Source organism: Macaca nemestrina, chromosome 2, assembly GCF_043159975.1.
Source record: "Macaca nemestrina isolate mMacNem1 chromosome 2, mMacNem.hap1, whole genome shotgun sequence".
Classification (NCBI taxonomy): domain Eukaryota; kingdom Metazoa; phylum Chordata; class Mammalia; order Primates; family Cercopithecidae; genus Macaca; species Macaca nemestrina.
In genome coordinates, this window is record NC_092126.1 from 14,956,198 (window position 1) to 15,171,718 (window position 215,521).

At 44.5% G+C, this 215,521-nt stretch overlaps 3 protein-coding genes, 2 long non-coding RNA genes and 2 pseudogenes across 10 annotated transcripts; 3 read left to right on the forward strand and 4 right to left on the reverse strand.

Moving 5' to 3' along the window:
* Positions 1-15,765: 15,765 nt before the first annotated feature.
* Positions 15,766-125,243, forward strand: LOC105470937 (galactosidase beta 1). Of its 3 annotated transcripts, none has more exons than XM_011723287.3 (16): positions 15,766-15,911; positions 40,652-40,821; positions 44,324-44,474; positions 45,003-45,063; positions 47,755-47,849; positions 54,996-55,176; positions 60,047-60,105; positions 62,173-62,294; positions 62,379-62,419; positions 67,908-68,020; positions 97,718-97,792; positions 100,383-100,472; positions 103,519-103,632; positions 105,221-105,352; positions 107,745-107,999; positions 124,632-125,243. In XM_011723287.3, exons 1-16 carry the CDS (start codon positions 15,837-15,839, stop codon positions 124,944-124,946), a joined length of 2,049 nt encoding a protein of 682 aa, XP_011721589.2. In that variant the 5' UTR covers positions 15,766-15,836; the 3' UTR covers positions 124,947-125,243. The 3 variants fall into 3 exon arrangements, with proteins under 3 accessions (XP_011721589.2, XP_070946858.1, XP_070946857.1); XM_071090757.1 differs by lacking the exon at positions 15,766-15,911 and adding an exon at positions 16,116-16,203; XM_071090756.1 differs by lacking the exons at positions 15,766-15,911; positions 40,652-40,821 and adding an exon at positions 42,661-42,751.
* On the forward strand, positions 16,122-30,132 carry LOC105470936 (transmembrane protein with metallophosphoesterase domain). Its single transcript, XM_011723285.2, has 2 exons — positions 16,122-16,203; positions 18,637-30,132. Exon 2 carries the CDS (start codon positions 18,745-18,747, stop codon positions 20,104-20,106), a length of 1,362 nt encoding a protein of 453 aa, XP_011721587.2. The 5' UTR covers positions 16,122-16,203; positions 18,637-18,744; the 3' UTR covers positions 20,107-30,132.
* LOC112424782 (small ubiquitin-related modifier 2 pseudogene) lies at positions 36,014-36,289 on the reverse strand (annotated as a pseudogene).
* On the reverse strand, positions 54,996-57,713 carry LOC139361839 (uncharacterized). The gene is made up of 2 exons (XR_011619569.1): positions 57,334-57,713; positions 54,996-55,735 (listed from the first exon to the last, which is right to left on the reverse strand). It is a non-coding gene; the product is annotated as an uncharacterized lncRNA (long non-coding RNA).
* On the reverse strand, positions 78,728-79,725 carry LOC105470935 (protein SEC13 homolog pseudogene; annotated as a pseudogene).
* Positions 125,244-131,703: 6,460 nt separating the features above from the next.
* Positions 131,704-184,198, forward strand: LOC105470939 (uncharacterized). Of its 4 annotated transcripts, none has more exons than XR_011619570.1 (6): positions 131,704-132,086; positions 133,068-133,264; positions 150,915-151,045; positions 162,582-162,919; positions 171,434-171,567; positions 183,948-184,198. It is a non-coding gene; the product is annotated as an uncharacterized lncRNA (long non-coding RNA). The 4 variants fall into 4 exon arrangements; XR_011619571.1 differs by lacking the exon at positions 183,948-184,198 and adding an exon at positions 172,141-173,869 and having other exon boundaries at positions 131,704-132,052; XR_980882.3 differs by lacking the exon at positions 183,948-184,198 and adding an exon at positions 172,141-173,869 and having other exon boundaries at positions 131,708-132,086.
* LOC105470938 (C-C motif chemokine receptor 4) lies at positions 170,330-173,986 on the reverse strand. Its single transcript, XM_011723289.3, has 2 exons — positions 173,862-173,986; positions 170,330-172,176 (listed from the first exon to the last, which is right to left on the reverse strand). Exon 2 carries the CDS (start codon positions 172,123-172,125, stop codon positions 171,043-171,045), a length of 1,083 nt encoding a protein of 360 aa, XP_011721591.1. The 5' UTR covers positions 172,126-172,176; positions 173,862-173,986; the 3' UTR covers positions 170,330-171,042.
* Positions 184,199-215,521: the final 31,323 nt, after the last annotated feature.

The window sequence follows — 215,521 nt, forward strand, 5'->3', positions numbered from 1 at the left end:
TGCGACACCATTCTGTGGAATATGCTGGAGAAGCTTGCGCGTGTGCATCAAAAAATATGGATGGAATGTTAGTGGCAGCACTTTAAAAAAAAAATCTTTAAACTTTTTAATCTTGAAATAATTTACAAGAAAGTTGCAAAAATAGTACAAAAAGTTCCTGTATACCCTTCATCAAGATTCACAAGTTGCTAATGTTATACCACATTTCTATGTTTACATTTTTTTCTGACTCATTTGAGATAGGTTGCATATATCATGCCCACTGTCCCTTAGTCGTTTTATTTTGGTTGTTTGTTTGTTTGTTTGTTTGTTTTTTGAGACGGAGTCTCGCCCTGTCATCCAGGCTGGAGTGCGGTTGCACCATCTCGGCTCTCTGCAACCTTTGCCTCCCGGGTTCAAGCAATTCTTCCTGCCTCAGCCTCCCAAGTAGCTAGGATCACAGGCACGTGCCACCACGCCTGGCTAATTTTTCTGTTTTTTACTAGAGATGAGGTTTTGCTGTGTTGGCCAGGCTGTTCCTGAACTCCTGACCTTCGGTGATCTACCTGCCTCGGCCTCCCAAAGTGCTGGGATTAAACAGGCGTGAGCCACCGTGCCCAACCCCTTAGTCTTTCAGTATGTATGTCCTTAGAATGAAACTACCAATCAAATTTAGGAAATTTAATACTGATAGAAGACTTTAATCATGTTCCATTTCCAGTTTTGTCAGCTGTTCCAATTGTGTCTTGCATAGCACTTTTTTCTCTTAGGATGCAGTCCATCCATGATCGCTGTCTATTTCATATCATCTAATCTAAACTGGTTCCTTGGCTTTTCTGGTCATGCCATTAGCATTTTTGAAAAATATAGGCCTAAACAGCAATGAAATACCACTACAACATTCAAAACACTGACATCACATGCTGACAAGGATGTGGAGCAACAGGAACTCTCATTCGTTGATGGTGGCAATGCAAAATGGTACATACACTTTAGAAGACAGTTCGGCAGTTTCTTACAAAACTAGGCATACTCTACTCATACAATCCAGAAATTGCACTTCTTGTTATTTACCCAAATGGGTTAAAACTTATGCACACACCTGCAAATGGATGTTTGTAGCAACTTTATTCACAATTACCATTACTTGGAAGCAACCAAGATGTCCTTCAGTGGGTAAGTGGATACATAAACTGTGGTATATATACACAATGGAATTTTATTCCAAGCCAAAAAGAAATCAGCTATCAAGCCGTGAAAAGACATGGAGAAGTCTTAAATGCATGTTACTAGGTTGAAAGAAGCCAATCTGAAAAGGCTACATAGCCAAATGACATTCTGGAAAAGGCAAAACTATGGAGACAGTAAAAGGATCAGTGGTTGCTGAGGATAAAGGGAGGGATGAACAGGTGGAGGGCAGAGGATTCTTGGAGCAGTGAAGCTATTCTATTTGGTACTATAATGGTGGATACATGCCATACATTTGTTAAAATCCATAATAAGTACAACACTAAGAGTGAGCCCTAATGTAAACTGTGGACTTTGGGTGATAACGATGTGTTGATGTAGGTTCATTGATTGTAACAAATGTACAATTCCAGTACAAGACATTGACAGTGGGGGAGCTTGCGCATGTTGTAGGGTCATGGAGTATATTTGAACTCTGTACTTTCCGCTCAGTTTCACTATGAATCTTAAACTACTCTAAAAAACAAATTCTGGTTGTGTTTTTTTTTTGAGATGGAGTCTCGCACTGCCGCAGAGGCTGGAGTGCAATGGCACGATCTCAGCTCCCTGCAACCTCCACTTCTGGGGTTCAAGTGATTCTCCTGCCTCAGCCTCCTGAGTAGCTGAGATTACAGGTCAGTGCCACCACGCCAGGCTAATTTTTGTATTTTTAGTAGAGATAGGTTTCATCATTTTGGTCAGGCTGGACTCGAACTCCTGACCTCATGATCCGCCCGCCTCAGCCTCCTAAAGTGCTGGGATTATAGGCATGAGCCACAGCGCCTGGCCTTTATTTATTTATTTTTTTTTAAAGAACACAGGCCAGTTAACTTTATAAAAGCTTCCTCATTTGAGGTTTTCCTGATGTTTCCTCATGACTAGATTCAGAGTAAGCTCTTTGGCTAGAATGCCATAGAAGCAATGTGCCATCTGGCTCAGGGTAAAATCTAAATAGCACAACGCCCACCCCTTGTCTGTGTTAATTTTGATCACTTTATTACGGTGATGTCTATTTTCCCTACTTCATTTGTTTTCTTTTGTAATTAACAAGTGTTTACAGTAAGGTGCTGCAACATTGTTCTTAATGGCAGAAAGCAGAAATAACCTGTCCATACACAGAAGAGTAGATTTAAAAAAAAGAGAGTAAATGCATATAGAAGAATATATTACAGCAGGGAAAATGAAAGAATTAGAGCTACAAATAGTTCAATGTGGGGGCGGGGGGAACCATACAGAATGGTTCCATTTGCCTAAAGTTTTTTGTTGTTTTTTTTTTTTTTTGAGACAGAGTCTCACTCTGTCGCCCAGGCTGGGCTGCAGTGGCACCATCTTGGCTCATTGCAACCTCTGCCACCCAGGTTCAAGCGATTCTCCTGCCTCAGCCTCCCGAGTAGCTGGGATTACAGGCACCTGCCACTGCACCCAGCTAATTTTTGTAGTTTTTAGTAGAGAAGGAGTTTCACCATCTTGGCTAGGCTGGTCTTGAACTCCTGACCTTGTGATCCACCCACCTCGGCCTCCCAAAGTTCTGGGATTATAGGTGTGAGCCACCGTGCCTGGCCCTAAAGTTTTAAAATATGGAAAAGTACACAGTGTATTATTTAGGAGTACAAATAATATAGTCCTACTTTATACAAACACACAGGGTAAAACTATATTGAAAAGAGGATGATAGGCCGGGTGAAACCCCCGTCTCTACTAAAAATACAAAAAATTAGCTGGGTGTGGAGGCACACACCTGTAATCCCAGCTACTGGGGAGGCTGAGGTAGGAGAATAGCTTGAACCCAGGAGACAGAGGTTGCAGTGAGCCAAGATTGTGACACTGCACTCCAGCCTGGGTGATAGAGTAAGACTGTCTCAAAAAAAAAAAAAAAAAAAAGAAAAGAAAAATCAAGAAAGAAAAGAAAAGCGGATGATAAATGGAAACTTAGGATAGTGGTTTCTTTCCAATAGGAGGAAGAACATGAAATGGCAGAGGGTCAGACGCAGGGGAGGGGTTGGGGAGTAAATGGGAGAATGTTCATTGCATCGTTACTTTTTATGCCATACATATATTTTGTAAATATTATTTTATATATTTATATTTCATGTTTTTGTTTTTTAAAAAACAATTTTTGGAAAAAGAAAAGATTGCAGTAGTGATATGAAGAAAATTAAAAAGCTGAATGAGATGGGGTGGGGGAAGATTGTTTAAGGAGGTGGCATTTGGAAAGAGACGTGAAAGGGGAGGGCACCTGTGGAAAGAGCTGTGCTGGGAGATGGTGCACAATGTGTACCTGATCCTAGAACATCTTACCCTGGAAATCACCAGTGACCATCATTCCCAATAGCAAAGAGATACAATTTGGAATTATCTCACACAATTACTCAATTGAACAAGATGCTAAGCTCTGTCACAGCTTCTTCCTCTGTCTTGCCTTTGCCTTACCAACTCCTTTGAAAGGGCCTTTGCCCAGGGCTGTTGTTTCAGATTTGGGAGGCCGACGTGGGTAGATCACCTGAGAGGTCAGGAGTTTGAGACCAGCCTGGCCAACATTGTGAAACCCCTTCTCTACAAAAAATTAGCTGGGCAGGCACCTGTAACCCCAGCTACTTAGAAGGCTGAGGCAGGAGAATTGCTTGAACCCAGGAGGCAGAGGTTGCAGTGAGCCGAGATTGTGCCACTGCACTCCAGCCTGGGAGACAGATGAGACTCTGTCTCAAAAAGAAAAAAAAAAAGGCCGGATGAGGTGGCCACACCTGTAATCCCAATCCCATCACTTTGGGAGGCCGAGGTGGGCGGATCACAAGGTCAGGAGATCGAGACCATCCTGGCTAACACAGTGAAACCCCGTCTCTATTGAAAATACAAAAAATTAGCCTGGCATGGTGACATGTGCCTGTAGTCCCAGCTACTCGGGAGGCTGAGGCAGGAGAATCGCTTGAACCTAAGAGGTGGAGGTTGCAGTGAGCCGAGCCCAGGCCACTGCACTCCAGCCTAGGCAACAGAGTGAGATACCGACTCAAAAAAAAAAAAAAGTTTTAAATTCCTGCCTTCTCCATCTCCATGCCCCTTGGCAATCTCCACCAAGAGGAGCTTCTCCACCAAGGAGAGTTGGTTTCTCCACCCTTTGGATGGGGTTTGGATATGTGATTTACTTTTGTCAATGAGACAGCAGAAAAGGTCCCAAATGTGCACTGGGACTTGCCTCTTTCATGGTACTGGGAGCCCTTCCTTGATATGCTTATACGTAGGCTAGCCTGCTGAAGGATGAGACATGTGACCCAATTGTCTTTCCATTGTTTCTGCCACTTCTCAATTGTATGCGTGAGGCCATCCTGGATCATTCCACACCAGGAGATTGACCAGCTGTCTGCAGAGACCTGGGAAGTCCAGTAGAGCGAAAACCAGAAGAACCACTCAGCTAACCTACAGAATCATGAACTAAATAAACAATTGCTGGCTGGGCGCGGTGTCTCACGCCTGTAATCCCAGCACTTTGGGAGGCCGAGGTGGGCAGATCACCTGAGGTCAGGAGTTCGAGACCAGCCTAACTGACATGGAGAAACTCCATCTCTACTAAAAATGCAAAATTAGCTGGGCATGGTGGCACATGCCCAGCTACTCAGGAGGCTGAGGCAGGAGAATTGCTTGAACTCAGGAGGCGGAGGTTGTGGTGAGCCGAGATCGTGCCATTGCACTCCAGCCTGGGCAACAAGAGTGAAACTCATGTCTAAAAAAAAAAAAAAAAAAAAAAAGATTGCTATTGGCCTCTAAGTCTGGGAGGTAGTTTGTTACATAACACTAGCTAATAGATGCGTTGGCCAAAAGTTCAAGAAGGATAACTGTTCTTTCTTCTTATATTGCTCCTTCTCTTGTCCTTGAAGTCAGTTTGAGTCAACCTGGTGGGATTGATGGGGAGAGACTGTCATATGTGCACTCTGGCCTCTGCTGAAACATCGTTGGGTCCTGGATGGTAACCATTGATAAGTCATTCCCCATCCCCTTTAGCCAAGGCCCCTCAGGTCCATCAGCTCTGTGCTACATCCAGACCACTCAACTTTGACAATGGAGTTTGGGGAATCTCAGGGAGCTGGTTGGGTCCCAGGCTACCTCCAAATATCACAAGCCAATGCATTGCTCCCACAGAAGATGGGGGGAAGGAGACATAAAGATTACAAGAGACTGAGAGAGGGCCACTGTGGAGAGAGCATAAAGCATAAAGAAAGGGAGTGTGGACCGGCAGAAGTCAGGTGGAATTGCCTTTGAGGAGCAAGGATGTCGGTGGACAGGTGGAGGTGGAGGGAACAGTTGCTTTCCATTATAATTCCATAGAATTTTATTTTTAATGGAGTCTCACTCTGTTGCCCAGGCTGGGGTGCAGTAGTGCGATCTCAGCTCACTGCAACTTCCACCTGCCAGGTTCAAGCGATTCTCGTGCCTCAGCCTCCTGAGTAGCTGGGATTACAGGCGCACACCACTACGCCTGACTAATTTTTGTATTTTTTGTAAAGATGGAGTTTCACCATATTGGCCAGGCTGGTCTCGAACTCCTGACTTAAGGTGATCCACCCACCTCAGTCTCCCAAAGTGTTGGGATTACAGGTGTAAGCCACCATGCCTAGTCAATTCAACAGAATTTGTAAAAGGAAATGAAACCAGATATCTAGCGTGCTGCCTTCTGCTTGAGTGGCTGCTTAGCCTCATTAGAGCTTTGTCTAAGGGTGTCTCCTCACCAAAGAAGGCAGTATTCCCCCAGGTGACTTAAGTGACAAACTCTCTTTTAAATCATGAATTTATTCATTCTTTCAATACACTGTTCAGCATCTACCTTATACCAGGTGCTGCACTTGGTGCTGAAATGCAAAGATGAAACAGACATTCTTCCTTGACTGTGTAGTAGAGGAAATACAATATTTATTTATTGTTTCATTTGTTACATAAACCTATAATAAATTATATTCCAGATGCTATATTAAAGAAATAGTATCAACTTTTGCCTCAGAGAACTCAAAATTATGAAATGACAGGTAAGTAAACCTTTAATTACCCTACTGATAGAGTTGGAATAGAGATGTGGACAAAGTACTTGTGGGGGCCCCAAAGAGGGATGGGTAACCTAGTCTGAAGGTGAGTCTGGAATGTCTTCTCCAAGAGGCCATGCTTGAATTCCTTTAAAGGGTATGAAAAGATAGAATAGAAGTTGACTGGAGATAAAAATGGAAAAGGAAGAAGATTGTTGGCAGAGGGCACAACATATGCAAAGGCTTATGGGAAAGAAAGTGTTGGGCCTGGAAGCCATAAAGCAGTATGGGAGACTCCTGAAGTGATTCCCACAAGAAATGTGAGGGCCTGAATTGAAGCACAGAACATAAAGACCCATAACACAGATAGAGAAAAAAAAATAAATATCAAAAGTTAGGCTGAGCACAGTGACTCACGCCTGTAATCCCAGCATATTGGGTGGCCGAGGTAGGTGGATCACCTGAGGTCAGGAGTTCAAGACCAGCCTGGCCAACATGGTGAAACCCCATCTCTACTAAAATAAAAATTAGCTGGGCGTGGTGGCGGGTGCCTGTAATCCCAGCTACATGAGAAGCTGAGGCAGGAGAATTGTTTGAACCCAGGAGGCAGAGGTTGCAGTGAGCTGAGATCACACCATTGCACTCCAGCAAGGGCGACAGGGCAAGACTCAATCTCAAAAAAATAAATAAATGTCAAAGTTACATGTATGTAGAACACTACGAGAATTTCTGGAAGGAAAGAACTCCTTTAGCTAGTGCAATCAGTGATTACTTCATTTTAAAAAAGGCATTAGATCTGGGGTTTGAATTGGGGATGACCTGTAAACCCATAATCCTAAAAACAAAATCTAACAGACTTCCCCAAAACCCTAGGCTGGAGAAAGCTCAAGAAGAGCATAGGCTGGAGAAAGCTCAAGAAGTGCATAGGCTGGAGAAAGCTCAAGAAGTGCATAGGTTGGAGAAAGCTCAAATAGTTCATCATGTTGAGCAAATGATTATCTCATCTTGAACTCTCTAGGAAACAGAGCCTGTGGCGAGAACTAAATGCTAATCTTGTATTTGGGAGGTACAGTGCACGACAGTGAGAATGAAAAGAAAGGGAAATGAGGCAGCAAAGGAGGAAAAGTAGTACCAGGTAGTGAGTTACTGTGCAGACTAGTGCTTTATGCCAGCCTTAAAGGCATGGAGACAGTTTCTTGGCAGGTGCACCCACTATACCATGTGGAATGTCTGTGGTCAGAGAAACCACACCTTGAAATACTTCAGCAGAGGGAGGAAGGGAGAGGAAATTTATTTACTGGCTCGCCTCTGGTCTTCCATTGCACTGGGCTTCTCCATGTGGGAGTTAACTTACCTGCCCTTGTGGGTAGCACCACCTAGCTAGCCTCTTTGGCAGCCACTTGGGAAGCATGGTGCCTCATTCCAGTGAGTCCAGAAGTGTCTGGAGGAGCCAGAGACTCCAGATGGTTGACTTTGGGTGGCAGATGTGCTGCAGCAGTAGCTATGGTAGAGGGGCAGCTAAGAGTTCAGCAGAAAGGTGACTAGAGAATCTGGGCATCATATAGTATGTCGTATACAGCAATCATGGAGGTTCGACCAAATTACCACTGAGACTCTCTGACCCAGAAGTTGCAAATTTCAATTTATTCTGCCTTGGGGCCTACTGCAGTTCATGTCAAAACAAAAGGCAAACCAAAGCTAGGTGTGAGACCTGTAATCTCAGTGTTTTGGGAGGCTAAGGTGAGAGGATTGCTTGAGGCCAAGAGCTCAAGACCAGCCTGGGCAACATAGCAAGACCCTATCTCTAAAAATAAAACAAAAATTAAAAAAATTTAAGAAGTGCATATCTGTAGTCCTAGCTACTCAGGAGTATATCTTGTGCCCAGGAGTTCAAGGCTGCAGTGAGCTATCATTGCCCTTCAGCCTGAGCAACAGAGTGAGACCCTGTCCCAAAAAAATAAAATAAAATAAAGTGAATCAGATGGAGAGGGCCGCCAACTGGAGACACATATTCTGCCTAAGGAACGTCCCAACGCGTATCTCTGGAGTACTGTTACCTCATGGGGTCCTGGGCCTGGTGTGGCCAGACCTTCTGATCTTCTAAGAGAAACTGGAAATCCAGATTATGTCAATTCCCCAATTAAATGTTGACAACTACAGTAATTAAATACAATCAAAAACACTGGTGGATCAACATGGACAGTGTCAAATCAAATAGCTTTTCTGGCCACATCTAGTTTTAACCTTCAATCTAGCTAGAAAACTACTATGATCATTCAGAGAAGGAGGGAGCCACAAATGCAGGCATGGCTACAAAAACAAAGAGGTGGGCTAGCTCCGGGGGTCTAGGTGAAGAAGAAATGACAGGCTTTGGTGGTAGAGTAGATATGAGACGGGGGAAAAGAGAAACAGAATAAAGAAATAGGCTGGGTGCAGTGGCTCATGCCTATAATCCCAGCACTTTGGGAGGCTGAAGTGGGTGGATCACCTGAGGTCAGGAGTTTGAGACCAGCCTGGTCAACTTGGTAAAACCCTGTCTCTACTAAAAATACAAAAATTAGCCAGGCGTGGTGGTGTGCACCTGTAATCCTAGCTACTCAGGAGGCTGAGGCACGGGAATCGCTTGAACCTGGGAGGTAGAGGTTGCAGTGAGCTGAGATCACACCGCTGCACTCAGTCTGGGCAACAGAACGAGACTCCATCTCGAAAAAGAAAGAAAGAAAAAACAAACCCTGCAAAGATGCATCTGAGAGACTCTGGGGAGCAGATGTCCATGGCAGATAGGAAGGTGACAGAAAGAAGACAGGAGAAAAGAATGTTTGAAGCAACATCATTTTTTTTTCTTAAGGCAGGCCTCACTTGAGGCATTTTATGTTTTCAGATATCTCAGACTCCTAGAGGGTAACCATGGGGACAAAGCCATCTCAAAACCCGTGACTACCATAAGGCATAGTCCTGTACCTGATCACAACTATCAACTTTTATTGGGAACTATGGGGAAACTGTTGGCTGATGATTTCACAATTTTATTTTTTTATTGTTTCATAACCACACCCATCAAATTGGTTGCACGACTTAACCCCAGGACAAGTTAGGTTTCAGGACTTTTTGCATCAGAAAACTCAAAGACATGTGAAGAGGCTAAGGATTTGCTGCACAGCAGAATTGCTCACATTTGTAGGCCAGAGACCTTGTTATTTTCAGTGTTTAAAATAACTTCTAATTTTGACATAAGAATTATTGTATGCCGTTTACCTACTTCATCAATTGTTAACATTTTGCTTTATTTGCTCTATCACTTGGTCTCCCACCATTTTCATGTAATGTACATGTGTATTATGTGTAATATATAATCATAAGTATGAAAGTATAAACATATTATTATGGTTATATGAGAATAAGAGGTAGACATTATGCTCCTTTTTTCAAGATGGGGTCTTGCTATGTTGCCCAGGCTAAAGCACAGCAGCTATTCACAGGCTCAGTCCCACTACTGATCAGCACGGGAGTTTTGACCTTCTTGGTTTCCAACCTGGGCCAATTCACCCCTCTTTAGGCAACCTAGTGGTCCCCTGTTCCCAGGAGGTCACCATATTTATGCCAAACTTAGTGTAGACACCCGATCAGCATAGCGTACTACAGCCCAGAACTCCTGGACTCAAGCAATCCTCCTGCCTCAGCCTCCTGAGTAGCTGGGAGTACAGGCGTGCAACACCACACCTGGCAACATAATGCTCCTTTACTCCTACATAATTCTGGGTGTATTTCCAAAGAACATGGCCACAATATCACTTATCAAAAATAGAAAACTTAATATTGACACAATATTATTTTCTCATCCATAGTCTATATTCAACGTTTGTTAATTTTCCCAATAATGCTCTTACCGATTTTTTTTTTCCTGGTGTAAGATCCAGTCTAGGACAACGTATCACATTTATTTGTCATGTCTTTCTAATGGAGATCTTGTTTATTTTTCTTGCCTTTAATGTGTGTAATTTAATACTCTTTTAAAACCTACTCCAAATTATAATCACTTTAATGGCATTTAAAAAATATTAGAAATATAAAATTAGGCCAGGTGCCATGGCTGTCACCTGTAATCTCAACACTTTGAGAGGCTGAAGTGGGCAGATTGCTTTAGCCCGGGAGTTTAAGACCAGCCTGGATGATATGGGGCAACCCCATCTCTACAAAAAAAAAAAAAGAAAAATTTGTCAGGCATGGTGGCCTGTGCCTGTAGTCTCAACTACTCAGGAGGCTGAGGTGGGAGAATCACCTGAGCCCAGGAGGTCAAGGCTGCAGTGAGCCATGATCATGCCACTGCACTCCAGCCTGGGCAACAGAGTGATACGAGAAAGAAAAAAAGAAAGAGGGGGTGGGGAGAGAGAGAAAGAGGAAACAGAGAGAGAGAAAGAAAGAAAAAAGAAAGAAAGACAGGGAGAAGAGAGAGAGAAAGAGAAAAAAGGAAGAAAGAAAGAGAAAGAGAGAAAAAGAAAGAGAAAGAAAGAGAGAAAGAAGGAAAAGAAAGGAAAAGAGAAAGAGAAAGGGAGGGAGGGAGGGAGGTTAGATAACATTTTTTACTGAAATGCAGGTCAGAGTTGACACTGGAAATGAAAATTTGCTGAGTAGGAAAACTCCATAAGGGAAAATAGATCAAAGAAATTGAGTTTGATTCTTAACTTGTGTGTAGAGCCCTGTTAGGACAGAAAAACAAAGTTTTCCTATGTTTTGGGGCCACACGTTTTTCTCCCTCTCATTGTTCTTATGCTACTGACGAGGCCTCTGTGCTTCTCAAACTATCTTTGGTAAAGGATCAGTTCTGGGTTTTTTTTGGTGTTTTTTTGTGTGTTTTTTTGTTTTTTTGAGATGGAGTCACACTCTGTCGCCCAGGCTGGAGTGCAGTGGCGCCATCTCAGCTCACTGCAACCTCCGCCTCCTGGGTTCACGCCATTCTCCTGCCTCAGCCTCCCAAGTAGCTGGGACTACAGGTGCCCGCCACCACACCCGGCTAATTTTTTGTATTTTTAGTAGAGACGGGTTTCACCATGTTAGTCAAGATGGTCTCAATCTCCTGACCTCACGATCCACCTGCCTCAGCCTCCCAAAGTGCTGAGATCACAGGCGTGAGCCACCGTGCCCGGCCTTGTTTTTTTTGTTGTTGTTGTTTTGTTTTCTAAATTATTAGTGCTCTTTCCTGTCTATCAAGGATTGATCCTTTCCAAAAAATTCAATAAAAATAAATTATTAGAAAAATAGGCCGGGTGAGGTGGTTCATGCCTGTAGTCCTAGCATTTTGGAAGGCTGAGGGGGGTGGACTGCCTGAGCTCAGGAGCTCAAGACCAGCCTGGGCAACATGGTGAAACCCCATCTCTATTAAAATACGAACAAATCAGCCTGGCATGGTGGTGTGCACCTGTAGTCCCAGCTACTCAGGAGGCTGAGGTTTAATTGCGTGAACCCAGGAGGTGGAGGTTGCAGTGAGCCAAGATCATGTCGCTGTGCTCCAGTCTGGGCAACAAAGTGAAACTCTGTCTCAAAAACAAACAAGCAAACAGAAACTACTAGAGGCCAGGCGCGGTGGCTCACGCCTCTAATCCCAGCACTTTGGGAGGCCGAGGCAGGCAGATCACCTGAGGTCGGGAGTTTGAGACCAGCCTGACCAACATGGAGAAACCCTATCTCTACTAAAAATATAAAATTAGCCAGGCGTGGTGGCGCACGCCTGTAATCCCAGTTACTCGGTAGGCTGAGGCAGGAGAATCGCTTGAACCTAAGAGGCGGAGGTTGTGGTGAGCCAAGACCGCGCCATTGCACTCCAGCTTGGGCAACAAAAGCGAAACTCTGTCTAAAAAAAAAAAAAAAAACTAGAACAATGAAATAAAAATAGATGTATAATAATTTTCTTCATTATTAGATTCAACAGATAGACTTACTTTCTTAAACTGCTCCAAGTTTCTAAGTGCCTAGGCTGAATTTCTGTACTTATTGCACAGCACTGGTCTGAGGATCAGACTTTGAGAAGTACTGGTCTATATTAGAGCATGTACCACATTTACAGATGAGTTCCTGCAGGGTGACAGCCTTCTCATGGTCCCTTCATATTCTCTAGTATGCAGGGACTTTGCATCCAGCACACTCTGTGCATTTAAACGGGAATTAAACAGTACACTACGGGCAGAAGCATAGCCTGGTGAAAATAACTCAGGCCCTAACATCAGGCAATGTAACTTTAGAGACTCGACTACTTCCCAACTCTGTGGCTACTGGCAAGTCATTTAACTCCTCTGGGTCTCAGCTTTCTCATCTGTGAAATGCGGATAATAGCATGTAGCTCGGATTGGGAGCAATAGTGACACATACTGGTAAAGCATTCAGCACGACGACGGCTATTACTACTATTGCTATTTCAACTACAATACATAGTGAAGTACTAAAAATCTCAGAAACAAACTACAATCTATATTCCTTTGGCAAGCTTATACTGTAAAGGGCTAGAACATAAATATATTCAGTTTTGTAGGTCCTAAGGTCTGTGTTGCAATGACTCCATTCTGCCGATGTAGCGTGAAAGCAGCCATATGCAATATGCAGAGGATTGCAGGTGGCTGTGTTCTAAGAAAACAATTTATGTGTAATCTTGGCACTTTGGGAGCCAAAGTGGGCAGACTGCTTGAGGCCAGGAGTTCAAGACCAACTCTGGCAACAAGGCAAGATCTCATCTTTAGGAAAAAAAAAACATTATTCAGGCATGGTGACACTCGCCTGTAGTCCCAGCTACTCAGCTACTCAAGAGGCCGACATGGGAGGACTGCTTGAACCCAGGAGTTCAAGGCTGCTGTGAGCTATGATCGCACCACTGCACTCCAGCCTGGGTGACAGAGCAAGACTGTGTCTCAAAAAAACGAAAAACATAAAAACAAAAACCAACCCCACAAAACTTTATTTATGGACACTGACACAGGAAACTTACATCATTTTCAAATGTCATAAAATATTATTCTTTTGTTTTTTTTTCATTCATTTAAAAATGTAAAAACTATTTTTAGCTGGCAGGCCATAGAAAAACTGGCAGCAAATTGTGCAGATTCTTAATAAAAATAATTTTAAAAAAGAAAAAAACAGGCAACAGGCCAGATTTGATCCTCTGCCCTTAGTTTGCCAACTCCTGCTCTAAACCCTTTCGACCTCAATTTAGTGAAAAATACCTATTGCATATGATAACCTTGAGTGTACAGAGTAGGAAAGAAGGTAGAAAAAGTCGAATCTGCCTTGTGGTAAGGATTTTTGTTTTGTTTTGTTTTTAAACTTCATTTGCAATAATTTCAGGCTTAGAAACAAAAAGTTGAAAAAAAGTAAAAAGAACTCCTTCATTGATTTTCCAAATGTTAATATTTTACCACATTTGCTTTTCTTTCTCAGGTTCTTTTCATGCCTGGAATACCATTTCTCTCTCTCTCTCTCTCTCTACATTTTTTTTTTTTTTTTGGTGAACTGTTTGAGAATCAGTTGCAAAGATGATGCCCTTTTGTTTCCTAAAAAACAAGGATGTTCTTTTATATAACCATTACCAAAATTACCATTACCATTACCCAAATCAATACACCAATACAAAACTATTATTTCATATTTAGAGCGTGTAACATTATCAAAATCAGAAAGTTAACACTGATGCGGCCGGGCACAGTGGCTCATGCCTGTAATCCTAGCACTTTGGGAGGCCGAGGTGGGCAAATCACTTGAGGTCAGGAGTTCGAGACCAGCCTGGCCAACATGGTGAAACCCCATCTTTACTAAAAATACAAAGATTAGCCGGGCCTAATGGTGGGTTCCTGTAATCCCAGCTACTTGGGAGGCTGAGGCGGGAGAATCACTTGAACCTGGGAGGCGGAGGTTGCAGTGAGCCGAGATTGTGCGACTGCACTCTAGCCTGGGTGACAGAGTGAGACTCTGTCCTCCCACCCCCAAAAAAGGAAATGAACATTGATGCATGGTACTAATCTAGCCTACAAGTCTAATTGTGATTTCAGCAACTGTCCCACTAACATCCTGTATATGTCAAGCTTCTTATCGTCATCATCGCTAGTAATTTCCCCAATTATCCAGTGAATTTGATATTATTATCCCTGTTTTACCCACAAAGAAACTAAGCTCAGAGAGGTTAATTTGCCCACAGTCACACAGATCGTAAGTGGCAGAGATGGAATTCCAACTCAAGTGTACTGCCACCAGAGCCCTTGTTCTTTAATACTGAACTAGAATTGCAGAGCTTGGAAAGGACTTCACAGTGCAAGCACACGGAATTGGTACTCCAGGCACGAAAAGAAGCCAGGCACGGAGGCTCATGTCTGTAATTCCAGCATTTTGGGAGGTGCAGGCAGGCAGATTGCTTGATTCCAGAAATTCAAGACCTGCCTGGGTAACGTGGTGAGACCCTGCCTCTACAAAAAATACAAAAATTAGCCGGGTGTGGTGGTGCGCGCCTGTAGTTCCAGCCACTTGGTAGGCTGAGACGGGAGAATTGCTTGAGCCCAGGAGGCCAAAGCTGCAGTAAGCCGTGTTCGCGCCACTGCACTGCAGCCTGGGAGGCAGAGTGAGAACCTGTTCCAAAAAAACAAAATCAAAACAAAAAAAAAACCCCCAAACCAAAAAACAAAAACCTGAGGAAGAAAAGCCAGTGACTGATACTTTCTTAATCTCTCAAGGAAATGTCCGGTAGGAAAGGAGAAAGGAGTGAACAAATAGAATTTTTGGCTACTTTGTTATACAATGTAAAAGGCTTTTTTGGAACACCAAGGCACAAACTAAGGTTATTATTATTATTTTTTTAACTTTTTTTTTGAGACGGAATTTCACTCTTGTTGCCCAGGCTGGAGCGCAATGGCTTGATCTGGGCTCACCACAACCTCCGCCTCCTGGGTTCAAGTGATTCTCCTGTCTCAGCCTCCCCAGTAGACGGGATTACAGGCGCATGCCACCACGCCCGGCTAATTTTTGTATTTTTAGTAGAGATGGGGTTTCATCATATTGGTCAGGCTGGTCTGGAACTCCTGACCTCAGGCGATCCGCCCGCCTCGACCTCCCAAGTGCTGGGATTACAGGCGTGAGCAGAATTTTCATTCTAACAAGTTCCAGGTGAGTTGATACAGTGGCTCCAGGGACAGACCACATTTTGCTAACCCCTTGTTTAGAATTATTCAAAGAGCCCGTATATGATACGCGGACTTGATCTAGGGCGTTTAGGTTTAGTAATTAACAATTTCCCTCTTCTGCTCTCTCAAGGAAGCCAGAAAACAGGGAGACCATGATTCATGTCCAATCTCCGAGGCGCGTTATCAAGCTGCTGAAAGCAGGGCCTCCCGATTGCCGTTACAAAGGGTCCCCTCCCGGGAAAGACGCCTGCAAAACCCAGATAGTACTATCCTGGAGTCACGCGGCCGCGCGCAGCCTCCTAGCCGCCCCGACCCGCCCGGCTCGGCCACAGCGGGGCGGAGCGCGGGGCTGAGCAGGCGCGAGGGCTGGCTGCTGGGCGGACGAGGGGCGGTGCCAGGCCGCGGGTCCTTAGTCAAGTGACGCGGAGCGGCCGGCCTGGGCGCCGACTGCAGAGCCGGGAGGCTGGTGGTCATGCCGGGGTTCCTGGTTCGCATCCTCCCTCTGCTGCTGCCTCTGCTGCTTCTGGGCCCTACGCGCGGCTTGCGGGTAAGTCTGCGGGACTCGGGTACGGGGAGGCATTGCTAGGGGACAGGCTGGCGGGGAACCGGGCTCGGGCCGCAGCCACCCGGGGTCCCGCAGGGCGGAAAGCCTGAGCCCCGAAGTGCCCCCCAGCAGGCAGGCGGCCGGCGGAACGCAGGCAGTGGACCGGCCTTCCCGTCGGGGGCGGGCCGGGCGGGGCGCGCGTCCTTCCAGGCAGCTCGGTCGCTTGTGCGTTCCGCTCCGGCTGCGCTCTGCGCTTGGACTCACTTCCCTATCTGTAACGAGGTGGTGAGACGAGGTGCGCCTAAAGATTTCCTTAGTTGGCTTTCCGGGAGGGGATTCCAAGTTGCGCGGGTTAGAGGGTGCCTCGGGTTCTGGTTTGGGGCGCCCTTGCTTTCCCAGTCCGTGCTCTGCGGAGCGCTCCGGAAGGAGAAAAATGGGGTCAGGAGAGGCCCCTGCTGTGGGAGCACTGGGTTATTTTCCCTCTGGGTGCTCGCCCTCTTCGTGCATCTTGTTGCCTTCTCACCACTCCCCGTCGCCTGCCCTTTGGCTCCGGTTTTTCTTCGTATTTGTGGGACCCTTTTCCTTCGGCGTTTGGGGGTCCAGGTTGCGTGGGGGAATAGGCAGGCTGCCGGGGGATCCCAGCATTGATGGGGGGAGGTCTGGCGAGGCGAATAGGTGAGGTGCGGGGCGTGCACGTTTGGTGGGAGAGTAAGGGCAGCTTCACTCGCTTCGTCCGAGCTGAGGCGACGGGCTTAGGGGGTTCCTAAGCGCTGCCTGGGGAGGTTTGCATCAGACCTGCGGAAAGGAGAGTGGATAGTTGCAAGCTGCTCCTCTGCACGTTCCGCGGACCAACTTTGGTTCCTTCAGGGTGTAGGTGGGCCGAGCCTGCAGCACGCTTTAAGTAAGAGCTGGTGGCATTTGACACCGTGGACTTGTAAGTTACACCCTTTAATAGGGCTTTCAGTAACGCGCCTAGTGCAGAGAAAAGTGGTACATTTATCTGCAACCAAGATTGAACATCTTAAGTATTTGGAAAACAGCTGCTGAAAATGTTTTCATTTTGGGAAAAAGTCAGCACAGATTATTTACTTTTCCCTCTTCACCCCGTCTGTGGTTCCCCTACCCCAGTTATGTAGACAGAGTTCTTGTCCACAAGGCCCGTAGGACCTTGGGAGTCAGAGCTAGCCAGCTGTGAGAACCACTGGGGAAGGTGGAAGTGGGGCACAGTTCAGGAGAACAGTGGCAGGGTAAGGGGCTGGGGGAAAGGCAGATTTTAACCAGTATCTGGGAGTGGGGGTAGAGAGAGAGAGAAGGATTTATGAACCAGGAGCAGGTGGACAGGGTCAGTCTGTCTGATGTAAGCTTATCAGTCTAGTGCAGCATCAGTGGGTCAGGGTGGATGCCCTGTGGCTACCATACCTGAGGCCCACACAGGGAGGCTGGCATCACCCCAGGAATTCTCATGTCAGGTGCCTAGGTGTCCCTCTTGGGCTCCTGTGCCCACAGCTGAAGAAAGATACTAGCAGTCTAGCTTTTCATTATCTCCTTGTTTACATTTCTTTACAGTCCAAGACATTCTCCTGCCTCAGCCTCCCAAGTAGCTGGGACTACAGGTGCCCGCCACCACACCCAACTAATTTTTTTTTTTTTTTTTTGTATTTTTAGTAGAGACAGGGTTTCACTGTGTTAGCCAGGATGGTCTTGATCTCCTGACCTCGTGACCCAGCGGTTCTCAAATTTTAACTAAATTTTAGCTGTCCTAGAAATTAAGAGAATATTTTCTTCCTTTTTTTTTTTTTTTTTTTTTTTTTTTTTTTTTTTTTTTGAGACAGAGCCTCACTCTTTCGCCGAGGCTGGAGTGCAGTGGCATGATCTTGGCTCAGTGCAACTTCCACCTCCCAGGTTCAAGTGGTTCTCCTGCCTCAGCCTCCCGAGTAGCTGGGATTACATGTGCCCGCCACCATGCCTGGGTAATTTTTGAATTCTTAGTAGAAACAGGGTTTTACCATGTTGGCCAGGCTGGTCTTGAACTCTTGACCTCAGGTAATCTGTCTGCCTCGGTCTCCCAAAGTGCTGGGATTATAGGCGTGAGCCACTGTGCCCAGCCCTAGAGAATATTTTAAACTATTTGTTAAGAAATAATATATCATTATACATTAATAAACTATATATATTTGAAAAACAATAGTATTTCTCCCCAAATTTTAGGGTGAAGAGTTGCACTGTTTTACATTTCTGCAAATCTCTTTCAATGTCTCTTAATAGAAGACAGTCAAATTTTCATGTTTATTTCTGCATGAAATCTGTTGCCATATCACATGTCACATAGCCTCTGGAAAATTCCACCCTCAGGACAGAGTGAGAATGGAAAAGGCAGTAATGGCTTGGAATTATAATAAAAATAGTTTTGACTAATTGGACCCCTGAAGGGCTCTCTCCAGACCGCACCTTGAATACCGCTGATTTGGAACATTCTTATAAAACAAGTGCATGCTCACTGTAGAGAAACTTTAAACGTATAGAAAATGTGGTAAGAAAATGAAAACTGCCCATCATGTCACAATGCTGTGAGTTTCTTTTTGAATCATAAAGTATAGCTAGCAACACACTGGTATTTGAGTGGCTTGGATTCAAGGTGGGTTGGGCAGACGTAAGTGGCCTTTGAGTTTTGAATGGGTACAAGGATGCTCTAATATCCCACAAAGCTGATGCTGGTTCCTGGTTGCAGGCGGAGTTGACCTGGAAACCTCTCCTTGGCCACTGTCCTTTCTAAAGAACTCATTTCCAGAGTCCACCAGCACAGAACTGGTGGGGGAGCCTCCTAGGAGCAGAGAAAATGGCCAACTTCAGGCAGCTGTCCCTAGGCGCGAAGGCCACCCTGGCTGCCGTCACTGTCTTCGTGTCCATGATCGCCTCCCGCTCGTATCTGGCAGACAGCCTTGAGCTCAGGGCCTGGCGTTGGCTGCTTCGCTTGCAGCTTGCCCTGTTTGTCAACTCGCTCTTGCTCATTGGCTCCCTCTACATTTGGCGCAGCACAGTTAGCAACCTCTGCCACTCCCCAGCTGCGGAGTCGACCTGTTTTCAGCTTTGGAAGGTGGTGGTTCTGGCATTTCTGGCCCTGGCCCATTCCAGTTTCTTCACCATGTTTTTTTTAGTGGCCGAGGAGCCCTATCTCTTTTCCTTGGCAGCCTACTCCTGCCTGGGTGCTTACATCATCATGCTCTTCTTCCTCTGCATCCTCAGCGGCATGGAGCAGGCCTACCAGCTCTTGGCCTGGCGCAGTGGTAGGGTCGTGGGCAGCCTTGACAAGACAAGGAAGCTGGTGCTCAGGCCTGCCCTGGCAGTGGGAGTGACTGCTGTGCTCAGCGTGGCCGGGATTCTGAATGCTGCGCAGCCCCCGGCTGTGAAAACTGTGGAGGTGCCCATCCATCAGCTGCCCGCCTCAATGAACAACCTCAAGATCGTGCTCCTCTCAGACATTCACTTGGGCCCCACAGTGGGCAGGACCAAGATGGAGATGTTTGTGGGGATGGTGAATGTGCTGGAACCAGACGTCACCGTGATCGTGGGTGACCTCTCCGACTCGGAAGCCTCGGTCCTGCGGACGGCTGTCGCTCCTCTGGGCCAGCTTCATTCACGTCTCGGTGCCTACTTCGTCACAGGCAATCATGAGTACTACACGTCAGATGTCAGCAACTGGTTTGCACTTCTGGAATCCCTGCACGTCCAGCCTCTTCATAATGAGAACGTGAAGATTTCCGCCACACGGGCCCAACGTGGTGGTGGTGGCAGTGGCGGTGGGAGTGAGGATGAAGACTGGATCTGCTTGGCTGGGGTGGACGATATTGAAGCAGACATCCTGCACTACTCTGGCCATGGCATGGATCTTGACAAGGCCCTGGAGGGCTGCAGCCCAGACCATACAATCATCTTGCTAGCTCACCAGCCCCTGGCTGCCAAGAGAGCTCTCCAGGCTCGGCCAGATATTAACCTGATCCTTTCTGGGCACACACATGCTGGGCAGATCTTCCCCTTGAACGTAGCAGCCTATCTCCTGAATCCCTTCTTTGCTGGTCTCTACCAAGTGGCCCAGGCTACATTCGTATATGTCAGCCCGGGCACAGCCTACTACGGGATACCCATGAGGTTGGGTAGCAGGGCGGAGATCACAGAGCTCATCCTGCGGCGGTCTCCCTGAACCGGCCCTGCCCTGTGCACCTCTGCCCTGCCCTTGCCCTCAACCCTCCATCCTGCTTCAGAGTGGTTTGCCTGCTTTTCCCCTCCAGCCTTGCCCACCCAGCCTTGCCTACACACCCTTGGTCACAAGCCTGATTCAAACAGTGACTCCTGGTGGGGCTGCCTGGCATGTTCAGGCTGGTTTAACCGTTTCCTTGGCCGGTTGCTTTTTTTGATGCACTTGTGAGATCACTAAGGTCACATATATGAGCACTCCCCTCTATTTTCCAGGTGGTGTGGAGTGGGGACCTTCTCCTGCAGCGCTCCCAGGGGTGAACCTCCCCTTGGGGTTGCTAGAAAGGAATACCTCTAGAAGGTGGGGCTGAGGAGGAGCAGGAGCATTTTTCTCTTGGTGTTTTAAAACTGTCTTTAGGACTTAATTGGTTTCCAGAATCATTGATCCAGAGCCGTTCTGGGGAAGGGGCAGTGTTGCCAGGTAATTTGGGAGAACAGGCAAGATGGAAGGGCCCCTTGGCTGCTAGAGAAGAATATTTTCTTTTCCTCTGCTTCTGTCAGGATCACCTCTATTGAGGGCATCAGCAAAATCTACTGGAATGCAAAGCTCCTCCTGTTCCAGGCCTTGAGGGATGCTATTTAACTGTCTGTGCTCCTGGGCCTTTGGGGGCAAGGTCGGGGGAGAAGAACGATGGGCGCCGTGGTCGGTGATGGTGGGAACGTGGCTGCTTAGGAATTCGGAAGGCTTTGCCTCCCTTGCCTCATTTTATACAACCCTTTGGGGAGCTAATTGGGGACAGGCTGCTTTTCCCTATTTGGAGATGAGGAAACCAAGGCAAAGAGAGATAGGGCACAGGCAATATGACAAGATGTGTAGGAGATTTGGGGCTAGAAACCAGGTCTTTTACCTCCCAGTAAAAGCGGTGCTTTTCCACCATGTGTTGATGAAGTAGCTGCATCTGTTGCAGGTGGTCTGTTGCAGGTGAGCGCGGGATTCAAATGCAGTTCACCAATTCACAGTGCAGAGAGAATGAACAAGGGCCTAGGACCCCATGCTCTTTCTAAGTGGTTTGCTTGAGGCTGATTTCAACTTACCCATACCGGCATGGACTGGAGCCTGGAAGGGAGTCAGCTAGTTTCAGTGTAGGATGTCTTACATTTGAAGAAGAGTCAGGAAACTGGAACCCTCCACCTCCGACCCCACGTTTGGGTTTGATTTTTCTGTGAGCAGCCGGGCTCACTCTGTCAGTGGGGGAGATGAGGCCTGCATGGGAGTGGCAGTGCTGTGTGCCTCTGGCAGGGCCTGCAGACTCCTCTCCCTGGGCCTGGCTGTGGAATGCAGAGACTGTTCTTCCTGCTAGGTGGCTTCCAACCCACTTGCCTGACCCTTTAAGAGCTGCCCTTGGGCTCTGGCCATGAAATGATAGGGCCATCCCCACTGGCTTCTAGACCCATAGAAAAACCAGGCAGGGATTATGATGTCTGGAGTGACCCTGTTGGCCTGGCCCTTTTGCTGGAAGCAACAGATCGTTTGATCCTGAGATGGAGATAAGCACCTGTGTTAGAAAAGGCCTCACTGAGAAGACAGGGCTGGGCCAGTTTCCTGCTGGGTGATTTAGGCTTGTGATGGATAGTCTTCCTCCGATGGGGACTGAAGAAACTCGCTTTGACTGGAGAGGCTAACCCTGCTACTCACTCGTTGGGCAGCGGTGGGTGGGTAACTTTCCCTTACTGAGCCTTGGTTTCCATCAACCCTAAAATGGGGATAATTATCGCATCTACCTCAAGATTGTTTTGTCAGGAGGGATCCATCAAGCCTTGTGCATGAGTTCCACATGGCACAGTGTGCACAGTGAACACTCAATGTTAATTTTTCAGCTTTCCAGTGGAGCTTGCTAAGGAACTGTGTTGGGCACAGGTGCCCGGAGGATTCATGAAGCAGCCAGTCCTGAGGAATGTGAGTGGGTAACGAGTTGCCTGCTGCTGGGGCCGGTGATGTGTCAAAGCAGAAACTGCTGGGGGTTTGCCTTCCTCCCCTCGTGCGCATTCTGGCAGGCAAAGGGGGTTTCTTCCTTTCCTCTTTGTTTTCCTGGTGTATAGTGCGGTTCTGGGGGATCTGGAGACCACCCTTTTTGTTCCCAGGCAGCCACAGTATTGACAGTGGGCCATCCCATGCAGTTTAAAATGTATCTTTGAGTTGAAATTTTGGTGGTTTCCTTATTCTTTTCTCTCTTCCCTGTCCTTCCAAACTCACTTTTCTTGTGACCCGACTGCATTTTGTGAATCATCCTTCCTCCCTTTCAGTTCTCGCTTTGGATTTCACTAGGTGGGCTCCATGGTGCCATTTCACTTCCACTGTTTGGTGCCACTGGTAATGTTTGACTCACCTGTCGTGTGTTATTTCACTGATTTCTTGATTTTGCATCTTTCTTATCAGTGACCTGGGCTTGATGAAATTAGCTTTCATGAAGTCCTTTTTTTTGTTGTTTAATTTTGCATCCTTACCTCTTTTCTTTCTCTTGAATGCCATCATTGTGTGGTCTTATATACCCTTCATCCACTCTGAAGTCCTTGCTTGACTGATTGCTTTCTATTAGCAGAAAGAAAACAGGTCCATTCCATGTATCTGAGAAACAACATCAACACCCTCTCATATCTGGTTTGTATTCCCTGGCTCGGCGGACATTTTTCCAGCAGAAATTTCTCCATCACTGTCCAGATTCTGGCCCTGGTGGGCAGGACTCCATGACACCTTTATTGCCTCTGTTCAACATTCTTAAACCATTGACCTTCTTTTTTTTGTTTGTTTGTGGCTGGGGGAGGTGGTGAGAGACATTACTTGAAGCTTGATCATTCTTTCAGTTTCATTTGTTTATTTTTAATCTGTTAGATGCAAATTGAAATGCAATGCTTTTTGAAGATTAGCAATAGCATCTGTAGTATATGATGCTGTTACAAAATAATAAATTAATCCTGCTTCCATTCCTACCAAATACCCATCCATGCTTTTTTCCCCTCGTATTTTGTTTGGTTTGTTTTAAACTTTTCGTACATGTACCTATCTCCCAGCTTTCACAAGGATGACAAGACCATTCTGCCATCATTTCTCGGCTACCCCTGCCCCACTTGTACTCTTTATTTTTTGGCTGGAGTATAATTAAGGTAAATCATAGAAAACATAACGTTACCCCAAAATTACTTCAGTATGAATCCTTTTTCAAAAAGCATACCTATAATGTCATTATCATATCCAATGAAATTAACAGTGATTCTTGAATATTATCTAATAGCTAGTTAGGAGATTTGGGGCTAGTAGCCAGATTTTCGACCTCTTTAAAGAAGTGTTCTTTCCACTGTCTGAGTATTAAGTAGCTGTATCTGTCACAAATGAGTATAGGATTCAAATGCAATTAATTGTGTGAAGAGTTAGTGTTTAGTTTTTGTGATTATCTCAATTATATTTTTTATTGTGGCAAAAAATTGACTATCTTAACCATTTTTTTTGTTCTTTTTGTTGCTGTTGATCTTAACCATTTTTAAGTGAACAGTTCAACAGTGTTAAGTATATTCACATTGTTGTGAAATTGATCTAATTGATCTGTAGAACTTTTTCATCTTGCAACTCTATACCCATTGAGCAACAAGGCTCCATTTCCCCCTTCCTCCAACCCCTGGTGACCACAATTCTATTTTCTGTTTCTATGGCTTTGACTACTTTAGATACCTCATAGAAGTGAAATCATGCAGTTTTTGTCTTTTTGTGGCGGGCTTGTTTCAGTTAGTATAATGACCTTAAGGTTGTGGCACGTGACTGGATTTCTATTCTTTTTAAGGCTGGACCACAGTAATATTCTGTTGTATTTTTATGCCACATTTTGTTTATCCATGTTGAGCATGTTTTCATGGGCTTGTTGGCCACTTGTATACCTTCTTTGGAGAAATGTCTATTCAAGTCCTTTGCCTATCTTTAAATCAGATTATTTAATTTATTGTTGTAGAGATGTAGGAGTTCTTTATGTATTCTGGATATTAACCCCTTATCAGATATGTAATTTGCAGATATTTTCTTCAGTTCTGTACATTGCCTTTTCACTTATTGTGACCTTTGATGCACAGAGTTTTAAAGTCTGATGTAGGCCCATTTCTCTATTTTCACTTTTGTGTTTGTGCTTTTGGCATCATATCCAAAAAATCATTGCCAAATTCAATATCATGTAGCTTTTTTTCCCATGTTTTCTTCTAGGAGTGTTATAGTTTTGGGTCTTATGTTTAGGTCTTTAACCCATATTGAATTAATTTTTGTGTATGGTGTAAGATAAGGGTCCAACTTCATTCTCTTGCATGTGAATATCCAGATTTCCCAGCACTGTTTTCTGAAGAAATTGTCCTTTTCTCATCAAGAGGTCTTGGCATCTTTGTTGAAAATCATTTGACCATATACACAAGGGTTTATTTCTGGGTGTTCTATTCTCTTTCATTGCTCTATTTGTCTGTCTTTATGCCGTTACCATGTTATTTTGATTACTATAGCTTTGTTTTGAAATCGGGAGGTATGAGTCTTTCAACTTTGCTCTTCTTTTTCAAGACTGTTTTGTCTATTTGGTGTCTGTTTAGATTCTGTATGAATTTTAGGATAAATTTTTCTATTTCTACAAGAAATGCTATTGGGATTTTTATAGGGATTGTGTTGAATCTGTAAATCGCTTTGGGTAGTATGAACATCTTAACAATATGAATCTTCCACTCCATGAACATAGGATGTTTTTTCCATTTGTTTGTATCTTCTTTAATTTCTTTTAACAGTGTTTTGTAGTTTTCAGTGTCGTCTTTCACCTTAGTTAGGCCTATTTCTAAGTATTTTATTCTTTTTGATGCTTTTTTAAATGGAATTTTTAAAAATTCCATTTAGGATTGTTCATTTTTAGTGTATAGAGATGCAACTGATTTTGGTGTGTTGCTTTTGTATCCTGCAACTTTGCTGAATTCATTTATTAGTTCTAACAGTGGTGTGTGTGTGTGTGTGTGTGTGTGTGTGTGTGTAATCTTTAGGGTTTCCTTCATCTAAGATTATGTCATCCGCAAACAGATCACTTTACATCTCCTTTCTAATTTGAATGCCTTTTATTTCTAGTTGCTCTGACCAGGACTTCCAAAACTATTTGAGTAGATGTGGCAAAAGCAGACATCTTGTCTTGTTCCTGATCTTAGAGGAAAAGCTTACAGTCTTTCACTATTGAGTATGATGTTAGCTATGGGCTTTTCACATGTGGACTTTATGATGTGGAGGTAGTTTTCTTCTATTTTGCATTTGTTGAGTTGTTGGGTTTTTTAAAATCATGAAAGGGTGTTGAATCTTGTCATGCTTTCTCTGCCTCAATTTAGATTATCATGTGGTTTTTGCCCTTTATTCTGTTAATTTGGTGTATTACATTGATTTTTATATGTTAAACCATTCTTGCATTTTAGGAGTAAATCCCACTTGATCATAGTATATAATCCTTTTAATGCATTGTTGAATTCAGTTTGCTAGTATTTTGTTGAGGATTTTTACATCAATATTCACCAGGAATATGATCGTACTATAGTTTTCTTGTAATGTGTTTTTCTGGCTTTGGTATTAGGATAATACTGGTTTCATAGAATAAATTTGGAAATGTTCCTTCTCTTCAACTTTTGTAAGAGTTTCAGGAGGATTGGTATTAATTCTTTAAATGTTTGGTAGAATTCTCCAGTGAAGCCATCTGGTTCTAGGTTTTTCTTTGAGGTGTGTGTGTGTGTGTGTGTGTGTGTGTGTGTGTGTGTGACACATAGTCTCGCTCTGTCGCCCAGGCTGGAGTGCAGAGGCGTGATCTTGGCTCACTGCAACCTCTGCCTCCCGGGTTCAATCGATTCTCCTTCCTCAGCCTCCCAAGTGGCCAGGACCACAGGCACGCGCCACCATGCCCGGCTAATTTTTGTATTTTTAGTAGAGATGAGTTTTCACCATGTTGGCCAGGCTGGTCTCAAACTCCTACCTCAAATGATCTGGCCGTCTCCGCCTCCCAAAGTGCTGGGATTACAGACGGGAGACACCGTGCCCAGCCTCTTTGAGGTTTTTGATTACTGATTCAATCTTTTTAATAGCTATTGGTCTGTACAGATTTTCTGTTTCTTCATGATTCAGTCTTGGTGGGCTGGGTGTGTCTAGAAATTTATCCATATCTCCTATGTTATCCAATTTGTTGGCATACAGTTATTCATGCTATTCTCTTACAATCCTTTATTTCTGTGGCATCAGTTATAATGCCCTCTCTTCATTTCTGATTTATTTATATATTCTTTTTTTAAAGTCTAGTTAAGTTTCTCAATTTTGTTGATTTTTTTTCAAAAACCAACTCGTTTTTTTTTTTCTACTATCTTTCTATTCTCTTTTGTTTATTTCTGCTCTAATCTTTTATTGTCTTTTGCTAGCTTTGGGTTTTTTTTTTTCTTCTTCTTATGGAATTGTCTTTTTATAGTTACTTTGTTTGAAACAGGAATGAAAAATAGGTCTATATTTTGCCTGTGGTATGTTTCTTCAGTTTCCTTAAGTCTATAACATCCCCCTTTCCTTATTTTATGCCATTTATTTGTTCAAGTTATCTGGGTCGTATGTCTTAAAATTTTATGCATTTTGGATTTTGGTGTCGTTTAACATGTTCATATTTTCTGTGAGTTCGTAGAGCTAAAGCTCTCTAAAGGTTAGAGCTAGAGGCTGGATAGATTCAGGTTCAACCTTTTCCCTTTTTGGGTAGGAAGACCTTTGCTTCAGTGATGCTAAGATTGACCTGTCGGCCCAGGTGTTGTCAGCTTGATCGCTCCACTAGAAAATTCCTCATTATCTTTCCATTTAATGTTTCAGCAGTCATTGGTGATTGTTGCCTGATGTCATTATTTCACTAAAGATTGCAAAATGATGATTCGTAAAATTCTACCCTTTTTTCCCCTGCATTTACTAGCTATGGATCCTTTACAAAGAACCTCCTCATCAATTGTGTGGTTACTCTGAAAAAGCCTATAACAAAGGCAAGACAGATACTAGATTCTTTCACTTGGTTCCTTAGTTTATAGCATAATGAGCTGATACCACAGCAACCTCCAAGAATGACTAATAAGCTTTTCTTCTGAGTGGGTGAAAATATTGTTAGGAATTTAGATATTTAGATATTTTATATGTCTGATGCTTTTTAGTTCATCAAAGTGTTACATCTTTTAATACTCAAAATAGCCCATCTTTAGCCAGTTGGGACCTTTTCATTTTTCATTTTTTACTTTTTAGAGTCATGGTCTTGCTCTGTTGTTCAGTCTGGAGTGCAGTGGTGTGACTATAACTCACTGCACTCTCAATTTCCTGGGCTCAAGCGATGCACTCACTTTGGCCTCCAAGTAGCTAGGACTACAGGCACGCACCACCACACCTGGCTCTTTTTTTTTTTTTTTTCTTCTTTCTTTTTTTGGTAGAGACAGAGTCTCTCTGTGTTGCCCAGGCTGGTCTCAAACTTCTGGCCTCAAGCAGTCCTCAGCCTCCCGAAATGCTGGGATTACTGGTGTGAACCTGTAATCAGCCTCACAAAATGCTGGGATTACAGGTGAGAACCACTGCACTTGAGCTGGTTGGAGCCCTGTCATCTTGTTGTTTTGATGAGACCCTAGTAGTTTTTTGTTTTTTTTTTTTTTTTTTTTTAATAGTTCTAGCGCTGTTTTGTACATCTTATGCCACAGACTTGGATTAACTAATTTGTTGAAGAAGCAGTTCTGGTTACTTTTAGTGGGAAATGTTTGCAGACCACAATTTAGGCACTATATGGGTTAGATTGCTTAGATTAGATTGCTGCCTGCTGATATCATTTCCAAACTGTGTCTGTGGGTATTGCTAGGAAATGCAATACTTTTTTAGGGAGAAAAAAACAAATCATAAATGTGTAGTAGTATTTCCAATTCAAATGAGAGATTGTGGATTTTATTGTTTTTTAATGAACTATATTTTTTAGAGTAGTTTTAGCCTTATAGCAAAATTGAGGGGAAGGTACAGAGATTTTCCTGTATCTCTTGATTATGGGGTTCTTAATTTTGTTTGGTTTTATGTTTGTTTCTCTCTCTCTCTTTTTTTTTTGAAACAGAGTCTTGCTCTGTCACTCTGATTGGACTGCAGTGACGCCATCACTACTCACTGCAGCCTCAACTATTCTGGGCTCAAGCAATCCTCCCACCTCAGCCTCCCAAGTAGGTGGGACCACAGGCGTGTGCCACCATACCCAGCTAACTTTTATTTATTTTTTATAGAGATGGGATCTCATTTTGTTGCCCAGGCTGGAACTTCTGGGGTCAAGCCATCCGCCCACCTCAGCCTCCCAAAGTGCTAGGATTACAGGCATGAGCCACTGCACCCAGCCTGTTTCTCTTTCATACTGAAAAATTTGGTTCTTAGTAACCTAATGTAGTTACTTAGTTTTTTTATCTTACTACATATATAACAGAACCAAAATAGTAATGTCAATGTGGTTATTAAGGTGAAGTCTACTGAATGCAGTTTGCTTTTGTTTTCTTCCTGAATGCAATTTAAGCTGTATTTTTATCCTTAGGCCAAATATGGTCAATGTAGTGTGGAAAGTTAGGTCTGTATGTTTTTAATTTTAAAGAAATTATATATTTTTAAATTTAATTTTTATTTTTTTAAACTGCGCATTTACCTTTTCTCTGAGATGAGGGGGCACATATTTTAAATCTGTGCATGTCCAGAGTCCGTGAGGATTGGGAATCAGTCCAAAGCTGTGCTCACTTCTCCTCCTCTTCCACGGTGATTTGTCTTCTTTACCCAGTCTTTTGGAATGCTGAACAAAAATGTTTTTGGCACAAGACAGGCATGAAAAAATAAAGTTAATAAAAATTGAAAGCATAAGCTACAGCAGATTATCCACAGATTCCTCCATCTCCATATAGATTATCACCATTGCTTGCACCTGTTTTCCTTCTCCAGCCTATCTGATGGAATGGTGCTTCCATGGCATGTGGTGTTTGGAAGGCTCTTAGCTCTGACATAGTCAGAGTTTGACCCATGGTCACCTGAAACATTTCTTCTCTTTCTCTATGTTCTATGAACTGAGGGGTCTGAGAAGTCCATGGTATGCAAATAGCCTTCCAGCCCGTTCCCTCTCCCCTTGCCTCTATCCATGTTCCCTCAGCCCCAGGGTGCTTGCAGGCTAAGAGGACTGAGTCTCTGCCATCCTGGAGCTGAACAGCTCGTGTCAGGAATCCCCCAGGCCCTTGAGTCTCGAAGGTGAGTTGTAGGGGTGTGTAGGGTGCTGGGGATTGAGATCTGCTGAGTAGGTGCTTACCAGAGTTACACTGAGGGACCTGAAGACAGATCATCTTCACATAATCAGCATGACCCAGAATCTGCTATGTCACTGGGCTTCTTTTATTTCTTTAGTCAAGGAATGTGCACAAGTAATACAAATATAATTATTTTTAATCCCAGGGATTAGGGAACTTGGGGGGTGTTCACATTACCTGATGATGTCAATATTGTGTTGTGTTTAATTTTTGTTTTAAAAGAGATGCTTATTTATTACTGAAATAATCTAACCTGAATAAATAACTTTTTTAAAATTACATTGGCCAGTATTAGGTTCCTGGTATGTATTTGGTGTTTTGTTTGTACTGCTGGGTTTTTTTCCCTCCAGTATTGGATGCGTTAATGGGGGGCCTTAAGAAGTTATGAATTTTGGTTTGTTCAGAATTGCTTTTTATAAGTTTTCTGTGACCTCATGCACTAAATACTGATGCTTCCACACTTCTGCAAGTATGAAATAAAAGTATGTGTCTTCAGTATTGCATTCCTGCGCCAATTCATTTAGAAGGATATAATTAGCACTCAGGTCAAATCTTGCATTATTTGCATTTGGGAGGAATACACTATGAAGGCAGTTTTCTCTCTCTCTCTGTCTCCTTTTTCCTCCTCCTTTCCTTCTTTCTTCCTCCTATTCCCACTTTTTTTTTTTTTGAGATGGAGTTTTGTTCTTGTTGCCCAGGCTGGAGTGCAGTGGTGTGATCTTGGCATCCTGCAACCTCTGCCTCCCAGGTTCAAGGGATTCTCCTGCCTCAGCCTCCAAGTAGCTGGGATTATAGGCATGGGCCACCACACCCAGCTAATTTTTGTATTTTTAGTATAGATGAGGTTTTGCCATGTTCATCAGGCTGGTCTCGAACTCCCGACCTCACGTGATCCACCTGCCTCTGCCTCTCAAATTTCTGGGATTACAGACGTGAGCCACTGCGCCTGGCCTATTCCCACTTTTTTTGATCGCCTTCTGTCAGTGGTGCCACAGCTCAGAGGAAGCTCAAAGGAAGCTGGCTCTTTAGGTGGGATCTTCTTAGGTCTGTAACTTTTGAGAGGGGTCACCTCGGGTCCATGAAGTGGACTGTCCCTGTCTACTTTAGTTGTGACAGTCAACAATGATGAGCTGTCTTTTAACTGATACTGCCTGCAGCTGTTCATCTCGATCCCCTCTCTGCGGCTTTTCCAGGTTTTTGTTTCAGAGACATGTCCCTTGCTCACCTGGTTCAAATAACATGGTGGTGTTCGTGTCTCAGACCATGACGGTCCATGAATGCACAGACAGTCCAGGTCTCGTGTGATACAGCAGGGCAGTGGACACAGCCCCGGGCAAGAGGGAGAATATACTGCTATCCTGCCCACTCACGAACTGTTCTCAATCCTTTTTATCAGTAGGATTTGAAAAGATTAGAACATTAATTGCAAACCAAATATCAGAGGCTGTGTTGTTCTGTCCCAGTGGTAATCCCACACCCACGTGGTAGCTGCTGTTGGAGCTACTACTCAGTTAATTAAGTGGCCACCATCATGTACCATGATCTGTTTTTTCTGGCAGAGGCTCACAGGCAATTTGAATGAACATGATGGAAATGATCTTTAAGTCTTTGTGGAGGGGGCACTCATAGCTACAATTCCCAGAGGATTGTGGTCTTGCTTCAGATTTATCTTGAGTGGGAGTGGGGAGTGGGCAGTTCCAGAGCTTCCCCTTGATTCGTGGTGGCTCCTACTCATGATGAGGGTTCTGCAGGCCATTATGTAAAACCATCCCACTTTGAGCTCAGAGCCAGGGAAATAACCATGTGACGGATCCTCTGATTTGTTGGACTCTCTGTGAAAAGGACTGGGGCCAAGGCTCCCTTTATCCCTGGCCTCCCTAAGAGTGATAAGGGAGAGTGATGGCATTTCAGGTTCCTTGGTGCTACCATGTCAGTTCACACTGTATCCAACAGTCCTCAGAAGGGGGTGGCCTTGGGGTGCCCCTTTTCTTAGGACACAGTTACCCTGAATCTTGTTGGGAAGGACTGGAGGAATATTCACTGTGTGGACTTGGGGTGGTGTTATAGGGGCCTTCCTCAAGGGGATCCATCCAGCCTTTCCTTCAGTCAAATTTTGTTGACTGTATGTTGGAGAACTGGCTCAAAGCTAGGAATTGGATGTAGGAATCTCAATTTTCCATGCAGTTGTTGACATTAGCCTTTTGCTCACAAGTTTTTAAATATGTCAAGCAGTACTCTTGTCGATTGCCTGGCCATCTCACCCCACAGGAATGTGTGTCTTACGAGCCACCGGGTAAGGTCACTCCTGGTCCGCAGGTCAGCACACCCTGGTTGCCACTGTGACCTTGGTGGTCGTTGTGGTAATTGTGCCTTCCTGCTTCTGATGGTTAAGCGGTCTCACGTTGGTTATGCCAGAACCTCATCATCCCCAGTGACACTAGAGCGTCCCTTGCCATGGCAGCATCCCCCGTCATTCTTGCCTGCAAAGGATGGGCTTCCCAAGCATGCCAGGGCCCTCCTCACCAGTGCCTTCCTTCCTGAAGGGAGAGTTCTCTGGGCTCTCCTGGGGAATAGAGCCAGGTAGTGGGGTCTCTGGTCATCCTTTCTACATTCCCACCTCTTGAGCCATTTCTCAGGATGCAGTCCTGGCATCCTCACCTCATTTCCTGTTAACCAGTGTCATGTCTAGTTTCCAAGGATCCTCCCAACAGCATAGAGACTGGGCTCTTACCAATAGAATATGGGTCATGGGAGAATACACCCTACCAGTAACTTCCCCATATCTGGCCTGGGATCTTCCCCCTCAAGGTCCATTCTCAGTGACCCCCATGGTTAGGTCTTACTTTTCTGGCTGGAGATGTGAGTCTCTTTAAACACTGCCACAGAAGCCTCTGACATTCATAGGATGCCCTGAGTGGATGGCTCACCTGAGCCTATCAAACAGTCACTGTCTTCAAAGCTTCCAAATCACTTAATAAAAGCCAGCTAACCTCACACTCTTTTCAATGACCAGTAACCCCCACCTCTGCCCTGCTCCAGGGGTGGAGCCAGTGCAGATACCAACTGCTCCCCTTCTCTCCATGCCTCCTCCCGGTCCTGCATAGTTGAGGGACTTGGTATTTGTCTTTGAGGCATTACTATGCCCCTTAGCACCAGCTATAGGGTTCTTGCTATTTGACATTCATGAGACAACAAGGTACAGACTCACATCCTGATGATCTGCTCTTGAGGCCACTCCTGGTACCAATTGTCATACTTTGGGTCCCTCTAGAAGCAGAGCATTGGGTGCAGGTGGTTTGAGAAGTGATCCCAGAGCATAGGAGCGAGGGATAGGTGGAAAGAAGGGACAGCCTGGGTCAGAATGCATATCGGGGTTATCACTCTGGGAACCGGGACATGATTCTTCTGAGACTTCCTGAAAAGTGCACAAAGTGTCTCCAGAATGATTTGCCTAAAAGACAAGAGAATGCAGTTCTCCACCCTCTTTATCCCTCATTGGCTGAAGGTTGCCCCCGGGGCATGGACTACCCAGCGCCCCTGGACTTCTGGGCTGAACCCATTCCCCCAGTGTTGGGGCAGGAAGGCAAAAAGACTTGAGATCTGAGTGTGAGTTGAGACAATCAGCACAAAGCATACTGAGCTGGCACAAGACCATTCACAGAGCTACAGCTGATGTAGGCATGTTTTTAAAACCCTTTTCAAGGCCAGGCGTGGTGGCTCATGTCTGTAGTCCCAGCACTTTGGGAGGCTGAGGCGGGCAGATCTCCTGAGGTCAGGAGCCCGAGACCAGCCTGGCCAACGTGGTGAAACCCTGTCTCTACTAAAAGTACAAAAATTAGCCAGGCGTGGGGGCGGGAGGCTGGGACAGGAGGATCGCTTGAACCGGGGAGGCGGAGGTTGCAGTGAGCCGAGACTGCGCCATTGCACTCCGGCCTGGGCCCCAAGAGTGAAACTCCATCTCAAAAAAAAAAAAACCCAAAAAAACCAAAAAAACACCTTTCAGGCTGGGCACGGTGGCTCATGCCTGCAATCCCACAACTTTGGGATCATGAGGTGGGAGGATTGCTTGAGGCTAGCAGTTGGAGACCAGCCTGGGCAACATAGTGAGATCCTGTCTCTACAGAAAATTTGAAAATTATTAGCTGAGCATGGTGGCACGCCCCTGTGGTCCCAGCTACTTGGGGACTGAGGTGGGAGGATCACTTGAGCCCAGGAGGTCAAGGCTGCAGTGAGCTATGATCATGCTGCTGCAATCCAGCCAGAGCAACTGAGCAAGAAATACCCTGTCTCAAAAACAAAAAACTCTCCTCCTCTGCCTTCACCGTATATCCATCAGAGACCATTTCACACTGGCAAGGGCTGCATACTCTCCAGAGCTGCATACGTTTGATCATGTATGTGTATTTGTATATATACAAACATACATGTACAATACACCTACAGTATAAACCATAATTCATTTTATCAGTCTGCATTTTTATTTGTGTCAACATTTTGCTAGGAAAAATATTCAGAGAGAGTTGAAACATTATACCGTTAACATATTACTGTCAGTCCATCCCTCCATCTATCAATTCATCTTATTTTTTGGATGCATTTCAAAATAAGTTGCAGATATCAGTGCCCTCCTCTTGCTAAAATAAATACTTCAGCAGGCGTATCATTAACTAGCAGTCAGTGTTTGTTAATAACCCCTTTTTTCCCCAAGATAAAATTTACATACAATGAAATGCACATATCTTAAATGTACCATTTGATGAGTTTTAACAAATGCCTACACCTGCATAATCCAAAACCCTTATCTAGCTGTAGAACATTACCATTACCCCAGAAAGTTCCCTCATGTCCCTTCCCAGGCAATACCTGCCTCCACTCTCCCAGAGTTAACTATTCTGATTTTTTTCTCCCACCATGGATTAGATTTGCCTTTCCCAGGACTTCATATAAATAGGTTCATGCAGTATGAACCCAATTGTGTAAGGCTTCTTTCTCTCAACATTTTTGAGATTTATGTACATTATTACAAATACCAGTAGTTGTTCTTTTTTATTGCTGAGTAGTAGTCCATCATATACATATGCCATAGTTTGCTGAGGCAGGAGAATAACTTGAACCCAGGAGTTCAAGACTGCAACGTGATGTGATTGAGCCATTGCATTCCAGCCTGGGTGACGGAGCAAGACCCTGTATCCAAAAAATCTTAAAAAATTATAATAAGAAATAAAAAGTACTAAAAATAAAAGAATTAGGATCCAAACCAGGTTCACGCTGACCTAATGAATATCGTATCATGTCATATTACAAATATCATATCATACCTTATTACACATACCATATCACATATAATGATCTAATGCAATCATTAGGCGATGATTCCTCTGAAGTTCTTTCATTTCTAAAATACTCCCTTTCTTTCTTTTGATACCATTGATTTGTTGGAACAACTGAATCATTGGACTTTTAAAATGTCCCACATTTTGGATTTGGCTTATTGCTTCCTTACGGTATTGTTAGATTTGGGTTCAATTGTGATTTTGATTCAATAATGAGGACCACTTTCTAGGTGAGACTGTACTTCGTGTTAAATCATAACATGACAGACATAATGTCTGGCTATTCCACTTTTATTGAGACTGAAATTGAGCAGATGGAGCACAAAAAAATATGCCCAGTCCTTCACACAATTTCCATCAGTGTTTCTAATGGTTTTAGCATCTATTGATGATTATAGCTTAAATCCATTTCATTAAGTGTTGGGAAAGAGGTGTTTTTCAGATGCTTTTATTCCTTCTGCATTTATTATTATTTTGAGACAGGGTCCCTCTCTGTCACCTGGCTGAAGTGCAGTGGCACCATTAAGTCTCACCATCACCTTGACTTCCTAGGCTCGAGCAATCTTCCCGCCTCAGCCTCCTGAGTAGCTAAGACTACCGGTGCCTGCCGCCACACTGGCTAATTGTTTGTTTGTTTATTTATTTTAAACAAGAAATTTAAACAACAGGCTTCTTGACTTGAAGAAAAAACTATCTAGGATTCCTTTTTTTTTAAACTAATTTATCCCTACTTAAAGACAAACTGTCCTACATGTAACAGCTATGTACAATGAAGTTATAAAATTGTTCTTGGTTTTACAATGATAAATGAAAAACATTAACATTCTACAATTGAACAAGGTATGCAAAATTTTTATATATATATATTTTTTGTTAAAACAGCCAAATAACTTATTGAAATATAAAGATAAGAGCGGAATGAGCATGCCACTAATGAAGAAAAGGGAGTATTTTAACAGAATCGGTATTTTTCCCCATCCCATCTCCACTTGATATCAGTCAAAATGTACCATTGGCTGTTTAGTAAAAAAATATGTATATATACACTTGTGCACATATACCAGTTACTTTATGTACAATAAAGGAATGGGGAAGGGGGAAATGAAAGAATAGAGAAAACTATACTGTAGTAGTCAGGATATGGTAGAACCAAATTGCAGTTTTCTAATTGAGAGTGTAATCTTGGTCTGTAAAGAACAGAGTTCTGGAGTGAAGTGGGAGGTTCCCTTTTTAGTAGACACCCCCTGTCTGCTGGTAGAACACATCAGTTGTATCTTCATCCTCCATTTCCAACTGAGGCGGTCTGTCTCTTTCATTGGTTGCCTGTCAAATTGGAATCTGATCTGTCTCATTGACCATCCCTATCATTCACAATAGGCTTTTCATTAGTTTACTAAGTGATGTATGCCTCTTAATCCTAAACTGCACCACAGAACCCGCCACCTTCAAATTAATATGATCATTGTTCTCAGTCTTGATTCTTTCCTTGGGCTTTTTGTCTGCCATGGCAGGCGCCGGAGTCTCAGCTGCCGCTTCACAAAAGAGGTACCAAGTCTGCACCGAATGAGTACATAAGCAGCACCAGCAGTGGAAGAAGAAGGAGGCGGCAGCGGTGGATGAAGGAGACACTAATTTTGTTAGCTTTTTTTTTTTTTTTTTTAATAGAGACAGGGTCTTGCCATGTTCCCCAGGCTGGTCTTGAACTCCTGGGCTCTAGCAATTCTCCTGCCTCGGCCTCCCAAATTGCTGGGATTACAGGCATGAGCCATTGTGTCCAGGCCCTTCTATATTTAATTAACTGGGATCCAGTGGAGAATTTTCCATTGTCAATGTTTTGGTAACCCTGAAATACTGCTTTTATGTGAACGGGAAGTAAACTGCTGGGCTCTTTCTCTGTATTTATCACAGAGTAATGAGTTGGTACTCTAGCAGTCTCCAAAGGTGACCAATGAATTTTTTCTCCTTGTGTATTACGATGAACTGATCGGTGTTAATATACACGTAGTCATATTTTTTTTTTATTGATATATCTCTTAAGTCTTTCACATGCTCTCTCTCTCTCTCATTTTGATACTCAAATTTCTCCCCAAGAACAGTAGGAGCCTCTTCAGGTTTGTGCCTGTGCCTGACATCTAACTGGCCACCGTCCTGTAATTTCCTCCTTCCGCTTCCTGCCCACCTCATTGTCACCACCATGGGCCACAGCCACATCTCTTCTGCCTTTTTTGCCCATTCAGGAAAAAGCCAAACATTTGGAAACACGTATCTGGTCCTGTCTTTCTTTCATTTCGGTGGTTCTCCATGGCTGTCAGCATAAAGTCCGGGCCCTTGAATCTGGACTTCAGGGCTCATTGGATCTGGCCCTGGCCTCCTCCTCCGCCTCAGCAGCTGCCATCTTTTATCTGTATCGAGGCTGTGTGGCTCCTGGCCTGTAGTCCTGCCCTCCCTCTCCCAGGCCTCGCACACAATGTTTTCTCCATCTGTGTCACCTTCCCCCGTGGCTAACTTCACTTCATCCTAGGCCTTGGCTCAGGCCAGTGGTTCTCAATTTTGCCTGCATGTTGCATCATCTAGGCAGCTTTAAGAAATTCCAGTGTCTGGGTTCCTCCCAAGACCGATTAAAACCTGAATGTCTGGGGTTGAGGTCAACTTTGCTTTTTTTTTTTTTTTTTTGAGACAGTCTCACACTATTGCCCAGGCCGGAGTGCAGTGGCGTGATCTTGGCTCACTGCAAGCTCTGCCTCCCGGGTTCACGCCATTCTCCTGCCTCAGTCTCCCGTGTAGCTGGGACTGCAGGCACCCTCCACCATGCCCGGCTAAATTTTTTTTTTGTATTTTTAGTAGAGACGGGGTTTCACCATGTTAGCCAGGATGGTCTCGATCTCCTGACCTCGTGATCTGCCCGCCTCGGCCTCCCAAAGAACTTTGCTATTTTTAAAACCTTGCACAGGTGATTTTGCCATGCAGCCAAGATTGAGAAACACAGTTTGGGATGTTTCTTCCTTTGAGAAACTTGCCCTTGCCCCTCCCCTCCACCCCGCCTCCACCTCACTGTGTTAACCGTTGGGTTTCTTCCAGGCTAGATGGAAGCTTCATATGGGTTGTGGCCACATCTGTGTGGTTCTTGTCTGTGATTACTCAGCATGTAATAGGTACTTGGTAATATTATATTTGTCAGTGAATGGTGAGGAGATATTTAGACTGCACTTTGAGGTCATTGGAGGGTAGAGATGGTGTCTCACCATGTATGGGACAAAGGCCAGATTCCATTTTCTCCCACCATCTTTTTTTCCAGCCTTATCTTCTGCTCCTCTGAACTCTTTCACTTAGGTGGATTTCAAACAGCTCTACCCTTTTCCCAATTCTACCAGAAGTTGCTTGACCTCCTTTCTACCTGTCTGATGAATGTTCCCACCTCATGGGCCACCTTTGAACTTAGGAAACTTGTGGGGAACCCTTATTTGACACTTAGCCGTGTATATACTATGAGAATGTTTCCAAGAGCATCCGTTGAGGCACCTGGTGTAAGAAATAATTTTTATATTTTTGTGAGTTTAGGAGACTTTTCCTTTGAACAGAAATTAAAGCCTTATTTACTAGAAGAATAAAGTGATGTTAAATTGACACTTGCCCTTTTAAAAATGATTCCTAAATTAGTTATTTGTGTTTATTTAGCTTTATTGAGATGTAATTCACATACAGTAAAGCTCTCCATTTGCCCCTATGAATTCTTCTCTGAGTTGTTTAACTTCAGCTCCCCGGTTAGATTTCAGGCATGTGTGATGTAGGACTCATGCTGCCACAGCTGCTTCCAAATACAGCTTCAAGGGTAACCCCCAAAGCCACCATGGACTAGGATGCTACTGTGACTAAAGCTAGTATTGTGACCTTCAAAAGCCTAAAGGTGCACAAGGAATCTGACCCATAATGGAGAGCACTAGTTGATGGCTTCTTAAAACCCTGGTTCTATTGGCACCTGTGGCCTGTTGCTGCCTTATCCACCAGAGGGCAGTGTTCCACTCGGCGTAAAGTCAAACCCCAACCCCTACCACCCGTTGAGGTCATGCCTTTCAAAATCCTAGCATTTTAGCTCCTGAAGTGACCCAAAAACAGTGTTTCTTAAAATTTTGCTTGATAGAAATAAATCTTACATTGCAACCAAATATACGTGCATACATGTGCAACTCCACATATGTATATATAACAAAAGTTTTATAAAGTAATACTTTCCTATGTGTAATACACTGTTCTTTCTTTTTCTTTTTTTTTTTTTTTTTGAGACGGAGTCTCACTCTGTTGCCAGGCTGGAGTGCAATGGCATGATCTTGGCTCACTGCAACCTCCACCTCCCCGGTTCAGGCGATTCTCCTGCCCCAACCTCCCGAATAGCTGGGACTATAGGCGTGTGCCACCATGCCCAGCTAATTTTTTTATTTTTGGTAGAGATGGGGTTTCACTATGTTGGCCAGGATGGTCTTGATCCCTTGACCTCATGATCCACCCGCCTCAGCCTCCCAAAGTGCTGGGATTACAGGCATGAGCCACCACACCTGGCCTCTATTTTCTTTCTTGCCCTTTTTTTTTTTTTTTTTTTTGAGACAAGTGTCTTGCTCTGTCACCCGGGCTGCAGTGCAGTGGCATGAACATGGTTCACTGCAGTCTCAACCTTCTGGGCTCAAGCAGTCCTTCCACCTCAGCCTCCCAAGTAGCTGGGACCATAGGTGTGTGCCACCATGCCTGATTTTTTTTTTTTTTTTTTTGTAGAGATGAGGCCTTGCTGAGTTGCCTAGGCTGGTCTCGAACTCCTTAGCTCAAGCGATCCTCCAGACTTGGCCTCCCAAAGTGCTAGGATTACAGGCATAAGCAACTGCGCCTGCTATTCTTTGATTTTTATTTTTATTTATCTTATTTTTTTTTTTTTGAGACAGAGTCTCGCTCTGCCGCCCAGGCTGGAGTGCACTGGCATGATCCCAGCTCACTGCATCCTCTGCTTCCTGGGTTCAAGTGATTCTCGTGTCTCAGCCTCCCAAGTAGCTGGGATTACAGACATGCACCACTATGCCTGGCTAATTTTTGCATTTTTGGTGGAGATGGGGTTTCACCATGTTGGCCAGGCTGGTCTTGAACTCCTGACCTCAGGTGATCCACCTGCCTCAGCCTCCCAAAGTTCTGGGATTACAGGCATGAGCCATCATGCCTGGACAATTCTTTCATTTTTAAAAGGTGCTTATTGCCACCAAAAATGAGTTTGTTATTCACAAATCAGGTCACCCCCCACAATTCGAAAAATATTGCCTTAAAGTTCTTTTAATCCAATACCCTGGATAGTTATAGATGAAGATAGGTAGGGTTAGAGACGGACTTACCCAGGTCACTCTGGGATTCACGCAATACCTAGGATGGGGCGTCGGGGCTCTGGAGTTTTAACCCATTGCTTTTTGTCCTGTATTTTACACTTAGAATTTTCTTAATGGATCTTGGTTATCCCAGTGACATTACAGTTGAGGTGCATCCAGTGCTCAGGCAGGTCACAGCAACAAGGGCGTGTGTGTGTGTGTGTTCTCCAGCCCCATGAACAGCGCAGTGGAATATCATCTCAGCCACTGATTGTCAGCTCAGTGCTGGCCTCTAGAAGCTGAGCCTTATGGAATCCTGCCTGTGGATCCTCTTTGATAATTTCTCTTACCTGAGTACCTCTGGTGGACCTGGCTTAGCAATGGTTTGTATGATAGCTCAGAAAACAAGCATTAAGTCCATCAGCACATTACATAAATTAAATAGGCAGAGAGTCACTTGCCACTGTCAAAGGATCGGCTTCTGAAATGCAGAAGGTGAAAGTTCTCATGTGACCCCATCCTTGCTCTGTAGAATGCCACCCGGAGGGTGTTTGAAATTGCCTATAGCCAGGACCGCTTCCTCAAGGATGGCCAGCCGTTTCGCTACATCTCAGGAAGCATTCACTACTCCCGCGTCCCCCGCTTCTACTGGAAGGACCGGCTGCTGAAGATGAAGATGGCTGGGCTGAACACCATCCAGACGTAAGTAGGAGGGCACATGGCTGTCACCTAGGCCAGAACACCCACTCTGGAGAGAGGATACAACTGTGTTTCTCAGGGTGGCTATTTGGTTGCTCAGAAATGGGAAATAGTCCAGTGTGGTGTGCTGGGAGGGGCTTGTCATGAACCGGACTGGCCCTTTTTCAAATCATCAACTACTTCTTCCAGTCTTCAATTTTAATCATCAGAAGTCATTAAATAAATAGCTTAAAAAGGCAAAGGATGGGGGAAGCAAACAGAAGTAACAATGATTGAGCCCTTACCAGATCCAGGGTACTTTATACGAATGATTCCATTCCCTTGAGATAGGTATTATTGTTCCTGTTTATAGCTGGTGAAGCTGAAATTTGCCTAAGGCCATATCTTTGGCTAGTATTGGAAGGGAAGGGAAGGCATGCAGGCAGCTGTAGCGCAGGTATGGCTGTAGTCATACACAAAGATAGGCTAACAGGAGAAAAGCATCACAGATCTGTAAGTTTTATCTGACATGAGAGTCTTCAGAAAAGAAGACCCAAGGAAAACTTTTTACACTTAGGTTCTATGACCTAGTGGTAGTAGACTGAAGCGGGAAACCCCACAAGGCCTGCCTCAACGGATACTTCTTGGCCTTTCTGGGTGGCATTCCTTCCTTCTGGGTATGGAGCAGGACCCCTCTGCAATGAGGATCTAGAAGGGAGAAGGGAGAGGCGACTTTTCTAGGTTTCATGGCTTGCTTTGGGAGAGAGGGCTTCTAATTTCTATGACCCACACTGGGAGGAATTCTGGTTTGACTTGCTTCAGGGGAGAAGAAGGGCTGGGAGACAGAAGAGCAGGAGAAGGTCAGAGAAAGAAGATGTGCTCCTAAGGCCTTCCAATCTCCTTTAGTTCAAAGGACTCAGCATGCCAAGGTGCCATACTTTGGGGTATTGTTTTCTGAGCCCCAATAACAGAATAAGCCTTGTGCTTAGGTAGATTTCTGAAACCCAGTTTGGCTTTGTGGTTCTGCTGGGGTAATTGTATAACTTCAGGGTATAGAATTATCCCAACAGTTACCTCTCCGCATCTCTTCTGCTATTGCAAAGTAACTAACAGGGAAGAAAGTTGGTGTGGCTGGCCGCTCTGGCTTTTGCAGTGCTGATGTGGATTGCTGATAACTTTTCAAAGATAAAGAGTGAGAAAACCCAGAGGCAGATTCCGAAGATAGATAGTGAGGGAGAACCCACTCATTATTCTGGTTCTAAGGCCACTGGCAGAGTGAACCCAAGTTCACCTGTTTATAATTCTGACACTGAGTTCTGGAAGACCAAGACTGTTCCAGGGAACCCTGAAATCATGGGATCACACACACACAAAATGACACAAACCAGGGTCTTCAAAGAGAGCTTTGTGATGGTAATGGATGGCTTCATATTTACCTTTGTATCTGTCTGTCTGTGGGTAGACAGAGGAGCTGATAGAAGGTTTTGTCATTTTACCTCCTGCCACATGATTCCTGACAAAATCTTTTGTCAGAGGATCTGGGGATTGGAGTTTTTCCTACACTTACTAAAAATTATTTCTTCAAAAAATAAATGTGTCTCTTACTACTTTTCAGCAAAATATTTTTATTTTTCCTAAGCCTTACGTGGGCATATATAATTTTTATTTTTATTTATCAAAACAGTTTTCTAGAGCTGGGGTCTTGCTCTGTCACCTGGCTGGAATGCAGTGGCTCAGTCATAGTTCACTGAAACCTTAAAGTGGGCTCAGGTGATCCTCCCACCTCAGCCTCCTGAGTAGTTGGGATTACAGGCACTGCTACCACACCAGCTAATTTTTTTGTTTTGTTCTGTTTTTAGAGATGAAGTTACACTATGTTTCCCATGGTGGTCTTCACCTCCGGGCCTCAAGCGATCCTACTGCTTTGGCCTCCCAGAGTGCGGGGATTACAGAAGTGAGCTACTGTGCCCAGCTATAATTGTTATGTAATAGGAATTAGTGCTGATATAATTCTGGAATTTTCTGTTGTTGTTGTTGCTTTTAAGAAGTGTCCCCACCAAGTTTGATTAGCTTGGGGAGCTGCTGTAAAAATTCATAACAAGGCCCCTCCCAAGAGGCTGCCAAATGGGAAAGTCTGTGTGTCCTGTGGTTTATGGTTCTACAAACAGTTTAGACATTTATGTAGGAGATCTGGATTTTTGAGCTCTTTCCCCTTCCACAGAGCACCTCAATTCAATTATTTATGCAAAATATAATTATAAAAAGCTAAAAACATGACTTACAAACAAATATATAACGGACATATATCAGAAATGTATTTAACTGGATAAAGAAAATGTGGTACATATATACCATGGAATACTACAAAATCACAAAAAAGAATGAGATGATGTCCTTTGCAGCAACCTGGATGCAGCTAGAGGCTATTATCCTGAGCAAACACAGGGATGGAAAACCAAATACTGCATGTTCTCACTTATAAGTGGTAGCTAAACTTCGAGTACATATGGACACAAAGAAGGGAACAACAGACAACGGGGCCTTGAGGGTGGAGGGTGGGAGGAGGGTGAATACCCCTATCATGTACTAGGCATATTACCTGGGTGACTAAATAATCTGTACACCAAACCCCCATGACATGCAATTTACCTGTATAACAAACCTGCACATGTACCCCTGAACCTAAAATAAAAGTTTTGAAAAATTTATTTAACTTGTTACCGAGGAAACTAGCTATATGGTAAAGCCAATTCAAAGGAGAATTTGAGGAAGGGAGGTTTACAGCCAGTCAAGAAAGGCATGTTCAAATAAAGTTATCTTTAGAGATAAAACTGGTTAATATCATAAAGGGCAATGAATGAAAGAGTTACCTTTGGAGTTGTCTTCTCTGTATGACAATCATCATTTGTTTCTCTCCCAGGCAATAATCTACAAATTAATCTGTAACTTCAAAGTTCTTCCCTTAATCAATAGTAAATAGTAAGTCAAACAAAATATTTCCCTTGGAGAATGAAAGAAGCCTCAGTGGGCCCATTGGACAGTCCTCCATTATAACATGGAAAGGAAATGCAGTCACTGTTTTGCCTTATATCCAAATTCTGGATAATTTTTCTTTTCTTTTCTTTATTTGTTTTGACACAGGGTCTCTGTCATCTAGTCTGGAGTGCAGTGGCACAATCACAGCTCACTGCAGCTTCAACCTCCCGAGCTTAAGCAAACCTCCACCTCAAGCCTCCAGGATAACTGGGACCATAGGCATGCACCCTGGCTAATTTTTTTTGTAGAGATAGGGTTTCACCACGTTGCCCAGGCTAGTGTCAAACTCCTGGGCTCTGCCCACCGTGGCTTCCCAAAGTGCTGGGATTAGAGGCCTGAGCCACGTGCCAGCCTTGGATCATTTTTCTTCCAAAGCACCTTCTCCCTCTTATCCTTGTTTTAGCAATAGTCATAATGAGGCCCCTTCCCCACTCTTCCTTCTTCTTGACTCTGCCAAGTATCCAGGAAGGGGCTGTGTGTATCTTGGCAGGTATGTGCCCTGGAACTTTCATGAGCCCTGGCCAGGACAGTACCAGTTTTCTGAGGACCATGATGTGGAATATTTTCTTCGGCTGGCTCACGAGCTGGGACTGCTGGTTATCCTGAGGCCCGGACCCTACATCTGTGCGGAGTGGGAAATGGTGAGTGTGGCTAGACTGGGTTCTGCCTGGTGTGTGAGTTGGCAGGCAGCAGCCCTGGGGCAAAGGGCATTAAGGCAGAGCTGCATTCCAGAGAGCATGGGGCCTGGGACTGTACCCAACACAGGTGTCTTTTACCTTGGCAAGGTACCCAGGCAGAGAGAAGCAGGCCGGGGTCAGGGCACGGGCTCTCCTCTTGGTGGTCACTCATATAACTCAGCTGGCTCGTCTGTAAGAAGCAGTTAATGGTGTCTTCTCTGTCTACTTCGCAGGTAGTTGTGAAACTAAATTGAACAATCTTTATGGAAAAGGCTTTGGTCCTCAAAACATTGCATTCATGCAGAGTGATCTTAATTGTACTACATTCCAATGTCTAATTTCCCTGCAAGTTATAAACCAAAAAGCCCAGCTCAAATACCTCTTGTCCCTTGAAGCTTTTATTCTTTTCCATAACTGCTAATAGTAATTTCTGTCTCCTCTGAGCTCCCTTCACAGAATGGACATTATAATGGCTTATTTTTCCTGACCTAGGGAGGATTACCTGCTTGGCTGCTAGAGAAAGAGGCTATTCTTCTCCGCTCTTCCGACCCAGGTAAGTTGTTACAGATGTCTTGAGAAGATTTATAAAAGCTTCAGGCCGTTGTGCACATGTACCCTAGAACTTAAATTATAATAATAATAAAATTAAATTAAAAAAAAAGAAAAACAGCTTCTGGCTAGGTGCGGTGGCTCACACCTGTAATCCTAGCACTTTGGGAGGCTGAGGCGGGTGGATTACCTGAGGTCAGGAGTTCGAGACCAGCCTAGCCAATATGGCAAAACCTCGCCTCTACTAAAAATACAAAAAATTAGCTGGGCGTGGTCGTGGGCTCCTGGAATCCCAGCTACTCAGGAGGCTGAGGCAGGAGGATTGCTAGAACCCCAGAGGCAGATGTTGCAGTGAGCCGAGATCGTGCTAATGCACTATAGCCTGGATGACAGAGCGAGACTACATCTCAAAACAAACAAACAAACAAAAAAAGCTTCAACAATTTTTATCGAAAGGGGGAGGTATTTTGAAGTTTAGGGTACCTCTGCACAAATACTTTTGAAAGTTTACTGAAAGTCTGAGTGTTTATCACCGTCCAGTGCATAGCACCAAACTAAACCTCTAGGAAATTAGGCTCTGAACTACTTAACCAGATCTTACTGATAAACTGGTAATTCTTTGAATTGGCATTGAGCCCTGTTTGCGGTTGACCAGCTGACTTCAATGCTTTCTCTTCCTATTTACTTAGCATATTCCACAACCAATGACAGCACCTAGCTAATCAAAATGACAAGCCAGGCATGGTGGCTCACACCTGTGATCCCAGGATTTTGGGAGGCCAAGGAGGAGGGATTGCTTGAGCCCAGGAGTTTGAGACGAGCCTAGGTTACATAGTGAGACCCCATCTCTAAGAAAATTTTAAAATTAGCCAGGTGTGCTGGCATGTGCCTGTAGTCCGGCAGGCTGAGGTGGGAGGATTGCCTGAGCCTGGGAGGTTGAGGCTGCAGTGAGCCATGATTGCACCACTGCACTCTAGCCTGGGCAACAGAGAGGGACTTTGTCTCAAAGAAAGAAATAAGGCCGGGCACAGTGGCTCAAACCTGTAATCCCAACATTTTGAGAGGCTGAGGCAGGCAGATCACCTGAGGTCGGGAGTTCGAGACCAGCCTGACCAACGTGAAGAAACCCTGTCTCTACTAAAAATACAAAAATTAGCCAGGTGTGGTGGTGCATGCCTATAATCCCAGCTACTTGGGAGGCTGAGGCAGGAGAATTGCTTGAACCTGGGAGGCGGAGGTTGCAGTGAGCCCAGATTACGCCATTGCACTCCAGCCTGGGCAACAAGAATGAAACTCTGTCTCAAAAAAAAAAAAAAGAAATAAAAACAAAATGACAGTTTCTGGGATGGTGTCATTGGATTGCTTGGTAGCTGCAATGCCTTCTATTTTTGTCTACTTCTACAGAGCAATGTGTAAATGATGGTTTTTTTCTTTGTCTTACTCCAGGACCTTCATGTTTTGCACACCTAGCATATTATTGGTGTTTTCATATGTAGTAACTCCTTTAATCCTTATGCCAACTTTATGTGGCATGTACTTTTATTATTCCTATTTGACAATATAACTATATAATTTGTTAGAACTTCATTTTATACAGAAAAAAATCTTCCTGTGACTGAGAAGAGGACACACTGTTCAGTGACTCTTTTCTTCATTCAGCAAACGTTGCTTGGATATGTTCTATGCTCCAGGCTTTGTGTCCGTCCTATGGCAAGGATGGTGTCTTAGTCCATTTTCTGTTGCTTGTAACAGAATACCTGAAGCTGAGTAATTTATAAAGAAAAGCATTTATTTCCTACAGTTATGGAGGCCGAGAAGTTCAAAGTGGAAGGGCTGTATCTGGTGAGGGCCTTCTTGCTGGTGGGGACTCTGCAGAGTCCTGAGGGGGCACAGGGCATCACATGGTGAGGGGACTGAGTGTCCTAGCTCAGATCTCTCTGCCTCTTCTTATAAAGCCACGAGTCCCGTTCCCATGATGACCCATGAATCCACTAACCTATGAATCTATTAATCCATGAGTGGATCGATCTGCTTATGAGGGCTGAGCCCTCAAGACCCAACGCCTCTTAAAGGCCCCACCTCTCAGTGCTGCCGCACTGGGGATTCTGTTTCAGCGTGAGTTTCGGAGGGGACAGACATTCCAGCCGTAGCAGACAGATACAGGCACACTGGTCCTTGTCCCCTGAGGAGCTCAGCTGAGGAGACAACTACATGCAGGACAATTTTTATGAGACTTTTATTTCAGAAGGTACTTGTCGAGTCCCGTATATCCTGATCTCTGCTGCCAGCCCTGGTGTAATAAAGCTGCATTGGCTGCATTGGTGTCTCTTTGTACTAAAAGGTGTGGGATGGTGTTAAACCAGGGGTGTTCAATCTTTTGGCTTCCCTGGTCTACACTGGAAGAAGAATTGTCTTGGGCCACACATAAAATACACTAACACTAATGATAGCTGATGAGCTAAAAGAAAAAAAAAAGCCTGCAAGCCACATGCAGTGAATTTCTGAGTGCAGAAATTCTGGCCTCCCAAAGTGCTGGGGTTACAGGCTTGAGCCACCGTGCCCAGCCAAAAAACTCAGAATGTTTTTAAAAAGTTTACAAATTTGTGTTGGGCCACATTCAAAGCCATCCTGGGCTGCATGTGGCTTGCAGGCTGTGGGTTGGACAAGCTTGTGTTAAACTTTTCTTGTTTTCCAGATTACCTGGCAGCTGTGGACAAGTGGTTGGGAGTCCTTCTGCCCAAGATGAAGCCTCTCCTCTATCAGAATGGAGGGCCAATTATAACAGTGCAGGTAACCCTGGAGTTGAGCATGGATGGATTGGGGGAGGGGTTCCCATCCATCTATATTATATAAATGATAGGAGTGATGCAGACATGAGCCTCATGGATCTGTTTCTTTAACAGATAATGCTGCAGATAGTGCTTTTAGTTAAATTGCATTTGGGAAGGCATTACCATTTTTGAATGCCTGCTATGTGGCAGGCTTTCTGCTGGGTGCTTTGTAAATGCTATTCAATTCTTCCAACCACTGTCTCTTTTCAATGAGGAAGTTTGAAAAGGTTGAGTGACTTGGCCAAGGTCAACCAGCCAGCAGGTGGCAGAATTAGGATAGCATCCTAATTCTGCGGATTCCAGGGTTTGTCTCTCTGTCTCTCCTGCAATATTATTTTCTGGCAGCAGTAATGCAGCATGGACTGAACCACTTTGGTATCGGCACTGCCTCAGCAGTCAGATAAACCTGGAATGGAAAAGGATGTGGTCAACTGGGGCTGTTATGTTTCCTCTCTTGCTTTCTGCCCCATTCTCCTTCTTCCATGTGTTCTTGGCTCTGCAAGAACTAGTATACTGTGGGGTACATTGAACTTCAACAGTTTTTGGTGTTGGTAAAATTACTTAGGTGAAACATAAAACCATGTTCATTGGGCATTGACCAAGGATACCAAGGATGCTTTTTGTTTTTTTTTGAGACAGAGTCTCACTCTGTCGCCCAGGCTGGTGTGCAGTGGCGCAATCTCGGCTTACTGCAACCTCTGCCTCCTGGGTTCAGGTGATTCTCCCACCTCAGCCTCCCATGTAGCTGGGATTACAGGCGCATGCCACCACGCCTGGCTGAGTTTTGTATTTTTAGTAGAGGCAGGGTTTCACCGTATTGGCCAGGCTGGTCTCAAACTCCTGACCTCAGGTGATCTGCCTGCCTTGGCCTCCCAAAGTGCTGGGATTACAGGCATGAGCCACTGTGCCTGGCCATGACCAAAGATGCTCTTATGGAAAAGAGTAAAGATTTTTTTTTTTTTTTTTTGGAGACAGGGTCTCGCTCTGTTGCCCAGGCTGGAATGCAGTGGCATGACCTCAGCTCACTGCAGCCTCTGCCTCCTGGGTTCAGGTGACCCTCCTGCGTCAGCCTCCCAAGTAGCTGGCATTACAGGTGTGCGCCACGATGCCCGGCTATGTTTTTATATTTTTAGTAGAGGTGGGGTTTCACCATGTTGACCAGGCTGGTCTCAAACTCCTGACCTCAGGTGATCCACCCACCTCGGCCTCCCAAAGTGCTGGGATTACAGGCATGAGCCACTGCTCATGGCCATGACCAAGGATGCTTTTATGGAAAAGAGTAAAGTTATGTAAAGGTGGCTGCATCCTGGACATCCCAGGGATGCACAGTGGCACTCCCTAGGGGAGTGTGGGCCAGGCTTCCTTCTTATGAACTATAGGCAGCTTGTGGGGATGGATCGTGGTAGGGCGGGAGCATGGGCACTCCCTCGCCTTTCAGGTGTGGGTGGACAGAGGTGCTGAGAGGGCTGCACTGGCCAGGGTGTCCGTTCTGAGGCTTTGCGGTGGGAGGAGATATTTTCTTGAGAGAGGCCAGGTTGCTGCTCACGGTGGGATGTGTGAGTCGCCCCACATGCCCCTATCTTTTACCGTCTTGAGTCTGTACTGGTTCAGCTAATAGGAACCACATTTTCCTACATGAAGATATCAAGTCTGAAACTTGGGTGCATCTTTGCTTTGCATGGCTATGTTGTCTTCCTTTCTTCTGGTCTCAGGTGCAAACCCTCTTTAGATGCCCTCTTTTTTTCAGTCTCTGCTTCTCCTTGAATCACTTTCAATTTCTGCTCACAACTTTTCTGCCCCTTTGGTTTTGGAAATGCCATGAAAAGTATACTCAAGTATTAATTCTGCAGAGGTGAAGTTGACTGTCATGGAGATATTTCTTCTTGTGTCCATCCCTAGCAACCTCAGATGACTCTAACTTGACCCTGAGTCCTGCCAGTTGACTCTGCCCTCCTCCTCCTCATCCTCTCCCCTTCCCATCTCCACATGCTTGAATCCCACCTAATCATTTTTACCCCTTGTTTACAAAATAAACAAGTGTAGAGAGACATAAGAAAGCAGAAAAAACATAATTGTTACTCAGACCTCAGGAGCCATAGCAAAGCTCTTCACATTTTTGGGAGTTTCCTTGAATATTTTCTATGCCTTTTTTCTTTCTTCTTTCTTACAGAGTAAGTTCATTCTCTGTGACCTATTTTCTGTGTGGCTTTTTTTGCTTCATTCTTTGTCATGAGCATTTTTTCATATCGTTAACAACTCTTTCATCATCTTTCATGGTTGTCCTACTTACCTTCCGACGCACAGTTCCTATATGTGTTCCCTCTGTCCGGAAGCCGTCCCAATTGACATATTGGTTTCCATAAGACTTTCAGAACCGTCACTGGTGCCTCCTTTTGTGAAGCACACGTGGGAGCAGTTTCATCCCTGACACACTGTGTCTCTAGTCTCCTGGCCCCCCACGCCTCTGCCTGGCAGCCATGAGGGCACATCATGTGTTTGTGCACATCACATACGCACCAAACAGCTCTGGAATGGAATAGAAGCTGATTGACTTGATAAGAAGGAACTGGGGGATTTGTAGACAGTATTTCTTTTCGTTGCTGTTATTATTTTTGTTTTTTGAGACAGAGTCTTGCTCTGTCACCAGGCTGGAGTGCAGTGACACGATCTTGGCTCACTGCAACCTCCACCTCCCAGGTTCAGGTGATCCTCCTGCTTCAGCCTCCCGAGTAGGTGGGACTACAGGTGTGCACAACCACACCGGCTAATTTTATGTATTTTTAGTGAAGATGGGGTTTTTACCATGTTGGTCAGGATGGTCTCAATCTCTTGACCTCGTGATACACCCACCTCGGCCTCCCAAAGTGCTGGGATTACAGGCATGAGCCACTGCCCCAGGCCTGTAGACAGTAATTCTATCTGTAAAGATTTCTGTAAAAGGGCCAAGCATGGTGGCTCAATGCCTGTAATCCCAGCACTTTGGAAGGCTGAGGCAGGAGGATCTCTTGAGCCCAGGAGTTCAAGACCAGCCTGGGCAACATAGTGAAACTCCATCTCTACAAAAAATTTAAAAATTAGCTGGGTATGGTGGCATGCGCCTATGTTCCCAGCCATTCAGGGCACAGAGGCAGGAGGATCACTTGAGCCTGGGAGGTTGGGGCTGCAGTGAGCCGTGGTCACACCACTCAGTGCACTCCAGCCTGGGCAACAAAATGACACTCTGTCTCAAAAAAATAAAGATTTCTGTAAAAGGCAATTTCTGTGTCTGTCTTAATTCATGTCGAAGGGTAGAAAATGGTGGCTTTACTCAATTCTTGATGTTAATTTTCTCTCTCAGTGCTCAGAGTTTGAAATGGCCAGGGAGGAGCTACGTGTTTGCAGCCAGGGTAAAAATGAGTCAGACCAGAAGGCTCAAATCCCTGTCTGAGAACATTTAGGGCCCTCAACACTGTTGTGTTACAGATACAGGAAGCCAGGTCTGTGCCTTTATTCATCCTCATGATTCAGTCAGATATGCAGATGTTTCTCTTTTGGGGGGATTAGCTGAGCCAGTGCCACCTATGATGGTTTGCATATGTGGATGTTTATCTCAGTTTCTGCCTGAAAAAACTAAAGCCATTGATAATATCCAAGGTGAAAATAATTAGGAGTGGACGACCTTCCACCCACAACTTTACTTCATCCAATTAACAGGGCATTCATCATGCGGTAATAAGCCTATTTATGACTGTTTGGAATAGCAACATCTTTAAAAGTCTCTGGTGCTTAAGGAGCTTACAGAATGGAGACAGTTGCTCTAGAACAAAGACCTGCAAATTATGGCCACCACCTACATTTTTTTGTAAGTAAAAGTATATTGGAATCACCACACTATTTGTTTATATATTGTCTGTGGCCACTTTTGTACTATAGGGGCAGAGCTGAGTAGTTGAGATGGAGACCTCTATGGCTGCAACGCCTAAAATATTTACTCTTTGGTGGTTATTTGTTTGTTTGTTTTAAGATGGAGTCTCACTCTGTTGCCCAGGCTGAAGTTCAGTGGCGTAATCTCTGCTCATGGCAACCTCTGCCTCCCAGGTTCAAGCAATTCTTGTGCCTCAGCCTCTCAAATAGCTGAGATTATAGGCGCCTGCCACCACACCTGGCTAGTTTTTTTTGTATTTTTAGTAGAGATAGGGTTTCATCATGTTGACCAGACTGGTTTTGAAATCCTGACCTCAAGTGATCCACCTGCCTCAGCCTCCCAAAGTACTAGGATTACAGGCATGAGCCACCACTCCCGGCCTGGTGTTGTATTAAAAAGGTTTGTTGACTCCTGCTCTAGAAACATCAGTGTTCCTCTGAACCTAGCCATGACTTTTTCTATGGGTTTTTCAAGCCTTTTCATTTGTATGTTTCACCTACCCCCAGCCTTCACACATCTTTTTTTTTCCTAATTGGTAGTAACATAGAACTTGCGTAGAGTCTTAGCTGCTAGCATTTTGAACACTTACTAGATGCCAGATCTGTGCAAAGTTCTAGTCATGTATTGACTCAGTTAATCCTCATGATAACCCATCAAGTTAGGTACACTTTACAGGTGGAGTCCCATGGGTAGGAAGTGGCAGAGCTCAGATTTGCATGTAGATGGTTGGGCCTTTGCCAGCCATGCCCGTGACTAGAACTCTAAGCTGCCTCACAATTGTGCTTTTCTTGCTCTCTCAAAACCTAACCAAATTATGTGTATACATTTTTTACAAGCCTGTTTATTTTAGGGTGTATGATACAATGATGATAATGGATAAATAAGATCTGGAAAAGCAAGATGATAAGAAAACCAAGGTCGGGTTGGGTTATGGGGGTGGGCGGAAGAGAACACGAGGTGCAGAGGCTGTGAGACCATTTAGTTGCTGGAGCTGACTTTTAAGATCTTTAGCTCTGAATTTCTTGACAGCCAGATGATAAAAAGGAGACATAGTCATGTAAGTAGCACTTATAAAGGAGGAGAAAAGAACCTTGCCAGTATTTACAAAGCTTTTCTTAGCATTTATCTAAATTATTGCAAAAGGAACTTTCATGGAACTCATCAATGGGAGTTTTCTACTCTGCGTAAGCAGCAAATACGTCCTCTTCCAGGATGGTTTCATGACCAGTGAAGTCTCTGTCCTGGGCATGCATGCTACGGTCTGTTTTACTTCTTGAACCCAAAATCTGAAAGTATTGCCAGAGGGATCCTCTCTGAGAGAAGGATCATTCATGAAACCATTTGGGAGGCAGGACTGTGCAGATAATGACGGCAGCATTTAGTTCATTTTCATCACTCACCATTCTTCTCCCACTCTCCAACTCTGCACATGGACGAAATTGAGCTGTTGGCGATATCAAATATGTAGGAATACCCTCTTCCCATTCCCTTCCCAAGTTCAGAGCCTTTTCTTCTAGAGCTACCTCAGGCTGTCCCTCCAAGGAACCTTCCCTACCAATCTCTCCCAGCCACTCAGGCTAAGCCCCTCTTTTCTGGAGACTCACAGTTTCTTGTGCTTATGTTTAAAGATCACGTATTCCCAGGATCTCAAATATTTTTGTATTATGTGTATGTTAAAATTTTATGGTTGGGCATTTTAAAAATTTTTATAAATGAAATATAGCATACATATATAAATGTGCAGTGTAATGAATCACTATGGTGTGAACACCCACATAAACACCAACCAAGGTCAGGAAACAGTACGTAGCCAGCGCCCCAGAAGCTTCCCAGGTGTCCTCGTTGATCACACACCATTTCATCCCACTGTGCTGACTCTTATAGCCATCAGTTTTTTGCTTTTCTTTATACTTTTACCACCTATGTGTGTACTCAGACTTTCTAGTTAGGTTTTGATTGTTTTGAATTTTATCTAAAGGGGATTGTACTGTATGTATTTTTCAGTGTCATGCTTCTTTCACTTGACATTATATTCCTAAGATTCTTTGGTGTATTGGGTAGAGCTGAAGTTCATTTGTTTTATTGCCCGAGAGCAATGTTTCTTAACCTGTTTTTTTTCATCATTGCCCCCAAGGATCCCTTTTAAACTTTTTTTCTAAGTGCCTTCTCCTCTTCACCATGAAATTTTAATACCTGAGATATTGTATATTGGTTTATTTGCTCTGTGTGTGTGTGTGTGTGTGTGTGTATGTTTAATATATTTTATCCCCAGAGCATCCATTTTTACCCCCTCGGGGATGCTACCCACCTCATTGAGAATGCATGCTTCAGAGCAGGGACCCCGCCCTCAGCACTATTGCCATGTTGCACCTGATAATTCTTCACTATGGGGCTTCCCTGTGCACTGTGGAATGTCTAGCAGCATCCCTGGGCCTCTAGCCACTGGATGCCCTGAGCACGTCCCCTGAGGTGTGACAATCACAAACATTTCCAGACATAGCCACATGTCCCCTGTGGGGCTAAAGAGCTCCTGGTTGAGAACCACTGATGTTATTGAGCACAAACTGAACACCAGTGTGTGTGTGACAGCAGGTCGAATAAACATGCCGTGTCTGTCCCTGGCATTCACCCTTCTTATTGCCATGGAGATTTTGCATAGTATATTAAGGGAAAACACAGTTACAACCGGTGCATGTAATATGATGCCAGTTTTGAGGAAAGAAAACACTGCTGTGTATTATTTGTGTATATTTGGGGAGTGTGTGGGTCTGTGTAAATCTAGACGGCTGTATACTAAAAGGCTTGCAGTGATTATCTCTGGGCAATGGAATTAATGGATACTTTTCCTGTTTTCATTTTTCTAGCATTTCTACCATGGGAAGGTATTATTTATGTGATGTTTAAAGTATCTACTTTCTATTTTAGGGAAGAATACCACTACTATCTGAACACCAGTTTGGTGTTTTTTTGTTTTTCTTATTTCTCAGTGGTGGGAGAGGGTTAATAGGAGGTAAAGTTTTATGGTGAATGGTTGGTGGTTTTTTTTAGTCAGTTTTGAGGTCTGAGTGAAGGAAGTTTTTCTGGCAATCATTAAGCCTTGTCATCTTAGCAGATGCTCAGATATTTTCCCACACAAAAGCCTGCATTAGGATGGCTACATTGGGATCTCCTCATTTTTCCCTGCTCTTTTTTCACTCACAGGTTGAAAATGAATATGGCAGCTACTTCGCCTGTGATTTTGACTACCTGCGCTTCCTGCAGAAGCGCTTTCACCACCATCTGGGGGATGATGTGGTTCTGTTCACCACGGACGGCGCACATGAGACGTTCCTGCAATGTGGGGCCCTGCAGGGCCTCTACACCACGGTGGACTTTGGACCAGGTTGGTGTTTGTAGTAACAGAAATTGCAGCTTCACATCAGCTTTTTCCTCAGTCAGTTGCTCTGGGCAGCTGTTGTTTTAAGTGTCATGGGCAGATTGAGATTTTTCACTTCCTTTTTCAAGGAACAGTTAGAATAGAACACTTGCACCCCTCAGTAACAGGGTCATCTGTAGGCCAAGAGCTTCCGGGGTAGCTGCATTTTCAGCGCTGGTGGAGCTAGCCTGGAACATGGAGTCTCAGGGGCTGGGCTGGCCCACCCGAGATGAAGAAGCAGGTGGGCGGCTCCAGCTGTGAGAAGCGCTACCTTGAGGCAGTCACCTTTGAGGCTGTGTCTGGGACCTGTGTCTCTGCTCTTTCTGCCCTCCTTGCCCTCCCACTCGGGGTTATGTCTTGGCCGTAGCCAACCTTGAGGTCAGCCACTGGCTGGGAACTTACCGAACGCTTTGTCACCTTTCTGCATAACTTAGAACACCGAACTGTCAGGGCTGGAGATGGTTTGGCAGATGCTACAAAAGCTGTGCCAGATTCCTTACACAGTGCTGGGTAAACTGTGGAGATGCTGCAAGTGAAAGTCACAGATGGGCGGGCAATGTGGTTACGATGCTTCTGGCCATAAGTAATATTAAGAGAGTCTTCATTTAGGAGAGCATCTTTCATAAAGGATATGACAGCTGTATTTGTCCATTCTTGCACTGCTCTAAATAAATACCAGAGACTGGGTAACTTATAAAGAAAAGAGGTTTAGTTGACTTACAGGCTGTACAGGAAGCCTGGTGGCAACAGCTTCTGGGGAGGCCTTAAGAAACTTAAAATCTTGGCAGAAGGCAAAGGGAAAGCAGGTACATGTTACATGGCCAGAGCAGGAGGAAGAGATAGGAGGGGAAGTGCTACACACTTTTAGACAACCAGCTCTCGTAACTCATTCACTCTCTCTTAGGAGAATAGCACTGAGGGGATGGTGCTAACCCATTCACAAGAACTCTGCCCCCATGATCCAGTCGCCTGCCACCAGGCCCTACCTCCAACACTGGGGATTACAATTCAACATGAGATTTGGTGGGGACACAGATCCAAACCATATCAACAGCTAAATGTCTGACTGGACTTTTGTGTGTGTGTGCGGCTGTGAAAGACATTATTGAGACAATTGCAATCTTTCAATAAAGTCTGTAGACTAGATAAGAGTATTGTATCAGTGTAATTTCCTGATTTTTGTAAGTATATTGTGTTTATTTAAAGAATGCCTTTGTTCTGAGGGAATGAACACTGAAGTATTTAGGGATAAAGGGCCATCACATCTGCAATTTATTCTCAGATGGCTCAGAAAAATGTATATTTTTATAGAGACACTGATAGAGTAAATCTAGTAAAATGCTAACAATTGGGAAATCTAGGTGAAGGGAATAGGAGAGTTTTTTTGTACTATTCTTACAACATTCTGTAAGTTTGAAATTACTGCAGAATAAAAAGTTACAGGCTAGGCGTGGTGGCAAGTGCCTGTAGTCGTAGCTACTTGGGAGGATGAGGCAGGAAGATCACTTGAGCCCAGGAGTTCAAGGCTGTAGTGAGCTGTGATCGTGCCACTGTACCCCAACCTGGGCAACAGAGCAAGACTCCGTCTCAAAAAAAAAATCACACACACACAAAAAAGACCAGTTCCTTGAGTAGTATGAAGACCCTGATGTTTTCCCCTCTGAGGTATAAGACACTTCATGCATATTGCACATCCAATGCTTGCCTCTCTTGAGAGGGATGTACAGAAGACTGAAATGAGGAAATTAGCCTGGTGTCCCTTTTTTTTTTTTTTTTGAGATGGAGTTTCTCTCTTGTTGCCCAGGCTGGAGTGCAATGACATGATCCCAGCTCACTGTAACCTCTGCCTCCTAGGTTGAAGCATTCTCCTACCTCAGTCTCCCAAGTAGCTGGGATTACAGGCACCTGCCACCACGCCTGGCTAATTTTTGTATTTTTAGTAGAGATAGGGTTTCACCATGTTGGCCAGGGTGGTCTCAAACTCCTGACCTCACGTGATCCGCCTGCCTTGGCCTCCCAAAGTGTTGGGATTACAGGCGTGAGCCACGGCGCCCAGTCTATAGTCACATTTTTAAAGAGGTTCTTCTACCATATCAAAAAAGAGAAGAACAGAAAAGAACTGACCTTAAGTGAATGGAGTGTTTCGAGAGCAATTGGTGATAAAAGGACTCATCCGTTAGGTTGGTTACGTTGGTGCAAAAGTGATTGCAGTTTTTGCCTTAAAAAAAAAAAATAATGGGCCCAGTGCAGTGCCTCCCACCTGTAATCCCAGCACTTTGGGAGGCTGAGGTAGGCGGATCATGAGGTCAGGAGTCTGAGAGCAGCCTGGCCAACATGGTGAAACCCCATCTCCACTAAAGATAAAAAAATTAGCTGGTATAAAAATCATGGTGGCACACTCCTGTAATTCCAGCTACTCAGGAGGCTGAGGCAGGAGAATTGCTTGAACCCAAGAGGCGGAGGTTGCAGTGACCTGAGATCGTGCCACTGTGCTCCAGCCTGGGCGACAAAGCGAAACTCCATCTCAAAAAAAAAAAAAAAAAAAAAGAAAACCATGACAAAAACCACAATTACTTTTGCACCGAGCTAATACGAAGTGCTGCAGAGGAAGCGACGTGCCGATTTCCTCCTGCTTTGGCCAGGCTTCTCATCACAGGGACGAAAAAGCATGACATTTTTCTGTCGGGAAGAACAAATTCAAGGTGATTATGAATGTGTTTTAAGCATAATTCGTATGAGGTGACAGTATGACTGTCACTGCTGGGGGTTGGAGAAGAGACAACCACAAGGCCAGGGTGCCTGGGGCAGACAGACCCTCCAGTCGGAGACTTTTGCCAGCTTCATTGCTTTGTGTGGGAGAGGCGCATTGCCCGGTGGGTCTCATGAGAACAGTGTTTAAAGATCTGAATGCCACCTAATGCTTAATAGTGAAAAAGACAGCCAATGAGATTCTGCTCTTTCTCGATCAGCATATTCTGTCCTGAAAGCTGGCCTTACAGAGAAGCCAAATGCCCATCTCAGAGCAAGTGATTATCAGAGGGTGTTGGCTGGGGCCACATCCACCCTGGGATACCTGTTGTGGGAACTGGGTGGTGAAGTGTGGGGCCAGGGCGTCCTCTGCTCGGGTTGTTGTGGACACTGCTCATGCTTCCTCTTTCCCCAGTGTTTGGCAGCCCATTCCTTCTCTGTGGAGAAATTCTTTTTCTTTTTTTTTTTTTTTTTTTTGAGACAGAGTCTCGCTCTGTCCCCCAGGCTGGAGTGCAGTGGCCGGATCTCAGCTCACTGTAAGCTCTGCCTCCCGGGTTCCTGCCATTCTCCTGCCTCAGCCTCCCGAATAGCTGGGACTACAGGTGCCCGCCATCTCGCCCGGCTAATTTTTTGTGTTTTTTAGTAGAGACAGGGTTTCACCGTGTTAGCCAGGATGGTCTCGATCTCCTGACCTCATGATCTGCCTGTCTCGGCCTCCCAAAGTGCTGGGAATACAGGCTTGAGCCACCAGACCCGGCCTCTTTTTCATTTTAGAGGAGGGAGGGAAAATGGAAGACACAAGAGGAAAGACAAGACACCCCTAATGGGATATTTCATGAGGAAAACTTGAGAGCAAGTGGTTTGGAATGGCTAATGTACAAATTAGAATCCAGAGTGTATTCCAATATCCAGGGGTAAACACGACTACAGCACCCACATCCTTTTGATTTGTTAATTAACTGGCAAATATTTGTGGCACTATCATGTGTATGGTGTTATGGAGGCTGTAAGTGTCTTCAAACCAGGCTCATCCTGTGGGGTGCATCCAGGTCAACCAGATGTTCTTGTGAAGAGATAAGCACACAAGATATGTATCCAGGCCCTGGGGAAACACAGGTAAAGAAGACAGGCCTGTGAAGGGAACTGTTGTGCAGACAGGAAAGGCCACGGGGACCTCCTCAGAGAGGAAGTAATGTTCTCGGGTTCACACACATCCTCAGATGGGTCCAATCTGAAGCTAGCCTGGAAGTATTCCAGTCCCATGGGGTGTGGGAAGGGAAAGGGGCCTGCCTTAGTCAGTTTGGGCTGCTATAACAAAACACCTTAGACTGGGTAATTTATAAACAAAAGAACTTTATTGCTCACAGTTCTAGAGGTGGTGAAGTCCAAAATTAAGATGCCAGCAGATTCAGCGTCTGGCAAGCACTTGCTCTCTGCTTCAAAGATGGTGCCATGCTTTCTTGCTGTGCCCTCAGGTGGCCAGGAAGCTCCGTTAAGCCTCTTTTTATTTATTTATTTTTTTATTTTTATTTTTATTTTTTTAATTAAAAAAAATATTTTTGAGATGGAGTCTTGCTCTGTTGCCCAGGCTGGAGTGCAATGGCATGATCTCAGCTCACTGCAACCTCCACCTCCCGGGTTTAAGCAATTCTCCTGCCTCAGCCTCCTGAGTAGCTGGGATTACAAGTGTGTGCCACCACGCTCAGTTAATTTTTGTATTTTTAGTAGAGATAGGGTTTCACTATGTTGGCCAGGCTGGTCTCGAACTCCTAACCTCAGGTGATGCACCTGTCTTGGCCTCCCAAAGTGCTGGGATTACAGGCATGAGCCACCATGCCAGGCTGGAGCCTCTTTGTATAGGGGCACTAATCCCATTCATGAAGGTGGAGCCCTTATGACAATCACTTCCAGTGGCCTCACCTCTTAATACTATCATATTGGGTGTTAAGTTCCAACATGAGAATTTTAGGGGGATACCAACATTCTGACCGTAGCAGGGCTTCAGGCCTGAGTCCCATGAAGGGCTCTTGTTATTTAACTTCTTGTCATTTCTATGACTGACCTCGCTTCTCCCTCTTCAAATTTTCAGGCAGCAACATCACAGATGCTTTCCAAATCCAGAGGAAGTGTGAGCCCAAAGGACCCTTGGTAAGAATCGAGGGTGAGGTGTGGAGAGACCGTTGCAGCTGTTAGGAGAGAAAGGTTACATGCTGCTGAAACTGGGCAGCAGGCACTTGATGTTTTTGGCTCTGGGGTCAGCAGCTAATGGGATTGTGGAGTCAAAGCCATTCTGGACATGTGAATGACAGCAGAAACAATGTTTCTATTTGAAATTGAGCTCCTGCACTGGGGTGGAGCAGACTGGGGACCAACATGAATGGCCTGTTACACATCAGGTTCTGTGCTTCTGCATCCTGGTCTCCTCTGGTCCTCAGGGCAACTCTCATAAGTGGTCTTATTGTCTCCATTTTTATTGAGGCTCAGGGAACCTATGTGGTCTTATTGTCTCCATTTGAGGCTCAGGGAACCTATGTCACTTGCCAGGGTCATATAGCCAGTGAGTGGCTAGGCCAGGATCTGAGTTCAAGTCTTTGTTAAGTGACTCTTTGTGAGCTTCTCCACCTTTAAAGTATTTACAAATCACTTGGGGATCTTATTAATCCTCACGTGATTCATAAACACAGCAAATTTTGATCTGCTTGGTCTGGGCTGGGGCCTGAGATTCTCATTTCCTTTTTTTTTTGAGACAGAGTCTTGCTCTGTTGCCCAGGCTGGAGCGCAGTGGTGCCATCTGGGCTCTCTGCACCCTCTGCCTCCTAGTTCAGTGATTCTTGCGCCTCAGCCCCCCAAGTATCTGGGATTACAGGTGTGTACCACCACGCCCAGCTAATTTTTTTGTATTTTTAGTAGAGACGAAGTTTTACCATGCTGGCCAGGCTTGTCTCAAACTCCTGAGCTCAAGTGATCCCACTTTGGCCTCCCAAAGGGCTGGGATTACAGGTGTGACTCACTGTGCCTGGCCCTGAGATTCTTATTTTTAATAAACAGCCAGGTGGCTTTGAGGATGTAGGTTTGCTGACCACGCCGAATTGCAGGGCTTCATGGCACACAGTGTAGGCTGCTAGGAGGAGGGGATGGTGGCAAGATGCAGGTGGTTGTAAACAATCTATCAATCCTTCTGTCTCCCTTCTTCCAGTCTTTGGCTGAAGTTGCTCTTCTTGTTGTCACTCAGCCCAGTTTAAGGGGTTAATATCCTGTGCCTTCTCTGTACCAGGTCATACTGCCCCACCTGTGTACAAGCCTGATTTATAAAACAACCTTTTCTGAGTCCAGTCTCTGCATAGACTTTGGGTGGAGCTTATTTCCTGGAACCTAAAACAAGAAGTGCCCACGAGAAGGGCCAGATTTCTTTTTTGTTCTCTAGACCAAGGCTTGGCAGGGCAATGCCCGAGAAAAACATGAAGTGTTTGAGGCCTGCTTTGCAGAATACTGGGACAAGTCTACCTCATTATACATCAACCTGAGATCTGAAAATCTGGATCCATACAAAGGGCGAACTTGGAGCTGTTATTCTTTTTTTTCTTTTCTTTTTTCGGAGACGGAGTCTCACTCTGTCGCCAGGCTGGAGTGCAGTGGTGCACTCTCGGCTCATTGCATCCTCCACCTCCCGAGTTCAAGCGATTCCGCTGCCTCAGCCTCCCGATAGCTGGGACTACAGGGGCGCACCACCACACCCAGATAATTTTCCTATTTTTAGTAGAGATGGGGTTTCACCATGTTGGCCAGGAGGGTCTCAATCTCTCGACCTCGTGATCCGCCCACCTCGGCCTCCCAAAGTGCTGGGATTACAGGTGTGAGCCACCACGCCCGGCCTGAAGCTGTTATTCTATGAAACTATTTTGCTATACAGTTTCTTTGCCCAACAAGACTTTTCTACTGTGTTTAAAACAGGGGATCAGCTATCTAAATTTTAATGTAGGCACCACTTTTCAGGAATATTTACATTGTGTAAGATGAGATCTCACTTTAGGCTGGAACCTGAGGACTGAACATAGGCATTGCTGGTATTGGAAGTGCTCATTGGTACCCCAACTCTGGGTTAAGCAGTGCATGTCAACCCCTTTTCCACCTGTCATAGATGGGGCATTGCAGGGAAGCCCTGGCATTGGAAGGTCATAAGTCTATCCTAAGGGCCACATTCTTTTTTTGTTTTAGATCAATTCTGAATTCTATACTGGCTGGCTAGACCACTGGGGCCAACCTCACTCCACAATCAAGACTGAAGTGGTGGTTTCCTCCCTGTATGATATACTTGCCCGTGGGGCGAGTGTGAACTTGTGAGTGTTCATTGCCTGAGGGGCGGGTGCCCTCAGTAGCCGTGGGCTCACGGTAAAGTACTGTGTTCTTTTATTTCCTTGTAGGTACATGTTTATAGGTGGGACCAATTTTGCCTATTGGAATGGTAAGAGCACTTTAACATCTGTAGAAACTTATGCTAGAATGTTTCAGTTGATTAATTTGGGGAAGGGTGTGCCCCCAGACAATTTTATTTTCTTTTTTTTGTTTATCCTCTCCTAAATTTTCTTTTTTTGTTTGTTTCGGAGACAGTCTCACTCTGTCGCCCAGGCTGGAGTGCAGTGACACAACCTCAACTCACTGCAGCCTCCACCTCCCAGGTTCAAGGGATCCTCCTGCCTCAGCCTCCGAGTAGCTGGGATTACAGGCACGCACCACCATGCCTGACTAATTTTTTGCATTTTAGTAGAGACGGGGTTTCACCATGTTGGCCAGACTGGTCTTGAACTCCTGACCTCAAGTGATCCTCCCACTTTGGCCTCCCAAAATGCTAGGATTACAGGTGTGAGCCACCGTGCCTGGCCCTAAATTTTCTAACATGTAAGGATTACCAATATAATTTTTAAAAATAATGTTTCTTACATTTTTTTTTCTTTTTTTTTTTTTTAGACAGAGTCTCACTCTGTCACCCAGGCTGGAGTGCAGTGGCACAATCTCGGCTCATTGCAAGCTCTGCCTCCTGGGTTCACGCCATTCTCCCGCCTCAGCCTCTCTATTAGCTGGGACTACAGGCACCCACCACCATGCCCGGCTAATTTTTGTTTTTGTATTTTTAGTAGAGATGGGGTTTCACCGTGTTAGACAGGGTGGTCTCGATCTCCTGACCTCATGATTCACCTGCCTCGGCCTCCCAAAGTGCTGGGATTACAGACGTAAGCCACCACGCCTGAACAAAATAATTTTTAAGGGAAATAAATGTGAGCATTTAGAAGCCTTACTGTTTTAAACCAGGCTAGTCGGGCAGGCTTCAGTCACAGTCTATAACTATAGCTTATTTGTTCAGATATTCTACTGTGGTCTTTTTCTTTTAACATTTTATTTTGTTGAGGTATAATTTACAAACCATAAAATTTGCAGTTTTTAAGTATATGATGCAGTGGTATTTACTGTATTCACAAAGTAGTGTAACCATTACCATTATCTGATTCAGGAACATTTTATCACCCCAAAAAGAAACTCCATACCCATTAGCATTCATTCCATACTCTCCCTCCTCCCAGTCCCTGGAAATAATATACTTTCTGTCCCTGTTGGTTTGCCGATTCTGAGCATTTCGTATAAATGAACCATGTATATATACCTGTCTGACTTATTTCATTTAGCCCAATGTGTTCAACGTTCGTCCATGTTGTTGCATGTATCAGTGCTTCATTCCTTTTTATTGCTGAATAGTATTCCCTTGTGTGGATGTACAGTATTTTATTTATCCATTCATTGGTTGATGGACATTTGGGTTATTTCCACATTTTGGTTATAGTGTTGCTTTGAACATTAATGTACAAGGATTTGTTTGAATTCCTGTTTCAGTTCCTTTGGGTGTATACCAAGAAGTGGAATGGCTGCGTCATATGGTAACTCTATGTTTCGAGTTTCGGGAACTGCCATAGTGTTTCCCAAAATGGCCACACCAGTTTACATTTCTATATTTTTTTTGTATAGGAAAAATTATGACAAAATTTTTCTGCAATGTCTTTGATTTTTTTTTGTCTTTTTGCAAAGACAAATGATGCTGTACTGGCTTTTCTCTAAGCTTCATTCCCTACCTGTCTCTGTATGTGCATTTTTCTCTCTGAATCATGGAGGATGCCCAGCTGTTGAGTTTTGAAGGCTTAGTTTGGGCCTAAATCTCTCAGGATCTGAAATTGGATACTGTCAGCTCTTAATGAAGTTTCTCCTTTGAACTGCTGTCTTTTTTGCAGGCTGAGATGGGCTAGGAGAAGACATTGCTTACAAGCATTATCAATTTTAATACTATTATTAGAGCCAAGAAATGAAGATATTGCAAAACTCAAATGTCACTGCATATAAGATAATAGCGTGCCCGAGGCCTGTCTGGGGTGCGTGATGAGGGGAAGGAGAGCATCAGGATAAATAGCTAATGCATGCAGGGCTTAATACCTAGGTGACCAGGCTGGGTGCGGTGGCTCACACCTGTAATCCCAGCAGTTTGGGAGGCTGAGGTGGGTGGATCACGAGGTCAGGAGTTTGAGATCAGCCTGGCCAACATGGTGAAACCCCATCTCTACTAAAGATACAAAAAATTACCCAGTTGTGGTGGCGCTCACCTGTAATCCCAGCTACTTGGGAGGCTGAGGCAGGAGAATCACTTGAACCCGGGTGGCGGAGGTTACAGTGAACCAAGATCGTGCCATTGCACTCCAGCCTGGGTGACAAGGTGAGACTTTGTCTCAAAAAAAAAAACCAAAAAACCCTAGGTGACCAGTTGATAGGTGTGGCAAACCACCATGGCACACGTTTACCTATGTAACAAACCTGCACGTCCTGCACATATATCCCAGAACTTAAAATTAAATTAAATTTTAAAAAAAGAAAAGATAATAGTGTGCCAAGGTTGGTCATTGATATTTTAGATCATCCCTGTGTGTTCATCTTATGAGAACAGTTGAGACCTGGTGGGTACCTTTTTAATTCAGTAGATGGTGATTCCCCCTAGCTGCCATTGATAGGATCGAGACCAATCATCCAATCCAGGAAAAAAGACATCGTTTTTGGAGCTTTATGGTTCATGACACAAATTTTTTTAAATCTTACTGTTATACTTAAAATAACACATTCATCTTAGAAAAAAATTGGACATTATAGAAACTGTCAGAACATAGAAGTTGTCCTTAATCCTCTTCCCTGCCGCTCCCTCTGCCATAATCCATAGAATTCCTCTTTCTTCCTCTGTTGTCTTAGTTAGCCTGCATATTAGCTTCATCTTAATTAGAGATTATCAACACCACTTTACAGATAAGAATAACTGAATGCAAAAAAAAAAGTCCACACGTTTTCTGTTCAGCTGGCAAGGGGTGGAGCTTGGACTGGAATTCAGGTAGTGGTGAGCCAGAGTCACTGCCCTTTGGATCACCCTTTGCACCCTGGAGCCCCTGAACCAGCCCCCACACCCGCCCCGCTGGGTTCTGCCGAGCCTCTCTGAAGCTGCCTTTTTGCCCTGTCTCTTTGAGGAAGTAAGAGAAGGCCAATCTGTACTTAGCAGCTGTTCTTCAGGCCGGCTTCCCAGAGGTCAGCAGGGAGAGAAAACTATGGGGAGTGGGGAGCTCACTGCCCATCCCACCCACAGGAACATGCACCTGCCTGTGCAGGTATGTGTCTCCTTGACTGTGTGTGTCCAGAGCTGTGTGATGGCTGCCTACAGGGTCCAGGCGCTCCTGTACTTCTCACACAATGTGGAATGTTGGTGAATGCAAAGTCTCACCATTTCTTTCGCCTTCACACCTCACCCCTCTTAGGTGGCCAGAGGAGGCTTGAATCTGCACCATTTCTCTGTGATGCTGCCCTATGGTGGTCTAAAAACACCCAAAGTAAGATTCTGCCAGTAGAACTAGAACAAAGACTTAGTCTTCCAGTCCATCCTGAAACCCACTGGACAGCTTCCCAGCCTGGGCTCCCTCGGCCTGTAAAGTGTGCTTCTGGAGGTCATACTTTCCCAACTCAACCTGGCAACCCCCTCCATGCCGGGCTCTGGCTGAGGACTCAAGGGCAAGTGAGGCAGTCTCTGCCCCTCAGGTGCAAGCAGTGTAGTGTGGAGAGAGACATACAAGTAAGAAACACAGCGCAGCATGGGTGACTACCACATTAGAAGCAGACGAGGGCCACGAAGAAGGTGAGTTCCTTGCAGCAACGGATGTGGGTTTTTTTTTTTTCTTTGTGTCTCACAGGAAGGGATGTGTTTTAACCTATGCATCCCTTAAGGCAGGCAGACCTGTTGACTGTGAGTTGTCTCTGATTAATAAGAAATGGGAGAAATGGTATGACTAGATCAATTCAGTTGGTTGAGTGGTCCAGATCTTTCAAAGTTTAGATTCTGTGCAGAGAACTAATGAAAAGGTCTTTGGAGCTGACCTGCTTGATCTGATCCTCAGCCTTGCTCATCTGTCACCTCCACCATCAGTAGGTCACCCAAGGTGGCTCCATCATTGGTGAGCTGCATCCAAGGAATTTATTACTAATCCTAGGTAAACTATCATGTTTTGTGCCTCATTGTACAAATTAGGTTGGACAAAAGACTATTCCTAAAAATAACTTCACTGTCACACACGTGCATTGCAATATGCTGTCTGAAGTAGAGAAGGAAGGCACAAAGCCTTGCTGGTCTATGGATGGTAGTATCAGCATCACCTGGACGCCTGTTAGAAATGCAGTTTCAGGCCCCACTCTGGACCTGCTGAATCAGAATCTCTGGGATGGGGCTTAGGAATCTGTTTTAACAGGCTCTCCGTGTGACACTTAAGCACGGTAAGTTTTGGAAGTACCACCCAATATTGCAGACAACCTCATACCTGTGAACATCATCCCTGACAAGGTTGGGATCCTCTGGTCTAGATACCGCCCCTTGCACAGTAATTGCAGGAGTATTCGTTTTTCTAGTCCTTTTGTGTACTCAGTATTGGCACAATCCTTTGGCCTTTGTTGTAGGTCAAGTTCCCAGGGAAACAGACTCCGAGATTACCTGGCAGAAAGCTTACTGAGTGTGCTCTCTGGAACAATGCCTGTAAGATAAAGAGGGAGAAGTGGGGCTGTGGTGCAGCTTCACAAGTGGCCTCAACCAATCTCAGAGGGAGCTCTGCAGCTGGGATGACTGTTTGAGGCACATTGGTCAGTTGTTGGGTGTGGGTTATCCCTAAGGGTTGTAACCTTGGGTGAGGCAGCTTAGCAGAGGCCAGCACCCAGAGACGGACACATCTGAGAAATGTCAGCAGACAACAGCCCTAGCTGCTGGGAGAATGAGCAAGTGCCCTGGTTCTAAAGGGGGATCCAGGAGGTGCACCACAGCCCCATCGACAGTCTTCGATGCAACAGAGGCCCTTGGATTACGTTTGAACCTCTGTGGGTCTGCCGTCGTCTCCCTCTGTGTTTGGTTTAATAAGCCCTCGGTTTTCTGCCGATCCATGGCCTAGTCATCTGTGTCATCACCACTGAGCTTTTCTCAGCCACAGCTTGAGGACATGAAGAAGTTCAGAGTTGACAGGATGAACAGTCGGAGATGGGGGTCACATCATAAGCCCTGCCATTACTGGTTGTGAGGTGTTAGCAGATTTTTGTGGGGAGCTTCAGATTCCCTGCTGGTCCAGTGGGGGTGACACCTGTGAGAATCACAGCTGTGGGCTTCCGTAGAGAGTGGATGGAAAGCGTGCTTGGTAAACGCAAAGGTGCCTGGTAAGTGCTGCCTTTAGAAAGAAACTCCTTCCTCTAAACCTTGCATCCTGAGGGCCACATCTTTGTCTCCCAACAACTGGTTTTAATGTGTCTTCTAGTTTTCTCTCTCCACAGTGCTGAGCTCATGGATCCCAAAGAACTTGTCCCAGAGCTGGGCCATCAGTAATAACTAGTGGCACATTTTTGTCTTCTAGGGGCCAACTCACCCTATGCAGCCCAGCCCACCAGCTACGACTATGATGCCCCACTGAGTGAGGCCGGGGACCTCACTGAGAAGTATTTTGCTCTGCGAAACGTTATCCAGAAGGTGGGTGCTTTGTATGAGCTGTGGTGGGCTGATCTTGGACAGAGCCTCTCTTGAACTCACTGTGGCTCTGTGGACAACTTCCTGCCCGGAGCCCTCCTGTTTAAAAGGATGGATGAAGGGAGGCATCAGCTAGCCTTGGGTTTGCGTCTTGTACCCACGTGATTAAGAATGAGTCTATGAGCAAATCAGTCTGCTGATTATTAATTTGTAAAACTGGGATTACAGCATCTGGTTGTGTTGTAAAGATTGAAAAGAATGTATGTAAGCCATCCAGGACAGTTCCTGACACATACATGTCTAATAAGTGGTAGCTGTTAACTATTATTTATCTTACATGTAAGAAAATGTGTGTCTACTTAAAAAGCTGATGTACATAGGAAAACAAATCTTCAGACACTGTGAAGCATGGTGCAGATGTCAGCTGTCAGTGAAGCTTCATTTTTCTATATGGAGCAAGTGATTGCTGTTTCCTTCTGGACTGCACCTGAACTGCTTAGTCCTGCTAGCATTGTAACATTTTGAGGCACCTAATGCACCTAGGTGGGGTTTCCTGTCTCTGCTGTGGGTTAAAAGAAAAAACCCACAGTTTTTCTGCTCAGTCACCTGAGTTTTGAAGTTAAAAAACAAAGGTTTTCTGCCTATAAATGGTATGGGGTTTTTTTTTGTTTAAGTATGATGGCGTCTTAATTTTAAGCATGTGTTAAAATGAATATTACACATTTTTTAAAGATAATATAATCTAGACTTACCACACTTATAATTTGTCCATTTCATCTAAATTTTCAGATGTATTGTTAAAATGTTGCTTATGCTATTCCTTTATTATGGGTTTAACCTCTACAGAATTTATAGTAATGTCTCCCAAGCTCTCTCATATGTTTGTTCTGTTTTGAAGCTTTTGGTTCCTGTCTTTATTATTTTCTTCCTTTATTTGAAGCTTAGCTTTTTAATGCAGCCTTACTTCTTTTCTAATATAAATATTTAAGGTTATAAATTTCCTTCAAGTACTACTGTGGCTTTATCTCATAAGTTTTGATGTGCAATCTGTTTCTCACTGTTTGCTTCTAAACATGTCTATTTTGATTTCTCTTTACCCTTGATATGTGCAGAAGCATATTTTTTAAATTACTAGAAATAAGTACTTTTCTGTTTTTTTTTATTTCTAGCCTCTTTGCATTCTGGTTAGAGAATATAATCTGTGTGATACCAATCCCTTGAAAGCTATTGAGCCTAGTCCTAGAGCCTGACATACACCAATATTAATGGTCAATGTGTGCATAAAAAGAAAGTATACTTTACAGTTGTTGACTATATTCTACATACACGTTCATCAGATTACGTTTATTAATGGTGCCATTGATATCTTTGATCTGCTTCCTAATTTTTTGTCAGATCAGTCTACTATTTATTAAGAGTTGTCCTCATGTATTTCCCCTTGTAGCTCTGCCAGTTCTGAGGTTATGTTATTAGGTGGGCAAACTGAGAATTAAATCCTTCAGTACTTAATAGTAAAGGGATTATATAACCCCCTATTTCTAATAAGGCTTTTTGCTTGAAACCTTTTTGTTTGTTTGTTTGTTTGTTTGTCTGTTATTCATTAACACCATTTACCTGCATACTTTTGCTTGGTATTTTTCTGAAATATCTTTCCCAATGCTTTAATTTCAACTTTTTTATATCCTTTGTTCTCTTTACATGTGTCTCTTATAAATAAGATATAATTGAATTTTTAAAATATCAGTTTGAAATTTCTTGTCTTTTAACTGGTATATTTATGCATTCTCATTCATTGTACTCGATATACATAGATTAATTTCAATTATTTTATAATTTCTGTTTGTTTACCTTTTCAGCTTTTTCTTTCCCTTTATTGCTTTCTTTTAGATTGAGGTTTTTTGTTTTGTTTGTTTGGTTTTTATTCCTCTTATTTCTTTCCCCCCTCTTCTACTTCGGAAGTTATTCACTGCATTCTAATTTTTTTTAGTGGTTGCCATTTAAGTGTGACATATATACCCCCAGAAAAAAACAACTCATAAGTACACAGCTTAGTGAATTCAGACAAAGGGAGCACAGCCCTGTAACCAACTCACATTTCCCCAGAAGCCCCTCTCATACCTCTCTCTAGTCATTAACACACATACCCATCCCTGAGCTCACGGCTGGCCTCACCTCTATCGCCAGAGGTTCGTTTTGCTTGTTTTTAGGCAGCAAGTTCCTACAATATACACTCCTGTGTCTGGCTGTCTTGTAATAGTTTAAAATTAATCAATGTCTTTACTTTTTCCCTATTGCATCCCTTTTTAACTTACTGTAACTCCAATTACACCCCTCTTGATTTGTATGTTATTATTGTCATGTATTTTAATTCTCTGGGTTTAGTGTTCATGTATTTTAGTTCCCTCCTTAAAAAATGAAACCCATGGGGCATTACTATAATGGCTTCAGATAGTATTTCACTTGACCCACATAGTCCATTTATTTGCAAATGATTTAACAAGTATTTATCAAGTACTCTCCATGCTCCAGGTGCAGTTTTAGCTGCTTGGTGTATGTAGGCTTTCCTGAGAAGCTCGAACAAAAACTTTAAGGTGGTGAGAGGGCCATGTGGAATATCTCCACCAGGACAAGAGCATTCCAGGCAGAATTCAACCAGTGAGAACTTGGGAAGGTATATGGCATTTTTAGAGTCTAGCAAGGAGGCCAGTGTGGCTGGAACTCAGTAAATGAAGAGGTAAGAAGTAGGAAATGAGGTCAAGGAGATAGATGGGGAACTGATCACATGGGGCATTACAAGCCATCATAAGACTTTGGCTTTTACTCTGAATGAAATGGGAGTCCATTGAGGAGTTGAGTGAACCATTGTTTAAGCATTCCATTAAAGCAGAATGCGGCTGCTGTTTTGAGACTAGACCCTGGGAGGTGCGGCAAGGGTAGAGTAGGAAGACCAGTTAGAAGGCTTTTGCAGCCATCTCAGTGAGAGGTGATTGTGGCTTGTGAAGGTAGTAGGAACTAGGCAGTTTCAGAATATATTATGAAACTAGTGCTAATGTAATTTTCAGATGGGGAGTGTGAAAGAAAGGAGAGACAGGTGACTCTAAAGTGTTTTAAATGGCAACTCGAAGGACGGAGTTACCGTTTATGTGGGGGAAGATCAGGAGTTCAGTTTTGGCTGTGCAAAGTTAGACTTGTCTAGTATATGTCCTAGTGGAGATGTAGAGTGAGCAGTGGATATATGAATGCACAGTTTGAGACAAAGGTCTGGTACCTTTGTCCCAGGACCACACTTTCTTTATCTTTTGTTCCTTCTTGCAGCTCAGTCTTTCCATCTGAGGTCACCCTTCTTCTGCCTGAAGCATATTCTTTAGAATTTCACTTAGTGAGCAAATTATAGTAATTCTTCTTTGTCTGAAAATTGTTTTTCACCCTCATTTTCAAATGCAGTTTTTCTTTTCTTCTTCTTCTTCTTCTTTTTTTTTTTGTAAGGCAGGGTCTCACTCTGTCGCCCAGACTGAGTGCAGTGGTGAGATCTTGGCGCACTGCCCTCCTCTGCCTCCCAGCTTCAAGTGATTCTCATGCCTCAGCCTCCCAAGTAACTGGAATTACAGGTGTACATCATCACACCTGGCTAATTTTTATATTTTTAGTAGAGATGGGGTTTCACCATGTTGGCCAGGCTGGTCTTGAACTTCTGACCTCAGATGATCCACATGCCTCAGCCTCCCGAAGTGCTGGGATTACAGGTGTGAGCCATCATGCCCAGCCTCAAACTGTAGTTTTTCTAGACTGACAGTTTTCTCTCAGCATACTGACTTCGGGCCTCTATTGTTGCTGGTGAGAAGTCAGTTTGCTGTACTCTGTCACTCTTCTGAAGATAATCTGTCTTTCCTCTTGGACAGCTTCTGAGATTTTCTCTTTATATTTGATGCTGTATAGTTTCTGTGTGATGAATCTAAGTGTGACTTTCTTTTCGTTTATCTCACTTGGTAGTTTTGGAACTTGTGGCTTGGTATCTTTTTTCACTAGTCCTAAAAAGTTTACGCTATTATGTCTTCAGATATTTGTTTTTATTAGATAATTTGTCAGAGCTTCTGATTCTAGCCTCCACGGCTTATAATCTCTTTTTCTCTGTGCGGCATTCTGATTATCTTCAAATATGTTCTTCAATTGTTGTTTTCTTTTTAGCAGCTATAAATTCTGAGATTAAAACCTTTCCATTGAGTTATGAAATTATATTTTTCATTCTATAAGTTCACATTGGCAGTTCGAATTTTACTCAGCCATTTTGAAATTCTCTTGCTTTTTCCTTATGTATACATGTTCTTCTTTTATTTCTTTAAACATACTAGAGATAGTTCTGTTATATATCTCTATTTGATCATTTCAGTATGCAGAGTCTTTCTGTGTCTCATTCTGCTTTTTGTTGTTTCTGTGAGCTTTTGCTTATGATGCCTTGTTTCTGTGTGTGTATTGTGATTTTGACTGAGCTTAATTTCTTGGAACTTTTTGTAGTTGTTGTTTTTGTTGTTCTTCTTCTTAGAGACAGGGTTTCACTCTGTCGCCCAGGCTGGAGTGCAGTGGTGCAATCAGGGCTCACTGCAACCTCAACCTCCCTGGCTCAAGTGATTCTCCTGCCACAGCCTCCTGAGGATCTGGAACTATAGGCATGTGCCACCATGCCTAGCTTATTTATTTATTTATTTATTTATTTATTTATTTATTTATTTATTGTAGAGCGAGGGTCTCACTATGTTGCCTAAGCTGGTATTGAACTCCTGGGCTCACTCGTGGAACTTTTATCTTTTTTTTTTTTTTTTTTTTTTTTTTTGAGACGGAGTCTCACTCTGTGGCCCAGGCTGGAGTGCAGTGGTGCAACCTCGGCTCACTCCAAGCTTCGCCTCCTGGGTTCATGCCATTCTCCTGCCTCAGCCTCCCGTGTACCTGGGACTACAGGCGCCGGCCACCACACCCGGCTAATTTCTTGTATTTTTAGTAGAGACGGGGTTTCACCGTGTTAGCCAGGATGGTCTCGATCTCCTGAGCTCATGATCCGCCCGTCTCGGCCTCCCAAAGTGCTGGGATTACAGGCGTGAGCCACCGCGTCCTGCCAGAACTTTTATCTTTAGGAATTATTTGAGATTTGGGGTGAACGTGGGTTCTTCCAGAGAGAATTAGCATTTGCTTCTGGCAGATACCAGGGAACATTACACCTTAAATTAAAATCTTAAATTGAGGGATTTTTTGTACTACAGAAGCAGTGTGAATTTTAGCTACAAATATATCTGAGGGCCGATTGTGAATATGAATTTTTGAAGCATATTTGTTTTCTCCTTACGTATTGCCATGTAACAAAGAACCCCTAAACCTAGTAATTCAACATAACAAATATTTATTATATTACAGTTTCGTAGGATGAAGGATCTAGGAATGGCTTAGATAGATGTTGTGTCTAAGCTACTCCTAGGGCTATTTTTTATTTCTATCAGTTTATACGGTTTTAAAAATCAGCATTTTCAAGATGCCATTCCATATTTGTATGTATGACCTCCATCATTTCTTTTGAAAAATCACCTGTCACTGGCTTTCCTTTGATGGTATAGGTCTTTTTTCTCCAGTGCTTTTAAGATTTCCTTTTCATCTTTGATTTTTAGGAATTTTCCTATGGTATGCCTATGCATAGTTTTCTTTATATACATCTTGTTTGAGGGTGTTTGAACTTCCTAAATGTATGGCATTACTTCTTTTGTAGATTTTAGAACATTCTTGGCTATTATCCAATGTTATGTTTACTTCATTCTCCCACCTTGCCTTTCAGAACACCAGTGGTATGTGTGTTAGACGTTTTTTCCTGTGTTCTGTGTACCTCTTAAGCGCTTCCATTGTTTCTATCCTTTCCCCCCAACATATTTTAGTTTAGATTTTATTCTGACCTATCTTCTAGTTTATTAATCCTCTTTTCAACTGAGTGAAACTCATATTACAGACTCAATTTCAGTGATTGCATTTTTCAGTTCTAAAGTTTCCATTAGATTTTAAAGATTGTTTCCGGTTCTCTGCTGAGATTCCTCATCTTGTTTTGTTGTATGTTTATCAGCATTATTTTAAGCTATTTTCAGATTACAGTACAATAACATGAAGTCTTATGGGTCTGTTTCAATGGTTTTTTTTTTTTTTTTTTGAGACAGAGTCTTGCTCTGTCGCCCAGGCTGGAGTGCAGTGGCACAATCTCAGCTCACTGCAACCTCTGCCTCCCGAGTTTAAGTGATTCTCCTGCCTCAGCCTCCTGAGTAGCTGGGATTACAGGCATGCACCACCATGCCTGGCTAATTTTTGTATATTTTTAGTAGAGATGGGGTTTCACCATGTTGGTCAGGCTGGTCTCAAACTCCTGACCTCATGATCTGCCCACTTCAGCCTCCCAAAGTGCTGGGCTTAGAGGCGTGAGCCACCACTCCCAGCCCTGGCTTTTTTTTCTACTCATTTTTGATCAGATAGTGTTGTCTCCTATATGTTGGGTTTTTTCTCATCCAGAAGTCAATAAAACAAAAAAGAAAGAGATAATTTGGGTTGTATATGTTTTTTCTTCCAAAAGAGATTTACTTTTACTTCTACCAGGCAGTTAGAGTAGAGAGAGACCATCTTCATGCAATCAGGAGTTAAGCTAATTTGAAAGTGGGCTTCTGTCTTCTTGAGGGTTGGTCTGCTTGTGGTTCACTTTCTTAGGGGTCTCAACTGAGAACTTGAAGTCTTTACCAGGGTTCCTTCTCCATTATGATCTCTGAAGTCCCATTTTTATCTTCTCAGCCCTAGAAGACTCCCAGAAGTTGTGTTTGGCTTCTAGCCTCTCAGTTGGCCTTTGTGAATTGGCAAATACCTTGATGGGAAAACTAGTACAAATATCAGACTTGCATCATGGCATTTTCCATTTTTTTGGAATTGTAACCACTTAATTCCTTTCTACTTTGGTAGCTTTCTGATACCTTCAAACAGATATTTTAAAACATCTTGTACAATTGTTCCAGATGTTTTCCACAGGAAGATTTGTCAACAAAAACCTAGTTTCAGAGATTTATTTACTCCCTAAGAGATTCTCCAGAATTTGCTATCCACAAAGGTGTTAACCTTCAGAGCACAGGGAAAACCTTTCACAAATGATTTTTCTGAGATCTGTGGATCATCCACTTAATCATTATACAAACATTCAGCACCAGTCTTGCAGATGCTGTGTTAAATGCTAGAGAGGTGAGCAGTAAGTCTACCATGGTCCCCTGTTGGAGGGGCTCCCAGAAGAGATCAATCAGAATTTTTTTCTTTAAGCATCCCTCTTACTCCAGAGTTTCTCCAGATAGACTGAAATCACCTTTAAGCAAGTTTTAAAGATATGGCAGATATGTAAAAACCAGTCTGGCTTTTTTTTTTTTTTTTTTTGAGGAGTCACCCAGTATTGTGTGAGAGGTAGAGTCACAGATTGGAGAAGCTTTGGAGAGGGACAGAACAAAACTTGAGTGTTGACTCCAGTACTTAGTGGGCAAGGTACCCTCTTTCCACATCTGTGCAATATGGTTAGCACGCCTTCTCAGAGAAGAATACATAGCAGTTATTTTTAATACTGTTTTTCTTCACTTATGTCGTTGTAAAATTTCAAACTAGAGTTAAATATTCCTCTGGAAAGTCATGCCCACTTATGCTCAAAGCCTCTGTGGACAGTTCCCTTTAGTAGCTGCAGTAATCACTATTGCTCAATTGCTCCCGAGAAAATCAAGGAGGAAGTAATACTCGGCCATTCTACTGGTTTTTATGTGGTGTCCAGACCCAAAGGGTATCTTGTTACAGAGAGTGTGACATGAGCACTGTAGTTTTTTCTAGATAAGAGTTACTGTTCCATGTTTACTTTGGGTGTCTTCTATCAGCCAGGACTACTGATTTACTTGATTTGATTATAACGCCTGTGGACTTATTTCTTTTATAGACTATTGCTTCATTTCACAATCCACTTCAGGTTTATTTATTTTCTCAACAGATTTGTTGAGGTATAATTCACATACATTTCTCCCATTCGAAGTATACCATTCATTGTTTTTTGGTATATTATTAATTTTTTAGGCCAGGCGTGGTGGCTCATGCCTGTAATCCCAGCACTTTGGGAGGCTGAGGCAGGCAGATCACCTAAGGTCGGGAGTTCAAGACCAGCCTGACCAACATGGTGAAATCCCGTCTCCACTAAAAATACAAAAATTAGCCTGGCATAGTGGTGCACGCCCGTAATCCCAGCTACTCGGGAGACTGAGGCAGGAGAAGCGCTTGAACCTGGGAGTCAGAGGTTGCAGTGACCTGAGATCACACCACTGCACGCCAGCCTGGGCAACAGAGCGAGACTCTGTCTCAAAAAAAAGTAAAAATAAAAATAAAAAAAATTAAATTTTGGTAAAATATATTTAAAACAAAATTTGCCGTTTTAACCATATTTAAATGTAAATTCAGTGCCATTAGTTATATTCACAATGTTATGCAGCCAACACCATTATCTATTTTCAAAACTTTTTCTTCCTTCCAGACAGAAACTCTGTAACTATGAAGCAATAGCTCCCCAGTCACCCTCTCCTCAGCTTCTAGTAGCTCCTAGCCTATTTTCTGTCTCTGTGAATTTGCCTATTCTAGATATTTCATATAAGTGGCGTCATAAAATATTGGTCCTTTTGTGTCTGGCTTAATTCACTTAGCACAGTGTTTTCAAGGTTCATGTTGTAATGTGTCAGAATTTCATTCCTTTTTATGGCTTCATATTCCACTGTATGCATAGATGTATTTTTAATTATTCATTTTGTTCATCTGGTGACGACCATTTTGGTTGTTTCCATCTTTTGGCTATTTGAATAATGCTGCCCTGAACATCAGAATACGAGAATCATTATGAATAAGTCTCTGCTTGTCATTCCTCTAGGGACATACCTAGAAGTGAAGTTGCTGGTAGGCTTATTTTTAGAATTATTTTCTTCCTGAAATAGTGAACTTTCCTAATGTGGAAAAAATCAAATCAAGTTTTACAACACTTATTTACATATGCTTTATTGTATAAAATATCACTTTACATTTGGCCTCATCATAACAGCACATTTTTATTCTCTCATACTTCTAGCTTCTTCCTGCCATCCCCTATCCCTGAAACTCCACACACTTTTCTTGACCTTCCCTTGCTCTTCTGATCGATGGTGGATAGTCTTACACTATCACCCTCAATCCGTCTGTATGCGGCTGTTTAAGAGGCCCTGCTCTATGAACCACTGCTGGGACCATTCTGACTGTCCCACTCTGGAACCAGAGCCAGGCAGAAGAATTTTAAACTTTAGTATTGACTGGCCGGGAAGGGATCTTACTTCCAGTCTGATTTGGATCTTTCATGATCTCTAGTTCTCTTTATGCCCTTTGTCATTTCTTCTTCTCACTGTCTAGTATAAACCATCACCCTTACACTTTATCCTAATGTGCAGGAGACACTGTCTCCTACTTCACCAAGAAAATAAATGCTATCGAATACACCAAATTAAGGAGCTTGAATTATAGGTAATGGTGCCTTTGAATTAGTTTAAAGAAGAAAATGATGTAATTGGCTATGCATTTCAAAATGACTATTGGATGAGGCAACAAAAAGGAATGTGTAGTTAGAATGAATCAAGAAATCATTACAAATTCCAAGTGTCTTCGTCAGTTTGAGCTGCAATAACAAAGTACCACAGACTGGGTGGTACTTATTTCTCATGGTTCTGGAGGGTGAAATGCCAGCATGGTTAGGTTCTGGTGAGGGCCCTCTTCCACACCGCAGAGCACTGACTTCTAAATGGATCCTTAATTATAAAAAGGGGGCCAAAGAGCTCTCTGGGATCTCATTTAAGGTACTAATCCCATCTCAAAGTCCCTACCACATAATACCATCACCTTAAGAGTTAGAATTTCAACATATGAGTTGTGGGAGGACACAAATGTTCAGTCCATAACAAAAAGATTAAATGATTAAAATAATCACAAATATCACTTTTTTTTTTTTTTTTTCTTGAGACAGTGTCTTGTTCTGTTGCCCAGGCTGGAGTGCAGTGGTGCAATCATAGCTCACTGCAGCTTCAAACCCCTGGACTCAAGCGGTCCTCCTGCCTCAGCCTCCTGAGCAGCTAGGGCTACAGGTGTGCACCACCACACCTGACTTTTTAAAAATTTTTTTGTAGCAACGGAGTCTCCCTATGTTGCCTGGGCTGCTCTCGAACTCCTGACCTCAAACAATCCTCCTGCCTTGGCCTCCCAGAGTGCTGGCATTACAGGCATGGGCAATTGTGTCCAGCCTACAACTTTTTTTTAAAAACATCATTTGGTTTTATTAACTGCTTGAAACCTCTACCATTCTTCATTCCTTACCTTTTGTTTTTTTTTAATAAGCAATATGTCTTTATTTAGTGACTTTGGAAACAAAACCTCCCAAATAATGCCTGAACCCAAAGTTACATAAAAATGGCTTAAAATATTTTAAAATAATAGATTTGAACATCATTTGTAGTTTCTGCCGCATAACATGAATGCTTTGAGCTGGACAGTAGATTACAAACCATCTCTGATCATGTTTAGACAGATTAGATGATCAATCTGTGGTTGCATTTGTAACTACCCCTAGGAAAAGAATCTCGTTGGAGTTGGGAGCTCTTCACAGTTGCTCAGTCAGTTGGCTCAGGATGGGGCAGTCCTGGAGCTGGCAGGTGGGAGGCTCCACCTGTCTTGCCACTGCTCGTTCTGCTGGCCCTCTATGACTGAAGCTGACACAGAGCCCTGGCCCTTGTTGACATCATTGATACACACCCACTGCCCGTCAACCGACTGCTTCCACAGGGTCACCTTATTGTCTCCACCAGAGATGGCCAAATGTTGGCTGTGATGGACCTGCCCACATGCCACATGACATCATTGAACTTGTGCAGCAATATGGGAGGCCATATATTCCCAAGGCATCATCACAGGTCCAAATGAACACACAACCATCCCGGGAGCAGCTGGCCACGGTGCTGGTGGGCAGGCTGATGGAGGGGGCCCAGGCCACATCTCAAACCCAGTCACTGTGTGCTTCCAGCTTCTGCTCCTCCTTCCACTGGCCATCCTTGAAGAGATTGTCACCGCTACCCGATGCAAACTTCTTGACATAATTGGGTTTCTGCCTGGACAGCTGGTCTGTGAGGCTTCCAGGTACAACAGCAGGGGCCCAGCTGACAGCATTGCAGCCAATGGTGTGAGCGTTGTTGATATTCTTCACTTCCCATTGGCCTTCCCCTGTATAAGTCAGCAGGAAGATGGCCCCATCTGAACTCCCACAGGCCAGGATTAGGCAGTAGTCATGGGGGGCCCAGCACAGAGTTCACTGAGGAGTCATATCCTGAGGGGTCGTGGGTCTTCTCCCAGGTGCCATTTTCCTCTTTCCAGATAATGACTTTCCAATTGTAGGAGCACAATGCCAGGATATTGCCATATGTGGGGTGAGCCCAGGCCACATGCCACAAGGACTCTCATGACTTCTGAGGTTGGCAATGAGGATCTGCCCTCCATTGTGCACTTTGAAGATTTTGACAGATTTTTCTGACGAGCAGGTTGCTCAGGTGGGTGCCATAGTAGTCCATCTGGGCATCATGAATCATGTCCTTATGGGAGGTATCCACAGTGTTAATTACTGACACCATGATTGCAGCGTGGCTGCTCTAGGGACGTGGCAGCTCCTGGTGGTGCCTCCCCATTCCTTACCACCTTTTTTTTTTGAGACAGTCTCACTCTCTCGCCCAGGCTGGAGTGCAGTGGCACAGTCTTGGCTCACTGCAACCTCTGCCGCCCAGGTTCAAGCGATTCTCCTGCCTAGCCTCCCAAGTAACTGGGATTACAGGTGCGTGCCACCATACCTAGCTAATTTTGTATTTTTAGTAGAGACAGGGTTTCACCATGTTGACCAGGCTGGTCTCGAACTCTTGACCTCAAGTGATCCGCCTGCCTGGCCTCCCAAAGTGTTGGAATTACAGGCGTGAGCCACCCCACCTGGCCTCTTATCACCTTTTTTTAGCAACAGTGTTTGCCTCTTCACATGGCAACAGTGTTTGTAATCTTTTCCTCTGGAGAGAATAGAAATCTTTCTTTTTAGCCTGGCTGATTGAAATTTGTTTAGTATTGATAGTTTAGAAAAACAAAAAAGCTTCACATTTTGTTACTGATAATATTGTATAAATGTTTAAGATTGTAATCAAAATTGGGGAACTATCTCTCCAGTTCATTCATATATGAGCTGTAATTTTTGGAAGAAATTTTCACAGACAGGTTCTGACCCCATACAGTTCAAACCTTGCTTCTCCACAACCCATGTACTTCCGGGGCTGGGTGCCTTCAGGCATGATTATATTGCACTACGATGCTAAGTGAGTCAGCACATTGAGTGGAGGGATGATCTATTAATCATAACTTACCTACTCATGGAAGTAACCAGGAATCATATCAATATATCCTACTGTACCCATGTAAAGTAAATCCCTACTTTAACTGTTTTTTAGTTGGGTCGCCAAAATGCCTATAGCAACTGTAAAACCTCCCAAAGGAAGAGGACATTTGACACAGGGAAGCTGGAGCAGAAAGAGACAAGGATGTTCGCTTGTTATGGTCAAATTATATTACTTTCGCAAGTTTTACAAAAACATATGACAGTGTGAACATGCTGGTGGGATTCCTCCCTTGGGGCACTTCTGGATGCAGCTGCCACGGTAGCCTAGGAATGAGACGATGGCAGGGTCATCAGGGAGTGGAGAGGAAGCAATCAATTTGAAAAACATTTAGGGCTGGGCACAGTGGCTCTTGCCTGTAATCCCAGCACTTTGGGAGGCCAAAGTGGGAGGTTCGCCTGAGGCCAGGAAATCAAGACCAGCTTGGGCAACATAGTGAGACTCTGTCTCCACAAGAAAATTAAAACATTTAAATTAGGAAAGAAAAGTGTTCAGGGGGTAAAATTGATAGGATTTTGGTGATTGACTGAACACAGATGTGAGAAAGAATGAGGAATTGTTGATTTGTCCAGGTTACAACCTTAGTTAGATAACTAGGTGGGTACTGGGATCGGCACCTAAGATAGAGGATTGCAGAGGAGGCCCTGGCAGGGACAGGGGAAGCAAGTTCAGTTCTGGGCTTGTTCAGCTCAGTGTTTCCGGGAACATCCAGGTAGAGAGATTTCTCCATAAGCACCAACACTTAATAGTAAGACACTCCAGGGAGAAGTCTGAAAGGCTGGCGCAGATTCTGGGGCCATCAGTGCAAATGGAAACCGAAGTCCAGGGAGAAGTTGAGGCTGCACATGGGGAACTGACTGAGGAGGACGATGGGCCAAGCAAAAGACAAACCCGGGGAATCCAAAGCTTTAACCACTGGGCAGAGTAAGAGAACCCACAAAGGAGACAGAGTCTTTAGAAATTGCCAGGCTCAGTGGCTCATGTGTGTAATCCCAGCACTTTGGGAGGCTGAGGTGGGTGGATCACCTGAGGTCAGGAGTCCGAGACCAGCCTGGCCAACATGGTGAAACTCCGTCTCTACTAAAAATAAAAAAATTAGCTGGAATGGTGCACTCCTGTAGTCCCAGCTACTCTGGAGGCTGAGGCAGGAGAATTGCTTGAACCCAGGAGGCAGAGGTTGCAGTGAGCCGAGATCACACTGTTGCACTCCAGCCTGGGTGACGAGCAAAACTCTGTCTCAAAAACAAAACAAAAAAAGAAATGAACGTAATTCAATAGCTTATGATAGATTGCAGCTTAACATGTCATATTTTCCCTCTTTGATATTTCTGGTTTGAAAGAGAAATTAACTACAAGGTTTAGTGGAGATATATCTGTTTTGTTTTTGTTTTTGTTTTTTTTGTTTGTTTTTGAGACAGAGTCTTGCTCTGTCACCCAGACAACTTCCACCTCCCTGGTTCAAGTGATTCTCTTGCCTCAGCCTCCCAAGTAGATGGGATTAGAAACATACACCAATGCATATGGCTAATTTTTGTATTTTTAGTAGAGACGGAGTTTCACCATGTTGGCCAGGCTGGTCTCAAACTCCTGACCTCAAATGATCCACCCGCTCGGCCTCCCAAAGTGCTGGGATTACAGGTGTGAGCCACCGCACCCAGCCAGTGGGCTCTTTCTTATGAAACTTTATAGATATTCCATTAGCTGATTTGTTAAAGGATCGTCAAAATATTTGCTTGCATCAAGTAAGGGAATTGGATGGTAAATATCCCCTATATATAGCTGTACCTGCCTCCTTCCTTCATCAAAGACTCAAAAAGTGGAATACATCTCCTCTTTAATCCATTTCAAGAGCACATTAGGTGGTGATGGGCAATATATTTCACTGACATGGACTCCTGGGGATAATCTCCCAGCAGGTTGCATAAGCCTATGCTCAGTGGTGAAGGCCCCCAGGCGGCTCTCTTCATAAGAATCTTCAAGGCATGGCAAAGCTCATGACATTTGCATTTTAAAAGGCATTTGCTTTGGTGTGGGTAAAACTCAACCAAACATGGTTAACACTTTGACCTCGAGGATGAACCATAAAAATATAGGGCAGCGACCTCCTCTTCCCTACTGATTCCTGAGAGGGGCAGTGGTGAGTTTATTTTTGTATGCTGTCAAATCAACTGAGACCCATTTTAAGAGTTTTGTTTCTGTTCTTTATAGGGATTCCATCAAAGTCAGAGTTCCGCTGATTTTTTGGAAACGGGTCACTGTAAAAATTAATCAACTGGTAGTTGAGGATCTTGATAATTGGAGTGGATTCTGGGATTCCCAAAGGTAGTAACTGGGCTTAGTGGTGAAGAGGGGATGGGAGAAGAGCCACAGTGATTTTTCTGTACTTCAAAAGCTTAATGAAGTTTGAAATTTGATCCAGGATTTGTCTACACTGGCTGATTGATCATCCTGCTCTGTTCATGACTGGAATGCCATTGGCTTGATACGCAGACACAGCTGTCTCTTGCTGATGTATAGTGACATGTGCATCCCTGTGAAGAGACCACCAAACAGGCTTTGTGTGAGCAATAAAGCTTTTTAATCACCTGAGTGCAGGCGGGCTGAGTCCGAAAAGAGAGTCAACAAAAAGAGATAAGGGTGGGGCTGTTTTATAGGATTTGGGTAGGTAAAGGAAAATTACAGTCAAAGGGGGGTTGTTCTCTGGTGGGCAGGAGTGGGGGTCACAAGGTGCTCAGTGGGGGAGCTTTTTGAGCCAGGATGTGCCAGGAAAAGAACTTTCACAAGGTAATGTCATCACCGAAGGCAAAGACCAGCCATTTTCACTTCTTTTGTGGTGGAATGTCATCAGTTAAGGCGGGGCAGGGCATTTTTACTTCTTTTGTGATTCTTCAGTTATGTGCAAGTCACAGGGGATGCGATGACTTGGCTTGGGCTCAGAGGTCTGACATTCTTACCTTATATTAATAAGAAAAATAAAACAAAATAGTGTTGAAGTGTTGGGGCGGCGAAAATTTTTGGGGGGTGGTATGGAGAGAGAATGGGCAATGTTTCTCAGGGCTGCTTCAAGCGGGATTAGGGGCAGCGTGGGAGCCTAGAGTGGGAGAGATTAAACTGAAGGGAGATCTTGTGGTAAGAGGCGATATTGTGAGGATGTTAGAAGGAGCATTTGTCTCATAGAATGATTGGTGATGGCCTGGATATGGTTTTGGATGAATTGAGAAACTAAACGGAAGATACAAGGTATAAATAAAAGAAGGAGAAAAAATAGGTATTAAAGGACTAAGAATTGGGAGGTCCTAGGACATCTAATTAGAGAGAGCCTAAGGGGGTTCAGCATAATTACTTGCTTGGTTGGTGAGTTTTTAGGCTCTACGTTTTTGGGGTGCAGTTCAAGTTGTTCCGGTGTCTGGAATGAGACTGGGGCTTAATTAAAAAGGAGTGTCCACACAAGAGCTCAAATGGGCTGTAACCTGTAGCATTCCGAGGACAGGCCTGAATTTTGAGAAGGGAAAGTGGTAAAAGTATTGTCTAGTCCTTTCTAAGTTGGTGACTGAGCTTGGTGAGGTGTGTTTTTAAAAGACCATTAGTCCGTTCTACTTTTCCTGAAGATTGAGGACGGTAAAGGATATAAAGGTGTCACTGAATACCAAGAGCCTGAGAAACTGCTTGGGTAATTTGACTAATAAAGGCTGGTCCGTTATCAGACTGTATAGAGGTGGGAAGGCCAAACTGAGGAATTATGTCTGACAGAAGGGAAGGAATGACCGCGGTGGCCTTCTCAGACCCTGTGGGAAAGTCCTCTACTTATCCAGTGAAAGTGTCTACCTAGACCAAGAAGTATTTTAGTTTCCTGACTGGAAGCATGTGAGTAAAGTCAATTTGCCCATCCTGGGCGGGGGCAAAACCTCCAGCTTGATGTGTAGGAAAGGGAGGGGCCCTGGACAATCCCTGAGGGGCAGTAGAATAGCAGACGGAACCCTGAGAAGTGATCTCCTTGAGGATAGATTTCCATGTTGGAAAGAAAATGAGAGGTTCTAAGAGACGGGCTAGCGGCTTGTAACCTACATGGAAGAGGTTATGAAATGATGACAGAATAGAATGGGCCTGTGAGGCTGGAAGGAGATATTTCCCTTGGTCTAAGAACCATTTGCCTTGTGTGGGAAGAGATTGACAGGTAGAGGTTTCAGTGGGGGAGTAGGTGGGAGTGGCCAATGTGAAGAAGAAAAACATAGAAGTTGGAACACTAGCTGCTTTTTTAGTTAACTTATCAGCATAAGCATTGTCCTGAGCGATGGTTGGGGGAAGAAAACAGATTTTGGAAGTTATGAGAACTGTAGAGAGTTGAGCATACTTTGTGATTTTTAGGGCCTCTAACAGTATTAAAGCAATGGCAGCCACTGCGCGCAGACATGAGGGCTAGGCTAAAACAGTAAGGTCAAGTCGTTTGGACAGAAAGGCTACAGGACGTGGTCCCGGCTCTTGTGTAAGAAATCTGTCCGCACTAACCATGCCTAGGAAGGAAAGGAGTTGTTGTTTTGTAGAAGGGATTGGGTTTTGGGAGATTAGTCGGACACGATCAGCAGGGAGAGTAGGTGTGTATTTGTGAGAATTATGCCGAGATAGCTAACAGATGAGGAAGAAATTTGGGCTTGACTGAAGTAATGGGTCTGTCTGTGAAGCCTTGCGGCAGTAGAGCCCAGGTAATTTGCTGAGCCTGATGGGTGTCAGGGTCAGTCCAAGTGAAAGCGAAGAGAGGCTGGGCTGACGGGTGTAAAGGAATAGTAAAGAAAGTATGTTTGAGATCCAGAGCAGAATAATGGGTTGTGGAGGAAGGTATTGAGGACAAAAGAGTGTACGGGTTGGGCACCACAGGGTGGATAGGCAAAACAATTTGATTAATAAGGCTCAGATCTTGAACTAACCTGTAAGCCTTGTCTGGTTTTAGGACAGGTAAAATGGGGGAATTGAAAGGAGAGTTTACAGGCTTTAAAAGGCCATGCTGTAGCAGGCGAGTGATAACAGGCTTTAATCCTTTTAAAGCATGCTGTGGGATGGGATATTGGCATTGAGTGGGGTAAGGGTAATTAGGTTTTAATGAGATGGTAAGTGGTGCATGATCAGTCGCCAAGGAGGGAGTAGAGGTATCTTATACTTGTGGGTTAAGGTGGGGGGATACAAGGGGAGGATGCGAACGAGGCTTTGAACTGGTAAAAAACACAGAAATGAGGCATGGCTGTAGCCCAGGAATAGTCAGGGAAGCAGATAATTTAGTTAAAATGTCTTGACCTAATAAGGGAGGTGGGCAGGTGTGGATAACTAAAAAGGAGTGTATAAAAGAATGTTGTCCAAATTGGCACCAGAGTTGGGGAGTTTTAAGAGGTTTAGAAGCCTGGCCGTCAATACCCACAACAGTTATGGAGGCAAGGGAAACAGGCCTTTGAAACGAAGATAATGTGGAGTGGGTAGCCTCCATATTGATTAAGAAGGGGACAGACTTACCCTCCACTGTAAGAGTTATTCAGAGTCTGTGATGGTCCAGGAGGCTTCTGAGGTAATGGGACAGCGTCAATCTTCAGCCACTAAGCCAAGAAGGTGTGGGAAGGAGTCAGTCAGAGAGCCTTGGGCCAGAGCTCCAGGGGCTCTGGGAGTGGCTGCTGGGCGAGTTGGACAGTCCGATTTCCAGTGGGGTCCCGCACAGATGGGACACGGCTTAGGAGGGATCCCGGGCTGCGGGCATTCCTTGGCCCAGTGGCCAGATTTCCAGCACTTGTAGCAAGCTCCTGGGGGAGGAGGTTCTGGAGGAACCCCTGGCAGCTGCGGTTCAGGCGTTCAGAGTTGTGTGCTGGAGATGTGGCTGGGCTTTGTCTCACAGTGGAGGCAAGGAATTGCAACTCAGAAATAAGTTGCTACTTGGCTGCCTTTACTCTATTATTGTACACCTTGAAGGCAACGTTCATTAAGTCCTCTTGTGGGGTTTGAGGGCTGGAATTTAATTTTTGGAGCTTTATTTAATGTCGGGAACAGATTAGGTAATAAAATAAAATGCATATTAAGAATAAGATGGCCTTCTGACCTTTCAGGGTCTAGGGCTGAAAAGCGTCTCAGGGTTGCTGCCAAACGAGCCATGAACTGAGCTGGGTTTTTCATATTTGATGAAAAAGAGCCTAAACGCTAACTGATTTGGGAGAGGTCAGATAAAGGAAAAGGAATATTAACCTTGACTATGCCTTTAGCTCTAGCAACTTTTTTAAGAGGAAATGCTGGGCAGGTTGGGGAGGGCTAGTCGTGGAACGAAACTGTGAGCCAGACCGGGTGTGAGGAGGGGAGGTGATAAAAGGATTATAGGATGGGGGAGCAGAGGCTGAGGAAAAATTGGGACCTAGCTCGGCCTGGCAAAGGGGAGAGGTCAGATGTGTCTGTAGAAAAGGAAGACTGGAAAGACTCAGCAGTGCTTGGGGTTGGGACTGAGGGGACAGGCGGGAGGGAAAGAAGGAAGATTTGGGACGAGTTGCATTGGGAACAGAGACTAGGGAGGGACCGATGTGTAAAAGAATGCCTGGACGTCAGGCACCTCAGACCGTTTGTCCATTTTACAACAAGAATTATTTAGATCTTGTAGGATGGAAAAATCGAAAGTGCCGTTTTCTGGCTATTTGGAACTACTGTCGAGTTTGTATTGGGGTCAAGCGGCATTGTAGAAGAAAATAAGGCATTTAGGTTTTAGGTCTGGTGTGAGTTGAAGAGGTTTTGAGTTCTTGAGAACACAGGCTAAGGGAGAAGGAGGAGGAATGGAGGGTGGAAGGTTGCCCATAGTGAAGGCGGCAAGCCGAGAGAAAAGAGAGAGTAGAGACATGGAGAGAAGGAGTTTTGGGGTTCTTGCCCTCCAGAAAAGCGGGAAAGGGGTCGGGGTGCGGAAATAAAGGATTGGGGTACAAAAATAAGTTGGGGTGCAAAAATAAGAGTTCTGGGCACAAAAATGAGAGGTCAGGGTTCTTGCCCCTCCCCCAGAAAAGCAGAGAAGGGGTAGAAACAGGGAGAGAAGGGGTCGGGGTGCTTGCCCGTAACCCAGAAAAGCAGAGAAGGGGTAAAGACAGGGAGAGAAGGGGTCAGGGTACTTGTCCCTCCCCCAGAAAAGCAGAGAAGGTGTAGAGACAGGGAGAGAAGGGGTCAGGGTACTTGTCCCTCCCCCAGAAAAGCAGAGAAGGGGTAGAGACAGGGAGAGAAGGGGTCGGGGTGCTTGCCCCTCCCCCAGAAAAGCGGGACTTGCCGCTAAGGGTGAAGGACCAAGGCAGGCATCCCTGCAGCATGGTCAGACACCTCTGAAACATGGGTGAGTAATCAGAGAGGCGTCCCTGCAATGATTAAACACCAAGGGAAGGCTGCCTTCCCCAGTCCGTGACCAACACTAGCGTTTTGGGTCCATGGATAAAACGTGTCTCCTTTGTCTCTACCAGAAAATGAAAGGAATTGAAATTAAGAGAAGGGAGAGAATGAAGGGTGGCACCAAGATTGAAAGGAGAAAGAGGTGAGAGAGGTTGGAGAAGAGAGTAAAAAGAGGCCACTTACCTGATTTAAAATTGGTGAGATGTTTCTTGGGCTGGTTGGTCTGAGGACCAGAGGTCGTAGGTGGATCTTTCTCACGGAGCAAAGAGCAGGAGGACAAGGGATTGATCTCCCAAAGGAGGTCCCCTGACCCGAGTCACGGCACCAAAATGACATGCGTGCCCATGTGAAGAGACCACCAAACAGGCTTTGTGTGAGCAATAAAGCTTTTTAATCACCTGGGTGCAGGCGGGCCGAGTCCGAAAAGAGAGTCAGCAAAGGGAGATAAGGGTGGGGCCGTTTTATAGGATTTGGGTAGGTAAAGGAAAATTACAGTCAAAGGGGGGTTGTTCTCTGACGGGCAGAAGTGGGGGTCACAAGGTGCTCAGTGGGGGAGGTTTTTGAGCCAGGATGTGCCAGGAAAAGAACTTTCACAAAGTTTTCACTTCTTTTGTGGTGGAATATCATCAGTTAAGGCAGGGCAGGGCATTTTCACTTCTTTTGTGATTCTTCAGTTACGTGCAAGTCACAGGGGATGCAATGGCTTGGCTTGGGCTCAGAGGCCTGACGTGTAGTGCTGGTGAAAACTAATGTTTTATGTCTGATGTTACAGATGAGAAAGGGAATATTACTTCGCAACTGTTAAATCGTCTTTTAAAGTGCCTACTGATTTCTTCATTTCCTGTAGAGTTGGCTTTTCTAGTCCATCTTCCAGAGTGATTTCTCTGAAACACTGATGTGATCACTTCTCAGTCTTTTGGCTAAGATCAAGTGTAGTATCAAAAACACTGATACGGTCAGGATACCTTCCATGACTTGGCCCCTATATTTTTCCAGCCTCATCTTTCAATTCTCCCTTCTTAGATGTGACTCCCTGGCCCTAAGATGGAGCTATATACAATTCCATGAATGAGACAGTGCTGTTTATACTTCCTGGTCTCTGCACCCTCTGCCTTTGTTCACCTGGAAATGAAGACACACCTCACTTGCCTTATCTGCAGAGTCTTCTTTGATCCACTTGTCAGCTGAGTTAGTCACATTTTGTTTTCTATCCCTTATATTGTAGAAATCTTTTAAAAACTTTTTTTTTTCTTAACTTTTCTTTTAGGTTCATGGGTACACATGCAAGGTTGTTGTGTAGGTAAACTGTGTGTCACAGGGGTTTGGTATACAGATTATTTTGTCACCCAGGTAATAAGCATAGTACCTGATAGGTCATTCTTTGGTCCTCTCCCTCCTCCCACCTGCCACCCTCAAACAGGACCTGATTCTGTTCCCCTTTTTGTGTCCATGTGTTCTCATCATTTAGCTCCCACTTATAAGTGAGAACATGCAGTATTTGGATTTCTGTTCCTGCATTAGTTTGCTTAGGATAATGGCCTCCAGGTCCATCTGTGTTGCTGCAAAGGACATGATCTTGTTCTTTTTTTATGGCTGCGTAGTATTCCGTGGTGTATATAAACCACATTTTCTTTATCCAGTCTACCATTGATGGTCATTTAGGTTGATTCCGTGTCTTTGCTATTGAAAATACTACTTTTCATGGTATGTTAATATAACTGATTTATACACGTTTCTTACTCTCTGGAATAGGAGCTGTTTATAAGTCTAGTACCAAGCATAGGACCTGACACAAAGTATTTTCTTAATAAGAGTTTGTTGAATGAATGTATGAAAACATTAAAGGTCTTGGTGAAGGAAAAGCTGGTCACCACTGAATCTAGTGGATTCCACAGGGAAAAGAGCAGCTTCCTGTATTGAATTTGTTCAGTTAAGTATGAGAAGCAACATTTGCAATTGCTCTGAATAGTATGATTAAAGCACAAATTGTTATGGAAAAATAATGGTTTAGAAGTATAGCATTTTGGTATATTTGTTCATTTCTTTTCTGAAACGTTAATTAGCTAAGGTAAAGATGAGGATTTTGCTATATAATAATCAAACTAGTATCAATGAAAAATCAATATTAAAATGAAAAGTTAGAAAATTGTAATAAATGGGATAGACAGATGAAAGCTTAATATCTATATTATAATGAGCTAATACCACTGATCAGAATATCAAGATCTACATAGAAAATTGGATAAATGACAGCCAGGCGCAGTGGCTCACGCCTGTAATCCCAGCACTTAGGCTGAGGCGGGCGGATCACCTGAGGTCGGGAGTTTGAGACCAGCCTGACCAACATGGAGAAACCTCGTTCCTACTAAAAATACAAAAAATTAGCCAGGCGTGGTGGCACATCCCTATAATCCCAGCTACTCGGGAGGCTGAGGCAGGAGAATCACTTGAACCTGGGAGGCGGAGGTTGCGCTGAGCCAAGATTGTGCCATTGCACTCCAGCCTAGGCAGCAAGAGCAAAACAACGTATCAAAAAAAAAAAAAAAAAAAATGGGTAAATGACATAAACAAGTATGGATACTTGGTGAAAATGTGGGTATACACTATTTTAAGAGTCATATAAAATACTCATATCCTTTGACCTAGTCACCCCACACTTGGGGCGTTACTTTTAAAAAATAAAAATTTAAAAGAAGGATAATGCTATAGACATGAAGTTGTTTGTTGCAACTTATAAATTTTGATATTTATGATATCAAAATTGGAAACAATTCAACCCCTAACATAGGAAGGATTATGTAAATTCTGTCATATCCACACAAAACACTATAATATGCAATAAGTAAAATTGTTTTCAATATTTAACCATGTCAAAAGTGCTTTTAGTAAGTGGCAGTAGCAAATTACAAAATTATCTCTTAAGTTTATGTTATAGGTATGCATAAGGGGAGAGTCTAGGAGGGAAACTGGAAGAGAAGGTTTTGTGGTGGCTTTGGGGGTTGTTTTGTTTTGTTTTTGGAATTGTGGGTGAAAAAACTTTCTTTTTTTTTTTCTTTTTTTGAGACGAAGTCTTGCTCTGTCGCCCAGGCTGGAGTGCAGTAGCACGATCTCAGCTCATTGCCACCTCTGCCTCCTGGGTTCAAGCGATTCACCTGCATCAGCCTCCTGAGTAGCTGGGACTACAGGAGCGCGCTACTGTGCTTGGCTAATTTGTTTGTATTTTTAGTAGAGATGGAGTTCTGCCATGTTGGCCAGGCTAGTCTCAAACTCCTGACCTCAGGTGATCCACCCACCTCAGCCTCCCAAAGTGCTGGGATTACAGGCATGAGCCACCACACTGGGCCTAATACTTTCTGTTCTATTGTTACAACAATAAGGAGGCAGGGCGGAGCAGTGGGAACAGCGCTAGACTTGGAGCCACAGTACCAACTCCCTCCCTTGTTCTCTTTATAACCTCGAGCTAGTTTCTCAGTCTTCTCTCTAAAGAGGAAATATAATAACTAGGTATGAGAGCCTTTGGAAGTAGTACATGAGATGACAGTACAGGCGTCTAAGCACTGCATCAAAGTGAGCTGAGTGTAGGTTGAACAAGTATGTCCATACGATGACTTTTTCTTCCAGTGTGGTAGAAAAGATTGCAGTCCTAGTTAAATTGGAATCCGCCTTGAACTTTAAGAGATAAATGACATGGTCACTAATATGTGCGGGTAAGTAGGGAACCTCAGGAAACCGATCATACTGTTCTCAGGTCCCTCTTTGTGAATTTGTGTTTTCTGCTTTTATTGGCCAGAATGGGGAGTGAGAAGGGATGGGTAAACGGCTAGCGGAGGAGTGTGGTCTAGACTTCAGGGAAAGTGGGAAAAGAGATCTTACAACATTTTTCACTTTCCAAGATAAATAGTAACTCTTTGATCCCACATTTATTTCTTTTAATATTATGTTTTAAAAGTTTCATAGAGATAATAGATTCATCTTGTGGGTACAAAGCACTTTCCAGAGCAAGATGGCCAACTGACCACCTCCTTATCTCTTCTCCCTTCCATAATGTTACTTCTTTCAAAACATGGGCATCTTTTTAAAAATGGAGACAGTAAAGGGTGAGTTGTTCATGCATAACAGATTTCAAAAGATCTGTGGTGGCTGAGGATGTAGGATAAGGAAATCTCAGTCCCTAGTGAGTGTGGAATAGAGTTACAGGAACAGAGAGCAGGGAGTAGACTGGTCTCAAAGAACCACGGAGACCAGGTCCTGGAAATACATGAGTGGCAAAAGATAGGAATGAAATGGAGCTGACAGTGAGAAGGTTAATTAAACCTTACGTATTTTCTGTTAGGTCCTCCGCTCCTTCACCTCAGTCTCAAACACAGACCGTCCACCAGGGAGGCATCTTTCTACCAGTCAGAAAATCACAGGGGATTTTCCTTAAAACATTAAAAAAAGTAAACAGCCCCAGATTAAAGACCCTCCCCATTACGTCTGATTCTGTCAAAGCACCCTAAAACAAAACCCCTAGACCTGGGCGTGGTGGCTCACGCCTGTAATCCCAGCACTTTGGGAGGCTGAGGCAGGCAGGTCACCTTAAGTCAGGAGTTCGAGACCAGCCTGGCCAACATGGTGAAATCCCGTCTCTAGTAAAATTACAAAAAAATTAGCTGGACATGGTGGTGGGCACCAGTATTCCCAGCTACTCAGGAAGCTGAGGCAGGAGAATCACTTGAACCTGGGAGACGGAGGTTGCAGTGAGCTGAGATCGTGTCACTGCACTCCAGCCTGGGCAACAAGAGCAAAACTCGGTCTCAAAAAAAAAAAAAAACCCAGAGGACAAGCCCTGCTCCTGTACACAGAGCAGGAAGCACTGTTAGAGACAAGACAGTTATGCAGATGCAGGGGCATTCATTTGCATTACCATTAAATAGGAATGAACAACCAAGCATGGGCAGACACTGAGGACAACCATAAAACCTGCAACAGGAAAGAGAAAGACCAAGATGAAATAAACAGAAGAGTGACTGTAGAGGCAACAAAGAATTCAGGGGACAGGAGAGATCTTAAGTACAAAAAACAAAATCCATTAAGTTAATGTCTTTCAGAGGTATATTACATCCGTAAGGTAAGAATGGGATACTTTGAAAAAGAAGCTACTAGAGAACAAGAGTTCTTGGATATTAAGAAGAATCTCCTAGAAACTAGAACCAGAATACAGAGATGGAAATCAGAAAAGATACGAGATAATGAGGAACAATCTAGGATGTCCAACTTGTTACTGATAAGAAAGAAAAAATTGGAGAAAAAATGTCAAAGAAGTAATACAGAATTTTTTCAAAATTGAAAGGGATATCTGAGTTGTTGAACATAAGGAATGCAAAGAAGGTACATAGTCAGATGTATTTCTGGGAAATTTTAGGACATTGAGAATAAAGAGGTGACAGAGGACTGGGTGTTGTGGCTCATGCCTATCATCCCAGCACTTTGGGAAGCTGAGGTGGGCAGATCACTTGAGGCCAGGAGTTTGAGACCAGCCTGGCCAACATGGTGAAACCCTGTCTCTACTAAAAATACAAAAATTAGCCAGGCATGGTGATGTGAGTCTGTAATCCCAGCTATTCAAGAGGCTGAGGCATGAGAATCACTTGAACCCAGGAGGTGGAGGTTGTAGGCAGTGGAGATCACGCCACTGCACTTCAGCCTGGGTGACAGAGCGAGACTCCATCTCAAAAAAACAAAACAAAACAAAAAGAGGCAACATAGGGTAATATGCTAATTGATGGAACTAAGAAATAAAGATATAAGGATATTATTTTAAAGGTAACTAGGAGAGAAGCTGAAAATGTTGATACAAACATAATAGCAAGAAAGGAAGATAAACTTTCTTTATCTTCTGGGCTGTACTCTCATGTGTTAAAGAAATCAATGATAAGAAAAAGCAGTACACATATATTACTTAGAGACCAGAAGAAGCAAAAATAGGAACAATTAAATAATTTTAAAATGTGCTGGGCGTGGTGGCTCACACCTGTAATCCCAGCACTTTGGGAGGCCAAGATGGGAGGATCGCTTGAGTTCATGGGTTCGAGACCAGCCTAGGCAACATAATGAGACCCCATTTCTACAAAAATAAAAATAAAAATTAGCAGGTCATGGTGGTGCATGCCTATAATCCCAGCTACTCAGGAGGCTGAGACAGGAGGATCGCTGGAACTCAGAAGGTTGAGTCTGCAGTGAGCCATGATTGTGCCACTGTACTCCAGCCTGGGCAACAGCCTATCTCAAAATAAAATAATAAAAAATGATAATTTTTAAATGGCTTCCTCTGAAAGACAGAACTAAGAAAAAAGTGAGGCAGGGGACTCTTGCTTTTCACCATAACAGTCTTTTGTCCTCCTATTTTATTTTATTATTTATTTATTTATTTTGAGATAGAGTCTCACTCTGTCGTCCAGACTGGAGTGCAGTGGTGCAATCTCAGCTCGCTGCAACCTCTGCCTCCCAGGTTCAAGCAATTCTCATGTCTCAGCCTCCCAAGTAGCTGAGACTACAGGTGTGTGCCACCATGCCTGGCTAATTTTGTATTTTTAGTAGAGATGGGGTTTCACCATGTTGGCCAGGCTGGTCTCAAACTCCTGACCTCAAGCGATCTGCCTGCCTCCACCTCCCAAAGTGCTGGAATTACAGGCGTGAGCCACCGTGCCAGGCCTTGTCCTCCTCCTTTTAAAAATTATTAGTTTTTATTATTGTTGCAGGATCTTTGGGGTGTCGCTTTTCTGGCTGGAAACCTCTGTGGCCTGTGGCACCTTTGCCTGAGTTTTGCTTGGGCCCACTGGGCTCGTTCTGCTCGCTTGGCCTGGCAGGCTGCACTTGGCTCATGCTTCCTGCCTGGATCCCATACCTGCCAAAGACAAGTCAGGCATAGAACGGCAAGGGGTGTGTGAGCAAGCATGTGGTTGAGCCACTGTGCACCGTCAGACACACTGGCTGCTGCTGCAGGGTGAGCAGCTCCAGGTGTCCGCACAGGCGCCAGCCCTCTGCAAGGCTGCAGCTGGACCAGGCACACTGCAGACAGCTTCTCTGGCTGGCATCAGGGTATGCAGTAGTGCCCGGAAGCTTGGAGATGCCAGGAACCACAGGGCCCCAAAAAGGGAGTCACAGCCCCAGCTCTGGGAGCTCCCAGGTCTGCACAGCTCTTCTCTCCTTCTCTTCCCCCACAACGTGGTGAGCAAGGTGCATGTTTCAGCCCTATTTGTGTCACAGCTCTTTTAGCCTCACCATTCAGCGGATCTTGAGTTCTTGTCCTACATCCAGGAAGAATGAGGTACACAGACAAGTGGAGGGTGAGCAAGATGAAGAGTAGCTTTGTTGAGTGATAGAACAGCTCAGAGGAGACCCACAGTGGGTAGCTCCTCTCCATAGCCAGGGTGTCCCAGCGAGTGTTCAGGTCTCAGCAAAGAGGGTGGTGCCTCTCTGTGGGTAGATTGTCCCATCCTCTCTCCATCCTCTCAGCAGAGAGAATAGCTTTTCTCTGTAGCTGATTGTCTCCCCTTGTGTCTCCATTTTCTAGTCCTGCTGAGCTTGTGGATGTTAGGGGCCTCAGTGGGGAGGAAGTGTGGCTTGGACCATGGGCGGCCATTGGCGGGTCCAGGGAAAAGCACCACCAGTTACCCCTCTGGTCCGTGAGACCAGTGACTTGAACCCCAGGCTTCCAGCCCTCCCCCGCTTGAAGGTGGGGCTTCATCACCCACCCACTTCCATCCAGGAGCCTGCCTACCTCCTGCCACCATTCATGGCGCCCAGGCTGTTTGTGCCAAGAGGCACCTACAGGCCAGTACTGAGCTGCCCTCAGCGCCCCCTCGGCCTCCCTCCTGTGCTCATCGGTGCCCAAAGTCCAGAGGGGGCTGAGGTGGCAGGAGGCTGGCATATCAGTGCTACCCTGAGCATTTGCACACCCAGCTAGCGTGCGACAGCACGTGGGCCACTCAGCCCCATCCTTGCTTCGAGATCGGAGTGACACTGGGAGAAGAGAGAGGCTAGGCAGTGGCAGCAGACACCTCTTAGCCTTTCGGGGGACGGGGGCCTTCCCGGGCACCGAGAGAGCAGAGATGCCTCCGTCTGCCCCTGCAGCTTGGTAGCTGCAGCCACACCCAGCTCCTGCTTGGCTCCGTGGATCATGGCACTGCCCCGGGCACAGCTCTACCTCAGGGACCTTCTCTGTCCGTCCCTCCATGCCCAACCACGCTGCTACCCCACCAGCAGGTGACTCGGCCCAATCCCATCGTGGCGGGCTTCAGGGACTGTCCACTTCCTCCCTGCTGCACCCTTTTCACCGCAGCAGCAGGCAAGGGCAGCGATGCGGGGCCGGGGTCAGTAGCGGCAGAGGCTCCAGGCCTGGGAGTAGATCCTGCCTGGACCCGTGAGGCTGGGGACTGCACAGTCAGCTGCCTTGGGGATATGGGGCACAGGGGTCCTCCCCGCTGCCCCTGCTGGCCCTGCAGCTGCTCCCACCGCCACTGCCCACGACCTCCTTCCGCCACAGCCAGCGTGATGGCAGCAGCTGCTCCGGGCCATAAAGAGGCGATGCTGCCAGCATTGTGTCTTTTAGAAAGGGAAACCAAAAAAAAGAAGGAAAGAAAGAAATAGAAGGATCCTGAGAGTTCACAGTACACTCTACTTGAAAAGGCAGATGGCCACAGACATTTCTAAGACGTGAGACTTTCTCCCAGATCCTCTTACTCTATAATTATATACATACATGCACATATATGTGTGTGCATGTGTATATGTCCATATATAATATTTAACATTTAAGAAGGATTTATTTTTTAAAATAGTTTCAGACTTCCAGAAAAGTTACAAGAGTAAAAGTAGTTTAAAAAAAGAGCATTTGTGGTCAGGCGCGCTGGCTCATGCCTATAATCCCAGCACTTTGGGAGGCCAAAGTGGGCGGATCACCTGAGATCAGGAGTTTGAGACCAGCCTGACCAACATGAAGAAACGCGGCCTCTACTAAAAATACAAAATTAGCCAGGTGTGGTGGTGCATGCTTGTAGTCCCAGCTACTTGGGAGGCTGAGGCAGGAGAATCGCTTGAACCCGGGAGGCAGAGGTTGCAGCAAGCCAAGATTGCACCATTGCACTCCAGCCTGGGCAACAAGAGCGAAACTCCGGCTAAAAAAAAAAAAGCATTTGTATATTCTCCACCCAGACTCATCTGCATCAACATTTTACTTGCTTCATCACTTGTGCATCGGCTTGTTTCTTCTCTGTGTGTGTGTGTGTGTGTGTGTGTGTGTGTGTGTGTGTGTGTTTTCTAAATCATTGGAGGATTGCATACATCATGGCCTTTACCTTTAAATACTTTATTATATGTTTCATAATAATATGGAGATGTATTCTGTCTCATAACCACAGTAAATTTAACATTGATACAGCACTTTAGCAATAAGATTAATATTTTTCCTATGATAGGCTATCTCCCTTCAGAGTCTGTCTGTCATGTACCTGTTTCCTTTTTTCCTCCCACTCCCTAGCCTTCTGCTGTTTACCCTCATTCTCTCTACTTGTTTTTGCTCTTTTGTCTTGAGGTCTTTCGGTTTATAATTATTTGGATATTCCTGAAGCTTAAAACACAGACACACACTTTGAGGTAAAAAATTTACCAGATCCTGCTTTTGTAGAACTCTCTAGTTCCTTTGGTTTTCAAAAAAAGCACTGGCACTGTTGAGTCTTTGACCTTCCTTTCAAAAAATAAATTTTTGAATATGTTTCTGAAGGTTTAACAGCTTTTTTTCTTTTCTCTCTTTTTCTACTCTGGTTTATAGTTTGAAAAAGTACCAGAAGGTCCTATCCCTCCATCTACACCAAAGTTTGCATATGGAAAGGTCTCTCTGGAAAAGGTAAGAAAAAACAGAAACTTTGAAAGTGAGAGATGGGAGTGAGAAAGTGGAATTTAGCAGCAGTGAGTGAAAGTGCTGTGCTGGAGGAATTGGTTCGTTATTTTTCTGAGAATTTGTTTTCTGCGAGCCTAATGGGGTAAATGATGTTTCTGGGAAAAGGGGGAGAGAACGGTGAGAAGATACTTATGCTTGTTGACAGGATGAGCAGATGGGACACAGGTGGGAGTAGTAGGCATTCTTGGATCATTTGGGTCATCTTGGTTCCTTTATCAGTGGTATAAACAGTGTCAAGTTCCTTTGTGGAAATAACATGCCACCTCATTGTTCTGGCTGTCAAGGCTCTTTGTCGTCATTTACCTTTTTTTAGGAGTTCCGCAAAATCACAGGCATTTTGTTAGATCTCTGCCCTAAATTATATACTTCCCTCCATCTCAAAGTTGTGTCCTAACTTTTATGGTCTGTGGTTTATATGTTAAATGGGGACACTGGAGAAAAAGCTAGAAATCAATCATAAATAGGAGTTAAGGGCAATGTATTCTAGGAAAAGTGAAAAAGAAGAAAGGTTTTACTTAATAGTCAGAGGAGTGACATAGCCGAAGTCAATTTGTTTTGACCATCTGTGTCTTCAGGTTTTCCCCTTTTATAATCCCTAACTCCTACATGTATTAACTCACAAGAAAAAAAAAAAAAAAGAACCATTACCTATTTCTTAAGAATCTCGATATCCTAAAATAGTATCATAAGTTTTTATCTTCAAGCAAAATGCCAAACATGATTATGTAATTTTTCCATCCAAGAAGCCCTTTGACATGGTTGGTTGGTTGAGTTCTTGTAACATTTTCCACCTAGTGTCAGATACATGTGCTACATTCTACAAAGAATGTGGTCTTTCTCTCTGATAGGGATCTTTCTTTAGTTTAATCAGACTTTAGTCATTCTTGTAAAGGGAGCACCTTCTACCTGTTCATTGCTACAGCTACTTAAGGAAAACTTTGGTTTGTTTGTTTCAGAGCCGTGACAAATCTATTTTTATGCAACAGAAAATAGCTCCAAATGTTCAAAACAACAACATTGCTAAAACAAAGCTAGCTTAGTACCAAAAGCACATTCTGTTTACCGTGAAAGAAAATCGTGTGAGCAGAAATGACTTTTTATTTTTAAATAAATATATACAATTGAAGATAGCAAATCAGCATACAACTGAATTAACTTTATGTAGAACCCAGTTATATGGAAAACAGGTTTTTACCGTGAGTTGAATTGCTTAGTGTCCAGGCGGGAAAACACCCAGATGAGTAGCTGGCTTGATGAAATTGTAAATCAGATTTTTTTCCTTAATGCTGCACATCAGCAAGGTAACCGTGGGAAGTGTTTATGAAATTCCTAAATGGGCTGGGCATGGTGGCTCACACCTGTAATCCCAGCACTTTGGGAGGCCGAGGCGGGAGGATCACCTGAAGTCAGGAGTTCAAGACCAACCTGGCCAACATGGTGAAACCCCATCTCTACTAAAAATACAAAAATTAGCCAGGCATGGTGGCACGTGCCTGCTCAGGAGGCTGAGGCAGGAGAATCGCTTGAACCTGGGAGGAGGAGGTTGCAGTGAGCCAAGTTTACGCCACTGCACTCTGGCCTGCCAGCCTGAGTGACAGAGTGAGACTCTCTCAAAAAAAGAAAAAAAAATCCTAACCAGTATTATGTCATGGAAAATCCTGGGATTTGGAGCCAAATCTAACTACAAATCCTGGCTCTGTCATTACTCAAGTGGACTTCTGTGAGTCTCCACAACACAGGGAGGCCAGTAGCACCTGCCCCACAGGGTAGTTGTGAGTAGTCAGTGAGCTAGTGCTTGTAAACGCTGTATCTCTTCTGGAGTGTGTAGACAGGCAATGACTGGTAGCTGTTATTATCATTGTTGTTATCGCATCAGAATAAGTATCCTGGGTTCCAAAATAACCAGTCCTTTGGATTGAATATAATAAATAGTTGCCAAGCGTCTACTGTGTTCTAGGCATTGGGGCTGAGTATGGAACATATCTTATTCTTAAGGAGCTGACAGTCTGGTGAGGAAGACAAAGATGAACAACTGAAAAGTGATACAGGCATGGAAAATATGCCACACACAAGTTCAGAGGAGGGTGAAGTAACTAGGAAGTATTAAATATTAAGGTGATATAATAATAGTGTATCTAATCTTAGTTGAATGTAATTGGCCTCTGGTTACTACTTTTACTTCTTAGTTATTTCACTTGGGAGTGTTCAGAGAGGGTTTATAAGGAGGCCGCATCTGAGCCTTGGTTTTCATTCACTTTAAGAGCCTTTTATAGGTCTCCGAGCAGGTTGAATTTCTGAATAGGTATGTTTGAAACCTTTTTTAAGACTACCATCATCATAGTTTTCTTCAGTGAGTAGATGGAGAGGACTGAAGGAGACTGGGAAGCAATATTGAGTGGAATCTGAATGATTTAGGTTTATTTAGGGGTTTGGTCAAACCCACTGATATCTTTGCTAATTAGGAAATGGCACTACTCTCTACCCTGATGACCAGTGAGGGGTGCAGTGTCTCAATGCTGCTTTTGTTTCTTTTCAGTTAAAGACAGTGGGAGCAGCTCTGGACATTCTGTGCCCCTCTGGGCCCATCAAAAGCCTTTATCCCTTGACATTTATCCAGGTGAAACAGGTAGGCCTTCAAAGGTAATGGCTCGCCAGTTTTCTATTTGCAAAAATGTGCTTTCTGCACTGCCTTGCGGTGCCCATTCTGAGTTCAGGGGCCAAAATGGTAAGCAAATGCATCAGATCCCAGGTAAATGAACCATGAATTTCCAGGCTCTCTTTAGCTTGAAGGGCTGCATGGTGGGCTGATCATGCCTATGTTTTTTGCCCCACTTCTCACTCATGCAGGAGGTAGCCCAACCTGCTTCACCATAATTCTGTGCAAGTTATAAATTGAGTTCACTGACCAATCTAATTAATCTTTTTTACTAGGCATCAGTGGAAGATCACTGTTTTAATACTCAAAACAGACAGTTTAATTATTTGTCTGTTCTTAGCTCAATGGCATAAGGACTGTGTTTTTTGGTAGACTGGGTTCTTTGAGATTCTTTTTCCTGCTTTTAAAGAGAACAGAGCACATCTTTTTTTTTTTTTTTAGTGTTTGTATATGTGTGTGTTTGATCTCCAGACACTGCCTTGTCTTTTTTTTTTTTTTTTTTTAATTTTTCCCAGCGTTTTGTTTTGGAAAATTTTAAATCCAAAAAAAGTTGCAAGAATAGTACAATAAACACCCATATACTTTTTACCTAGATTCACCAATCGTTAACAGTGCTTTCCTTGCCTTTTTCTCTCCATGTGTATGTAGTCAACTGCTTTTCTTTTTCTAACCATTTGAATTGTCAGCACCATGTCACTCCACATTTAAATACTACAGCATACATGTTTTAAGAAAAAGAACATTATCCTGCAGGACCACAATACAATGATCACACACAAGAAATTTAATATTGATGCAATCCTATAATCTAATATAAATTCTATAGTCAAGTGTCCCTGGTCGTTGCAATAATGTCCTTTACAGCTTAATCTTTTCTCAATCCAGTTTCCAATCCGTAATCACACATTGCCATTAGTTATATTCTCCTTAGTCTTCTTCTGTCTGAAACTGTTCCTAAGTCTCTCTCTCATGACGTGGACATTTTTGAAAAGGTCAGGGTGTTTGCAGACTTTGCTTCACTGATTAGATTCAGTAAAACATTTTGGGCATGAACACAACGAAGGTGATGTGTCCTTCTTAGGGAATGATAGCAGGATGCCCATGAAACCAGCTTGTCCCTTCACTGCAATGTTAAGCTTCATCACTTAGGATCTCAGCCCCATGTTTTGAAATAGAAGGTTATCCACGTCCTCCTTTCTGATTTTCTGTGGTGATCACCTTCTGGAAGGAGTCTGAACAGTAAGACAAAACAATAACAGCATATCTAATCTTAGTTTAGTGAAGCTTGCCATCAGTTGCTATTTTTACACCTGTGATTTTATTCCAACAATTCTATTTTGTAATAAAATGAATAATTAAGTCCCCCCCACACACACACACATTCACTGTTTTATGAACATTGTATAGGGTACTCTGCAGTCCTAGCACCCACATCTATAAATGGAACTTACCTGCACTTTGCAGGGCTGTTGAGCACTTCAGACAATGATCCAAGAGCACGTGGAGCCTGGGGAGGGAGTTTCAGGTTATATATGAACACGTGCAGCCATTGTTCTTTCTCAGACCCCTTCTGCTTTCTGATCTTTGACCAAGGCAGTGGTCTTAGATTGGGTGGGGCTTCCTGGGCCCTGGCTATTTCAGATCTGGGACAAGTCCACAGAATATATATTTCCAGGAAAAAAACCCAAAGGGCACAGACTTCAGGGAGTGGGGCTCAGCCTACTGTCTCTGCAGGGACCCCCTGAGCCTCAGCCACACCTGCCTGGAGAGCATCACAGCTTCTACCCCTCCTTCTGGAAGCCCTTGACAAAGCTTTCCTCAGCCCTTGAGGAAACTTACCACTTTAGCTAGTTTTCAAAATAAGTAAATAAATAAACAAAAAGAAGATGGAGGTGTGGAGTCTGGGCGGGAGGTGTTCTTGTGCTATAAGGTTTGTGTGATCTTAGCATTTCTTGTGCTCAGCTCATTCCTGCAACACAGGAAGGTGGATTAATGCTTTCCTCAGCTCCTCCCAGTCACCTTTCCACTTGCCTGAAGTTTACTTTCTTTCTTTCTGGGCCCTAGAAATAGGGAACCTTTTCTCTGTTCCATGCTGGATCTCTATTTGCATTCTCTTCCATAACTCAGGATTTTGTCCCAGCTCAGCCTTGCTAATAATGTCCACAGCAGGAAGTAAGTAAGCAAAGTCAATAACTATAATTCTGTGGATTATTATGTCAATAACTATAATCTGTGAATAATTCCGTTCCTGCTGAGGCTGATTGTTTAAGGCTTTCCTTTTGGACCAGGGATATCAGCATCTAAAAATATTTTCTGATTTAGTGGTCGGTTACAATCTAGTCTCTTAACTATTTCTTTCCCCTGTGCCTCCACTTAAAACGGTTCTGATGGACTTTGTTGTTGTTGTTATTATTAGAGATGGGGTCTTACTATGTTACCCAGACTAGCCTCGAACTCCTGGGCTCAAGAGATCCTCCCAGTTCAGCCCCCCAAGTAGCTGAGACTACAGGTGAATGCCACTACACCCAGCTCATTGCCTTTGGTTTTGTATGTTCAAGCAGATTTAGCCCAAGAAACTGGAGACAGTTTTGCTGAGCAGAACTTCATCTCTTGGCTTTGCTGTTTGTTTACCTTGTTTTTTTTGTTGTTGCTGTTGGTTTTACTTAGTTTTGTTTTTGGAGCTAACATCCATAACTTTTGCTATGTATGATACAATCCCGTGTATGACCCTGGGCAAGTGACTTAATCCATTCAGGGTCCAGGTTCCTCTTATGGGAAAGGGATGCTTGATAAGACACTGTTCACGGTTCCTTGCAATTTACTATTATGATAGATCTTTGATGAGCTAAAAATGTAAGCCAGTTTCCTTTTTCAAATGTATGTTTTTCTGGAGGTGGGGGAAGATTTTCATTCCTTATGGTTTCCAAAACATCGCTTTCATACAGGACTAGGGTAACCAAGTTCTCTAAACGAATGGCAATAGTGATGTATTTTTCTTAAATCCTTTTCTAACCAGTATTATGGGTTTGTGCTATACCGGACAACACTTCCTCAAGATTGCAGCAACTCAACACCTCTCTCTTCACCCTTCAATGGAGTCCACGATCGAGCGTATGTTGCTGTGGATGGGGTAAGAATCATCTCTGAACTGTGTGTTTTGTCCCGGTGAGGGTGGGGATGAGCAGCCTGCACTTGTTAACACAGTATTTGGGGGCTTTGCTCACCTCTTCAACCTCAGGCTCCCCCCATCACTTTTTTTTTTTTTTTTTTCAGACAGGTTTTTGCTCTGTTGCCCAGCCTGGAGTATAGTGGTGTGATCACAGCTCACTGCAGCCTCAACCTCCCAGGCCCAAGTGATCCTCCTACCTCGGCCTCCAAGTAGCTGAGACTACAGGGGTGCACCACCATGCCTGGCTAATGTTTTGATATTTTTGTAGAGACAGGGTCCTACTATGTTGCCCAGGCTGGTCTTGAACTCCTGAGCTCAAGTGATCCTCCTGCCTCAGCCTCCCAAATTGCTAGGATTACAGGAATGAGCCACCACACCACCCTTCTTCTTGGTGACCCTTAGCTGTGCCTCTTGCTTGCTGTGAGGCCTCATGCATGTGCCATTTGCTGGAATCCACCCTACCCACCATCTTAACCCAGAGGGCTGTGCTTGACACCCCACCCTCTCAGAAGCCTCTGGGTCTCCCCAACCAAGGTCACCCTTCTCTGACTGATGTTGCCTGTGCCTTCTTTGCTCCTTAAGGGTGGGGTCCATTTCCAATTCAATTTTGTACCTGCCACTGTACAAAGTTTGTTGAACTTCGTGCCTTTATCCTACATGAGAAATTATATTCTAAAGGACTGCTGGTGACAGTTATTACTGAAATGCACAAAGAACCGTGTTTCATAACAAAAGCAGATGCAGTTCAGGACTTCCAGTCCGCTCACTGAAATGGTCACAGGAAGAAACACAGGAAAAGAGTTTCCTCACCAAGAAAATCTGTTCAGAAGATTTTAAAATATTTCCCATTCTCTTGTAATCAACAGCTTTCTTTTCAGTGGGAGCAGATTACTAAGACATTCTACTCTTTTGATGGTGACTGTTTGTTCGCTTCTAACTTGGGTGTTGTCTTAGTGAATTACGATCATTGTACGGTCAATTTAAAAAGTCTAACCTTTAAAAAAGTTAGGAATATGTTGCTGATCAAATACCTGTTGTTTTTCCTCATTCTATTATATAATGTTCGTGGTTAATGCATCATGTCAAGTATTTTGAGGTGAAAATACTCCACCTAACTCTCTGATTTTATCTCGTTTATCTGATTTTGTCTTATCTCTCCATGTTGTTCAGAAGCAATTTTTTGTAAGTGACTTTTGTGCTGTCAGAACACGAAGCAGCTCCTCTAATAAGAATCCTCCCCTGGAATTTGTCTCCCTCTTGTTTCCACTAAAAGTAGATGGCAGTAAAACATTCCAGGGCAAAGGAAACCAGCTTAGACCGTTCTGTGCTCTCAGCTGTGTCTGGCAATTTTCCTAAACAGGAAGCAGTGATTGGGGGAACTTTCCGACCTGGCCAGTAATTTAGGCTAAGATGCTATCAAACCATTTCTTTCCAAGTCTGGTGACACTTCAAGGCAAGAAAATGAGTGCTAAATTAACTGAGCATGCTGCCTCTCCTTGCTGACCTTCTTACCCTCAATTCAATTGTCATTTGGTCTTGAACCCCACAGATCCCCCAGGGAGTCCTTGAGCGAAACAGGGTGATCACTCTGAACATAACAGGGAAAGCTGGAGCCACTCTGGACCTTCTGGTAGAGAATATGGGACGTGTGAACTATGGCGCATATATCAACGATTTTAAGGTAAGACAAACCACACTGTCAAGACTAAGGTTCAAGGGGTGACAGCTTAGAAGTTGAAGCCCAGTACAGTGGCTCACACCTGTAATCTCAGCACTCCTCCTGCCAAGGCAGGAGGATCACTTGAGGCCAGGAGTTCAAGACCAGCCTAGGTGAAATAGTGAGACCTCTACGAAAAAAAACTTAGCCAGGTGTAGTGACGTGCACCTGTGGTCTCAGCTACTCAGGAGGCTGAGGCAGGAGGATTGCTTGAGCCCAGAAGCTGGAGATTAAAATGACCTATGATCATGCCACTGCACTCTAGTCTGGGTGACAAAGTGAGACTTTGTCTCAAAAAAAAAAAAAAAAAGAAGAAGTAGTTGAGCTATTTTGAAGAGCTGTTTTCCTCTGTAGGTGATGAGAAAGTGGAGCTTTGCAAACAGAACCTTTCCTCTGTATTTGAGTTTGGTCATCCTATAGAAAGAAACAGAAGGAGGAAGCCCGTCCACCATGCTCTTCCTCTGCTTAAAAAGACCACCGAGCTCACTGAAGGCACTCCTTTGCCAGCAAAGCCAGCTGAGCCTCTGTTCTGCCCTGTTTTATGGGTTTGGATGGTTAGTCCGTGGCAAACTCTTCACTTGTAGAAAGCCTCTTCCCTTGGGGCACTGGCTATCACCTCTGTTGATTACTCCTGTGTCCAGATGTGTAGCCCAAATAAGTTTTTCTAACACATATTTTTAGAGCATTATTCAGCAAGCATTTGTTAAGCTCCCGCTCCGCAAGATGCCCCGCCAGGTGCTTTGGGGAATGCAAAGGTGTCAAGAGACAGGCTCCTCTCAGGGAGCTCACCCTCCACAAGAGGAGAGAACACCTCATCAAGGAAACAATGGCACCACCCAGGCTAGGACAGGACAAGTGTCTAGGCTATTTCCTGACCCTCTTGGGATCAGGCAATTACATCTTAGGGAACTCCGGGAATAGCTGTATGCAGGCCACCTTTGCCTCCAGTATAAATGTCTCTCTCATAGTTCTTGTGCTCAGGGTGGACTTCGTGGCCTCCTGCCTGGCTCTCAGAGGCCACACTGACCCATGAGAGTGACTCGACTCTGTAGTGTAGTCTCTGGGTCCCCAGTACCTGTCAAAGAGCCTGACACACAGCCACCTGGTTAATATTTATCAAATTACTAAATGAGCAATCGAGACTTGGTATCTGGGATTCTACTGGGAATGGGGAAGTTCCCTACATACAAGCCAGGGAAGGGGAAGTTAGCTGAGCCTTGACAGCCCAGCCCTGGCCTGTGTGGAACAAATAGAGCAGCTTCTGAATTCAGGTCTGAGATTTGCCATCATCATCATTACCCTTCCTATCTTCCTAAGGTGTCACAGTATTCTCATGTATGTTATCTCACTTGGCCCTCATAACAGGTGAGTGACTCGGGTGTGGTCCTCCCCGTGACGACAGCTGAGGTGCTGAAGGCCAATATTTCTCCTGGCTGCATCCATCGTGCGTGCTGCATCCGCAGTGGGGTGACTGTTCCTTTGTATCCCCCACTCACTCATTCCTTTTGTCCCTAGATTCCATCTTGAGACAGGATCTCGCTGTTACCCAGCCTGGAGTGCAGTGGCACAATCTCAGCTTACTGCAACCTCTGTCTCCTGGACTCAAGCAATCCTCCCTCCTCAGCCTCCCAAGTAGTTGGGACTATAGGTGCATAGGCCAATTTCTGTATGTCTTGTGGAGACTGGATCCCTTTTTGTTTTGAGACGGAGTGTCGCTCTGACACCCAGACTGGAGTGCAGTGGCATGATCTCAGCTACTGCAACCTCTACCTCCCAGGTTCAAGTGATTCTCATGCCTCAGCCTCCTGAGTAGCTGGGATTACAGGCACCTGCCACCACACCCAGCTAATTTTTGTATTTTTAGTAAAGATGGGGTTTCACCATGTTGACCAGGTTGGTCTTGAACTCCAGACCTCAAGTGATCTGCCTGCCTTGGCCTCTCAAAGTGCTGGGATTACAGGCATGAGCCACTGCACCTGGCCCATCTTTTTTGGTGCCCATCTTTCTCTATTCTAGCAGTGACTCTCAGCCAAGCTCTGAAAATTTGGGAAGTTGGGATCAATCACTCTAGCAGCTCAATGCCCTTTCTGTAGAAGCAGAAACTCTGGGCCTTCTATGGAGACATCATGACCTGCAGAGGAGAAAGTTATAGTTTGGGGAATATATCTCTTCCCAAGGATTTGTAATTCAACCTCCAGTTAGATCTGTGTTACTTTGATGTACAAATATTTTGAGGTTCATTTCCTGTTGATGTTTTGTATCCCGGTTTGCTTTTCCCATTTCCATGGAATGCAGAGACATGTACAGCCTTTTTCCTTCCCTCCCCAGCTCACTGTGCTCTGTTTCTGCTCTGCAGGGTTTGGTTTCTAACCTGACCCTCGATTCCAATATCCTCACCGGCTGGACGATCTTCCCACTGGACACTGAGGATGCAGTGCGCAGCCACCTCGGGGGCTGGGAACACCGTGACAGTGGCCGCCACGATGAAGCCTGGGCCCACAGCTCATCCAACTACACGCTCCCGGCCTTTTATGTGGGGAACTTCTCCATTCCCAGTGGGATCCCAGACTTGCCCCAGGACACCTTTATCCAGTTTCCTGGATGGACCAAGGTACGTGTCTTCATGGCAAGGGTTTGAATTCAGGCCTCAAACTTTTGGTTGTTAGTGTCTGAGAAAGAATCACAAAGAGCCGTTAGCAAGATACCATGTGACGGTTTTGAGTGTGGCGTTTTGGACATTCTTCAGGAGGTGGATTGTGGCAGATCTTCGGGGATTCAGTGTTCAGAGGTGGCGCCATCTGCCCCCTTGTCATTGGTTTCCTGTAGTGAATGACACCATCCTGCCCCCTCCAAGAAGAATCATGACGCCCTTTGATACCGATTATAGGGGTGCTTTCTCTTTATCTTGAGGAAAATCCAGTCTGGACAAAGGGGTGGATCCCTCTGGGAGAGTCTGTCTGTTTTTCATTTATGCCAAGCCCAGTGCTCCCAGAATACCCCCGCCTGCATCCAGCCCCGCACCCCTGAGGCTCCTGCCACGGTCTGTCTGCTCCTCCTCCCCTCCTCATCCATTTCACTTCCCAGTCACTGCCCCTTGTTGTTTGAAGACACTGCCATATCTTCCTTCACCGCCTTCTCCTCTCCCTTACATCCTGTTTTCATCCTAGATCGTCTTACCATCCCTCATTCAACACACTTCTCATTCTGTGGCCACTATGTGCCCAAGGTGTGTGCCAGGCACTAAGGATCCAGTCGTGAATAAAACCAGACATGGTCCTTTCCCTCATGGAACTTTCAGTCTAGTGGGGGAGGCAGACCTATATTAAACAGTAAAACCATAGCTGTGATGGATACTAAGAAGGGCTATGGGGTTGATAATTATTGGGGCATTTGGCCTTGTCAGGGAGGTCAGGGAAGCCTTCCCTAAGATAGCGATGCTTGTCAGGATATGAAGGATGACTAAGAATTAACATGGCAAGAAGGGAATAAAGCATGTTTCTGGGAGAGGGAACAGTGTGTGCAAAGGCCATGGGGTTGGAGGGGGAAATGTCAAGTGTGGAAAGTAGGTAGAGACTAGATTGGGACCGGTCTTATAGGCCACGTTAAAGTTTTGTCTTTGTGTTGAGAGCCATTGAAGCAGGAGAGTGACATCATAAGGCTGTGATCTGACAAGCTCCTCTGACCCCATTGTGCAGAATGGTTTGGGTAAGGACACTTACAGATTCAAGGAAACCATCTAGGAGGCTGGACCATAGTCTCATTGAGAAACTGGGATGGTGGTATCTAAGATGGAGATGACATCAACTATTTGAGAGATGTCTGAAGTTGGATCAATAAATTGTAACGATGGACTGGACATGAGGGTTTGGGAAGAGGGATATGTCTTGGATGACTCAGGTCTCAAGCTTGCAGCTAGGCAGAATGGTACCATTTGCTGAAAGAAGCAGGTTCAGAAGGGGACTTGGGCTTAGAGAGGGGGGGTCATGAGTTTGAATTTAGACAAATTGTGTTTGAAAAGCTGCCTTAGTCCATTTGGGCTGCTATAACAAAATACCATAAGCTGGGTGGCTGATAAACAACAGACATTTATTTCTCACAGTTCTAGAGGCTAGGAAGTCTCCAAGATCAGGGCACCAGTAGATTTGCTGTCTGGTAAGAGTCTACTTCCTGATAGACGGCACCCTCTATGTCCTTACATGGCTGAAGGGGCAAAGGAGCTTTCTTGGGTCTCTTTCATAAGGACACTAATTTCATTCATGAGGGCTCCACCTTCATGACCTAATCACCTCCCAAAGGGGGCCCCGCCTCCTAACCCATCACCATGGGGGCTAGAATTTTAACAGATGAGTTTTGGGTGGACACAAACATTCAGACCATAGCAGAGGCCTTGGAGAATGGCTGTGAAAGACAGTATTAGGAGAGGGTTGTTGGATCTACAGACTGGGAATTTAGGGCAGGGATCTGGGCTGGAAATGTATGTAGAATATCATTGTTGTATAGATGATTGTTAAAAACATGGGCTGGATGAGGTCCCTTAAGGAGAGAGGATGCAGAGGGAAGAAAAGAGGACCTAAGGCTGATCTTTGAGGGACAAAAACATGATGAAAAGTGAAGAGGAGAGACCAAACAAATAGAAAACCAACATTTTTGCTGCCAAGAGTACAAATAAGATAAAGACAGAAGCAATTCGGTGGATTTAGAAGCAAGGAGGCCCTTGGGAATCAATAAGCCTTGTTCCAGTGGAGTGAAGCATCTCCCAGCCAGATTGCATTCTATAGGGAAGAGCAGGGTAAGGAATAGGAACATGAGTACTTGAATATAAACATTCTTTTTGAGAAATTTAACTCTGAAGAAAAGGAGAAAATTATGTTAATAGCTGGAGGAGGAGAGGGCAAAAGATGTACATGGTGTGTGTTTAATAAAAAGACCTTTTATTTATTTATGTATTGCTTGTTTAAAATTTATTGAAACGTATTTTTATTATTCTGTTTGAAATATTTTCTTTTTTTTCTTGAAATGGACTCTGTCACCCAGGCTGGAGTGCAGTGGTATGATCTCTGCTCACTGCAACCTCCACCTCCCAGGCTCAAGCGATTCTCCTGCCTCAGCCTCCGGAGAAGTGGGAACTACAGGCACGCGCCACCACGCCTGGCTACTTTTTTTTTTATATTTTTAGTAGAGACAGGGTTTCACCATGTTTGCCAGGCTGATCTCGAACTCCCGACCTCAAGTGATCCACCCACTTCACTCAAATGATCTGCCCACCTTGGCCTCGAAAAGTGCTAGGATTACAAGCGTGAGCCATCACAGCCAGCCCGTTAGAAATATTTTCTAGTTTCTCTTGTGATTTCTTCTTTGACCCATAGATTATTAAAAAGTATGTTTTACTATGCACAGTGGCTCACGCCTGTGAATCCCAGCACTTCGGGAGGCTGAGGTGGGTGGATCACCTGAGGCCAGGAGTTCAAGACCAGTCTGGCCAACGTGGCAGAACCCCATCTCTACTAAAAATACAAAAATTAGCCAGGCATGGTGGTGAGTGCCTGTAATCTCAACTACTTGGGAGACTGAGGTGGGAGAATCTCTTGAACCTGGAAGGCAGAGGCTGCAGTGAGCCAAGATCATGCCACTGCACTCCAGCCTAGGTGACAAAACGAGACTCTGTCTCAAAAACAAACAAACAAAAAGAGTATGCTGTTTAATTTCCACAGATTTTGGGTTTGTAAAAATATCTTGTAATTATTAATTTGTAACTGAATTCCTCTATAAAACTTCTAACATTTCTCTCTAGGGAGAGAAATCTCCATGATCTTGGGTTAGGCAAAGACCTCTTAGAATTGGCACCTGAGGCATTATCCTTCCTTAAAGAACAAAAATTGATAAATTGGACTTTGTCAGAATTAAAAATGTTTGTTCTTCAAAAAGCGTTTTTAGGAAAATAAGAATCCAGGCCACAAACTGGGAGAAAATAATTTTCAAATCATATATCTAACAAAGGACTTGTATCTAGAATATATAAAGAATTCTTACAATTCAATAATAGACAAACAGCCCAGTCACAAAATGAGCAAAGGACTTGAATAGACATTTTACCAAAGAAGGTATAAGATGGCTAAGTACATTTGCATTTGTATACCTTCTTTGGTAAAATGTCTGTTATAAACTAAAGTTAGTGGCTGATTAATACTCAACATTATTAATCATCTGGGAAATGCAAGTCAAAACCAAAATGAAATACTACTTCACACTCACCAGGATGGCTATAATAGTAAGAGAGGCAATAGGCAATGTAGGAAAGGACATGTGGGGGAAAGGGAATCTTCCCACATTGCTGGTAGAAAGATAATATGGTACATTTGGGAGCATAGTTTGGCAATTTCTTCAAGGGCTAAACGTCGATTACCATGGAACCTAGCAATTCCACTCCTAGATACTACACAAGAGAAAGGAAAACATGTTCACATAAAAACTTACATGCAAGTGTTTACAGCAGTATTATAATAACTATAAATTATAATTAATTCAGATGTCTATCACCTGACAAGTGGAGAAAGCATGTATATCCATACGATACCTCAGTAAAAAGGAATGGAGTACTGATAACATGCCACAACCCAGATGAATCGGAAAACTATTATGCTAAGTAAAAGAAGCCAAAAGTAAAAGGCTACATACTGTATGACTCCATTTCTATGAAATGTTCAGAAAAGGCAAATCCATACAGACAGTAGGTTACTGGTTGCCTAGAGCTGAGGGTGGGAATGGAAAGTGACTGTTAAGTGGGCATAGGGTTTCTCTTGGAGCTGATGGACATGTTCTGAAACTAACTTGAATGATGGCTGCACAGTCTTCTTAAATGTATTTAGACTTATTTTATGGCCCAGCACAGGCATATATCTTGGTGAACATACGTTTGGAATTTTAGGCTTTAATATCCTCTCTCTGGCTGCTTGTTTCTATGCACCAAACTCTCATGCCTACCAACCTCACTCTTAAATCTTTTTTTTTTTTTTTTGAGACGGAGTCTTGCTCTTGTCACCCAGGCTGGAGTGCAATGGCGCGATCTCAGTTCACTGCAACCTCTGCCTCCCGGGTTCAAGTGATCCTCCTGCCTCAACCTCTCGAGTAGCTGGGATTACAGGCACCCGCCACCACACCTGGCTGATTTTTGTGTTTTTAGTAGAGAAGGGGTTTCACCGTGTTGGCCAGGCTGGTCTTGAAATCCTGACCTCATGATCCGCCCAACTCGGCCTCCCAAATTGCTGGGATTACAGGCGTGAACCACTGCACCCAGCCTTAAATCTTATTAATGACCTAAAACATTCCACCATTAAGGCTACAGTTCTTCCTCTACCAAGCCTAGGCCTTACCACAATCTTTTTTTTTTTTTTTTTTTTTTTTTTTTTTTTTATTAAGACTGAGTTTCGTTCTTGTTGCCCAGACTGGAGTACAATGGCGCAATCGCGGCTCACTGCAACCTCCGCCTCCCAGGTTCAAGCTATTCTCCTGCCTAGCCTCCCGAGTAGCTGGGATTACAGGCATGCGCCACCACGCCCAGCTAATTTTGTGTTTTTAGCAGTGACGGGGTTTCTCCATGTTGGTCAGGCCAGTCTCAAACTCCCAATGTCAGGTGATCCACCCACCTCAGCCTCCCATAGTGCTGGGATTACAGGCGTGAGCCACTGCGCCCGGCTACCGTGATCTTTTTTTGAGAGCCATCAGTCTGCCTCCCGCCTTGCCCCTTTGCCTTTCTACTCTGCCTCCTTCATTCCTCCTCCATGTAGATCCACTGCTGGCATCTCTGCTGGTTCACCAGTCACTGAGCACAGCTGAGGGGCTTCTTAGCGCATTCATCGTGGCTACCATCCCCTCATTGTTGCCAGCCTCCAGAAGCCCTCAGATTTGCTCAGCAGTCCTTGGTCTCTCTCTGCTCCTTTGCCCCACTGGCCTTTTCAACCTTCACCACCCTCCTAAAGCCACCTGAAGACCTCATCCTCCTTGACTGCTATCAGGTGTAACTCCTTTGTTCCCTCAGCTTCCTGTCAGACTTATCTCTCTGCCTCCGCCCTCATTTCCTGCCCAGTGGTATCTAGGAGGAAGTCTGAGTTCTGAATCCCCTCCCCACTGTCTTCCTCCAGGCCAAGACCCTGTTCTCATACTTCCCCTACCTGCATTTTGTCAGCCCTTTCCATCTTTCTGCCAAGTCCCATTTTTCAGCCAAAAAGTGGTAACTAGGAGCTCTAGGACTTAAAAACAAAGACCTCCCTGGATCTTCCCCTTTAGCTAGCAAGCATGTTCTTGTTCCCTCGATCCCTCGATCCTTCGATCCCTCTTTTCCTCCCCTCCTAATGCAGTGGAGACAAATGGAAACTAGGACATGTTGGAGGTCAGAGGGAGGTTCATCTTGATCAAATCATAAAGGTGTCACATGCAAGAGTTACTGACCCAGGAGTTCTGCTCAACACTTTATAGACACTATCTCCATAGCCATCAAAAGAGGCTCCTGTGGTAGATGGATCATTATCTCCAGTTTGCAGATGAGTAGCTGGAGGCTTAGAGAGCTAAGTAACTTGTAGGAGGTACAGAAGTGCTCAGTGGCACAGGTACCTGAGCCCCATGTGAAAAAGCAGGTGGTATTGAGAACCAGTGAGAAACTCGCACTCATTATCGAGGCTGGGGCTCTTTACTTATTTGATCAGTCTGATGAATGCTCTGCATCTCCAGGCTTGAAAGTACACCTCCACACAGTATTTGTGAATGTGTCAAAGGGTTCAGACCCCCGAAAGCCCATCTAATCCATATGTCCACTCAAAAACTTGTACACAAGTATTCATCGCACCATTATCCATAATTTCCATAAGGCGGAAACAGCCCAAATGTGCATCAACTGAGGAATCAATAAACAAAATGTACTACATCCATACAATGCAATATGATTCGGCAATAAAAAGAAATGAAGTATTGATACATGTCACAACATGGAAGAATTTTGAAAACATGGGCTAATGAAAGACACCAGTCACAAAGGACTGTATGTTGCATGATTCCATTTACATGAAATGTCCAGAACAGGCAAATTCATGTAGACAGGAAGATCTGTGACTGCCTAGAGCAGGGAAAAGAGAGTGTTGGTCAGATGGGAAGAGAGTGTTAAAGGGTACAGGGCTTCTTAATGGAGTGATGAAATGTTCTAAAATTGACCGTGGTAATGGTTGTGCAGCTCTGTAGTATACTAAAGACTGCTGAATTGTATGGTATATGAATTCTAGGTCAATAAAGTCACACACACACACACAAAGGCCCATCCAAGAAGTTTGTGGACTTTGGAGTGAATGAGTGTGAAGGTCCAAGGGTACGCACACGTCCTACCTAACACTGGACTGATGTGGTTTCTGCTTTCGGTGTACAGAGGTCCCTGCTGCCGAGGACAGTCCCAGGCCAGCTCTGGAGCTTCTAAATGATCAACCACCTCAGAACAGGCAGATCACACTCCCACACTGAGTGCTAAGCTCTGACATTTGAAAGGATGAACACATTAGCACATAGTTTGAATGCAGGGAGCTGGCCGTTGTGGTGGGGGGTGGACAAAATGATCCCTGAAGCCCCAGCTGTTTCTAAGGCTGTGCACTAACCCCCACATCCTTCATCAGGAGAGGCCCTTGTCAAAGCCCCTGGCACATGACTCTAAGCTCTTCCTATTCATTTCACTGTAAAGAAACTACCTTGATTTAGAGGGCAAAGTCACTGATAAGGGCGATTCATGAGATTAAAAAAATCACTTTTGTTTACACTGGCTTTACTTGAGTCAGATGTGGCTTTCTGGTTAATGCTAAATGTGAATGAGTATCAACTGGGACTTCAGTAGAAAGGGGTCAGGCATGTTCTGCTCTGTCCAGGAGACACAGGGCAACGCTTTGACCTCACTGAGTTCTTATCTGACGAGAAAGTCCCTTAGACAGGAAGCGTTCTCCTCCAGTGCTTTCCGCGATGTGTCCTGTATGCCAGTGGTCCCCAACCTTGTTATCAGGGACTAGTTTTGTGGAAGACACTTTTTCCATGGGCTGTGGGGGGTAAGAGGGGATGGGAATGGTTTTGGGATGAAACTGTTCCACCTCAGATCATCAAGCATTAGTTAGATTCTCATAAAGAGGGCACAGCCTACATCCCTCATGTGCACAGTTCACAATAGGGTTCCTGCTCCTATGAGAATCTAATGCTGCTGTCAATCTGACAGGAGGTGGTGCTCAGGCAGTAATGCTCACTCACCTCTCACTGTGTGGCCTGGTTCCTAACAGGCCGCGGCCAGTCTGTGGCCTGGGGTTTGGGGACCCCTGCTATATGCCAAACCTGAAATGTCATGTCCTGCCAGCACAGCAGTGCTTCTGCTATTTACCTCTCTTTCAGATGGGTGTGGATAAGTCTCATGTCAATATCCTATGCAGCCTTCCAGCCTTTAACATTTTGTGGTAGGTTTAGGTGCATGACAGAGCATGGTAGTGAGTGGGATAGCGTCCCATTTTTCCTCAACCAAAATTATGCTTTAAAGAGCCAAGAATCAAAATAGAATACTGATCAAAAGTAATTCTGTATTTTAAAGATAAATTATCCCACCTTCAAGATGTAAAATAATTATGAAATAAAACAATGTACAATAAATAGCTGAAAGAAATTCCTTCTTTTAACTATTTGTTACATCTTGCTTTTGAAATTTTCTGGCTGATGCGATGGCTCACACCTATAATCCTAGCCCTTTGGGAGACCGAGGTGGTAGGATCACTTGAGCTCGGGGGTTTGAGACCAGCCTGGGCAACTTAATGAGACCTCATCTCTACAAAAATTTATTTTTAATTAGCTGGGCCTGGTGGCACGCACCCGTAGTCCCAGCTACCTGGTGGGAGATGGGAGGATTGCTTGAGCTGAGAAAGTCTAGGCTGCAGTGAGACACGATGATGCCACCAAAGAGTATGTAAATCTTTTAAAACCTTATCCATGTTAGTCACTTGGTCTCAATCCATTTGGAGAGATAGAGGTATAGACAGAGCCCAAGAGAATTATAAGAGTCTGTAAGAGATCTGTAAACCATGCAGTTGGGCCTTGGAGAGGAGGAAATTGTAAGTGCCTAAGATTGCCAGGAAAGGTCTGGTCCACCTAGTGGGAAGGACATTTTGTGCAGAGGGACTGACATTTTTCAAGGGAATAGTATAATAAGAAATATATTTGGTCTTTGTCCCTGGTTCCAGGACCCTAAAACCCTTGGCATTTTCTGAGTGGTAGGAGTGTCTTTTGTTATTTGTAACTAGCCCCTTTCAGTCACACCTGGGTTTATGCTAATGAGGCGACTTAGGATGGCGCCCCAGATAACTCTAGGATAGTTATAGGGGCATGGTGGCACCTGCAGTCCCAGCTACCCGGTGAGAGGTGGGAGGATCGCTTCTCCTGACTTGCGTGCCCAAACTTCTCCTGGTTTTCCTCCCTCTCTTTGTTCCTTCTCAGGCTTCTCTCTCAGCTTCTATGTTTCAGTCCTCAGGACTTGGTCCTGGGCTCTCTTTTTACACTTTTGGGGGATGTCATTCTCACAGATGTGCTGGACTTGCTCACGTTTCCTTTTCCAGCTCCGCTCTTACAAGACTCTGGAGCCCACCTTTGGGGGTCTCATAGGCACCTCCAGCCTGATAGGTATAAAACAGAACTCTCTCCCTGTTACCCCTGAAAGCTGCTCTTCTGCTGGAGAAGTGGTCCAGGGAGAAGAAACAGAGCCGGACTTGAGTGTGGCAGTAGGGAGGGAGGGCGGTCCAGGTTCAGGAAATAATAGCAGTACCAGCCACATCTGCTGTGCTGGCCACTGTACTGAGTGCTCACAGGTGTCTTCTCAGCCAGCTGTTCTCAGCCGTCCTGAGAAAGGCACAGACATGGCTGAGGAAGCCCCGATGGGATTTGGTGATTGATCAGTGAAAGCAGAACTAAGTAGTGGATGGCTCTACTATTTTTAAATTGAGTTTTTAAAGGTCACTCACTTTCCTGAAAAGTAGCATGCTTAGGCACCTTCTGACCATGGAGATGTGTATCAGTTAGCTTCTGCTGCGTAACGAGTCACCCAAAACTTAGTGGATTCAAACAGCAGCAGTTTATTTGGTTCACTATTTTAAGTATTGGCAGACCAAGTGGTGGTTTTGCTGGTCTCAGCTGGGCATGACCACCTGGGTGTTAGCCATCTGTCAGCTGAGGCAACAGAGAAGATGAGACCACATCTCTTTCATCATCCAGCAAGCTAGCCTGGGCTTGTTCACATACGACTGAGCCGTGTTCAAAGAAAGAATGCAAATGCTCAAGGCATCTTAAGGCCCAAGTCAGGATTCACATGTCACTTCTTCCACGTTGTTTGGCCAAAATATGTCACTAGACCAGCCAGATCCAAGGAATGGAGAAACATATTCTACTCCTTTTTTTTTTTTTTTTTTTTTTTTTGAGATGGAGTCTCACTCTGTCGCCTAAGCTGGAGCGTGGTGACGCAATCTCAGCTCATTGCAACCTCTACCTCCTGGGTTCAAGCGATCCTCTTGCCTCAGCCTCCTGAGTAGCTGGGATTACAGGCGTGTGCCACCACACCTGGCTGATTTTTGTATTTTTAGTAGAGTTGGGGTCTCACCATGTAGGCCAGGCTAGTCTGGAACTCCTGACCTCAGATGATCCACCCACCTTGGCCTCCCAAAGTGCTGGGATTACAGGAGGGAGCCACCATGCCCAGACAGATTCTACTTCTTGACAGACAGAACCACTAAGAATTGGGGCCATCTTTTCAATATGCCACAGGTCTTAACACTATTGGACCCTACTTTCATCCTAAATTTGATATGCTTGTTAAACTTCTTTTTTATCTAATTTGTAATTACGCTTACATCCTACAAGACCCACTATTTCCATCTAATTCACTGTTTCCAGTCACAAGTCCCGTGAACTTTGAAACTAGACCATCAGACTTCTCTCAACAAATATTATATTAATTTAGTAACAAAACTTCTTAGAACTTTTGTAGATGAGTAAATAGGCTAGAAGTGAAAGAAGGTCTCCTACAATTTTTAGGTTGTGAACTTTAGAAAAAGTATGACATAAGGCAGTAGTTTTGCTTATCAGTTCCTAGCTTGGTTCCAGATATGTGAGGTGGTTTGACGACTGTTGTTAAGTGAGCATTATATTAAAAAGGTCTAGCAATGGTGGAACTGTTGGGAGTTGAGAAGGAAAAAGAATTTTTATTTGGGATTTGATGAGAAGTGATCTATGTTTTATGCTATTATTGTATGCATTTGATGGCTTCAGTTCTGTTTGGATCTGTCCCAAAATATAGAGAAACCATAAAGTTATTTAACTTTATTACTCTAAGACTGAAGAGGAAGCTGCAGAGCCCTTTGGGGTTCTGAAGGAAGGGGAGAATTAATCTTCTCCTGTGTATTTCAGTGAGATCTATTTAACATCTTATTTCTAAGCAAGCCCTGTGAGAGGCTTTTACCTTTTTTCTTTTCAATTCTCCTCTTTTTCTTCTCTTTCTCCCAGGTGAGCATCACAGTGATCCATGAGCTGTGTGTGTGAGAGCCTTTAACTTTGGGAACTAACTGTACCTTTGTCTTTTCCATTTTAAGTCCTGCAAGTGTGTACATGTTTTCTTTCAGAGAGTGACAAAGGCAGCATCTACCCTAAGCTTATTGTTGCTTTTAAAGGAGCTCCCAAAAATTTTTGGAAAATTTTAAACTACAACTTAAAACAATAGTGAGACCAGGCACAGAGGCTCACACCTGTAATCCCAGCACTTTGGGAGGTAAAAGCAGGAGGATCACCTGAGGCCAGGAGTTGGAGACAAGCCTGGGCAACATAGTGAGATTCTATGTCTATTTTTAAAAATGGTTTTTAAGTTAGCTGGCCATGATGGCTAACAACAACACGTGCTGGCCTCCCCCGACAAATAGTTTCACACCTGTAGTCCCAGCGACTCGGGAGGCTGACACAGGAGGATCGCTTGAGTCCAAGAATTCGAGGCTGCAGTGAGCTATGATAGTGCGGCTGCAGTCCAGTCTGAATGACACAGTGAGACCCTGTCTCAGAAGGGAGGGAGGGAGGGAGGGAGGGGAAGGAAGGAAACAAAACTTTTGTTTTAAATTCCATTTATCCAGATAGTTTAAAACAGACAGACAAACACATGAATCTGTCTGATCAACAAAAAAGTAGGTCAGGCATTTCCAGGAACCTCACATTTATGAAACTATTATTATTGCCTTGGTGATTACAGCAAAGGGTGGGGAATCTGCCAGGGTCAAGCCATGGTCAGAGAAAGTCACTTTGTCATGGAACTGTTTTAACTGAGACTGCCTTAGGCAGCCCCGGAAACCACTGGTGTTCACTGTATAAATGCTTGGCCCCCACGGGGCTAACTTCATTAAGAGTGTATCAACTTTTAGATCATATTCAGCAACACGTGCATACCTCCCCACCAAAAATAATTGCAAAAGCATAACTTTTTAAAGAGAAATAAAGATCAATGTATATATTTTTTAAATAGAATGTTTAAAGTTAAATTATATTAATCTGTTTTTCATTGGTTCTAATCAAGGAGGGAAGGCAAATGTTTTTCTTTGAGTGAACAATATTCTTTAAAACTCTTGAACTGGGAGCAGAGGAACGTGAAGAATTCTTTCAGAAGGGCTTCACGTCACCTCTTCAGTGAATCTTTTCTTGGCAAAATTATCAACAAGTATCAGCAGCCATGAGTGCTACTAAGTGTATATTGAGTATCACTCTCTTGCATGTGGAGAATCTCGCCTCAAACAAAATGGACAAAGCCTTTCCCTTCCTAAAGCCTGTGTTATAGCTGGAAATAGCTCCTAAACTAGTCATCAAACAGAAGATATGAATTTCAAATCATGATAATAACTAGAAGAAAAAGAAAAAATTAAAGGATAGTGAGTGACTTGGAATGGAAAACCCAGCATTAAGGAGGAGGATCGTGGCCCTGCCTGAGTGATGAGAAGGCTTCAGGTCAAGGTGAATAGTGTTCGCGCGTGGTGACAAGCTGATATCAGCCTTAGTGAGACTAACTTAAAGTAATTGGGGAGCTGTGTGTGGTGGTGCACATCTGAAGACCCAGCTTCTTGGGAAGCTGAGGCAGAAGGCTGTATTGTGCTAGAATTGTGACTGTGAATAGCGACTGGACTCCAACATAGCCTGAGAGAGAGAGAGAGAGAAGAAAGGAAAGAAAGAAAAGTAGTGGAGAGTGGAGTGAGCAAGGGGGAGTGCGGCAGAGACAAGGAGGAAAGGGTGAAGGTATGGGCTGTGGACCACAGGAAGGAGGTTAGAAACAGAAATGTGTGAAAAGCATCCTATTTTCACTTTGGCAGCTATGCAGAGCCTAGATTCTAGAGTTAATAGAGTCAGGAGACTATGAGGAAGCCGCAGCAGTCTAAGACAACATTGATTTATGACTCGCTCTGGAAGTCAGGCTGCGAGGATGGAGAGAAATGGAGAGATCATGGTCTAATGATGAAGCCACTAGGATCTCACCATACCTTAGCGCTGTAGTCCAGTGCAGTAGCTTCTTGTGTAACATTGTTTTTGTTTTGTTTTGTTTTGTTTTTTTCAAACTGAGTCTTGCTCTATCACCAGACTGGAGTGCAGTGGTGCAATCTCAGCTCACTGCAACCTCCACCTTCCAGGTTCAAGCAATTCCCCTGCCTCAGCCTCCTGAGTAGCTAGGATTACGGGCACCCGCCACCATGCCTGGCTAATTTTTGTACTTTTAGTAGAGACAGGGTTTCACCATGTTGGCCAGGCTGGTCTCAAACTCCTGACCCCAAGTGTTTTGCCCACCTTGGCTTCCCAAAGTACTGGGATTACAGATGTGAGCCACCACGCCTGGCCTTGTATAATATTCTTTATAAGAATGTTCATTTTTGCTGGGCATGCTGGCTAACGCCTGTAATCCCAGCACTTTGGGAGGCCGAGGCGGGCAGATCACAGGGTCAGGAGATCGAGACCATCCTGGCGAACACGGTGAAACCCTGTCTCTACTAAAAATACAAAAAATTAGCCGGGCATGGTGGCGGGCGCCTGTAGTCCCAGCTACTCAGGAGGCTGAGGCAGGAGAATGGTGTGAACCCGGGAGGCGGAGGTTGCAGTGAGCCGAGATGGCGCCACCTTACTCCAGCCTGGGCAACAGAGCCAGACTTTGTCTCAAAAAAAAAAAAAAAAAAGAATGTTCATTTTTAACCACATATGAAAATTCAATTCCTCCTTCACACTTTTTTAAAAAATAGCTACTCTTTACAGTATCACTAAAATTGGACACAGGCATATCCCATGACCCAGCAATTCCATTCCTAGCATTGCCCTCCTGTAAGAAACATGTGCATGGCCAGGCGTGGTGGCTCACGCCTGTAATCCCAGCACTTTGGGAGGCTGAGGTGGGAGGATCACTTGAGACCAGGAGTTTGAGACCAGCCTGGGCAACATGGCGAAACGCCATCTCTAAAAAAAATACAAAAATGAGCCAGGCACGGTGGGACATGCCCATAGTCCCAGCTATGTGGGAGGTTGACACTAGTGAGCCTTGATGGTGCCACTGCATTCTAACCTGGGTGTCTGGAGTGGGACCTTGCCTCAAAAAGGAAAAAAAGAAGAAGAAGAAGAAAAAAGCCAGGCTTGGTGGCTTATGCCTGTAATCCCAATACTTGGGAGGCCGAGGTGGGCGGATATCTTGAGGCCAAGAGTCGGAGACCAGCCTGGGCAACACGGCAAAAACCCATCTCTACCAAAAATACAAAAATTAGCTGGGCATGGTGGTGCACGCCTGTATTCCCAGCTACTCAGGAGGCGGAGGAACAAGAAGCTCTTGAACTTGGGAGGTGGAGGCTGCAGTGAGCCAGGATTGCACCACTGCACCCAGAGCAATGGTTGCTGCTTCCCTCCACCTTCCCGATCTCAAGCAAGGGCCCCTTCTGACCAACACTTACCCAGAACCATCCAGGGAAGGGGATCCAGGGAAAACAATTCCCAGCTTACCTACCAGGTGCACAGTCCACCCAGCGAATGAGGGCCCATCTCTTAGATGCTTATGAAATGGAACTTGAGGTTTGAGAAAGGACCAAACCTCCACTCTGATCACCTGCTATTTGGTCAGGAGTTGACTTGGCCTGTGTCCTGAGCATAGCATGAAGCCTGTAGTCATGCGTGCCATTCCTCGGGTGCTGCTCACAAAGACCTCCCACTTCTCTGTCTTCCCCCTTGACCGCAAAAGTAAAGTGCTACTGTTCTCTAATACTGCAAAAACAAGGCGCCGGCAGATTTTAAGCTGATAAAAACCTGGTGAAGCTGTCATTGTATATACCTTTTAGGATGGAATGAGATAACATATCCCAGCGTAAAAACAAGAGTGAAATAGTTCTGAGAACTGTGAAACTGTCGTCCTCTTTCTAAATGACTTAATCCAACAGACAGGTGGTTTTTAATCACGGACCCCCTTCTTTTGTAGGCATGTGAACACCAATATCTTTTCACTTTAATCATGTAAGGAGTGCTACCACTTACAGGCCACGCACTGTTCCTTCATCATCATTGTCCCCAATGACTGGTATGAAAAATTCAGTTGAGACCTGTCCAAGGTCAGACAGCTAGTAAGTGGCAGGACACAGATATGAACCCAGGTAGGAAATTCAGAAGGATCTAAAATAAAGGGGACACTTGGAGGCTGAAAAATACCCAAACATAAGAAGACTGAGGATCCCTGGGGTGAGCAGCAGCAGTAGTGTTGCAGAACGTGATGAGGATTAGGGCTCAGCAGGTGTCAGCCATAGCTGGGCCTCCTCCCAGCTGTCTCCTAGGATATCTGGGCCACTGCGGGTTGCAGTTTCTTTCCTGCCTCCGTCCCTTCTTCTATTCCTCTTTCCTCTTCCTTCTCCCTTTATGTTTTCTTTTCCTCTCCCAGATTTTCTCTTTCTTTTGCATATATGTGATCTCCCCTTCTTCACTTTCTTTCTTTATAATAGAACGTTCCATCTATTTAGCCAACTGTTGATCCTTGCCTTTATCTTTGAGCAATTTTTTTTTTTTTTCTTGAGATGCAGTCTTGCTCTGTCACCACCCAGGCTAGAGTGCAGTGGCGCAATCTCAGCCCACTGCAACGTCTGCCTCCCCGGGTTCAAGTGATTCTCTTGCCCCAGGCTCCTGAGTAACTGGGTTTACAGGCATGTGCCACCACACCCGGCTAACTTTTGTATTTTTAGTAGAGACGGGTTTTCAGCATGTTGGCTAGGCTAGTCTCGAACTCCTGACCTCAGGTGATCTGCCCGTCTTGGCCTCCCAAAGTGCTGGGATTACAGGCATGAACAACTGCACTCAGCCCCTTTAAGCAAATTTTAGCACATACAGAGAGGATGTGTAGACAAAGCTAAACAGGGTCCCTGTTTTTTAGGAGTTTATCCTCCACTTTCAGTTTTGTTATGGGAAGCAGCTTCCCCTACTCACAGAGATTGTTTCTGCAGCCTATAGCATCATCTCTGCTCCTGAACCAAACATGGAATCCACACCCTAACTCTGAGGGTGCCTGTAAGAGTCATTAAAACATAGCAGTAATGTAGATACCCAACTGGATGAGCCTCTTCCTCTCCCTCACCCAAACCCCGTATCCCTCTTGAGGGGTTGTTTTGGGGACCACTCCTGGTACCTGTCTGACCTCAGGATGCAGGCCCTGGAGTCCTATGTGCCCTGTGTTCACCGGGTGTGCAGCAGATAGTGAGGTCAAGACCTGCCTCTAAGAAAAGAGAATGAAGAAGGAAAAGATCTATTTAAGGAAGCAGTTCAGCAGTTGTCTTCTGTGTACAGAAAAGTCAGGGAGAGGCTGGTCTGTGGGGACAGGCAGCACCCTGGAACCGGGATGAAATTCAGAAACTTCCACACTGTTCTCTGGTACTGACATCTGTGGCCACTGAAGTCTGTCAGAGGCACCAAACCTGTATTTTCCTGAAGCAGGGGTGGGTCTTTGGGGCAAGTTTTTGTTATCCCCCATCCACCTTGTTCCCACCTTGGCCAGTTATCTCAGCAGGAAGCTGAAACCAAGGCTGGCATGGGCCTGGCTGTCAGCCCCACCTTTCTGGGGGCATTTCTTTCCTCCATTGCTGCTGACCTGCCCTACATCAGGGCCCCCACCTTCCTCAGGGCTTTCGCTGCATCTGGGGTTGATGGTTTTGTCTCTCTCTCCCTCCAGGGCCAGGTCTGGATTAATGGCTTTAACCTTGGCCGCTATTGGCCAGCCCGGGGCCCTCAGTTGACCTTGTTTGTGCCCCAGCACATCCTGATGACCTCAGCCCCAAACACCATCACCGTGCTGGAACTGGAGCGCGCACCCTGCAGCAGTGATGGTCCAGAACTGTGTGCTGTGGAGTTCGTGGACAGGCCAGTTATTGGCTCATCTCAGATCTACGATCATCTCTCCAAACCTGTTGAGCAAAGACTCATGGCCCCACCCCCCAAAAAAACAAAGATTCGTGGCTGGAGCATGTATGATGATGAAAGCCTGTGACTTTGAGGGATTCTACTCTGAATGTACCTCCCAGATCCTCCCTGTCATGCCACATTGCACTGATTGGAGTGTGGAATTGGAAAGGAATTTTGGATGTGGATTTTCACCTGAGGTTTCCCTGCATCCCTGCAGTGCCAAAGCCCCACCTTCAGGGACCACCTGGAATGTGTGAGGGGCTAACAGCACAGTAACGTGCATACATATCTGCAGGGTTGGAATGGGAGCTTTAAAGGTGGTAGTGATTTGTATTTTGGAAGAATCATGTTGCCTTTTTGTTAAATAAAATCTGTACTCAAATGATAATGTCACTGTTTTTAATGTGCAGGTATTAAATTATATGGTCTGACTTAAATCATAACTAGACTTGAGTGGGCTGAATAAACCACTTCACTAACTTGAAGTTCAAAAGGATGGAAAATAGTCTTTGTTTGATCTGCGGACTGCTGCTTTTCTGATCGTTATTTGGCTTGCTTTTGGATTAGATAACTGACAAATACAGCTCAAAACAATTATGCAAACAATCTAAGTGATTCACAGTTGCACAGTGTACATAGTATGGTATATCTATATAGAAGCATAGTATTTTAGCCACTAAAATGGTGAGAGATCTATACTTTTATGCAAATGTCCTGATACATGAAAAAACAGATTACCTTAAATTGGATCCCATTTTGTGTGTTTCAACATAAGAACTTCGCATATTCACACAGTACAGGCCTATACACATATCAGTAGTTAGGCATGCACGTGTGTGTGTGCCGTGTATGTGCACAGATAGGAAAGGACATGGTGTTTCTGATATTCCCGTCCTGACATGGAACAGTAGCTCTCATTTGTCAAGGACTTGTTCTATGCCATGCACAGTTCTGAGGGTGTGTTTAACTCACTTGCCCCTCACAAGAACACTGAGGAATATACTGTCATCCTGCCAGTTTACCAGATCTCACAGATGTACGTGGCAAGACAGGGTTTGAGCCCAGGTAGTCTGGCTCTAGTGTCTGGGTATATATTGCATACACAGAATATTAATACATGCTTGTGTTGCACAAGAAAGGTTAGGAACAACTTTAAAATGTTCATATAATTATATCTGGATGGTAAGCATTTGAGAGATTGCTTGCTTTTTCTTATCTGTATTTTTAATTATATACCAAGAATATGTAATTTTTTTTTTTTTTTTGAGGCTGGGTCTTGCTCTGTTGCCCAGGCTGAAGTGCAATGGCACGATCGTAGCTCATTGCAGCCTTGAATTCCTGGCGTCAAGTGATCCTCCTGCCTTGACCTCCCAAAGTTCTGGGATTACAGTTATGAACCTCTGCACCCAGCCCTGTAGGGGTTTTTTTGTTTTTTTTTTTTTAAGGAGGGAGAAAGGAAAGTTTTTTTATGTCAATCTGTAATGTTTTCTTGGTGGTATATTTTCCCCTCTCTCATAGGCACAAATAAGAAATATCTGAGATTGAACAGCGAGTCTTTAAACGCTGGTTGAGCTGCAGGTGGCATAGATGAGCTGAAACAAACACTGGAACTTAGTTGAGGACATTGAGGACGTTTTTCTGTAGTACCTTTTTCTAGATGTTCTGCACCATTTGATGTTCGGGCAGATCACAGGGCGAAGGAGGTTCTACATGGACCATTACCATCATTTCATTACTCCTCCACTGCACAGTTACCAAAAACACAAAATGATACTCAAGAACCATGGCCAAACAGTGAGAAGCTTTGGAAAGAAATGTGAAATGACTCCTTTAAAGGAGCGTGTGCATATGTACACTGGTGAATTGCAGTTCCCCTGTGCCAGAGACAAGCAGAGAATCTCCAGAAGGCATGAGCAGTGGAGTGTGGTCGCCTCATCAATGTGTACACTTGCCTTATATGTCTCTCATTCAGTCTTCAGAACTACACTGTCAGGTCAAGTAGCAATAAATCCATTTTACAGTTGAAAATATTTAAAACTTTGGCAAGAGGCAGAGTTGATTTCAAACCTGGCCCACCTCCCTCCAAAGCCAGTGTTTTATCTTATCAATGTGAGGGAATTTGGATGGGTTTTCCCACCTACAGCACTCTGCCACCCCTTACCCAGGAAGATTTTGGAAAACAGAATCTTTTTTTTTTTTTTTTTTTTTTTTTGAAACAGAATCTCGCTCTGTTGCCGAGGCTGGAGTGCAGTGACGTGATCTCGGCTCACTGCAACCTTCGTCTCCCGGGTTCAAGCAATTCTCCTGCCTCAGCCTCCGGAGTAGCTGGGATTACAGGCGTGCATCACCATGCCCAGCTAATATTTGTATGTTTAGCAGAGACGGGGTTTTGCTGTCTTGGCCAGGCTGGTCTCAAACTCCTGACCTCAGGTTATCTGCCCACCTGGGCCTCCCAAATTGCTGGGATTACAGGCATGAGCCACTGCGCCCGGCCGGAAAACAGAATCTTAATACATAGATAGTGCCACCTGGACTCTGGACTCGACTCAACCCTTCCAACTCTATGCTGCCTCTCATGGGCACACATTTTGCCTGCTACAGTGTTCTTCCTAAAATAAGATGTACCTTCAGCCATTCCTGATTTCTCTGAATGACCTTATTTCAGATCTGTCCACGAATTGATTGAAAATGTAACTCTCTCTATGGATGCTACCTTTGGAAAATAATAAGGGGAGTACCTTTATTACCTACTATCTAAACCTTTTATATGAAATTTATCTTTCAGCCACCGTACCCGGCCTCACAATATACAGTCATTTGTGTCTGATCTCTCTCACTTAGCATACCATGAGGTTTGTTCCATGTTGTAGCGTGTTCAGGAATGTACTCCTGTGTGTTGCTGAGTCGCAGGCCATTGTAGGAATGTACCATATTTTGTTTATCCATTTGCCAGCTGATGGGCATTTGAATGGTTTCCAGTTTTGACTATTATGAAGACTGCTGATATGAACATCCATATACAGTTCTTTGTGTAGTCATCCGTTTTCATTTCCCTTGGACAGATGCCCATGAGTGGGATTGTTTAGTCATACAGTAATTTATATTGAACTGTTTAAGGAACGATTAAACAATTTCAGAATATCTTTTTTGAAGACAGTGAATAATGAAGAAGAGGCAGAATTACCCTTAGACCTGTAACCCCAGCACTTTGGGAGGCCGAGTGGGTGGATTGCTTGAGCCCAGGAATTCGAGACTAGGCTGGGCAATATGGCAAGACCTCATCTCCACTAAAAATACTAAAATTAGGCCAGGTGCAGTGACTCACACCTACAATCCAAGCACTTTGGGCTGAGGCAGGTGGATCGCCTGAGGTCAGGAGTTCGAGACCAGCCTGGCCAACATGGTGAAACCCCATCTCTACTAAAAAGTACAAAACTTAGCCGGGCATGGTGGCAGGCACCTGTAATCCCAGTTACTCAGGAGGCCGAGGCAGGGGAATCGCCTGAAAGCGGGAGGCAGAGGCTGCAGGGAGCCAAGATTGCGCCACTGCACTCCAGCCTGGGTGACAAGAGTGACACTCCGTCTCAAAACAAACAAACAAAACAAAATTTAGCTGGATGTGGTGGTGCATGCCTGTAGTCCTAGCTACTCGAGAGGCTGAGGTAGGAGGATCGCTTGAGCCCGGGAGGCAGAGGTTGCAGTGAGCTGAAATCACACCACTGCGTTCCAGCCTGGGTGGCAGGGCCAGACCTGTCTCAAACAAAAGAAGAATTACACTTAGAATTTGCAGACTTATCATCTCTCCTGTCCTCTCTCTCTTCCCTTCTCCACCTTACACTACCTACTTTCTTTATCTGTCATTGTCAGTCTGTTTATCTTTGTTTCTCAGTAAATCCAGTTTATTCAGAATGAAATTGTTTAGTGCTAATCCGAGGTGGGGTTTTTTTTCATTGTTTCCCCAACAAGAAATATGTCTTCTGTCAAATGACACAAATAGGAAATGATCTCATGTGGTCTTTATTTCTCTCCTTTATGAAAAAGAAGTCATTTTCTGAAATCACCGTTTGAGTCAGTCTGAGGGATCCTGACTGGTCTGTGGTAGCACACATAGCCAGTGTGGACCATCAGCACATGGGCTGCAAGGAAAGTTGCCCTGATGTCCAGACAGTGGGGCCAGGTGGTTTCTGGGTTTTGGCCTAGCCCCTGCTCTTGGTCTGACTGAGCAAATACTTCCCCAGGTGTCCCTTGCCCTTCAGCCCACTGGCCCTGACCTTTGTTAGAAGTGGATGCTCAGCAGCTTTCTGGTTGTCTGCAAATGCCCGGTGAAGATTCTGAACTGATTCCTCACCAGACAGTTGCTCTACTTGCAATGCAAGGGGCTTTCCCACATGTGAGCAGGCCTCCCACCAGCTTAATTCCTCCAAACTCCAAACCAGCAGCACTGTCTCCTAAGATACAACAGGACAGGCTTTGGGGTGAGAAACCCAGGGTCACGTTCCTGCTCCATCACTTTCCATCAGCATGGTCTCGGGCAAGGGAATCGTGTAAGTCTAAATTTCTTATTCTCCTAAATGTGGCGCCCACCTTGTGGGGTTTTAAAATTAAATGAGGTCACCATAAAAGTACCTTATATAGCATTTGCCATGTAGTGGCTGCTTACTAAATGCTAGTTTGAGTCTTTCCTATCATATTCTGCCACAGAAGCAGGTAACTGATCATCTGGAAATCTGGGGGACAAGAGGGAAGAAATGACACCGAGGATGCTCCATCCTTTCCCTGCATCCCTTTGTGTTCAGTTCGACAATTTGGGTCTCCTCCTGACCAGCCACTGTGCTTAGCTGAGGACACAAAGGTGAAGGAGACGGTCTATTATAAAACATGACACAGACCAGACCCGAAAGGGAGGAAGAGGTGCTGTAGAAAAGGTGAAGGGACATCATTCACCAAGCCTCTCCAGCATTAACCAGAGACTGCTGGAGGGCAGCGTGAGCCTACGGAAAAGACTCGAGATCCAGGGTTTGGGCTTAAAGTCCCCAGTGTGGATTTCTTCAGTGCTCCGCTTCCTAAAGATTCTGTTGGCTTGTTCTCCAAACGTAAGCAACTTTCCAGTGCCAGCATATTGAATTCCTTGCCCACAGGACATTTCTCATCATTGTGTGCTGCAGTGTGTGCTGTTGTCTGTTGCTGCATAATAAACCAGTAAGTCTGCTTAAATGGCATAGAAGCACAACTCTTGTTATGCCCATGATTCTATGGATCAGGAATTTGGATAGCCCAGCAAGGACGGCTTGTCTTTTCTGTGACGCTGGGGCTTCTGCTGGGTACCAGAACTATCTGGCAATTCCTTCCCTCACTTGCCTGGTGTTTGGGCCGGGATGACTTGAAGTTTAAGGTCACTTAGGACAGTCAACAGAGCCTCTACAAGTGATCTTTCCATGTGACTCAGGTTTCTTACAACACAGTAGCTGGGTTCTGATGGCGTGTTCCAGAAGGGAGCTTCCAAAGAGTGAACACTGCAACAGAAGCAGGTGGAAGCCGCATGGCCCTTCAAGGCCTAGAGGCATAAGTCACATAGCATCAGTCCGCTGTACTCTACTGGCCAAAACAGTCATAACCCAGATTCAAGGGGAGGAAACACAGACCCCCATTCTTTGTTGGGAGAAGTAACAAAGAATTTGTGTTGGCCGGGTGCGGTGGCTCAAGCCTGTAATCCCAGCACTTTGGGAGGCCGAGACGGGCGGATCACGAGGTCAGGAGATCGAGACCATCCTGGCTAACACGCGGTGAAACCCCGTCTCTACTAAAAAATACAAAAAAAAAACTAGCCGGGCGAGGTGGCGGGCGCCTGTAGTCCCAGCTACTCGGGAGGCTGAGGCAGGAGAATGGCGGGAACCCGGGAGGCGGAGCTTGCAGTGAGCTGAGATCCGGCCACTGCACTCCAGTCTGGGCGACAGGGCGAGACTCCGTCTCAAAAAAAAAAAAAAAAAAAAAAAGAATTTGTGGCCATTTTTAAGAAATCATCACATGTGCACCCAGTGCTGTGTTGTTGCACACTCCAATTTGTGTATTTCTGTCCACCTCACTAAAGGTCTGAAAGCCCAGAAAGCATGAATTGAGGTCCAAGGCCCCACTGGTAAGGAACAGGAGGCTATTGGCTAAGTGGTTCATTTAGCCTGTGTTTAGTGAATTGGATCCCTTTGTCTCTTTTGCAAATTGCCAGGCCCCTGGTGGTCTCACCAGATATTAACTGAGGGGAACTGACACCGGCAGGAAATCCACTGTGTGAACTCCCGAACAGTCAGAGTCTATGGAGGTATGAGATGCTGGGCACTGCACACAAAGCTCAGTGTGGTTTCTTTGTTTCTTATCTTTGGGTGAAATCTTATGATTTGATTTCTGATCAAGAGGTGCAGTCTGTCCAATGTACTTCAACTTTCTTTAATTTTTACTAAACAATAGGATCTTTTTTTTTTTTTGAGACAGAGTCTCACTCTGTTGCCCAGGCTGGAGTGCAGTGGCACGATCTTGGCTCACTGCAAGCTCCGCCTCCCAGGTTCATGCCATTCTCGTGCCTCAGCCTCCTGAGTAGCTGGGACTACAGGTGCCCGCCAGCATGCCTGGCTAATTTTTTTGTATTTTTTAGTAGAGACAGGGTTTCACTGTGTTAGCCAAGATGTTTTCGATTTCCTGACATGATCCACCCACCTCGGCCTTCCAAACTGCTGGGATTACAGATGTGAGCCACCGCACCCGGCCGCAATAGGATATTTTTACCAGAGTGCTTTGGCTGTCGTGGACCATCTGTGCTCTTTTCTGGGACCTTTGAAATCAGAAAGTGTCCCAAGCAGTGCCCAGTGAGGAGTCCCCAGGGTTTCAGGTCATATCCCTTCTAGTGTGATGGATAAGCCCCTCAGCATTTAACTATTTTAGTAGGTGGGTTTTGTTTTGTTTTTGTTTTTTCATTTACCCAATAGACATTCATTCAATACTTACTCTACACCCCATGCCACCTGTGTGGGACACATTTCTTGCCCCTCAGGGAGCACACAGATCTATTAATGAACAATGCAGTATTGTGAGGGGTAGACAATGACAGGGATGAGATCAGAGGGCTGTCAGCATGCTGAATCCAGTCTTAGACTTGATGTGGAGCAGAGACTGGTCACGGCAGGCTTTCTGGAGTTGAGCCAGGTGAAGAATAAGAGAAGAAGGAGAAAAGATAGGCGTGAGTACAGCAGAAAGTGCTTCTCAGAGGGAAGCAGCATCTGCAAAGATCCAGGGTCTGGAAAGACAATGGAGAATTCCAGAAATTCGTGACATGCACCTCAATCTGGCTGGGGTTGGAATGAACAGAGATGAGGCAGGAGAGATGCAGGGATCAGAGCTAACTCCAACCAGATTGTAGTATCCTGAAAAATTGGTTATCTTCACACATCTTTTGTCCTCTGAAGTTTCTAGGTTCATGTCTTCAACTTTGATGGTGCTTAATAAGAATAATAACATTCATAAAGTGGCTTTAATATGTTATTTTGCATACAGTATCTCATTCAGTCTTTATAAGAACCTTTTGAAGAAATAGGGCAGGTGACATGCAGCTCAATTTACAGTTTAGGAAAATCAAGAAGTCGGAAGAATTGTGATTTACACAAAATCAGGGGCCTGAAACTTGGACCCAAGTCTCTTGCCTCCAAATCCCACTCTCTTCTCACTATGCAGATTGCCTTGATTGAGCTGCAAGGAGAAAGTTTTGTACTGTATTTGAGAAAACTCACAACACAGAAGAACAATACTTCAGCCTTGTTGTCAGCATTTAACTATTTTAGTAGGTGGGTTTAGTAGCCCTGACAGATCAGGTCTAAGCTGTGGCCCCAGGTTTTGGTGATTGACCCATGAGTCTTGTGTGTGTCTCTGGTGAGCAGAATGCCCAGGATATGTGGGTCCCCAGTGGACACAGGTCAGGGAGCAAGTAATCCTCCACCCTGGAAGATGGCTTGTTCACAAGGCTGGGCATCCCTCTCAGACAAAACCCACTATCATATCTCTTCTGGTTTAATTCATGTTTTGACACTCAGCAAATTCCCCAACAACTTAGCTGAAGAGTTTCGTGAGCCAGAAGTGCCTCTGAAAGAAGTGAGCAGAGAGAACGTACACGGAACTTTATTCATAGTTGAGCAGGCAAATGATGACTCTCGGTTTTTCTCTGAAGGGGAGCTCTTCCTTGACGTGAAACAGGGGCTGAGGAGACATGAGAGAGAGAAGCACCACAGACTGACATCAACCTGAGGCCTTCTGATGCTAAGAACATCACAACTTCCCTGGTGGGCAACTGGGTTCATCTGTCCACTGTCTGCCATGATCGGCAAATATCAACAAACCACTTGCAAAGTCCAAAGAACAAATATGGTAAGATACTCAAGAAACTCACCAAAGAGTTTATTTGTAGTGGACCAGAGGTCACTGTGCTGCTGCTAGCACCCCACCCCCACCCCAGTGATCTTGATAAGTCTTTCATGATTTTGTACTCCAAAATTGTGATTACCTGGAACCCAACCTTACCATGCCAAAGCCTTCCACTAGATGGGATTTTTGCAGTACTAAATATCTACGAGAAAAAAGAGCTAGATTGGAGACAGTTGTTAGGTGGAGGACTAGTTTTATCTAGCTTTCTATTAAAAGCTTCTGTGATTGCCTGATAGGCTGATAACAGGAAGGTATTATTGAAATACATATTACAGAGTCCTGTCCTGAAGTCCCTGCAGATTCATCTCAGTTCATTGCAAACTCTGCCGAAGCCAACCTGGTAAAAGACAGAATTCTGATTGCTCAGGAGACAGAAGTGGAGGATAGAGAAAAGAGACTGAGATAACTGTCTGGTTTTCTTTCCACTCTGGGCACCAGAATTTTGCCTCTTAATAGCTAGGAAGAAGCCACCCATCTCAAGAATTCAGATAGAGCAATGCTTTTGAGAGCAGCCAACTCTTCACTCTGATATAAAACCTCAGTGCCCATGTTATCTGAATAGTAACAACATATGTAGAATGTGAATACCATACAGCAGATGTGAACTGAACTTCCGTTCCTCCTCACTGAGCAGGACACTTCAACAATACATTGGTCCCAACTGTTTCTCTTTCTCTTAGTGACCAAATTTTGCCATTTGCTGCTCCCATGTTCTTTTTTTTTTTTTTTTTTTTGAGACGGAGTCTCACTCTGTCGCCCAAGCTGGAGTGCAGTGGCGCGATCTCGGCTCACTGCAAGTTCCGCCTCCCGGTTCACGCCATTCTCCTGCCTCAGCCTCCTGAGGAGCTGGGACTACAGACGCCCGCCACCAGAACCGGCTAATTTTTTGTATTTTTAGTAGAGACGGGGTTTCACCGTGTTAGCCAGGATGGTCTCCATCTCCTGACCTCGTGATCCGCCCACCTTGGCCTCCCAAAGTGCTGGGATTACAGGCGTGAACCACCACGCCTGTCCCCACCCACCCCATGTTCTTGTACACTGAAATTTCCCCTTCTTCATTTCAGTGAGCCTATCACTTAAGTCCTTGGTCTTTGCACCTTAAAAGTCTCTAAGATCCATTCTTTTTTTTTTTTGGAGATGGAGTCTTGCTCTGTCACCCAGGCTGTAGTGCAATGAGGTGATCTTGGCTCACTGCAACCTCCACCTCCTGGGTTCAAGTGATTCTCCTGCCTCAGCCTCTCAAGTAGCTGGGACTACAGGCATGCTCCACTACACCCAGCTAATTGTGTTGTATTTTTTAGTAAGATGGGGTTTCACCATGTCAGTCAGGTGGTCTTGAACTCCTAACCTCAAACGATTTGCCTGCCTCAGCCTCCCAAAGTCCTGGGATTACAGGCGCGAGCCACCATGCCCAGCCTCTAAGATCCATTCTTTATGGAAATGTTATTAAGCTCCAATATTCTCTACAAAAATGCCTGTAGCCTGCATCTCTTTGTTAAATCCAGGACAACTTTGATTCATTCATTAATTCATTCAACTATTAGGGTGTACCTAATACATGCTAAGCATTGAGATTAAAATGATAACCACTTCCGGGCGCGGTGGCTCAAGCCTGTAATCCCAGCACTTTGGGAGGCCGAGACGGGCAGATCACGAGGTCAGGAGATCGAGACCATCCTGGCTAACACGGTGAAACCCCGTCTCTACTAAAAATACAAAAAAAACTAGCCGGGCGTGGTGGCGGGTGCCTGTAGTCCCAGCTACTCGGGAGGCTGAGGCCGGAGAATGGCGTAAACCCGGGAGGCGGAGCTTGCAGTGAGCTGAGATCCGGCCACTGCACTCCAGCCTGGGCGGCAGAGCGAGACTCCGTCTCAAAAAAAAAAAAAAAAAATGATAACCACTTAATCACCCTATCGCTCAGTCTCTTTTTAAAAGAGTATTGACATACTACCAATAGCAATAATAATAAAAACATGACCCATGCCTTGAAAAGGTTTAGTTAGTAGGAGAGATAAGTAAATAGACAGTCAGTGCAGTCTCATGGGCACCATAGTGAGAGACAGTACAGAGTGGTAGAGCAGCACAAGGGGGGTTCACAATCCAGGCCTGGGCAGCCAGGCATTCTGTCTTACTGCAGAGCCAAAGACAGGGCTTTTTGTGCACGTGGTTTATGGAGGGGATGCTCTAAGGAGAAAGGGAGTGAGGGAAGGGTGCAGGGCAAGAGAATAAAGGTAAGCAAGGAGACTACTTTCAGCTTAAACCAACTGTTTAGTTCATGACTGTGCTGTGTGGTTCTTCTGGTCTGGAACAGGCTCCACTGAGGTTGGCTTGGCTCCCTCATGTATCTAGGGTAGGTCAGATCAGGCTGCTAGTTCCAGAGAAACTCACACATATTAATTTCACCACAAAATTGGATGCACCCTGAGTCAAGGGGGCCAGTCTTTTAACCTTCCATCCATGTCAGCCAGCCACTGGCTGCAGGCTGCCACTGATGGGAGGGGAGGACTGGTTGTACTGTGGGAAGGTAGTAGGGAGTTGGCCATAAAAAAAGAGAAGAGGCCGGGCGCGGTGGCTCAAGCCTGTAATCCCAGCACTTTGGGAGGCCGAGACCGGCGGATCACGAGGTCAGGAGATCGAGACCATCCTGGCTAACACGGTGAAACCCCGTCTCTACTAAAAAATACAAAAAACTAGCCAGGCGAGGTGGCGGGCGCCTGTAGTCCCAGCTACTCGGGAGGCTGAGGCAGGAGAATGGTCTAAAACCCGGGAGGCGGAGCTTGCAGTGAGCTGAGATCCGGCCACTGCACCCCAGCCTGGGCGACAGAGCAAGACTCTGTCTCAAAAAAAAAAAAAAAAAGAGAAGAGGGCATCTGTGAGCTGTTAGCAGCCAACGCTCACAGTAGCTGGGGACTGAGTACGCCGGTTCACAAAGGGGAGTTGGGTGAGCATGATCAGCATCTGCTATCGGATTGGCCTCCAAGCTGACTTGAGTGATGAGCAATAGTTGGTCAGGTGACCAGCAGGGGAAGAGAATTCTAGGTTAAAGAAACAGTCTATTACAGCGGCGGTTCATGACTGTAATCCCAGCAGTTTGGGAGGCTGAGGCGAGCAGATCATCTGAGGTCAGGAGTTCGTGACCAGCCTGACCAACATGGTAAAACCCCACCTCTACGAAAAATACAAAAATTAGCTGGATATGGTGGCACACACCTGTAATCCCCGCTACTTGGGAGGCTGGCACAGGAGTGTCACTTGAACCCAGGAGGCAGAGGTTACAGTGAGCCGAGATCATGCCACTGCGCTCCAGCCTGGGAGACACAGCGAGACTCCATCTCAAAAAAAGAGAGAAACAGTCTATGCAGATGGCCAGAACTAAGAGAGAGCAAGACCATTCACAGCAACATAGGTGATGGGGATGGGCAGTGTTGAGAACACATGGGGCTGTAATAATATCAGGGAGCTTGATGTGCAGGGTCTTGTATGATTGTGTAAGAAGGAAAATATTTTTGAAGTATTTGCCCAATATTTCTGTATTAGTCAATATAGGCTAAGTTATGTTACATAACAAGCAGCACCCAAATCTTAGTAGCTTAAAACAAAAAGATTTATTTCTTATCCTTACTACATGTCCTTTGCCAATCAGTTGGGCTCTCTATTGCCCAGTGTTTTGATTCTGGGACCCAGTCCATAAAGGAAAGTTGGACGGGCATCAGCAGCATCTGCTACAGGTCTCCAAACTGAGACCTGAACGATGAGTAGGGGCAGCTGACAGAGCAGCTACCGCCTCAAGCACTGCTTCCATAATTGCCAAGGCAGGCAAAAGGGAACATGGAAAATTACACACTGACTTAAAGCTCCACTTGCAAGTGATAACAGAAAAACAAACACATTTTAATTTTTAAAGCATCATTAAAAATAGAGAGTTGTCCAGATGCAGTGGCTCACACCTGTAATCCCAGCACTTCAGGAGGAAAAGGCAGCTGGATCACCTGAGGTCAGGAGTTCAAGACCAGCCTGGCCAACATGGGGAAGCCCTGTCTCTAATAAAAAATATAAAAATTGCCGGGCGCGGTGGCTCACGCCTGTAATCCCAGCACTTTGGGAGGCCGAGACAGGCGGATCACAAGGTCAGGAGATCGAGACCATCCTGGCTAACACGGTGAAACCCCGTCTCTACTAAAAGTACAAAAAAAAACTAGCCGGGCGAGGTGGCGGGCGCCTGTAGTCCCAGCTACTCAGGAGGCTGAGGTTGGAGAATGGCGTAAACCCAGGAGGCGGAGCTTGTAGTGAGCCGAGTTCGCGCCACTGCACCCCAGCCTGGGTGACAGAGCAAAGACTCCATCTCAAAAAAAAAAAAAAAAAAATATATATATATATATATATATATATATATAAAAATTAGCCAGACATGATGGTGCATGTCTATAGTCCCAGCTACTTGGGAGGCTGAGGTATGACAATCTCTTGAACCCGGGAGATGGAGGTTGCAGTGAGCTGATACCATGCCACTGCACTGAAATCTGGGTAAGAGAGTGAGACTCCATCTCAAAAAATATACATAGAGAGAGTTATCACAAAAGTGATATAATTCCAATTTATCAAGAAGACACATCAATACTAAACACGCATATGCATAAAATAAAATATATATAAAAGTACATCATAAAATTAAAAATATAGGCCAGGCATGGTGGCTCACACCTTAATCCTAGCCTTTTGGGAGGCCAAAGCAGGCAGATCACTTGAGGTCAGGAGTTTGAGACCACCCTGACCCACATGGTGACACCCTGTCTGTACTAAAAATCCAAAAAATTAGCCAGGAGTGGTGACAGACACCTGTAATCCCAGCTACTTGGGAGGCAGAGGCAGAAGAATCACTTGAACCTGGGAGGCAGAGGTTGCACTGAGTTGAGATTGCACCACTACACTCCAGCCTGGGCGACAGAGAGAGACTCCATCTCAGAAAAAAAAAAAAAAAAAAATTAAAAATATAAAGATACATCACTTCCAAACATGCAGATGCATAAAACAAAATATGTGAAGAAAATTTATACAACCACAAAAAAAATGACAAATCCTCCATTGTATGGTATTAAAAAGCTGATGGAATAGTAAGAAAGAGATAAATAAATCATTCAGAGACACTTTTTTTTTTTTTTTTTGAGGCAGAGTCTCGCTCTGTCGCCCAGGCTGAGGTGCAGTGGCCGGATCTTAGCTCACTGCAAGCTCCGCCTCCCGGGTTCACGCCATTCTCCTGCCTCAGCCTCCCGAGTAGCTGGGACTACAGGCGCCCGCCACCTCACCCGGCTAGTTTTTTGTATTTTTTTAGTAGAGACAGGGTTTCACCGTGTTAGCCAGGATGGTCTCAATCGCCTGACCTCGTGATCCGCCCGTCTTGGCCTCCCAAAGTGCTGGGATTACAGGCTTGAGCCACCGCGCCCGGCCCAGAGACACTTTTGCTTTTTTTTTTTTTTTTTTTTTGAGACAGAGTTTCACCCTGTTACCCAAGCTGGAGTGCAGTGGCATGAACACAGCTCACTGCAGCCTCAACCTCCTGGGCTCCAGCAGTTCTCCTGCCTCAGCCTCCCAAATAGCTGGGACCACAGATGCAGGCCACTACACCAGGCTAATTTTTTTTTTTTTTTTTTTTTTGAGATGGAGTCTCACTCTGTCACCCAGGCTGGAGTACAGTAGTGTGATCTCGGCTCACCACAACCTCTGCCTCCTGGGTTCAAGTGATTCTCCTGCGTCAGCCTCCTGTGTAGCTGGGACTACAGGCACGTGCCACCATGCTCAGCTAATTTTTGTATTTTTAGTAGAGACGAGGTTTCACCATGTTAGCCAGGATGGTCTCGAACTCCTGACCTCGTGATCCACCTGCCTCGGCCTCCCCTCCCAAAGTGCTGGGATTACAGGTGTGAGCCACCGCACCCAGCAACACCAGGCTAATTTTTAAATTTTTTAATAGAAACTTGGTCTCACTATGTTGCCCAGGCTAGTCTCAAATTTCTGGGTTCTGGTGATCCTCCTGCCTCAGCCTCATGAAGTGCTGGTATTATAGGCATGACCCACCACACCCAGCCATGTTTACATTTTATTATCCAAAGTAAAGTAAGTATGAAACTAAAAACTCTGTTTGGAAGGGTTTACCAAAGTTGAGAAGTCTAATAGGAAACTGACCCACATTAAGCTGAGTGGCTCTAGCTGGGGGATGCACTTGTCAGGGTAGGAGTATAACAGATGGAAAGCAAACCCCTTGAATTCTCCCCTGAGCAACGCCCTTGAATTCCCCTCAGAGGAACCCCTCTGAATTCTCAGGGGGATGTAGGGACAAGTACCTTGATGCTGAGCAAGGCAGGAATAACTAACAACCCATCTCTGATTGGTTGTAAGCACAGGCCAGCCTTAGTGTGGATTTATGTTCTAAATTTGTGTCACAGGATTAGTCCAATAAACTTAAGGTGATTAATTAGAGCATTATACAGAACTAATATTGCTTCTACGTGTCTGACAGAAGCAAACTCAAAATCATCTTGGAATAAGGGTATATTTATCCTAAACTTGGGAAATCCTCTCAAACAATATTCAAGGTCAGGCTAGGAGTGGCAGCTCAGGCCTGTAATCCCAGCACTTCGGGAGGCTGAGGTGGGAAGATTACTTCAGCCATGGAGTTCAAGACCAGCCTGGGCAACATAGGGAGACCCTGTCTCTACAAAAAATTTTTTTTTAGTTAGCTGGGCTTCGTGGTGGTACATCTATAGTCCCAGCTACTCAGGGGGCTGAGGTGGGAGGATTACTTGAACTCAGGGGATCAAGGTTATAGTGAGCCATGATTGCACCACTGCATTCCAGGCTGGGCAACAGAGTGAGACCTTATCTCAAAAACAATAATAATAATAATTATTATTATTATTATTTTCAAGGTCAAAGAGTAGCCCCAGCCAAATATAATCAAAGGCACAATGGAACAAAGCAACATAAGGACCACAGAAACAAATCCACATAGGCCTCAGATATTGAAATTATGAGACATATTTTAAAATAAACATTCCTACAATACTTAAATAAAACAACCTTGCAAATATTTACAGGAAGAGAAAACTACAAGGAAGCATCATAGATTTGCAAAAGAACAAAATAGCACTTTTGGAACTGCAAAATAAAATAACCAAATTTTAAAACACAACATATGGGTTTGGGAACTGGTTAGACACAGTAGAAGAGAGAATCAGTAAGTGGAATGTAGATCAGAAGAAATGATGCAGAATGTAACATGGAAAGCAAACAAAAAGGAAAACATGAGAGAAACGTTTAGAGACACGGAGGATAAAGTGAAATGATTAAACATGTGCTTAATCCGAATTCCAGAAGTAGAAGATAAGATGAAGTAGAGGTAGTATTTGAAGAAATAATAGATGAGGATTTTCTAGAATCAGTGTTTAAGACACCAGTCCCTAGATTCAAGAAGCCCAACAAATACCAAACATTTAAATTGAACTTCACACCTAGACGTGTCAAAGTAAAATTGAAGAGCACCAACAACAAATAGAAGCATCTTAAAAGCAGCCAGAGGATAGTCTACTGCCACTTCAAGGGAGTGGCAGTAGACTCAAAGAGAATTTCTCAAAAGTAAAAGCAGAAAACCAAAGATAATACAATGATATATTCAATATACTGAAAGGAAACAAATGCGGACCTAGAATTCTATATCCAATGAAATTCTCCCTCAAGAATGTTGGCAAAATGATGACATTTTATGATAAACATAAACAGAGACTCTCATTGAAGGGTATACTAAAGTATGTACCTCAGTCAGAAGGAAGATGATTCTAGAAAGTTCTAGGATGTAAAAAAGACTGAAAAGCAAATAGAGTGGTAAACCTGTGTATAAATGTAAATAAATATTAAATTCATGACATACAATAATAATGGTTAGTGGACCTCATAAGATTGAATTACAATATACCATTGTAATTGTGTAAATTACAACTCGTGAAAACAAGAATTATAAGACAGGAACAATAGAAGTAGAGTTAAAACTTCTACTTTTGTTGTTTGTCTTTGGGTTTTTTTTTTTTTTTTAATGTCTGTAATAAGGGCAAAGGTAATTGGTTAATTTTAAACTTTGAAAATTAAATATACTCCCCCAAAAAGGCAAAGAATGAGAGAAAAAGAAACCTGTAACAGGTGGTACAAATATAATCTATGAAACAAGATTTTTTTTGTTTTGAGACTGAGTTTCACTCTTGTTGCCCAGGCTGGAGTGCAATGGTGCCCTCTCAGCTTACTGCAACCTTCACCTCCCAGGTTCAAGTGATTCTCCTGCCTCAGCCTCCCAAGGAGCTGTCATTACAGGCATGCACCACCATGCCTGGCTAATTTTGTATTTTTAGTAGAGATGGGGTTTCTCCATGTTGGTCAGGCTGGTCTCAAACTCCCGACCTCAGTTGATCCACCTGCCTCGACCTCCCAAAGTGCTGGGATTACAGGGATGAGCCACCGCACCCGAAGGAAATAAGATTTATACAGGACTATCAGAAGTTGCATTAATATAAAATAGGGTGTATGCAACAGTGAAAAGACCAAGATTGTCAGATTGTGTCCTTAATAAACTATGCGTTGTCTACTAGAAATCAAGTTGAAAACATATGAATACCAAGAGGTTGAAAGTAAAAAGATGGAAACAAGTATACCATGCAAATTCAAACCAAAAAACAAACTGATGTAACTTTGTTAGCATCAGGCAAAATATCCTTTTTTTTTTTTTTTTTTTTTTTTTTTTTTGAGATGAAGTCTCGCTCTGTCTCCCAGGCTGAAGTGCAGTGGCACAATCTCAGCTCACTGCAGCCTCTGCCCCCCAGGTTCAAGCGATTCTCTGCCTCAGCTTCCCGAGTACCGGGGATTACAGGCATGTGCCGTGATGCCTGGCTAATTTTTGTATTTTTAGTAGAAATGGGGTTTCCTCATGTTGGCCAGGCTGGTCTTGAACTCCTGGTCTCAAGTGATCCACCCACATCGGCCTCCCAAAGTGCTGGGATTACAGATGGGAGCCACCGTGCCCGGTCAGTATCAGGCAAAATATCTAATGTAAAAAGAGATACAGAAGATCTTTTCTTTTCTTCTTTTTCTTTTTTTTTGAAATGGGGTCTCACTCTGTCACCCAGGTTGGAGTGCAATGGTGTGGTCTTGGCTCACTGCAACCTCCACCTCCCGGGTTCAAGGGATTCTGCCTCAGCCTCCCGAGTAGCTGGGACTACAGGTGTATGCCACTACACTCAACTAATTTTTGTATTTTTAGTAGAGGTGGGGTTTCACTATGTTGGCTAGGCTGGTGTCGAACTCCTGACCTCGTGATCCGCCCACCTCTGCCTCCCAAAGTGTTGGATTACAGTCGTGAGCCACCACGCCTGGCCCAGAAGATTTTGTTGTTGTTGTTGTTGTTGTTGTTGTTTGTTTGTTTGTTTGATTGATTGTTTGTTTTTGAGATGGTGTCTCGCTGTGTTGCCCAGGCTAGAGTGCAGCAGCGTGATCTCGGCTCACTGCAACCTCTGCCTCCTGGGCTCATGTAATTCTCCTTCCTCAGCCTCCCAGGTAGCTAGAATTACAGGTGTGCACCACCATTCCCAGCTAATTTTTGTATTTTCAGTAAAGATGGGATTTCACCATGTTGCCCAGGCTGGTCTCGAACTCCTGACCTCAAGTGATCCACTTGCCTCGGCCTCCCAAAGTGCTAGGATTAGGGGTGTGAGCCACTGTACCTGACCCTGATTTTTTTTGTTTTTTGTTTGTTTGGGTGGTTGGTGGTTTTCTTGTTGTTGTTTTTGTTTGTTTGTTTGTTTTGAGAGGGAATCTCACTCTGTTGCCCAGTCTGGAGTGCAGTGGCATGATCTTGGCTCACTGCAACCTCTATCTCCCAGGTTCAAGCGATTCTCCTACCTCAGCCTCCCAAGTAGCTGGGATTACAGGTGTGCACCACCATGCCTGGCTAAATTTTGTATTTTTATTAGAGACAAGGTTTCACCATGCTGGCCAGGCTGGTCTCGAACTCCTGACCTTGTGATCCACCCACCTCAGCCTCCCAAAGCTGATGGTTTTAAATTAAGGATTTTAGGATACAGTTTGAGCTGAGGAATATAGAAAGTATTACATATCAACACTTGTGAGATACAGCTAGCGCTATATTTAGAGGGAAAGTTATAGCCTTAAATGTTTTTATTAGAGAAAAAAGTCTGAAATTTAATGAGCAAAACATCTTCAAGAAGTAAGGAGGGCCAAGTGTGGTGTCTCATGCCTGTAATTCCAGCTACTTAGGAGGCCAAGGTGCAAGGATCACTTGAGGCCAGGAATTCCAGACCAGCCTGAACAACATAGCAAGATCTTGTATTTTAAAAAAATGTAAGTAAGCCAGGAATGGAAAGAGGCTGATCAACGGGTTCAAAGTTATATTATGAGGAATAAATGCTGATGTCCTTATTGCACAGTAGGGTGACGATAGTTAACAATAATGTATTGAATATTTCAAAATAGCTAGAAGAAAGGATTTTGAGTGTTTTCACTAAAAAAATACAAATGTTGAGGTGATGGATATGCTAATTATACTGATTTGATCATTACACAAAGTATGCATGTATTGAAACATCACATTATACCCATAAATATATACAATTATTATGTGTCAATTACAATTTTTAATTAATTTTTTTCAGAGAAAAAAATTAATCTCTTAAAAGCTTCCTTTTCTTTTTTTTCCTTTTCTTTTTCTTTTCTTTTCTTTTCTTTTTTTTTTTTTTTTTTTTTTGAGACAGGGTCTCACTACGTCACCCAGGCTGGAGTGCAGTGGCACCATCACAACTCACTGCAAACTTGACCCCTGAGCTCCAGCCATCCTCCCACTTCAGCCTCCTAAGTAGCTGGGACAACAGGCACATGCCACCATGCCCAGCTAATTTTTTATTTTTTGTAGAGACAGTGTCTCACTATGTTGCCCAGGCTGTTCTCAAAGTCCTATTCTCAAGAAATCCTCCCATCTTGACCTCCCAAAGTGCTGGGATTACAGGTGTGAGCCACCACTCCCGGCCAAGCGTGCCGTTTTGACAATAAAAATCTACCATTTCTTACCAAAAAAAAAAAAAAAAAAAGAATTTTTTTAATGTGAAAGAAATACATGTAATACATGTAAAAGCAGAAAATAACGAAATAGAAAAATACATATTCAATAGAGAACATCAACAAAGTCAACAGTTTTTTATTTTGACTCATAAGTTGATAAACTCAGGGATGAAAAGTGTTTCCTCACCTCTGTAAGTGTTTTAGCCTAAGAGCTAAAGAAACTTACTTTATTAGGAAAGTCTGGATCCACCCTCTAAAACAATGAATGTGACTTTATTGGGTTTCAGAAGGACAGAACTGTAAGGGAACTCAACTTCTCAATCTATATCATGAAGGCAGAGAACTTTGAGTTCCAGAGAAGGGAAACAGAGGCTCAAATCATACAGCCAGTCAGCAGCAAACAGAAACCTAGGCACAGCCGGGTACAGTGATTCACTCCTGTGATCCCAGCACTTTGAAAGGCCGAGGCAGGCAGATCACTTGAAGTCAGGAGTTTGAGACCAGCCTGGCCAACACATCGAAATCCCATCTCTAGGTTGGCCACGGTGGCTCATGCCTGTAATCCCAGCACTTTGGGAGATCAAGGCAGGTGGATCACCTGAGGTTGGGAGTTCGAGACCAACCTGACCAACATGGAGAAACCCCGTCTCTACTAAAAATACAAAATTAGCCAGGCGTGGTGGCACATGCCTGTAATCCCAGCTACTCGGGAGGCTGAGGCAGGAGAATTGCTTGAACCCAGGAGGCAGAGGTTGCAGTGAGCCGAGATCACGCCATTGCCCTCCAGCCTGGGCTACAAGAGAGAAACTCCATCTCAGGGGGAAAAAAAGAAAAGAAAAGAAAAGAAAAAAGGAAAGGAAAGGAAAGGAAAGGAAAGGAGGAAGGAAGGAAGGAAGGAAGGAAGGAAGGAAGGAAGGAAGGAAGGAAGGAAGGAAGGAAGGAAGGAAGGAAGGAAGGAAATCTTGTCTCTACTAAAAATACAAAAAAAAAAAAAAAAATTAGCCAGGTGTGGTGGTGGGCACCTGTAATCCCAGCTACTCGGGAAGCTGAGGCAGGAGAATCACCTGAACCAAACCGAGATGGGGGTTGCAGTGAGCCGAGATCATGCCACTGCACTCCAGCCTGGGCCACAGAGCAAGACTCCGTCTCAAAAAAAAAAAAAAAAAAATCTAGATAAGGTTTGTCTTAAAAACTTTCCCACAATTTCTGTGAACCCCGGGAGCACTCACTTTCTCATGGTTTCCTCGGTCTAGACATTCTGCCTCTGCTTCCACTAAATCCATTCAGTTCATGAATGATCTCACCATCCTACACATTATTTTGCAGTATCTTGACTCAAATGTGGAACAGAGTCCCTTGAATTTCACAAAAAGCTTATCCACATTAGGCCTCTTTAATGTGTAAAAACTTTACAGAAGCGTTAAAGAGATGGAGGAGGAGGTGCAGTCTACATTGTCACAGCACAAGCTCAATAGTATTGACTGTCAAATATCCCACTTTGTAAAAGATATTCTACCACCATCCATTTTCTTGATCATCCTTTTGTCTTCACTCTTCTCTTCTTTGTCCAACCCCACCTCCGAATTTCAAATAATTTTAAAATTAAAGCTGTCCCATCTGTATTCCTGAAATGACACATCCTCGCCTTTCTTCTCCAGGTCCAGCTTCTGAGGAAGGGGCCCTAAGAAGCATGAGGCTTCCACGGGCTAAGGCGGGAGGGAGAGAGGAGTCAGAAAGAAAGCAGAAGGCTTGGGAGCCTCCCAGAGAAGAGTCCGGGCACTGCTGCCTCCCATGGCCAAGCCCTTGGGATAAGGAAGCACAATAAAATCCCCACTCAGATTTTGGGATGTGAGAAAATAGGGCTTTTGGGCCACGTTCCCAATGTCAAGCTTGGGGAGGAAGCAAGATCCCTGAGTTCCCCATCACAGTGCAAGGGCAGATGCAACACAGTGCAGGTTGTATCTGCATGTGGACCAAGGCAGCCTGCAAGAGTTCCCATGAACCAGCCATGGAGGGGAGAGAGTAGGATGGTTTCCCACACCAACCTGAGCAGCAGGAAGCAGAAAAAGCCCTCGATAGCTCCAGTAAGTCTTCTGAGGCCACAGAGAAGAGCAAGAGAGAATAGAGCATTTCCCATGTCCCAAAAGGAGTGCCAAGGAATCTGAGTGAGACATAGCCCGGTATGTGGGAATGGATCAACTTAGCAGGTGACTTCATGGATGGATGGTTGAAACCCAGACAGGATGCAGTTACAGGCAGGAGCTTACATCAGCAAATCACAAAGACCAGAGTCACACTCGCAAAATTGCAACACCAGATGTTACTGAGGAAAGGGGGGATGGGTGAAATGCTGAATTGACTGAGATTAAGCCCCTGCCTTCTGGGGGAAATGAGGTCTGAAAATAAAAATGAAGTTCAGTTCTAGAAGGAAGTTTACCGTTGACAACCATGTTTCTCTCTCCTAACACCCTTGATCAGGAGCCACCTCCCTGGTGTCAGCAAATGTTTTACAATCTTTCGTTCTTTCTTAGTGGGTGTTACTTTATTCTCCTCCAGATAGATCGGCATATTTATTTAAAAGTGTTTTCCACACTATCCTGTTATGGTGATTTCATCTCAAGTGAACTGCTGTTTGGATTGTTGATCTCGTTCATTGTTTTAGAATTATATTTCTTCCTTAGGCTATGGAACTGTGGTGTGCACACTCATTTTAAATGGGAGATTTTCTATTTGTTTGTAAATATTTGTTGCTCTTTCTCTCACAGTCTCTCTCTCTCTTTCCCTCTTTCTCTCCTTTTCTACTAATCCATCTTTGTATAGGAATTTTGAAGTTGCCCCGGTACTGGGTATTGTTGATGTCCTACCAAAAAAACCTATAGCTGCTTGTACATGACTCCCCTACCTGCTGTAAGGGTTGGTTACTCCCTTCCCCCAGAGAACTACTCTTTGTTTAATGGGAAGATGCCTCACTGACATACGAATAAAAAAGGCAAGACCCAGCCAGAGGCGGTATCTCACGCCCCTGTAATCCCAGCACTTTGGGGGGTCAAGGTGGGAGGATCATTTGAGCCCAGGAGTTTAAAACCAGCCTGGGCAACATAGTGAGACCCTATCTCTGCAAATTAAAATTTAAAAATTAGTTGGGCATGGTGGTATATGGCTGTAGTCCCAGCTACTCAGGAGGCTGAGGTGGGAAGATCACTTGAGCTTGGGAGGTTGAGGCTGCAGTGAGCCATGATGATGCCACTGCACTCCAGCCTGAGTGACAGAGTGAGACCCTGTCTTAAAAATAAAAATAAAGAGGTGACACACTGCCTCAAAGTGGAATTCATTGTGTCATGTAATTCATGCTCCAAAATCTCCATGAGATCAGGCTGAGGCTAGACTCCAGCAGGGAACTTGTGACAGTTAATTTAATGTGCCAACTTGACTAGGTTACAGGGTGCCCAGACATTTGGTCAAACAGTATTCTGGGTGTGTCTGTGTGGGTGTATCTGTATGGCACTAACATTTGAATCAGTAAATTGAGTGAAGCAGATCACCCACCCTAATGTGGGTGGGTCTCATCCAATTAATTGAGGGTCTGAATAGACCCTTTCATGAGTAAGAGGGGACTCCTCTTGCCTGACTGACTTGAGCTGGGACATCAGTCTTTTCCTGCCTTCAGACTCTTAGTGGAAACATCAACTCTTCCTGGGTCTCAAGATGGCCAGGTTTTGGACTAACACCATAGGCTCTCCTGGTTCTTAGGCCTTTGGACTGAGGCTGGAACCACATCCTCAGTTCCCCTGGATCTCCAGCTTAGCAACTGCAGGCATTGAGACATTTCAGATTCCATAATCATGTGAGCAAATTTTTAATGATATTTATAAATTTACAGATATAGTACATAATATAGACACAGATATAGATATGGTTATAGATACAGATAGATCGATGATATAGATATAGATATGGATGTAGATATATATCCTATATTCTGATTCTCTGGAGAACCCTAATACAGAGCACATTCTTACTTAGCTTCTTCCCTTTCCTGGTCTTATTTCTTTCCCTCCCTCCCCCTCTCCAGGAAGCACTCCCCATAAATTACTTGCATTAGAATCCCCGCCTCAGGTTCTGCTTCTCAGGAACCCAGTCGAAGACTCCTTCCAGTTAGCAGCCTAGAGTTGCAATCCAAAATCAGGTCTTCTGTTGGTGGTTTGAATCTCGCATCCTGTAAGGGTCTGGGCATACCACAGTTCTAGTTGCTGAGCAGTGAGCTCAGGGGTTGCTTCGAATCTTAGTCATGAGTTTGTGTTTATCCTCCAGCCTAACAAGCCTACAGCTGCCAACCAGCAGTTTCTTTGTCTCCTTGCAGATGAGGAATAACTCTGCCTTGCCCTAACCTCTGACTGTAGCCCCCCTCTCCATATTAGATGCAGCAGAGTTACCCTACAGGATCTGAGCTCCTGGCAGCTGCTACCTGCTTTGGGTGCCAAGACCCAGAGGACTTACAATCTCAGCTTTGCTCAACACTTTGCTTCTATTCCCTAGTTCTTGACCTCAAAGATGCTTAATCCTATTTGTTTGTTTGACATAGTGTTTATTTTTTATTGGTGTATAATTTACATGCCATAAAACATGTAGACCTTTAAGTGTATAGTACAATGAGTTTTGATAAATTTATATTAGGATGGTGCAAACATAATTGTGGTTTTGGTCATTGAAAGTAATGGCCAAAACTGCAGTTAGGACAGGCGTGGTGGCTTATGCCTGTAATTCCAGCACTTTGGGAGGCTGAGGCGGGTGGATCACTTGAGGTTGGGAGTTCGAGACCAGCCTGGTCTCGAACGTGGTAAAACCCCATCTCCACTAAAAAATACAAAAATTAACTGGACATGGTGGCATGCACCTGTAATCCTAGCTACTGGGGAGGCTGAGGCATGAGAGTCACTTGAACCCAAGAGGTGGAGGTTGCAGTGAGCCATAGATCACTCCACTATACACCAGCCTGGGCAACAAAGTAAGACTCCATCTCAAAAAAAAAATGCAATTATGTTTACACCAACCAAATATATATACACACACACACACAGGTCACCCACATCCAAAAGATAGAGAATTTCCATCATCCAAAGTGTTCCCTTGCACTCCATTGTAGCGGGATTTTAAGGAATCAGAGAGACCGATGGGGTTCAGGAGGATATTTATTAATTATTTATGTGCACCGGCCCAGTCGGATTAACATCCAAAGGACTGAGCCCAGAACAAAGAGTTAAGTTACCTTTTAAGCATTTCTTGGGTGAGGGGAGATCTGTGCAGGGGGAAGCATACTACAGAAGCGAGAAACAAAGACAGTTATTCAGTTGAGACATGCATTACATCATTTCTTACGTTTCAAGGAAAAACATGTTTTGCGACTTGAGTTTATCTGTCTAGTGACCTTGCAGCTGCACAACTAGGGAAACAGGGTCTTCACAATGCCTGGGAAGGGAGGAGAGATAAGGCTCGCTAGCCACAGAAAAACAGGCAGTTTTTAAATAAGGACTCCAGCGCTTTCTCTTTCGCAGGTGGAGTTGGGTTTTCTCACATACAACTGAGTTTCTGCTTACGCACTCTTCAATTTCTCTTAATTCCTGTTCCATTCCTCCCTGTGGTGCTTTTTTATAACAGAGGTGTTAACAGAAAGCACCACTATTTGCCACCTCCTCGTGGAGCTGAGCTGCTGCTTCTACCGGCAGCGGCTGATATCTGGTTAATGTCATCAACTGCGCGGTAATGTGTCAGACTACTGTTGCCTCCATAGTTGACTGAATACTACCAATAAACAGGGGTAAAAGGCAAGGGAGGATGAGGCAGATGCCAAGAATAAGCAAGAACCCACTAATGATGGTTTTGAATCCTCCAAAGGCTGAGAACCATCCTTCAAACAAGGAATCTGGGGACCACCCGGACCAAGTCTGAACTGGAACATAGGCTAACTTGAGCATTCTAACTGTGATTTCCATGACAGCTCGGCCATTATCATTGATTTCTAGGCAACAGTTGGTTAAATTAAATTTTCCACATACTCCTCCTTTCGAGGCTAACAGGTAATCTAAAGCCAGCCTATTTTGTATATAGCATTCCTCATTTGTGTTGCTTGGATTGCCAATAAATCTAGTGCCTTTGATGTTTCATTGGTTATGATTTCAAGGACTGCCTGCAACCTTATGATGCAGTTGAACATATAAATGGGGGTATGGTACCCCCATGACCTGTCTTGCACCCAGGTAGCTGGCCCATAGTATTTAATGATTCTTTCAGGAGGCCATTCGTTGTCTTTCCAGTTTCCTATGTCCATATTCTTTTTGATATTTGTGTCTATTTTTGTGATTATGCTTCTTCTAGTTTTTATTTTTTTTATCATAAACTGGATATCTTAAGAGTTCCTCTTGCTTTAGAGGAATTAGAAAGAAGGATGGCTTGATTGCTTTTAACACACATGCTCCTCTCCATTTAGCCAGCAGTTGCCGATATGCCTGTGCTCCACAGATCCAATATAGGCCAGAGGGTGCCTTTCAAGAAGCTGGAGCCTCTAGCTGATGCCAAGAGTGGCTTAGAGTAGAGAACCAAGAGAAAGGTTTGGATCTGGTAAGTAGGAGTCATTCTGGGTGTGTCTCCATAGAGTTTTGTTTTTAGTCTCATCATAATGCTGTTGCCTTAGGCAGGTTGTTTCTCCTACTGCCTCTGTGAAAGCCTTTCCCCATCAGGCGATACAGTACTTTCCAATTATGGAGGCTTTGAACAACCAAACACGGGCTGAGGCTGTTGATTTACTGGCAGGGTTAGGCGAAGTGAAGTGATCTTGTGGCATTAATTCCTTTGCCTCCCACGGCTGCATTAATTCCTTTGCCTCCCATGGCCACATTAATTCCTTTGCCTCCCATGGCCACTGGTCGCCCATATTAGTTCCTCCATATACATAACATGAGGAAATTCCTAAGCTGCCAGCTATGTTTTCAGCTAGCTGAGCAAATAAGTTTTTGGTTGATGGAAGAAGCTTGGGCACTGGCTGATTAAAATGCTTATAGAATGACTTATGGACCCAGAATTGTGGGGTTGGATGCATTTGAGTCCTTCTAGTCTTTTTGACAATTAGTAGTGGAACTCCAAGGCCTGCTCCTTTATCAACTCATAATAGTGCTGTCTGTCCTATAGACCAAAAAGGTAGCTCTGGCTTTAAGATGGTACAATTTAAAGGATCGCATGTCCTTGTCTTACAATCTGGTTTGGTTGACCTACTATTTAGTAGAGCAGTCCTTCCTGAATATAAATGTTGGAGCTGTGTTAGCGTAGACCACTGAATGTTACAGTCTGGGCGTCCGATTTGTGGTTCTCCACACAGATGTTTAGGACTGTTGCTGCTAAGCCTTTCTTGTGTCAAACCATTGCAGACTGCTTCTGGTTTTTTTATGATTATGAACATACATGACATGGCAGGTATCAAAGTATAAGGAAATAGGCTCTTTATAGGAGGGAGGGGCTTCTTTGGTTTGAGCTATAAGCTTTCTTTCTTTTTCTCCCTCTGATTTAATATGTACCTCAAACCAGAATTCATAGGGTAAGAGCTTAGAGTCATAACAGACACATAGCTGATTATTTCCTGGGTCACAGCCTGAGTAGGTGGTCTGGTTGTATGTGCAGGTTCTTAACTTGGTTCCTGTACATTCATAGTAGGTATGGTACAGTAGAGTTTTAACTATGGTATTCCTCCTTACCCAGGTAGTGTGTACACAGTGTGGGCATCCTTCTAGAGATTTCTCCCCTTTTAGTATAAGCAGAAATGGGCCGGGCACGGTGGCTCACGCTTGTAATCCCGGCACTTTGGGAGGCCGAGGTGGGCGGATCACGAGGTCAGGAGATCAAGACCATCCTGGCTAACACAGTGAAACCCCATCTCTACTAAAAATACAAAAAATTAGCCGGTTGTGGTGGCAGGGGCCTGTAGTCCCAGCTATACTCGGGAGGCTGAGGCAGGAGAATGGCGTGAACCCGGGAGGCGGAGCTTGCAGTGAGCCGAGATCGCGCCACAGCACTCTAGCCTGGGCGACAGAGCGAGACTCCGCCTCAAAAAAAAAAAAAAAAAAGTATAGGCAGAAATGGTAACAACATTAGTGTATGTAATAGAAACATGCTTACACTACACATGGGCACAGCAAACCTTCTTCCGGGCATTGACATTTGCAGCATTTGCAGTAATAACATAACAACAGAACAATCAGTATTGACAGAATTATAGCTAGGCTTATAAACTGTATATCTGGAGAGGGTTCTTTTAGCTTTGGCTGTGCATAGACTAGTCAGGTTCCTGGATGTGACTAGAGCAGAGCTTGCAGGATCCTCAAGCTTCAGCCGTGCATAGACTGACCAGCCTCCGGTGTGGCCAGAGCAGGGCAGTTGTCCTTCTTACTGGTGGTTAGGTTTCGCCGTAGGACTATTCGGGTGGGGCGATTTGGGTCTTGTTGGCCAATCCACTGGTCATCGTCAGGAGTCACTGCTGCTGCTGGTTTCAGCCAGCTATGGTGAATCCAAGGTGTGACACCTGCAACTTTAACAGCAGTGGGAGTAGACATGATCACAATGTGGGGCCTGTCCTATATGGGTCCTAGAGTGGTTGGATTCTGTTTTTCAACCTAAACAAAGTCCCAAAGTTTGAAAGGGTGTATGGGTCTGTTAGACTTACAGGCATTCTTTTCCACACCTTAGCCATGCATCTTTTGCATGGCCATACTTAAAGCCTGCATTTGCCTTTTTAGTTTTTCTAGTTTACAGAGATTACCTTTAATCTGACTTATCATGGGGGGTGGCCGCTGAACAAAATCTCATAGGGCGAATACCCAGTTTGTTAGGTGGGCGTGCACCTGACTCGGAGGAGGACCATGGGCAAGACCTTGATCCCACCATGAGTTTCTTGACAAAATTTCTTCAGCATCTGTTTGAGTGTTCGGTCATGCACTCCAGTTTACCTGAGATCTGCAGCCTGTAGGCTCTATGTAATTTCTACTTTATTTTTAATAGTCGAGCTAAGTCCTGAACTGTTTCAGCCACAAATGTTGGTTCATTGTCTGATCTTAGAGTTAGAGGCTGTCCAAATCTGGGAATAATGTCTCTTAACACCTTGGTCCACCTCTAGTGCCTTCTCTGTCAAGGTGCGGAAGGCCTCGACCTATCCTGAAAAGGTGCAAATGAACACCAACATGTACTGATAGCCTCCCTCTCAGGGCAATCTGGTGAAGTCCATAAGCAGTTTTTCACAGTGCATGGCTCCTGTTTCCTGAACTCCTGGGAGCCAAGTAGGCCCTTTTTGTGGATTGTTCTGAGTGCAAGTTAAACACTGTTTGTTTACAAATGGCTCAAGTAATAGCAGTGAGTTGTGGCACATAGAAATGATACCTTTAATAATGTCTTTAGTGCTGTTTTTCCCGTGTGAGTTCCTTGGTGGAACTCTTTTACAAATCTGGGGACCACTATTTCAGGTATGGCTAGCCTCCCATTGGAGAATTTTTACCATCCTCCTTCAATGTAGTTCTTCTTTTCCTGGGCAAGCCAAGCCTTCTCATTTGGAGTGTAGCTTGGGATCTCCAGGAGGGGAATCTCCAGGAGGAGAGGCATAGCTAAGGCTTCTTCTTTAGAAGGTGGAGTTGTCATTGCAGCCTACTTTGCCTCTTTGTCTGCCCTTCTGTATTCTTTAGCCTTTAGTGTTCTTGCTTTTTTTGGTGCCCCTTGCAGTGCATCACTGCCACCTCTTTTGGGGCCCATGCAGCATTTAAGAGCTGTAGAATTTCTTCCTTGTTACTTTATTTCTTTACTTCCAGCAGTTAAAAGTCTTTTTTTCTTTATAAGTAACCTCATGGGCCAGGCACGGTGGCTCAAGCCTGTAATCCCAGCACTTTGGGAGGCTGAGGCGGGCAGATCACGAGGTCAGGAGATCAAGACCATCCTGGCTAACACGGTGAAACCCCGTCTCTACTAAAAAATACAAAAAACTAGCCGGGCGAAGTGGCGGGCGCCTGTAGTCCCAGCTACTGGGGAGGCTGAGGCAGGAGAATGGCGTGAACCCAGGAGGCGGAGCTTGCAGTGAACTGAGATCCGGCCACTGCACTCCAGCCTGGGCGACAGAGCGAGACTCTGTCTCAAAAAAACAAAACAAAAAAAAGTAACCTCATGAACATACAAAGTGGCAGAAGCATATTTGGAATCTGTGTAAATATTTGGTTTTTTGGCCTTTTGCTAGCCAGAGAGCTCTTGTCAGAGCTATTAGCTCTGCTTTCTAAGCAGAAGTTTCTGTAGACAAAGACTGCACCGCTATACTGAGTCCAAAGTTACCAATGCATACCCAGTTCGACGGACTCCCTTTAGTATGAAACTGCTTCCATCAGTAAAATAGTCAATGTCCGGGTCCCTAAGGGGCCAGTCTGTGAAATGGCTTGAGAACACTTTATCTACCACATCCACACAGCAATGAAGGGGCCTCCTGAGACTGACTCAGTGAGGAACTAAGTAGCCGGGTTTAGGCTATTCACAGTTTTTAAAGTCAGTTTATTAGCTTCCTGTGCCAGTAGGGCAGTGTCAGCTAGCACTTTAAAACCAGGAGGCCATCCAGGTGCCATAGAATCTAATTGCCTGGGTAAGTATGTCACTGGGCAATGTCACTATGGCTTGAGTTAGAACCTCTTTGGCCTCCCTTTCATTTGTGGACATACAAGAAGAAAAGCTTAGTTAGTTAGATCTGGCAGTCCTAAAGCTGGGGCCTGAGTCAAGGCTTCTTTGATTTCTTTAAAAGCCTTCTCCTGGTTGGCCTCCTTCTTTCCTCTTCTTTGTGGCTTTGTGTAATGGCTTAGCCGTGAGCAACAAATTTGGGATCTAAATGCAGCAGAACCTTGCTGCTCTTAGGAACTCTCTTATTTGACGCCAGGTGGTTGGAGTAGGAAGTGCACAAACAGCCTGCTTTTGTTCATTACTAAGCCATCTTTTCTCTTGGCTTATATAAGAGCTTAAATGTTGGACACTTTTAGAGCAGATTTGAGCTTTTTTTCTTGACACTTTATACCCTGCCTTCCACAGCAGGTGCAGGGGGTCTTGGGTTTCTCCTGGGTGCAGTAGCCCTTGGCCAGTGTTTTTTTCATACCATGGCCTTGACCATTCTCCTTATTCTTTTGACATATATTCTTCCAATGTCCTTTCCTTTTGCACCATGCACATTAAGCTCTCTCTAGACTCGGCCAGCTTTTAAACTCCTGTCCAGACTAGCCTTTTCCATGACTGCGTTCACGCCCATGTCCATGCCTCCTTGCAAAGCAGGCTTCTCTTCTTTACTAGCTGCTGCTAGTAAATTAGCCTTTCTTTTTTTTTTCTTTTTTGAGACGGAGTCTCGCTCTGTCACCCAGGCTGGAGTGCGGTGACGTGATCTCGGCTCACTGCAAGCTCTGCCTCCTGGGTTCAGGCCATTCTCCTGCCTCAGCCTCCCGAGTAGCTGGGACTACAGACGCCCGCCACCACACCTGGCTAATTTTTTGTATTTTTAGTAAAGACAGGGTTTCACTGTGTTAGCCAGGATGGTCTCAATCTTCTGACCTCGTGATCCGCCCGCCTCGGCCTCCCAAAGTGCTGGGATTACAGGCGTGAGCCACCACGCCCAGCCTAAATTAGCCTTTCTTAAGTTTCCGATCAGCCTCCTTCTTTGCCTCCTGATCTCGGTTAATGTACACCTTGGTAGCCACTTTCACTTTGTTAGTGGGGACACGAGGTTCATCCAAATTGGAAAGCCACTCCTGCCGCGGCTGGGGGCGTTGGATTAGTGGTCATTCCCCAGGAGGTGATAAAGCTCCCCTTTGTCCTTATGGGACGGGCTTCCCTGCCTTGGGCCTTGCTCCTTACCATGGTTCCCAAAGTGCTGGTATTGTCCTGCAGCCCCATCCCCGGTTCCATTGCGCTACCAGGCAGGGTGCTGGGACACAGGGAGAGCTTGTTTCCATCCAGGTGAAGCTCCCCCATGACACACCTTGGATGCCAGGTCTTCACTGGCCCTGGGGCTCTAGTCCCACAGACAAAGGAGACAGTAAATCTGTTGTCTCCAATCATGGGTGAGTTCCCAGAAATATAACAGGATTTTAAGGAATCAGAGAGACCGATGGGGTTCAGAGGATATTTATTAATTATTTAGGGGCACCAGCCCAGTTGGATTAACATCCAAAGGACTGAGCCCCAAACAAAAAGTAACTTAAAAGTTACCTTTTAAGCAGTTTGTGGGTAGGGGAAGATATATAATTCACATACCAACTTGAACCTCCACCTCCCGGGTTCAAGCAATTCTCCTGCCTCAGCCTCCCAAGTAGCTGGGTTTGTAGGCGCGCACCACCATGCCTGGAATATTTTTTGTATTTTTAGTAGAGATGAGGTTTCGCCATGTTGGCCAGGCTGGTCTCTAACTCCTGATCTCAGGTGATCTGCCTGCCTTGGCCTCCCAAAGTAGATACAATTGGTTTTTGTATATTGATCTTGTATCCTGCAACCTGCTGAACTCATTTATAAAACTCACTAATAGTTTTATAGTGGATTTCTTAGAATTTTCTACATATAAGATCACATCATTTACAAAAAGAGATAATTTTACTTCTTCCTTTTCAATCTAGATCCCTTTTATTTCTTTTTCTTGGTGATTTTTTCCTGATGAGAACTTCCAATACAATATGAATAGAAATGGAAGAGCAGACATCCTAGTCTTGTTACTGATCCTGGGGAGAAAGCAGTCCATCTTGCACCATTAAGTATTGTATTAGTTCATTCTCATGCTGCTAGGCTGGGGAGGCCATCATGGCAGAAGGCAAGGAAGAGCAAAGGCACATCTTACATGGCAGCAGGCAACAGAGCATATGCAGGGGAACTGTCCTTTATAAAACCATGAGATCTTGCAAGACTTATTCACTATCATGAGAACAGCATGGGAAAATCCACCACCATGATTCAATTACCTCCCACCAGGTCCCTCCCAAGACACATGGAGATTATGGGAGCTACAATTCAAGATGAGATTTGGATGGGAACACAGCCAAACCATATCATTCTGCCCCAGCCCCTCCCAAATCTCATGTTCTTCCATTTCAAAGCCAATCATGCCTTTTCAACAGTCCCCTAAAGTCTTAACTCATTCCAGCATTAATGCAAAAGTCCAAGTCCAAAGTCTCATCTGAAGCAAGGCAACTCCCTTCTTACCTATGAGCCTGTAAAATCAAAAGCAAGTTAGTTACTTCCTAGATACAATGGGGGTACAGGCATTGGGTAAATACGGCTGTTCCAAATGGGAGAAATTGGCCAAAACAAAGGGGCTACAGGCTCCATGCAAGTCCAAAACCCAACAGGGCAGTCATTAAACCTTAAAGTTCCAAAGTGATATCCTTTAACTCCATGTCTCACATCCAGGTCATGGTGATGCCAGAGGTGGGCTCCTACAGCCTTGGGAAGCTCTGCCCCTGTGGTTTTGCAGGGTATAGCCCCCTCCTAGCTGGTTTAACAGACTGGCATTGAGAGTCTGCAGCTTTTTCAGATACACAGTGCAAGCTGTTGGTGGATCTACCATTCTAGGGTCTGGAGGACGGTGGCCCTCTTCTCACAGCTCCACTAGGCAATACACCAATGGGGACTTTGTTTGGGGACTTCAACCCCACATTCCCTTCTGCACTGCAGAGATTCTACATGAGGGCCCCACCACTGCAGCAAACTTCTGCCTGGACATCCCAGAGTTTCCATACATCCTCTGAAATCTAGGCAAGGTTCCCAAACCTCAATTCTTGACTTCTGTGCACCTGCAGTCTCAACACAACATGGAACCTGCCAAAGATTGGGGCTTGCACTCTCTGAAGTTCAGCCTGAGCTATACCTTGGCCCCTTTTAGCCATGGTTGGAGTGGCTGGGATGCAGGGCACCAAGTCCCTAAGCTGTCACTGCAGGGGGACCCTGGACCTGGCCCAGGAAACCATTTTTCCCTCCTAGGCCTCCAGGCCTGTAATGACCAGGGCTGACACAAAGGACTCTGATATCCCCTGAAGATATTTTCCACATTATCTTAGTGAATAACATTCAGCTTCCTGTTACTTAGCAAATTTCTGCAGTAGGCCTGAATTTCTTCCCAGAAAATTTTTTTTCTTTTCTATTACATCATCAGTCTGCAAATTTTCCAAATTTTTATTCTCTGCTTCCTCTTGAACACTTTACCACTCAGAAATTTCTTCCACCAGATACCCTAAATCATCTCTCTCAAGTTCAATATTCCATAGATCTCTAGGCCAGGAGCAAAATGCCACCAGTCTCTTTGCTAAAGTATAACAAGAGTCACTTTTGCTCCAGTCCCCAAGAACTTCCTCATTTCCATCTGAGACCACCTAAATCTGGGCTTTATCGCCCATATCACTATCAGCATTTTGGTCTAAGCCATTCAACAAGTCTCCAGGAAGTTCCAAACTTTCCCACATCTTTCTGTCTTCTTCTGAGCCCTCCAAACTGGTCCAACCTCTGCCTGTTACCCAGTTCCAAAGTCACTTCCACATTTTCAGGTGTTTTTACAGCAGTGCTCCACTACCTGGTGCCAATTTACTGTATTATTCTGTTCTCATGCTGCTAATGAGGATATATCTGAGACTGGGTAATTTGTACAGGAAAGAGGTTTCACAGACTCAGAGTTCCACATGGCTGGAGAGGCCTCACAATCATGGTGGAAGGTGAAAAAGGAGCAAAGGCACATCTTACATGACAGCAGGCAAGACAGTGTGTATGGGGAACTGCCCTTTATAAAACCATCAGATCTCATAAGACTTATTCACTATCACAAGAACTGCATGGGAAAAACCTAACCTCATGATTCAAATTACCTCCCACTGGGTCCCTCCCATGACACGTGGGGATTGTGGGAGCTACAATTCAAGATGAGATTTGGGTGGGGACACAGAAAAATCATATCAAGTATGATGTTACCAACATTCTTGAATGAGTCATTTTATGGACCAAAGTTTTCATTTCTCTTGGATCAATACCTAGGTATAGAATTATTGGATCATAAAATAGGTATATATTCAACTTTACACAGAGTTGTCTAACAGTTTTTCAAAGTGGCATTTGTACCCAGACGTCAATCAGGCTTCTGTTGTTGTATATTGTCTATCACATTTCAATTAGTTTTAGAAAACAGGAAGATCCCCAAACTGTGAACTTTTTACTGCACCTTAATTTGAAGTCTTTCCAGTAATAGAATGAACAGATCTGTAACCCTCAAGAAGTTCTTAAGGACTCAGATTAGAAACAACTCTTGTATTTACAACTCAAATTCATTCCCTCATATATTTACCCTCTGTCCACTGCACGAACTCCCTCAAATTCTTCCCTGGTCATTCCATGAAGAGGAGCCCAACTAGATCACACAATGCTCCATGTGAACCATCGTTCACTTTATTTGCGTCTGACATTTTTCTAGTGACATCAAAACAATTAGGAGGAATCTCCCTAACCAAGGTAACCATGGAGAGGTGGTTGTACAGTCTAGTCTCGACGCAGATCTTTTTCCTGCCTGCTGCCCTCCCAATGATCATCTGTTTATATCAAGTATGATCAAAAGAATTCAAACATTCTGCAGGCTTCAGCATGCTATCTGGTACCTATCTCATACCACAAACTCAGCTATCCATCCTCAGGACTGATGTCAGCATCTTCTTCAAAGCACTGCACATCTCTGTGGGCAGGTGTTACATCAGGATGACATCCACATGCTCAAGTCACCTGGGAGCCCTATATTCTAGAATATCTCTGTGTGGTTTATTTTAGTCAGTTCTCCATCATCATAAAGTTCTCCTTTTTTTCCTAAAATGGAAATATTGCTACTGCTTTGGCAGATTATGAAAGTAATGCATGTTTGCTTAAAGAATTAAAGAAGCCTAGAACATACAAAGCATAATTTTTTCCTCTATAAAATGGCTAACTGTTTGGGATTTATACTTCCGGGTTTTCAAAATGCACTTAAGATATTATGGACATTTGTGAATGGTATAGGTATATAGCTGAAAGTTATTCTTTTTAATGGCACCATATTTCATAGTATGAGTATATGTTAATTTACTTATTATTAAGCATTTCAGCCATATAGAAAAGTACCAAGAATAATGTAACAAATATCCATGTGCCACTTGCTAATTTGAAAAAAGTTCAGTTGCATTTAACTGCCATCAAATGACCCTGTTTGTCATTTGTCTTTTGAGTTTTTCTTTGGGGATGTTTTTGTCATGCATATTTTTAATTCACAGAGTTTAATTTATTAATCTTTTCCTTTATGGCTTCTGAATTTCCCTTATGGCTTCTGAATTTTGAGTTATTTTTAGAAAGGCTTTGCCTGCTGCACAAATTGTGAAGAAATTGTCCCATGTTTTCTTTTAAAACTTTTATTTTTCCAATTTTTACATTTAAATATTTTTTCTGTTTGGAATTAAGCCATGTATAGTGTAACATATGAATCAAGCTTAATTTTTTTTCCAGATGCCAATACATTTGGCCCACTTCTGAATAGTTTATTGTAGTCCTCCTTTGATTTCAGTTGCCATCGTTAATATGCACCAAATTCTCACGTGTATTTTGATCTCATACTAAACTAGATTTCCCATTCTGTTTCACTTGACTTTCTGCAACATTGCTGTATATTTTAATTAGCTAATTAATTTAACATACATATTAATTTATAATATGCATATCCTCATTGTTCTTCTTTTTCAGAGTGGTCCGGGCTATTTTTGTTGTTGTTCATTCTTACGTAAACTTTTAAATTGGTATATGTAATTATTAAAAGGCTATTAATATGTCTTGAAGAATAACATTGTATTTAATAATTTAACTGAAAATAATTTGCGTTTTTTATACCATTGAGCCTGCTTGTATAAGGCCTTTTCTGGCCTAGTGCTGTAATAGTGTTTTAGAGTAAGTTGTTCCCATATATTTTCTATCTATTTCATACTATGTATAGATAATATATATTTTAATTATTATTTATTTCTATTCTCTTTCATAATGTGGGTCTGTTATCCTACATCTTCTGACTGTTATTTGTAAATATAAAAGTAATTGAGTTTGATGTATTAACATCTTCCCTCATTAACTTACATAATTATCTTATTGTTAATAATAGTTTTTCAAGTAATTCTCTTGGGTGTTCCGATTATTCAACAGTATCATTGGAGCTGGAGATATTTTCCCTTCCCCTTTCCAATTTTTTAAATAAACTTTGTATTTTAGAACAGTTTTAGATTTCCAGAAAACTGGTGAAGATGGCACAGAAAGTTCCCATTTACCGCACCTCACATTTCCCCTATTATTAACACCATACATTAGAATGCTACATTTGTTACACTTGCTGAACCAATATTGATAATTATTAACTAATGTTCATTCTTTATTCATGCTTCTTTAATGTTTAGCTAATGTCCTCTTTCTGATCCAGAACTAATGACATGTAGTTGTCTCCTTAGGCTCCTCTTGGCCGTGACAGCTTCTCAGACTCGCTTTTTTTTTTTTTTTTTTTTTTTTGAGATGTAGTCTCACTCTGTCGCCCAGACTGAAGTGCAATGGCGGGATCTCAGCTCACTGCAACCTCCGCCTCCTGGATTTAAGTGATTCTCCTACCTCGGCTCCTGAGTAGCTGGGACTAGCCGCATGCATCACCACGCCCAGCTAATTTTTGTATTTTTAGTAGGCGGGGTTTCACCATGTTGGCCAAGCTGGTCTCAAACCCCTGACCTCCAGTGATCCGCCCGCCTTGGCCTCCCAAAGTACTGGGATTAGAGGCATGAGCCACTGACAATTTCTATGCCTCTAACTTATTCCCCTTATCTTGTGGAGCTGGTACCTCCAGAGCAATGTTATACAGAAGTGGAGATCACAGGCATTCTTTCCTATTTTTAGCTAGCTGGAATGCCTCTGGAGTGGCCTATGACGCCTTCTCAGCTGAGATAGACATATTTTATCAAGATAATGAAATCTTTTCTGTATTTTCCTATATTTCTCTAGTATTCCTCTCCAGATTACAGTCAATGGTGTCATTTTTCTTAGTATTTGTCTTTGCATTGTTTAATGTGCTTATGTTCGTGTTTCTGCCTAGGAGGAAAGGAATGGCAGCAGTTTTCCAGGCTAGCTGGCCTCACAACCCGATGGCTCTCTTCTGTTCCGCTGCCACAGACACAGACTGTCTGCCTCCTGAGAATTTGAAATTTGGCCAACCTGCCCCCTCTGCTTCTCTGAACCAAACTGGGGCCAGGAGGACTTCTGACCCAAGTGCTCATCACCTCTCTTCCTACAGCGCACCGTGCACCCTCTGCTCAGGAAATGCCTTTGGTGTGTTGCTGACGTCTGTGCCTGCTGCATCTCTCACCGCCCTGCACTTCACCCTATCCCACACAGGTTTCGCCTGATCTCAGCTGCTTTGGGCAGACCATCCAGGTATTTTGGAGTCCGAAAAGGATCTCTGTCTCCAAGTATGGTGCAAATGCAGTTTGGGGGTTTTAAAATTCATTCTTCTTAGTGCTGGTTCACAGTTTCTCAGAAAAGGTGAAAATGCAGACTTTTGCAGTTACATTCAATATGAAAAGTCTTAACAAAGTAATTTTTGACCTAAAGCCCATCAGTATTTCTGGAACAATTCAGTCAATCTTTGAACTTGGTCACATAAAGTCTTATTAGAAATACAATGGGGATTTTGGAGATAGGACTAGCGAACTTTGTGTAGTTAAACAGAAACTTGAATTGCCAGTGTAGAGTACTTGATTAAGAGATAAGGAAATCCACTCATTCAGTAAAAAATAATTGAGCTTTGTGCTAGCCATTTTACTAGGCAGTTAGGTGGTGGGTATTTTTGGTGGAGTGAGTCTAATTCATGATTAAAATATTGTTTCTCCTGAACCTCAATTTCTTGGAGTAATAAAATCAATCTTATCTACTTTAAGAAGAGGGTAAAATGAGTGTCAATATATAAAAGCACTTGGATTTCTGATTTTCTGAAAGGGGAATTTATAGCTATTGTAAGCTTTCAAGGGGTAAAGTATTATGACCACAAAAAATAGGTGGAGTTTAGGTCTAGTTCATTTGAGTCAAGAAAGGCTGGAGATGGAGTGGACAGTCTCTGACTGGATGTAGGGTACAGGATACAGAATGACAGATGGTTGTGGCATGACCAAGGGTAGAGATGGGCTGTAACGATAACAGGAATAAGATGTGTAGGAAAGGCCGGGTGCGGTGGCTCATGCCTGTAATCCCAGCACTTTGGGAGGCCGAGACGGGCGGATCACGAGGTCAGGAAATCGAGACCATCCTGGCTAACACGGTGAAACCCCGTCTCTACTAAAAAAATACAAAAAACTAGCCGGGCGAGGTGGCGGGCGCCTCTAGTCCCAGCTACTCGGGAGGCTGAGGCAGGAGAATGGCGTGAACCCGGGAGGCGGAGCTTGCAGTGAGCTGAGACCCGGCCACTGCACTCCAGCCTGGGTGACAGAGCGAGACTCCGTCTCAAAAAAAAAAAAAAAAAAAAAAGATGTGTAGGAAAAAGATGCCTGAGGGCTTGAGACAGGCAAATTATGGGGCCAAAGGAAAACAGGAGCCAACAGTTAAGTGAGGTTGATGGTTAGAAGACAATGAATGAAACACATCCCTGATGCAAAGATTATGTCTCCTCATTTTCCCACTCCTAGGTCAGTTTCCATTTATGTTAGGTGCTCACTTGTCCCCAGTGTGATCAGAAAGTCTTTGTTTTAGGCTGGGATTCTGGAAGCATGCTCTGAGGCTCTGAGATTAGCATGCAGGAGATTTAGTAGGGAGTCCTCTTGGAAACCACACCTGTAAGGGCATAAACAAAGCAGACTGGGGCTGGACGTGGTGGCCCACGCCTGTAATCCCAGCACTTTGGGAGGCCAAGGCGGGCGGGCCACCTGAGGTCAGAAGTTTGAGACCAGCCTGGCCAACATGGTGAAACTCCATCTCTACTAAAAAATACCAAAAAATTAGCCAGGCTTAGGGGCGGGCACCTGTAATCCCAGCTACTCAAGAGGCTGATACAGGAGAATCGCTTGAACCCAGGAGGCAGCGGTTGCAGTGAGCCAAGATCACACCACTGCACTCCAGCCTGGGCAACAAGAGCAAAACTCCATCTCAAAAAAAAAAAAAAAAAAAAGGAAGAAAGGAAGAAAGCAGTTTAGAAAGTGGGAAACGTGGAACTGCAACACAGTTGCAACAGAGGCCTCAGCTAATCTTATTGGAGCTCTGGAGTAGCAATGGCCCTTGAGAGTTATCCCAAATCTAGGCAAGGGGCAAGTGCTTGCATCTCCTTATTATCCAGTCACTGAATATGAGCTGCCCCCAGGGAGGATGAGTCCTGAAGGGAGACCAGCTGAGAGCTATCAGGGCCAACATTCCCGATGACTAGTAGAGTGAGTGCTTCAGTCCTGAACTGGTGGGTGTGTGGACAGCACCCCTTAACACCCTGACAGTCTCAAGCGCAGAGCAGGATGGCAGCTGACTCAGTCCATGACTCAAGGCTGCTGCCTCTTGGCTCTGTACTTTCCTTTGGTCTCACCTTTCCCTACTTTGCTCCACTGCCCCACTCCCATGCACTTTAACTACAAGAAAACCCTACAACTACCCCCTGACCACACAGTGCCCTCTTAACACCACTCTGCCTTCTCAGAGGCTATTTCATCAGCCTGGGGAGCCCTTTCTCCCTTCCCTTCATCAAAATCATGCCTCTCCTACAAGGTCTACTTCAAAAGTTAATCATATTATGAGATTTGAAATGTAATCAACTTCTCCTTTCTCTGGAGTCCCAAAGTATCTTTCTTGTGGCTCGATGATCACACTTGTCTTGCTTGCAGTATAGTTAATCCTGTTTGTGTTTCCTTTATCAGATTGTTAATTCCATGAATGGCAGAACTTACTTCTTTATTCCTTTATTAGTTCCATAAACTAGCATTCTGCTTGGCACAAAATAGGCAACTATTTCAACAGAAATCGTTCCAAATTGTTATAAGAGTCTCTTGCAAATAATCTCCCTAAAGGTCTAAAGACCCTTTGGCTTCACCCTGTATTATTCCTTCTCATGAGAAGCAGATGAAATTAATTTACTTATTCTATAGAATTTGAGAGCCTACTATGGGACAGATATTGGCTGGACTAGTTCCTGTCACTCTTATTGTTATTGTTGTTGAGGTAAAATTCACATAATATAAAATGAACCATTTTTAAATGCACAATTTAGTAGCATTTAGTATATTCACAACATTGTACAACCCACCCTTCTATCTAGATCCAAAACATTTACATCACCCCAAAAGCAAACTCACTTCTATTGTTCCTGAGCAAATTACACCTAGGCTAGGTATGTTGCAACAAGAAAGACATGAATCTAATGTCTGAAAATTTATAGTTAAACCCATCTTTGTTTAGAAATCATGCTGGCTGGTCGGGTGCGGTGTCTCACACCTATAATCCCAGTACTTTGGGAGGCCGAGGCAGGCGGATCACCTGAGGTCAGTAGTTCCAGACCAGCCTGGCCAACACGGTGAAAGCCTATCTCTACTAAAAATACAAAAATGAGCCAGGCGTGGTGGTGCATGCCTGTAATCCCAGCTACTCGGGAGGCTGAGGCAGGAGAATCACTTGAACCTGAAAGGCAGAGGTTGCAGTGAGCCAAGATCGCACCATGACACTCCAGCCTGGGCGACAGAGCAAGACTCCATCTCAAAAAAATATATATATATATAGAAATCATGCTGGCTTTCTTTCTATGATTCTTTTGCTTAATGGGAAGAAACTTTATTTTGGGTGTTCTAAGAGGGTTATGTTTGGATGTCACCAGAGGTTCTACATTCCTGTCCTGAGGGAATATTCTCTCCAACTTTGGAATAAGAGGAGCTCTCACTGACTTTGAGAAAATGAAAGACCCATTCTCAGGCAGAGATATGGAAGCCACTTGGATTGCACCTCACAGACTTGGTACAGCCTGTTATGGAAATGAAGGGGCAGTAAAGCCCCTTTGACCAGCTTTTGTATTTTGGTGCCCTAAAGTTTATGTCTTGCTATGATTAAATGAATAAAATTAACAGCTCTACCAGGAAAAGAGGCTTCTGATTGGGCATATCCAAAACTTTCCTTTATCTATGACCTAGGAACATAGGTGCTTTGCATTCATCATCTTTTTTTTTTTTTTTTTTTTTTAATCCCTCTGAAGTATGTTTTACAGAAGAGAAAACTGAGGCTAACAGAGAAAAGTAACATGCTCAGACTAACAAAGGAATGCAGAGCTAGGATTTGGCAGATCATAGCCCGCCTCACAGAGGTTGTCTAAGGAAACACTGCCTAGGAACTGGCCCATCCCTAACATCTTTTTTTTTTTTTTTTTTTTTTGAGACAGAGTCTCACTCACTCTGCACCCAGGCTGAAGTGCAGTGGTATGATCTCTGCTCACTGCAACCTCTGCCTCCCAGGTTCAAGTGATTGTCATGCCTCAGCCTCCAAAGTATCTGGGATTGCAAGCACATTGGCTACTTTTTGTGCTTTTAGTAGAGATGGGGTTTCACTATGTTGGCCAGGCAGGTCTCAAACTCCTGACCTCAAGTTATCGGCCCACCTCTGCCTCCCAAAGTGCTGGGATTGCAGGCATGAGCCACCATGCCCACCCCCTAACTTATTCGCTCTCGTCTCCAAGTCCCCTACAGCGAGACAGCAACACACAGCCCAAAGTGGAGATGGCAACAGTGAACGCTTTGATTCCTCCCCTTGGGTGAGTTCACATCTACAGCATGTGGTGAAGCAATGGCTCATCAGCAGCTCTGATTCTCATCCACGTCAGGAGATTTAACACAGACACGATCAGGAAAAAAATGCTCCCTGGGGCTTTAAACGAGTTTATTTTATTTTATTTTCTATGAAGACAACATCAACTTTCCCTCTTTAAAATCACTTTACTGAAAATAAATTTTCTGGAAATGCATTCTTTATAAATGTAAAGCGTGCAAGAACGTATAAACATAACAGAAGCATTTGTAACTGGTTAACTCAATTAATAGCTTGCAAGATAAGTTTTTGTTTTGGGAGGAATTGGAGGTCTCCCAGATTTTGTTGGAGTATTTGCTTAATTAAGGCTGTAAGGACAGAGATAGCAATTTATCTTAATAGTATGAAAGGATTAATTAAATGATTTAAATGACTTGTAAGAAATGACTAACCGGCTGGGCGCGGTGGCTCAAGCCTGTAATCCCAGCACTTTGGGAGGCCGAGGCGGGTGGATCACGAGGTCAGGAGATCGAGACCATCCTGGCTAACATAGTGAAACCCTGTCTCTACTAAAAATACAAAAAAACTAGCCGGGCGAGGTGGTGGGCGCCTATAGTCCCAGCTACTCGGGAGGCTGAGGCAGGAGAATGGCGTAAACCCAGGAGGCAGAGCTTGCAGTGAGCCGAGATGGCACCACTGCACTCCAGCCTGGGCGACAGAGCAAGACTCTAGCATCAGAGCAAGATCCTAGCTCTGCATTCCTTTGTTAGTCTGAGCATGTTACTTTTCTCTGTTAGCCTCAGTTTTCTGTTTTGTAAAACATACTTCAGAGGGATTTAAAAAAAAAAAAAAAGATGAATGCAAATAAAAAATAAAAAAATTAAAATAAAAAAAATTAAAAAAATAAATGACTAACCAGTCCGGGCGCGGTGGCTCACGCCTGTAATCCCAGCACTTTGGGAGGCCGAGGCAGGCGGATCACCAGGTCAGGAGACCGAGACCATCCCAGCTAACAGGGTGAAACCCCGTCTCTACTAAAAAATACAAAAAATTAGTCGGGCGTGGTGGCAGGCGCCTGTAGTCCCAGCCACTCGGGAGGCTCGGGCAGGAGAATGGAGTGAACCCGGGAGGCAGAGCTTGCAGTGAGCCGAGATCGCGCCACTGCACTCCAGCCTGGGCGACAGAGCAAGACTCCATCTCAAGGAAAAAAAAAAAAGAAATGACTAACCAAAAGTTAACAACTAGGGCCAATGGCTGGGCCCAGTGGCTCACACCTGTAATGCCAGCGCTTTGGGAGGCCGAGGTAGGTGGATCGCCTGAGGTCAGGAGTTCAAGATCAGCCTGGCCAACATGGTAAAACTCTGTCTGTACTAAAAATACAAAAAAATTAGCTGGGCGTGGTGGCGGGCGCCTGTAATCCCAGCTACTTGGGAGGCTGAAGCAGGAGAATTGGTTGAACCCAGGAGGCGGAGGTTGCGGTGAGCTGAGATCATGCCATTGCACTCCAGCCTGGGCAATAAGAGCAAAACTCTGTCTCAAAAACAAAAACAAGGTCGGGCGCGGTGGCTCAAGCCTGTAATCCCAGCACTTTGGGAGGCCGAGACAGGCGGATCACGAGGTCAAGAGATCGAGACCATCCTGGCTAACACGGTGAAACCCCGTTTCTACTAAAAAAAAAAAACCAAAAAAACTAGCCGGGCGTGGTGGCGGGCGCCTGTAGTCCCAGCTACTCAGGAGGCTGAGGCAGGAGAATGGCGTAAACCGGGGAGACGGAGCTTGCAGTGAGCTGAGATCTGGCCACTGCACTCCAGCCTGGGCGACAGAGCGAGACTCTGTCTCAAAAAAAAAAAACAAAAAAACTAGGGCCAATATTTTAAGAGAGGATGATACTTTTCAAATTTCATAATTTTTTAACAACCATATTTGTACAATGTCAACAATAACTTTTAGTTGATTATTTTTATTTCAATTGATAGCAGGCACTTCAAAATGATTGAGATATTGTCACGCTTTATTAATCCTTAATTTTAATTACGAAGGCATTGTTTATAAACAAGTAAAAGAACTTGGCTGGGCGAGGTGGCTCATGCCTGTAATCCCAGCACTTTGGGAGGCTAAGGCAGGCAGATCACCTGAGGTCAGGAGTTCAAGACCAGCCTGGCCCATATGGTGAAACCCTGTCTCTACTGAAAATACAAAAAATTAGCCTGGGGTGGTGGCGCTTGCCTGTAATCCCAGTTGCTTGAGAAGCTAAGGCAAGAGAATCGCTTGAACCCGGGAGGCAGAGGTTGCAGTGAACCTAGTACCACTGCATTCCAGCTTGGGTGACAGAGTGAGACTCCATCTCAAAAATAAAATAAAATAAGATAAAATATAAACAAGTAAATGACCTCAAATAAATGTATTCCTGGCCTATGTATTATTTAATTTTTTTTTTTTTTTTTTTTTTTTTTAGACAGTGTTTCACTCTTGTTGCCCAGGCTGGAGTGCAATGGCGTGATCTTGGCTCACCGCAACCTCCATCTCCCGGGTTCAAGCGATTCTCCTGCCTCAGCCTCCTGAGTAGCTGGGATTACAGGCATGTGCCACCATGCCTGGCTAATTTTGTATCTTTTAGTAGAGACAGGGTTTTCTCCACGTTGGCCAGGCTGGTCTCAAACTCCTGACCTCAGGTGATCCACCCGCCTCGGCCTCCCAAAGTGCTGGGATTACAGGCCACTGTGCCCAGCCTATTTAAAACTTTTTAATATTCCTCTGTTATAATTAGAACAAAACATGGGGCCGGGTGCGGTGGCTCAAGCCTGTAATCCCAGCACTTTGGGAGGCCGAGACGGGCGGATCATGAGGTCAGGAGATCGAGACCATCCTGGCTAACACGGTGAAACCCCGTCTCTACTAAGAAATACAAAAAATAGCCGGGCGAGGTGGCAGCGCCTGTAGTCCCAGCTACTCGGGAGGCTGAGGCTGGAGAATGGCGTGAACCTGGGAGGCGGAGCTTGCAGTGAGCTGAGATCCGGCCACTGCACTCCAGCCTGGGCTACAGAGCGAGACTCCGTCTCAAAAAAAAAAAAAAAAAAAAAAAAAAGAACAAAACATGGCCACAAACAAGTGAGAAACTGTGTTTGAATTTTCACAAATATGTTTGGATTTTAAATGCCTTGTAGTTCGTGTTGAGAAATCAGACCATTCTAATGTCTTCATATCCTCACCCTTATATCAGTATAAAAAGTTTGGCTTCAATTAACAGATAATCCTTTACAATAAAGAATTGAGATCTGGTTTCATCACTTCGCTAATTGTTTCTTCATACATCTGGCTCAATGGAATATACTATGCCTGAGATATATTATTAGAAAAACAGTTTTCTATATTGTTCCACAAAAGCAAGAAATTAATCTAGAGGGCCCATTTGCCACAGCAAAAGGTAGGGATTTACTCTATCAGCCAATGCTCTGCAATTCCCTCTGGAGAAACCCATCAGTTCAGGTTAGAAGGGAAAGTCTTTGCCTTGCAATATTACCTACAACTTCATTCAAACACTGCTCAGAGTTCTCATCAGACTGACTCATGGCTGCAGGCAAGCCTGGTGTGAGGAAGGATGCCTCAGCCCAGGTGAACCCTTGCCAGGCTGGACTTGTCTAGTGGGAGAGAAAAAGTTGCCTGCAGGGTGAGAAGCCATCTTTCCACTATGGGTGTAGGCCTTCCTCCTGACACTGGCTCAGGAATCTCTTACTAAAATACAATTTTAAGTAAGCTTTGAATGTGGAAAGTTCATTGACTGTGCATTTCAGCTTTTCATTTTTCTACAGAGCATCATGGAGATCATGATCCATGGTGGACTGCGTGTAAGATGAGCTGGGGGTGTCAGCAGAATATATTTGGAGGAATCCACAGTATTGGCAGAGCACAAAAAGGCCCCTGCAGGTTTTGAAGAGCTGTAGGATGTACTTGCGAAATTTCTCCCCCAGAAAAAAGTAGATGATGGGATTAAGGCAGCAGTGAACAAAAGCCAGAGTTTCTGTGGCCTGGATGGCATAGTCCAAGTATCTTTCAAAAGTGCAGTCCTGAAGGACTTCTAGATCCACCAGGGTCTCTAGGAAGAGCACTATGTTGTAAGGTGTCCAGAACCCAAGGAAGAGGACCACCACGGCAAAGATCATTTTCACCGCCTTGTTCTTCTTCTCGTTTTTACAGTGCTGCAAGGTTCTGATGATCATGGAGTAGCAAAACAGCATGATCCCGAAGGGGATCACCAATCCGAGAATGTTGATTTCCAGGGAGCTGATAACCTTCCAGGTCGTGGAGTTGAGCGAGTACTTGGTTTTGCAGTAAGTATGGTTGCGCTCAGTATAACAAGTGCTGAACAGAAAGCCAGGAAGGGAGGCGAACACAGCCACTGACCATGTAGCTAAACTGGTGATGACCCCATAAGTCAAGGTCCTTGCCCTCAAGGAAAACACCGCATGCACAATTGCCAGGTATCTATCAATGCTCATAAGCATGACGAAGAATATGCCGCTGTAAAAGCCCACCAAGTAAATCCAGGAAATCATCTTGCACAGACCTAGCCCAAAAACCCACTGGTCTGCTGCATAGTAGCCCCAAAACGGGAGGGAAAACACGAAGAGCAGATCTGAGATGGCAAGGTTGAGCAGGTACACGTCAGTCATGGACCTGAGCCGCTTGTATTTGAACAGGACCAGAACCACCACAGAATTTCCAAGCAGCCCAAATACAAAAACCAAGGAGTACAGCGGGGGCAGGAAGAGCTCCCCAAATGCCTTGATGCCTTCTTTGGTGCAAGGCTTGGGGATACTTTCATACAGATAGTAATTGCTGTATATGCTTTCATCAAGGGTGGTGTCTGCTATATCCGTGGGGTTCATTTTTTAATTCTACAGGCTCCTCAAGGCAGGTCTGGGCCCAACCAGAAGAAGCTAATGAGGGGAAGAGCAAAGGAGATTTTTGTGAGAACAAAAATAAACCAAAGTGTTGCTAAATGCAGAGCATAGCTGCGTACTCTTTTGCTCTAGGTCTGTATATGCCTTTCCCAAGATGAAGGGCTCGATTACTCACAGGACCCTGCAGCCAGATGAAATAATTTTGGGCTTTGGAGGCAGACAGGTTTGTTTCAGATTCCAGTTCGGGCACTCACTAATGTTCTTACCTCTCTGCTAGGAGCTTCAGTTCTCTCATTTGTAAGTGAGGATCGTAAAACCTCCTTTTCAAGCAGGTGTTCTTCAAGGATGTATTTCAAAAAGATATTTCATAGTCTGGGGTTACTGAAATCACTTTCAGGGATGACAAAATCAGTTGAACAATTCTCAATTGGGTGTATTTTATATGCATGATCATGATCATGATCATCGTCAAACTGCATATAAAAATCATTTCTATGCACAGAATCCTATTAGAGTGGGAATTCGCCTGATGGATCTAGAAAACACATATTGCAGGCAGAAGTAAAACCTCTATCTCCCCAACCACCTTCACTCCTATCTCAATTGGTAGATAAAGAGGTTGAAATCTTCTTAAAATTTATCATATGCTGACATGTCTATCAGAGGGACTCAGGGCTAAAGGACTTTCCGACTCAAGGCCACTCCCTTGCTTCCTTTTTGAGGCTTTTGTGGGGCCCTCACATTCCTTGTTAAAATCCTTTTCACATTCGTCAGTAAATTCACATTCGATCTCTCCCCACACCCTCACCACCACACACCCAATGCCCAAACTGTGTTTCTCAAGAAAGAGCTTCTGAAACCAGGTGTGCGGTGGCCCATGCCTATAATCCCAGCACTTTGGGAGGCCGAGGAGGGAGGATCACTTGAGCCAAGGAGCTCCACACCAGCGTGAGCAACATAGGGAGACCCTGTCTCTACAAAAAAATTGTTTTAAAAGTTAGCTGGGTGTGATGGTATGTGTTGATAGTACCAGCTACTCAGGAGGCTGAGGCGGGAGGATCCCTTGAGCCCAGGAGTTCAAGGCTGCAGTGGGCTATGATGGCACCACTGCACTTCAACCTGGGCAGCAGAGTGAAACCCTGTCTCAAAAAAAAAGGAAAGAAAAGAGAAGAGAAGAAAAAGAAAAAAAGAAAAAGATTTTGGTTTACTCATGCAAATAGACACTGAACACCTGTTGCATCGCAGAGTCTCCAAAAAAGTTTGTTGAATGACTAACAATTCTACTCTTTCTCCACCATTTACCAGTAAAAATGAAAGGTATAAACAAGGCTGAGGAGTTAGGAAATTATCAGGAGAACAAAAAACCAGGAGACAGAGCTGGTAAGGGTCTGGAATTATTCTGTAGGTCTTGTGTGTGTGGTATTTCTTGCCTGGGAGTCTTGCTAGAAGCAAGAAGCAGACAAGTGTATATTTTTAATGAAAATGATCTATTTATTTTGGGCATGTGGACTCAGGCCAGATGTGTGCAGGAGGAGAGCCCCACATAAATGAATGCCCATCACATGAGGGCTCGGAGGGTGTGGGGACAGGTAGAAGGTGTGTGGGCTGCAAGGTAGGTGCCAAGTGTAAGCCCTAGACTCGCGAGGGGCCTGAGTGTCTGAGCCAGGTCCAGAAAGCAGTGTGCGACCCAAGACCCTGAGAATGTCCCCATCCCCACTTACCTTGCTTTTCTGAAAGCGGCTCTGAGGAAGGTCTGTGAGGGTCTGTGAGGCAATGCCAGGCTTGCTCAGGAAGCACGATGCTAAGAAGGACCGGTGCCTTTCAAGGGTGCGTGGCTTCCTGTGAGCACGAGTTCTCTCCCTCACCCAATTGTACTGAGTTCAAGTGGGGTTTTTTGATAGAAGTAGGAAGCAGAAAATGATTCTTAGTCATTTCCCAAGACTGAAGGCCAAGAAGATGTGCTAAGAAAAGATCAAGGAAAAAAATGAAGTCAGTTTCTTTTTAAAAAAGAAAATTTTTAGTTTTTAAAAATGTATTTGTTGGCTTTTAAAAAAGAGATGTTTTTAAAGAAATAGGGTCACCCAGACCAGTGTTCAGTGGTGCAATCACAGCTCACTGTAACCTCGAACTCCTAGGCTCAAGTGATCCTCCTGCCTCAGTCTCCCAAGTAGCTGAGACTAGAGGTGCAAGCCACCGTGGCTGACTAATTTTATTTTTTGTGGAGATAGGGGTCTTGCTACATTGCCCAGGCTGATCTTGAACTCCTGGCCTCAAGTAATCCTCCCACCTCAGCTTCCTAAAGCACTGGGATTACAGGCATCAGCCACTGCTTTTTGGCTTTTTAGTTTAAAAAAAAAAATTCCATTTAACTGGCCATATGCTGTAGCAACAATCTCTACATTTTGGATCAGCAACCTGTTTGTTAGTTTCTCATCATGGATATGCAGGGACCAGCAATCAAGATGTGCCGTGTTCTCCTGACAACTGGGATCTGAGAGGCCAGAGTGAGAAGGAAGGCCAGAGATAGTCAAGAAAAAGGATATTCAAGAGGAGAGAAGAGAAAAACTTGTCCAAATGTATGTGTCTGTGAGTGACTTGGAGGGCATTAGCCAACCACATTGTTTGATTCAGTAGTTGACACGGCCTCGAACCGGTGTGAAGTGACCTGGCAAAATAGCTTCAAGTCCTTTTGCAACAGGAAGACCCTCACCCAAGCGCCTTCTGCTTGGAGATTGTGGAGCTTCGCTGGCCGTGGTCTTGGCTGAGGTCTTGATCTTCACTTTGGATGCGGGTAGCAGTCATAGCCAAGGAGCGGACATGAGCCCTAAGTCTCTCATAGCCTCAGCTTTTGGCAACTTCCAGATGCTTTCCCTGTGTTTCAACAGTTGCTTAGCTCTTTGGTTCAACTTAAAAGAGCCATAAATATCATTCTTTCTGAGGAATTGGCATAAATAGGAACTAAAACACTGAGCTAGAATGGAGTTAGAGAACCCTTTTTTTTTCATTATCACTTCCCCCAAGGAGTCTTTTGAGACTTTTTTTTCCTAACACTCCCTCATAAAATTTTAATGCTACAGATATACTGTATATCTATTTATACAGTGTATGTGTATCTGTGCTTTATACATAAAATGAGTAAGAAATTTTTCTCCCTCCAAGAGCTAAGTTTTACCTTGGGGGCAATATCGCCTCTACTGAGAATGCACGAGTTAGAGTAGAGAGTAGAGGCACTCAACTCAGGCTCTGTGTCCCTATGAGGCATAGCAATATCTGCAATATCTGGAGACATTTTAGCTTGGGGTGGGAGGGAGTTACTACTGGCTGGTTTTTTTTTTTTTCTTTTTTTCTTTTTTTTGAGACGGAATCTTGCTCTGTCACCAGGCTGGAGTACAGTGGCGTGATCTCAGCTCACTGCAACCTGCACCTCCCAGGTTCAAGCAATTCCCCTGCCTCACCCTCCCGAGTAGCCAGGACTACAGGTGCACGCCACCACGTCCGGCTAATTTTTTGTATTTCAGTAGAGACGGGGTTTCACCATGTTGGCCAGGATGGTCTTGAACTCCTGACCTCAGGTGATCTGCCTGCCTCAGCCTCCCAGAGTGCTGGGATTACAGGCATGAGCCACCACGCCTGGCCTGCTACTGGCTTCTAATGAGTAGAGTCCAGGAACGCTGCTAAAGTCCTACAATGCATAGGACAGCCCTCCACAGCAGAGTTATCTGACCAAGAAGATCAGTGGTGCTGAGGTTGAGAAACCCTGAACTAGAGCAGTGTTCCCCAGAGTATGAACTGTGGAACCAGATTCATAGATAGCCTGCAAAAGAGAAATGGGGACAGGTGCTCAGGTAGGTCTGGGGAATGCTAGGCTTGGGTTCAAGTTAAACACAGTTCCATCCTGCAGTGCTTCCGGGGGCCCTTCCAATGCTGATATCATGTTGAGCCTCTGGAAGAAGGAGTTGCAATAAAAGCATCCCACGTGTATTTGACTAGCTAATCTATGCCCATTATATAGAGTAATTTATAAAATGAATGTATTTCCAGAAACATGGGGCCTGAAGAAGATTCTGCCATTAAATTATAGACTTTGAGATACAAGTTAGAGAGCTGGCCGGGGGCAAAGTGTGAAGGACAGGAAAGCACATGCCTCGGCAGGGGCCTGGGCAAGTTCATCTGAGCACACCACCTACATCTCCATGAGCTCTGGCCTGGGTGGGGGCAATGTTAAGGTTCTAGAACATATGCTATCTAGAGGTCCAAATCATCATAAATGAGCATTGATTCATGTGGGTCTATAGATGATCCCTGGAGAGCCAGTTAGTCCTCCCTTGACTGAACCTGGCCGTGTGACAAACCTCCTGGTCCCATGAGTGAGGCAGAGTTTGAGCTCCAGTGGCCTCATTGGTTGAGAGGACTTGCTTTGAGTCTGAATTTGGATCTCAGTACCACCACTCACTAGCTGTGTAAACCTAAATTTTCTTATCTGTAAAAAGGGATGATAATACTTGAGGATTGTGAGGGAATTAAATGAGCTGATGTTTGTAAAACACTTAGCATAGTGCCTGGTACATACAGGTGTTCAACAACGCACTAGCAGTGATTAGAAATTAGTAGGATAGGCCGGGCGCGGTGGCTCAAGCCTGTAATCCCAGCACTTTGGGAGGCCGAGACGGGCGGATCACGAGGTCAGGAGATCGAGACCATCCTGGCGAACACGGTGAAACCCCGTCTCTACTAATAAAATACAAAAAACTAGCCGGGCGCGGTGGCGGGCGCCTGTAGTCCCAGCTACACAGGAGGCTGAGGCAGGAGAATGGCGTAAACCCGGGAGGCGGAGCTTGCAGTGAGCTGAGATCCGGCCACTGCACTCCAGCCTGGGCGACAGAGCGAGACTCCGTCTCAAAAAAAAAAAAAAAAAAAAAAAAAAAAAAAAAAAGAAATTAGTAGGATAGGCCAGGTGTGGTGGCTCACGCCTGTAATCCCAGCACTTTGGGAGACCAAGGTGGGCAGATCACGAGGTTAGGAGATCGAGATCATCCTGGCCAACACAGGTGAAACCCCGTCTCTACTAAAAATATGAAAAATTAGCCGGGCATAGTGGCGGGCGCCTGTAGACCCAGCTACGCGGGAGGCTGAGGCCGGAGAATGGGGTGAACCCATGGGGAGGCGGAGCTTGCAGTGAGCCGAGATCTGGCCACTGCACTCCAGCCTGGGAGAAAGAGCTAGACTCCGTCTCAAAAAAAAAAAAAAAAAAGAAAAAACAAGAAATTAGTAGGATAAATACAATACACAGGAATAGCTTCCTCTCTTGAAATAGCTGAGCCCAGAGCGTGCCCTTGGCCATTGCTGGGATCCCAGGAAATATTTGGATTTAGACTTTTTGGGCCACATTCAATTTCCAAGTCAGGGTTCAGGTAAAAAGCAGGTTTCAGGTTTCCAAGTTGCAGAGGTTACGCCCCGGAGATAGTCAGTCTTCAGGTTGGCAAAGTAACAACATTACTGTCCTGGAGAAATACTAAGTAGGTGTCCCTTCAGTAAAGGTTTCAAAATTAAACATCCAAAAAAAAGGACCTCAGCCCCCAAAAAAGAATCTTTTTTTCCCCCCCCCACTGAGACGGAGTTTCGCTCTTATTGTCCAGGCTGGAGTGCAGCGGCGCGATCTCGGCTCACTGCCATGTCTGCCTCCCCAGTTCAAGGGATTCTCCTGCCTCAGCCTCCCGAGTAGCTGGGATTATAGGCGCCTGCCACCACACTCAGCTAATTTTTTTGTGTTTTTAGTAGAGATGGGGTTTCACCATTTTGGTCAGCCTGGTCTCAAAATCCTGACCTCAGGTGATCCAACTGCATTGGCCTCCCAAAGTGCTGAGGTTACAGCCTTGAGCCACGGCGCCCAGCCAGAATCATTTTTTAATTAATGCCCATTTCATTTCATAGATGGAGAAGTAGGAACACAGAGAGGGGAGGTGGTATGCTCAAGGCAACCCAGCCAGTCAGCGACACTCTCAGGGCTACACTCACACTCCTGACATTTTCATGGACACATGTTCCGTTAGGCTTAGTTTCTGAAACCTAAGCAGAGAGGAGCAGGCCAACAAAAAAGACTGCAAAGCCTACCCCAAACCATGGTGGTACACAGTGCAGCGCATGCTTCCAACACGAAGGAAAGCTGGAACATGAGACTACAGCGCCCCCTGGTGCACCAAGCCTTATTTCAGGGTCAAAGACATCAAGGTACATTGCCCAGGCTCTGGGCACAATACCAACCCACAGGGACCAACATATCTGAAATTGTGCCTTCAAAAGGAGCGCCACAGGACTCAGCTGCAGAGCTATGGTGATTAAGCCTTCAAACCTGTTATTTACAGCTCAAAATGAGAGAAGGCTGCCAGGCAGGGCCACACCAGGAGTAACAGGGACAAGGTAAAAATGAGCCAGAGCTGTACGGGCAGTTCATGTATGGCAAGCATGTGAGGTTACTTGGATTTCAAGGGCTTTCTGTCCATTGGCTATTTTGAATAATTTTGTGTGTTCAGAGCAATGGGGCTGTCCCTAGTGCCTGGTATCTGGCCTCAGGGCAATTAGAGCTAATGCACAATGGCCCCTGAGTATGAGGGCCTGATAAGGGAAGTGATTGGGGTGTGAACTTAGCTGTTCAAAAAGGGGAACTGACTGGCCTCTAGCCAGCACCTTAAAACTGGGTCAAGACAGCATTTAAAAACCAACAACAACTATATTACAAAGGAGGTCTGAATAAGCAGACAAACCTTTGGTAAGGAAATAGAAGGCTGCAAATGACTAAATTACTAGTCAATTTTTTTAAAGATAACTAAAAATTCCTACACATTTGGAAATTAGACAAGACATTTTCATGTTCATGTGACCCGAATGTCAAAGAAGATACAATGGAAAACAGAAAATACTTATAAGTGAATAAAAGTAAAATATCACTCATCAATGTTGTGGTGGGTAGCTAAATTGGGCCATAGAAATAGATGCCTGTAATCCCAGCACTTTGGGAGGCTGAGGCGGCCGGATCATTTGAGATCAGGAGTATGAGACCAGCCTGGCCAACATGGTGAAATCCCATCTCTACTAAAAATACAAAAAATTAGCTGGGCGTGGTGGCGTGCCTGTAGTCCTAGCTACTCAGGAGGCTGAGGTATAAGAATCGCTTGGACTCAGGAGGCGGAGGTTGCAGTGAGCCAAGATCGTGCCACTGCACTCCAGCCTGTGTGACAGAGTGAGACCCTGTCTCAAAAAAGAAAAAAAAAAAAGAAAGAAAAAGAAAATAATAGCAACATGTTGAGCCAAATAGTGGGGCCATGAACTACAAAACCCAGGCTTTCAACAAAGAAAAGTGAACCTGTTCAGAAACAGTAGAAGAAACCCAGGGCCAGCCCCTTAGGGTTACTCCTTCCTCAGAGTTCTCAGGTGTCAAATACTGTCAAATACTGTCTCTCCCATCCCTTGGGAGTAGATATCCTTTTCCTCCCCTCATCCCTCTCCCTCAGTCTCCTTTAGCCCCTGTCATTTCTTGGACACTCCCACATCAACACTCAGCCACTGACCCTGCTTAAATATTAGCACCACAGGGTTAAGGGCTGGGAAATACTAAGCCTTCCTAAGTGCCAGATGTCAGTGTGGAGAGGGAAATGAAATATGAATGGCTGAACATCATCACTGTGGTTCTCTCACTGCATTTGGACATTTGGACATTCCAAAGAACATTCCAAGATAAGTGATACTTAATGCGAAATTTAGTTTTTAAAAAGCTTTTTTAGAGAGACAGTATCTCTGTCACCCAGGCTGGAGTACAATGCACTGTACTCACTGCAAACTCAAACTTCCTGGGTTCAAGTAATCTTCCTGCCTCGGCCTTCCAAAGTTCTGGAATTACAGTAATAAGCCATGTGCCTGGTTGAAACTTAATTTATTTTGATTCAAAATATTTTCAAAGGCCAGGCGCAGTGGCTCATGCCTGTAATCCCAGTACTTTGGGAGGCCAAGGTGGGTGGATCACCTGAGGTCAGGAGCTGGAGACTAGCCTGGCCAACATGGTAAAACCTCATCTCTACTAAAAATAAAAAAATTAGGCCGGGCGCGGTGGCTCAAGCCTGTAATCCCAGCACTTTGGGAGGCCGAGACAGGCGGATCACGAGGTCAGGAGATCGAGACCATCCTGGCTAACACGGTGAAACCCTGTCTCTACTAAAAAATACAAAAAAACTAGCCGGGTGAGGTGGCGGGCGCCTGTAGTCCCAGCTACTCGGGAGGCTGAGGCAGGAGAATGGCGTGAACTCGGGAGGCGGAGCTTGCAGTGAGCTGAGATCCGGCCACAGCACTCCAGCCTGGGTGACAGAGCGAGACTCCGTCTCAAAAAAAAATAATAAATAAATAAATAAATAAAATAAAAATAAAAATAAAAAAATTAGCCAGTCATGGTGGCACATGACTGTAATCCCAGCTACTTGGGAGGCTAAGGCAGGAGAATCACTTGAACCCAGGAGGCAGAGTTTGCAGTGAACCGAGATCGTGCCATTGCACTCCAGCCTAGGCAACAGAGCAAGACTCTATCTCAAAATATATATATATAATTTTTTTCATGTAATATTAATGGTACTTAAACAAAATCACTTTCTTTCTCTGAAAATATTTATAACTTTATATAACAAAATACCACGAAAATGATAACAGGAACATCTTATCAAACCACAGTGTGTTTCTATGTGTGTGCCTAAGTATACACATACCTTTGAGAACCAAAATCACTTATGTGAACAATATTTATAACACACAACAAGCAGATGTAATCAGTTCATGTAATAAAATACATCCATGGCACAACAGTATATCTCAATTATAAAACCCGTCATCTATCATCGTTTTAGGATCCAGGCTTATTTCCTGTATGAGACATGAACACGTGGTTAAAAATTCCAAGATGTGGTTTGTCATTCTTTCAAGCAAAATGGAGTTCCATGTGAATTCAAGGGTAGAGATAACAAAATTACTTTTTCCTACTTTATCAAAGAGATTATTATTATTATTTTTTTTTTTTTTGAGATGGAGTCTTGCTCTGTCACTGGAGTGCAGTGGCGCCATCTCAGCTCACTGCAAGCTCCGCCTCCTAGGTTCATGCCATTCTCCTGCTTCAGCCTCCTGAGTAGCTGGGACTATAGGCACCCGCCACCACGCCTGGCTAATGTTTTGTATTTTTTGGTAGAGATGGTGTTTCACCGTGTTAGCCAGGATGGTCTCGATCTCCTGACCTCATGATCCACCCACCTCAGCCTCCCAAAGTGCTGGGATTACAGGCATGAGCCACTGCGCCCAGCCTATTATCATTATTATTATTATAGACAAAGTCTTGTGTCACCCAGGCTGAAGTGCAGTGGCATAATCATAGCTCACTGTAACCTTGAACTCCTGGGCTCAAACGATCCTCCTGCCTCAACCTCCCAAATAGCTAAGGACTACGGGTGCGTGCCACCACACCCAGCTAATTTTTTTAATTTATTTTTTATAGAGATGGGGTCTTGCTAGGTTGACCAGACTGGTCTTGAACTTCTGGTCTCAAGTGATCCTCCTGCCTCGGCCTCCCAAAGTGCTGGTATTATAGGTGTGAGCCACCATGCCTGGCCCTGCAAGGACATTATTAAGTGAAACTGGTTCTGGGAGTGCACAGCAATGAAGAAAGTACATTTTTCAGTTCAGTTTGGTGGTTGTGCCTTAATTTGTCCAAAGATCCCCAGTGGTTTTGCCCACCATCAGAGCAAATACCAACAGAGTGAAAAAGATAAAGTTATAGTATTATCAGGAATATAGTTTTGATATCATGGATACTCAGGAAGGGATCTCAGGGACCTCTTTCCCTGCATTCCCCACAGGATCCATAGACCACACTTTGAAAATTGCTGTTTTAAGGAAATGAAAGCTGCCAGCAGATGGCAGCAGGTACAGCAGCATTTTCCAATTTAGATTGACCATTATTTAGAAAATTGATTTCATGATAAGTTTAGTTTTGCCTTTAAAACTCACAGACAGCATTTCATTTCAGAAAATGTTTTTAACTATATAAAAGAATTCCACGAAATAAATGCTACTTCAGCTCACAACTTAAATTATCCAAGAACGTTTTCTTTCTTTTCTTTTCTTTTTTTTTTTTTTTTTGAGACGGAGTGTCGCCCTGTCATCCAGGCTGGAATGCAGTGGTGCGATCTCAGCTCACTGCAACCTCCGCCTCCTGAGTTCAAGCGATTCTCCTACTCTAGCCTTCCAAGTAGCTGGGATTACAGACGCGCACCACTACGCCCAGCTAATTTTTGTATTTTTAGTAGTGACGGGGTTTCATTATGTTGGTCAGGCTGGTCTCAAACTCTTGACCTTGTGATCCACCTGCCTCGGCCTCCCAAAGTGCTGGGATTACGGGCATCAGCCACCACACCCAGCTTATCCATAACTTTTTCTTTCTCCCTTTCTTCCTTCCTTCATTCCTTCCTTCCTTCCTTCTTTCTTTTTTTTTTTTTTCTTTTCTTTTCTTTCTTTCTTTTTTTTTCAGAGTCTTGCTCTGTCACCCAGGCTGGAATGCACTGGTGCTTTCTTTCATGGCTTATTGCAACCTTGACCTCCCAGGCTCAAGCAATTCTCCCACCTTTGACTCCCAAGTAGCTGGGACTACAGGCACATGCCACCATGCACAGCTAATTTCTTTTACTTTTTGTAGAGATAGGGTCTCACTAAGTTGCCCAGGCTGGTCTGAAACTCCTGGCCTCAAGCAATCCTCCCACTCTTTGTCCTCCCAAAGTGGTGAGATTACAGGCATGAGCCACTGCACCAGGCCCCAATAACTTTTTCTTGAGGCAACCATCATATTTCAGTACAGTCAGGACATCATAGCTGCAGGTTCTGCATCCTCAAATTCAACCAAGAAAGAATCGAAAATATTTGAGAAAAAAAATTTAAAAATTAAAAATAGGTGCCGGGCACGGTGGCTCAAGCCTGTAATCCCAGCACTTTGGGAGGACGAGATGGGCGGATCACAAGGTCAGGAGATCCAGACCATCCTGGCTAACATGGTGAAACCCCGTCTCTACTAAAAAATACAAAAACATTAGCCGGGCGAGGTGGCGGCCGCCTGTAGTCCCAGCTACTTGGGAGACTGATGTAGTCTACTCAGTCCAGCTACTCAGGAGAATGGTGTAAACCCAGGAGGCGGAGCTTGCAGTGAGCTGAGATCCGGCCACCACACTCCAGCCTGGGCAACAGAGCGAGACTCTGTCTCAACAACAACAACAACAAATTTAAAATAGACTAGGTGCAGTGGCTCACGCCTATAATCCCAACACTTTGGGAGGCCGAAATATGAGGATTGTTTTGGGAGGCTGAGGTGGGAGGATTGCTTGATGATGATAGGACTGTATACCTAGAAATCCCTAAAGACTTATCCAAAAGGCTCCTAGATCTAATAAATTCAATGAAGTCTCAGTTTACACAATCAGTGTACACAAATCAGTAGCACTGCTGTATACCAATGATGACCAAACTGAGAATCAAATCAAGAATTCAATCCCCTTTATCACAACTGAAAAAAAAAAAAAAACCTAGGAATATACTTAACCAAGGGAGGTGAAAGATCTCTACAAGGAAAACCACAAAACACTCCTGAAAGAAATCATAGATGACACAAAAAAATGGAAACATATACCATGCTCATGGATGGGAAGGTAATATTGTGAAAATGACCATACTGCCCAAAGCAAACTACAGATTTTATGATATTCCTAACAAAATACCATTATCATTTCTCACAGAACTAGAAAAACAATCCTAAAGTTCACATGAAACCAAAGAAGAGCCTGCATAGCCAAAGCAATCCTAAGCAAAAAGAACAAATGTAGAGGCATCACATTACTGGACTTCAAATTATACTACAAGGCTACAGTTACCAAAACAGCATGGTACTAGTATAAAAATAGGCACTTAGACCAATGGAACAGAATAGACAACCCAGAAATAAAACCAAATACAGCCAACTGATCTTCAACAAACCATATAAAAACATAAATTGAAGCCGGGCGCGGTGGCTCATGCCTGTAATCCCAGCACTTTGGGAGGCCGAGATGGGTGGATCATGAGGTCAGGAGATCGAGACCATCCTGCCTAACACGGTGAAACCCCGTATCTACTAAAAAGTACAAAAAACTAGCCGGGCGAGGTGGCGAACACCTGTAGTCCCAGCTACTTGGGACGCTGAGGCGGGAGAATGGCGTGAACCCGGGAGGCAGAGTTTGCAGTGAGCCGAGATCCGGCCACTGCACTCCAGCCTGGGCGACAGAGCGAGACTCTGTCTCAAAAAAAAAAAAAAAAAAAACATAAATTGGAGAAAAGATACCCTATTCAATAAATGGTGCTGAAAGGCCAAGCATGGTGGCTCATACCTGTAATCCCAGCACTTTGATTACAGGCCGAGGCGGGCAGATCACAAGGTCAGGAGTTTGAGACCAGCCTAGCCAACATGGTGAAACCCCATCTGTACTAAAAATACAAATATTAGCCTGGTATGGTGGTGGGCACCTATAATACCAGCTACTTGGGAGGCTGAGGCAGGAGAATTGCTGGAACCCAGGAGGCAGAGGTTGCAGTGAACCAAGATCACACCACTGCACTCTAGCCTGGGTGACAGAGCAAGACTCCATCTCAAAAAAAAAAAAAATTAAAATAAATAAATAAATAAATAAATGATGGTGCTGGGAAAACTGACAAGCCACATATAAAAGAGTGAAACTGGATCTCCATCTCTCACCTTATACAAAAATCAACTCAAGATGTATAAAGACTTAAATCTAAGACCTGAAACCATAAAAATTCTAGAATATAACATTGGAAAACTTTTCTGGACATTGGCCAAGGCAAAGAATTCATGACTAACACCCCAAAAGCAAATTCAACAAAACCAAAAATAAATAAATGGGGCCTATATTAATCTGTTTTCATGCTGCTGATAAAGACATACCTGAGATAGAGCAATTTACAAAAGAAAGAGGTTTAATTGGACTTACAGTTCCACATGGCTGGGGAAGTCTAACAATCATGGTGGAAAGCAAGGAGGAGCAAGTCATGTCTTACACAAACAGCAGCAGGCAAAGAGAGAGACCTTGTACATGGGAACTCCTCTTTTTTTTTTTTTTTTTTTTGAGACGGAGTCTCGCTCTGTCGCCCAGGCTGGAGTGCAGTGGCGCGATCTCAGCTCACTGCAAGCTCCGCCTCCCGGGTTCACGCCATTCTCCTGCCTCAGCCTCCCGAGTAGCTGGGACTACAGGCGCTGCCACCACGCCTGGCTAGTTTTTTGTATTTTTAGTAGAGACGGGGTTTCACCATGTTAGCCAGGATGGTCTCGATCTCCTGACCTCGTGAGCCGCCCACCTCGGCCTCCCAAAGTGTTGGGATTACAGGCGTGAGCCACCGCGCCCGGCCAAGGAACTCCTCTTTTTAAAACCATCAGATCTCATGAGACTTATTCACTATCATGAGAACAGCACAGGAAAGACTTGCCCCCATGATTCAATTATCTCCCACCAGGTCCTTCCCACAACACATGGTAATTCAAGATGAGATGTGGGTGGGGACACAGCCAAACCATATCATCCTGCCCCTGGCCCCTCCCAAATCTCATGTCCTCACATTTCAAAACCAATCATGCCTTCCCAATAGTCCCCCAAGTCTTAACTCATTTCAGCATTAACTCAAAAATCCACAGTCCAAAGTCTCATCTGAGACAAGGCAAGTCTCTTCCACCTATGAGCTTGTAAAATCAAAAGCAGGTTAGTTACTTCCTAGATACAGTCAGGGTACAGGCATTGGGTAAATACAGCCATTCCAAATGTGAGAAATTGGGCAAAACAAGGGGGCTACAGTTCCCATGCAAGTCCAAAATCCAGTGGGGCGGTCAAATCTTAAATCTCCAAAATGATCTCCCTTGTCACCATGTCTCACATCCAGGTCATGATGATGCAAGATGTGGGCTCCCATGGTCTTGGGCAGCTCTGCCCCTGTGACTCTGTGGGATACAGCCTACCTCCCAGCTGCTTTCATGGGCTGGCGTTGAGTGTCTGTGGCTTTTCCAGGTGCACGGTGCAAGGTGTCAGTGAATCTACCATTCTGGGGTCTGGAGGACCCTGGCATCTGGTGGCCCTCTTTTCACAGCTCCACTAGGTGGTGCCCCAGTAGGGATTCTGTGTGGGGGCTCTGACCCCACATTTCCCTTCCGCACTGCCCTAGCAGAGGTTCTCCATGAGAGGCCCACCCTTGCAGCAAACTTCTGCCTGGACATCCAGGCATTGCCATACATTTTCTGAAATCTAGGCAGAGGTTCCCAAACCCCAATTCTTGACTTCTGTGCACTCAACACCACTTGGAAGCTGCCAAGGGTGGGGCTTGCACCCTCTAGAGCCATGGCCCGAGATCTACATTGGCCCCTTTCAGCCACAGCTGGAATGGCTGGGACACAGGGCACCAAGTCCCTAGGCTATGCACAGCACAGGGACCTTAGGCCCAGCCCACAAAACCATCCTTTCCTCCTAGGCCTCTGGGCCTGTGATGGGAGGGACTGCCATGAAGACCTCTGACATGCCCTGGAGACATTTTCTCCATTGTCTTGGGGATTAACATTTGGCTCCTTGTTACTTATGCAAATTTCTGCAGCCTTGAGTTTCTTCCCAGAATATGGGGCTTTCTTTTCTATCACATTGTCAGGCTGCAAATTTTCTGAACTTTTATGCTCTGTTTCCCTTATAAAACTGAACACCTTAACAGTACCCAAGTCACTTCTTGAATGCCTTGCTGCTTAGAAATTTCTTCTGCCAGTACCCTCAATCATCTATCTCAAGTTTAAAGTTCCACAAATCTCGGTCAGGTGTGGTGGCTCACGCCTGTAATCCCAGCACTTTGGGAGGCCAAGGCGGGCAGATCACAAGGTCAGGAGATCAAGACCATGCTAGCTAACATGGTGAAATCCCATCTCTACTAAAAATACAAAAAATTAGCCAGGCGTGGTGGCGGGTGCCTGTAGTCCCAGCTACTCCAGAGGCTGAGGCAGGAGAATGGCGTGAACCCAGGAGGTGGAGCTTGCAGTGAACCGAGATCATGCCACTGCACTCCAGCCTGGGTGACAGGTGAGACTCTGTCTAAAAAAAAAAACAAGAAGAGGTTTAATTGGACTTATAGTTCCACATGGCTGGGGAAGCCTCACAATCATGACAAAAGGCAAGGAGGAACAAGTCATGTCTTACATGGATGGGTAGCAGGGATAAGAGAGAGAGAGCTGTGCAGGGGAACTCCTCTTTTTAAAACTATCAGATCTCACCATGTGCGGTGGCTCACACCTATAATCCTAGCACTTTGGGAGGCCAAGGCGAGTGGATCATGAGGTCAAGAGATCAAGACCATACTAGCCAACATGGTGAAACCCCATCTCTACTAAAAATACAAAAATTAGCTGGGGGCGTTGGTGCGTGCCTGTAGTCCCAGCTGCTTGAGGCAGGAGAATCACTTGAAACCAGGAGGCGGAGGTTGCAGTGAACCGAGATCATACCACTGCACTCCAGCCTGGCAACAGAGTAAGACTCTGTAAAAAAAAAAAAAAAAGCATCAGATCTCATGAGACTTATTCACTATCCTGAGAACAGCATGGGAAAGACTTGCCCCCATGATTCAATTATCTCCCACTGGGTCCCTCCCACAACATGTGGGAATTCAAGATGAGATTTGGGTGGGAACATAGCCAAACCATATCAGGACCTAATTAAACTAAAGAGCTTCTATACAACAAAAGAAATAATTAGCAGAGTAAACCGACAACCCACAGAGTGGGAGAAAATATTTGCAAACTATGTATCTGACAAAGGACTGGTATCCAGAATCTACAAGGAACTCAAACAAATCAGCAAGAAAAAAAACAAATAATCCCATCAAAAAGTGGGCAAAGGCCATGAATAGACATTTCTTTTTTTTTTTGAGACGGAGTCTGGCTCTGTTGCCCGGGCTGGAGTGCAGTGGCCGGATCTCAGCTCACTGCAAGCTCCGCCCCCCGGGTTTACGCCATTCTCCTGCCTCAGCCTCCCGAGTAGCTAGGACTACAGGCGCCCGCCGCCTCGCCCGGCTAGTTTTTTGTATTTTTCTTTTTAGTAGAGACGGGGTTTCACCGTGTTCGCCAGGATGGTCTCGATCTCCTGACCTCGTGATCCGCCCGTCTCGGCCTCCCAAAGTGCTGGGATTACAGGCTTGAGCCACCACGCCCGGCCGAATAGACATTTCTTAAAAGAAGACATACAGCCAACAAACATAGGAAAAAATGCCCAACATCACTAATCATTAGGAAAATGCAAATTAAAACTGTAATGAGATACCACCTTACTCCTACAAGAATGGCCATAATTAAAAGCCAAAAAACAATAGATGTTGGCATGGAGGTGGTGAAGAGGGAATACATTTACACTGCTAGTAAGAATGTAAATTAGTACAACCTCAGAGGAAAATAGTATGGAGATTCCTTTAAAAAACTAAAAAGTAGGATCTACCATTTGATCCAGCAATTCCACTACTGGGGATCTACCCAAAGGAAAAAAAGTCATTCTATGAAAAAGACACATGCATACACACATTTATAGCAGCACAATTTGCAAATGCAAAGATAACCAACCTAGGTATCCATCGACTAAAGAGTGGATAAAGAAAATGTGGTATGTACACCATGGAATACTTCTTAGTCACAGAAAGGAATAAAATGATGTATTTTGAGCCAACTTGGATGGAGCTGGAGGCCATTATTCTAAGTGACGCAACTCAAGAATGAAAAAATAAAGACCATATATTTTGACTTATAAGTAAGAGCTAGGAGGCCGGGCGCGGTGGCTCAAGCCTGTAATCCCAGCACTTTGGGAGGCCGAGGCGGGCGGATCACAAGGTCAGGAGATCGAGACCACAGTGAAACCCCGTCTCTACTAAAAATACAAAAAATTAGCTGGGCGCGGTGGCGGGCGCCTGTAGTCCCAGCTACTCAGGAGGCTGAGGCAGGAGAATGGCGGGAACCCGGGAGGTGGAGCTTGCAGTGAGCCGAGATCGCGCCACTGCACTCCAGCCTGGGCAACAGCGTGAGACTCCGTCTCAAAAAAAAAAAAAAAAGAGCTAGGCTATGAGGATGCAAAGACATAGAGTGATATCATGGAGTTTGGGGACTCGGGTTGGGGAGGCTGGGAGGCGAGTGAGGGATAAAATACTACATATTGGGTACCATGTATACTGTTTGGGTGATGGGTGCCCTAAAATCTCAAAATTCACCACTGTAGAATTCATCCATGTAACCAAAAACCAATTGTACCCCAAAAGTTATTGAAATAAAAACAAATAAATAATAACAATACAGCAATAAAAATAACACAAATAAAAACAATTCTGTATAACAACTATTAAAATAGCACTTGCATTGTATTCGGTAAAATAAGTAATCTAGAGATGATTTATGTATTTTGGAGGATGTGCATAGGTTATATGCCCATACTAACCATTTTATACAAGGAACCTGAGCCTCCTCGAATTTTGGTAACAACGGGGGGTCCTGGAACTAATCCCCTACTGGATACTGAGGGACCACACTGTATGCAGAATTGCTGTAGCCCAAAATAACTTCTCATTTTGTCATCCAGAATACTAAGAACAGCAACAGCCTTGGTATAGCAATTCTGTCATTTTTTTAAGCTGAAAAAATTTAAATGTTCTACCAACTGGAATTACTATTAAATTAAAGCATTTGGCCAGGCTTGGTGGCTCATGCCTGTAATCCCAGCACTTTGGGAGGCCCGAGATGGGTGGACCACTCGAGATCAGGAGTTCGAGACCAACCTGGCCAACATAGTGAAATCCTATCTCTACTAAAAATACAAAAATTACCTGGGTGTGGTGGCATGTGCCTGTAATCCCAGCTACTCAGGAGGCTGAGGTAAGAGAATCACTTGAACCTGGGAGGTAGAGGTTGCAGTGGGCCAATATCACGCCACTGCACTCCAGCCTGGGTAACAGAACAAGACTCTGTCTCAAAAAAAAGTAAAAATAAATATTAAAGCATTTATCCAAAAAAATATTGTATACAGTTTAATAAATTCCATCTTTTTTATTTTTTATTTTCTTTACTAAGGGTCTCACTGTCCCCCCAGTCTGGAGTGCAGTGGCACGATCACAGCTCACTACAGCCTCGACCTCCTGGGCTCAAGTGATCCTCTCACCTCAGCCTACCAAAGTGCTGGGATTACAGGCATGAGCCACCACATCTGGCATCTTTTTTTTTTTTTTTTTGAGACGGAGTTTCAGTCTTGTTGCCCACACTGGAGTGCAATGGCGCCATCTTGGCTCCCTGCAACCTCCACCTCCAGGTTTCAAGCTATTCTCTTGCCTCAGCCTCCTGAGTAGCTGGGATTATAGGCGTGCGCCACCATGCCCAGCTAATTTTGTATTTTTAGTAGAAACAGGGTTTCTCTATGTTGGTCAGGCTGGTCTCAAACTCCCGACCTCAGGTGATCTGCCCGCCTCGGCTTCCCAAAGTGCTGGGATTACAGGCATGAGCCACCGCGCTCGACCAGCGTTGAACATATTTTCATATGGGTATTTGCTATCTGTGTATCTTCTTTGGTGACCAGATGTTCCCAACTCTAGGACTCTAGGAGTCTGATTATTTTCACCACAAAAGTGACCAGTGAATGGCCCTCATCAGTTGTGATGCAGCCACCCAGTGTCAGTGGTGAAACAGATCCCCAGTCTATCAATCCAACACCATCCTAGCTGGGTGCAGTGGCTCACACCTGTAATCCCAGCCCTTTGGAAACCCAAGGCAGGAGGATCCTTTGAGCCCAGAAGATTGAGGTCAGCCTGGTCAACATAGTGAGACTCCATCTCTACAAAAAAATTAAAAATTAGCCAGGTGTGGTGATGGGTGCCTCTATTCCCAGCTACTCCGGAGGCTGAGGCAGGAGGATCACTTGAGCCCAAGAGTTTGAGGCTGCAGTGAGCTACGATCGTACCACTATACTCCAGCCTGGGTGACCTGCCTGAATCACAGAGTGGGACCCTGTCTCCAAAAAGGCAGGGCGCAGTGGCTCATGCCTGTAATCCCAGCACTTGAGAGGCCAAGGCGGGTGGATCACGAGGTCAGGAGATCAGGATCATCCTGGCCAACATGGTGAAACACCATCTCTACTAAAAATACAAAAAATTAGCCAGGCGTGGTGGCGCATGCCTGTAGTCCCAGCTACCAGGGAGCCTGAGGCAGGGGAATCGCTTGAACCCAGGAGACGGAGGTTGCAGTGAGCTGAGATCGCGCCACTTCCCTGCAGCCTGGCAACAAAGCAATACTCCATCTCAAAAAAAACCAAAAAACCAAACAAAAAAAACACCGTCTTAAAAGATTCTTCCGGCCGGGCACGGTGGCTCAAGCCTGTAATCCCAGCACTTTGGGAGGCCGAGACGGGCGGATCACGAGGTCAGGAGATCGAGACCATCCTGGCTAACACGGTGAAACCCCGTCTCTACTAAAAAATACAAAAAACTAGCCAGGCGAGGTGGCGGGCGCCTGTAGTCCCGGCTACTCGGGAGGCTGAGGCAGGAGAATGGCGTAAAAACCCGGGAGGCAGAGCTTGCAGTGAGCTGAGATCCGGCCACTGCACTCCAGCCTGGGCGACACAGTGAGACTCCGTCTCAAAAAAAAAAAAAAAAAAAAAAAAAAAAAAAAAAGATTCTTCCTATGTGAAGCGAATTTCAGACCTACACTGGTGTGTTATGCCTTTACCAACACCTTGCGCTAGACAATGCCTTTCCTAACACAGGCAGCCGCCATCATCACGCTGGCTTCCATTCACCAAGGGTTTACACTGAGCCAGATACTCAGTGAGGCCCTTTCCATCCATTATTTTACTTCTTCTCGCCATGACCCTGCACAACAGCTAATAATCTCCATTTTTATAGGTGAGGGAATTGAGATTGAGAGGTGACCTGCCCAAGATCACCCAGCTAGTAAGTGATGATTTTGAAATCATTGCTGAACTGGGCTTCTCCTTCCCTTCTTACTGATGTCATTTGCTTTGCAGCAGATTGATAGCAATACTTGACTCCCAGCCTGAGGCCATTTTTAGGACATTCCCCACACAGTGAATTGTTTGGACTCCACCACAGTTCTGTGGGGCAAGACAGGGAAGGGTTTGGTGATTTGCACAAAGGTTCTTGGTTTGCTTGGAAGATGAGAAATGTGAGCCAAAAGTTAAGACAAATTCAGACTTCGGGAGGAGGCAGCAGGATCTGAATTAGAGTCCTCTGAAGGCTGAGATTTCTGGGCCACGACCCACAGGGGTCTTTTCCTGTGGGATGGATGACAAAAGCTGGGCAAGAAAAGAGAAAAGCTCCCCGTTGATGAACCCGGACCAAAATATAGAAAGATCACAGCACAGGCTGGAACCAGACCCTCCTGTTCTCGGACCCCTCTCTGACCTTGGGCAAGATACTGAACTAGAGGCAGAATCGCTCTGTTCTCCCACTTCCAACTCCACCTGTGTCTCTAAGCCTTCCAGATCCCCACTAACATCCTCACTCAGATTTTCCTTTTCTTTTCTTTTCTTTTTTTTTTTTTCTTTTTTTTTTTGTGAGACGAAGTCTCACTCTGTTGCCCAGGCTGGACTGCTGCAGTGGCACAATCTTGGCTCACTGCAATCTCCACCTCTTGGGTTCAAGCAATTCTTCTGCCTCAGCCTTCGAGTACAGTAACTGGGACTACAGGTGCGCACCACCATGCCCAGTTAATTTTTGCATTTTTAGTAGAGACGGGGTTTCACCATGTTGGCCAGGCTGGTCTCGAACTCCTGACCTCAGGTAATCCGCTCGCCTTGGCCTCCCAAAGTGTTAGGATTACAGGCATGAGCCAGCACGCCCAGCCCTCACTCAGATTTTCTTAGTTGGCAATCTTCCCACTTATTCCCACACTCCCCTCTGGACCTGTCTCTGGCTTTTCATCCCTCACCTTGGCCTCCTGCACCTGCAATAGAACCAGTCTTCCCAGTGTGGCGATTCCTCAAGGATCTAGAACTAGAAATACCATTTGACCCAGCCATCCCATTACTGGGCATATATCCAAAGGATTATAAATGCTGCTATAAAGACACATGCACACATATGTTTATTGCGGCACTATTCACAATAGCAAAGACTTGGAACCAACCCAAATGTCCATCAATGATAGACTGGATTAAGAAAATGTGGCACATATACACCATGGAATACTATGCAGTCATAAAAAAGGATGAATTCGTGTCCTTTGTAGGGACATGGATGAAGCTGGAAGCCATCATTCTCAGCAAACTATCACAAGAACAGAAAACCAAACACTGCATGTTCTCACTCATAGGTGGGAATTGAACAATGAGAACACTTGGACACAGGGTGGGGAACATCACACACCAGAGCCTGTGGGGGACTGGGGGAGGGATAGCATTAGGAGATATACCTAATGTAAATGATGAGTTAATGGGTGCAGCCCACCAACATGGCATATGTATACATATGTAACAAACCTGCACGTTGTACACATGTACCCTAGAATATAACAATATATTATAAAATATATCATTATATTATATAGTAATAATATATAGTATAATATATATATATAATATATAGTATAATAATAATAATAGAACCAGTCTTCCAACACTTCACTCATCCCGACCCCGTTATTATCCCGCCCCATAAAACAAAACCACCGAAATGAGCTCCAGGGCCCCTTCCCTTCTCTTAGAACCCGTTTGTCTTTGCAGGAATCTGGGCCCAAGTGAACTGGGTTCCTCCTCACCCACACCTCCCCCATGTAATAAGCTCATCCCACTTATTCCAGAGTCTCTCCCAATCCAGAGCCATTTTTCCTTTGCAACCCCAACCCTGGGTCTGGAGAATTGGAGTCTTAGGCCTGGATTTTCTCTGCCTTTGTTTAGCTGTGGTAATTTATCTTGAAAGGTGGATGTTAAGGGAAAAATGAGAAATTTATATGAAAGTAACTTTTCTTTCTTCTTCTTCTTCTTCTTCTTTTTTTTTTTTTTTTTTGAGACAGGGTCTAGCTTTGTCACCAGGCTGGAGTGTAGTGGTGCAATCACCGGTCACTGCAGCCTCCCTCCTGGGCTCAAGTGATCCTCCCCACTCAGCCTCTCAAATGCTGGGACTACAGGCATGTGCCACCATGACCAGCTAATTTTTTTTTTTTTTTGAGACGGAGTCTCGCTGTGTCGCCCAGGCTAGAGTGCAGTGGCCGGATCTCAGCTCACTACAAGCTCCGCCTCCCAGGTTTATGCCATTCTCCTGCCTCAGCCTCCCGAGTAGCTGGGACTACAGGTGCCTGTCACCTCGCCCGGCTAGTTTTTTGTATTTTTTAGTAGAGACGGGGTTTCACCGTGTTAGCCAGGATGGTCTCGATCTCCTGACCTCGTGATCCACCCATCTCGGCCTCCCAAAGTGCTGGGATTACAGGCTTGAGCCACCACGCCCAGCCATGACCAGCTAATTTTAAAAAATTTTTTTGTAGAGATGGGGTCTCAGTATGTTGCCCAAGCTAGTATTGAACTCCTGGGTTCATATTATCCCAGCCTCAGCCTCCCAACATGCTGGGATTACAGGTGTGAGTCACGGTGTCTGGCCTCTCCTTTTCTTATGTCACTACTTCCTTAAAGAGTTTTTCTGGGAACACTTCCTGATAGAAACACTTTTAAGGCCAGACGTGGTGGCTCACGCCTGTAATCCCAACACTTTGGGAGGCTGAGGAGCGTGGATCACGAGGTCAGGAGTTCGAGACCAGCTTGGCCAACATGGTGAAACCCCGTCTCTACTAAAAATACAAGAAAATTAGCCAGGCATGGTGGCGGGCGCCTGTAGTCCCAGCTACTTGGAAGGCTGAGGTAGGAGAATCGCTTGACCCTGGGAGGCAGAGGTTGCAGTGAGCCGAGATCGCGCCACTGCACTCCAGCCTGGTGACACAGCAAGACTCCATCTCAAAAGAAAAATAAAAAAAGAGGAAAGAGCCAATGATGGGGTCGTTTGAGGAAGACAAATCAAATGATCTGGTGAGAGACTGGAAACAGGGAATACAGTATGTGAGCTCCATGAGGACAGAGTTTTATTGGTGGTGTTCACTGTAGTGTCCTTAGTACTTTGAATAATGCCTGGCACATAAAGGCATTCAAAAAATGTGAGCAGACAAGGTGACGCGATGGAAGATGAAACAAAAATCATCATAAAGTGGGGTGTAGTGCTACACACCTAGTCTCAGCTACTCAGGAGGCTGAAGCAGGAGGCAGTCTGGAGACTGGGAGTTTGAGACGTGATGCATAATGATGATGCCTGTGAATAGCCACTGCACTCCAGCCTAGACAACACAGTAAGCAGTAAGACCCTGTCTCTAAAAAAAAAAAAAAAAAAAAAAAAAGAATGGGCACGGTGGCTCACACCTATAATCCCAACACTTTGGGAGGCCAAGAAGGGCAGATCACCTGAGGTCAGGAGTTTGAGACCAGCCTGGCCAACACAGCAAAACCCCATTGCTACTAAAAAAATTCAAAAATTAGCTAGGCATGGTGGTGGGCACCCGTAATCTCAGCTACTCAGGAGGCTGAGACAGGAGAATCGCTTGAATCCAGGAGGCAGAGGTTGCAGCAAGCTGAGATCACACCACTGCACTCCAGCCTGGACAACAGAACGAGACTCCATCTCAAAAAATAAATAAATAAATAGACTGGGCATGGTAATCCCAGCACTTTGGGAGGCCAAGGCGGGCAGATCACCTGAGGTCAGGAGTTCAAGACCAGCCTGACCAACATGGAGAAATCCTGTCTGTACTAAAAGTACAAAATTAGCCCGGCATGGTGGCACATGCCTGTAATCCCAACTACTTGGGAGACTGAGGCAGGAGAATTGCTTGAACCCGGGAGGTGCAGGTTGCAGTGAGCCTAGACTGCACCATTGCACTCCAGCCTGGGCAACAAGAACAAAACTCTGTCTCAAAAATAAATAAATACATACATACATACATACATAAAATTTTAAAATAAAATAAATAAAAGCAGAATTCATTAAATTGGTATTGCTTACTAAATTACAAATATCTTCCATAGATTTGTTCATTTATTCTTCAAATATGTGTTGAGCGTTCATTCCATACTGGACACTGTATTAGGCAATGTGAGTACAGCAGTGAATGAGCTCAATGAGGAAGAGGTAAAAAAACGACAAGCCAGGCGAGGTGGCTCCCACCTGTAACCCCAGCACTTTGGGAGGCCGAGGTGCGTGGATCACTTGAGGTCAGGAGTTCAAGACTAGCCTGGTACATGGTGAAACCCTGTCTCTACTAAAAATACAAAATTAGCCAGGCATGGCAGCGAGTGTCTGTAGTCCAAGCTACTCGGGAGGCTGAGGCAGGAGAATCGCTTGAACCCAGGAAGCAGAGGTTACAGTGAGCTGAGATTGCACCACTGCACTTCGGCCTGCGCAGAGTGAGACTCTATCTCAAAAAAAAAAAAGAAAAGAAAAGATAATAAGCAAGATAATTCAAGCTAGTGATAACTGCTAATAAAAATGAGAAAGAAAGAGGCCAGGCACAGTGGCCTATGCCTGTAATCCCAGCACTTTGGGAGGCCAAGGTGGGCAAGTCACCTGAGGTCGGGAGTTGGAGACCAGCCTAACCAACATGGAGAAACCCCGTCTTGACTAAAAATACAAAATTAGCCAGGCATGGTGGCACATGCCTGTAATCTCAGCTACTCGAGAGGCTGAGGAAGGAGAATCGCTTGAACTGGGGAGGTAGAGGCTGTGGTGAGCCGAGATCCCATCATTGCACTCCAGCCTGGGCAACAGAGTGAAACTCCGTTTCAATAAAAAAAAAAAAAAAAAAAAAAAAGAGGAAGAAAAAGAAATGTTTGCTGGGTGCAGTGGCTCATGCCTGTAATCCCAGCACTTTGGGAGGCCGAGGCAGGCAGATCACAAGGTCAGGAGTTCAAGACCAACCTGGCCAATATGGTGAAACCCCCATCTCTACTAAAAATACAAAAATTGGCCGGGCACAGTGGCTCAAGCCTGTAATCCCAGCACTTTGGGAGGCCGAGACGGGCGAATCACGAGGTCAGGAGATCGAGACCATCCTGGCTAACACGGTGAAACCCCATCTCTACTAAAAAATACAAAAAACTAGCCGGGTGCGGTGGCGGGTGCCTGTAGTCCCAGCTACTCGGGAGGCTGAGGCAGGAGAATGGCCTGAACCCGGGAGGCGGAGCTTGCAGGGAGCTGAGATCCGGCCACTGCACTCCAGCCTGGCGACAGAGCGAGACTCCATCTCAAAAACAAAACAAAAAAAATTACAAAAATTAGCCGGGCGTGGTGGCACATGCCTGTTGTTCTAGCTACTTGGGAGGCTGAGGCAGAAGAATTGCTTGAACCTTCAGGCAGAGGTTGCAGTGAACCAAGATGGCACCACTGCACTCCAGCCTGGGTGACAACGTGACATTCTGTCTCAAAAAAAAAAAAAAAAAAGAAATGTTCAGTAAGTATTTGAATATGTATTTGAATATTGAATGAGCTCATGAATAAGTAAAGGAGCATTGCTAAAGCCTCTAGTCTGAGAGTGAAACAGTGAAGGAAGCCCTCCCTGGGAGGAATGAGGAGGTTTCTAAGGGAAGCCAGCGGCGGGAAGAGAGGAGATGGGTTCAGTTTGACAGCATGTTGAATTTGGTAGTGGCAGAGGTTTCCTGGAGAACTGACAAATATAAAAATGACCTTTTAGGTGCAAACACACACGCCTGTCTGGCACAATCAAGAATAAAAATACTTACAGCAGAAAAGAACCCAGATGAGTAAGGAGTGGCTCTTCAAATACCAAGGGTGGTTAATTGGCCTGTTTCTCAACTGGGCAAATTGCCCCACTCACAAAAGGCACACACCAGGGTCTTGCTGTGTCTCCAGCACACATTCTCATTCCTCAGAAGCGGACTTCTGCCTGCGTCTTGGCCTTGCTTTTGGAACAATGTCCTGGAGGGAGATCTTTTCAGGAGACATGTTGTGTGGAAGATGTAGCAATAATGGGTGGTGCTGGAATCACGACAGAGCTTGTTTCTCAGAGAATCTGCCAGAATTGGCTGGGAACCTTGACATGCTGGCACCTGCCCAGCCCTTCTTTGCATGAGGGACAGGGAACAGTGTGTTCTGGGTGGGTCCTTCACCCCTTCTCTTCTCATTCCCATCACAAACCTTAAAGTTGTGGGCACATTCCTAAACCGAGTTGCCAAACCTCAAAAGCAGATTGCTGAGTCCAGATTAGAGGCCGTGTTTCAGTCTCTACCCCACCCTACCCCATTCTCACTAAGCACTCATCCCAGTGCCAGCCTCACACACACAACCAGTGCCTCATCTGGCAGAAGGTGGTCCATAGTGCAGTTGAAATCTCCCTGTACAATAGGATCTCCCTGTGGCTAGGACATAGTGTAAAAAGTTATAATTTTCAGATTAGTGCCAGTTAATTCAGTCCAGAGAAAATACTGTCTTTAGCCCTTTTTTTTTTTTTGAGATGGAGTCTCACTATGTCACTCAGGCTGGAGTCCAGTGGCACGATCTAGGCTCACTACAACCTCCACCTTCCAGGTTCAAGAGATTCTCCTGCCTCAGCCTCCTGAATAGCTGGGATTACAGGTATGTGCCACCATGCCTGGCTAATTTTTGTATTTTTAGTAGAGACGGGGTTTCTCTATGTTGGTCAGGCTTGTCTCAAACTCCTGACCTCAGGTGATCCATCCGCCATGGCCTCCCAAAGTGCTGGGATTACAGGCGTGAGCCACCGCGCCCGGCCTCATTTTTTAAATTTAAAAATTGTTTTGGCCAGGCATGGTGGCTCACGCCTGTAATCCCAGCACTTTGGGAGGCCGAGACAGGCGGATCATGAGGTCAGGAGTTTGAGACCAGCCTGGCCAGTATGGTGAAACCCTTCTCTACTAAAAATACAAAAATTAGATGGGCCAGTGGCGCGTGTCTGTAGTCCCAGTTACTCAAGCAGCTGACACAGGAGAACTGTTTGAACCTGGGAGGCGGAGGTTGCAGTGATCCGAGATCGATCCACTGCACTCCAGACTGGGTAACAGAGCCAGATTCCATCTCAAAAAAAAAAAAAAAAAAAAAATTGTTTTTAAATTTTTTATAAGCGGGATCTCACTGTCACCCAGCTGGACTACAGTGGCACTATCACAGCTCACTGTATCCTTGACTTCCTGGCACAGGCAATCTTCCCATCACAGCTCCCTGAGTAGCTAGAATTAGAGGCTTGTTCCACCACACCCCGCTAATTTTTTTCATTTATTTGAAGAGATGGGGTCTTGCTATGTTACCCATGCTGGTCTCAAAATCCTGGCCTCAAGCGATGCTCCCACCTCAGCCTCCCGAAGTGCTGAGATTATATGCATGAGCCACCACACCTTGCCTGAAACCCATTTTAAAACATACTGAGAATGCTTGACCATAAAAGTTGTCAAGATTAGCCTCCATCACTAAAATAAAAGTTGACATCTTTTGAGAAAAACACCAGGAAATTACTCCACCCAAGAAAACAAAGTTGTTTTTGAGCCACCTGTTTTAGCAGGCCCCAAGGGGTTGGTTCAGCAGAAAATACATTCACATCACAAAACTCAACAGGCAAAAGCATGTGACTACCCAGCCAAACCATGTATCTGTATGACTTTTGACTAAAAAGGTCATAGTCACATTTGTCAACATTGCAGAAAGTATCAGGTTCCAAACCCAGCCCCAAACTCCACTCCGTATGTCTTCTTCCTCCCTACAAAAGAGTTCCTTTCCCAACCTCCTCACTTCTTCCAGGAGAGCCTTCATTTCTGTCACTAGGCTAAGTATAGAGAATCAAGAATAAATATAAGCCATAACGCTGCTTTCAAAAAATAAAACTGCTGGACATGATGGCTCGTGCCTGTGATTTCAGCACTTTGGGAGGCTAAGGCAGGAGGATTACTTGAGGCCAGGAGTTCAAGACCAGTCTGGGCAAACATAGCAAGACCCTGTATCTAGAAGAATTTTAAAGAGTGCTTACTTTGGCAGCACATATATAAAAATTGAAAAAAGAAATTATTCGGGCATAGTGGCACATGCCTGTAGTCCCAGCTGCTTGGGAGGCTGAGGTGGGAGGATTGCTTGAGCTCAGGAGGCCAAGGCTGCACTCTAGCCTGGGCAACCGAGCGAGACCCTGTCTCAAAAAAAAAAAAAATAAAAATAAAAAATAAATAAATAAATAAAAGAAAAGAGAAAAGAAAAGAAAAAAGGCTGAGTGCGGTGGGTCACACTTGTAATCTCAGCACTTTGGGAGGCTGAGGTAGGAAAATTGCTTGAGGTCGAGAGTTTGAGACCAGCCTGGGCAACATAGCAAGACTGTGTCTCATCCTTTCTTTAAGGTATAAAAATGTTAAAAAAAAAAAAAAAAAAAAAAAAAAAAAAAAAAAAAAGTCTTGTTGAGAGAAAAATAAAGATACACTGGAAATGGTAAGTTAACTGAGAAGACAGTAATTTGTTTTAAATTGTCAGAAAGAGACTTAGCAAAATGGACTCTAGTGAACTTTTTTCCCCATCTTCCATTACTGGAAAATCTAATGATCAGAATGTCCTAGATAATGCCCAAACTAAATTACCACTCTTCCTAAATATGAAGATTTAGAAGGAATGAGCCAATACACCACAAATCATTTTGCAAGTAGGAACATGGCCCCAGCTTGTATGTGAAACTGCTAGAGGTCAGCCACAAGTTCAGTCTCCAAATGGACCATCTGGCTTTGCTTATGTCTATCAACATAGTTTACCTCCAACACCATCTAATATTCACCCTTCACCCTGAATGCAAGAAATGTTGGTTGTTGAGAGGACACTATGAAATCATATCAAATAACGAGAAAATTAAGCCCATAGATTTCTGAAAAGGACAATAGCATCAAAGGCAGAACTACTGAGGAGACTCCTCAGTGAGAGTGGTCCAGAAAAGAGCTCTGGGAAACAATACCTCAATGAACAGACAAAATTAAGCTTCAATAAATAAATTTTATTAAACATTTCTTTTTTTTTTTTATGGAGTTTCGTTCTTGTTGCCCAGGCTGGAGTGCAATGGCGCGATCTTGGCTCACTGCAACATCCGCCTCCCCGGTTCAAGCCTCAGCCTCCCAAGTAGCTGGGAGTACAGGCATGCGCCATCATGCCCAGCTAATTTTATATTGTTAGTAGAGACAGGGTTTCTCCATGTTGGTCAGGCTGGTCTTGAATTCCTGACCTCAAGTGATCCACCAGCCTCGGCCTCCCAAAGTGCTGGGATTACAGGCGTGAGCCACTGCACCCAGCCTAAACATTTCTTTTAAATCAAGAAAGTGGGCCAAAATATTTTTGTCCTAAAATTTAAAAAAGATTATCTTACTAACTTCTTCAGAAAAGCCACTAACTCATGATTGACTTCTTACAATTAATGACACATCATTTTGTGAGTTTTAGGGAGCAAACTGTTGATGCTGAGAAAGACAGCAATAGGGCTATAGGCCATTTTTCTGAGTTGTCCAGGCCAAGCCCAAGGCCCTTCCACACCTGGACATGAGAGTCTTTTTTTTTTTTTTTTTTTTTTTGAGACGGAGTCTCGCTCTGCCGCCCAGGCTGGAGTGCAGTGGCCGGATCTCAGCTCACTGCAAGCTCCGCCTCCCGGGTTCACGCCATTCTCCTGCCTCAGCCTCCCGAGTAGCTGGGACTACAGGCGCCCGCCACCTCGCCCGGCTAGTTTTTCGTATTTTTTAGTAGAGACGGGGTTTCACTGTGTTAGCCAGGATGGTCTCGATCTCCTGACCTCGTGATCCACCCATCTCGGCCTCCCAAAGTGCTGGGATTACAGGCTTGAGCCACCGCGCCCGGCCGACATGAGAGTCTTAACTTCAGCCACTGGGGACCCTAGAATCTCACGCTATGTTGTTGTTGTTGTATATATTTTGGGTAGTATGGTATAAAGGAAATAAATTTAGACTGCTTCTTTCTTTCCTTCTTTTGTACTCAAGATTTTACTAATACTTGTTTGGTGATCAGTATGTAAACACCATGAAAAATGTAAGTCTTAATATAAGCATGAGCTTCTAAAGTCATGTAAATATAATTCCTTAAATGGTGATTCCAACCACATTTCCAATTAAAATATACAGGCAATTTTTCCATAATACGAAAATTTCAAGTCCCAGTACATTAAAATGTTGAGAAGTTTTGGAGTCATTTATGAAGACTATCAGGACTTAATGACACAGGGAGTAATGTTATCAGGGACAATTGAAACAATCAGTACCAAAGAGAATATCATAGGCAGCACACAGTTGTGATGGGTAAAGCCAAGACAAAATAAGTTATATTTAATAAAACATAATTCTTTTAAAAAATTAATTAATTAATTTATTTATTTTTGAGACAGAGTTTCACTTTTGTTGCCCAAGCTGGAGTGCAATGGCGCCATCTCAGCTCACCGTAACCTCCACCTACCAGGTTCAAGCGATTCTTCTGCCTCAGCTTCCCTAGTAGCAGGGATTACAGGAGCCCGCCACCATGCCTGACTAATTTTTTGTACTTTTAGTAGAAACGGGGTTTCACCATGTTAGCCAGGCTGGTCTCGAACTCCTGACCTCAGGTTAACCGCCAGTCTCGGCCTCGAACTCCTGATCTCAGGTTACCCGCCAGTCTTGGCCTCCTAAAATGTTGGGATTACAGGCGTGAGCCACCGCGCCCAGCCAGTAAAACATAATTCTTAAAGGGGAAATAAGACATAAACAAATAGATTTTGGAAAGGAATAAATAGTAACTTTGCAGACACCACCTTGACCAAGTCATCAAGGTTAACATCACCAACGATAAATCATTTTGAGAGTATGTACACCCTGATAGCAATAGAAACATTGATAGCAACAGCAATGAGAAGAGTACATCACCTCTGGGGCGTTCTATCCCAAAACTCCATAACACAGCTAATCATTTAAAACATCAGACAAATTCAAATTGAAGAAATACCTGACCAGTACACCCCAGCAGTGCCACGGTCATCAAAAACTAGGAAAGACTAATAAACTGCCAGACTGGAGCAGATGAAGGAAGGCCACGCACGGGGGCTCACGCTTGTAATTCCTGCACTTTGGGAGGCCAAGGCAGGTGAATCACCTGAGGTCAGGAGTTCAAGACCAGCCTGGTCAAAAAGGTGACATCCCATCTCTACTAAAAATACAAAAAATTAGTCAGACATGGTGGCACACACCTGTAGTCCCAGCTCCTTGGGAGGCGGGAAAACAAGTGTAATCCATATAGTTTTCTTAATAGCATTGTACAAATGTCAGTTTATCAGTTTTGAATAAACGTACCACGGTTATGTAAGACATTAATATTAGTGGAATTTGGATGAAATATATACAGGGACTCTCTTCTACTATCTTTGGAATTATTCTGTAAGTCTAAACTTATTTCAAAATAAAAAGTTAAAAAAAATAGCAGTAAGAAGAAGAAACAGGTAAAGGAGAAAAGCAAAGAAGAAAAAAACAGTAGGTAAGTTTTAATGCTTAAAACACTTTATGACTGGGCGTGGTGGTTCACGCCTGTAAGCCCAGCTCTTTAGGAGGCCAAGGCAGGTGGATGACTTGAGGTCAGGAGTTCAAGACCACCCTGACCAACATGGCGAAACCCCATCTCTACTAAAAAAATACAAAATTAGGGCCGGGTATGGTGGCTCACACCTGTAATCCCAGCACTTTGGGAGTTTGAGGCGGGCAGATCACGAGGTCAGAAGATCGAGACCATCCTGACTAACATGGTGAAACCCTGTCTCTACTAAAAATACAAAAAATTAGCCGGGCATGGTGGTGGGCACCTGTAGTCCCAGCTATCAGGAGGCTGAGGCAAGAGAATGGCATGAACCCCGGAGATGGAGCTTGCAGTAAGCCAAGATTGTGCCCCTGCACTCCAGCCTGGACAACAGAGCAAGACTCCATACCAAAAATTAATAAATAAATAAAAAATACAAAATTAGCTGGGCATGGTGGCACACGCCTGTAATCCCAGCTACTCAGGAGGTTGAGGCAAGAGAATTGCTTGAACCCAGGAGGCAGAGGTTGCAGTGAGCTGAGATCACACCATTGCACTCCAGCCTGGGCAACAAGAGCGAAACTCCATCTCAAAAAACAAAAACAAACAAATAAAAAAAAAAACTTTATTAGTATTTTATTTTTGTAGAGATGGGGTCTCACTTTGTTGCCCAGGCTTCTGGTGAACTCCTGGCCTCAAGTGATCCTCCCACGTTGGCCTCCCAAAGTGCTGGGATTACAGACACGAGCCACCATGCCCGGCTAATTTTGTATTTTTAATAGGGACGGAGTTTCTCCATGTTGGTCTCAAACTCCTGACCTCCAGTGATCCACCCACCTCAACCTCCCGAAGTGCCGGGATTACAGGTGTGAGCCACCACGCCTGGCCATGTTAGCCACAGTCAATAGCCTATGCTCCTGGAATGGAGGGGTGGTGCTTGGTGCATGCAGAGTTCATGCCACCCGCACTGGATGTCCAGGAGCTCATAGAGACCTCTCTTTGTTTCTTTTTCATGAACTTTAATTTTTTCCTCTACTTTTTTTCCCCCCAGTGGAACAAGTGACAATCTTCTTAGTGAGAACAACTAAAAAAGCTGAAAAAATACTGAAAACATCCCAGAGTAGAGAGTTAACTAACTACTGAAGAATTATTAGAACTTAGGAAAAACAGGAATCCAGAAGTTTAACTCAGCTCTTTGGGAGCTTTGTCAATTATTCAAGAAGTAGCCAACAGGCTCTTTGCACTTTTGACTACCTGTAGGGCTAAAAGGACAAAAGTCCGAGTCCGGGGCCTCTAGAGGAAGGTATGCCTGGTAAACACCCTTAACTTCGAGTTTGCACTCTGAAGAGCTGCCCTGTAGCATTACAGTAGACCAGGCCTCATGGATCTGAAGCCAGCTCCAAATCATCTCAAGCCCCAAAACCTGGTGATCCCCACTGTTAGTGCCCAAGGCGTCTGGTGAGACTTTCTGACTCTCTAGCCTAGTCTAGATAAAGATGACACTATTCTAAGATTCAAACAATGCCCCCAAAGAGGTTTTGAAATACAATATCTAACACGATCGAAGTGACCACGCACACAAAGAAATAGGGCCGGCGCAGTGGCTCACACGTGTAATCCCAGCACTTTGGGAGGCCAAGGCAGGTGGATTACTTGAGGTCAGGAGTTCAAGACCAACCTGGCCAACGTGGAGAAACCCGGTCTCTACTAAAAATACAAAAATTAGCCAGGTGTGGTGGTGCACACCTGTAGTCCCAGCTACTTGGGAGGCTAAGGCACAAGAATGGCTTGAACCCAGGAGGTGGAGGTTGCAGTGAGCCAAGATCACGCCTTTGCACTCCAGCCTAGGTGACAGAGTGAAACTGTGCCTCAAAAAAAAAAAAAAAAAAAAAAGTGACCATGTACACAAAGAAATAGGACAAGAAAGAGAACACTGTCAGCATCAACAACAATAACAATAACAATTATTGGGCCGGCACGATGGCTCAGTCTTGTAATCTCAGCAATTTGGGAGGCCAAGGTGGACAGATCACAAGGTCAAAAGTTCGAGACCAGCCTGGCCAACATGGTGAAACCCTGTCTCTACTAAAAATACAAAAATTAGCCGGTTGCAGTGGCACGTGCCTGTCGTCCCAGCTACTCTGGAGGCTGAGGCAGAAGAATCACTTGAACCCGGGAGGCAGACATTGCAGTGAGCCGAGATCGCACCAGCCTTGGTGACAGAGCAAGACTCCATCTCAAAAACAAAAACAAACAAACAAACAAAAAAATTATCAAACACTTTTACATAACTACTCCTAATACATTTAAAGAGATCAGAGACACAACTTAGAATTTCAGAGAACTTGAACCTGTAAAACGATATAACAGATTAAACTTCCTTATTTATTTATTTATTTTTATTCTTTTCTTTGCAACAAAAGCCACATTCAATAGACTAAACTTTCAATAACTGAAAAATATAAAAATCAAAATTAAAAACTGAATGGGGCCAGGCACAGTGGCTCACGCCTATAATCCCAGCACTTTGGGAGGCCGAGGCAGGCGGATCACAAGGTCAGGAGATCGAGACCATAATGGCTAACACGGTGAAACCCCGTCTCTACTTAAAATACAAAAAATTAGCTGGGCGTGGTGGTGGGCACCTGTAGTCCCAGCCACTCAGGAGGCTGAGGCAGTAGTGAACCCGGGAGGTGGAGTCTGCAGTGAGCCGAGATTGTGCCACTGCACTCCAGCCTGGGCAATAGAGTGAGACTCCATCTCAAAAAAAAAAAAACAAAAAAACAAAAAAAAAAAACTGATGGGTTTAACAGCAGATTAGACACAAATGAAGAGAGATTTTTGTGAACTGGAACAGGTTTAAAAAATCCAAGAAGCCAAGTGTGGTGGCTCACCCTGTAATCCCAGCACTCTGGGAGGCCAAGGCAGGTAGATCACTTGAGGCCAAGAGTTTGAGACCAGCCTGGGCAACATGGCAAAACCTCTTCTCTACAAAAAAATACAATAATTACCTGGGCGTGGTGGCACAAGCCTGTAGTCCCAGCTACTTGGGAGACTGAAAGGTGGGAGGATCACCTGAGACCAGGAGGTTGAGCAATGATTGTGACCCTGCACTCTAGCCTGGGCAATAGAATGAGATCCTATCTCAAAGAAAAAGAAAAATCCAAGAATAAAGCTCAGAAAAATAAAAAACGTGGAAAATTCAAAAGTACATTTTGGGCTGGGCATGGTATCTCATGCCTGTAATTCCAGTACTTTGAGAGGCTGAGGTGGGAGGATCCCTTGAGCCCAGGAGTTCAACACCAACCTGGACAATACGGCAAGACCCCATCTCTAGCAACAAATTTAAAAATTAGTAGGACATGGTGGCATGTGCATATAGTCCCCGCTATTCTGGGGAAGCTAAGACAGGAGTATTGCTTGAGCTCAGAAGGTTGAGGCTGCAGTGAGCTATGATCATGTCCCTGCATTCCAGGCTGGATGATGGAGCAAGACTGACTCAAAAACGTAGATTTTGGAAAAGATGGAAAATTCAGTGAGACAAAAATGATTTATGAGAAAGTCCAGTATATATTTAATAGAAGTCCCAAAGATAGAAGTGAAAATAGGAGGCTGGGTGCGGTGGCTCACGTCTGTAATCCCAGCACTTTGGAAGGCCGAGGTGGGCAGATCACCTGTGGTTAGGAGTTTGAGACCAGCCTGGCCAACATGGTGAAACCCGTCGCTACTAAAAATACAAAAATTAGATGGGTGTGGTGGCGGGTGCCTGTAACCCCAGCTACTTGGGAGACTGGGGCAGGAGAATCGTTTGAACCTGGGAGTTGGAGGTTGCAGTGAGCCGAGATCAAGCCATTGCACTCCAGCCTGGATGACACAGTGAGACTCCATCTCAAAAAACAAAAAGAAAAAGAAAATAAGGTAGAAGAAACATTTGAAAAGAATCTGACCAAAACTTTCCAAAACTGATGAAATATGTCAAGGCAAATTAAACAATACAAAGAATCCAAAGCAGGATAAATAAAAATAAATCAACAAGTAATCCCATCTGAAAACCAGAGAAGATCAGAAGGCCGGGTGCGGTGGCTTATGCCTTGTAATCCCAGCACTTTGGAAGGCTGAGGTCGGAGGATCACCTGAGTTGAGGAGTTCGAGACCAGCCTGGCCAGCCTGGCAAACATGGTGAAACCCCATCTCTACTAAAAATACAAAAAAAATTAGCTGGGTTTGGTGGCAGGTCCCTGTAATCCCAGCTACTCGGGAGGCTGAGGCAGGAGAATCGCTTGAACCTGGGAGGTGGAGGTTGCAGTGAGCCGAGATCACGCCACCGCACTCCAGCCTGAGCCACAAGAGCAAAACTCTGTGTCCAAAACAAAAACAAAAACAAAGATCATAAAAGGGACAGAGCCCATTATAAAAAGACAAATTACACTCAAAGGGGCCATACTGAAGTTGACAACAGACTTCTCGACAGAAACAACAGAAGCCTGAAGAAAATCTGTTTTCAAAATGCTGAAAGATTGTGGCGATGGTTGCACAATATTGCAAATCTGCTTAATGTCACTAAATTGTACATGTTAAAATGGCTAAAATGGTAAGTGTATATATATATATATATATATATATATATATATATATATATATATATATATTTATTTATTATTTTTGAGATGGGAGTCTTGCTCTTGTTGCCCAGGCTGGAGTGCAATGGCACCAACTCGGCTCACCACAACCTCTGTCTCCCAGGTTCAGGCGATTCTCCTGCCTCAGCCTCACGAGTAGCTGGGATTACAGGTGTGTGCCACCATGCCCGGCTAATTTTGTAGTTTTAGTAGAGATGGGGTTTCTTCATATTGGTCAGGCGGGTCTCTAACTCCTGACCTCAGGTGATCCGCCTGCCTCAGCCTCCCCAAAGTGCTGAGATTACAGGCTTGAGTCACCATGCCCAGCTTATTATGTATATTTTACCACAATAAAAACTTAATTTTTTTTTTTTGAGATGGAGTCTCACTCTGTTGCACAGGCTGGAGTACAGTGGTGCGATTTCAGCTCACTGCAACCTCTGCCTCCCTGGTTCAAGCGATTCTCCTGTCTCAGCTTCCTGAGTAGCTGGGATTACAGGAGCACACCACCACACCCGGCTAAATTTTGTATTTTTAGTAGAGACGGAGTTTCGCCATGTTGACCAGGCTGGTCTCAAACTCCTGACCTCAGGTGATCCATGAGCCTTGGCCTCCTAAAGTGTTGGGATTACCAGCGTGAGCCACCAAGCCTGGCCGAAAATTTAATTTTAAAAAAGGCTGAAAGAAAATAAATTTCAACCTAGAATTATATTTCCAGCTAAAATGTCTACAAAATTAAAGGTGAAATACAGGCATTTTCAGACATGGAAAAATGAGAGAATTCATCATCAATGGACCCTTGCTAAAGAAAATAACGAAGAGTATTCTTCAGGCAGAGAGAAATGATCCCAAAAGGCAGCTCAAAGTTGCGGGAAGGTACGAAGAAAAAAGAATGAGGTAAATATGTGGGCTGATCTAAATGGATAGTGACTGTATAAAACAATTGTAATGTTCTGTGGGTTCTAAGAACATAGAGAATATTAAAATACAGTCAACAAAGATATCTAAGTCAAAGAAGGCTGATTAACGGTGTTAGTGTTTTAAGGAACTGGCACCAATGAGAAGGGTATATAAGTACCAATTAGGGCCAGGCGTGGTGGCTCACATCTGTAATCCCAGCACTTCGGGAGGTTGAGGCAGGTGGATCACCTGAGGTCAGTTTGAAACCAGCCTGGCCAACATGGTGAAACCCTGTCTCTACTAAAACAAGAAATTAGAAAAATTAGCCAGGCGTGGTGGCGGGTGCTTGTAATCCCAGCTACTTGGGAGGCTGAGGCAGGAAAATGGCTTCAACCCGGGAGGCAGAGGTTGCAGTGAGTGGACATCACGCCACTACACTCCAGCCTGAGAAACGAGAGCGAAACTCCGTCTCAAAAAACAAAACAAAACAAAACAAAACAAAAAAACTCATAAAAAATTTTTTAAAAAGTACCAGTTAGCATTAAACTTTCTTTTTAAAAAAAGATTTATTAGGCCGGGCTGGTGGCTCACACCTGTAATCCCAGCACTTTGGGAGGCCGAGGGCAGTGGATAACAAGGTCAGGAGTTTGAGACCAGCCTGGCCAACATGGTGAAACCCAGTCTCTACTAAATATACAAAAATTAGCTGGGCGTGGTGGTGGGCGCCTTTAAACCCATCTACTTGGAAGGCTGAGGCAGGAGAATCACTTGAACCCGGGAGGTGGAGGTTGCAGTGAGCCGAGATCATGCCACTGCACTCCGGCCTGAGCAACAGAGCAAGACTCTGTCTCAAGAAAAAAAAAAAAAAAAAAAAAAAAAAGATTGATTTTAAAATAATTTAAAAATTATAGAAGAGTTGCAGAAATAGTATTAAGAAATATTCCACTCATCCAGATGTACCAGTTTTTAACACTCTGCTATACTTGCTTTATCACTGTCTTCTTTTCTCTCTTCTTCCCTCTCTCTTCCTGTGTATTTATATACACTCTTCTGAATCATTTGAGAGTAGGATGCATTCATTATGCTCTTTTAAATCTTCATAAAAAGATATTTTACATAACCATTAAATACATCAAATTTAGGAAATTTAATATTGACAGAACACATATCTAATCTACTGATCATTTTCCAGTTTGCAAATTGTTCTTATAGCAAGATCATGTACAGTATTGCACTAGTTGCCATGTCTCTTTGGTCTTTTTTTTTTCTTTCTCTTTTTAAATCTGGAACACTTTCTTTGTCTTATTGACAATGATAGTTGAACAATAAAGACCAATTATTTTATAAAAATGTTAAGATTTTGACAGATTAAGCATGTATTACAATCTCATGGATAATGGCCATGAAACTAATGAGACATTCGCTTCTGTCTCCTTTAGGAAGCCAAGTTGGCTTTTCTGCCCTGATGGTGCTTGTTGTGTTGGTTATGTGATTGTGTTTTTGTTAAGATTTACAGAACCGTGTTCTAAAATGTGTGAAGTTTATTGTATGTAAAGTATACCTAAACCATAAAAATGCTAGTCTCTAAAAGTTGAATTGCCTGAATATTCCACCAAATTATATGCTTCAAGTGTGCTATTCTGGTGCTCAAACCATCTCCGTCTCAAAAAAAAAAAAAAAAACAAATAAAGAAATTAAATTTTAAAAACTCGGATTGTCGCTTGGGAGACATGAAACTTTGTATTTTTTTGCGACGTTGTCTCACTCTGTCGCCTAGGCTGGAGTACAGTGGCATGATCTCAGCTCACTGCAACCTCCGCCTCCTGTGTTCAAGGAATTCTCCTGCCTCAGCCTCCTGAGTAGCTGGGATTACAGGCATGTGCCACCACGCCCAGGTAATTTTTTGTATTTTTAGTAGAGACAGGGTTTCACCATGTGGGCCAAGCTGGTCTTGAACTCCTGACCTCCGGTGATCCACCCGCCTCGGTCTCCCAAAGTGCTGGGATTACAGGTGTGAGCCACCGCGCCCAGCCAGATTCCCGGCCTGCAACGCATTTTTTGTCTATTGCTATATACTTAGGGACAAATATTGTTGTTAAAGGTAGAGAAAACAACATGTTTTGAAGAAAAGGAAGTGTTGGTGGGGGTGAGGTGGGGGCAGTTGCTTGTCTGTCCCAGAAAGGCAATTTCTTACTGCTTCATACCCTGGTATATACCCGTTTTGTACCCATTCCATTCTTTCTAGAAACACTGATTTCTGCCCTCATTGTTTTTATATTTCTGTCTCCTATTGTCATGTTTTATGAGCAAGTCGTAAAGGGAGGAAGAGGGAAAACAAAGTTCTGAGGCTTTCTTAATCTACTTGCTCAACCTCCATTTTTAGTAACCATAAAGAATTTGGTTTTTTTTTTTTTTTTACAGTTTCCTCTTCTAGCAAGAAGTCCCACCACATGCCATCCACCTAGCCACTTAATGCTCACCGAACAAGTCAAATCCACAGCAAATACGTAGTCTTGTTTTGTACTTTTTTTCAAACGTTATGTAAAAGGTATACTGTAAAATCTTACCAGAACTTATTTCACTCAATACGATTTTTAGATGTACCTACACACATGTAGCGACCCATTCACTTTAACTTGCACTGAATAAGTATATCAAAGGTACTCTTCTATTTCCCCACTGACAAGATACTTGGCATTACCTGCTCTAGACGACCAGGCAGCGACTTCTTCTTACGCTGTTGTTTGTGCTAGAATTTCTCCACAGCGTATTTTGTAGGTGAAATGACTGGATCCATGTGTGTGTCTACATCTTCAGCTTTACTGGACATGGACAAATTCCCCTGCAAAGAGGTTGTACTCCTTTTCCCTCCCACCGGCTGTGTAGGACAGTTCCCATTTCTCACCAACAGTTGCTATAATTAGACTTGGGTATTTCTATCAAAAGGATGAGTATAACATTGTATCTTACTGTTGCTTTGGTTTGTATTTCCCTGAGTTCTAGGGCAGTTGAGCTCAGGAAAGAACTTAACCCCATCCTTTGCCTCGTTGTTTGTAATTGGAGTATGTTTTCCTTATTGTAGTTCTTTAAATGTTCTGGATGGCAATCCTTTATTAGTTATACCTTTATATTCTCCCATTCTGAGGCTTATGCTTTTGCTTCTTTAATACTGCTCATTAGTTTTTCAAGTTTCATTTTTTGTAATTTAAAAATTGATATATAGGGGCCGGGCGCAGTGGCTCAAGCCTGTAATCCCAGCACTTTGAGAGGCCGAGACGGGCGGATCATGAGGTCAGGAGATCAAGACCATCCTGGCCTACACGGTGAAACCCCGTCTCTACTAAAAAATACAAAAAACTAGCCGGGCAAGGAGGCGGGCGCCTGTAGTCCCAGCTACTCGGGAGGCTGAGGCAGGAGAATGGCGTCAACGCGGGAGGCGGAGCTTGCAGTGAGCTGAGATCCGGCCACTGCACTCCAGCCTGGGTGACAGAACGAGACTCCGTCTCAAAAAAAAAAAAAAAAAAAATAAATAAATAAATAAAATTGATATATAGTAGTTGGACATATTTTGGGGGTCCATATGAGTTTTGAACTTGTAAAATGTGTGATTATTAAATCAGGGTACTTGGGGTATCCATCACCTCAAACATTTTTCTTTGTGCTAGGAACAACACAAATCTCTTCTATTTTGAAATTTACGATACATTATTGATAATTTCCCTACTGTACTTCATTGAACTGATTTTTAAAACATAAAACCACAACCAGAGTATATATTTTTATCACATGTGCATTCCTGGTTGCCTGGTGTGTTGCTGTGTCAGCCTCTCCCAGATCCAGGCTGATGACACTTCCTGCCACCAGGAATACTAGAATACTGCCTGTGGTCATGGGAGGTGAAGAGAGATCTAACAGTTCACTTGGATGCAATGAAATACAGCCATCCCTCAGCACCACGGGAGATTGCTTTCAAGACCGCTCACAGCTACCAAAAACGGCGCATGCTCCATTCGGCCACTCCGTGGAACCTGCATATACTCCACGCAGCTACTCTGTGGAACACAGGTATTCCATATGGTCTGCGGGACCCGTGGATACAAACTCGGCCCTCCACATAGGTCGGTTTCACATCCCACAAATGTTTTCCGTCCCTGTTTGTTTGCCGATGCGGCACCCGTGTTGTTCAAGGGTCAACTGCACTGCTGCTCACACTAGTTGCATGGAGGTCAGAAAAGAAAATCAAACCTCTTCACTTAACAGAAGTTTTTTGCCTTTTTTGTTTTTCCCAGAGACAGTCTTGCTCTGTTGCCCAGGTTGGGGTGCAGTGGCGTGATCTCGGCTCACTGCAACCTCCGCCTCCGGGTTGAAGCAATTCCCCTTCAACCTGGATTGTAGCTGGGATTACAGGTGCCCACCACCACGCCTGGCTCATTTTTGTATTATTAGTAGAGACAGGGTTTCACCATGCTGGCCAGGCTGGTCTTGAACTCCTGACCTCGTGATCTGCCTGCCTTGGCCTCCCAAAGTGCTGGGGTTACAGGCATAAGCCACCGTACCTGGTCAAACAGAAGTTTTTAATGCAGTCAGATATAAATTTGATTTGTTGCTGTGCCTTCTCATAATCTATATACCATAAAATGCACTTTACATTTAATATGTAAAGTTCAGGAATCTCCAGTATTTTCACCAGTTGTGAAACGACAACCACTATCCAATTCCGGAGCACGTGCATCACCCATGGCTGCCATGGAGTTTCACAAAGAAAACTGCCAATTACTCCCAACCTCCAAGGCCCTGGCAACCACAAATCTATTTGCAATTATTTGCCTCTTCTGGACATTTCACATGTGAAATCAGTTACGTGCCTGACTTCTTTCCCTTAGCACTTCAAGGTTCACCCACGTTGTAACATGCATTAGTACCTCATGGCTGAATATTTCCCCTGAAAGGACATACTGCTGTTTGTCCAGTTTTCAGTTGAGGGAAATTTGGGTTGCTTGCATTTTGGGCTATTATGAATCATGTCACTATGAACATTCATATACTAGTTTTTGTGTGGACATGTCATCAATCCTCTTGGATATGTGCTTAAGACTGACATTGTTGGGTTCTATGTCTAACACTATGATGAACAGTCAAGAAGTGTTCAACCAGTGTCTGTAACGTTTTACAATCCCACCAACCGTATACGAGGGCTCCAATTACTCCACATTCTTGTCAATACTCACTACTGTATTATTATTGGCTGTTAACCTTTAAGAAAGGCAGCCTAACGGCCTGCTACAAAGAGGTATAGGCATTCTTAGAAAGTTTAAGCCCTTTCAAGGCTCATCTCACCCTGTCGAAGAGGCTGTGAAATCAGGGAGGCTGAAGATCCAGTGTTCTTTGTATGCTTCCCTTCCCTGCACTTCCTTCAGAAATGGGTCCTGCTTCATTGTATTAGCTTCTCTTAGGTCTTTAACAGATTAAAGAGAAAAGACTCCTTATTTAAAAGAAAAAGTGCATCCACCCAACTTTTATATTCAACAAAAAAACACTTCCCGTGTCCAACTATGGGTAAAAGGGAAAGTGAGATGGAAGATGGAATCATGGAGACAAGAATTCGGAGTCCATTAAGTTACACTTCAGGGTCTTTTTCCAACTGCTCAGGATGTGTTAATGTTGAAGCTGAAGGTATCAACACCAACAGGGGAACGAGTGAAGGAAAGAGCAGTGGTTCCCAAGCCAGGTGCTGAGGCTCTGCACTTTTAGGAGGGTGTTTCCTGTACTGTAGTGTAAGACCCAGCACCATTAGAACCTGTGTAAACGTCTCACAGCAGGAAAGGAACACAGGACAGGGGAAAAAAAAAAAAAAAAATCAGGAAAAGCAGAACCTAAGGGTGCTGGTTTCTCTAGTTTGTCAGATACTGCATTCAAAAGTCAAGCCTGAGGCTGTATGACTCGAAAGAAAATAGGTGAGCAAAGTTGGGAAAATGAAATCCAATGAAAAATTAAATCCCCAAATAAATTCTGAACACATTAAGCTCATGAGAAGAGTGTCGACCCACCTAGCATCTACAGTATCCCCCTGCTCAGGGAGAAGCCAGTTGGACGAGCTGCTCACATCTCCTGCGGCCACAGTTTAGACCCCAAATGGCTCTCTGGTATCCCTACTCAGGCAGAGGTGATAAGGCCAAGAC

What these genes read in the sequence shown, in the direction of transcription:
- LOC105470937 (XM_011723287.3), top strand. Translation starts at nt 15,837, where the DNA reads ATGCCGGGGTTCCTGGTTCGCATCCTCCCTCTGCTGCTGCCTCTGCTG. An exon ending in TGCGAAACGTTATCCAGAAG is followed by an intron (nt 68,021 to 97,717) that starts GTGGGTGCTTTG and finishes TCTGGTTTATAG; the next exon opens with TTTGAAAAAGTACCAGAAGG. An exon ending in CATTTATCCAGGTGAAACAG is followed by an intron (nt 100,473 to 103,518) that starts GTAGGCCTTCAA and finishes TTTTCTAACCAG; the next exon opens with TATTATGGGTTTGTGCTATA.
- LOC105470936 (XM_011723285.2), top strand. Translation starts at nt 18,745, where the DNA reads ATGGCCAACTTCAGGCAGCTGTCCCTAGGCGCGAAGGCCACCCTGGCT.
- LOC105470938 (XM_011723289.3), bottom strand. Translation starts at nt 172,125, where the DNA reads ATGAACCCCACGGATATAGCAGACACCACCCTTGATGAAAGCATATAC.